Below are 266,969 nucleotides of genomic sequence, written 5' to 3'. Positions count from 1 at the left end.
ACAAGCTTCTCCTTTCCCCTCTTTTCACTCACAGTGAAATACTGTATGAAAGAGAGATTTCTGTCTGCCATCGTCACTGTTAGTAGAAATAACTGTTAACTGTCAGGAACAGGCACAGATCGGTGGTTTAAACCTCCTTTTAGAAATCTGGAGCTTTTCTGACCTAAGATCCAAAGTAGATCAGGGGACACCATGAAAGCTTTCTGACAAACTGTACTGTGGAAAACAAAGTGTTCACATCATGTGAATAGTAAAAGTGAATTATTCATAAAAATAGACGTGAGTTCTGGCTAATATTGAGGGGGGAGAAGCTCCTCAGCTGTAGCTGTAGCTGCTTATTGGTGAAAAGAGAGAGAATCTTTAAACACAACGCTCGTCGTTTTTAAGAAAGGTAAACTCGCCGGGGATCGATAAAACCTCTGGATCAGTCCGAAGGTGGAGGGTTATACTTCGAGATCTCTGACTGGCTCATTTCACTGTCAATCAAAAAGGGATTCGGCCTCAGGCCCCGTTTACATGACGCCGAACACGGTCGATTCCGCAAACATTTCGTTGTGTTTTGGCCTTCCGTTTAGACGAGACCACGTTGCGTTTTCAGTGAAAACGCAAACTTTTGAAAACGCTCCCCAGAGTGGAAAGATCTGAATCCAGCTTCGTGTAAACACAGAGCGGAGCGTCTCAGGGTGAAACGCTGACGTCACCGCATGCGCACTCGCAGTTTCAGGTGAAGGCTCCACGCTCAGCCACATTTCCAGTTGAGCCAGTAGGTGGCGGTAATGCGCGTTATGGTTGGATTGCCGACCGTCTCACACAACAAAACGGCAGAAAAAGAAAGAACAGAAGAGGAGACTTGTCCTCCTGGAGTCGTATGAACGCGGATCGTTTTCACGCCGTCCTCATGCAAACGCGGGTGGCTTTTGAAAACGCAAAGGAAGAATCGTTGCGGGAGTCTCCGTGTAAACGGGGCCTTAGACAGATCATCCAATCATCATGCAGAAGCCCAGCGTCCAGGCCAGCCCACTGCCTCATAGGCCCCCAGAGACGCTGAGCGTCCGATGGGCGGGACAAAGCCCAGCGTTTATCCAATGACCGTCCAGTTTCTACAGTCCACAGTACGCTTCCCCGCTGAAGTCAGAAGACGCTCAGCGTCCGACTGTGTTAAAGCGCTGAGACGCTGCGGGGATGAATGAGAAGGAGGTGGAGCCAGTTACCTGTGATAGGAGCTGATTCTGAACTAAAGATGAAGGAATTCTAGCTCAGATTTTATCAATGAAATGTTCACAAAGCAGAACATATCAACACTTTTTAGGGACATTTTAGGGGAAGCTGAGCTTCCCATGACGTCTTAGAGCAACAGAGCACCCACAGACCATGATCTCATGATAAGAGAGGAGTTTCTTTGAAGGTCACTCCAGTTCGTCGTCTGCAAACAAGTTTGGCTTCATCATGAGGTGAAGTCGGTTTTACTCACAGTGACAGAACCAGGTTTTCACAAACTAAGCAGACAATCAGACCTCCTTGTTCACTTTAAATGTTGGTGAAAACAAGGTGGGGGATGCACCAGTGACCTGTAGTTTTTGGTTGGAGTCTACTCAACAGCTGCCAGTCCAAACATGAGAGACGTAAAACCATCAGAGCGGAGGAAAGCCAACGCAGAGAGATTTCTCAAAGCTAGCGCACGGATACGTCTGCAGACCGCAACATCAGCAAAGTTTTCTGTCGCCCTGACCCTGGACTCTCAACTGACCCTGGACTCTTAACTGACCCTGGACTCTTTGGACAGGATTATTCTTTCAACGAGTACTTTACAGAAGAAACACTGTGAGTCCGAAATATTTCTGTTTTTTTTTCCAAACTTTGTGTCTTGAGATTATTGTTCAGTCCTGCTCTGCACGCTGATGTTTGGCCTCCCAAACATCTTTGATGCCTCTTAGTGTAGCTATGGAGCTGTAGCTTTGAAAACTTTAGCTTATACACGTGGTGGTGTTGTTTTCTCAAGTTTTTTTTGCGTAACTGATAATTGTTTCCAAAGATCGATCACAGAGAGCAGCTTGGGTTTGCGTCTAACGCAGGCTGAACATTTTACAGACGGGGCCTGGTGATCGTTTGCAGATGTGGGGGTTGGAGTCTGAAAAGCAGAGAACGGGAGAACATATGTCCGAGCTCTGAGTAAAGGCAGAGACGAGACAAAAAGCAGAAAAATGCACCAAAGCTGGAGAGTTAAAGATTTGTCTGTAAACTCTTTGGTGCCACCTGAGCCTCCTGTTTGTTTGTGTTGTTGGGGGGTAATTAAAGATTTTAACGACGCCTGTACGTTAAACCACAACGACCTTATTTAAACCCTGCAGAGGTCGACCTGAGCCGCTCCACGCAGACGTAACTGAAACCACCTGAGAGCGTCTTTGAGGCTTTAATCTGTGTCACATGTCTGTAAAAGATAAACGCAGCGATAAAAACGGAGCTCGGAGACAAAAGAGGAGATTCCTGAAAAAAACAACAACTTTATTTAATTCATCTGACAGAGCAAAACATCTGGAGTCAAACATTTCTCCTTCATTACCCTGACATCTCCTGCACTTTCCTCTGAATGTGCTGTGAAGCAGATGTGTGCTGGGAACACTCCCAGTGTGTGTGTGTGTGTGTGTGTGTGTGTGTGTGGATGTTAACGTGACGTTTGTCTTGGCTGACACCGTGACAGATTTCTTGAGAAGTGGGCCGACAGAGCCGCTCTGTGGAGGAGTATTTGGTTTGGCCAATGAGAGCAGACGAGGAGGGAGAAGGAGTTCAGAGGAAGACGGAAGGAGAGATGATGAAGGACGTGACGTTTGGTGACAGCGGTGTGTGTGGGGGTCGAGTTAAACTGCAGCACAGATCTCACATGAGACAGTCTGAGGAGATCTTCCTACGATGGGATCAGACAATAAGTTTCCTGTTAGAGCAGATCAGTTCAGAGTTGGCTTTTCAGTCGGGATGGCACAGGCTGATAATCTCAAAGCCTAAACTGAATAAATTCACAAGATGACTGTTACACTCACAACAAAACACCTTACAACAGAAGACACCACATGAAAACGCAACAAGCCACAGCAACAGAACATAAAATGTTACTCCTCCACAGTTCACGCCACGACAGTCGACCAGTCGACAGTTTACACACAAAAGTTCAATAGTTTACGCCTTGATAGTTTACGCCAAGACAGTTCATGCCACAACAGTGTGATAGTTAATGCTTTAAAGGTCCCATATTCTGCAAAAATCACTTTATTAAGTCTTTTAGTGAAATGTGTGGGTCTTTGTCTTTCCTCCCAGCCCACAAAATGTGATATTTAATGACCAAACCTGTTCTTAGTAGAGCTTGTGAATGTAAAATCCTGACCTAAAACCAGCTGTTTGGATTTTGGGGATTTGCCGACGTCAGTTGAAGAGCCATCACTGCTCTGTTTTTGTCTGTAAACAGCCACATAGCTCCATGCTCAAGCTTCCCATCTCAGAAGAAGACAGACTAAGTGTCTAGAGTTCATTTATCAGGAAATGTTCCAGCTACACTCAGTAAAACTGAGCATGTGTGTGCTAGTCACTTCACGGCCGACTGCTTTTCCAACTTTGGACAGTCCAACAGAGGGCTAGCCAATAGACTGGTCCTGAATCCAGGCGCATTACCAACCATCCTCCAACAAACCTGGGACCCTGGAAATGTGAGTATTTTAAATGCTGTGTGCTGTGGAGCAGATGGAAGAGCTTTTCCTCAGTGTCCCCCCTGTCTCTGTGTTAGCTTCAGGATGCTAACTTTAGCTGCAGTTAGCCTGTTGTTTTAGCCTGTAATGTTACGGTAAAGGAGCTTCTCTGTTTTCTAAACATTGGGCACTCGGAGCTCGTGGCGCCGCTCTCAGTGACGTGGAAGAGCGGGGCGGTATCAGCGGTGGCTCATTTACATATGAAGGCCACGCCCACTAAATCAGAGCGTTCTGAACAGAGGGGCTATGAGAGCCTGGAAACAATGCTGCTGTGCTTGATTTATTGGCTTTTTGGACCAAAACATGTTACTACAATTTCATGAAGACATCAATGATCCAGATTAAACTGCAGGAAAGGAGCAGGAGATGGGAGCTTTAACACACCGCACATGCAACAAAGACGTCCCCCTACAACAGGTCACTCTATGAAAAACAATGACAGGTCACCAAATGACTTATGCCACAAATAAACCAAAATGTCACGTATAATGTGACCCCTGGTGAGATGTACGACAGCTTCATACTTGCACTTGCTAACACCTCGCTGCTCAAAACGCACTGAGGTTTTTCTCCCTCTTTGTCCTCATTATAATAATCACCATATTTAATGTAGTTTGTGTTTTCCAAACCACCTTTGATCTTGACATTTTTGTTATTGATATGCAAAGAGCAGGTTTTGCTCTTTTACTACATACTACTAACTACATTTCCAAAAAGTCAGTAGACACGGCTGGGATAGTACGCTGATTGGAAAACAGCCTATCCTGTGTTGATGGCCTTTTTCTATGTTTTGAAATGAACAGTGTCACTTAGCATTATGGTGCTTTATTGCCACCTGCTGTCCTGGAGTGTAAACAGATGGCACCCTGTAAAAAAAATACCTCTAAAAGTGAAAGCACAGGAAGTTTATTCAGGCAAATGCCAGCTACCCACTGAACACAGGTCGATGACCCACCAAATTTATTTGTCAAAAAAAAAAGGAAACTCATATTTATTGAAGCTTGAAAGTTGTTTTAAACAAAGTAGAAGGAGAGTTTTTCCTTTCCTTATCAGTCTTTAACTCGTGTTTTCTCTGAGGGAGTCGGTTCAGATGAGTTCACAGTGCTCGGACACTTCCGTCACTGTGAAGAGAGTTTCGTTTTTTGTTGACATTAATTTTATTCTAAGGTTTGTGTGAAATAAATATTAACTGTGGACTGTGTCACAGTTTTGTGGTGAACTCTGGTGTTCCTGAGTTTAAGGAGCAGCAACTTCTGAGTGTTTTTGGAAAACCTGTAAAACCACTTCACACGTGGTAAACTCTTGTTTTTAACAGCAAAGGCAGAGAACCACACAGAAACACCAAACTCATGTAGGATTATTTTTAATAATTTCCATGGTCAGCACTTTTTAAATCACAAGTTACAGGCAGAAAGAAAACCGATCAGTTGGAAATGCATCATTCCAGCTTTAAGTTTCATTCTTATAACTGTGAAGTGCCTCAAAGATGACTGACGTTTCAGTCAGACTCTATATGTGTGGAAATTTCAGACCAGTCGTCTTTTTGATCCAGTTCTTGTAATCGCGATTACAGACCTCCACAAATCCACCTGGTTCAGCACAGCCACGGGTACCATCAAATGTGAAAGCAATGACGCCAAAAATCATGCCTTTGTACACCACTCCACCACCAGAGTCGCCCTGTGAGAGGAATGTTGGTAAAATCCTCAGTTTTTCTGTCATTTGGTGAAAACATAGCTATCTGAAAGTGGTTAAAACGTGATGACTGAAGGAAATACAGAAGCATGGCTACTCACCGGAGATATATCCTTGTTAGGAGATCTGAAAACCCTGAAGTGACTCTTGCCATATTCCATCATGTATTCCGATCCGTCTGAACACATTGTTTTTGGTTTGGGTACAATTTCAAGTTCCACACACTGGAGTATTGGCGAGTTACCAGGAACTGGATGGAAATAGAAAAAGATACGTCTAAACAACAACAATTCATATTAATTTTACCTCAGCCCACAGATAAATTTGACAACAACAAATGTGCATGTGTTTGTTTGGGTTGGCTGTTTAGGCATAATCAACAAACACATGTGTTTCTCTGTCCCTCAATGACCTCATCAGTCAGTATACACAGCTGTGTGGTTACCATGGTGATCATGATGATGTCACAACGAGTGTGATGTGTCAGTGGAACTTTGGAACTCCTTTGTGTCCACTGATCTAAAGCAGGAGGATTGGGCTAAGCATAGGTTAGAGCACCCTACATGTATGCTAAAACCCTTAGAGCTAGGAGAAAAATGAACAGACCATGAGAACCCAAAGACCCTGAGGAAGCTATGCGTGCTAGTTTCATGTCTGTAGACCCAGAAATGTGCCCAAAACGGCGAGAGACAAATGAGGGAAATTCCACTAATCTCTGAGAAAACCCCTCAGGAGTTAACATTGAAGTAAATGAGTTGCTGGCGCTGACGTTACCTTATCTATGTTTTTGCCTCTAAAACCACTTTGTCAGAAGCATGACAAGTCAGGGAACATTTTAACTTATCTTCTTATTTTTCTAGAGTGTAAATTTTGGAAGGTATGACAATTTGATTGAGAAAGCTGCAACCTGTCTCACTCTAGCTGAATAAGTTTTGCACTCTAGGAGCTGAGGTTTCAGGGCAAAAACTGAAAAGTTCATGTTGCTTAAACAGCATAATCTCAAAAACTGTAAATGATATCTACAAGTGAGTTGAACCTTGGATAGCTGAAAGATTTGTGAACATTTTAAAGCAAAAATTGAGTCTGTAAGTGGAAGTATGCTGACGTTTTAGCATCTCAAAGTTAGTGGAAATTTGGGGGATAGAGTCCTCGATTCCCATTCAGTCCTTATGAGAGATTTCTCGCCACTTTTTTGTGAATTTGTCAGCCAAAATTTGACTAATTAGTGAAAAAAGTAATAGCACACCATTACCGATCAAGCCGCACGTTTTGATGTATAATCTGTGGGGGTTTTCTCAAAAACCCGGGAAGAGAAGCGAGCCAAAATTTTGTCCAGAAGATTATGATGATGAAAAAAAAAAGAGAGAATGGGAGGGCAATAGGGGCTCGTTCGAAGACCGAGCCCCTAATAAACCTCAGAAGCACTTTGCTGCTAAAATAAGTTCACTGGTTATAACAGGGATAGGTTTGGGAGGAAAGTGTTGATGCAGATTTAGATTTTCTGTCTCTTATTCACGTACCCCAACTCTTCAGAAGAGTGAACTCAATGTAAATATCAAACGTAGAAAAGTTATCTCACCTCTCCGGCCATAAGGATCCAGAGTTGATGATCCATGACCCGCAACCTGAACCTTGGCGCCGTATTTATTAAAAATTCTGAGAAATCTGAGGAACAGAAACAGATTTTGTATCTAATACCTTTTTCGTCTCAGATTGATCCAAAGTGTCTCATTTTTAGAGAATGAAGAGTTTTTAGACTTCACAAAGAGGAGAGACCATTACTCACTTGGCGGGGTTTTTCATGCAGTTCGGGAGGCCTACAGGTGTGATCGTGGATGATGCAGAGTTTGGGAGCCTCAGCAGCATGATGTCATGTTTATTTGATTGTTTGTCTCTGAAGATCTCAGGTTTTGCTCTAATTCTTTGCCCTCTTCCTTGATCATTTGGATGATATACAGTAATTTCCCTAAAAAAATATGAAGTGGTGACAAGAGAAAAGCACTACATTAATGTGATTACATCATAGCTCGGTACCAGAGGTGATGAATTAATATTGACAAAAAAAATTGTGTCTAAATGTAACAGGAATATTTCATTATAAATATTCCTGTTACATTTATGTAAACAGGAACCGTCCCTTACCTCTGCTCGCAGTGCGCAGCCGTCAGAATCCAGTCTTTACTGATCAGAGAGCCACCACACAGGAAGTTATGGGTCCCATTAAATCCTCTCAATTTCACATGGAACTGACGTTCCTCATATTCACAGTCTTTACCTCCGATGACTCTTTTCTCCAGATCCACAGGTGTGCTCACTGAGGCACCTGGAAGAGAAAGAAACTTTGAGTTGTTTATATCCTACACAAGCTGATTTTTTATGAGCTAAAAGCCGTTAACGTACGAAGCCACAAGTCCTCAGTAACAACTTCAGGTTCAACAGAACAGGAAGTACATCTCACAGAAATTACTTTAACTTTTTCCTCGTCTCAGGATACAAAGAGGAAAACCTTATGACATGCTCGAGATATGACCGAGTTTCTTCAGAGCCATAAACTGAGCAGCAGGTTGGAAACAGAGAGCTGACCACTCACCGACCAACAGCAGCAGCAGGAGGAGAAGACGTGTCATGTCACCCATCTTACCCGGACTGGCCTCCTGGTGCCGAGGCGGTGCTTTTTAAGTGTTTTCAAGCTGCCCTGTCGGTGCTGGACTCACCAATCACCTCCTGACGGTTTATCAGCACCATCCTACTGGCTACCAGGTCTGAACCTGTGCAAATTTCCTGATCTGTAATCAGGCGTTAGTTCTCTCAAACAACTCAACAGATCTTTCTAACCTTGACAACATTAAATTAATTCTTTCAAAGAAAATAATCCTATCAAAAACAAGTTTACCACTAAAAAAAGTTTGTGTCAGGTGAAACAGCCATAAGATTCCCCCGGTCCAGACTATACCTGGGGTTAAAGTGGCCCGGGTTAGGTTTGACCTGGGTATACTTTGGCTTTGGCCAGTCCATACCCCTCATTGACCCAGCTGTGTTGAGTGATTTACACAAGAAATCTGTAAATATTTCCCTTTGGTTAATGTCGTTCTTCATCCCCTTCCAGGAATACAGTCAAAGATTTGGGCTGATGTTTTATCTGATACCTGTGGCAGGAAATGAAAGTTAAAGATCACCAGCGTCCCAGTGTTTGGGTGCTGGTCCAGCGTTGTGGTCTAGGTTGGGTTCCCCATTTCAACTCCCAACTCTCGCCCTGTTTCCTGCTCTATTATCTGTCCCATCTTCCTTGGTTAGAGAGAAAAATTATGACCAACACCACAGGCTGGTGATTTGTTTGACTGAAACAGTTCATATTCCATAAACCACTCGTTTTACTTTTTCAGACCATTTGACCAAAGTGTAGTCAGATAGAAAATGTGTGTGCATACCAGTCAGGATGGGAGCACGTCTCTAATTTGCAAGCCAAATTAGTTCAAACAGAGCAAAAAGCCTGTGGCCTGACTGACAGCTTCATGAGGAGGTTGTCATGTTTTTTTTTGCAGTGGATGAAGGAACGCCACCTACAGCTAAATCTGTCCAAACTGAGCTCATTGTCCTTCCTGCTTGTCCCTCGGTCCAACTACAGATCAGTGTCCTGCTTGACTCCAATCAACTTGTGCCACAAACTCTGGCAGAAACCTGGGTGTCCTGATTGATGACCAGCTGACCTTTAAGGTTCATGTGGCCTCGATTGCTGGATCTTGTGAATCTGCCCTCTATAACATCGCATCTGGTTCAGGCCCTTGTGACATCACGCATCGACTACTGCAGCTCCCTTCTGTCAGGCCTCCCTGGTTGTCTATTCAAACCTCTGCAGATTACCCAGAATGCAGCAGCACGTCTGGTCTTTAACCAGCACTGAACAGCACAGCTGTTAATCTCTCCTCACTCGCTTCCTGTAGCAGCTCTAATCAAACTCAAAGCTCTTCTTCTGGCTTACAAAACATTAACAAGAACGGCTCCTGCCAACCTGGGGTCCCTCATCCAGGTCTACACTCCTTCTGGTCCTCTACGCTCTGCTTGTGAAAGATGCCTGGTGCTCCCAGACCAGCGTGGCTCCAAATCACAAGCCAGACTCTTCTCCTCTGTTGTTCCCAAATGGTGAATGAATTACCCAACTCTATACGATCCGTTTTTTCCTTCTGTCTAAATTCTTGCTTGTGTCGTACGTCTCTTTGGACAAAAGCGTCTGCTAAATGAAACTGTAAACTGTAGATAATGAGCTCTATTCATAATGCTGGTTTCAGGCACACACAGATAACTTCTTTTTAAATCCAAAGCTCTAAAATTTAGTGACTTGGTGGAGCACAGAACAGCTCAATTACTACGCAAAGTGAGGAAGAATCTGCTGCCAAAAACATTCATTAGTGGATAAATATCATTTGGTGTTAGCTTGTCTTTAAAACAAAACTTTACAGGGTATGGTAAATACATTAGGGAAGAAGACCTGGGTATGAGTGTATTTTCTGTATGAATATTAAGTTATATATCTACTGTACATGTTTAAAACTGTTAGTAAATCAAAGTTAGGGTTATAATATAATACAGGGGTGGCCAACCTGTGGTTCGCATGAGCCACAGGTGGCTCTTTGCCTTTTGGTGTGCAGCTCTTTGATCCACTCATTGACAAAATGTTATTATTTTTATTGTTGTGAGTAGTGGTGTGGTCGATCTAAAATATTGATATATTGATGCCAATGTTGGGATCAGTATTGATCAATACTTGGGTGATGAGAGTGATACTTAAGTTTCGGTTTCTTTTCTCTACATGTACTCCTCTCAATCGATAGATAGATAGATAGATAGATAGATAGATAGATAGATAGATAGATAGATAGATAGATAGATAGATAGATAGATAGATAGATAGATAGATAGATGGAAATATATTGCTTTTCATTTTATGTCATTTCGTTTATGTGTGAGAGGAAGTGTGTGTTTGTAAGTGGCTCTTGGTCTCTGACTGGTCGGCCACCCCTGATCTAATATAACACTATTCAAGGGGAAGGAAAATATAAGTTGATACTTCTTCCTGCTCCTTTTTACTCATGTAAACAGAGAATTTTAAGGAGTGATGTTTTGTTTTGTTGTCATTTATTTTCTGATTATCATTTATTTGTATTTTCCACTTTTTAAGTTGAACAAAATAAAGTAATTCTTTATAACTTAACAGTGATATATTTCAGGATAAAGAAAGTTACAGTGGTGGTAATTCAGAGAAATGAAACACGTGCGTGCAGAGCACACAGGCTGCTCTTATCTCTGCCATGAGAGTATTTAAATGTCCATTTAAATACTCTACAGTCCCTGGTTTGAACAAGGATCTCTTTGTTCACGGACGTCTCTGAAACAGTCCCCTGTAGAGACTGTAAGACCTGTTGGTCTCCTTTATGTACTTTTCCTACTTAGTGCTGACTCTTTAGCTTCACTCCATGAAAGTATCTTTGATGTTAATGACAACACCATATTAGAAACAGCCCATTGGGTGATTTTACTCATGGGACATGAACTAAACTGAATCTTTATTACTGTGAATTTTTACAGAAGTGGGCTAAGGTCACTGTAAAATATGATAACATTAAAAAGACAGCATCCAAACAGACACTGCTTTGAAAATGATGTGGCTGGATTATTTCATCTATTTCTGTGCTAAACACTTTTCAGATTATAAAAAGATCAGACTGTAAAACCATTTCTACTCACCTCACATGTATCCTCTCCATCAGATCTGTGGGATATCTTTTTCTCTATAACTGCAGTTATCAGTTGATTTTTACCCAGGAACAACTCGTTTCTTCTTCTCCTGAAAAATGTCAAAGCTCACACACTGGAGTGTGTCTGATTCACCGGGATGGAAATGGAAAAAGAAACGCATGAAGAAAGAAAGAAAAACTTCAATATTAGGAGATAATCTTGTCAAAGCAGAAAGATGGTACCCCCAACAAACAAACCCCTACAGTACCATGTGACTGGACTGAGATTGCTGCCACTTTGCAAAGTTTTGGTTTCATATCCATAATTAGTGTACAACAGCTTCTAAGAAACGTAATCTGCTTCATTCCAGATGGGCTGTGGTCAAACTTCAAAAAATAAAAAGCTGTTTGCCACCGACTATTGACTGTAGAGTAAATATCAGAGGCAGTGATCGAGCGCTGAGCTTAGGGTTAGACGTCAGAGATATCACAGTTTAATCAATACGAGACATTTCCTGTTTCTGTCACAGCGCGGTCAGTGATTCAGAGCAGGACGACAGAGGTCAGAGGTCGAATACAGCGACGATGTTCAGCTAAATGTTTAACAGATAATGAAAGCTCTACTAGGAAGGATGATGAATATGAACATTATCGTTATTTTTGATTCTTGGTTTTAAAACTTTCAGAGTCTCTAATTAGGTTCCCTAAAAAAAGAATAAGTGAAAATAATGATAATAAAAACTTTGAGAAGAGAGTTTCAATGCTACAAGAAAAACATCATAATGCTAATGCTAAATATTAAAAGCTGTTATGAGAATCCAGTCCCAGTGTAACTATAGACTGTAAAAACAAATGGACGTCCGCTTGCTCGGCTCAAAGTGAGGTCTCCACAAAAACTGCTCCCCCTGGTGGCTGGCTGCAGTATAGGTCAAAAAAATCCATTTTTTCTGAAAAGTTACATTTTCATTAGTTATATGAGGTTAAAAACGAGGCTTCACATAACGTTTATTGATGATTGACAACTGCTGTTCTCGTGTATTTTTTTCAGGGATTGTAAAATATGTCTGGAGGTAGAGTCAGGAAGTGATTAGACTCTCCAAAGAAAAAAATAATTTTTATTTTTGTCACCCAGCTCCACTCAGATTCTCCCAGAATCCCTCACTGTCTCTACTGCACAGACTCTGGCTGCAAACTGCTTCAATGGCTGCTCCTGTGACGGAGGAATTTTGGCTTCAAAACCGTATAATGATAAATGGAGGAGCCACGCTGTCCTCTCTATATACAGTCTATGGTCACAACTGCTTGACAAAGTTGTGACTTCTCTGGCGAAGGCTGGGGACAAACTGAAAACACAAGTCACCCACATCTAACCAATGTTCAGCGATGAGCAACAACACATCTAGTCTACAGTTTCACCTCTTCCACTCTAATGAATTCATCACTTTGCAAAAGCTCTTCCACCAGTTCTTACATCTCCATCAATCCCATCACTGCTCCAACCGTCTCCACCCTGACCAACTGCCGGACTGAAATTAAATCCCAGATGCAAGAAAACTATGTCCAACTCAACTGTGAAAAATCAGACCTCTTAACCATCAACCATCATTCTCTGACCCCATCCTCACATTTCAACAACCTCTGATTTATTTTTGACCCTCATCTTTCTGTGAAGCATCGCATCAAGGAACTCACCAAAACCGCCATCATCCATCTCTCTGTTCCACTTCTCCACCACCCAAACCCTCGTCCATGCCCACATGACCTCCAGACTCGATACTGCAAAAGCATCTTCCGGCCCTTCCTTCTAAATAACTCAACAAACTGCAAACCATCCAGAACCCTGATCACCCCCTTAGAGACCACATCCCCCCTGTCCTCCCAAACCTCCCCTGGCTTCCTATCAAATGCATACATTCAAAGTCCTACTCCTCAGCCACAAAGCCCTACGTAACCAGGCCCCCTCCTTCCTCTTCAGCCTCCTCCACCACTACGCCCCCTCCTGTCACCTCTGATCCTCCTATGGATCCTCCTATGGATCCTCCTATGCCCACCTGTCCACTCTCAAATCCCCCATCAAACCCACCTTTTTAGAAAAGCTTTCAATGCGTGACTGCTTTCAAATGTTTCATGCTTTTTATTTGTCTGTTTTGTTTGATGTTTCTATCCTCTGTGCAGCATCTTTGGTTATCCTTAAAAGCACTTCATAGCAGACGCCATAAAACTCCTAAACGTACAAAAACAAAGAATTAACTCCACTAGGAATACAGATCTATATGTTTGCAGCAGTTGAGATATTAGGAGATAAGTTTTGATCTTTCTGCCCTAATAGCCCACTCAGTCATCAACGCATGGTTAAAGAGAAACCAAAGTTTAGACCTGACTTGCAGACTGGAAGAGGACACCGTGGTGCCGGGATGCAGGCGTCAACCGTTGAAACCATGTGGTTACACGCCGGTACACGCAGAGGCTGCTTTGATGAAAGATGTCTTCACGCGACCCGTTTGGTGGTTGATGAATGGATCGGTTGCTTCAGTTTCAGTCTGATGCTAAAACACAGGCCCGGACAGCTTCCTTGATGCTGTTGGAGCAGTTTTAGGACAAGTCTAAAGGTGGGCGAAGAGGCTAACACACCAGCGAGGATGTGGAGAGCACCCAGACACGAAGAGAAGACCGGGTCACCGAGGACGAACTTAGACTAAACTGAAACTGAGAGCTGGAGCAGTTCTCAGTTTTAGGGGTTTTCACGCTTAAGTGCAGGAACCAATCCCAGGGCACGCACGGTTGTAGCTCCTCCCAACTTTAAGGGGGAATGAAATTGTTTAAGTCTTACTCAAAACGCTCAATCTCAGACGTTTAATTGTCCCATATTAATAACCTCTGAATCTGAAGCTACAGCTTGAGACTAAACACTACACAGTGAATATGCAGGAGATTTACAGAGTTTGGAACCATCACATGACTGCGTAACACTGAGTATATATATAAGTACAGCCATGACCCTCATGTGCGTCCATATGTCACCTACAGTTTGGTTAGATCAGGCTGTGAGTTCTTAAAATAACCTTTGGGCCATGATGTCTTCAGTTTAGTCAAACTAAAAAACTAAGAGTTGCATGTGGTGTGAAACAGGTCTTTGTCTCACACATTCCTGTGGTGATACGTTGATATCTCGCCGAGCAGGTGCTCAGCTCTGTGCTCCTGACATCTGATAGTCATCTCAGATATGCTAAGTGCCATCATGGTGGCCGCTCCCTGCAGCAGATCTCTGTGTGTTTGGAGTCTGTCGTTAATTTTTGTGTCTCATTTAAAAGTTTTCATGTCTGCAGTGGTGTTTTTACTGTTTTTGTTTCTATGTGCGTCCTGCGTGTAACCATGGTCACACTGTTTACACATGAGACGAGCTGTTAGCAATCTGTAGCACATTGATGCTAACTGGGTATGGATGAGGTGCTGTGGTGTGAGCTAAGAAGTGACGACATGGACCTGTCCTTCCATCCATCGTTATTGGGAACGTAAGATCTATCTCCAATAAGATGGACGAGCTAGCTGTGCTAACCCAGCAACAGAGGGAATACCAGAGGGCAGAGTAGCATCATGCTATTCACAGACATGGCTCACAGAGCTAATAGCAGACACCAAGGCCACATTGGAAGAGCTTCAGCTTTTACACTGAACAGACTGGTGAAGAAAGCCAGCTCAGTCCTGGGCTGCCCTCTGGACCCTCTGGACTCTGTGGACTCTGTAGAGATGGAGGCTAACAGGGGAATGACCAAGTCACCAAGGATTATCTTATATATGTTAAACCAAATGTAAAATTGAAAGAACTGTTGGCTCCAAGGGTTATGGCCCCAAATTTACATCCTGTCTCCCAGGGGGCCATAAAAACAGAGGTGGGCTGTTTGGAAACCCCACTTTGGTGAACATTGATGAGTGAGGGCAGGGCTATCTCAGAGTCAGAAAGTGGCCTGGCCTGAAATACCACACTACAAAATCTATATCTCTGTCTTGTTGGCTATGGCTCCTTTTTGCAGCAGTTCTCTCTTCTTTGTCCGAACCTTGTAATTTTTTTGTCTCTTTTTCGTCATCTTTGTATTCGGAGTGGATCATTACTTTGTTTGGCTCATTTGTTGGTTGTCAACAACCAACTTTTTGTGTCTTCAGTGATATTTTTACTATTTTTTCTCCTGTGTTTGTCTGGAGATCCTACATGTAACCATGGCTGCATTGTTTACATGTGAACTCAGCTGTTAGCTGCCTGAAGCATGTCAATGCTAACTGGTGCTAGGCCAGATGTTCCTCACAAGGTGAGGAGAAGGAGGTGAGGACGACGTGCTGGTTCTCAGGTGTGAGCTAAGAAGTGACGACATGGACCTGTCCTTCCATCCATCGTTATTGGGAACGTAAGATCTATCTCCAATAAGATGGACGAGCTAGCTGTGCTAACCCAGCAACAGAGGGAATACCAGAGGGCAGAGTAGCATCATGCTAGGATACAGGATCCAGGAGACAGAGACTGAACAGACTGCTGAAGAAGCTCAGTCCTGGACCCTGTGGAGGTGGAGGCTGGCTGACTGGACAATGATGGACAAGCTGTCAGCATCTATTTTCTTATGGAGCTTTTTACACTTTCTATACACTTTCTTACTTTGGTTTTCTTGATTGCTGCTGTGACTTCAATTTCGTTGTACTTGTTACAAGTTGTATTCTATTCTACTCTACTCTATTCTTTTCTATACTTTGTATTTGGTTAATAAATAAAGTGTAGAGCATCCATAAACATTACTTGGATGTTTATTATAAAGTTGGAACTATGATGGTTATTTCAAAGAGTTACAACATGTTTTTCTGAAGCAGCCTCTCTTTTCTGAGCCTCTTTCTAAACTGGTGAAGGTAAAATGACAATATGACATGGAGCAGTTAATCTGCATAGAATATACACGGTAGATCTTTTTGATAGAGCTAACTGTTAGCAGAGGAACAACTCAAAGGTTAGAAAGTCCAGTTCCTGGGTTAAATTCAGGCTCATTAAACTCAAAAAGTGTTGAAATATTTCTCTGATATACATGTTCCTATATTGGCTTTGTTGCCTGTCTTTGAATCTCACAGTATTTGCCTTTTGAACCGTCAGCAATAGATTAAAGTTGAGGTTTGGATAAACTGATGACAGTAACTTAGTCAAAGTGTCTCATGCCTTAGTAAGACAATGGAGCTCACACACACCCTGTGTTTTTATCTCCTGAACTTTTTCTGCACCAACGAGCACAGAGCAGGCTCTGACACTTTACAGTTAGTGTGTCCAACTCTTCATTCAAATCTCTCTATCTCATCGTGGAAACACAGACGGACCTTTCTGTTCACTTACTGAACCTTAGATGTGTGAGTGAGTGTTGTTTAGTCTTTACTTTCCAGCCCTGGTTATTCTGTGTTAGTGAGACTTTAAAAACGGTTAGAAATAAAAATTAAGAGGCTGTAAAAGAGCTGATATTAACTCTGATTAATGGCACGAACCGTCCAAACACAGAAACTAATGACTCAGACAAACTGTTTGGGTATCACCGGTTTATGAACCATAACACACACACACACACAGACACACACACCCTTAATCCCACTAAGATCATTAAACCCTCAGCTTCAACCTCAGCTGCTCTCTGAGTCCACAGTTAGCTCCTCCAGCTAACTACCCACTACAGACCATTAAAAACCCTGAGTGGGTTTTACAGTCTCTGAAAGTCCCCAGCTGGTCCTGGAGTCCACTTATAAAACCAGAAATCATATCAGAGATTTAAGCACAGCAGCCAACACTGTCCACTGGCTGGGGTCAAAGGTCACCCATTGGATCTGGTTATTAAACACATCAGGGCCAAGAATCAAACAGATGAGGTCATGTGACTCTGCTGGAACGACCACACACGCTCTGTAGACACAATCATCTCTCTCAGTATCAGTGATCGTTTCCACATGTCGGCTCGCTGCAATAATCCAAGTTTAATGTTGGACACGTGAACGTGAGCCAGCTCTCCCTGAGCCCCGAGCAGGCCTTCAGCTGGAGGACGGCGAGCTGAGAGGAAGAGCTCCAGGAAACACCGTGACGCTTGATTTGTGAGCGAGTAAGGAGCAGCTCATCCCTGCAGCTGCTTCGTTTCTCAGCCTGAAGATCGACTTACACGATGACTGATGAACAAATCCAGGAGTCCATTACAACAAGACTACAAGTCTGCAGGGGGAGCCTGACCCGGATACACTGGGGTAGTCCAGATGTCATCCAGATAGAGCATCCTGCAGCAGGTAAACAGGCTGTGAGGCAGCTACAGTCCACTAAAGCTGGGCAAGACCCCCAGTCAGCTGATTCCAGGTTTCTCCCAGGCCAGAGAAAATACTGATTCAAGACCTGATGGTGCCTTAGAGACCCCGTCACATACTTTCCACATTAATTTCCTGTGATCCTGAGGTTTTCTCAGAGACTGTTGTCATCTCTCATTCTTGTTTGATCAGCCCCTGGGTGTCATCGTCAGTGGGGAGGAGGAGCGGCTGCTGTTAAAACATTATTTTTATTTAAGTATGAGAGGGGATCTGGTTCCTGTCTGTAGTCTGAGACGTATCGACCAATTAGGAGCATGCATGCAAACAGTCTGTTTGCAGAGCAACAGCAGGAGTTCTAGAACTCTGACATCACAGACGGAACTCTGCTCTGGATCTGTGATCTGATTGGAGGAGCTTCATTCACAGTAAGCTGACCCCCAGCTGTGATGGTCTTGGTTTAGTTCAGGGGTCTTGCAACCTTTACTTTCAAAAGAGCCGTTTGTCCTCAGCTCACCTGGATGAAAGTCATTCGGGAGCCGCAAAATCTATTTTATCTTCACATTGAGACAAAAAAAGTGTATAAATTTATGTTTATAAAGTTGTACTTGTGATTTCTTAGTTTTTTATTTTCATTAATTGATTAATTTTTTTTTCAATAAATTTGCAAATTTAAGAAAACAAAGACATTTGTAGTGTCATAGATTTTATAAAATTTTGCAAAATTTGGAAATTGAAAAAAGATCAAAAATTTGCTGATGAAAAATGAATAAAATAAATGTGCAAAACTTCAAAGAAATCGATGAAATTTCATAAATTTGCTAAAAAAAACTAAATAATGCAATTTCAAAATTTTGCTTAATTTCCAAAAATTCTGAAAACTTTCTAAAATTGTTGAAAAAGAAGGATTTATGTAAAAAAATTCAAAAATTGGCAAAAAAAATTTTTAAAAAAAGTGGAATTCTTTTTCTTAATTTGAAAAATGTCTAAAAAAATTGAAATGAAAAAAAATTCCAAATAAATAAAAAAAAAAATCACAAAAAAATAAAGCTTTGTTTCAAGAGGTGAAGCATTTTTAGTCCAGATTTTATATCATGATTTTACTTAGTGTCTGTGTTGTTATAGTTAAGATATTAAAAGCCATTTATGTTAATAATATTTTTAAAGCTACAAGGAGCCACTGCAGAGAAGTCAAAGAGCCGCATGAGGCTCCAGAGCCACAGGTCACCATCTGACTGTCAGTTGTGATCTAAATTGCCTCGTAGCTGAATTACTGCATCTGTTAGTGGCCTTCTGCTACTTGAGTGATGATTAAACAGCAGTTTGTTTCTGCTGTTGGGCTGATTGTGTCCTCCCCCCTCCTCTTTCAGGCGATGTTGGCTTGTTTGTCTCACTGCAGAGTGATCACTGTGTTCACATTTATCCAAACCATCTGAGCCAAGGGGGGTGTTTCTGGACCCTGTTTACACAATTCAGGTGTGAAGCCATTCCAGCACAGCGCTCACACTTTAATGTACATTTTGTTTAAGCACTTTGAAGAGTACGCCGTCCAACACAGAGCCCGATCCAAACTGTGCAGTAGCCAGAAACGAACAACAAGCAGATCTCACAGCACAGAAAGCCCCAGAATGAAACACTACAATAAAACTACACACACACACACACACACACACACACACACACACACACACACACACACACACACACACACACACACACACACACACACACACACACACACACACACACACACACAGAGTCCAAACCACACATGTACTCACCAACTCTCCATCAGACTTCATCATAAATAGTAAAACTTAAAAACCTCTGAACGTGGTCCAACCTACGCCTGGAGCTGGGCCTCGCACACTGTCAGCTTTTAAACATGTCTGTTAAGGTTTTCAGTTTCTTTGGAGACACAGTCATTGTCCAGCAGGGGGCGACTCCACCATCAGTCTGACTGGAGAGTTCAGGGCTGTTGTGATATTCACCTGAGGATTATTGGGGCCTGAACAATCGGGGTGTTGAATAAAAACATGAGGAACATTGGCTCAAAGCCGGGTTAGGCCTCTTATTGGGTCCCAGGTCTAACTGTTTTTCTAATGTTGTTCACTGTGCAACTGTTGATGGTGGTGTGAGTGTTTTTTAATCCTTGTTGTGAATCAGGAAGGTGGGGATCTGTATTTTGCTGGGGGAGCAGATCTGATTCTGTTGTGTCTCTTTGTTCTGTTTCTATGGTCCAGGTCACATTAGTGTTTGAGGAGGAGGCAGCTTCTTTTGTTTATTGTTTCAGACCAGACTTCACCCTGAAGAATAATTTGATTTAAAGCTTGTTTTTTATATTAATCACATTTTTGCTCCACCATTGGTTTGGGAAGCTGGGAAAATTTAACTTTTCTGTTGCCCACTAACACTCGCAGACAGGTGCACAACAACGCCTTAGGAAAAACAAATATCTGTGAAACATTAAAAATTTTCTGTACTATCTGTTCTAAAAAAAAATGTTTTTCTAATTTACCACAAATATGTTAAAACTGAGCTATACTGCATTTTAAAAACAGGCCTGCAGACTGATTTTAGAAAATCATCTGGCGCCACCTAGTGGCTGAAAAGCAGTACTGCTCTGTTCTGCTGAAGGCTGGTAGGTTGTCTTTTGGTGTCCCCTGCACTGTTTTCTGTCGATAAGATGTTTAGACTTTACTCGACACAGCGATTGACTTTTTATAGATTTTTTATATATTTATTTTTTAAATAATAATCAATATTATTCAACAATTTATTTAAAAAGCACTAATCAAGTTCCTCTCTCCCTCTACAATGGTTTTGGGTTTATTAGTGGTTGGCAATCAACTTATTATTGCATTTCCGCCACCTACTGGTATGGAGTGTGGACCAAAACATGTAATGAATCCCACTATTTCTGCAAATTATAAGTAAGTATGTAAGGAAGGAAGGAAGGAAATTAATGATTGAATAAACAGATTGAAAAATACATAAAACAGTTATATACTACGGAAGCGTATTGCATTTACTTGAAGAAAAAAACAACAACTCAGGTTTTCAGAGTTATTTATTGTTCGGTTTGTTTTTTGTGGTAATTAATTTTGTTTTTCTAATTAATATTTTTTTATTTTTATTTTTTTTTTTTTAATTATTTCTTTTTTATGAGTAATTTATTTGTGGTAATTAATTTTGTTTTTCTGATTATTATTTTTATTGAGTTTTTTTTGTTATCATTATTTCTGCTTTTATGAGTAATTTTTTTTCTGTTTTTAGATTAATTCCTGCTTTTTTTTAGGAGTAATTTTTTTTCCTGAAGTATCGAGCTACTTCGAAATCCCATGAGAACCTCCATGCAGGACACAGGAGCCACCACTCATCCATTGGGGTCGTCTGCAGGTTGGAGGTTCTCACGGGATTTCTAAGTAGCTTGATACTTCAGAAAAAAAAAAAAAAAAAAAAAAAAAAAAACAGAATTAAATATAACAAAAAACAAACCAATAAAAAATATTAATCAGAAAAACAAAATTAATTGCCACAAAAAAATTACTCATAAAAACAGAAATAATTATAACAAAAAAATATGTTTTTTTTTTCAATTTTGTTGCGCAGTGTTTATCAGTATAATGCAGAAAACCCCAAAATAAGAGTATCCGATATTTTGCATCATTTCATATTCGTTAAAATAAAGAATGTAGTTTTTATAAGTTTAACGTGGTGTACTCAAAGGGGGAACATAATAAATTCCCACAGAAGGGCCCTTATTTTGTGTCCTTTCAGGTTACATTTAGTGGAAAGAAGTAAACAAAGTGCCTGGATACTGGATGCTCTACCAGTGGACAAAACATATTCAAATGTCTTCTTGATACCTTTCTGGTAGATATGTTATTGAATGTCCTCTGGATAAACTATAAACAAAGTTTCATCTGGATGCTTATCTAGTGGAAAATGTTTACAATGTAACATCTGGATGCTCTTCTAGTACATGGTAAACAGTGTGATCTCTGGATTCTTTTCCAGTGAAACTGTGAAATGTCCTCTGGATGCTCTTCCAATAGATAAAATGCTGTTAAATGTCCTTTGAGTAATCATCTGGTGTATGAAATTTCTCTGGATGCTTTTCCAGTTGACAAAATGTAAACAAAAGTGTTCTCTGGATTGATTTTAATGGATAGAATCCTATTAAATGTTTTGGTTTTTGGTTGATTTTGGTTGATATGTAATGTACCACTGAATACCCTACCTTTTGGGTCTGCTGTCATTGTGTACAAGTATAACAAATACAGTCTTGATGCCCTGCCAGCGGATCAGACTTGGCAAAGTTGGTCAGCCCTAGGTGTCACCTTCATAGTGGAGAGTTTATTCCAAGACACTTTGAGAGTTCATGCTTTAACAACTGAGACCCCAACAGTTTACGCCCTGACACTTACACCACGACAGTTTACGCCCTGACACTTACACCACGACAGTTTACGCCAGGACAGAATGAGCCACATGTGTGTGACACAGTAGGCCGAAATTGTCTACACTTTGACAGTTAATGGCTTGCCAGTTTATGCCTCAACAGTTTACACCAGGACAGTTTAGGCCTTAACAACAAATTATGTCACAAATGTTTTCATTTAGATAGTTTTTGCCAAGACATGTGGAAAGTTTACACCTCAACGGTTTATGCCATGACAGCCTAGCAGTTTATGCTTTGACTTTTTTATGGCACTGCAGTGTTTTTTTGGACAGTTTGCACCAAGAAAGTCTGACAGTTCACGCCACAAAATGTAAACTTTACACCATAAACTGTCAGACAATGACAACACACACACACAAAAGCAAGTTTCATTTAGCCTTTAGCTCGTGCTCTATCTCTCTCCTGTTTCCCTTTCTTCTGCTCTTCTGTCCTTTTTCTGTCTGACAGGCTCCAGTGTCCACCATCACTACAAAATTAATCACAGAAATTGTTTCGACAATCTTTACACTGAATTTAAATGAAATCAATGGACATGGCTGAGATAGTAGGCAGTTTGAGAAACAGCTAATCTTATGCTGATGGTCTTCTCCTGTGTTGTGACATTTATTTTATTTTAAGGTTTGTGTGAAATGAATATTAACTGTGGACTGTGTCACAGTTTTGTGGTGAACTCTGGTGTTCCTGAGTTTAAGGAGCAGCAACTTCTGAGTGTTTTTGGAAAACCTGTGAAACCACTTCACACGTGGTAAACTCTTGTTTTTAACAGCAAAGGCAGAGAACCACACAGAAACACCAAACTCATGTAGGGTTATTTTTAATAATTTCCATGGTCAGCACTTTTTAAATCACAAGTTACAGGCAGAAAGAAAACCGATCAGTTGGAAATGCATCATTACAGCTTTAAGTTTCATTCTTATATAACTGTGAAGTGCCTCAAAGATGACTGACGTTTCAGAATCTATTATCATGGAAATTTCAGACCAGTCGTCCCTTCAATCCACTTCTTGTAATCCTTATGACAAACTTCCACAAATCCAGCTGCTGCAACACAACCATGGGTTGGATTGAGTGTGTTAGTGTGGACACCATAAATCATGCCCTTGTACACCACTCCACCACCAGAGTCGCCCTGTGAGAGAAACATTATAAATATCTTTAGTTTGTTTTTATCATTTGGTGAAAATCTTAGTTGAAGTATTTTCAAAGTGGTTAAAACGTGGTGACTGAAAGAAGATTAAAAAGCATGGCTACTCACTCCAGATGTATCCTTCCCATCAGATTTGTAAAATTTGTAGTGACTCTTGCCATATTCTCCCTCTTTAATTACTTTGTAATAACATTCCTTTTTTGGGTCGCGTACAATTTCAAGTTCCACACACTGGAGCGTTGGTGATGGACCAGTTACTGGATGGAAACAGAAAAAGATACGTCTAAACAACAATAAGTTTCAATGTTACCTCACCCTGTAGATAAATTTGACAACAACAAATTAAATAAACCTCAGAAGCACTTTGCCGCTAAAATAAGTTTACTGGTTATAACAGAGATAGGTTTGGGAGGAAAGTGATGCAGATTTAGATTTTATGTCTATAATTCACATATACCAACTCTTCAGAAAAGTTATCTCACCTCTCAGGCCGTTAGGACCCAGAGTTGCTGGTCCATGACCTGCAACCTGAACCTTGGCACCGTATTTATTGAAAAATCTGAGAAATCTGAGGAACAGAAACAGATTTTGTATCTAATGCCTTTTTTTTTCTCAGATTGATCCAAAGTGTCTCATTTTTAGAGAATGAAGAGTTTTTAGATTTCACAAAGAGGAGAGACCATTACTCACTTGGCGGGGTTTGTCTTGCAGTTAGGGAGGCCTACAGGTTTGACCGTGGTTACTGGGTTTTGGAGCTTCAGCAGCATGATGTCATGTTTATTTGATTGTTTGTCTATGAAGGTCTCGTGTTTTGCTTCAGTTGCTTGCCCTCCTCCTCCACCGCTTGGATGAATACCGACATATGCAGTAATAGTCCTAAAGAATATGAAGAGGTGACAACAGAAAAGCACCATGTTAATGTGATTACATTATAGTTTAGTATCAGAGGTGATTAATTAATATTAACAAAAACAATTGTGTCTTCATGTGCTGAAGAATTCAGAATATTTGTCTCTTACTTCTTATCGCAGTGCGCAGCCGTCAGAATCCAGTCTTTACTGATCAGAGAGCCACCACACAGGAAGTTACTGGTTCCATCATTTCCTATCAATTTCACGTGGTACTCACGGTCATTAGGTCCACATTCTTGACCCCCGATGATCCTCTTCTCCAGATCCCCAGGTGTGCTCACTGAGGCACCTGGAAGAGAAAGCCCTCCCCATGTGAATGAGCAAAGGTTGAAACAACTTTGAGTCGTTTATATCCTACACAAGCTGATTTTTTATGAGCTAAAAGCCAATAGCTAACCCTAACCCTAACCCAGGTTGGAAACAGAGAGCTGACCACTCACCGACCCACAGCAGCAGCAGGAGGAGAAGACGTGTCATGTCACCCATCTTACCCGGACTGCCCTCCTGGTGCCGAGGCGGTGCTTTTTAAGTGTTTTCAAGCTGCCCTGTCGGTGCTGGACTCACCAATCACCTCCAGACGGTTTATCAGCACCATCCTACTGGCTACCAGGTCTGAACCTGGGCAAATTTCCTGATCTCTAATCAGGTGTTACTTCACCTGGCACATTTGGTGACTGTTATCGTCAGAGAGACTGTTACAGTATGTAGCACATCAGAAAGGTTGAGCTGAAAATAATTGATGAGTGATTCTATAATTAGGGAATTTTTCAGGTTTACAAAAAAGTAAAAAAAAAAACTGTGCTTTTTTAGCTTCATATTCTGTTTGTTTGAAATGTTTTCACCTGGAATTTACTGAATACAGAATTTACTCACAGACTCACAATAGAGCAATTTACGGTTGGCGTTATCAAAAAATGTCACATTTTGGCAACAGAAGCAGCATTTAGCTCCATTCATTCAGACGAGTTCTCGTTCTTTGAACTCTGAATTAAGGTGGTTAGCAGCATAAAAATGTCTGGTTGTTCTGTAGTCAGCTGTCAGTAACCATACTACACCAGGGAGTCAACTTCTATCCAGGTCTGAGAGTTTCAGAGCTACAGGTGTTTCGGAGCAAAGAGTGACCGTGCTAACTGGGGACTCTCAGCTGAACGTGTCAGTGTTTGTCGGCTGTTGAATCCCCAGTTAACAGGGTCACACTTTACACTGAAACACCAGTGACCTCTTGGGCTGTGTTATTAAGCGTAGTTGTGTTAAATGTAGCCTACTTTGTCCAAAATCAGCCACCAGGTTTGACCCCCAAAAAATCAATATGAAGTGCTGATGTTCTAAATCCAGTTTTATCTTTGTGTATTTAATGAAAAAGTTGGTTTTGGGCCGAGGATATGACCTTACATGGACTCACTGTGGAGGGTGGGTGAACCTGTGTATTAACAGAAACGGATTTTGTGTTCAAAGTGAAACTATGGTTTACCCTTTTTGTTTTGGGAGGTTTTGTGGTTCATTGACTCTAGTTCATGTCTTTATATTTCACAGTCTGTAAGTGTCCACGGGTACGACACGATGAACAAATGTTTTTTACAGTTCCAAGAGTTAAGTGAGAAGTCGGTAAACATGCATTTCGTGTTAGGGCCCCTAATGACTAAAACAATCTATATTTATTCGCTCTGTAACTTCATTAACTTCACTCCGTAGGGCTCTATTAACATTTCTTCAAAATACCTGCCATTGTTTCTAGTTTGCTCAAATGGCATTTAATGACTTTTACTGATTTTAACAGTTGTTGCAATTACTTTGCTTTGTACGACCTTAAACGAACTTTTTCATCTGATTTTTTATTTTTATTTTTTCAAGACTATAAATGATTGTAATGACATCATTACTGTGAAGTTTTTCAGGTAATGTAATGTGACTGTAATGACAGTGCTGGGTGTGGAGAGGTGAACATACAGAGCTGGTTTATGTGTATGTGTGTGCTATTACGTTCTTGCTTATTGTGTTTATTTAGATTTATTTATTTATTAGTATTTTATTTTGTTTTGTTTTTTATTTTATTATTGTTTATGTATGTTTATACTTTTTCATATGTATATATTATTTTGCTATCTTGTATTACGCTACTCTGCTCTTTATGTTGTTATGAATCTGAGGATCCCCTTGGAAACCAGATAACTTATCTCAAAGGGTTATTCCTGGCAATAAAGAACTGTTAAATATAATGCTGCCATAAGCACACAGTGAGTTGTGTTTAAACTCTTCTCTTGGGTACAGCCTGCGTTTCTCCCCTTAAACTGTCCCCTGAATGTCTGTCCCCTTGTTGATGATAACCTCAATGAGGTTGTCAAAATTATATTTCTGCATGTTAAAACTTCTAATTATACAATAAATGAGGGAAACAAAAGTCTGTTTGAACCCATTTAGAAAACTCTTTTTGCCCGCATTTGAAAATATGACGCTCTGTAGTCTCTGAAACTCTATGACCATATCATCGTGACCATCTTCATGAACCATGAGGACAGGCTCGTTGGCACGCCTGTGTGTGCGGGCCCACACATGTTTGTGTGTCTGTTCACACATCAGAGTGGGACTCTGCGCGATGCAGAGAGCAGAGGAAGAAGACTTGTGAATGTGCAACAGTGTAGAGACAGAAATGACACCCCGTCATGTAATAAGGTAAATATCAACTTATTTAGTCTGTTAAATAAAAGAACAAGATGAAGATTTGATCTATCAGCTGTTTTCTGGCATCTTAGAAAGTTTTGATCTCATGAAAAGATAGGCTACATGATGAGGAACATTTACATGGCCCTGCTATTTTCTATACATACAAAGACAAGATCAAATTATTCATATACGGGGTAAAACAGAGAGAAATGGAACAAAAAACTATTATTCATGTTCATTTTTACAAGTCCATGGTTTTGGATGTTTCATAGATGATCTACAGAGGATACTTTTTGTGCATCAATAACAGCATGAAAGCACAAACCATAAACAAACATTATTAAATACAATTTCATTGTTTTTTAACAGTAAATAACTATTAACAAATGGTAAATTAACTGTCTATTTACCCTTACTTACACTTAATAGATGATGGTTATTTTAAAGCACATGTTTTGCTGAAGCAGCTTCTTCTTTCTGACCCTCTATTAATTTTATATAGTTGAATCTGAACTGGTGAAGGTAAAATGACAATATGACATGGAGCAATTCATTTACGTAGAATATACACAGTAGATCTTTTTGATAGAGCTAATTGTTAGCAGAGGAACAACTCAAAGGTTAGAAAATCTGGTTTCCAAGTCACATTCAGGCTCATTTAACTCTAAATAGTGGTGAAATGTTGCTTATGATGTGAATTCACTGAAGACGACCTGGACAGCCAGAGATAAGCTTCCTTTGTGAACTGAACCCTCAGCTTTGTTGTCTGTCTTTGAATCTCACAGTATTTGCCTTTTGAACCGTCAGCAATAGATTAAAGTTGAGGTTTGGATAAACTGATGACAGTAACTTAGTCAAAGTGTCTGATGTCCTATCAAAACAATGGAGCTCACACACACCCTGTGTTTTTATCTCCTGAACTTCTTCTGCACCGAGTAACATCAGACCGTGACACTTTACAGTTAGTGTGTCCAACTCTTCATTCAAATCTCTCTATCTCATCATGGAAACACTGACGGACCTTTCTGTTCACTTACTGAACCTTAGATGTGTGAGTGAGTGTTGAATGACCCAGTGAAGTTTTCTTATTGCGGTATCTTTGTGATGGAAAGCTGTAATAACGTAATGTTCCTGGTATTCCTTAAAAACATGCTCAAAAGAAGTTAATTGAAATTTATCGAGTTGTCTTTAATACTTTTTAGGAAATTGTAATTTCTATCATTTTTTCCACATTGGTTTTGGAAAATTTAATGTTTGAAAATGTTTATTTTTCACTTTATAACAGGTTGTAAACATTTTGCTAATTGAAAAAGAGCATCACACTGAACTATAATAAAGAATTTTAACATCTATTGTGTGTTTATGCCCAGTCACTGACATTTCCTCTCTTTCTCTTTCTCTTGCAGGTTAGTGTCCATGTTTGCTGCAGCTCTTGGTCTGTTTCTGCCTGGGATCATTGCACACAGGTACACTGTGTTTCCCACACCTGTCGCTGACTTTGCAGTCTTTGTTAGAGGAAGGAGAGCGGTATCAGTGAATAGAGCTGACTGAAGAAACGGAGGGGTCAGAAACAACAACAAGCAGATCTCACAGCACAGAAAGCCCCAGAATGAAACACTACGATAAAACTACACACACACACACACACACACACACACACACACACACACACACACACACACACACACACACACACACACACACACACACACACACACAGAGTCCAAACCACACATGTACTCACAAACTCTCCATCAGACTTCATCATAAATAGTAAAACTTAACAACCTCTGAACGTGGTCCAACCTACGCCTGGAGCTGGGCCTCGCAGACTGTCAGTTTTTAAACATGTCTGTTAAGGTTTTCACTTTCTTTAGAGACACATGCATTGTCCAGCAGGGGGCGACTCCACCATCAGTCTGACTGTAAAGAACAGGGCTGTTGTGATATTCACCTGAGGATTATTGGGGCCTGAACAATCAGGATGTTTAATAAAAACATGAGGAACCTTGGCTCAAAGCCGGGTTAGGCCTCTTTTCAGGTCCCAGGTCTAACTGTATTTGTAATGTTGTTTATTTTGCAACTGTTGATGGTGGTGTGAGTGTTTTTTAATCTTTGTTGTGAATCAGGAAGGTGGGGATCTGTGTTTTGCTGGGGGAGCAGATCTGATTCTGTTGTGTCTCTTTGTTCTGTTTCTATGGTCCAGGTCACATTAGTGTTTGAGGAGGAGGCAGCTTCTTTTGTTTATTGTTTCAGACCAGACTTCACCCTGAAGAATAATTTATTTAAGCTTGTTTTAGTATTTATCATATTAATCACATTTTGCTCCACCATTGCTTTGGGGACCAGGGAAAATTTATTTGACTTTTCTGTTGCTCACTAACACTCTCAGACAGGTGCACAACAAGGCCTTACCACAAAATAAATATCTGTGAAACGTTAAAAAAATTCTGTACTATCTGTTTAAAAATGTTTTTCTAATTTACCACAAATATGTTAAAAACTGAGCTGTACTGCATTTTAAAAACAGGCCTGCAGACTGATTTTAGAAAATCATCTGACGCCACCTGGTGGCTAAAAAGCAGTATTGCTCTGTTCTGCTGAAGGCTGGTAGGTTGTCTTTTGGTGTCCACCATGAGATATTTTAACTTGACTTGATACAGCGATTGACTTTTTATAGATTTTTTTAAAAAAAATCATTGTTATTATTATTCAACAATTTATTTAAAAAGCACTAATCAAGTTCCTCTCTCCCTCAACAATGGTTTCGGGTTTGCAAATTGGGAGGTTTTCTGTATCATTTGGGGCTTATTAGTGGTTGGCAATCAACTTATTATTGCATTTCCGCCACCTACTGGTATGGAGTTTGGACCAAAACATGTAATGTATCCCACTATTTCTGCAAATTATAAGTCAGTAAGTAAGGAAGGAAGGAAATGAATGATTGAATAAATAGATTAAAAAAATAAATACAACAGTTATATACTACGGAAGTGTATTGCATTTACTTGAAGAAAAAAAAATAACTCAGGTTTTTCAGAGGAATTTATTCTTCAGTTTGTTTTTTTTGTGGTAATTAATTTTGTTTTTCTGATTAATATTTTTTTATTGGTTGTTTTTTTTTTTGTTATAATTATATCTGGGTTTTTTTTTCCTGAAGTATCGAGCTACTTCGAAATTCCATGAGAACCTCCAACCTGCAGACGACTCCAATGGATGTGTGGTGGCTCCTGTGTCCCGCACGGAGGCTCTCATGGGATTTCGAAGTAGCTCGATACTTTAGGAAAAAATATTACTCCTAAAAACAGGAGGAAAAATTATCACGAAAACAGCAGGTTGAGGTTCTTGCGGGATTTTTAAGTATGTCTATACTTCAGGAAAAAAATTACTCCAAAAAACAGGAAAAAGTAATCTGAAAACAGAAAAAAATACTCATAAAAACAGAAATAATTATAATAAAAAAACAAACAAATAAAAAAAAAAATATTAGTCAGAAAAACAAAATTAATTACCACAAAAAAAATCTAATGAAAACAGAAATAATTATAAGAATTATTATAACAATTAAAAATAATTATAACAATTATAACAAAAAACAAACCAATATAATAATTATAACAAAAATCAAACCAATTAAAAATATTAATCAGAAAAACAAAATTAATTACCACAAAAAACAAACTGAAGAATAAATTACTCTGAGAAACCTGAGTTGTTTTTTTTTCTTCAAGTAAATGTAATACCCTCCGTAATATTCACTCCTTTTCAGGTATGAATGATAAATTTTCTACTTTCTCTTGACTCTGAAAATGTAAAACCACATGCTTTTACTGGCTACTCCTGCCAACTGAATTAAAAACCATCAGTCACTCCTCCCATACAGAGGGGGCGCTGTAGGCTGTAACATTGCTGTCCCACAGTCAGAAGGAGGCGTTGAGGAGGAAGCAGGGAGGAAGCCGTCTCCCGTTCTGCCAGCTGGACTTTTATTTACCCTGAAGAAAACTGAGGAAAGCGGCGTGCGGTCGTGTTGAGCCCGTGTTCGGTGTCAGTCCCCCTGCAGCGGCGGAGGGGCCGCTCCGTGAGGAGGAACCGGAGAGCAGAGGAGAAGGAGCGGAATAAACGGAGGAGCAGAGGGTTTTGTGGGCACAGTGAGTATGAAGATTTAAAGGGGCTGATATCTCCTGTTGATCCGGATAAACCAGGATCAGGCCTGGGCTCTGACGTCCAGCCCACAGATCATTAATAACACATGATAAACAGGTAATGAACCGGTAGCGACAGGCTGCACGAGCTCCCGATCACCTGAGACTTCATGGAAACCATCAGATACTAAACAAAGCTGCAGGAGGTCACAGGTGAAACTGGACTAAGACAATTATCACTTCATGAATTTATTCTTAAAATGTGTTTTTAGTTTTTATTCACTAAAGTTAGTTTGTTTTCGTCAAACTCGTTTCAGTGATTTCGTTGTCTCCTTCGCTATTGCACGTTTTTTATATTTAACAGTTTTTCTGATCTGGTCTCATGTTGAAGGACGTTGGTCTGCATCTTTGCATGAGACACGGTACATGTTAAAAACGTATTTCTTTGCACAGAGGTAAATACCGTTTTCTTGCGCAGTGTTTATCAGTATAATGCAGAAATCCCCAAAATAAGAGTATCCGATATTTTGCATCATTTTATATTCGTTAAAAATAAGAAATGTAGTTTTTATGAGTTTAAAGTGGTGTACTCAAAGCGGGAACATAAATTCCCACAGAAGGGCCATTATTTTGTGTCCTTTCAGGTTACATTTAGTGGAAAGAAGTAAACAAAGTGCCAACTGGATGCTCTACCAGTGGATTTTCAAATGTCCTCTGGATACCTTCCTGGTAGATATATGTTATTGAATGTCCTCTGGATGCTTTTCCACTGGATAAATTATAAACACAGTTTCACCTGTATGCTTATCTAGCGGAAAATGTTTACATTGTAACATCTGGATGCTCTTCCAGTACATGGTAAACAGTGTGATCTCTGGATTCTTTTCCAGTGAACTCGGGAAATGTCCTCTGGATGCTCTTCCAGGAAATAAAATGCTGTTAAATGTCTTTTAAGTAATCATCCAGTGTATGAAATTTCAAAAAATGTCCTCTGGATGCTCTTCCAGTAGATATAATGCTGTGAAATTTCCTTTGAAAAATCATCTAGTGTATGATATTAACACAAATGTCCTCTGGATGCTCTTCCAGTAGATAAAATGCTGTTAAATGTCCTTTGAGTAATCATCCAGTGTATGAAATTAACATAAAATTTCCTCTGGATGCTCTTCCAGTAGATTTAATGTTAACAAAGTGCCCCAAGACAATATTCCCGTTCATAAAAAGCTATTACATTTGCTCGCGATGCTTTTCAAATAAATTGACTATAAATAAAGTGCCCTCTGGGTGCTTTTCCAGTCGACAAAATGTAAACAAAAGTGTTCTCAGGATTGATTTTAATGGATAGAACCCCATGAAATGTTATCTGGATGCTCTTCCAGGTAATAGAATGTAAACAAAGTGTTCTCTGGATGCCCCCCTTCTTGGTTGTAATGTACCACTGAATTCCCTACCTTTTGGGTCTGCTGTCATTGTGGATAAGTATAGCAAATACATTCTTGATGCCCTGCCAGCGGATCAGACTCGGCATGGTGCCTTGTGGGTAATTTAAGCATCACGTTTGGCTGTGTTGTAAGGTTTGTTATGTGTGGTATGTCGTATTTCTCTTTGAAGTAACAGAAATTAATTATTTTATTGTGTTAACTTTATTCTTCCTGGCATTTTTTTTAAACTTTGCACTTTTAACGTCACATTTCTCTTTGGAAACTTGAACTCAGAGTTCTTGTTAGTGAGGATCGAGCTCTGAAGGTGGGGTAGAAAAACATGGAAACACGTTTGGCAGCTTATCAGGTTTCTATTCAGTCAGACAGGTACGGTCAGAGGCCAGGTGTGTTTTATGTGTGCAGGTAAGTGGGTGTGTGCTTACCAGGATATCCTCCTCCGGTATTTTGTTCCCTGGGTTGGTCGGGACCTTCGGTTACTCTTTATCCTGCTGTGTTTGACTTCATCTGCACGTGACCCTCTAAAGGTCTTTGAGTCTCTGTTTGCAGCTCCAGAGTTTGAGAGCTCGTCAGTCATCTGAACCCGTCTGCAGAATGTGGTCTGTCTTGTCTTCCTGAAAAGGTCTTTGGTTTTGGTTTCCAGGTCATGGATGCAGAGAGCGGGGAGCTGTTTCTGGGGGATGTGTCGGCAGAAAGCTGGCAACTGGACGCTCCTTTCTCCTGCTCCGAACTCATCTTCAGCGGCTCAGAGAAACCCCTGCAGGACTGGGCCGTAGACCCCGCTTGTGTAAGTCAAACAGAAAGATACAGAGCTGTCAATCAAGATGCTAAGTCCCGCCTTGTTTTGTATCATGAAATAACCAATAAAGACTAAGCTGTTAAGGGGACTGATTACTTTAACATAGCTCAGTGTGATAAGACCTGACTTTAATGACAGAAACATGTTTGAAAATAATAATCTCACCTTGTAAACATTGAGGAGGTGAGGTTATACTCCTGTCAGCCAGCAGGGGGAGCTCTAAATGTTCCTTCTCTTCCTCAGACGCTAAACGACAGCGAGTCAGAGGACGTCCTTCACGCTGTCGATCCTAACGAGGTGTTTCCCAGCGGCCCGCCCGCCGACCCCTCGTCTGAGAGCGACAGCGGCATCTCTGAGGACCCTGTAGTGGAGAGTCCCGTCCCCACGGGGGCAGCAGTGAGCACGCCACCCACTCAACCGACTCCTGCGACGGTCTACCAGGTGGTTTATGACATCAGCAGCCTGGGTGGAGTCAAAACCGAACCGGGACAGGAGAATGTGATTTCTATCGAGCTGGGTGAGGAGCAGAGCGGTGTGACGGTTTCTCTTTCCTTCAGAAAGATCAGGAGCTCACTTGATAAACACGTTTCTTGACTTTAAATCAAAGGGTGTTGTTGTTTTTCCCCGTGCAGACGAGTGGAGCTCTCAGGTGTTGTTTTCAGACTCGTGCATCGTGAACGAGCTCCCCGTGATCTCTGCCGCTCACCTCAACAGCAGTTTGGCCGGCACCGCTCCCCCCAGCCCTGACGACGATCTCGTAAGAGTTTTAATACAACTAAATGTTGTTTTTTAGAAGTTTATTCCTGACAGCTGAGGAGAGATGAGGAGGTTTGACTTCTTCTTCTTCGTCTTCTTCTGTTGCAGCTGTACCCAGACCTCCAGCTGACAGAGGAGGAGCAGAAGCTGCTGACACAGGAGGGGATTTCTCTGCCCAACAACCTTCCTCTCACCAAGGTCGGACTCCTGACAGAGACTCTGATCTTCTTTAAAAGTGACAAATACAGGGAGTATCATTGATATTATTTTGGTTTTTGAATTCCAGGCTGAGGAAAGGATCCTGAAAAAAGTCCGGAGGAAAATCCGCAACAAGCAGTCGGCTCAGGACAGCCGGCGGAGGAGGAAGGAGTACATCGACGGGCTGGAGAGCAGGTACGCACTCCGACAGTTTGAACACCTTTGAGAAAAACCAGGCTGTCTCTTTGGAGGTGAGGAGGTCAGAGAGCTGTCTGATTAGACACCTTCCTGTCACACTCATAGAAATGTGTGTGTCCGTGTGTGAACAGGGCGGCGGCGTGCTCGGCTCAGAACAAGGAGCTGCAGAGGACGGTGGAGCAGCTGGAGAAACGCAACATGTACGAAAACATTTATCACAGATTCATCATTTTTCTGTTGGTGATCGAAGGGGAAAGAGGAGAAATTCGTCCTCTGAGAAAAATCCAGACCATGTGCAGCCTCTGGCAGGTTGTTTTACAGTGTTTCCAGCAGCAGAGGGCGCTGTTGTTCCATCTAGATGTATTAAGGGGGTCCATCAGTCAGGCTTTAACAATTAATTTCTGAGTAACTTTTAGTTTAGATTAGACTTTTTGTTGTGTTTAACTTTGTAAAAATAAAAACAGAAGCTTCAAACTGATATGACTGTTTTTGTCTCCTCAGGTCTTTGCTAACTCAGCTGCGACAGCTTCAGTCCCTCATCAAACAGACAGTCAGTAAAGGAGCTCAGACCAGCACCTGCTTACTGGTACATGGTGTTTTTATTTAAATCATGAATTAATAATAAAATAATAACTGGTCTAAATGTTAACAAAGGGGTCAGGAAGGGTTAAACGTGTGTTGTGGTGTCTACAGATCATCCTGGTCTCTCTGGGTCTGATCATCATGCCCAGTTTCAGTCCATTCAGACGACACTCATCCACAGACGATGACTACAGACCAGTAGGAGGTTAGAGGATGATGATGTCACTTCCTGTTTGTTTAAATATTTATTCTACAGATTCAAAGATTAATCTTTTGAACACTTGGATGATGGATGGAAAGGTGGATAAAAAAGATGTATGAATGGATGAGAGTATGAACAGATGGACGAATATTGGATGGACACGCAGTCACATGGAAGGATGGATGGATGAATGGGAAGTTAAAAGGATGCAATGATGGATGATTGGATTGATAGTTTAGTAGTTTGATGAATGGATGAACAAGAAGTCAGATGGATGCATGAGGATAGATGGATGGATGGATGAACGGGAAGTTGGATGGATGGGTTAGGATAAATGGATGGATGGGTAAACAGGAAGTTAGATGGATGGATAAGGATAGATAGGTGGATGGATTAATGGAAAGTTGGATGGATGGGTTAGTATAAATAGATGGATGAACAGGAAGTTGGATGGATGGGTAAGGATAAATGGATGGATGAACAGGAAGTTGGATGGATGGATAAGGATAAATGGAAGGATGCAAAACTAAATGGATAAACAAAAAGTTGGGTCAATGTGTGGATGAGTAGTTCAATGGGTGGATGGTTAAAAAGACGGATGAATGGATGAATTTATGGATGGTTAAGAAGTTTGATGGATGGATGAATGGATCTCTCATTAGTTTGATGGATGGATGAATAGATGAATGTGCAATTAGATGGATGAACAGAAAGTTGGATGGATGCAATGATGGATGGTTGGATTGATGATTCAGTAGATGGATGGATGGATGGATGGATGGATGGATGGATGGATGGATGGATGGATGGATGGATGGATGGATGGATGGATGGATGGATGGATGGATGAACGGGAATTGAGATGGATGGATTTAGGATGAATGGATGGATGGATGGATGGATGGATGGATGGATGGATGGCCTGATGGATGGATGGATGGATGGATGAACAGAAAGTTGGATGGAAGCAATGATGGATGATTGGATTGATGGTTTAGTAGTTTGATGGATGGATGAGCAAGAAGATGGCCTGATGGATGAATGGATGGATGGACGGATGAATGGGAATTGAGATGGATGGATTTAGGATGAATGGATGGATGGATGGATGGATGGATGGATGGATGGATGGATGGATAAAAACAGAGGAACAGGTTGATATATGATTGATTTTTACAGTTTCTCTGCCCCTTTTTAAAGAGTAATACTTGTTATTTTTGCACCATTGCAGTTATTTCCAGAAACATCCTGACAGACCCCGCCTCCTCCCAGCCATCAGTGGAGGAAGTGGACAGTCCGGTGGTCCAGTCCGACTCCTCAGCACCACCGCCTGAACTCAACCAGTCAGCGTCTTCAGACGAACCTGAACCAAAGGAAAACCCTCAAGACACAGCTTCTGATGGGGCGCCTCAGGACGGCAGCCAATCAGGAAACAGCTCTGTTCTTGTTGCCGGGCAGACTGAAGGACTGGTACTGGGTCTGAGGTCCAAAGGAGGGGGTCCTGATCCTGCCAAACCTGCACACGCTGACGAGATGTAGCTGAACTCGTGTGACATCTGGACACTTTGAGGGGTCGATGAAGTCGACTTTGTGACATTGTGGTCACATGACCAGCAATGGACGCTTTGAACAATGGCTGCCAGATTTTCCATACCATAACCATCAGGGGTTAATGATTGGTGGTGGTCTTAATTTTTCTGATTTGGAAGAAAATTGAAAAAGATTTTATGGACAAACGTCAAACTAAAGGGAAATGTTTTTGTTTTTCAATTTAACCACGATGAAACATTTTACTGACCCTGCTCCAATAAGCTTCTCAGATTCAGACAGTCTCTTCCTCAGGTTTAGAGGTTTGAGCCGACTCTGGTGTCAGTATGAGCTTTTAGATTCTAACGTTAGAAAAACATGGATGTCACTGAGAGGAGTCCCAAACTGATCGAAGCTGGGCCTATACCTCAAAACCAGACAAAAATGGATCTGCATTTTGATAAATAATAAAACTCGTCAACCACTGAGCTCATTCTAACCTTGGTATGTCGTGTCTTGACTGAAATTATCTCAGACTTTGCCAGTTGTTTCACCTGTAGGGGGCACTAAAGCTAATTAATCAGCCAGTTTTGGTTCATGAAGAAATAAATCAATACAAAAGACAATTTTTCAAATGTGAAGTCAATGGTCTCAAATTAAAAATAACCTCAGTTTCCCCTTGAGTTTGTTCTGGGCGCATTAAAAATTAAAGGTTGTTTTAACAGCACTTCTACGTTTCCTCTTTAGGGTTACGGAAAGATTCAACTTGTTTTTTTTTTTTTTACATTTAACATGTAAAAAAACACACATTCATTTTATAGTTGTATACTCTGAATGACCAAACGACCATCTCCAAGAGCGAAACATGGAGGAGAGACATGAATGTTTAAACTGCTGCTGATGTTCAGACATGTGGTGTCACTCTGGAGAAACAGACAGAAGAGAAACGAGGATTTCAGGAGGAAGCTGAACATCAATAAGTGATTATCTCTCATGAAGAACGAGCTTCAACCGGCAGGACGCTTTCAGGGTTTATCTACCAATCCGACTGTGAGACCTCTTAACGTACAAAATCAAGTTTCTGAAGCTTTAACGGCTGAATTCTGTTTTTAATTTTTAATACAGAGTCGTAGCAGGATTCGTGGTTCATTCATAAAGCACGGAGACTCGTATTACCCGTTTTTTTCTCTTCTAAATCAAAACTCTACCAGAGTTTACATGGGATGGAGCCTAAATGCAGACAGTGTCTCAGACAAGCTTGATGATTTTATTTTATTGAGTTAACTGATCTTTAGCTGAGTCTTATTTTGTGAAATGACCTTTAAATCATGATCCTCTCACATTTCTCTCATTTTTCCCCAAATCAGGGAAGAAAACTTCAACAGGAACCAAACGCAAATGACATGAATACAATAAAGTTTGATGATTTCTTTCTTTTTGTTGTTGTTTTGTTTGTTTTTTCCTAAATCATGATTTTGGTTCCAAGCAAGGATGAAAAGAAAAAAAAAACTTGACCTGAGTGCAGACTACAAACTAAAGTCTCAGGATTTTGTTGCGTTGAATGATTCACATTCATTTCGTGATCTTATCCATTATGTTGGGTAAGGATAAAAAGAAATATGAGTGAAAAGATCAAAATGCAGATTTCAAAGCAGAGATGTAAGAGTTAACAGGTGTTTTCCTCCATGTCGGTTTATGAAGGATCTTCATAATGATCCCTAAAAGAACATGAAACAGGAAATGCAATGCGCAAGATGTAAATGCAGATTACAGAAACAGAGCTGATTTAGGCCATGTTCACACGTAGCTGGGTATTCAGGAAAATGCCTATATTCGTATACGTATACGCTGTCGTCCACACAAAACCGCAGTTTTACATCACCGAAAAGGATGTTTTCTAAAAACTCTGGCCAAAGTGAAGATTTTGGAAAACTCTGGTTTCGTGGTTTTGTGTAGACGCCGGTAAACAGAGTTTTCAGTTCTTAAACGTCACAGCTGAATGACGGGGGCTCATTCTGGTTGGCTGACACGGGTTTTATGTCTGGAAAACTGCCCATCATGGGTTTGGCGTGCCTCGAGCAGCAACCTTTGGGGGATTTACCTGCTGCGTGTGGATTGAAGTATTTTTAAGAACGAACCAGGGGGTGATACTCGTTTTTGAAAATACCCGGCTACGTGTGTACATGGCCGTAGTCTGATGATTTTATCACTAAAAAATATGGTCATAAGACCCAATGTGGAGAACAGAGAGAGCCACTGCATTAACTACATAACCTCATTCTTTATAATTACTTCACCTGTCTTTATCAGCAGAAGGTACACGGCCTTAATTTAAGGTAGACCTTAATCAGAGCTCAGAGCTTTCATTATACATGTTTGGGTTATTAAGGGCTCAGGCCCCTAGTTCAAGATTTTCTGGTGTTTCCTGCTGTTTACTTTGTTAAGGTTGCTGCTAAACACTGGATACAAACTGACACTCCTAAGCATAGCTGCTGCCACCTTGTGGCACTAGTGCATCACTGCAAAATACAGTATGGCATACAACAAGATGATATGTGTTACTTAATAAAATGAAATTAACTCTTAATTTGGCTCGATAGGCTCGTGATATCAAAAATTAATGTTGTGTTTCTTTTTGGACTAGCTACATATTTTTACATTTTTTTTAGTCAACCAACTCAAACTTCATTTTTTATTTTTATTTGAATTAATGTATGTTCAGTTTGAAGAACATGATACAAAAACAAGATATTTGGCTCCAGTGTTGATTAAACATGTTTATGTAACCTTGAATATTTCCATCAAGGTTAAAGCTTTTCTTTGAACACTAGAAGGGAACTCGTGGATGAGGAAACGCAGATTTTAATCAATCAATCAGGTCTGATCCAGCCCAGTCTAACTTCTGTGTCTGCTAAATCACACATCACCAAACGTGAGTGATAAAGCTGAAACAAACCCTCTGTTCCCTGGTTTCATCCACAGTGCGTGTGCAGGTGAATATCATATTCTCATTTCTCTGGTATCTGTGTACCATCGATCAGTCTTTGACCTGCGGTGTGAGTGTGTCTGGATTTGGTTTCTGCTCCTTCCTCTGAGTCTGTCTGCCATTTCAACAGGAGGTGGGAGCGTCCCTCCTTCCAGCTCTTCTAGTCAATAATTCAGCAGAAAAGGATCTAAATATTCAGAAAGCTGTGTGCAGAGGCACACGCCTGCCGCTCGGGCTGATTAACGACTCAGCAGGTCTGAATTCAGAGTTTATCTCTCACAGTGAGTTTCAGGAAGGAGTCTGTGTTGTGGTTTGATGTGTTTTTACACCTGAACTGATAAAAAGTGTCTACGAAGAACGATGACAAACGATTAACTCACTGATGTTTATTATCAGGGAGTTCAACACGATTTACTTCCAGCAGAGAAACCAAAGTCATCAGATTATTCCAGTTAAGTCTGTGACTGTAGCACACCACACAAACGTCTTGTTCAGAGATAGTAAAAGACAAAAATGACGCCTCATTTGCTGAGAATTGGTGGTGGAGTAGGAAAAGTGAACTTTTCAAGTGTCTTAAAAAACGTGTAGTGTAGCCCTGTTAGCGCCTGATTTGTGACACAATCTGAATATAGGGCTGTGACTTTAACGTGCTAATAAGATTAATTAATTACACCGCACATTAACGTGTTATAAAAATCAACGCAAGAGTAACACCAAAGTTACTAAAAAGAGTAACTGGACTCTGGACTCTCTTCTTTTATGTCTCTCTTCCTGTTTTTGCTCCAAAAAATAGAAATATCAAACTTTTTTGACCGTGTTCATCTCAGGCGCTCCATCCTTTGATGCTCTCCATAATCTCTGTCGTCTTTTCTCAGGATGGCGCCGCTCTTTCTCTCTGAACTACAGCGACACATCCTCAGTTGGAGCGTGAGCTGCTTGAACTTTTCTGACTCGCAGCGATCTTTGTGTCTCTGTCATCTCACATCTTCTCCTCATATCCATGCTGAGCTCTCATCCAAAGAGTGCATCGCTCTCACCCACAGTAGTTTACGAGCAGGATTTTGATTGACCAGCTCCACCAGACCCCGCCTCCCTCCGCTGAAAACTATAATTTACTTCTATAGACGCAGTAAACAGTAATCAAATGTCAATGGCAGGGAACACAGACATTTTAATTGATATTGTCCAGTTGAAAAAAAAAGGATTTACAAATCTTCCCTATTTCATGTATTCATTTGATTAGTCAATTAGTCAATTTTGTAATGCCCTAGAATTCAAATTCTTTATGTGGGGACCTTAAGCAGATATTTGAATTTGAATTTATTTAGGATAGCCCCTTGAGATGCAGCATCTTGTTTTCGTGGGGGTCCCAAGATATAAGATTAAAATGTGATTAATTAGATCAATTAATTACAAATCCTGTAAATAATTAGATTATTTTGTAATCTGTCCACAAAAAAAACATCTTCTAACCAAAATAAACAGGATTTTGTTGTTTAAACTTGTGTATGAGAATATTAAGTGATTAAGTCTTCTACCAAAATCTGTTTGAATTGAAAAGTGTTGCTTCTGATGTTGAATATTGATGTGATTAAAATGTGATTAATTACGATTAATTAATTTCAAATGGCATAATTGATTTGATTATTTTTTTCAAATCAAGTCCCACCACTTTCTGAAATGTAATAAAATATTGTAACAAGGCCTGAAATGTAATTTCCGGTCAGTGATGTAACAAAAGTGCTGAGCCCAAAATGTAATAAAACAAAAAAGTAACAAAACCCAAAACGTAACAACTTTTTACTTTTTGGGCTCAGCTTTGTTACATTTTGGGTCATTGTTTGACTTCAGGCTCTGACAATCTTCAATCAATCAATCAATCTTTATTTGAATAGCGCCAAATCATAACAAATGTTATTTCAAGACACTTTACAAAAACATTAACAGGTCTAGACCCGTAAATGTAAATAAAATTTTATTAGCAGAAACCCAACATCAATCCTGTGAAACTACAGCTGAAAGCCTCATCTTCGTCAAAGTAACCCAACTTTTTGCTTTTTTAAACACCTCTCAGTTATCTCTGAGACCATGTAAGAAGTGAGGAAATAAGCCCATCGATGTAAATGTGGGTTGCTCTGAGAGCCTGCTGCAGTAACACCACGGGTTCTCGCTTCAGGATCAATAGGATCCATCGATCTATCAGAGAGAGACTCACCGAGAACAGTTCAGGAGCTGCCCACTGTACCAGGAGAAACCTCCCAGCCCTGATGACAGGATGATAATGAGAAGTCTTGCTCTGCTGCCTCCATTAACGCTGAGGGATAATTAACTCTAACCACACCAGACTCACAACCAGCTCAGAAACAAACACAGCCAATGCTGTCAGCAGCTGAATGTCACATCATGATTAAGGCTTCAGTTAGTGACGCAGCAGAGAAATATCCTGTTAACCTCCCTGACCCCTCTCTGATCGTTTACTTTAAATACACTACATGACTAAATACCATAGACGGTTTAATAGATGGACATAGTCTCTGTGACATCATCCATTTGTCTCTGATACAGAGTTTTGAAGCACATCTTTGACACAACCGTCAAGTTAGGATGAGATAAAGAGGCGAGTCTTTATCCTCTTTGCAAACAGCTACAGCGCGACCACCTGTCACTCAAGTCAGTCATGTCCTTATATGGACGTGGGTGTGTCTGTGGTTTGTGGTGTGTCTGCAGCTGGACAAACTGCAGATTATTCAGGACATGCTTAACTTTTTCTAACCCTTCAACTTTCTCTTGATTCAAATGCAAGAGATTTGATGTCTATTTCTTTTCTAAATTGGAATTCTTAGATTTATACATGCTAGATCAGGGGTCTTCAACCTGTGGGTCTGGAGCCTCATGCGGCTCTTTGATTCCTTTGCAGTGGCTCCTTGTAGCTTTAATAAATATTATTGAAATAAAGATTTTTTTTTTCTTACAGAGGGTATTAAGGAACGACACAGACACTAAGTAAAATCATAATGTAACATTTTGTCCTAAAAATGCATCTCCTCTTAAAATAAAGCTTTTTATTTTTTATTTTTTTTAGATTTTTAGCTTTCTTTTGAGATTTTTGGATTTTTATTTCAATTTTTTTACATTGTTGCCAATTAAGAAAAAGGAAATTAAGGAAAATTTTGAAATTGCATTATTTAGATTTTTTTTTTTTGAAAATTATGACATTTCAGCTTTTTTTTAAAATATCAAACATTTTGGACATTTTTTTATTTATTTATTTATTTCAATTTTGCATCTTTCTTTAAATTTCTTTTGTTTTTTAAATTTCCAACTTATTGAAATTTCGTAAATTTTGGAAATTTATAAAATCTATAACATTACAAATGTCTTTTTTTCCCCCCTCAAATTTGTACATTTTAAAAAGATAAAAACTAAGAAACCACATGGCCAAATTTGACAAACACAAAAACCTCGCATTTAGATAATTATTCACGAGATGATACACATATTTGTCTTTATTGTGAAGATAAATTAGATTTTGTTGCTCCCGAATGACTTTCAACCAGGTGAGCTGAGAAAAATGACTCCTATGAAAGTAAACATATTTATGTATTTGTTGCCTGGCGCCACCTGTTGGTTGTGGCTGCCTGTTGCAGTAGCTCTTTCTTCTTTGTTCATTTCTTGTAACTTTTTTCATCCCTTTTTTGTCATAATGTTTGTATTTGGAGTGGATCATTACTTTGTATGGTTCATTTGTTGGTCATGGACACCAAACTGTTTTTTTCTTCAGTGATATTTTCACTACTTTTCTCCTGTGTTTGTCTGGAGATCCTACATGTAACCATGGCTGCATTGTTTACATGTGAAATCAGCTGTTAGCAGCCTGTAGCATGTCAATGCTAACTGGTGCTAGGCCTGATGTTTCCCACAAGGTGAGGAAAAGGAGGTGAGGACGACGTGCTGGTTCTCAGGTGTGAGCTAAGAAGTGACGACATGGACCTGTCCTTCCATCCATCGTCATTGGGAACGTAAGATCTATCTCCAATAAGATGGACGAGCTAGCTGTGCTAACCCAGCAACAGAGGGAATACCAGAGGGCAGAGTAGCATCATGCTATTCACAGACATGGCTAACAGACCCCATTCTATTCTATATTAATGTTTTGAAGAAATTCTCTTACAAAATAGATATAATATATACTGCTGAGAAAAATTCTCTGCATTATCCTTAAACCAGTTCATACTTTGACGCTGTCCTCTGTTACATGTTTTAGTTTATTTCTCAGTCTCTCAGATTGTTCTATGTTTACAGATCTTGCACATCTTTTCTTTGCAGAGCCGAATGTCCCAGGGCAGGATGGTGTTTCACTGCAAGACGCAAGATGTGTAACTCCTCAAAAATTCAGCTATGAAAAAGGAGCTTGTGTTTGTGCACAGCATGAAAATGTGACGACATCAACTTCAGTTCATCACTGGGGGTGGATGTTTTCATAGATTTTTAATCAATTACTCCTGATGAATTGTTGCGTCCCTAATAACTGGCATTTATAGATAACACAGGAAACAGGATGTAAAAAAACATCCTGTTTTGTCTGTTTTATTTGAAAAAAATGCTTTTCCTATATTAAAGGAGTCTTAAAACAAAGAATAAAAAGCATGTTTTAAATTCTAAAAGCTAAATTATATGGTCATTATCACATTCTGTTTCTGTTTTTGTATAATAAAGGAAAACAACAACCCTTTGAATAAACACTGACTCAGAAAACCATCATAACCAGACCGAAGCTCTGTCCATGGTGCTGAATAGAGCCGAATTAGGCACAATAAAAGGTGCTTTTTTTTTTTTAGCTTTGTCTAACTTATTCAATGCACATATTTCGCACTGTGGTATCACAGAGAGCTGCTTTAGATGTTGCCTCAACTTTTGTCTTGTTCCCTGACCAATAAAACCCCTGAGAGGGTCTCTACGTTCATAAAATCATTCTCCCTCCTGGACTTCTACGAGGCAGATAAGGTATCTGATGCTTTTTAGAGATATAGAGTCAGCGTGAGCTCTGCAGGGTTAAAACGAGTTCAGACCATCCCACCTGGGTCTTATAGGAGCAGATGTTTATGTCAGTGAGCCCTGCAGCAGCTGGTAGACACACCACATCTGTCAGGAGTCATCCTCAGAGGGTCATTCTTCAGATACTGCAGCATCAACAGACGGGATATTTCAGTCACTTTGTTACCAAAGAGACTCACTCAGAGACAAACTGTGATTCACCTGGTCTTGATATGACTGTTTTTTATTATTTTTAACTGTTTTGCTCTTTAATGCCAAATAAATTCTGTGTACAGTTTGTGTTAAACTGCATAGCACTGGGTTTGAATTCTTTACATGGATTTTATATGACACATCAGGAAGCCAGAGGTGTGCACAAGAGAAGGGAAGTAGGGGCAGTCACCTTCCCCCATCCCTCATGGCCTGTTTATTAAAAAATGCACGCTGGAGTGCCCTCTAGGAAGCCAAAACACGCACAAAAGTGACCTGTGAGGAGCCAAAGTGTGCTAAAGTGCTGTGTTGAGATCAAAGTGCAGGCTAGCTGCTCGCTCAGGAGCCAAAATGATGGCTATACTGACACTGTTGGGATTAAAACGCGCGCTACAGTGTCCCCTCAGGAGCTCAATCAGGCACCAGTGACCAACTGGGAACCTAAACATGCTAGAATCCCCTTTTTGGAGTCAAAACCTGTGCCAAAGTGCTATCTTTGGAGTAAAAACTTGTGCTAAAGTGTGCTCTTTGGAGTAAAAACCTGTGCTAAAGTGTGCTCTTTGGAGTCAAAACCTGAGCAAAAGTGTGATCTTTGGAGTCAAAACCTGCGCAAAAGTGTGATCTTTGGAGTCAAAACCTGCGCAAAAGTGTGATCTTTGGAGTCAAAACCTGCGCAAAAGTGTGATCTTTGGAATCAAAACCTGCGCTAAATGGCCCTCTTGGGGTCAAATGCCTGCTGAAGTGTCCTCTTGGGAGCCTAAACTCATACAAAAGTGTCCCCTTGGAAGCTAAATCAAGCACTAGTGGCCGAGCTAAGCCAAAACGTGTAAGAATTCCCTCTTTGGAGGCAAAACCCGCACTAAAGTGCCCTCTTCGGGTCAAAATGCATGCTGAAATGTCCTCTTAGTAGCCTAAACTCAGACACAAGTGTCCCCTTGGAAGCTAAAATAGGCACTAGTGGCCTAGCTAGGGCCAAAATGTGGTAGAATTCTCCATTTGAAGTCTAAACCTGGGCTAAAGTGGGTTCTTTGGAGGCAAAACCCGCACTAAAGTGCCCTCTTCGGGTCAAAATGCACGCTGAAGTGTCCTCTTGGGAGCCTAAATTCAAGTGCGATCTGTTAAAAGTGAAGCTAAAACAGGCAATACTGACTTAATGAGAGCCTAAACAGGCTTCAAAGCCCTCTTTAGAGTCAAAATGCACTCTAAAGTGCTCTCTCATTACTGCCATCTTGGGGCCAAAACACATCAAAGCGCCATCCTAGAAGGCAAAACACACTAATCTCCCCTCTTTGATGGCAAAAGCGCACTCTTTATGTGCCTTTTATTTCTGCCCCTACCCTTAGAAAAGTCTGTTCTTACCACATTGGATCACAGAAAGCAACCAAATTTCAACAACACTGAGTCAAAACCTTTAAACTGAGGTGCTCGTGTCAATTTATCAAAGTTATATTTTTGAGGTGCGATAATTTTGTTCAGAGGGGACAGAGGAGGAAACAGGAAGGAAACGTCAGAGTGACATCGAGGACTGAAGTCAGAGGTGATTATGTCTCAGTAAAGCCTCCGTACATGGGGCGCATGGCTCAAAACAAGACCAAACCAACACCCTGTGAGTTTGTCTTTTATGAAAAGTGATTGAATATCTTCAGTTCAAATGTTTTTCATGTTCATATTCTTTCTCAGTGGTGCACTCAGAGGGCAGCAGGGTGCCCTCATGTTCAGGAAATGAGATTCTCCTTCAGCAGATAGAGCATTATACAATGGCCTCTGCACTAGAAAAAGAAAATGTTCCTCCAGTAGAAAAAATCATTGAAAAGGGGCCATTAGATGAACTTTCAGTGAACTAAAGTACAGCTGCACCTGCGTATGTAATGTAAAGAAGTGACCTCTGAAAAACTCCTTTCAGATGCAACGTAATGTTTTCAAGGGGGAAAAAAAACTGGAGGAAGTGTACAACAAAAGACGGAAAATTCAGACAACAACCTGAAGGACCAAGACAGAGCTGCTGTATATACTCATTAAAATGCACGTACCTGAAACCCCTCCATTATCCCTCCTGTTTGACGTGTCATAGCGCCCTCTCCAGAGGTCGGCACACATCAGAGCGGGCGGCTAACAGCTCTTAAGTGGAGGTGTAGTGTTTGCATGGAGGATGTACAGGTGACGCTTACGCCCACGCCGTGTTGAGCTAATGGCCTCCCTCAGCAGCTCTGTGCCCACCAGATCCTCTCCTGGCCAAACGCTGCTCCTGTCAGATAAACGCCGGCTGTCAGCTGAATAGGAGAGGGGGAGAGGAAACGCAGAGTGTCAAAACAGGGCTGCTGTGGCTGTTCACACCTCCGTCTCCATCAGATTGGTGAAAATCCAATCAAAGTTTCACAGGAACATGGTTTTTATCAAAACACAGATCCATGTGAGATCTCACTTATTTCCTCTTACTACGTTTTTTACATCATGTCTGATAACCTGAGTCCATCCTCTCTGTCTGTTCAAAACCTGGGGTTTGGAAAAATACTGACGATATAAGAGAGTAGGAAAGCCAAACCCTGAGTCACACTCTTAGTTTTTTTCTTCATCCCAAACATATCATCCCTATATGATGTTTTTCTGGCTTGTTTATAGGTGGCTTATATTTAGAAAAGTTTTACTAAGGATCATATTGTATCTTATCATATCAGAGTATATTTTATTGTTTTGTATTTCATCATATCAAACGAAGCAGTACTGTAATGTATTGCATCACTCTGTATACTGCATTAAACTGTACTCGAACGTAGTGTTCAGCATTGATACTTATAAAATTGTATCATGCCTTATCTTTTCGTACTCTAACAGTTTTTCTGTACATATTTCATTCTCATCTTCTCTTAGTGTAAATATTTCTGTATGTTTCGTGTTTAATTTTTCACGCTCCCTTTGTTTCTTTTCCTTTCTTTTGTAATGCATTCCTTCTGTCTGCGACCCTTCTTGTCCCACTTTTTTGTATTCATTTCGTATCAAGAGGTAATGTATTGTATCTCACTGTATTGTACCGTACCGTTATGTCATATCATATCATATCTTATTTTATCTTATCTTATAGTATTGTACAGTATCACATCACATAACCTTGTATCCTATCCTGTCTAAATCTTACTGTATGTGGTACCATTTTGTATTATGTCTTACATTATCCTATGGTATCCTAGGAACATATATTTAAAGAAATATACAGTTTGGCATTGCAACGTGTTTTCATTCATTTATTCATTCATTCATTAATCTACTACTCTTTAGTGGGTCTTAGGTGGCTGGAGCCTGTCCCAGCTGTCTTACACTGTGCACTGTATCCTATTATATCTATGGTATTCAATCCCGTCTGATATCAGCAAAAAACAAGTATCGGTATCGTGTCTACCTATTACATCTCATATCTGCCATGTACAGTACAGCATTTGTATACAACATGATTGTTTCTCATGAAACTTATCATACTGTGTACAGTTATGTTGTAAATGTTTCGAGATATGTATTCTTCCATAACCAAATTTACAATAAAATATATATTCTATAAAAATGTGTGATATTGTTATGAATTGTAACAGTCTGTATTTTATCGTATTGTAAAGCAAACATTGTTGTATAGTAGGATCATTCCTAAATGTATCACAACGTATTGCAACCTGAAATAGAGACATGTAACTTTTTATACCAATATCCATATCACATTGATGTTAAAATAACATGTCCTACTGTTAAGGACGAGTACCTTTCACATTCAAAACGATACGGTACTAATGCCTGGTACCTGGCAATTGGTATCGGTACTCAACGGTACCAATTTTTGCTACTTTTTGTGTTTATGTGGTAAAAAATACCAATTTGTTTAATAATAAAATCTCATTTTTTTTCAACTTAAAATATTTATTCTTCAACATATAACCTTGCAATGCTGTGTTCATGTCCAGCATGGAAAATCTCCTACTCTTCCTCTCCCTCTCTGTCAAAATGATGCATCTAGGTACCTAAACATGGTACCTTTTAATTTTACCCGAATCGGTACCCGGTACTTTTGATAGAATTTGGCTGGTTCCTATAAAAGTACCTAATACGGTACCCATCCCTACCTACTGTAAAACAGAGTATTAGATCTCACTGTATCTTTTTGAACAGATCTGTATAATAACATGATACGATGCGACATTGTTACTTAATACTTTACATATTCTTATATAGTGTAACACAATACTTCGTAACTTATTGTATCCCAGCGTTACTTAACATGAAGTATTTCAATGTAGCATATCTAATAGTTATTCGATGTGTTGTAATGTTCTTTAAAACGTAAGCTGCTGTCCAGGAAAACAGTTTTAAATTGTCTTTATCTGCCACAGACAAGAGCCAACCTTTCAGGGCACTTTAGATGTTTCTAGAAGAGGAAGTTCAGGGGTGGCTTCCTCAGCGTTCCTCTGTAAATAAGAGTAATTTTTGAGAACAATGGAGATGTTTTAGTGTTTCTCAGAGTCAAACCTTAAAGTCTACAGCACTTAGGATGCGCTTGTTATTGCAGAGTTTCAGGAAATACAAAAAAGGACTGTTTGGCATTTACAGAGTGGATTATTTACATGACTAACCATGAAAAAATGAAATACCTGTCCTCTATACCATGAAAGCTCTCTGGAAATACTTTTAATATCTCAGCCAGCTGTAGAGTACAAAGTGCTGTTTTGAGCAGCACAGTCCTTCCTGTTCTTCCCTTTTTTAATTATGTGTTGGCATTTGTTTTATTGATCTGTGAAATGCTTGTAAAAGCAGCAGCCATGATGGGAACCAGATAATACTCGGGCTGCACCGGTTGGAGATAACACAGCAATAAAACGTAATGGCAGGAAAACATAATGGGGGCAAAGGGACTGAGTGGGACACAGCGTGACTCTGTGCGCAGCCACAGACATGGGAGCATGCTGCTGCCACAGCTAGAGGCTGTTATTTATAAACCTGATGCTGGAAAGAGTAATACAGTATATCGAGTGTAGACCGACAGCTCTTATAGATGTGTCTGTGGCCTTATATGCATTGATTGTGTTGTTATTTTCCTTCTTGCAGTCATTACTCGCTGGGGTGACATCTTTACAGCCTGGATAGTGGCTGCTGCAGCGATCCTTCCGTTATCGCTGTTTTTATCAGAGCATTAGGTAATATTCAAATGAATCAACACACTACTTTTGTACTTCTACACAATACTTCTCATCAGGTCATTTTTTTTAATAAGGTGCCAAGGAACTTTGGAGTTTTTTCTTCTGAAGGGTTATGTGCTACAAGCGGGAGCATTAGTTTTCGACACAGCAGCGGGAAGCAGGAAGACACTGTAGGAGCTTAGCTAAGGTGTGCCCATAGGGACAAAACAGCATTTAATTTATTAAGTAGTATACTATTTTATTTATATGGCACTTTTCAATGCAGTTAATAAAGTGCTTCACAGTGGGCACACACAGCAAGTAAATAGAATAGCAAAGAGTAAAACCACATAAAAGAGGCAGCAAAGCAATAACATGAATCTAACAGTGACAAAAACAAGCAAAATGAATTAGCAGATTAATCACAGGTGAAACTTTCAGTGAAAATAGATCAAAATCCAATTTTGACCAAGAACCAGAAATTTCAAGAAGGGATGGGTACAGAATCAGGTACTTATATAGGTATAGACCATAGACTGTTTAAAACATGGACGTAGTCTCCCCAACGTCACCCGTCTATTTCTGAGACAGAATTTGAAGCAGATCGGCTTCAATACCCTCTGAATGGCCGAGTTAGAAAAAAATTCATACCCCGTACAGTTGGTGCCGTTAGTGAAATTAGCGACTCAGACAGGAGACGTTTTTTGAACCAGGCTGTAAATACGTTAATGTCTGCTTTGAAAACAGCTTTTTTCAAGTGGACGCTGGGGAATTAGCAGATTTTAGCGCTTCAGCTTTGTCTCATATTCTTAGACCGCAGGTTGCTGCTTGGTATAGACTGAATTCAGTCAAAAGTACTGGGTACTGATTCATGTAAAATTGAAAGGTATCGTGTTTAGGTACCTAAATGAATCCTTGTGAAAGTAAGGGGCTGGAAGAGTTGGTGATTTTTCACACTGGACATGAACACAGCATTGCAAGGTTATTATTATTGTATCCATATTAAAGGATAAATATGTTAAATTGAAAAAAATATATATATATATTATCAAACAAATTGATATTTTTTCCACATAAACACAAAAAGTACTGAAAACAGATACTGTTGAGTACCAATTCCGATTACCAGGCACCGGGCATTGGTACCGTACCGTTTCAAATGAGAAAGGTACCCATCAAGTAATTAGTTTTAAAGCTGCAGACTTATCTTTTAAAAACAACATTGTTGGAGTTCCACAGGGCACTTTGCTGGATCCGCCTGTGTTGGGTTAGAATAGAATAACTAGAATATATAACTAATAATAAATAGAATAACAAACCGTAAAACCAAATTAGAGAGGCAGCAAAGCAATAAAATTAATCTAACAGTTACAAAAAAAGATTAAACAATGTTAAAGCAAAATAAAATTGCACATTAAACAAAATCAAAATCATATTTTGACCAAGAACCAGAAATTTCAAGTAATTCGTTTTACAGCTGCAGACTTTTTTTTAAAGAACATTATAGCATTATAATTGGAGTTCCACGGGGATCTATGCTGGGTCCGCCTGTTTTGGGTTTACATGAAATTTTTTTAATGCACTAAAAAATATTCAGCAGTTTCTTTTTTTTCCACACAAACCATTAAGCAAAGGTCATAGTCCAAAGTCCATTTGGTGTGACACTGTATAAAAGTTAAACAGTACCTGGGGGTCTTGTAATAAAATGATCTTCAACCTTCATCAAACCAATATTTTTTTTTTTCTTTTTTGACTGTGCATTAGTCTCCACCTTCATTTTTGCATGATTTGGATTTGGACAAAATATGCAAAATAAATAAAATTTGATTGATACATTTGTTCAATGTTTTTTTCTACTTTAATGTTTCTCTTGACTTTGTAATTCACGTTTGGGACATTTTGTAATAAGCTGCAGTGATTTATGTATGAATCATGTAATGTTTTTCATTTGTTGTGGTTGTGTTGTGTTTGTTGATTGTGCAAACAGATGAAAACTGAAGAATGAGACGGTTAGAAAAACCTGTTTTCAGTTTGTTCCATTAATTTAACTATAAACCACAAATTTCCTCAACCATTCTTCGCCTTTCCAATAAATCTGAAATTGTTTCTGTCTTTTCCAGCACCACACCCCCTGTGTCTTTCCCCCTTTCCTCTCTCTCTCTCCCTCCCTCCTTCCTTCCTTCCTTCCTCCCTCTTTCGTTGACGTCTCCCACTTCTCCCACAGCCCTCCGCCCAGACGCACCACTGGCATGCATTCAGTCCGGTGTGCGGGTGCGACAGCGCGGACTAACAGCAACAACAATCACGGTCCGGCTCACGTTTTCATCAGCCTGCGGGGTAAAATCTAAAAAGTGAATGAAGAGGAAGCGAGTACTCACCTGGTCGCTGGAAGAGGCTTTGCTGAAGTCTTCTGACAGACTTTACCTGCTGGATTTAACCGTTCAATTGAACCTAATGTGGACCTACTGAACACCTTGACGCTTTGCGGACGTTGAATTTTCACTCAGTGTTCATAATTTGGATTAATTCTACAGTTTTAACGCCTTTTTTCGGTCTTTAATCTGATTTCAACCAAGTGAAGGTTGGCTAAGTAACACGGGTGTGCTGATTAAGTTTATTTTAACTGAAGCTATTCGTCCTGATATCGCCGTTGCTGAACATAACTTATTTTTAAGCCTTTAACTCACGTTTCTTCGGTACACGTTCGTGAAACTGACGTGAAAGTTCCCACACACACTCCCGAACATCTTTTAAATCATTACTCGACGTTAAATCCTGTAATTTCTGTGCATTTTTCTCTTTAAATGAGTTAAATAAACGCTTTTTCGGTCGCTGTCAAGCGAGTGACAAACTGCCACTGAGGGCACGCGCCGGGTATGTTTTCGCGGGCATGGGTACAGCATCCCGTGTAGGACCAAAAACCTGCAAACGACATGAAGAGGAAACCAGAAAACCACTGAGGTAAGCTTCAAACAAAGTTGATTAAAATGTATATCAGTTTCAGTCGAAATATTGATCAACATTTGAGAAGGTCATTTACGGTTTAACCGTTAAAGGGCTTTTTTAAAGGCATTGATGCTTTCAAGTACCACCCATTACAAAGATGTTTGTGTTTATGGAGGCTTATTGCCTCAGCAGTAATTGTTAACCTGCAGGTTAAGTAGCTTCAAGTGTAAATACACTTTAATCACTCTTCTTTAAGGTTTAACTTATTTTTTATACTACCATTGTTATCCCTAAACTTATTTTAGCAGGAATATTCCTATTGAGATGCAAAAAATCTATTTTTTTAATTGAGTCCTGGTGAAAATAAGAGCACTAAAGGTTTCACACAGAGAGTAATACAGAAAAGTAAACAGCAGCCAAAGAAAAAGTCCATCAATTTTTGAATAAGCAGCTTTTAATAATCCAGACTATTAGAAATACCCACTTTTGGATGACCGTAAAGCTCAGACCAAGATGAAGGAGTAAAAACACTGAGAGCACATTGATCAAAGACAGAGTGAGACAAGCAGGATCTGTCCATTTGACCAAAGGTTGCAGCCGGTGAGAACCTTAGGGGTCAGTAAAGAGCATAAATTGGACGGCAGGTCATTTAATATTGCCTCATAAAGAAAGAGACTGATGCTTCATTCTTCTGTCATGTAGAGAACACAAAGCTACTTCATTATACAAGACAGTGATGTGCATCAAATCCTAAACCTGAGACAAAACCAGTGCAGCATGGGAAACTGAGTCCGAAATTTTCAGAGAGGCATATGTAGCATGCATATAGAGAGAATCATCATAATCATGTACAGATAAATAGGTTTCTTGTTTTTTTTTTTTTTTTGAGCAACAAGTGATAAGCAGCCTTTGTTTCTGTTCAGCCTCAGGATTTTTTGTTGGGCTCTGAATGTGATGACAATAAAACAACCCAGGTATCTAAATGTATGGACCCATTCAATCCCCTCAATTGCTAAAGCATAGATCTGACATTTATCTCCCACTGTCCTCTTAGCCTGAGAGAAGTACATCATTTTAGATCTTTTGGCATTTATAACCGGCGTTTGTTTACAAAGATTTCTTTGGCCAGCACTGAAAGCAGCTTGCAGATGGTTGACTGCACTTAGTAGAGAAGGTGATGAGGCGTAAAGGAGGTGTCATCTGCATAGAAACTAGGGCTGGAACGATATGCTATTCTCGTGATTTGATACTGTTACGATTCTTGAGGTGCTGATTCGATTTAAATTGCGATTCCTCTATATTTATGTTTTGAGATTTTTTTTGAACACCAGACCATGGGGAAAAGTTAAATGATGATGATAATGTCCACAGACTATATCAGGAGCCATATTTTCCCAAAATGCACATTAACGCGAGTCAGAAACATTTGGCCCTCTGCTGGAGAAAAGTGGTAACTTTTTTCCAATCCAGTTTATAAACAAAGACTGAAATGAAGGGTTTGAATTTGATTTGAAAAAAAAAAAAAAAATATATATATATATATATATATATATATATATATATATATATATATGATTTTTTTCTCCCTCCCCTAATACGAATGGAACTTAAGCTCTTTGACAGTTTTACACAAGTTACTAATGTTAAAAAATCCTTTAAAGGGTGTGTGCCCTTTAAATGATTTTAGATTTTTTATCTTTTGTTTTTTTAATTGTTTGAATTCTTTTATTTTTACAGATGTTTTCCTTTCTTATATTGGTGGTGGTTCTTAGTCTTTTAAATATTTTTATTTTTTCTCACATTTCTCTTTTACCTCTCTTTCACTTCTTCTCTTCTATTTCTTTTTACTGATTGCTTTTACGATGTAAAGCACTTTGTAACTTCATTTTGAGAAGTGCTGTATAAATAAAGTTTATTATTATTATCATAAATCACAAAAAGAATAGGGCCCAATGTGGATCCTTGCAGGACACCATTGTTTATGTCCTGTTTTGTTACCTAGTGAAAACATGGTGATTATAGTAGTTTTCCCCACATTGTGATAAAGACTCTAAAATTATCTAATGAGTCTATTTAAAGCTTGGTTTCTTGTGATAATGTAATAACCTATTGATTTCTGGTGATTTACACCTTCTTAAGATACCAATTTTAGCCGACTGACAGAAATTAGACGAACCTTTTGCTGCTATTCCTGTGTTTCCTAAAGGAATCTGCCGTCACTGATGTTGTCGTCACTGATGTTGTGGACACTGATGTTGTGGACACTGATGTTGTCGTCACTGATGTTGTGGACACTGATGTTGTCGTTACCCTGGCTCAGTCATCCATGGGTCGTATGGCAACAGTGAAAGTTAAAAACAAATCTACTACTTTTATAGGAAATTTAACCCCTATTTATGGTTACATGCTAACATTCATGGATGGAATATGCTATTTTTAATGGTTTTTGATTTGGGAATTTATCAGCTTCAAATATTTAATCTTTCAGCCTGTCACTAGGTGGTAAATAAACCCACACCCACCCTGACAGTGTGGGTAAATCTGTCATTTTTTGGGTGGATTTTCTGTATTGGTAGTTTTTATGACAGGATGAAAACCTGCTTCCCTGTCTGTGATGTTCACAAGGTCAGGTCTTATAAAGACAAAGGAAAGAAATCACTCATCGCCCTCAGTGTGAAACCCTGCAGTGTACGATGTGGGAAGGGTCGACAGCAATCTGTCCTCTCTTTCTCCTGCTTTGAGGAGTTCTCTTCCCACGATAAAGCACGGCCCAAGGGCAGGACTGACATGGACTAAATAACTACAGGGATCCCAACCATGACCAATCATATCTGGTCTCAGAGTCTTGACTGAGGAAGTACGCATCATTGTCCAAGATAGAATAACAAGACTCCATCTACGCTGCATGTTTTCTTAATGTCTCCCTTGTGTGCATCCACAGTTTCTGGGATAAATAATTCAGCCGTGCTGGAAGTGGACGACGTGCTGGGAGAGGATGGCCTGTTGGAAGGAGTGCACCACTTTCCTGCTTGTTCTGCTGGTTCTGCTGGACTGGCAGCCGGTCTCTGGACTTCTGTCCCGACATCGCAGCTTGAGGAAAACCCGGGCACATCGTGAACACCGGCCGCAGAAGAACATCACGCTCGCTGTCATTTTACCTCAAAGCAACACAAACTACCCTTGGGCTTGGCCTCGCGTTGGTCCCGCTTTGGAGCGGGCTGTCAGGATCATCAACGCCGACCCCACCCTGCTCCCTGACCACCACCTGGTCTACGTTTACAAAAACAGTGAAAACAACCACAGCATCTGCTCCGAGTCCATCGCCCCGCTCATGGCTGTGGACCTGAAATTTGCATACGACCCCTGGGCGTTTATCGGGCCAGGCTGTTCCTACACGGCCTCCCCTGTTGGCCTCTTCACCACTCACTGGGATGTTCCCATGGTCACCGCAGGGGCCCCAGCGGTAGCCTTCTACGGTGGAGTCTACCCGTCCATCACCAACACTGGTCCCACCCATAAGAAGCTGGGGAAGTTCGCGCTGCAGATCTGCGAGCACTTTGGGTGGCGGGAGCATGTGATGCTCATGTTCAACGACAACAAAGAGGATGACCGGCCGTGTTACTTTGCAGTGGAGGGTCTGTACACCGAGCTGAAGAGCATCAACATCACCCTCGTCGACCTGGTGTTTGAGGAGAACAAGCCGCCCATCAACTACTCCCAGATCCTGTCTGAGGTCCAGAACGATGGCAGAGGTGAGCTGAAACTAAACAGTTCAATTCCTCATTTCTAAGACTATTTCGTCACACACTTATTTTTAGGCATATTTGTCTTGAAAAGTTTACATTGGCGCCTTTACAGCCTGTTTTACTGCTGCAGGGTGCAACTTTTTATGTCTCCTACTAAGTCCCCAAACAATGTAAAAAAATGACACCTATCTGGGAGCTAAGCGCTAACCTTTAGCATGAATTTTTCTCAAAAGGTTGACATTGCAGCTCTGTGTTACTGCTGGTCACACTACAGAGAGTCGAACATTTTCAGGATCCAACTTTTGGTTTTTGGAAGTAAAAACAAAGGAATCAGCTCCTGTATGATCCTGTCAGCTTAATGAGTGATTCTGTAATTAGGGAAACATTTCATGTCCATGGGATGTACACTGGGGAAAATAAGTATTGAACACATCAACTTTTTTCTCATCATATTTATTTCCAAAGCTGCAACTCAAACTAAATTTCTCCCAGACATTGGTATTAACTCAAATAATCCACACATGAAAAGAAATCACAACGTTCAGGTCCATAAATAATGATTATGGTGAATTAAGTACGATAACACAGGAAATAAGTGTTGAACACGCTAACTGAGACTCATCTAATACTTAGTGGAGAAGCCTTTGTTTGCAATGACAGCTTCCAGAAGCTTCTTGTATGTTTGAACTAATGGCCCACACTGCTCAGGTGTGATTTTGGCCCATTCCTCTGCACAGGTTGTCTTTAAATCTGGAATATTCTTTGGTGCCCTCTGGTGAACCCTTTTCTTTACTTCTTTCCACAAACGTTCAGTTGGATTGAAGTCAGGTGATTGACTAGGCCGTTCTAACACATTGATTTTCTTTTTCTGAAACCATTTGAGAGTCAACTTTGCCGTGTGCTTTGGATGGTTGTCCTGCTGGAAGGTCCAGCCACGTCTCATCTTCATCATCCTGGTGGATGGCAGCAGATTCAGATCAAGAATTTCCCCATACATGGCTCCATTCATTGCTCCTTCAGTTATATGAAGTTTGCCAACACCACGAGATGAGAAACAACCCCATGCCATGATGCTTCACCTCCAAACTTCACTGTTGGTGTAGTGTTTTTTGGCTGATGTGCAGAGCCATTTCTCCTCCAAACATGGTCTGTAGTATGACAGCCCAAAAGTTCAGTTTTGGTCTCATCTGACCAGACAACATTCTCCCAGTATTCTACAGGCTTGTCAAGATGCTGTTTAGCAAACTTTAAACCAGCTTCAACATGCCTTTTCTTGAGGAATGGAGTCTTGTGGGCTGAGCGTCCAAAGAGGCCATGGCGGTGGAGTTTATTGCCTGTTGTTTTCTCTGTAACAATTGTACCTGCTGCCTCCAAGTCTTTCTGGAGCACTTTCAGGGTGGTCCTTGGCTGGTTGAGTCCTCTTCTGACTATCTTTCTGACTCCCTGGTCAGAAATCTTCAAGGAGCTCCTGTGCGTGGCCTGTTGATGGTAAGGTGGTGCTTCTTCCACTTGTGAATAATGGCCCCAACGGTGCTGACTGGAATATTCAGGTGCTTTGATATAAGTCTGTAACCAGTTCCATTCTGATGCTGAGCAACAACCAGGTTGTGAATGTCTTCAGAGAGCTCTTTGCCTTTACCCATCATGAGGTGTGTGGTATTTAACTGCTTGGTGAAAAAAACACCTTTTTTATAGGACCATCAATTTGCTCTAGCCCAGCTGATGTTGGTTTGCACTAATTGGAAGTTCAAGTAATAATTACTGACAGATTTCAGCTGGTATGGTGCATTTCCTGTCCAAAGTATTCAGCCTTTCCACGGTGGGTTCAATACTTTTTTCCTGTGTTATCGTACTTAATTCACCATAATCATTATTTATGGACCTGAACGTTGTGATTTCTTTTCATGTGTGGATTATTTGAGTTTATACCAATGTCTGGGAGAAATTTCGTTAGAATCGCAGCTTTGAATATAAATGTAACTAAAAAAATAGTTGTGTTCAATACTTATTTTCCCCACTGTAAATGATGAGGGACATTTCTAGGGAGCGTAGTCTGACACAGAAATGTTAAATAACTCTAAATTCAGTATAATTTAGAGAAAAAATATTTTTGTTACTTCAATATTTAAGAATTCATTAGCACTTAAGCTCGCTAACTAATGAATTAAGTACATCCCAGGTGTATCATTTGCAATCTAATAGAAATGAAACAAAAAAGCAGATGTGTTTTCCACTTTTTATAAACCTGAAACGTTCCCTGATTATAGAGTCACTCTGATGCTGAGCCCAGAGAAGTCCCGCTTGTAGGAAGTGGCTATAAATAACATTATTGAACTCACCTGTTCCTGTCGGATCCAATCACTGAGGAGAAATGTGTTTTTTACCCCAGACACCGAGGGTGAACAGCCGGGTAAAGTAGTTGCACAGTCCTCTCTGCCTCTGCATCATTGGCTGTAATTGAAAGTGGCGGTGATGGGAAACAGGAGCAGATGATGTGCAATAAAGACACGGGGACGTTTGATAGGTGAATTTGTGACAGCTGAGCCACTGAGAAAGGTTACCGTTCGTCTGGTCTGACGGCTGTGATGTCTGCAGGCCTCTAATGGGTTTTTAAGGCCAGTTAATTAAGGCAAAAGTCATAATTATGGTTCTTTGTCAGGGATGTAATCACACACTCAGCTCAGGATATGATGTAACTCATGAGGCCGCTCCACATTTTCATGATTTGCTCTGTGAGAGTGTGAGTAACGCTGCTAATGTTCAGGCTTTAGAGAAGAAATTGGCTCATAAAACGTTTTTTTTGTGAGGCTTTTATTTCATCTTTTTACTGCCTCATGTTCATTTCACACCAAAATGCAAAACATATTTCCACTTTTCATCTGCAGGAGCAAACAAAAACATCTTCTAATGGCTGATGGTTGTAAAATCTGGTTATAAACGCTGCACAAAAAGTGAAGAAATTCATGTTTGGTTGATTATTTCTTTCTTTGCGTTTGTGGGATGAGCTGCAGAGCTCAGTACGGGGGTTGCACCCAACAGCCTGTCCTGCCTTCCACTCTTCTTTGGTAGATTTGAAGATTAAAGTTGGAAAAAAAGCACAATGGAAGTTAAAAATTTAGAAAACCGCAACCACCTGATGCTGTTTGGCATTGGCATCAAAGATTTGGCAAAATTTGGATCGATTGGAGACATCAGCCCCTGACCCAAGACTTGTAATAAAATCAAAAGCAGGTAGCGCCCTCTGTTGTTCAAAAAGGTTGCAATGATACATTTCTACTCAGCGAATTAACTTGTATGGTATGTAGGGTTGGGGCAGCCACTGCAGTTGTGTAGCATTTGTTTGTAATGCACGATAGACACAACCCGTTTTTTCATCACTTAGAGTCGGCCATGATTTCTGAGTCATCAAATATTCATTATTTAGTTAAAAATCCAGCAGTTACTTTGGTTTTTATCACATTAAAATTTAGTTTTTTTTCATTGTGTCTGGTTGTAAAACAGTATTCCAAAAGGAGGTGGCTGTAGCATTAGTAATAGCATTAGACATTATTAATATCGGATATCGGTCCGATATCAGCAAAAAAACAAATATCGGTATCGTATCAGAATGCATCTAAAATCTCTGATATAATCACTCTGATATAAGCAGTCCATTCCAGACTCCGCTCCTGCTGTTTTTATTTGATTTATTTAGGTTATTTTCTGGGTCTTCTAATTAATTATTTATTTTATGTAATTTCTAGTATCTTTTATGGTTAATGTTAGCATTTCTATGACCCATTGGTCAATAATAAATGGGTCAGTTTTTCCTCATACCTACTGTTGCTGACTACTGTTCTTTGTTTGAATAATATCACTTAATCAAGCCTTTTCTAACATGACAGACATACTAAAAAATAAGTAATGACAGTATGCATGTTTAATGCTGATATTGTATCGGATTAATATCGGTATCGGCCAATACTCAATGCTGCAGTATCAGTATCGTTTCGGAAGTGAAAGTGTGATATCGGGACATCCCTATGTAGCATATCTGAAAGCTGTTTGCCAACCAAACAATAACTGCGTCAAATAAAAAACAGTTAGAAAGACCATGTCTACACGTTTCCAAAAGCCACCTGCGTTTACATGAGGATGGAGTGAAAACGATCCGTGTTCATACGACTCAGAGAGGACGAGTCACAGCGATGTAGTGGCCATGCCAGGCCAGTAGTTGGCAATGTGGATATATGTGTGTATATATGTTACTCAGAAATCAGCCATCATTGTTGTGATCGTTCTTTCTTTTTCTGCCATTTTATTGTGTGAGATGGTCGGCAATCCAACCTTGAGGCGCATTACCGCCACCAACTGGACCTGAGTGGATTAACTGGAAGTTGTGGCTGCGAGCGCAACCTTCACCTGAAACTGTAAGCGCACATGCGATGAGTCAGTGTTTCACCCTTAGAAGATCTGCACTGTGGGGCGTTTTGAAAACTCCCCACTCTGGAGAGCGTTTTCAAAAGTTTCCATTTTCAGACAAAACACAACAAAATGTTATTGGATTTGACCGTTATTGGCGTTGTGTAAACATGGCCTCAAACCGGGACAGGTCTCCAAATTACCCATCCATACCGCCCCACTTTTTGGTACCTTTCTGTTGGGGTGCCAGACACACTGACTCCAGAAGGTGGAGCTAGAAACACTGTAGTCTGTTGATTGGTCAAAAGAACAGTCACTTCCTGTGATAACAGTAATAAACAAAGCTCATTGTTCTTTGTAACAAAGAGCTACATGCCATTCACAGAGAAGATGAGTTGCTGGATGTCTTCATTGTTGCTCTTTTTTTACGGTGTCACATTTTTCTTCTTTGTTGGATTAATTAGCGCGGTACGCTGTATCGTGCTGCTATGGCGTCATGCTATCACATAGCTACACGTCGCTTACCAAGAAGGACATGGTTGGCTGTTGAAACACAAACAGGATCAGACTTTACCGATCCAACCCGTACCAAGCTGAACCGATCCGTACCGGACCACTTGGTGGAAACAGGGTTTATGGGTGTTTAAGGGTCATAAATGCTGAGTCAGACTCTGCTGGTGCCCTTCAAGCCTGACAGAAACAGACCTGTGGTCGACCAATCCCTGAATCGACGCCTGTGATTATCAAGTTGTACTCTGACTTGAAACACCCATCCCTACTGCCAAGATAATCCGTCTTATTGCAGCACAGTACGTGTTTTTTGCCAAAACAGACTTGTTTTTATTCTCAGATGGTTTGTTTTGCCCATGGTGTCCCTAAATATTTGCCTCTGGAGCTTGAACCTCGTAGTTGCAACATCTTGAGCTTTTCCCTCCTGGTTGGAGAAATGCAGCGAAGGAAAAGTTTCAGAATCAGAAAAACTTTATTCAGCTTTGGTTTCACTTTTTTAGACGTGTAACTCCTTCTCTATGCATATCAGACTGTGTATGTTTCTGCAGCAGATTGTGTTTGCATTGGGAAAAAGCAGACGATGACTTCTGTTTTCAGTCATTTTTCACATTTCTAGCTGAGTGCAGGTCTGTTTATCATCCGTTTAATCCTTTCTCATTAGTCCGTCAATGCTGAGAACACTTAAGAGTGACTGTGTGCGATAATTGAGCCAGTTACCCGGCTGCATGTGCAGTTATTGACGAGTGGAAATTCACCGTCTGTAAATGGAGACGCTTTTCCTCAGCCTTCAAGGTTTCTGCTCGCCGTGAAATCACTGCAGGAGAAAGACGTCTTCAGCTCTCACTAATGATTTAAAAAGCAGGTCTCGTCTCTTCGCCGTCCTCTCAAAGCAACAACTGGAGAAGAGTTATGTGTTGTAATTAGACGCTTGTTGCTCTGTAAGCAGCAGGTTCACCATAAAAAATCAAATTAAGTTTATCTCCCCAGCTGAGACGAGGCTGCAGCAATCGGCTTCGGCTCTGATAGAATAATGAATAATATTAGTAATCAAAGAGCGAGAGGAGAGGACGGGTCAGAGTGCAGCAGTTTCACGTCTAATAAATCTTTAATTACTGCCATACAGATGACAGGATGTGATGTTAATCAGGGGCAGGTGAAATTAATTAAATGACAGAAAAAAGAGCTGGGATTCACGTTTACTGATTTGGTTTTCACTCTAAGTGTCTCCAAACTCAATCTAAAACTTTTCATCTTCTCTTCAAACTGGGGGGAACAGTCACAGTCTATCGAAGCTAAAACCCAGCTCCTGTCGTCAATAATCTGAAGATAGTTTATTTCTCTCTATGAACAGATCGATTTCCTAACTGCATGAGGAACAGGAAAGAGCAATGATGAATCCTTCCTCACTTCAGTAATGATTTGATTTGTTTTATCAATCTGCATCATCACGTTATTTCAGTAAACTGAAAAGATGTTAATCTCAAAAAGATCCCTTTGGGTTTTAGCTTCAAAAAACAAAACAAACAAACGGAAAAAGCTGTCTGTTTGCAGAGCAACAGCTGGAGTTCTAGAATTCTGAGACCAAGGACGGAATTCTGCCCTCGACCTGAGAATTCTAGAACATTTTGACCGTTCTAAAAATAAAGGGTCAGACCTGATCCTCCTCATTTGTAGACCTCATTATGACCAGGGAGTGTATAAAGTGTTAAAAAAAAATGGACGCCATCACAAAAACTGCTCCCCCTGGTGGCTGGCTGCAGTATAGGTCAAAAACTCTGTCTCCCAGTCATTCCAGATGAACTGTGGTTAAACTTTAAAAAAATAAAAACACCTGGTAGAAATATTTTGGCTCAACAACGGCAGGTCAGACGAGGGTATTTTACACTTCGAAACCGTAAAATGGTCCAACGGTCTGAACAGTCTATGAGTCAGACAAACATTTTAAACAGGGGTGGCCAACCAGTCAGAGACTAAGAGCCACAAAAATTACTGTGGTACTACACAGAGCTACATCACACACGGGGTCTTACAAACACACACTTCCTTTCAAGCATAAATGAAATGACATAAAATGAAAATCAACACATTTCCATCTATCTATCTATCTATCTATCTATCTATCTATCTATCTATCTATCTATCTATCTATCTATCTATCTATCTATCTATCTATCTATCTAGCTATGACCACATGAGCAATTGAGAGGAGCGCATGTAGAGAAGAGAAACTGAAACTTAAGTATCAATCTCATCACACAAGTATTGATCAATACTGATCCCAACGTAAGCATCAATATATCAATATTTTAGATTGATCAGTACACCACTACTCACAACAATATATAGATCTATAAATATATTTTTTTTAGGAATGGATCGAAGAGCCACACACTGAAAGGCTAAGAGCCACAGGTTGGCCACCCTTGATTTTAAAAGTAATTCTCTGAACTTCTTGATGAAAACTGTCTCATTGCCACAGTGTTGCTGACTTTCAGGCCCCTTTAGAAACTTATTTCAGAAAAGCAACAAATCTAGAGACTTTTTCCAGAGTTTGGAGGTGGACAAGTCCTCATTGCTCACTCAACAGTCCCTCCCAGCCGCAGCCAGAGCAGGCAACTGTATGCAAATGAATTGGGCATGTGCAAACACTCTGCTGGTGTTTAAAATATATAAAATAAAGTGAAATAATAAGGAGAGTTGTAAGTTTGACTGTCAAAAAAAGAAGAAATTAATGGACGGATTAGATGTAAATTTGTAGTTTTTAACATATTAACGCTGTTTTGTTGTAAATGTAAATATTATAAAGGGAAAGAAAGAAAAAAATAAAAATTTACATTCTAGAGAATTTTTCTTTGGTTTTCTTGATTTATTTATTTATTTTTTTTTCAATTAATGTGGTGTGGGCTGATTCCCTCTTTATCTCTAGAAAACCGTCTGTCGTGATAGTTTTGAAGACTTAAAGGGGAAAAATTAATAAGTTATTTAGTATTTCAATAAAAGGATGAAAAAAGACAGTAAAATGAAATGCTTTATTGGTAAAATATTAGCAAAAAAGCAAAACACAGACGTGTTTTTAGCTAGAAAATAAATTAAAAGTTGTGTTAAGTTCCTTAAAAAGTGACGACAAATAAAGCCTAAATCACTCTGTGGCTCTTTATTGCATCCATATACGTCAGCACTTTGTATCTGGACTCAGCATGTTACACACACACCCTCACACACACACACACACACACACACACACTGACACACACAGTGTAAGCGTGTCTTTGTTGTGGGAGCTCTCAGCGGCCTGTTTGAGATCATCTCTTGTTGTTCCAGCTGCTCAGATCAGAGATAGTCTGAGCTCATGTGAGCACAGATTGAGGAGCTCCACATGGCTCCGCGCCTCCTCTCCCCTGTGTGACCTGCTCCTCGTTCGCCGGCAGCACGCCTTGTTAACCCCCCCATTAGCTCCCGATGCGTGCCGCGGGGCCTCATCAGAGCAGCAGAAACCCGAGCCGATCGATGCTTCCACCGGCCAGACGGCAGCTCGGTGATGTAAATGGCTCAGCCCGAGGACGCAGTGGAAAGTCTGCATCAGTGAGTGATACAGCAGATTTCCAGAACAGAGCGGGCGCAGGGTTAATGAGTTAAACACACCAGGCCAACAACAAACAGCAGAAATCGCCACAAACAGACGAATATCAGGAAAACTCAGAGAGCTTTCAGTCTGCTGAGAGAAGGATTATTCATTAACATAATGAGAATAATTGCATTATTAGATGACACTGAAGTTGCTCAAAGCCTTTTTCATCAAAACAGATTAAATCTATAAATTAGACTTTTGCAGCTGCTTTTGTTGCACACGTCTCAAACTCTACTTCTGTGGATTTTTAAAGCTTTCATTCCTCTCTGATAACTTCACCCTCTCATAAAGCAACAGGTACTTCCAGTTAACTAAAAGCTTTAGCTAAATCAGGGGTGTCAAACTCTTTTTAGTTCCAGGTCCATATGGGTCTGAATTTGATTTTAAGTGGGCCAGACCAGTAAAATCACAGCACAATTACCCTTACATAACAAAAAAGATAAAAGTTTTCCCTTTGTCTTTTTGCAAAGAATTACAAGTATATTATAAAAAATCTTGATGAAAGCAGAATGTTGTTTCTAAAATATGAGCTAAAGTCCAAAACACCAGCTACAGGTTAAAACACAAGTGAGAGGCCAAAACACAGGCTAAAGGCTTAAAAACTGGCTGACACCTATAATATAAGCTAAAGGCCAAACCACAAGCTAAAAGCTAAATCACCGGCTACATGCTAAAACACTGGCTGAAGGCTGAAATATGAGCTAAGGGCTAAAACACTGGCTGAAGGCTAAAAAAGAGCCAAATGCTAAAACACTGGCAGAAGACTAAAAATTAAACTAAAGGCTAATTCAGAAGCTAAGTGCTAAAACACTGGCTACAGGCTAAAACACTGGCTGAAGGCTGAAACACTGGCTGAAGACTAAAAAATGAGCTAAGGGCTAATTCACAAGCCAAGTGCTAAAACACTGGCTAAAGACTAAAATATAAGCCAAAGGCCAAACCACAAGCTAAAAGCTATATCACCGGCTACATGCTAAAACACTGGCTGAAGGCTGAAATATGAGCTAAGGGCTAAACCACAAGCTAAAAGCTAAATCACCAGGCTACATGCTAAAACACTAGCTGAAGACTAAAAAATAAGCTGAAGGCTAGTTCACAAGCTAAGTGCTAAAACACAGGCTAAAGGCTAAAACACTGGCTGAAGACTAAAAAATAAGCTTAAGGCTAAACACAAGCTAAAAGCTAAATCACCAGCTACATGCTAAATCACTGGCTGAAGGCTGATATTTTAGCTAAAGGCTAAACCACAAACTAAAGGCTAAAACACAGGCTAAAGGCTAAAACACTGGCTGAAGACTGAAATATGAGCTTAATGCTAAACACAAGCTAAAAGCTAAATCACCAGCTACAGACTAAAACACTGGCTGAAGGCTGAAATATGAGCTAAAGGCTTAACCACAAACTAAGGGCCAAAATATGAGGAAAAGGTTTAAAGACAAGCTGAAGGCTAATTCACAAGCCAAAAGCTAAATTACAGGCTAAAGGCTAAAACAAGAGCCAAAGGCTAAAACACTTGCTGAAGACTAAAATTTGAGCTTTAGGCTAAAACCCACGTGAAGGGCTAACCTGTTTGTGCTAATGTTGGCTCCAACCCACAGTCAGCAGTTATTCTGCAGTGGTCTGTTCAAACTTGAGAGTCTATCAATAAAACAAAGAGCCAGGTTACGTTAGCTCTGCTTGGTGAGGTTGGAGTTGGTAGATGAGCTCTGGTAGGACAGAACCAGGATTCACTAACGTTACACGTCCACCTTCTGGACACAAAATGAAACTACAAACTGAGTTTACAACATTTGACTGTTGTCACCTTTTAAACAACAACGCTACAAAAATTGTCCTAAACAAAGAAAAGCAGAAGAAGAAGCAGAAGTCACTTTAATCAACACCAACAGTTTTAACACGAAAGCATTTCAAACAAGTTTTCTCCCTACAGCTTTCACCTCGAATAACAGAGAGCAGAGTGATAATAAAATAAAGCTTCAGCACAGTTTAATGAAGAGAAAAACATCAAAATAAATAAAAAATCAGCTGTAGACTTGTGCTGTTACTTGTGGGAGTCTCTAAATGAAATAGAAGTCAAGATATAAAAATCACGTTGGAGCCCTGAAAAATCATCACGTCTTCATGGGAAGGACCAGAGAAAGCAGAAAACAACATAAATTATATGAAAAATATTTTGCTAAGATCCTTTAGGTTTGTGATTTATGTGCTGGGAGAATAAAAGCAGCAAAACAAAAAGTTGGACGACTTTTCATGGGAGCTGAATGTTGATTTTGTGCTGTAGTGATTTTAAATGAATGTAAATCTGGTCAAACTTGAATCAGCTCCTCTGTGATGGTTGTAAATTAAGTCTGAGTCATAAACGCAGCGTACGCTCCTCTTCTTCCTCTCTGCGTCTCGGTGTGGAGGTGCATTAATCTGTGATCCAGTGGAGAGCACAAACAAACAGCAGCTCTCCTGTCGGGTTCCCACAGAGGCATTAAACCTCCTGACAGGACATTTATTAACAGGGGTCAGGAACCTGCTGCCTTATATGGAAACTACAGTCGGCCTATCAGATCTGTAGGTATTTCCTGACAAACACACTCAGGCTAATTTTACCTTGTGTCCCAGCCTCTTGTCTCTCTAATGAAGCAGGCTGTGAAGCTGTGGAGGGAGAGCGCAGCGGTCAGGTTTAGGAGGAATCACTCGTAGATATTGAGACACTGTTACCTCAATCAGTGCTTCCTCTGTCGTAGACTCTGAAGCTGTACTCAGAGCTGCTTTGATGGTGTTTCTGTAGCATTAAAGCTATTAAAAACAGGGTATTAAAAACTGTGAAATCCTGTGGAGACAGCAGCTGGCAGGTGTCAGATTTACTCGGTGTTGCCGTGCCCTTATAGTATTAAATATGCACTTTTTGTGGACTTTATATATTCTGTTCCTGAAACCTTTGAACTAATTTCTGTAATTAAAACCTAAAAGCAAGTTGGCTGTGAAAGGTTAAGCAAAATCCTAAACAAGCAGCTCCCTCAACAGTAAAAATATGAATTTAAACTGCAGTTCCTCAAGTGTCCACTAGAGGCTGGATCCAAAAGTGAGTCAAACCACATAGAGCCTCATGTTAAAATGTCAAACTTTGCAGAAGAAATACACATGATTGCAGCTCGATGTACAACAGTTTTTGTTTCTTTGAAAAATAAAGAAAATAGTGCAGAAGTTCCAAAACTGCAGTTCCGCACGTGTCCACTAGAGATCCAAAAGTGAGTCTACACCCATAAAGCCCAAGTTAAAAGTCAAACTTTTCATTGGAAACGAAAATGTTCACAGCCTTTTTGTTTCTTTTTTTTGTATTGTATTGTGTTAAAGCTAAGAGTTGATATTTAGCTATGCATAACTAGCGTAGCCACTATGTTCCTAGCTAACCCAATACTTCATTTCTGTACTGTATTGCATATAAACAACACCAAAACCTGGTTGCACTTTCTCAGGTGTTTGAGATTGAAGTCAGTGCAGACGATTCAAAAACTGCAACTCTTCAAGTGTCCTCTAGGGCCTGTCTCCAAAAGTAACTCAATCTCCATAGAACTCCATGTTAAGATGTTGAGCTGTGCTGCAGAGATAAACACGTTAAAATGTATTTCTCTCATTTTAAAATCTATGGACAGATGATGATCATTGTACTTGTGTAACTAATAAAATTGTGTTTCATTGAGGCCAAGAGTTGTAAGGAATAAGGAATAATTAAGGATGCAGCTAATTGACAGAATGCTCCTAAAGTGTGTTGGTCTCCATAAGGCTCCACGTTACAATGTGGAACTTTACAGCAGATATAAACATGTTTACAGCCTGGTACATGAACATTTTTTGTTTCAATAACTAATTTCTTGGTTTTTTAAAACCATAGTTTCCCAACATGTGGGCTGTGGCCCCCTGGTGGACTGCACAGGTATTGCAAGTGGGCTGCCATTTCATTTCCATCAGAGACAATATTGTTAATTTACTCCTCATTTTTATTACATTAAGCCTCAGAATGAAAGGTTATCAGGCATAATAAAGGAGGTAACTGCTTTGATTGACAAACTGACTGCACATATATTTACTTTACATCTGTGATCTTTAAACCTAGTGGCACTTTCTTTCTCTCTTATGTCTTAAGGGGTGAAGCCAATGTCTGGTTACAAATAAAATGCACTTCCTTGAGTGTCCACTCATCCAAAGGTGAGTCAGTCACAAGTGGCAACAATGACAGTTTTTGGGCGTCACACAACAATAGACTTCAGAACTCTGCTGCAGAAACAGATGGGTGATGTCATAGACACTAAGCCAATGTTTCATACAGCCTGTGGTTAGTTCCTGCTCAGCTTTTATTTCACCAAGAATCCTAAGAACTGGCCGAGCAGAGTCTGTTTTCTTTGGGGGTCTATTGACTTGCAGAAAGCCTTTGTCATGCCAGGAGCTTCTGGCTCTGAGAAATTCAGGTTCTGTGCTCAACCAACGTGAATAAACACAATCCATCTGCTGTGAAATTCACAAGCCCAGTGTGAGGTGAAATTTGCTTCATTGGACTTTGGATCCAAAGGTGCGACAGTCGATGCCTCTCTGACGGTGTACAGCGGAGCATTTTACGCCGGCAGCGACTGTTTAAAACGTTCAGGGAGTTTTTTTTTTTTTCCAGCCTGGCAGAATCAGACCTGATCCATATTCAGGCTGGTTTCTGTCTCATTAATGCAGAGCCATATGTTCCAGACACACCGAGAGCTGACAGGAGGGTAAAACATTTCCACCTTCACTGCAGCCACACACACGCTGCCACAAATACACACAAATAAAGCCTCAACTTCATCACCCCCGCCTACGCAGAGCGCTGACACCAGACGGACTTTATATCACACCAAATGTTCATTAACATACATTGTTTACTTTCTGATGCTGTTTCTGCAGGCGTGTTAGTGTCTGCGTTATCTGGAGTGAGTGGAAATCACTAACCACTCTGTTTCTGTCGTACACTTCCTCCTGATTGTCTCTGAACAGTTTGTTTTTGTAGGTGAGTGGATGTAAAGCTCTCGTCGGCTGGATGAATTAAGGTTAGGTAAACACTGTGTAGGACGATAGTTTCCTCTTGTCTGATAGCGACTGCAGTGAGTCAGCAGGTCTGGATTCAGTCCATAATGGATCAAAGAAGACTTCTGTCAGAGCTGTATTATCAAACCTAAAACCTGTTTGCTTCCAATTAGCGATATTAATACCCACATTTTACAAAACAACAAGAAATAAGATGCAAGAAATGTCCTGAAAAAAAGAATCTAGACTCAGGCTTTTAGCTAACAAACTGAGCTGAATAATTCTAACAAAAACGTTATCCATAATTAAATTTAATAAGTCCATAAGCTACCAGAATTTTACAAAAACTTGTGATTTTATTGACAGGGATTTTAATCAATAAGAAGCTTTTGAAAGTTACAAAAACAGTCAAGTTGAGGTAAACATCTTTTAAAAAATAACAAATGTAGACATACACCAAAAAATTAAGCATACAGGAATATCATGGAATTAACTGGTTCACTGTAGGGGGCGGTAGTGGGTCTTTATACCTGTTGCATCAGCAATTAAACGAAGCAGCAGAAGCAGAGGAAGACTCAGTGACCAACTAACTACCCAGTCTTTACTGCTGTGTGTAGCTTCTACTGCAATTCCTTAACTGTCCACTAGGGCTGTCTTCATAAGTGAGTCAGTCCCCATAGGGTCCCATGTTAAAGTCTCTAACTCGGCTGAAAAAAGCCTTTAATCTACTTTAAAGCTCTACTTTTAATCAAACAAGCAAACTAGTTTTCGACGCGGAGTGCGTACAAACACACAGCTACGCAGTGCTACGCGATCATTAGCATCGTCCACTTTGTCTCAAGTGGCATCATAGTGTCAATTTTCTGTGTCAATTTTACTGCATTTTATCACATTAGATATTTTTTATTTAAATTGAAATGTCTACTTTAATTGTCTGTACTGTTGTCCTATGAATATGAAGTATAATATGTGTATTTGGACAGTTATTTAGAGATTTAGAGGGTATTCAGGGTAAACATCTGACTTGCACAGAATTTCGGGTTCCGATGCGTCATAGGAACGTAACTTGTTCGTAACGCTTCAACCTTCTGCAGCTCGCCTCGGACTTTCCCTTAAACTTTCAGTAGATCTGTCTAACTATTTTACTACTAAACCAGATCTGCTGGATGGGGTTGAAGTCTGGACTTGAGGGGCCCAGTCCATCATGTTCAGAGTTCCTTTTTGTAAAGACCTAAATCTGCTGCTGATGGCTTCAATCAATGGGATACAGAGCGTCATGGTGACTTTTTAAAGGCTAATTCAACATAATTGACTAAAACGTCTTAAATATGCCAGGTACTATTAATATCTTAGGCCAACACTGTGCATCCAAACAAGTTTCTTTGTGAAGTAGAAATTTATTTGTTTCTTTGTTTGTGTAATTTTACAATAAAAAGTGGATTACTGCAAATTTGCTCGTGTTGGGAAAGGAATTCCAATGTGATTTCAGTTATTTTACTGTTAAAGTTGAGTTTTCAATATGTGGGATATGACTGTTTTTGTTCATCTAGTTTATTTTTGTTCACAAATATCAGGATGATATTGTTAATTTTTTGCACGGTAAAATCTGATATCATCATGGACATAAAAGATACAAGCTTTTTTTTGTTGGTTGCTTATGGATTTATCAAGAAAATATTACAAAACAGTTTTTTTTGTAAGAAAAGTTTATTTTTGCATCGATCTTTCATTAAATGGATGCTTTACCGTCACATTTAGTTGTTAAAAACTTACTGGATTCATCAGGGTGACATGCAAACAAGCTGTAACTATCTGTATTTGAAAGTGCAGTTCCTCAAATGTCCACTGGGGCTGTCCCAAAAGTGAGTCACTCCACATAAGGCCCCATGTTTAATGTCCAATTTACAACCTGATACAAAAACGTTTTAGGTCTCTGTTTTTGTTAAATTTCTTCATTCATAAAGGGCTGAGTTTATGTCTAACTCAATGGTTTACGTTAAATTGAGACTTATTGATTTGAGTGTTTGGGGGCGTGGCTTATTTGAGTGACGGACAGAAGCTGCTAGCTAGCTGCTTGGTGTCAAAAACTTAACCTCTGAGCTGTGTTGACTCAGAAAATCTTGTATTATTGCATCTTTCCCTTCAGCTCTTTAGTTTTAATCAAAAATCTGTTGATTTTTTAAGTTGGTGAAAAAAAGCTGGATTCTTTTTGGCTTTTTTATGGAGAAAAAAGAAACATGAAACCTCCAATCTCTGTGTAAAAATGTTGTAGAAGTAATGTATTGCGTCTCTGACACTTTAATGGATCTGACTCTGTGGAAAACATGGCCACCAGTCGAGCTAACGGATTAGCCACAGGTGCCAACTGTTTAGCATTAATTGCTCGGTATTTGCTAACAGATGCTAATTAGGAGCTGAATGAGCTCGCCTCCAGCTCTTGTGTTGAATTGAGGGTCGTTATGTGACGTCTGGTCTCCAGGGCCTCACTTTAAGAAGCTGTGTCCGTTACTGAAACAGTTTTTGGAGGCAGGAAGTGAAGGAGTGATGAATTAAAGTGACGATAATTTCAGTGTCCCTGGTTTGAAATTGAGCATTTAGAGTTTTCTTCAATGAACGTCTCTTCAACTGATGGAGGAGTCTGAGTGCTCTCTCCAAACACAGACGACCGGCGGCTGAGAAGAGACAGGATTTAATTTTTACCTCAGACGGGGAAACTAATTGGAGACTTCAGCGTGATGGTTCTCTCCTGGGACCCAGAGTCTTCCTCAGGATTGCTTCGTCTCTCTGATGCTTCTTAAACTAATCAGCTCTGCCCTCATTAACTGCAGCCGAGTTGAAGTTTAGTTAGCTTTTTAGCGGCGTGGATGCTAATTAAAAGCCGATAGCTGGCTGAGTTCGTTACGGCTCACAGGAGACGGTGAAGGAGGTGAAGTGTTTCCAGAAACTGTCACAACAAACCGTAATGGATGCTTTAATTTCTGTAACGTCAATAAAAGGATTGACGTGTAAGAAACGGATGTAAACAACTCCGTTTGGAGAAGGTGAGATTGAGCAAATTAAGTTTCTCTAATCTCTCTCTGTATAAAACGGTTCAGTCCATCCAGCGCGATGACCAGACTGAGCGTGTTTTGACCCTGAGTGTCAGCGTTTAAGTATTTTTCCTGTGAGAGCCTCAGAAAGCTCCGGCCTGGTCTGCAGACTGCAGGCGGCTCTAATTGTCAGGAAATGGTTTCAGTGCATATTTACCAAATTACACATAAATGGGACAAACTGTTTCAGAAAGCATGAACATCTGGAATCTGTGCATTTACAGTTTCACAGACTACGGTGGCCCTAAAGGTCAGCGACAGGAGTGTGTTATGTTTTTTCTGGGGTCAAAAACATTTAATAACATGTATAAATAATTGTTTTGTTCCTATAAAAAATAAAATATGTGATAAATCTGTTATAAAAAAGTGCAATTTTTTAAAAAAATATATCAATTTTTTTTTAATTATTACAAAATTCTATTTTTTTTTAAGAAAAACACAATTTTCACAAAACATATAAATTTGTTAAATGTACACAAAAATATAAACACAACTAAATATTTTATGGAACAGAAACATTTTAATAGTCCAAAAATACTTTTTTTTTACCCCATAATATTTCAGAAATCTCAAAAGCACATTTTAAAGCAAAAATATATTTTATTTTAAATTAAAAATAATTGACTATCACAAAATATGTTTAAAAAAAAATTATCTCTAAAAGACTAAAAAATATTGTTTTAACAAAAAAATTAGAAAACCATTAACCAACTTTCTTCGTAAAAGATATTAAAAAAAAACTTGTACATAGTTTAAATCTTTCCTAAATCCTAAAATCTTTTTCAACACAAAATATTTTAATGAGCTCAAAAATACTAATTATTGCAAAACATTTCATAAAGACCCTGAAATACTTTAGGGGGGGGGGGGGGGGGGGGGTTGGTTTTTGAAATACAGTGATAAATAGATTTATCAAAAAAATATTGTCTCAACACAAAATTTTGTAGTTCCCAAAATACTTCATGGATTTGAAACTGTTTCAAAGATTTATAAAATACTTCTTTGTAACCCAAACAAAAAAAAATACATAAAAAAATGCATACACAGAAAATTCTCCATCAACTGCACAAAAAAAATCTGACACAAAATCTTTTCACAAGAAAATCCTCACAAAATTTATTGTACACAAATGTTGACAAAGTATTGAAAAAAAAATATTTTAAAAGGGGGAAAATACAATTTTAATTTGAGGGCAAAATAAAAAAAAAGGACATGACTGAACTCAAAAATATGTGTTAACATTGTTCATGAAAGCAGAACCAGAGCATTTGACCCTTTGGGCCACCGTACATAAAAGAACAAAAAAATTTAAAAACTGTGAACTGGTTTTTTCTTTAGGCTTTAAATCTAATAAACATGTTTTTAATGCAAAACTCAGTTATAGACATGTGTTGTACTCTGTTTTTTAAGTGCACGTTCATGTTCATGTTACATTACAACAGAAGGGAAAACACAGTGAATTAAATCTCCATCATTAGCAGAAATTATCCTCCAGAGGTTGAATTTGACAGGTACCGTAAAATATCGGACAAAGGTGTAAAAAGCTTTTAGCACGTTTCAGGAACTTTGAACCACAGTTTATCGTCATACCTGACTTTGCTGTGGCGTCTTAACGAGCTCGTTCTACAGATTTCCTGCTTCTGCTCATTAGTTTCTCAAACCCCTGCATTAGTTAATCAGTGTTAATGAGATGACGATCAGAGCTGGATCAGCTGTGGAGGATTTTTACGACATTTCTGTGTCTGTCAGGAGCTTGAGGCAGGTTTTTGAGTCAGTGCGTACCTTTATCCCTCGCCCTTTAAAAAGTGGTTTTCTGCCATGTTTCCAGTTATTATCAGCGTCTCCAACACCTCGCGCTCTGCCACACGCCGTCCTCTCTCGCTGCTGACACAAAGCCAGCAGCTTGGCAGCCTCCCCAGGTTTATCTGCTGCTGCCGCTAAACGCTTCATAATGTGTCGGCCCGACGTGGCAGAAATCTATCCATCAGTGTTTAAGAGCCGGCCGTCTGCTCCCCGTCCTAAAAGACTCATTTGGTTCAGATCCAGACCGTTTGGGCCTCTCAGGAGCGTCTGACGCAGCGCTGATAATGTTGATTAATGTATTCAGTGAATTTCCTGGAATTAGCGTCGGTAAACAGAGAGGTTTCAGGACGTGATCGTACTCAGGGTAAACACCCAGATCTGCCTCTGCTGCTCAGATAAAAGGTTTCTGACTGTCCTCGGTTTCCTCTTAATTATTGACCAGTTTGAATTAATCAGGTGGATTTCAGGTGACAAAAGGTCACAGGCGACAGTTTCATCAACAGCTTCTTCACTGCTGTGTTGGTCTGGGTGTTAGAGAAACCTCGACTCTAAATCAACCCAAAGACTTATTTAGTCAGACTTTTTAAAGACCAAATCATGTTTTCCCTGTTTTAATTTGCAGTAAACAAATTTAGATATAAAGAGAATGAAATGTGTGTAAAATGTGCACATTTATGGGAGCCTTCAAGACACTCAAGGTCATTTTAAAAAGATGGCAAAACAATTAAACAGACTTGGTATTCAATAATCAGAGATAAACGTTTCTGGCAGAGCTTTGTGAAGACCTTGGTGTTTGAGGGCCGAATCAGGAGACGCTGATTATCTTGTGAAGATCTGCTGCTATTTCCAGAACTGTTTTGATTGGTTCACAGACAGATTCAGGGGTTTCAACGACATATGAACATGTAGAGGTTTGAGAATCTGCACACGCTCAGTCTGAACATCTTATAGAAGGATTATCAGTAGAGGTAGACCGATATATCAGGCCGATACTTGGACATTTGTCTCTATCGGCCGTATTTTCTTTCAAAAAGCCGATTTTAGATCCGTTGTATAAAATGACGCAATTTTTGATCAGGCACAAAAAAGATGAGCACCTCAAACTTGTGGAACCACTTGGATACATTACATACTTTTGTTCAAATTATATTAATAAGTTTAAATTTCTTTTTTGACATTTTAAGAAGAGTGTGAATGTTTACTACTGCTTGTTACATTGTGTGTTTACTCAGACAAAATGTTTCATTGTTTTGAAAGCTGAATAAATGTTCAGAGGACTGGACACCACTTGTTGTAATAGATTTCTTTTAGTTGCTCAGAAATTGCTGCGTTTCACAAAAATGTGATAAATATATATTTATTTAACAATCGGCCTGAATATCAAATTGGAAAAATCGGCTATGCATATCGGCATCGGCTGCCCAAATTTGGAAAGCATCGGCATCGGCCCCCGAAAAACCCATATCGGTCGACCTCTAATTATCAGTCTACGTCAGCTGCTACATCAGAAGCAGCGTTAAGCTTCATTCATCCAGAAGAGTTAGCGTTTTTTAAACACTAAATTCAACCCGACATCAGCATCAAAATGTACGGTTGTTCTGTGGTCAGTTTTTAGAAAAGATACTTTACAACAGAAACAACGTCGATCAAGTTTTGACGGTCACAGAGCAAACAGTGTTTTGTAGCTAATAGCGACCATGCTAACTGGTGACTCTCAGCTGAAAGTATCAGTGATTTACAGCCGAGAGTCGCCAGATAACAGGGTCACACTTTACTGGACGTAGTTTTCTGGTTGTTTTATTATGAACCTGGTCTCAGACTCAGCAGTCTGTGCTCTTTTTGGTCTGGAAGAGTTTCTGATTCATTGACACATGTTTACGTCCTGGTCTGGTAAGTGTCCACGGATAATGCAGTCAGGATTTCTCCTCTAAAATCGTCTGTCCACCTAACATCTGTCCACTTGCTGATCTCTTCATCTACTCCCTGCTCTTTCACAAACCTGGGAGCTGTTTTCCATCCATAAAAGCGATGATATTTAGTTTAAAAATGTGATTTTTGGTTTTAACTTCTCCACGTCAGTTGACAAACAGTTATCCTCCTTATACTCATTATACTCAGTGCTTATGCACCCAAGTTGCACATGCATCCAACGTTATAAATAAACAAATAATTCCTTTATACCTAATATCAATGTTTAAATATCAGAAAGCTGAATACCTCCTCTCTAAGATTGAGAGATTGATGAGAAAAATGGGATTTATTTTGATGTAGACCAGCTCTGTTCAATCAGCGGCCCTAAAGCAGCTGCCGAGTGGTTGGGAAAACAAACATCTTTTACTAACTCTGACAAGTTCTTACAAAAATTCCAACGTTATCACAAACAGTGACTGCAAAACCTATTGTAACCTAGCAACTGACCCACAATGCATTGTGTCTTTGAGCAGGGGTGCTTGAAAAGCTAGCAAAAGCAGTCCTACACAGGTGAATCTAGCACGTCTTTTTCCAACAAAAATGAAAAATCAGTGAAGAAATAATCAGTTTAATCCTGCGTGGACTGGAAAGTTTTTATTTATTTTACCACCGAGTCCAAAAACCAAACCAATGTGTTTGCTCGATATATTGGTATTAATATCGGTATTAGCCAATATTTACTCATTTAATGTCTCTCTTCCTGTTTTTGATGCAAAAAAAACAGACAAAACAAACTTTTTTGATCACGTTCCCCTCGGGTGCTACACCCTTTGATCCTCTCCATGATCGTCTTTTCTCACGTTCACGCCGCTCTTTCTCTCTGAACTACCTCAACACATCATCTCAGTTTTTATTTTTTTTTATTTTTTTTCCAATATCGATATCAGTAAATATTGGTTATTGGCCATAACAATATTATTAATACCTGCATCCCTAGTCTGAAGAAATTTAATACAAATTTTCCTGGAAATGTGACTTTGAGGTGAAGTTAGATAACAAACAGGAGAGGGCCCAGGATGGATCCCTGATGAACGCCAGATTGAAGTAACTTGGGCACATTTTAACATGACCTCTTTAGAGTCGCCATCTTTGAACATTACATTCTGTGATCTTCGATTTCTTGGCTGTTTGATGTTTATTGTCAATGTGTGTTTTCATTTTCTCATATTTAATTGAGAAACTGTTGAATTTTCTAACCCTGGTCCAGAGTAGCAGCCTTTAAACGGCTTTTTAAGAAACAATGATTGGTGCTAAAAATAACCACATGATTTAAACATGAACTGCTGCATCGCTCTCTGTAAACGGTGAAACATGAGATCGTGTGAATAAACATGAACTCGTATGAAAGCAGCAGGTCTGGTTTTAATCCCAGCAGCAGCAGCGTGATGTGGTTCAGCTGTGAGACTCTGGTCCAGAGTCAGGGTCAGGATGGACACGGCCCGAGAGCCGCTCAGTGTTTGCTCCACCTGGTTTTTATCTCTTCATTAATTTATCAACAACACGTACGAGAAACGACGATGTAAGAGCGTCTTCTCTGCTCCTCTTCTTCACTAAGGTGTTTTTTTTTCAGAGGCCGCTCGGTGCCAACCATGACTCACTGCAGCCACAGCGCGTCTCTGCGACGGCGCTGATGTAATGCAGATTCAGCGCTGAGGTTTTCCAGACCTGCAACAGCTTTCAAACAGACGAACGAGCCAACAAACATCTGTTGACTGTGCACGCGCTGGCTGTGCTGCTTTTATTCCCCACATGTGAAGGTTTTTAATCAGAAACAAATCAGTGTTGGTGGAAAGTGTGAAGCTACGCTAAACTCTATCAGCCTGATTTCACGGCGTATTTATCAAACAATTATCTCCTCACACACGGCTTCACGCCTCACAGAAAACATTTAAAACTCTATTTGTTCCTCGCCAGTTCAGTCAGCTTGTTGTTTTTAATGATGCAGACATTTTTTCCTGTGAGTTGTTTTGGAAATGGACCAATTTACTGATGAGGAGTGAAGTGTTGTCTAAAAAACGAGCGGATTTTATTTTCTGTGTCCTCGTCTGACTTCACACCTGGCTCAGTAATTTTATAAAATATAAAACTTTAGCTATCTGTATTTTCTTTACGGCAGTCAAGCAAAAAGGAAACTGGTTATTTTCTAGAAAACTGCCCAGAGTTCATTCAAGAGACTTGACTTTTTTGAAGATTTCTGAGAAATAAAGAATGTATCGAATGGCAAGGGAATTTCTGGAAAAAGTCAGGAGTTAAATATCTGGAAACTGTTGGGGCCACGCACAGGAGCTCCTTGAAGATTTCTGACCAGGGAGTCAGAAAGATAGTCAGAGGAGTACTCAACCAGTCAAGGACCACCCTGAAAGTGCTCCAGAAAGACTTGGAGGCAGCAGGTACAATTGTTACAGAGAAAACAATAGGCAATGCACTCCACCGCCATGGCCTCTATGGACGCTCAGCCCGCAAGACTCCATTCCTCAAGAAAAGGCACGTTGAAGCTGGTTTAAAGTTTGCTAAACAGCATCTTGACAAGCCTGTAGAATACTGGGAGAATGTTGTCTGGTCAGATGAGACCAAAACTGAACTTTTGGGCTGTCATACTACAGACCATGTTTGGAGGAGAAATGGCTCTGCACATCAGCCAAAAAACACTACACCAACAGTGAAGTTTGGAGGTGGAAGCATCATGGCATGGGGTTGTTTCTCATCTCATGGTGTTGGCAAACTTCATCTAACTGACGGAGCAATGAATGGAGCCATGTATGGGGAAATTCTTGATCTGAATCTGCTGCCATCCACCAGGATGATGAAGATGAGACGTGGCTGGACCTTCCAGCAGGACAACCATCCAAAGCACACGGCAAAGTTGACTCTCAAATGGTTTCAGAAACAGAAAATCAATCTGTTAGAACGGCCTAGTCAATCACCTGACTTCAATCCAACTGAACATTTGTGGAAAGAAGTAAAGAAAAGGGTTCACCAGAGGGCACCAAAGAATATTCCAGATTTAAAGACAATCTGTGCAGAGGAATGGGCCAAAATCACACCTGAGCAGTGTGGGCCATTAGTTCAAACATACAAGAAGCTTCTGGAAGCTGTCACTGCAAACAAAGGCTTCTCCACTAAGTATTAGATGAGTCTCAGTTAGCGTCTTCAATACTTTTTCCTGTGGAGCTAAAATTCTAAAAAAGATAATGATGATAAAAACGTCTGGAATTTGTCTAAAACTGAAACCTCAGTTTTCTATGGAAGCAAAAAAAAGACATAACTATTAGAATATTAACAGCTACTGAATTTTAAAAACTGAAATAAAAACACCACATTGATTTATTTAACCATGAAAACCATGGATCTGAATTTATTTGTCCTGAATTCACCTCTTTAAAATTTGTACCCCCGAAAAATTCACTTAAAACTTGAATTAAAAGTTCAGATCCAAAAATTCAAGTTTCAAAACACAACAACAAAAAGACTTGGGTTGCTCAAATTAATGAGCAAGAGATAAAACAATTAAAGAAGCTAACAAGACTTTAAAACCGAAGTGAGATAGAAATAAAAGATAAAAGACAAGAAGTTGTACATTGGAACTGGGAAGTCGTAAATGTGAGGAGCTGAAAGTGTAGGAAATAACAATAATTTGTCAAGAGTTCCTGTAAGTTTGTGAGTTTTCGAGCCATGATAAAGTGTCTTACATTGGAAAAGGGAATGAAAAAGGTCTGAAAACTGTTGGGATTTTTCCTTTAAATGTCAGACACTTGCTTAAAGTTTGTTTTCTGTAACTTCCTGTTTCTATGAGCTTAAAACACAAAAAGAGAACGTCTCAAAAGAAACGTCAGGAGCCACGTGTCTGGAAATCGTTGGTATTCGTCCTGATCTTCTGAGAGACAGAAGCTTCGTCTTTGTTTATCTGAGCAGATCCCAAACCGTCAGAAAGATAGTCAGAAGAGGACTCAACCAGCCAAGGACCACCCTGAAAGGGCTCCAGGAAGACCTGGAGGCAGCAGGTACAATTGTTACAGAGAAAACAATAGGCAATGCACTCCACCGCCATGGCCTCTATGGACGCTCAGCCCGCAAGACTCCATTCCTCAAGAAAAGGCATGTGTGGAAATCGTTGGGTATTTGTCCTGATCTTCTGAGAGACAGAAGCTTCGTCTTTGTTTATCTGAGCAGATCCCAAATCGTGGGTGTTGATTAAAGCTGAGGTGTCTCTTCACGGTGATTCATCCGTCTGTGTTTTGTGGAGGCACGGCGCCGTAAGCTGCAGCAGAAGTTTCAGTTTTCTGCTTCGTGAACATCTGCTCCGTCTTTATTGAAGCGCCCACAGTTGTCATTGTGGCGTGTTTTCTTCAGACGCCGTAATCGGCGCTGATCTGGGAACAGGCCGACTTTATCGCCGCTGATAAAGACGGCGTGCGAGCGCGCTGATGGAGGCGTAAATCACAGCAGGGACAAAGGAGAAGAAACAGGAGTGATCATGAGACGGTTGTAATTTCAGATTTATCAGGGCATCACGGTGTGTTTGGTTTCCTCTCCACCGTCTGTCAGAGAGCTGAGGAAGTGATGGAGATAAAAACCTGGATTTAATATTAAATCATTGTTCAGCGTGAGGTATCAGATGACACGCAGGGAGGAGGGAAATTAACAATTAAAGCTCAGCGAGGGAAAAAAGCAGAGCTGCTGGTTTGGAAATGACTCTAACCTTTAACCAAAGAGTTTTTCACACAGAGATCAGGGGATTTTCTCTGGGATCAGTAAGTTTTCTGGATTAAAACTTCTCTCAGGAGATGAACCGCCTGCAGAGTTTAAATAAGAAACTCCTACAGTCACAAAGGACAGCAGGAGACAGTAAACGTCTGTCTCTGATGAAGAGGTGAGTCACGCTGTCAGCAGGGTCGACGCGTCCCTCAGCTCCTCCAGATCCTCCGTGCAGACCCTGGCACACGCAGTGAGATCAGAAAATAAACTCTGCAACATGTTCAGGCTCCACCCCAGCGATCGTCTACACACCTGAAGAAGTCTGAGCCAAGGAGGAGCTTCGTCAGATGCTCAGACACCTGCACGGCAGCTTCCAGAAGTTTCCAGCAGCTCTGCTTTCACGATGACAACACGTTGGACTTTCTTTATGTATAAAGACAAAGAAAACAAGGGAGGAAAATCTTTAACGACTCAGCCTTTCAGTCGTCTCCTGAGGGGGTGGAGAAGTCCGACTATCAGACCCTAATTGGTCGATTTGAAAACAAAGATGGATCAAAAAAGGCTGAAATTATTGCAGTTAGAGCATTTAAAAAACCTAATCAAATAAAGAAATGTCTACCGATAAAGAAATGAGACATTCAAACTGAAACAGTCCCTGAAAAAGCTGTAAACAGGTTTATTTCTGCTGTAAACTAAAATATTCTGAATGTGTGTTCATGTGGTTCCTGCACTTTTGCAGCCACCCCCTAGTGGATACTTTTGGAACTGTTTTTTTTTCAAAGTGATCTTGAAAAGTCTCCCTTCTAGAAATAATCCTGATCCCAATCCACACTTTAAAATGAGATTATCAGCTCCAAAATTGCTGGTCACAGGTTATTTTAAATTGCTACTTCTCAGCTTCCAATTTGGGTCGTCTACAGCACGTCTAAGTTTCTATGACAACACCACACCTGCTGATGAAGTTTAGTAGAGAGAAGAGAGATCTGTGTTTTTCTCTGCTGAAAACGATTTCTGTGATTAATTTTGTAGTGATGGTGGACACTGGAGCCTAATTGTGAGACAGAAAAAGGACAGAAGAGCAGAAGAAAGAAAAACAGGAGAGAGATAGAGCACGAGCTAAAGGCTAAAAGGGCTAACCTGTTTGTGCGAATGTTGTCTCCAACCCACAGTCAGCAGTTATTCTGCAGTGGTCTGTTCAAACTTGGGAGTCTATCAATAAAATGAAGAGCCAGGTTACGTTAGCTCTACTTGGTGAGGTTGGAGTTGGTAGATGAGCTCTGGTAGGACAGAACCAGGATTCACTAACGTTACACGTTACAGACACGTCTCAGAGCACCGGGCTGTGAGGAGAGAGAAATATAGCAGCTGCTAAGCTACGCTACAAACTGACAACGTTAGCTTGTTGTCACATTAGCCTAAATGAGCTCTTCTTTCAAGAAGGGCCTGAAAAAGCTTTCCCTGAACGCATTTAACCTGTTTGTAATCTTGTTTTGTTTTTAACCTTGCTTTACTGTCGCACTTTGAGATCACTTTGATGAAAAGTTCTTTACAAACACAATTTATTATCATTATTATAATTATTATTATTAATATTACAGATACGTCGGAGCACCAGGCTGCCGATAGCACTACATGTAGCCGGCTGTTACAACGTTTGCTTGATGTCATGTTTCAAACTGTATCTCTGCATAGCTGTACTGATAAATACCTTACCTCAGCACGTCGTATCCAGTAAAAATTTGTTTTGATCTGATCTCTATTTAATTCCAAAACAAACACACACCTCGCTAAAAGTGATTTACGACAGTATGCAGAGACTCCGGGCCACAAGGTGGCGAGGGAGAGCCATCAAAACAGATCCTCCTCATAGCATCTTTGAGATTTATTTTTTGGGGGTCTTTTCGTGCCTTTAAAGTGATAGGAAAGGGTGGTGAAATTAGTGGGAAAGGGGGCTGGACCACCCACTGGAGGGCCAACCTCATGGAGCACGACCGCTACGCCATCTGCTGTGTCCCAGTTCGGCAAGTCTCAGATACGCAAGGCTCCAGTTTTTTGCTGAATGTTGGAGCTGTGACGGTCAATTTGCAAAAAGCAGATTGAGTCGGACGGGAAGTCCTGCATGGAAAATGTCCAGTGACTTTCAAATTAAAATAAACTGTCAAAACCAGATCATATTTATCCTGACTACAACAACAAACCGACACGATGAGCCGAGCTAGACCAGGAGTCGACAGGTTTGAGATTTTACAGCCCAACATGAATGGGAAGAGGGTTTCATTGGGGGCGGGAGATCAAGAGGAAACCTCGGTCTGAGACTCCAGTTTTCCTGGTGTAACACTTCTTGAATCATCTTCATATTTTAACCCTGGAGTTTTCTGCTGGTTAAAAATCTCGTAACGTGCAGCAACAACTTCAGATGTTTGACAGGTTTTGATGCAAAGACCTCCTGATGTGGTCCCTTGAAATCCTGTCGTTACATCAGGGAGTTTTGCGCTCTTTACAACCAGAGTTTCTGAGTCCAGCAATCCTAAATCAAAGCTTTAACATCCTCTGAAATCTCCCTGACATGATCCTTCCTGTAGCTCCATCACCGCCTCACCTCCCGTCGTCAGGGCAGCAAAGCCAGCAGTCAATCATCCTGAACAAATCTACCCACAAGGCCGTGCTCTCAGCGTCCTCCTTCTCCTCCTCGCCGTTGTTCCCGTCCATCTGGCAGTGGTTAAAGATTAATACGCTGGAATCTCTGAGCAGGAGAGGAGCCGAGCGGTTTTCCTCCTGGCTCAGAGACAGGAGAGTGACGATAGCAAAGCGGACTGAGGCTGAAGGTTCACCCAGTTCAGACTGGTCCAGATGATTCTTGTTCCTCTGGAGCAGTTTGTGTTTGGTTCAAGTTTCCCTGACCCCCTTGTTAAACCCCCTACCTCATGTCAGTACCTGGTTTTTAAGCCAAGGAGCAGTGACTCAGGCTAAGGTACAATCCCCAACAAAGCTCCCGTGGTAGACGACGTAAACAGATGTGAAGTAGTTTCCAGTAATTCTCTTCAAAACTAAAGGATGTTACTCCTGCAAGATGGAGAAGTTAAATGGGGAAATGAAAACGGCAAAAACATATGATAGGCATGGTTGAACGTTGGGTTGGATCGCGCTTCCTATAGAGATACGACTTCCACCAGATCCCTCCCCACAAGAAAATCACGGTACCCAACCGCCAAAGTCGCAAGTCCAAGGATTTTGTGCTTTTTCCACTTTTCTTCTGGTCCATGTTGGGCTGTAAAACCTTTAACCTGTTGACTCGTGGTCTAGTTTAATTTAATGTGTCAGTCAGAAGTTTTATTCTGAAATCTAACCGGATGTTTGATGTGGTTTCCGTACACGACTTTCTGACTTTTGAGTTCTGCGTCTAACGAATAGATGGTTTGGGATATCTGCTGAAGTAATTCTAGGATTGCCGGATCTGACGGCCAAATCAAACCAGATACGCCCCCAATTTGTCACCGCGCTGGATCTGACAAGTTTCAATTCAAGACAATAGCCCTGTTTTTGCCAAGTGGTCTGGATTGGATCAGTACAGTCTGGTACGGGCTGGATCAGTAAAGTCTTATCCTGTTTCTGTTTCCACAGCCAATCGTGTCCTTCTTGGCAGGCGGCGTGTAAGCGAGATGCTGATAGCTGCGTCAGCTACGTAATAGCGAGACGCCATATCAGCGTGACACAGTGTACCCCGCTAATAAATCCAACGAAGAAGAAAAACACGACACAGTAAATTTGTCAGGAAGTCGTCTGGAGGTTTGAACATGTCAGGGTTACGTGTCGTTCTTTATCACTGCTGTCAAACAGGAAGTGACCATTCTTTCTACCAATCAGCAGACTGCAGTGTTTCTAGCTCCACCTTCTGGGGTCAGATCAGTTTAATCTGACACCCCAACAGAAGGGAACCAAACAGTGGGACGGTACGGGTTGGTAATTTGGGGACCTGTCCCAAGATTAGTCAAAGTCCATCAGAGCTCCTTGGCTTTGGAAAGACCTGTCAGAGGAGGTAAAGTCGGTGGAGTCAGTCGCCTCCTTAAAGTCACTTTTATAGACTCGCTTTTATGTGATACTGTCTTGTTGTTCTCTCTATCTTGTCTTTTATCTTTTATCTCTTTTATTTCTATCTTACCCAACCCAAATTTTGTCAGTGATTTGTCCTGGTTTCAGTCAAAAGAAAACGCCACAGTAAGTCAGAAACTGAAGCAACATCAGAACAACCCGTGACTCACAAAATAAAATTCACCGGGTCCACACCAGGTGGTTTTTATCTAGACTCCAAAGACAAACGGACATGATGAGCAGAGCCAGACCAGGAGGGTACAGGTTTGAGGTTTTACAGCCCCACCTGAACCAGGAGAGGATCAGCATTGGGGTGGGAAGCCAGTGGACGCCAACAGTGACAGCGTGGAGATGGACCTGATATGGACCTGGTGGAATTGATCTGTTATTATCATAAAGCCAGACTTTCATCAGACCCATTTTAACTCCTACACATTAACCGTTGATACCAAACCTAGCGACCACACAGAGGAGATCCAGGATGTGCTAACACCGACTGCTCTCAGTGTTTTGGTGGAAATGTTTTGAAAAAGGAAAGTGCTGTAGTTCAGATAATCTCACATTCAGAAAGAAGCTGAATTTATAATGACTGAGCCGACAGCAGCCCTCCTAGGTGTGTCGAGGCCTGCGGGCTGCAGATATGAACTCACCCTGAGTCTCTTCAACAAACGGTCCAAACTGCATCAATGGATTTATTCTTCTTTCTCGCTCTGAGTCAGAGCTCACGCTGCTGCTGCTGCTTTCATGTTCGCTCGTTTTGCATCAGAATTGAGTCTTTGTGAATAAAAGCAGCTCTGTTCTTCTTCATCTGAAGTTGGGATGGCTCATTCAACTGGTGTTATTGAGGAATCTTAAACCTTAAAATTATCTAAAAAAAACTCTGCATTTTTAGATTTGATGCTGGCCAAAAAACCTGGGTCCTTGTTGCATTTCCTTTAAATAAAACCAGGTCTGGTCCCCGAATCACCGACCTGTATCGTCCCACTTCCTGGTTCCCTTCTGTTGGGGTGTCAGACAGGTGGAGTTAGAAACACTGCAGTCTGCTGATTGGTGGAAAGAATCATCACTTCCTGTGGGACAGCGGCTGCTGTATTTCTCCTGGCGTCACACTTTTATGTAGCTGAGGTGGTATCAAACTGTGCTGATCCGTACCGGACCACTTGGTGGTAACAGGAAGTTGAGTCAGAATTTCAATCTGGTCACCACCAACAAAAGGCTTTAAGACTCAGGTCATTTCATAGAGTTTTACCTCTTTAAGCAGTCTATGAATCAGCTTTGGGGCCGTTCACACGACGACAGTTTTAGAGTGAAATGAAAAATTTGTTGCAATTTGGCCTCACGTTTACCTCGCTTTGTAGACTATGAAGTGTGTTCATATCTATACAGACTTAGAGTCTGGTGAATAATTTTCTGAACAATAAATAGTTGAAATTTATGAAATTGTGATGTCTTATTTTTTTTATGATAATAATAATAAAATAAATAAATAAATAAATACATATTTAAAAATAATAATAATAATAATGATAATAATAATAATAATAATAATAATAATAATAATAATAATAATTATACTACTGCTACTACTACTACTAATAATAATAATAATAATAATAATAAATACATATTAGATAATGATAATTATACTAATAATAATAATAATAATAATAGAAATAAATACATATTAAATAATAATAATAATAATAATAATAATAATAAGCTTGCAAAAATATTAAAAAAAAAAAGAATTTCCCCAAAATTTGCATAACTTGCCAATTTTTTTAAAAACTCTAAAAAATTACCAAAATTTGTTAAAAAAAATTGAGAGTTCAAAATTTGCTCAAGTTTTTACAAATCCTTGAAATTTCAAAATTATGCAAAAAAAAATTACAAAAATTTCAAACAATTTGTAAAATTAAACATTTCAACAAAAACAGAGGTTAAACTTTTATCTGAAAATGTACAACAGAGAATGTTTGATCTGTTTTCTGTGTTGAAGACCCCCAAGGTGACTAAACCAGGATAAACGACTGTAGGGGGTGTATGCTACCGCAGTATTGTTTACATTTATGCTAGTATCAGCTGTTGGTTTTGGCGCGTTTGCACATGTCACATGGGTGTGCGCGGGGAGTTGTGGTTAGCAGATAAATGAATGGATATAATCACCTGTTCACGGTGGCGGCGAGGTGGAGAGGGGGTGAGTAGAGAGATTGTGTTTTTTGTTAACTGCTTAGAGCAACTGAAAACAGGTGCTTCATCATCCTGTCGTGCTCTGCCTTGCTTTGATTGTTTGTTTGCTGCTCGAGGATAAATACGAACGCTAATCCCGGAAATGGTTTCCTTCTTGTCTGTGCAGCGCGTCAGCAGTGCAGTGCTCCCTTACTTAGCCTCTCAGTGACTTCGTGATTGGTTTTGAGTCACTACGACGACGATTAGTGAAGGCAGATATTTATTCAGGAAACACCGAATTATGTGACCAAAGGTAGACTCGTTTTCTACACATCAGATAAATTTGTTTGGTTTTGGGGGACGTTTACATAACAATGGGTTTAGGGTGAAACGCAAAAGTTTTGTTGTGTTTCAGCCTCAAATTTGCACGGAAACAGCATTTTAGCCGACCTAAAGCGCAAACTTTTGTAAACGGCCACCAGAGTGGGATTTTTCTGTAAAGCTACACCAATGCACCAGATGATTGGCCCAACTCTACTTCATAGGAGATCTACCAAAAGCTGCTTCTGGATAAGACAGTTATAGCCCCACCTACAGGCCTGGCATGCTTACTACAGCATTTTCAGTCCCATAGCGTTTCCATGTAAATGCAGATTTTGATTTCGTGTAAACGAGGCCTTTAGCTCTTTGTTTCTTGATTGATTGAAAGTTACTTGCAGTCATTTTTCCAATATGGCGACCTTCATCTTTGGACTTCTTGTAGTTTCTTCAGAAAAGCAATTGCTGACATCACTGAGACTACAACCACATTTATGCTTGTTATAGGTGTTTCACGACAGAGTTTCTGAGGAAAGAGAAACCTTTTAATTCAAATGTCTTCTTTGTATAAATGAAAAGCCTGTTTTAACATTGAGTTTTTTATCGTATCACACGGGTCCACTGAAGAGGTCTTGTCCTCTTCCTGGTTTTATGTGGATCCTGTGACTCAGCTTTTAGGGGCTGCAGATTTATTGTTCTTTCAGGTCCTCCACCTCCCCCTCTGTGGGGGTCTCTGGGACCGTGACGCTGATGACTACATGTTTCAGGGATGCAGTGTCAGAGCTCAGCTTTCAGTCCCCTGCAGCCTCAGCTCAGCCAACCCCCCCACCCCCCCATCACCCCCCCACTGCAGCCTGTTCAGACTGAAAAAGTACAACATGTGAGGGACATATTGACCAATCTGCAGCACGCTCCTCGTCATCTGTTTCTCTTTGTGCTCCCCCCGTGGACCTGAACAACATCCTGAGAGGCGTTTCCATAGTAACCATAGGATTAGCATACTGTGGCTGTGGAGTTATTGTTGGATATTAATGCTGACCCCTCGCTCCTCTCTGTCTCTTTTTGGGGTGTAATTTCAGCTGATTTCAGGCGGATGCGTTCCCGTTTAGAAACATGACCAAATAAAGAAAAGGAACGTTCAAAAAGAGCACGCTGACACCTGCAACACGGGCCACGTTTGTTCTCCCCTGATGAATTTTAATGAGCTGAAAACTGCACATTTCTGCTCGGTCAAAACGCCTTTATAAGGAGAAGGTATTCAATTAATTCACAAAAGTCAAAGGGGAGAAAAAACAGAGTCTGTGTAAAGATTTAATGGGCTGAGGCGTATTAAAAGTGCCAATTTGCGATGAACGCGCTGGTCCGTGACGTTCCTGGGTGGACTCAGTGATGGACGGCGTAAGGAAGAGATCCACAGCTTGGTGTGAAGTGTCGTGGGTTCAGATCCTTACAGTGATATCAGACGTTAAAAACTCAACAAACAAATCCTCAACTCTTCGAAACTCTTTCAAACAGCGTGTGTTTGTAGCTCATAAAAAGGCAAAAAGACTCTGACTGATGACTTCCTGTTTTGCGATTCAGGATAAACTGACGTCACAGGGAAACTCTTCACAGATGTTTGGATTGTAAAGATGTTTTCCTGGTTTAAAGATTTTACATCAAATACAGTTTAATGATGCAGTTAAAGGCTCTGTGAGGATCTGTTTGGTGTTGGTTGCAGTGACACCTGTGGTTGAACTTGGTAGTGTTTTTCCAGAATATGTGTTCTAGCCTTTAGCTCCTGTTTTAGCCTTTAGCTCATATTTTGGCCTTTGGCTCATGTTTTAGCTCTTAGCCTGTCTTTAACCTTTGGCCTGAGTTTTAGGCTTTTGTCCATTTTTTTACTTGTGTTTTAGCCTTTAGCCCATGTCCTGGCATTTAGCTTGTGTTTAGTCTCAAGACTTTGTTTAAGTCTATTGTCCATTCTTTTTTTGCGCTTGAAGCTTGTGTTTTAGCCTATAGCTCCTGTTTTGGCCTGTATTTTGGTGGGTTTTTTTGTGTGTTTTAGCCTTTATCTGGATGTTTAAGCTGTAAGCTTTTGTTCAAGTCTTCAGCTCCTGTTTTAGCGCTTAGCCTTTGTTTTGGCATTTAGCATTTGTTCAAGTCTTTATATCCAGTATTAGCTTGTGTTTAACTTTTATCTTGTTGTTTTAGCCTTTGGCTTTTGTTTAAGTCTTTAGCTCCTGTTTTAGTCTTTAGCCTTTTTTTTAGCCTTTAGATCGTGTTTTAGTCTTTGGCTCCTGTTTTAGCCTGTGTTTAAGTGTTTTTCTCGCGTTTTAGCCTTTAGCCTTTGTTTTAGTCCTTGGCTGCTGTTTTGACCTTTATCTTACTGTTTTAGCTGTTAGCTTTTGTCTGAGTCTGTGGCTCCTGTTTTAGTCTTTAGCATTTGTTTCAGTCTTTAACTCTTGTGTTGCCTGTGTTTTAGCTTCTATTTTGTTGTTTTAGCCTCTAGCCTGTGGTCTAGCCTTTGGCTCCTGTTTTAGCCTGTGTTTTGGCGTTTTTCTCATATTTTTAGCCTTTAGCTTTTGTTTCAGGCTATAGCCTGTTTTTTTAGCCTTTAGCTCCTGTTTTCACTTTAAGCTTTTGTTCAGGTCTTTTACTCCTGTTTTTGCCTTTAGCCTGTGTTTAAGCCTTTGGCATTTGTTCAAGTCTGTAACGCTTGTTTTAGCTTTAGCTTGTGTTTTGGCCTTTAGCTTTTAGCTTGTGCTTTAGCCTTTAACTTGCGTGTTAGCCCTGAGCTCCTGTGTTTTGGCCTTTAGCTCGTGCTCTATCTCTCTCCTGTTTCTCTTTCTTCTGCTCTTCTGTCCTTTTTCTGTCAGACAGTTAGGCTCCAGTGTCCACCATCACTACAAAATTAATCACAGAAATTGTTTTCAGTAGAGAAAAACACATATCTCTCTTCTCTCTGATAAACTTTATCAGACGGCGTGGTGTTGTCATTGGGTTATAACTGGATACAGAGATTAAATATTTAGAATTGACCTGTTCTGGTCTGATAATCTCATTTTAAAGTTTGGTCTATGAACAGACATTTACGTAAAAATGAGAATATTTCACGATTTCTTTGTTGTTTTCTGTGTTTGTTGACTTGCAGCTTCTACTGGTGGATGTTTTACGTGTCAGCAAAGAGTCAAACTGAGGCTGCAGATGAAATCATGAGGGTATGAAATGGTGATTATGAGCTGATTGTAAAGTAAACTTGAAGAGTGGATGATTGAATTGACTCAACATGTCAGCGCTCAGTCTGAACCCAGACCCAGAGCCGGTCTGTGGAGTAGATCTGCCGTACAGTTATAGAGCCGTGGTCATTCACGCAGTAATTGCGTCTCTCTGGACCCTAACGAAGACGTCCAGTCTGATAATGATCTTGAGGATATTGTAACGTGTTTCACTCTGTCTGCGTCACTTTGCTGTGATTAGCCCGTGTGAGGAAGATGAGGAGTAATTGAAGGACCTAATGAAGAATCTGACAGCCTCCTTCTCTCTTCACGCAGACGTATCTAATTACAGGAGCGAAGCGTTGACTTGATTTGAAAAAGGATCCAGCGTGGTGTGCAGGAACTTCAGCGCTGCAGATTTCACTGATGGCAGCAATCAGAGCCACTTAGCAGCGTCAGGAATACAGGAGGTCATTAGGGTACAAAAGCTGGAGCACGACTTCTGACAACCTGCTGCAGAGAGAAGAAAGTCAGCTGAGCTTCATCACAACATTTATCGAGCTGTAAAAGCTCCTTTAGCAACCAAAGCTAATTAAAAAGTGATCGACTCCAGCTTCTGCTGCAGGAAGTAGCTGAAAACGATGGAAAAGCTGTCATCTTTTCTATCCTTATAGACCTTTCTGCACTTTACACTTTCTGACTTTAGTTTTCTTGATTGCTGCTGTGACTCCTGAATTTCCTCTCAGGGATAAATTGAGTATTTTCTATTCTCTGAAACAAAAAATCAGCTTCTGTTGGTGAAATTTGGGGGTTTTGTCCATTTATGAGTTGAACAAACTGACAATCCACGCCACAAGATGACATCTGACATCTGATATCTGGGGCTGTTTCCATCCAGGTAGTAGAGCTTTAGGCCCCATTTTCAACAAGTGGTCCGGTTTGGGTCAGTACAGTTTGGTACTGGTTGAAGGCGGCATGTGAGCCATCCCAATCAACCAATCCCAAACGTAAACATCCTTTTAATGTAAGAAACGTGGATAAACACCAAAAAAGAGCAAACAGTAAAACCATGTAACAACTTGGGTCACAGTAAGGGGCAATTAAGGCTCTTCAGGCTAGGTGCATCAGCATTTAAATTAGCCAGAACTACTAGAAGACGACAATTACAAACTAAAGCCGAGTTTCCACCAAGAGGTACAGGTTGGGATCAGTCCAGTTTGGTACGGGTTGGATCAGTCCAGTTTGAAACGGGTTTGATTAGTCCAGTTTGATAAAGGTTGGATCAGTCCGGTTGGGTACTGGTTGGATTGGTCCAGTTTGGTACGGGTTGGATTAGTCCAGTTTGGAACGGGTTGGATCAGTCCAGTTTGAAACGGGTTGGGTCAGCCCAGTTTGGTACGGATTGGATCAGTCTAGTTTGTTATGGGATGGATAAGACCAGCATAGTACGGGTTGGATCAGTCCAGTTTGGTACGGGTTGGATCAGTCCAATTTGGTAAGGGTTGGATCAGTCCAGTTTGATAAGGGTTGGATCAGTCCAGTTTGGAACGGTTTGGATCAAATCAGTTTGGAATGGTTTGGATCAGTCCAGTTTGGTACGGGTTGGATCAGTCCAGTTTGGAACGGTTTGGATCAGTCCAGTTTGGTACGGATTGGATCAGTCTAGTTTGTTATGGGATGGATAAGACCAGCATAGTACGGGTTGGATCAGTCCAGTTTGGTACGGGTTGGATCAGTCCAGTTTGGAACGGGTTGGATCAGTCCAGTTTGAAACGGGTTGGGTCAGCCCAGTTTGGTAAGGGTTGGATCAGTCCAGTTTGATAAGGGTTGGATCAGTCCAGTTTGGAACGGGTTGGATCAGTCCAGTTTGAAACGGGTTGGGTCAGCCCAGTTTGGTAAGGGTTGGATCAGTCCAGTTTGATAAGGGTTGGATCAGTCCAGTTTGGAACGGGTTGGATCAGTCCAGTTTGAAACGGGTTGGGTCAGCCCAGTTTGGTACGGATTGGATCAGTCTAGTTTGTTATGGGATGGATAAGACCAGCATAGTACGGGTTGGATCAGTCCAGTTTGGTACGGGTTGGATCAGTCCAATTTGGTAAGGGTTGGATCAGTCCAATTTGGTAAGGGTTGGATCAGTCCAGTTTGGAACGGTTTGGATCAAATCAGTTTGGAATGGTTTGGATCAGTCCAGTTTGGTACGGGTTGGATCAGTCCAGTTTGGAACGGTTTGGATCAGTCCAGTTTGGAACTGGAGGCTGATCCTGTTTGTGTTTCCACAGTGAATGGTTTCCTTTTGGTAGGTGCTGTTTTAACTGGATATCGTTAGCATCGTCCGCTACGTGACAGCATAACGTCATCGCAGCGTGGCACAATGTCCCTGCTAATAAATCCAAGAAGAAAAACACAACATCATCAGTATCTCAACAAAAAGAAAGTTCTCTTCAGGAAGTGGACTGATATTTAGCATTTTGAAGCATATCGGCATCTGCCTATTTTAAAATCTGGCAGCTGATAAGAAACTAAATTTTCAGCCTGTGTTATTTTGGCACCTCTTTGTCTCTGGCGTCGTCCCACTCACAGCACCATCTGATGACTTTTTTTTGGAAAACTTGACTTCCAGAAAACTTAAGGGAGATATTTATTTTTTCAAACTTTCATTTAACTTTATAATCCAGCTGCTGAGCCTGGGAGATGCTTAATCAACACATGCTTAAAGACTTTAAACCAAGTCAAGTGTTGGAGTTCGTATTAAATTTTCACGTCAATATTTTCACTTTTACTGCAAATCGATATCAGCCCCAAATATCAGTTACCGGCTTCCTACTGATAAGAACGGCATGTTTAACCTGTGGTGACACAAATATTGACGAGACGTGAAAATCAACTGTTTTTTTGGTGTCGTAAAGCGCACCCAGCTAACGTCTGTGTGGAGAGATGTAATGACAGTAGTGGCCTCTGGTTTTTGAAAAGGGCAGACCCTGTTTTAATCACCCTCTCATGTGCAGCAGTTTTCATCTGTCTGATGAGTCTGAACCCTGACTCTGATCCATGAACACACACACACACACACACACACACACACACACACACACACACACACACACACTCTGTCCTCTTCTTTCTGACCAATCAAACCACATAAAAACCCAGCACAGCGTTTGGAGGCAGCTGGTGTCGTCTCTCAGCTTTTTCTGCTGCACTGGGCGAAATGTCTGCTCCTGTTATCTGGTCTGATCTCTATCTGCCCTCTGTGTTTTAACCACTAATGGTTCAGGTCCAGCTGTGTCAGCAGGCCGCCATCATCGCCACATCCTGTTTGGTAAACAGCTCGTTACGGGGCCGTGGGCTCTCTACTCTGACGCCTGCTGAAACAACGCTGTGGCCCCTGCTGAGTTTTTTTACTCTGACAGAGAAAAGCTGTGCTGAGTTTTTTTTAGCATCCAGAGACGAAGAAGCATCAGTAGAGGAGGATCATAGTTTTTATTCTGATTTTCCTGAGGAGCTGTTTCCTTTACAGATCTTCATCATGCGAGATCTTCATCATGCGACCCAAGCAGCTTTAACGCTGAAGTTCAGCAGTCTGTTCAGTCTCTGTCTCCTGGATCCTGTCTGCTCACAGCAGGTGAAGCTCTTCGCATGTGGCCTTGGTGTCTGATGTTAGCTCTGTTAGCCATGTCTGTGAATAGCATGATGCTACTCTGCCCTCTGGTATTCCCTCTGTTGCTGGGTTAGCACAGCTAGCTCGTCCATCTTATTGGAGATAGATCTTACGTTCCCAATAACGATGGATGGAAGGACAGGTCCATGTCGTCACTTCTTAGCTCACACCTGAGAACCAGCACGTCGTCCTCGCCTTCTTCTCCTCACCTTGTGGGGAAACATCTGGCCTAGCACCAGTTAGCATTGACATGCTACAGGCTGCTAACAGCTGAGTTCACATTTAAACAATGCAGCCATGGTTACATGTAGGATCTCCAGACAAACACAGGAGAAAAGTAGTAAAAATATCACTGAAGACACAAAAAGTTTGGTGTCCATGACCAACAATGAGCCGTACAAAGAAATGACCCGCTCCAAATGCAAAGATTACAAAAAAGAGTTGAAAAATTACAAGAAACAGACAAAGAAAACAGATCCTATTTTCCCCTTAATGACCGATGGGATGAAGCTCAGGTCGATGTCGTCACTTCTTAGCCCACACTGCAGAACCAGCATGTCGTCCTTGTCTCCTTCTCCTCAGCTCACTGGGAACACCAGCCCCAGCACCAGTTAGCATCAACATGCTACAGGCTGCTAAGGGCTGAAATCTCTTGTGTAAGCAATGCAAACATGGATGATCTTTGGACACACAGGAGCAACAAAATGGAAACACTGCCGCAAAAAACTCAAGACTCTTTGTTGCAAGTGATTGAAATTGAATTGAAAACATGGAGAAAGTAGTTTCACGTAAATAAGTTATCCCTTAAAACTAAAAACAAAGAAAAAAATCATATTTGGTAACAAAGGTAAATACATCAGAATCAGAATCAAATTTTACTGCCAAAAAAAAAAAAAAAAAACTGCAGGAAGAAAATAGAAAAGGTTAAGATTTAAAATAAACAAAAATACAAAAATATGTATAGAAAAATTATAATAATTTAATTATAATAAAAATAAAATAAGATAATAATAATAATAATAACAATAAAAAAATAAAATAATAATAATAATAATAATAATAATAATAATAATAATAATAATAACAATAAAAATAAAATAATAATAATAATAATAATAATAATAATTATAAAGATAATAATAAATAGAATAAAATAAAGCAATTCAATAGAATAAAATGAAATAAAAAATAATATTAATAAAAAAACATTAGTATTTCTGATTAAATTCTTAGGTTTAATCATTGTTAAAAAATCTCAGTTTAAATTAGGCTACATATTATAAACAAATAAAGCAAAGGCGTGGTGAACTGCATGCAAACATCCAACCAATCCTTCAAACCCATTATTCCACAAATTGCAGTTTTTTTAAATTCAGTGAGACTACAGATTTCAGTTTATTGCAAATCACATACAAAGCTCATTAGAAACGACCAATCAGAATCCAGAATTGTTTAGCAAAAGAGAAGGTTGTTGTGATGTTGTTTTAATGACAAAGAGAAAGCTGCTGCATCAGGCAGCCCCTCAGGTGGCGCCGAGCAACGACTCCGAGCACTGAAATCTTCAGGAGTAAAGCTGGATAACAGACTAACGAGGTGACATTTAATTATATTGTGTTATTTTTAAAGGGATTTCTGTCACATCAGCCAAATTAACTGAAGAATAGAAACTTCTATGTGAGAGAACAGACTCGATTAGAGACCACGTTCAGACGGGGGATGCTGAGGAGGCACAGACGTTGCTGCGCTCTAACAGGAAAGATCCCTCATCTTTAAACATCCTGGCATCGATTTTCCTGCAGCCTGAAGACTTTCACTTCCCTGTCCTGCATTTCCAAACACCGTCAGAGCGTCCAGAAGGAAAGCGTTTGGCTCGAGGGCACCTCGGCTGGGAGAGATCTCCGTCACCTTGAGAGGAAGCTGCTGGCGCTTCGAGTGCGAACCAGAAATTCACAATCGATGCTCCGCTGACATTTCACAGAGCACCTTTAACGCCGCTCAGTTTTAGTTCCCTCCAAATCGATCCAAACGGCAGAAGACTGAATGTTCTTGCCGGTAAGGAGGGAACGCACACGGTGTCACGTCACTTTCACATCCACTGAGCAACAGGAAGCACGTTGGACCTGTTGGAGAGTCGGAGAGGAGTCGTCCTTTAGCCGCCGTGTCAGAGCTTGACCCTGAAACCAGGAAGAGCTCTGATAGGAGGAGTCCCCGCCCTGACCTCTGACCCCGGAGCACATCCTGACTCTCACAGATGTGCGGAGATGAAAGCGGAGCGGCTTCCACCTTACGCAGCACTTTCCACAGACGCGGTGACAGCGAGGAGATGAAAGGAGGTTCGTTTCCTCTCAGCAGCTTCAGAGCGACGCCGCACAAACACCTGGAGCAGGAACACGGCTCTCTGAGGAAGAGGAGGGAAGTTTGTGTGAATCTGATTTCCAGGAACTTCAGAGAGGATGTCTGTGGCGACCTCGCCGTCGTTAATCCAGAGACCTGACAGGATTTAGGAATCAGGGGTTTCAGCTGCTGTTTGCAACATTCAGAGGGAGTTAAAGAAAAAGCTGAAGGTCGAGCAGGGAGTGAGAAAGTGTATCAACTTAATCGCCTTCAGGTCACCTTCAGGCATGAATTGACCAAATAAGAAAAAAACAACAACAGCTGAATCCTCCATAAACTGATGAGCAAAGAGTTTCCATTAATCCAGAGTATGAAGATGAACAGTCCAGGAAGATCAACACCTCTTAATCAAAAGCCGTGGTTTTTGGCTGGAAAAGGGTGGACTGCCCACTCCAGGTCAGGAGTGAGTTCATGCTCTGTTTCTACCCAACAGTTCAGTTCAGTTCGTCTCGGTACAGCACACATTCTGTCACGTTTCCTTTGACTGAAACCAGGACAGGTCCCAAATCACTGACCCGTACCGTCCCACTTCCTGGTTCCCTTCTGTTGGGGTGCCAGACTGAACAGATCCAACCCCAGAAGGTGGAGCTAGAAACCCTGCAGTCTGCTGATTGGTGGAAAGAATGGTCACTTCCTGTACGGCAGTGGCGGCTGTATTTCTCCTGGCAACTCACAGCCTTCTCTGAAACAAAGCTTGATTGTTGGATACATGCCAATCACAGAGAAGACGAATTGCTGGATGTCTTCATTGTTGCTTTTTGTTTACTGTGTCACTTTTTTCTTCTTCGTTGGATTTATTAGCGGGTACACTGTGTTGCGCTGCTCTGGCGTCACGTTATTATATAGCTGACGCGGCTATCAGCATCAGCATCTAGCATCTGGTGCTGGGTTAGCACAGCTAGCTCGTCCATCTTATTGGAGATAGATCTTACGTTCCCAATAACGATGGATGGAAGGACAGGTCCATGTCGTCACTTCTTAGCTCACACCTGAGAACTAGCACGTCGTCCTCACCTCCTTCTCCTCACCTTGTGGGAAACATCTGACCTAGCACCAGTTAGCATCAACATGTCTCTTGTGTAAGCAATGTAACCATGGAGGATCTCCGGACATGCAGCAACGAAAGCAAAAACACCGCCGCAGAAAAATCAGACTGTTAGTTGCAAGTGATTGAAATTGAGCTAAAAACATGGAGAAAGTAGTTTGACGTAAAGAAGTTATCCCTTAAAACTAAAAAAAAAAGAAAAAAAATCTTATTTGGTAACAAAGGTAAATACATCAGAATCAGAATCAAATTTTACTGCCAAAAAAAAAAATGCAGAAAGAATATAGAAAAGGTTAAGATTTAAAATAAACAAAAATACAAAAATATGTATAGAAAAATTATAATAATATAATGATAATAAATATAATATAATAATAGAATGATAATAAAAATAAAATAATATAATAAGATGATAATAATAATAATAATAATAATAATAATAATAATAATAATAATAATAATAATAATAATAATAACAATAATTATAAAAATAATAATAAATAGAATAAAATAAAATAAAAAAATAATAATAATAAAAAACAGTATTTCTGATTAAATTCATAGGTTTAATCTTTGTTAAAAAAATCTCAGTTTAAATTAGGCTACATATTATAAACAACAAAAGCAAAAACAATTGCTATACTACATAAAGTAAAGAAATGTTTTGATGACAAAGCCCTGAACCTGTTTATAACTCTTTGGTTGTTTCATATCCGACTAACTGAGTTTCTAGCTCCACCTTCTGCTCTGGCGTCACGTTATTATATAGCTGACGCGGCTATCAGCATCTAGCATACACACCACACAGGCTTTACTGATCCAACCAAACTGTGCTGATCCGTACCGGACCACTTGGTGGAGACTGTACTCTTGTTCGTGGTTTGTTTGGTGTTAATGTTGTCTCTTTGCAAACTTTGCACTCTGATTCATTTTTTGTTTTTGACCATTGAATATTGATAATTGCTAGTACCTCGAAAAGCAAGTTATGTACTCAGTCCACATAAATTTCCTGTGGTTCCTAAAAACACTGTGCAACTTTTTTAAATTAACAAGTTTGAGAGTTAAAGCTATGTGGCTGGTGTATTTTGACATCTACGAGGACTTTTTTCATTTATTGATTTTTTAAAAGTTTTTTTTATTTTATTTTAAGAAATTAGTTGTAGTAGGCAAGACATGGCTAATCCATCAAAAAAAAGCAAGGATTTATTTTTTTCTTCTTCTTGAAAACTATCGATGAATTTCCTGAAAAAAAAAATGTGTGTGGATGATTTTAAACAGGTTTTCAAGGAAAGTTTTCATCATGTTGATGAGACAGAGGTCTTTAAAACTCATGAATCAAATGTGTCAGATACGTTCAGCAAAATAGGGTTAATACATATAATCAAAAGTTGGGATTTAAAAGTTAATTTGATGCGGAGAAAATAAAAATACTTCCAAAAGTTGCACTACAGTTTGTAAAAATGTAAGAATACGGTCGGTCTGAAAGGGTTAAAGGAGCCAGTAAATCCTCAAAACCTGTTTTGAGCAAATTCTTTGTCATTTTGGTTTTCTGTTAAATACGGAAAATAAAAATCGACTCTTATCAGGAAACAATTTGGATGAAAAAAATCAGAGATTGAATTTCTGATGGTACCAACCATCCGACCACAGCCCGCTGCTCGCTGCTCAGAGATCAAACCGCCGACGCTTTCATGATGAAGACAACACAGCGAGAGCGATGCAGCACAAAGGAAGACCAGCAAACAGGGACCTGGATCTCTTCAGGTCCTCCTCTAATGCACCGGCCCTGAGTGTTTGAGGAAAGAGGAGCGGGTTGATGTCGGAGAGGAAAGCTTTCTGTGAAAGAGCAAATTCACGTTCAAAGAAACGGAAAGGAGAGGATGGCTGTTTCTAGATGTGTATTTTTAGGTAGAAAGGATTGTGACACACACACACACACACACACACACACACACACACACACACACACACACACACACACACACACACTTAGAGGAGTGTCTAAAGTGCAGTTTCAGTTTCAGCAGACTGTGATCTGGTCTCAGCGGCGGCAGGGAGACACTCTTAGCTCAGAATCAATCAGGAGAAAGCTTTTAGTCTGCCGACGTCTCTGCGGTTTCACTTCCTGCTCCGAGGTCGTTAAGACCTGAAACAATAGATGGGGGGGGGGGCAGGGACAGCGAGGAATGTCATCACGCCTCTGGAGACTTCCCGGAGCGTGGAGGGTCTGATTACAGGGGGAGAAACTGGACTGTCAGAGTCCCTTACACTCCTCAGATTGACAAACGTTTAAGCCCCGCCCCCTTCTATCTGTTACAGTGATGTTCGTGTGCTGCTCCCCGGACGTTTTCCGGAAGCTGATGGTGGAGTTCCGGCGTGCAGACCTCCCTCACGAACAGTACGTCTTCTTCTACATCGACGTCTTCGGGGACAGCCTGAACTCCAAATACAGCCAGCCGTGGGCGCGCGGGGACGAGGACGACGCCATCGCCAAGGAGGCTTTCCAGGTAACGGTCTATTCCTCCTTCCTTCTACGCACGAAAAATGTCTCCATCCTTTTCAAACCATGTTACCGTCACTGCTCACACACTTCCATACGTCCTTTACATTTACATTGCTGTTCACCAATTCATCCAGCAGGGGGCGCAGACCTCATTTTCTCTTTAAATAACTTAAAAAAATACAGTTTTCTGAACTGTTCAGTTAAATGTGGCTCATATTGAGTATTACAAGACAAATTTTACTTAAAATAAGACAAAAACACTTTTTAAGATTTCAGTTTTTTGCAGTTTGTCCAGTGTTAGCTCTGTTAGCATCGTCTGTGAATAGCAGGATGCTATTCTGCTTCTGGTATTCCCTATTGTGCCGGGTTAGCATGGCTCTATATTAATGGAGATAGATAATAATAATACTTTTTTTTTTATAGAGCGCTTTTCAAAAACCTCAAAGACACTTTACAAGGTAAATAAAGATAAAGGATTCAAGGATTCAAGGATTCAAGGATTCAAGGAGCTTTATTGTCATTTCACACATGTAAAGACATGAGGTGGAATGAAATTAGTTTCCCCGGTCCCGGTATAAGCCCGCATAACCTAAATAATACACTTTATAAATATAAAACACACTATATAAGTATATAAACAACAGTATGAAAGAGCAAGTTAAAACAGATACAAATATACAAATATACAAAATAATGAAATAACAGTTGAAAATATGTATAGGAAAAAAACGACGAGACAAAAACAGTTAAAAAGTCCAAGAATAGGTGAGTTTTGAGTCTTACGCTCCCCACAACCATGGATGGAAGGACAGGTTGATGTCGCCTCTTCTTAGCTGACAACGCGACACCCAGCACATTGCCCTCACCATCTTCTTCTCAGCTCACAGGGAACACCCGACCTAGCAACGGTTAGCATCGACATGCAACAGGCTGCAGGAGCAACAAAAAGTAAAATCTCCACTGCAAACGCAACCGGCTTGGTGACAGTGTCCAACAAATGAGACGTAAAATGTAACGACAAGTAGCAAAAAAAAAAAAAAATAACAACAAAGCAAGATCTGCTGCAGCAGCCACTCTGTGAAGAAAGACACCCCTCCTTATCTGTGAATAGCAGGATGCTATTCTGCTTCTGGTATTCTTTATTGTGCTGGGTTAGCATGGCTCCATCTTATTAGAGAAAGATAGTAATAATAATACATTTTATTTATGGAGCACTTTTCAAAACCTCAAAGACGCTTTACAAGGTAAACAAAGATAAAGAGCAAGTTAAAACAGATACAAGTATAAAAAATATACAAAAAATCAAGTAACAGTAAAATACATGTATTGAAAAGAAAACAAAAACGAGACAAAAACAGTTTAAGGGTGCAAGAATAGGTGAGGTTTGAGTCTTATGTTCACCAACACCATGGATGGAAGGAACTCGGCACCAGCATTTCGCCCTCACCGCCTTCTTCTCAGATCATAGGGAACACCTGACCTAGCCCCAGCTAGCATCGACATGCTACAGGCTGCTAACAGCTGAAATCTGGTGTGTAAATAATTCAACCATGGTTACATGTAGGATTTCTGAAACACACAGGAGCAACAAAAAGTAAAAACACCTCTGCAAACGCAACCGGCTTGGTGTCAGTGTCCATCAAATGAGACGTAAAAAGTAACGAGAGACAGCAAAAAAAATAAATTAAACAACAACAAAGTGAGAGCTGCTGCAGCAGGCAGCCACTCGATGTGGAGAAAGACACCCCTCCGTTTCCAGACCTCACCCTGACAGACTTCAATTACTCCTCAAGTGTTTTTCTAATTATTTGCAATTCATGACATTTCCCCAGTTTTTAACCGCAGCAGGTATCTTTTATTTCCCCGTCCACCTCACTCACGGTTTTCACACAGCGCTCATTAAATTTGACCTAAACCCTGGGGAAATTATCCGTCCCAGCGTCGTCCTCCGTCTCATTAGAAAGAGTAATTCCTGCCAGGTTTGCTCCGTTCCTCTGACTCACCTTGATTCTGAAGTACATGTAATTCACGTGTCATGCAAAAGCAGATCAAATTTCCCTTCACGCCGCTGCAGGAAGTGAAAGGTCGAGCGTCGTAGCAATCACCGCCGTGCTGAGATGTCACATTTCCAACGACGGGTTGAACCTCACGCTGTCGCTGAATCTGATTACCCCGCGCCATGCTCGAGTGCGTCCTCTTTCACCGCCGTCTTCGTCTCCTTTGTTCTCAGAAATGTTCTCACAGAGACGCTCGCCTCGCACAGACGCAGGATTGTTCCACAGAGAATGATTGTCGGCTTTTATTCTGTTTCCTGACGTCCTAAAGATGAAGTTGGACCAATAATGAGCTTTCATCCCCTCGTATCTCTCAATTCCTCTGTTTGATGTTGATAAATTTGTCAGCAGAGTGGCTGAAAACACAGAGCGTATGTAACACAGAGAAGCTCCTTCTTCATGTATGAGTGCGTCACAGATCGGAGATTTCAAAGTCTGCTTCAATTTTCCAGCTGAGTCCATACCGGAAAAGTTATTAAGAGATCTTAATATCTTTACCAAAGTCCTGGTTCTTGACCTGGTTCACCTGTTTAACTCTCTGACCGAACCAAACTGTTGGTGTTCAGCCTGGTGTACGTGTAACCAGCTCGTGTGATGTTGCTCCTTCGTACACCCTAAGACTATGGCACACCGTTTGAACATTTAAAAACTAAGTTTGACTAACCAAAATTAACGCTGCAGATATCAACAAAGTATTTCTGACTAGTTGTAATTATATTTTGAATGGTTTGAATTTTAATTTACGATATCTGTAACCAGGGCTTGACATTAACACCCACCAACCCGCCAAATGCGGTGGATTCCAGCTGTGGCGGGTCACACTGTCTCTCCTACCAGCCACTTTGGCGGGTTGAATTATTTATTGTAGTTTTCTGAAACAGCATCTGAAATACTAAACCTATTGCGGTATGAGACTACAACTCCCATGGGCACTGCCTGCACACAGTGCTAGCTAATGTTATCGTTTGGTTTTTATAGCGAGCTCCACAAATGCACAAGAGACAAGGAAATCGAAACTTAAGTAACTTGCTGGTGATGGTTGTTTTATTGATGTAAACGTGACAATATGATGCTAGTTTGAGGTCTGATCTGATTCGTCACTCCTGTAGTTTTCGTGTTGTTTCCTTAGTAACAGAGTGGCGTTAGCTTCTCCTGCTAACTGAGCTAACGCCACTCTGAGTGTTTGTTCTGCTGATGTAATCTGGCTGAGGTGACTGAGAGCTGCAGGGCGAAGCGCGGCCTGTCCCGGTACGTAGAGATGGAGTAAGACGGAGGATGAGCCGAGCTGCGATGTGGATGACTGACCACCAAAACAAAAGACGACAGAGGAGCGGCGCTCGAATAACATCCAGTGTTTACAGAGACAACAGGTCGACGGAGTGAAGCAACGCTCGGCGTGTTTCTCACAGGAAAGGAATTCACCCGGCTTGATAAAGAGCGCAGAGGGAGACGGAGTCATCACACACACAAAGATTTTCATTACGGGGAAATATCCTCTGATTGAAATTCCTCAGTCGTATTTGGACAGACGGCGCTCTGATGTCAGGGAGGAACCTGTTGGTAATCAAAGCTCTCTGCTGTAAGTCACTGTCTGACAGCTGGCTGCTGTTGAAGCAGTTTGTTCAGGTGTTAATCAGAGACAGCTTCACACGTCTTCAACACAAAGAAAGATCACAGCTGTGTTTCTGGTCTCTGTGAGCAGAGTCTCTGTTCCTCACGTATCTAAAGTCAGGAGGTCAGAGAGAGATGACCTGTGTGTTTACAGCTTTTTTTCTCTTCAGTACGGGTTGATTAAAGGAGGAGTCATCATTCACGGAGGCACGCCATCAGTGATGGAAATAGCTGTTTCAACACGGCGTAGAAAGATAAAGCAGTGAGTCATTGGTAGGGTTGGGCGTCATCAGCTGGATCTGTTCCGGAATTTCTCTGATGGATTCCATTCCCTGGACCCAGAATTCCGGAACTGATCCTCTGTCCTTGAAGAGTCACTGAATGAAGAACATTCTCAGAGTGACAGTTTGGCTGTTCCAAGGGTCAACATCAGGTTTAGGCTTGGACCACACGTGTAAAGATATATTTTTGACCGGATGTCTTTGTCCTTGTTTAAAAAAAAAAAACTCCGTCCACGCCACAGAAATATCTCTGTCTATACGAAGAGGCCAAACTGAAAACAATCGCCTCTGAAGCCTGCAATACCATGCCTGGTTGATAAGTGGCAGGTTAGCAAAATGTGAAAACCAGAGAAGAAGAATGTTATGAGCATGTGCAGTCAAAAACAGGAAGAAGAAACAGTCAACAGAGTAATAAGATGGCGAAAAAAAACAAATAAAATTGAGTCGTTTGTGTGGACCGACGATGAGGTGGACTTGTTATTTTGGCCATCGTTATTGATGTTGGCAACCGTTGCTACAGTGACTTGTTGCTATGCGCATGACGTCATCGCATCAACACCAGCTCTGTTTGACACCTCTACATGGATCCACTCAACTGGATATTTTTTTATTTACTCTTCTGTTTTTTAGAAAATCTCTGTTTATGTGGGGGTATTTGCCGTGTTCATGTGGTTGAGAGGTCTGATTGGACAGAAAAATGTGAATTTAGGAAAATATACATATTCGTGTGGACCAGGCTCGAGAAAAATGAAGCCTGCGCTGAAGTGTTAACCCGTCCCTTACCCTAAACCCCAACCCTAACCAGAAGTCATGTACACACCCAGACGTAAAAACAGATTGCTACGACAGTAAAAACATATGTACAGCCTGGTTTAGAAACAGCTTGGGTCTGAAATGCTAATTGTGTGTGTGTAATGAGTCAGGAATAGACGGGTGATGTTGCGGTGACTACGTCCATGTTTTATACAGTCTACGTTCACACTGCAGTCTTCAATGCTCAAACCTGATTTTTGGACATTAATGGCATCACACACTGACGAACTGACGGTACAAACCCCTTTACTGTGAATAAATCAAATCAAAATGAATGTTTTTGAATGTTTTGAATGTTTCAAATTTGTTGAAATATTGTCCCATGCCCAGTTTTTCTTCTGGTTGTCTTTGTAGGACGGTAGAGCAGTATTGTAGAGCTCTGGATATTCAGATACCAGCAGTATTAGCTCCTCCATTGATCATTTTGCCCCGCAAAACCTGCTAGTTCTGGGTTTTCTTCTTCCTTCGATGTGATTCCCAGGCGGCTGCCGCCAGAAAGTTCAACACACTGGACTCCTGGAGGCGGCGGTGTGAAGAACCCATTATTCTTAAGTGTAGTTGCTTATTTGGGCTTGCTTTGCTGCCTTTATGATCCCGTCTTATTCTCTCCCACATTGCAAAAACTGAAATCTTATTGAGTGTTTGTGTCTAATTTTTCAGTAAAAAAAGTTCTTTTAGACTTAATCTGAGCCACATTCACCTGACTAGTCCAGAAAAATGTCTGGAGAGAAGTTTCTTGTATTAAGACATTCTAGTTTCAAGCAAATTTCCGAACAAATTTTTCTTGTTCCATTGGCAGATTTTTTTACGTGTTACAAGCAATTCAGACCTCATTTTTGTCTTTACAATGACAAAAACAGTTATAAGATTTCAGGTTTTTGCAGTGCAGCTCCCCACGAGAAAAACACAAACGCATACTTAAGTTTCGGTTTCTCTTCTCTCCGCTCACCCTGCTTCTCCCCTTCTCCCCTGCTCGACTGTGGGACAAAAAAAGCTGTGATTTGAGTAGTTGAAATAATTCTACCTTTTTGTTGTTATTTAAAAAACCAATAAAACGTTTTTGTTAATTGAGGTTTTCCTGATAAATAGACTCAGTGATGAGGATTTAAATGACGTCTCTTTGACTTGGAAGCAGCTTTCTCACACCTCACAGCGTTAATCATGGTTTGAAAGGCTGGGAAAACATAATTAAGGTGAAGTTAATCAGTAGAGTCTGATTGATCTGAATTAATGAGCGGAGGCGTGTGCTGTGTCAGTGCCGCTCTTTGTCTTCAGTGACAGAGGAAGAGGAGGAAGAGGAGGATGGGGATTCAGTCTTACATAAAGATCAGTGTTAGCATCTTCATCAGCTTTTCATGGGATAATATGTGATTTTTGGAGAATTAAACCAAACCATTTACGTTACCAGAGGTTTGAGAGGTTTCAGAGGCCGAGGAACTCTTAAAAATAAAAAGTCAGGATCTCAGCGGCGGGAAGTGAGGAGTGAACACTAACACCTCCTCCTTCACGCCTCCTGCAACTCTCACATTCAGGAGGACATGGAGCGACAAACCTCTGCTCAGACCTGTTCATGACGCTATGACTCCTTCCTGTTTCCCTCACGGAGCAGGACGTGTGGTTCTCCTTTAGGCTTCAGGTGTTTTATATCAAAGCTGAGATCACAGGTGACTCTGAATCTCCTCTTCCTGTTTCAGAGCGTGAAGATCCTGACGTACCGGGAGCCTCATAACGGAGAGTACCAGGAGTTCGTGAGCAACCTGAAGACGGACGCTCTGGAGATGTTCAACTACACCGTGGAGGACTCGCTGGTGAGACGTGTGTTATTAAGAGCTGTCTTCAACATTTGTCGTTAATCTGAAAAGTAATCCACCATTCACATAACGACATGAACAACTCAAACTTTATGAATTCAGAGCCATTTTTTAGAGACTGGGATCATCTTTGGGTTAATCTGGAGGTCGGACTTCCTGTTATAAACACAGTAATGGTCTGATCCAGCAGATGTTTTATCAAAAAGTGAATCCCTCATGTTGACATATTTCAGCGGTTGAGCCAGAGATTTGGTCTTGTTTAAATTTCTGCTCTTAGTTTTATTTCACTGTTCATACCAGGTTTGTTGTTCTGCAGTGCTTTGTTCCCTTCTCTGATTTTATTTAAGGTCATTAATCATAATTTTATTACAGGTCTACAAGGCTTGAAGTTAAATCAGTCAGTTAATATTCTTCTGTGATTGTAAAAGTTAATTCAAGATACGTCATTCGTATCGATTCATGCTTCAGTTCATCTCATTTCATCACAACATGAAGGCCTGGCCAAGAGGAAAAATTGTTAATATGTTATCAGGATCCTGTGTCGTGTTGGTCGTACAAGAGAACAGATCATTGTTTTTGTTTAGTGAATAATGTAGAAGAATAAGACCCCCCCAAAAAAAAATAAAAAAATAAAAAAATAAATAAAATAAAATAAAATAAAAAAATAAGTAAAATAAAATAAAATATAATGAAATAAAATAAAATAAAATAAAATAAAATAAATAAATAAACCACACGCTAAATCGCAATATTGGTCCAAAAAGATTGCAATTAGATCATTTTCCAAAATCATTCAGCCCTACTAACGCAAGGAAAAACTCAAAGCCAAGCATTTCTCATCAAACGACTCAGAATGGAATATCTTTTCATACTTAATAAAAGCCATAATGACCTGAAAAGTCCTGAAAAATCTCTTATTTCAAGATATAAAAAGTTATAAGTAAGATCTGTGATGCTCGTAATTAGTTTTCATAAATCTATCCGTGGAATAAGGCCGATGTTCTCACCAAGTTTGTTGAATGCACAAGACCCGAATACATAAAAAACAAAAAAACAACTTTCATTCGAATGTCTTTAAATCCTTTAAATAAAGAAACAAACCTGGATGTTAAATGTATGCAAACTTTTAAACCAATACTTCTTAAGAAAAAAAAACAAACAAACAGATCTTTATGAGACGTGCTGAAATGGAGTCACCACACAAGTAGTGGCGGTAGGGTTGCCACCCGTCCTCTGAAATACATAAAACCGTCCCGTATTTCATACTTAAAGGTTCTGTCCCGTTTTAAATCAGTATGGGACGCAATGTGTCCCGTTTTTCCAGTTTGCCTTGAACGCAGCACCACTCTGCCTAAATTCAACACGCGTTGGTGTCCACCCACTAAAAACGGCAGTTGGTTGGGTGATTTTCAGCCTGGAATAAGTGTTCATCATTAACTGGGTGAGAGAAAGTCACAGGAAATCAGAGTAAACAGTCTATGGCTGCATTTGGTACTCCGCCCTGTGCCCCATGGAAAATCAAAGGATGCAGAAACACAGTCATGACTCACAATTCTTCATATCTGAACCATCTCCGGATACAGGAATGTTACTAATGATTACTTTGGAAAAGTCAACCCAACTAAAAAAATCAACAGAATGAGATTTTAAAAAGGTATGAATTTTTTTTAAGCAGCCTCAGTGTTTTATTGAATATATTTTCCCAGATTGCTTATTTCTTACTAATACATCAAGAATACAGACATGTCATCAGTACAACATGAAAAAATTCAACACGATTTAGATAATTAAAAAAAAGACAGGATACATTTCAAAAAAATATTTGAAAATTCGTATTTATTGACATGAAATTTTAACTAATACATTAGCACAACTGGTGCCCCACTCTACTGTTTGTAGAGTGGCCCTAAGTGGCGGGCCTCAAACACCAAGGCAGGCCTAAAAAAATCAGCCAATGAACAAGAGAAAAGTCACTTATATTAAGACGTTTTTCTAGTTTCAAGCTGATTTTCTAGAATTTTTTTCTTGTTCCGTTGGCTGATTTTTTTATTTTTCAAACCCCCCCCCCCCCCCCCCCCCCCCCCCCCCCCCCTTTAAATTTTTTTTTTTTTTTTAGTAACTTGAAACAAGTTGTTTTCCTGGACTGGTCAGTTAAATGTGGCTCATATTGAGTTTAATTAGACAATTTTAACTTAAAATAAGACAAAAACACTTGATAAGATTTTAGTTTTTTGCAGTGTACGGGTCACCAGAGGGACAAAATAAGGTGAAACGACTATATTCTATGAGAAAAACGGGTCAAAGTGAAGCAGGGATGGACGGTGTGTTTTTCAGACTTCCACAATCAGACAAAAAAAAAAAACATTTTCCTGAAAATAAATTTGATTAAAGCGTCATATCATCTCCAGGCCTCGCTGCTGAAGCACAGAGACGAAATGATCAAACACACGGAGAGGAAATGAGATTATCAAATATAACGAACAGGACGGACGGTACGAGCGCTGTAAAGATGAAGAAAGACGTTTGGATGCAAATACCTAATTAGTGCTGTCAGAGGCGTCAGATCAGATCGCCGTCTCAGTCCGGGTTAGACGCTAATTATTCACACACTCCTACACACACTCCTACACACACTCCTACACACACTCCTACACACACTCCTACACACTCATATAGGCATAGGTTGTGACACAGACGTGTGGATTTGAGTCACAGCTGCTCATTTTATCACCTGTTATACACACGACATGTGAATAGGAAACCAGCGTTTACAGCCTCTTTTTATTTTCCTGAGTTTAATGAAAAACTACTCATTACATCAAATTCTCCTGTGTTTTTGTTTGGGAGCAGTTTACTGAAATGAAAAGATATTTTTCTCCAAGGACAAAAACTGAATAAAGAAGTTTGATGTTTTCTCTTCAGGCTGCGTTTTCAAAAGAAATCAGAAAATCTGATTGAAGCAGTTTCACAGCTTGTACAACAGAGACGGCGCGACTTCAGAGAGACTGAGAGGGAAATCAACAGAATGCGAATCAATCTGAGGCGTGGACGTGAACAGAGAGGAGGAATGTTCATCAGACCAGGAGGACAAAGAGAGCAGGGACACAAACGTCAGGGAGCCTGGTTGTTGAAGAAAGGATCGCAGGTCTTTGGGTTCAGGGCTGGAAGTACGACAGGTTTAGAAATGTTACTGTCTCTATTCGTACGCCGCCACGTCTGAGGTGTGAGCGTGTTGGAGTGACGGTGTGAGACCAGATGACGAAAGGGACAGAAAACAGATGAAGATGTTATTTTCTGACACCAGGGATGGATTTTTCTTTCTTGCTGCAGTCTGCCAGATACTGTAGTGTCATTAAAACTACATGGGCAGAAATATAACTGTGTGCTCACAGGAAAGTTTCCTGAGTATTTAGCAGAAAGTATAAGTGTTAAATGAGTTAAATGAGCTTTAGCAAACTGAGAATTTTTCATAGATGAACGTGACCAAAACTGACGTATTTGCTGCCCTGAAACAACCTCGAAGTCTTTAAAAACCAGAGCAGAACTTTCTCATGAGTATGACACATTTTCTAACTGGCACTGGAAAAGTTATAGCTAAAAGAAACTTTCTCAGATGTACCAGAAATTTTCATAAGCATGAGAAACTTTCTCAGGACTGTGGGAAACTTTCTCTAGGAAAAAAAAATGTTCTCATTGGCGCTGGAAAAGGTATTGTTGACCACAAGAAACCTAAAAATTTCTCAAATTTATGAGAAATTTTGCATGAGTATGAGAAACTTTCTCATGAATATGGAAAAACTTTCTCTTGAAACTAAAATCAGTGTTCTCATTGGACCTCGAAAAGGTATTGTTGGAAAAAGCAGCTTTCTCAAATTTATGAAAAACTTTCTCATGACCCTGGGAAACTTTCTCATGCACATGGAGTACTTCCTCATCATTATGGAAAACTTTCTCTTGGGCATGAAGTATTTTGTTGTTGGAATGGGAAAAGTTATTAATGGCAAAATAAACTTCTCAAATGTACAGGAAATTTCTCATGCACGTAGGAAACTTTCTCATGAACATGAAAAACTTTCTCTTAGGAATGTCATAAATGTTCCCATTGGCACTGGAAAAGTTATTGTTGGCAAAAGATGCTTCCTCAAATTTATGAGAAATTCCTCATGAGCATGAGAAAATTTCTCATGACCCTGGGAAACTTTCTCATGCACATAGAGGTCTTCCTCATTATCACGGAAAACCTTATCTTGGGCATGAAAAATGTTGTTGAAACTGAAAAAAGTATTGTAGACAAAAGAGGCATTTCCAAATTTATGAGAAATCTCACATGAGCATGACTAACTTTCTAATGACCCTGGTAAACTTTCTCATGCACTCAGATTTTTTCCTCACCATCATAGAAAACTTTTTCCTGGGTATGAAAAAAATTGTTGTTGGAACTGGAAAAAAACATTGTTAGCGGAAAAAAAGGACTTTTTTAATGTCTGGGAAATTTCTCATGCACATTAAAAACTTTTTCATGAACATGCAAAACTTTCTCATGAGCATGGAAAACTTTCTCTGGGGAATAAAATAAATGTTCTTATTGGCACTTAATATGGTACTGTTGGCAAAAGAAGCTTTCTCAAATTCATGAAAAACTGTCTCATGGCTCTGGGAAACTTTCTCATGCACAAAGACTTATTTCCTCATTATCATGGAAAAACTTATCTTGGGCATGAAAAATGTTGGAACTGTAAAGAGTATTGTTAGCAAAAGAAGCTTCCTCAAATTTATGAGAACTTTCTCATGAGCTTGAGACACTGGCCCTGGAATATTTTCTTATGAACATGGAAAATGTTTTTCTGGAAATAAAATAAATCTTCTCATTGGCAGTGGAAAAGGTACTGTTGGCAAAGGAGCTTTCTCAAATTAATGAGGAATCTCCTAAGAGCGTGAGAAATCTCTCATGACCCTGGAAAGCTCTCCCATGAGCCTAGAAATCCTCCTCATAGACCTGCAACCAATAACCAGAGTAAAATTATCTTCCTTTTTTTTTTTAGTTTATGTAACGGTAGGTGCTCTGAAAAATTACTTTAACAGAGTAAATGAGCTTTCAGTCACACTGAGAAGTTATTAGTTAAAACAGACAACTACGTACACTACGACCTCATCACTTTCAGCAAGTCACAGGAAGATCTTGTTCCATTTTTCTGTTTGCTAATATTTCTGTACATTGTTTACACATCTCCTTGTTCAGAAAACAGAAGCTAAATATCACTTCCTGTTTTTCCTCCACGCTGAAATCTTCTCACAGGATCCAGTTTGTCCCTGATCAGCCCCCATATGTGAGCGGCTTAACTGTGCAGGTTGTCCTGCAGCTAATCAGCAGCAGAGGGACACTAATGTAGTTAACACACACACACACACACACACACACGCGTGCAGTGACGGGATGAGGTGATCCTGTGATGGTCCCTGTGGGGAAACAGGAGACATCAGAGGAAAAGGCCCATCAGGCATCGACAGATGGCAGCGAACGCAACACGAACAATTACACGAACTCTCGGTTTGTCCAGACTGTAGACGACCTTTGACCTCAGCAGGCTTTTAAAACAATCATCAGATGATTTTTGTTCTTCTTTAATTCTCCCCGCTGTGTTTCACATGTTTTATCATGTTTTTCTCTTGGATTCTTTGTCTGTGGTCTCCAGCTCTCATCATCCCGCACGCTGAGGCCTGCTCATTAACTGTGGTCACACTGAGGTCACGACGTCGCCCGTCTTAACATCGGAAATTTCAAACTTATTTCCTTTCAGTCATTATCAGAGAGTCCTGCTGCTCCTCGGCAGCTACTCGGCAGCTGGGGCCGTCAGGGGTTGATTTTAAACACCAAGTTCAGCTGGTTTCATCAGACACTTATTCAGATTCAGACCTCTGAGGGGTCACAGGGGCAGGTCTGGACTTCTCATGGTGTTGATGAGTCAGCTGGTGTTTGGTGGATTTTCGTGGAATAATTGGATCAGATGCTGTTTGGGCAGGAATTTAAAGACAAACATTTTTTTTTTTTCAAGTGATTCTATCTGATCTTTGATTTATATATGAGTTCTTCTCTCTAGTGTTTAGTTAAAGCCTGATTTCCTCCTTCAAACTCTGCTCTGGCTCCTGTCTCTTTAGAAATTGAGGTATCCCTTTATATTAAGCTCCTGTAATAAGCATTAATAAGACCTTTGTAAGTACTTATGAGATGCTTATTCACATTATTATTTGTTTATAAGACTATATAACTGCTGAATAAGTGTTTAATAAGGTCATTGTAAGGGTTAGGCCCCACAGGTTAGGTTTAGGCATGGGGCTCTGAATGGTAAGGTTTAGGCATGAGGCCCTGAATGGTTAGGTTTAGGCATGGGGCCCTGAATGGTTAGGTTTAGGCATGGGGCCCTGAATGGTTAGGTTTAGGCATGGGGCCCTGAATGGTTAGGTTTAGGCATGGGGCCCTGAATGGTTAGGTTTAGGCATGGGGCCCTGAATGGTTAGGTTTAGGCATGGGGCCCTGAATGGTTAGGTTTAGGCATGGGGCCCCACAGGTTAGGTTTAGGCATGGGGCCCTGAATGGTTAGGTTTAGGCATGGGGCCCTGAATGGTTAGGTTTAGGCATGGGGCCCTGAATGGTTAGGTTTAGGCATGGGGCCCTGAATGGTTAGGTTTAGGCATAGGGCCCTGAATGGTTGTGTTGGTGTCTGTAGCGGACTGATTGTTGTTCCCGTCTCTCTGAGTGACACCAGCAGCAGCTGTTAACGTTCCCGCTTTGAAAGAATTAAAGCGCAATCAGAGACTGATTCAGAGTCTGACGACAAACGGACGGCGCGCCCTGAAAATTAAACTCCACTCAGGATGAGGACGGTCATCACGGGAGAGTGGTCTTTGTGTCTGGACTGTACGACCGACGGATGAACTCTCCGAGGTCACTGAACAGTCAGACTAAAATCACTGATGGTTGAAGAGTTTAGGGATGGAGTGATTCAGACGGAGGAACCAGAGAGTAAAGAGTTTGTGTGTTTCCTCCCACAGATGAACATCATCGCTGGAGGATTTTACGACGGTTTGATGCTCTACACTCACGCTCTGAACGAGACCATGGCCATGACGGGCGAACGGCCCCCTGGGAAAGTCGTCACCACCAGGATGTGGAATCGTACCTTTCACGGTGAGTCGCTCTGTGATTGTCTGTCTTCTTACAGAGATCTCAAACCCAGCAGAGTCTGAGGATTTCAGTGTTTTCGTAAGAATCTACGAATCACTCCCTGATCTCTAAAAGCAGCGCGTACGTGACGTTCCTGACTCGATCTGTGCCTGTTCTAGTTATATCTCACGTTTCCACAAGGAGCGCCGCAGCACGCCTCTGCTTTGACTTAAAAAGTAATCCCTGCTGTTCACCGCCACGAGTTTATAAGGAGACACAGGCGAACGAGCTGGACAGAGGCCAAGCACATGAACAGCACAGCACGGACCATCTGCTCCTTTCAAAATAAAACCCCACGTACGGACTCTTTCTCATGTCAGACTGTTAGATAAGAAGTTCCTACAGGTGACTGTGAGGAACTACAAAAACTTAGACAAGAGGACTTCTGAGTGATTTCTGGTGTGAAGTCATAAGAATGACAGGAAAAAAAGAAATTTAACAACAGTACAATACAGCTACTGTTTTTTCCTCCATACGTCACTGCACTGTGTGAAATAATCTACCCGGCTCTTTGGCCCCGGCTGGAAGAAAGTGACAGTTTCTAGCTGTTAAAAACGAGGTTTGACCTCATGCTCAACGATGATTGACAGCTGACGTTCTTGCGTATTTTTGGGGGGAATAGTAAAATACGTCAGGAGGGAGAGCCAAGAAGAAATTAGACTTTAGAAAGAAACAAAAAAAAATAAATTGTCACCTTACTCAGTTTAGATTCTCTACTTCAAAGACTTTAGCTTCAAAACTGTACAACAGTCAAAGGCAGAGCCATGTCGTACAGTCTGTGTACAGTCTATGGTCTAAGCTTAGGTTAGCATAGGGCAGGGGTCTTCAACCTGTGGCTCTGGAGCCTCACGCGGCTTTTTGACTCCTTTGCAGTGGCTCCGTGTAGCTTTAAAAAAAACAAGTATTTTGGAGGAGTTTTTATTTTTCTTGCAGGGGGAACTGATGATTAAAGACATTGACACTAAACAAGATAATGTGTTCACATTTTGTTTAAAAAAAATATATACATTTTTTTTTTGCAAAAAAGCTTTCAAATCTTTTGGAGATTTTTGTAAACATTTTTAATTAAAAAATTTTTAAAGTTTTTCTTTTTTCCAATTTAGAATAGAAACCCAATCATTTTTGAATTTTTGCGAATTTTTGAGATTTTAATTTTATTAATGCCTGCAAATTTTTGCAAATTTTTTGAATTCCTTTTTTTTTTTTTTGCAAATTTTTTTAACTGTTTACATTTTTTTTATTTTGAGAATTTTTGGAGATACAATTTTTTAAGTTTTTTTTTGCAAATATTTGAATCCTGGCATTTTTTTTAAATATTAAAAAAATGATGCCAATGTTTCCACATTTTTAAAAATTCATTACTTTGAAAAGTTTTGCAAATTTTTCAAATTACAAAATTTTGGATAAAATTATGCAACTTATTGAAATGTCACAAATTGTACAAATTTTTGACATTTATGATAGTACAAATGTTTCACTTTTTAAAAATATTTGCAAATTTATTAAAAATAAAAAGTAAGACATCACATGTACAATTTAATAATAAAAAACTTCTTGTGAAGATCATTATTTACTTGATTTATATTATTTTTAGAATTTTATACACTAAGCCTTTATGAAAAAGTAGATTTTGTTGCATCTGATTGTCTTCAATTCAGGTGAGCTGAGGTAAAACAGCTTTTTTGAAAGTAAAGGTAGAAGACCCCTGGTATAGGGGATGGGCATGGGTACTTTTCATATTAGAAACAATATGGTGGAGATGCCTGGTACCTGGTAATTAGCATCGGTACTCAACAGCACCAATGTTCAGTACCTTGGTGTGTTTATGTGGTAAAAAAGATTAATTTGTTTAACAATAACATATTTATAGATTGGAAACAGGGTTAAAGGTGATGGGTTTGTTTACTGAAGACTCCCAGACTTCCTTTGGGAGCGTTCATCGTCACACCGGGGGCGTAATGTTGACAACAACTGTGGTTGAATTTGTCGGTTTCAACTTGAACGTGACATAAATCCAGAGTTGGTTTCTGCAGCAGGCTGTCAGTCGTTATCTGAACATTTTCATGCAGAGCAGGAATCAGCTTTTCACACATCCAGAGCGACATTATGTTAATTTGACCACAGGTGTTTGCTTCATCTGTTACCTGTTAAAACCTCCCTTTGTTCTGCTGCTGGTGAAATGTGTGAAGCAGCAGAAAGCAGCTTTAGAAATCAGCAGCACTGTGAACGCTCCCTGCTGGATTTTCAGCCTCCGTACCCTCGCCCCTCGCTCCTCCTCGTGAGCGCGTGTTTGTCACTACAGAGGTGTGATTTCCGTCCCATTACCACTCAGAGAGTCATTAGCGCTGGTGCTCTAACATGAAGCCTGAAAAGCCTCTTTGAGGAGCTTCACTTCTGTCTGAGATTCCCGCCGTCCTCAGATGAAATTATGTCTGAGATTGAGGTCGATCTCATTAAGAAAGGTTGTTGAGGGGAGAGGAGGTGAAGAGCCCTGATACAGACTGTTTGTTCAGCAGCTCCTGAGGGGGAGGACGATGGGAGACTGAGGAACAGGCACGTCTCGTTTTAAGACGTAATTTTGAATCTGTTAGCCAACAAAAGCTGAAATCAGTCTGTTAGCTGCGCCTGCATGCTTCCTTTGAGACGTACTGACCCACAAGAGCTGCCATTCAGTGTCCCAACCATCAGGGATTGGTTCCTGTAGTCTCGACTTTATGATGAAAAATAATTGAACTACGTGTAAAGTCAATGTGAAGACACCAGTAGACAGGAGCTCTTGTCAGGTTGCGCATTTGGGGCAAGTTGGCGACACATTCAACGCTCTACTCTCTTTAGCCCTGTTTCCACCGAGTGGTCCGGTACGGATCAGTACAGTTTGGTACGGGTTGGATCAGTAAAACCTGATCCTGTTTGTGTTTCCACAGCCAATCATGCCCCCTTGTGGTGGCAGAATGTAAGCAGGATTCCGATAGCCGTGTCAGTCAAATAATAGCGTGATGGCATAGCAGCACGACACAGTTTACCCCGCTAATAAATCCAACGAAGAAGAAAAATGTGACACAGGAAGTGACCATGCTTTCCACCAATCAACAGACTGCCATGTTTCTAGCTCCACCTTCTGGGATCGGTTTAGTTCCCCTACAGAAGGGTCCTTAAAGTGGACCGGTTCATCTTGGTTATTTGGGGGTCTGTCCCCGGGGTTGGTCAGTAGGAACACCATAGAGTACCATGCCGATCCTCTTGGTGGAAACAAGCTTTTGTTAGCAAGACTTGAAAAACCGGAAAGCTAGCAATAGCCAATCCTCCAGACACTCACCAGATCTGTGTCCGTTCAGTCCAAAAGGTAACGGGACCATCAGACAGCTGTAGATGAGAGACCGTGGAATTCTTGCGCTTCCTAAGTTAAATGAGCTTCCTGTGGAAACAGTTTGTTTTATTTTGAAAGTCACTGTGTGTTCTGCTGAAGTTTCTGTACGTGACTTCCTGTCCTGATCAATCTGCTTCGATTGATGTCTGGATAGGGGATGGGTACCTTTAATAGTTGAAATGATGTGATACCGATGCCCAGTACCTGGCAATCAGTGTCGGTACTCAATGGTACCAATTTTCTGTACTTTTTTGTGTTTAAGTGCGAAAAAAAAAATATTTTTTTTAATAATAAAATGTAAACATTTTTCAATTTAACATATTTACTCTTCAATTTATAACCTTGCAATGTTGTGTTCACATCCAGCATGGATAATTGCCTACTCTTCCACTTCCCTACAGGCACAAGGATGGGTTTAAGCCGCGTTTCCACCAAACAGACCAGTTCCGTCCGTCTCGGTACAACGCTCATTTTGAGGTGTTTCCACTGACTTATCCCAGGACAGATCCCCAAAAACCGAGACGAGCCGTCCCTCTTTTGGGACCCTTTTGGGACCCTTTTGGGACCCTTTTGTATGGGTGGTTGAACGTGGTTTCTGGTCTTCCCACAGCTGTACTCAAGGGGGTCCTCGATAAACCAGATGTTGCCCCTTGATTGAAAATTTTGAGACCCATCCAATCTTTTTTTCTTTTGGCCTTTTGGCCTAAACAACGCGGTGAAGGATCCCCCATCAGTAAAATGTCGTACAGATTGATTGTGTCTCTGTGCGCCTTCCTTGAACTCTGTGACTCCACGTGTTTTTTTAGTAACAGGGATGAAGAGAAGCTGCTCTGAGGACAGTGAGTGAGTCAGATTATCTGCTAAGTTGTGAAAACTTTGGTTCGCTTTGAGTCCAGCTATCACTCGTGCTAATAAGTTAGCCCTGCAACAATTAGCATAACTAACCTCCCTCGCAGAACAGTCGAGATCGACTTTATTTGACAGAAAAAGACTGCAGTAAAATCTGACAGAAACTCCTCCCCTCTTAGTAGACTTGAGTCTTTGGGATCTCATGAATGGAGCGATTTGTTGGTATGAATTGAGCTGGAAAACACGGAACATTCTGGCGTTTGTTTACTCACAAACTAACGCTTAATTTGTGCATATATGAAGGCACAAATCCTCCATTTTTCCTGCTTCAACACATCAAACCCAAACCCATATTTTTCTGTTTATTTTCCCAGATGGTTTCCTTCAGAGTAAAGTAGTTTGTCAGTCTGTGGTGTGTTGATAACTTTATGAACAGTGGAGTCATGAGTTTTGAGGCTCGGTGATGAAAAACAGGAGCTAGCGTGGATTTAATCAGCGAGAGTCTGATTGATTTGAGTTAATGAACGGGGGCGTGAGAGTTGTTTGTGCTGCTCTTTGTCTTCAGCCGCCGAGGAGGAGGAGGAGGAGAGGGAAGTGAAAGGCTTTTAAAGTTATTGAAGAGCAGCATTTGCTGGATCCAATCCAAGATAACGTTTATTTAGCATCAAACACGTGTGTCTGTGTTTGATAAACTTATGAACAGACTTTCTGAACATCTGATGTTCCTCTCAGAGATTAATCCAGAGCGTGAACGTCACTCCTGCCTCTGCTGGTCTCACTGCATCGTTTCGTCTGCAGAGAGCTTATCTCGACCTTCATATCTGCTCCGCGGCGTGTTGGTCCAACACAGATTTCAGTGCAGCAGATGAGGAATGTACAGTATGTTCTGCTCTGGTATCAGCTCAGCAGGAAACAGCCTGGTTTCTCTGCAGCTGGACTCAGAGACGGTCTGAGAGCCACAGCTGGGTGGAGGAGGATTTGAGGTCTCTGCTGCTTCACTTACAGTACGAGCAGCTCCATAACTCTGACGTCCTCTCCTGAGAATGTGGATCAGAACCCTGTAACAGAAACAGACCTTGGTAACACAGCTGCAGCGGACTGAAGGTCCTGATACGTGCTGGACTGAACACACAGCCAGTGAGAACAGCTCACAGTCCACACAGCACAGCGTTCTGATTTTCAAGCCTTCTGATTTTTGCCTAACTGGCCTTCTGACTAATGGGTCTTCTGATTTTCAGACTAAAAGGCCTTCTGACAAACAGGCTCTCTATTTTTTCTGACTAACAGACCCTCTGACTTTCAGGTATTCTGACTAACAGACCTGATTTTCTAACTTACAGACTTTCTGAAGTTTAGAACAATGGGCCATCTAATTTTGGGACTAACGGGTATTCTGACTAACAGGCCTTCTGTTTTTCTGACTAACATGACTCCTGATTTTCTGACTTTAAGCCTTCTGGTGTTTGCCCAACAGGACTCATGATTTTGTGACTAACAGGCCTTCTTATCTTCTGACTTACTGTCCTTCTGATTAACAGGCCTTCTGATTTTCTGATTAAAAGGCCTTCTGACAAACAGGCTCTCTATTTTTTTCTGACTAACAGACCCTCTGACTTTCAGGTATTCTGACTAACAAGCCCTCTGACAAACTTGCCTTCTGTTTTTCTGACTAACATGACTCCTGATATTTGCCTAACAGGCCTTCTGTTTTTTCTGACTAAGGGGCCTCCTGTCTTCAAGCCTTCTGATTTTTGCCCAACAGGACTCATTTTTGTCTGACTAACAGGCCTGCTGACTAACGGGACTTCTTATCTTCTGAATTAGAGGCCTTCTGATTAACAGGCCTTCTAATTTTCTGACTGACGAGCTTTCTGATGTTTGGAGCAATGGGCCATCTAATTTTGGGACTAAAAGGCATTCTGACTAACAGGCCCTCTGATTTTCTGACTAACATGACTCCTGATTTTCTGACTAACAGGCCTTCTGTTTTTCTGACTAACATGTCTCCTGATTTTCTGACTAACAGGCCTTCTGATTTTCAGGTATTCTGATCAACAGGCCCTCTGACTTTCTAAGTTAAAGACTTTCTGAAGTTTAGAACAATGGGCCATTTAATTTTGGGACTAAAGGGTATTCTGACTAACAGGCCTTCTGTCAAACTTGCCTTCTGTTTTTCTGACTAACATGACTCCTGATATTTGCCTAACAGGCCTTTTGATTTTTCTGACTAAGGGGCCTCCTGTCTTCAAGCCTTCTGATTTTTGCCCAACAGGACTCATGTTTTTCTGACTAACAGGCCTGCTGACTAACAGGCCTTCTTATCTTCTGAATTAGAGGCCTTCTGATTAACAGGCCTTCTAATTTTCTGACTGACAATCTTTCCGATGTTTGGAGCAATGGGCCATCTAATTTTGGGACTAAAGGGTTGTTCTGACTAACATGCCACCGGTTTTCTTACTAAGGGGTATTCTGATATTTGGACTAAGGTGCCTTCTGGTTTCTGACCAATAGGTCTTTGGATTTTTTGATAAAGAAGCCTTCTGACTGACAGCCCGTCAGCTTTTTGCCTAACAGGCCTTCTCACTAACTTTGCTTTTTCTGACTAACAGGCCTACTGACTTCAGGCCCTCTTATTTTTGCCCAACAGGACTCATGTTTTTCTGACTAACAGGCCTTCTTATCTTCTGATTAACAGGCCTTCTGATTTTCTGACTGACAGGCTTTCTGATGTTTGGAGCAATGGGCCATCTAATTTTGGGACTAAAAGGCATTCTGACTAACAGGCCCTCTATTTTTCTGACTAACATGACTCCTGATTTTCTGACTAACATGTCTCCTGATTTTCTGACTAACATGACTCCTGATTTTCTGACTAACATGTCTCCTGATTTTCTGACTAACATGTCTCCTGATTTTCTGACTAACATGTCTCCTGATTTTCTGACTAACAGGCCTTCTGATTTTCAGGTATTCTGATTAACAGGCCCTCTGATTTTCTAAGTTAAAGACTTTCTGAAGTTTAGAACAATGGGCCATTTAATTTTGGGACTAAAGGGTATTCTGACTAACAGGCCTTCTGACAAACTTGCCCTGTTTTTTTCTGACCAACACACCTTCTGATTTTTGCCCAACAGGACTCATGTTTTTCTGATTAACAGGCCTTCTAATTTTCTGACTAAAGGGCTTTCTGATGCTTGGAGCAATGGGCCATCTAATTTTGGGACTAAAGGGTATTCTGACTAACATGCCTCTGGTTTTCTTACTAAGGGTTATTCTGATATTTGGACTAAGGTGCCGTCTGATTTCTAACCAATGGGTTACCTGACTGAGGGGCCCTCTGGTTTCTGACTAACCTGTCTTCTGATTTTTGGACTAAGGGGCTTTTGGACCAACAGAGATTCTGACCAATGGGAGCCTTCTGACTGACAGCGCTTTTGATTTCTGACTAACTGGCCTCCTGACAGCAGGTGGGCCCAGTAAGCAGATCTGTTGAGGTAAATTTCCTCTCACAGCACAGAAAAACTGAGGATCATTTAGCCGTGAGAAGAGGAATCAGACAGGAAGCAGAGCTGAGTCAGACGGTTCACGTGGCGAGCAGAGCTGGCTGAAGGCGTTACAGGAGGTTACCTGAGGCGTGGTGTCCTCTGGCTCTCTGGACGTTTTCTCTCTGAATGTGGTGTTAACCAAAGCCATCTGTCACTCTGACATCTGTAATCCTCACCTTTCTCTCATTTACACCCTCCCTGTTCTCTTTCTTTCTCTCTGACTGAGACGACCTTTCGTTCACACGTTGCAGAGCGGGAACTGACGCCACGTTCAGGTTTGAAAAGGTAAACTCCATCAGGAGGTTTGAAAAGTCATCCAGCGTGTTGAAAATGATTTACGATGTGCTGTCCTTGGAGCTCACGCTGCACATTTCAGGAAGTTTGGTTCAGCGTGTGAGCGCGGCGTCTGAAACGGAGCTGAGACGTGCGCGCGGTCTGCAGCTCGTCATCAGGAACCTGAAGTTCGTTTTCTTTCTGTCCTTTCAGAGCGAGTTAAACTGACTCTCTGCAGAGCTTTGAAGCCGCTGCACAATCATTCACCTCCGTCTGCCAAACGCCGCTCACGCAGAGCTCTGTATCCTGTTACAGTACGGGCGGATGCGTCATTTGTACCATAAACTTTATCTTTACAGCTCCGACCTTTGACCCCGGCTGTCAGAGAAGAAAGAAGAGCAGCATTAAAGCTTCATCCATCACGGTTTGATTCTTCATACGCAGCCAGGATCTCACAGCTGATCCGCTCTGTTTGGCCTTTAATCACCGTCACTTCAGCTCCTCTGACTTTAACTGCCAAATCCTCTTCCTGTCGCGCTCTTTCACAATAAAAGCAATGAATCACAGGAGTGATAACATGTTCTGTCTCCTCCTCCTCCATCTTTTCACAGTGTCACAAATCTGCTCTCAGGCTGCTGTGACCTTTGACCCCTGACTTCCTCCGTACTAAATCTGAATGTTCTTGCGTTTTTTTGGGGGGGTGAGAAGTTTTTGCAGAAATGAGTCTCAGCTGTTTGATCCAAATGTAGAAATGTGAACCTGAACAGACTGAATTTAAATCACAGCGCTCAGCTTTCCCTCGCTGTGTGAGATGTGTGTGTGTGTGTGTGTGTGTGTTTTTATTCGTTATTACAGTGTGTGTATTTTGCATGGCAGGGATCCGATGGCGGTCTCATCTGGCTTTCATTACGCTCTTATTTTAATTCAAACAGTTCCCGGTTTTTACTGGAAACCAGAGGACCGGGGGCTCCGAGTTGGTCTCTCCTCCTCTCCTTCTGTTTGTTCATCTGTCAGATCTGGCTCTAACATCAGATTGTCCTGGACCATCAGGGAGTTACGCAGCTCTCTGCAACATTTTGCTCCACCTCCCAAAAAAAAATCACAAAAACAGCTTGTGCTGAATTTGTGTGAAGTCATTTCATCAAACACTGTTAAAACCTGTTTTACAGACACGTTCAAACTCTCACGTGACGTTAAATAAATCATAAAAGCTCAGACTGGGTTTGTTGTTGCATGTCACAAGTATTTTCATTTTGACAACAAACAACGTGCACCTTCTGAATCTGGGGTCTGCAACCTTTATTTTCATAGGAGCCATTTTTCCTCAGCTCACCTGGATTAAAGTCATTCAGGAGCCACAAAATCTACTTTACATTCACAATAAAGACAATGAAGTCTATATATATTGATACAGAATTAAAATCTGGTGAATAATTTTCTAAACAAAAAGGTTTTTTTTATTTTTGAAATTGTGATGTCTTGGTTTATAATAAATATTTTTTTGCAAAAATATTTTTAAAAAATGAATTTTCCAAAATTTGCAAAACTTACATTTTTTGAAAATGTCAAAAAAATTAAAAAAAAAAATCATAAAATTTGAGAGTACAAAAATTTGCAAAAAAAAATGTACAAAAATTTGAAACAATTTGTAAAATTCAAACACTGAGGTGCCCGAACCAGAATAACAACAGCATCAAAGGAACCAGATTCATTCAGGAAACACAGAAATATGTGACCATAAGTTGACTCGTTTTTACACATCAGGTGAACTTATTTGGTTTTGGATCGTTAGTGTTAACACAGCAGGGGGTTGCCAGACTCTGGCACGGCTACTTTGGAAGTCGTAGGCTGAAAAAGTCGGGTAAAGTGGTTCAGTAAAGTGAGAATGGAGTTTTGGCAGTACTGCTCAAAACACTGACAAACGACATCACGATACAGGATGACAGCTCTGCTTGTTTACATCCAGGTTGTAGAGCTTTAAAGCGGTATGGAGGTTGCCACTAATCAGAGCTACAGCCCATCAAGTGGAGGCAGACTGCACTAGTACCACAAGTCTGTGGAGCCTTCACACCTGGCTTGATGTGCACCTCATCCAAAATGTAACTACACCTTTTAACGATACAGATAGCAAGCTCTGTGATTGGTCCATTGACCTGGATCATGCTTTCTGTATTTACAGCTTTGGCCAAACTGGCTGTACATAAGTCATACATCATTCATATGTCGTCTATACCAACAATTACCAACTCGCATGTCAGTTGAAAATTTGCCTGTACATCAGTTGCACCAACTGTTGGCTGTACATCAACCAGACCAACAATCAGTTGTAGTTCGACCAGACCAACCATCGTTTGTACATGGACCAGACCAACAATCTGTTGTAGATCAACCAGACCAACCATCGTTTGTACATGGACCAAGCCAACAATCGGTTGTACATCGATCGGGCCATCAATGGGTTGTACATCCGTCATACATCTTTTGTACATGGGCCGTACCATACATCAGTTGTTCATTGACAGTGATGTACATCAGTTGATTGGTCGTTCTTTGGTCGTACATCCGTCATACACTGGCTTTGTATTTATATCTTCTCTGTATCCTTCCTTGTACGATGAATTTTGACATCCAGCAACTTTGGCACAACAAAAAAATGCAAGTAGCTGGATCAGAAACAGGCAATCTGAGATGATACAGACCACACTGCCCCCTGGAGTTCTGGAGGAGTACTGCAAATGACACAGACAGACAGCATCAACCAGGTTTTAGACACAAAATTTGACCAAAACTTCAGTTCGAGAAGTAATTTATCATTTATTCTAGTGCTGACTGGCCAAATTGAGCAGGTTCGATCATTTAGATTCTCATTTCTGACACAATTCTTCATCCTCTTTTGTACATTTTGATGTGATTATGCTGCTGTACTCAGGGTTTGGTTTATTGAGGCAGACATAAAACAAAAATATGATGAAGACTGTGAAATGCTCGGCTCATGGCTTATGAGAACATTAAATCTCTGCAGTTTGGAAAGTTTTTATTGATGCAGTTTCCACCTCTGCAGTTTAATAACAAGTCTACAGGAGTTTGCAGAAAGAGGCTTCGATTGTACCTTCATGTTTATTTCACCTCCGCCTGGAGTCTGTGTTGAGCCAAATGAGAAGAGGAAAGAGGAAAGGAAACAAAGGAGGAGGTGAGGTAGCTGTGGTGTGTGGTGTGTTCATTAAAGCTTTAATTGTCTGGTTGTCGTCTGCAGAAGTTTCAAGTCTCCAAAGAATGTGTTCAATCCAGAAGTTTCCCAGGTCAGAAATCAATGAGCGCCGACCTTTCAGAGAGCCTGGTGTTTATCTGATGAGCCCAAACGGACCTTTAAAGTTCTTCGATCTGTTCCTGCACTGAGCCAGGAGTGTGAAGTGTGAAGTGTGAGCGGGTGGAGGTTGTTTCAGGGAGGTTTCAGGGCGTCAGAGTCGACAGATCAGGTCGATGAATGAAACGAAACTCCACCAGCTTCCTCCAAAACACACAAACTCACACACTGACGGATGACTGAGGCTCACACACTAACACACAGACTCACACACACTCCATCCTCAGCCGTCCGCGTACAGGTCCGACCCGTTTGTCCTCCTCCCTGACGTCACACTCGTCTGTTCAGCCAATGAGGAGCTGTCGCCGCCTGATCGGCTCTGATGGATGGCTCTGATGGATGGCTCTGTTTGACTCTGGCTGTTTGCTTGGCTGAGCTGGTGTTTTATTTTGAAAGGTCAGGGGTCTCACAGGTCAGCAGGGGTGAGCGGTTTGGAGGAGGAGGTGGTGACTGAGGGATGGAGGACTTTTTTCTCGTGGCGTAATCAGAGAGACGCTTTAGATACGATGATTGATGTCTGAGTCAGTCTTTTTTATCCGTCAGTAGTCAGCGTGGTGATTTTCTCGTCTTTATAGAGTTACAAATCGTTACTGTTGAAGGTAAAGTTATGTAAACATGACTCTATACTGTCCAACATGCTCTACCTACAAAAATAAAAATGTTATTAACTAATGTATTCCAGTGTTTGTGCTGATGTTTGGCCACGTGTCAGATAACATCAGGAGTGTGAGTCTGTGACATCATCATTTTGGGAGTTGAAGAGTTCCGTAACTCTCTTTAGAACCTTGAATCTGGTCTCTCTGTTAGTGGATTCTGTTACAAACACATCAGTCCATGAATTCCGTTCTTAGTGTTCCGTTCTCTTGATGATGCGTTCTGATTCTGTGGAAGTTTAAATAAATAAAGAACGTTCTAAGAACGTCAGTTACTCTGACTTAAGTGTTTGAGTTTTTAAACTCTCTGAAGTGAACCGTCCACTGTCATAGTTTAGCCATATGTCAGTGTTTTAGCCGTTAGCTCACGTTAAAGCCATTGGTCTGTGTTTTAGCCCTTAGCTCATGTTTTAGCCATAGGTCTAAGTTTTATTCTTAAGCTCAGGTTTTAGCCTTTGTTTTAGCCTTTAGCTCATGTTAAAGCCATTGGTCTGTGTTTTAGCCTTAGCTCATGTTTTAGCCATGGGTCAAAGTTTTAGCCCTTAGCTCAGGTTTAAGGCATAGGTCTAAGTTTTAGCCTTAAGCTCAGGTTTTAGCCTGTGTTTTAGCTCATGTTTTAGCTATAGGTCTAAGGTATAGCCTTAAGCTCAGGTTTTAGCCTGTGTTTTAGCACATGTTTTAGCTATAGGTCTAAGGTATAGCCTTAAGCTCAGGTTTTAGCCTGTGTTTTAGCTTTTAGCTCATGTTTAAGCCATTGGTCTGTGTTTAAGCCCTTAGCTCATGTTTTAGCCATGGGTCTAAGTTTTAGCCCTTAGCTGTTTGAGCCATAGGTCTAAGTTTTAGCCTAAGGCTCAGGTTTTAGCCTGTGTTTTAGCCCTTAGCTCACGTTTAAGCCATAGGTCTGTGTTTTAGCCCTTAGCTCACGTTAAAGCCATAGGTTTAATTTTTTGCCTTAAGCTCAGGTTTTAGCCTGTGTTTTAGCCCTAAGCTTGTGTTGTTGCCTTTAGTCTGTTTATTTGACCCATTAGCTTGGATGTAAGCCGTAGGTCTGTGTTTTAGCCTTTAGCTCATGATTTAGCCTTTAGAAAGTGTTTTAGCCTTTAGCATGTGTTTTACCCTTTTGGCTTCTGGTTAAACTTTTAGCCCTTAACTTGTATTTTTGCCTTCAGCTTATGTGTTATCCTTTGGCTCATGTATTAGCCTTTTGTGTGTTTTTAACCCCTAGCCCTTTTTTTAGCCTTTAGCCTGTGTTTTAGCCTTTGTCCCATGTTTAACCCTTTTTTCCAGTGTTTTAGCCTTAAGCTAGTATTTTAGCCTTTAGCTTTTATTTTTGCTCTCAGCTTGCGTTTCATCATTTGGCCTGTTTTTTGGTCTTTATTTTGTGTGTTAGCCTTTAGCTCCTGTTTTAGCCCTTAGCTTGTGCTCTATCTCTCCTGTTTCTCTTTCTTCTGCTCTTCTGTCCTTTTTCTGTCTGACAGTTAGGCTCCAGTGTCCACCATCACTACAAAATTAATCACAGAAATCGTTTTCAGCAGAGAAAAAACACAGATCTCTCTTCTCTCTGATAGAATGAAACAGGCGTAATTTTTAGTGGCTGCGGCTGAATCGTAAATCGTTGTTGCAATTTCTCATGATCCATTCACGCACTTTTATGAAACTCCAAATCTTGGACCCCAAACCAAGGAGCTACCCATTAATCGAGTGTCAGATCAGGATCGAGGACCAGAAGAGCTGATTGAGATATCACTTACAGCCATTGGTGTTTTTTTTTTTTGCTGTATCTCTTACATTTCCAGTGATCTCTGCTCTGCAAAGCTTCTTTTCAGATTTCTTGTTTCTTTTTGTTCAGTTTCTCTCTGATTGGAGAAAGAAAGAGCAAATGAAAGCTCAGATTTCGTCCCTGGCTCTGGTGAAAGTGTCAGAGTCTTTACTTCAGGACGTTAAAAGCAGTTTTCAATCGGAGATCAGAGGAGCTGACCCCAGGTTTGCTTCTTCGTCTTATTCCTCCTCCTCCTCATTTCTCTCCGTTCCTCTGTGAACCTTCACCTCCTCCTCTCCGTTTCCCATCTGTCCGTCCGTCGTCTGTTTACCTCGTCCCTCTCCGCTCCGTGTGACCTCGGGTTACAGAAACCACGCTTCACTTTCTGTAATGAATTGCTTGATGCAGGTTTAATAAACAACTTTATTTTCCTCGTATCGTCCGACCCTGCGGAGGACGAGGGCGGGAAGTTACGAGGCTTCATTTTATGGTCGGTCCGAGGACTCTGAATCTGTCAGCCTTTCAATCACCGTCCTTCATCCTGCGTTCAGCTGTCATGTCTCTTTCTTCGTCTCCTCTCGCTCTTTGTCTTGTTTCTGTCACTGTGGCCGACAGGCGTCCTCCTCCCTTTGTCTCCTCTCCTCAGTCTCTGCTCCTCATCCAACGAGACCCGATCCGTCCTCGTCTCTTTGTCAGCAGCTGCTGGAGGAGACCCTGAAAATAGCCCTGAAATCTAATCGAGCGAAAGCAGATCCTCCTGCTGCTCCGTCCTTGTTTCTCCTTCACCCCGCGCCTCCTCTATCTCTGCCGTCCGCCCGTCTCTCCTTTCTCTGCTCCGGGCGTCCATCACGGCGTCTGTTTGACCTGATGTCTCCGTATCACCTGTGAGGAGGTGAACGGCCTGTGCGCCGCGCTGATAATCGCTCTGACAGGGTTCAGACGGACGGCAGACACCGTTTCTCAAAACAAAACGCTCGTAACCCCCGTCCTCTGAGGAAACGTCTTTTTCCTCGTGACCAAGGAACACGTTCTCCAGCAGGGGGCGACGTGAGCAAAACATGTCAGGATGGTTTTATGGCAGGATCAGGATCTGGATTTGATCAGGGTTGATTTTAACATTCAGATTATTTTGACCTGAAATAGAAGGAAGGAAGGAAAAAAGGGAAGGAATGAAGGAGGGAGAAGGGGAAGAAAAGAAAGGAAAAGAAAGAAAGGAAGGGCTCGAAATGAAAGCAGGGAAGGAAGAAAGGAAGTGTAGGAAAGTAAGGAAGAAGAAGGGGAAAAGGTAGGTAAGGAAAGAAGGGGAAGAAATGAAAAAAAATGGAAGGAAGGAAAGGACCAGAAAAAGGAAAGGAAGGGAAGGAAATTAGTAAAGTAAAGGGAGTACAGAAAGGAATAGCAAGGAAGGATGAAAAGGAAAGGAAAGGAAAGTAAGGAAAGAAGGCATGTTAGGAAGGAGGAAGGAAGAAAGGAAGAGGGGAAGGAAGGGGAGGAAAAGAACAAAGGAAGGACAGAAGAAGGAAGTAGGGAAAAGGAAGAAAGAATGAAGGAACAGAGGAAGGAAATGGAAAAAATTGAAGGTCAGGAAGAAACAAAGGAAGGTAAGAAAAGGGAAGGAACTAAGGAAATTAGGAAGGAAAGGAAAAGAAAAGAAAATGTAGAGGAAAGGAAGAAAGGAAGAAGAGAGAAATGAGAAAAGGAATGATGGAAAGGACCAGATAAAGGAAAGGAAGTACGGAAAAGAATAGAAAGGAAGGATTGCAAGGATGAGAAGGAATGGAAAGTAAGGAGAGAGGCATGTAAGGAAGGAAGGGAACGAAAAGAAGGAAGGAAGGACAGAAGGAGGAAGTAGGGAAAAGGAGACAAAGAATGAAAGAATGAAGGAACAGAGGAAGGAAAGGGAAAAAACAAGGTAAGGAAGGAAGAAAGGGAGAGAAGGAACTAAGGAACAGAGGAAGGAAAGGGAAAAAACAAGATAAGGAAGAAAGAAGGGAAGGAACTAAGGAACTGAGTAAGGAAAGGAAAAGATAACAAAAAAAAGAAAGAAAGGAAAGAAGGAAGAACACAAGGGAGGATGGAAGAAAAAGGAAGAAAGTAAAAAGAAAGGAAAGGGAAAAAATGGACATGGGAAGGAAAAAGGAAAAGAAAAACGTAAGTGATGGAAAAATGGAAAGAAAAGAAGAAGAAGAAGAAGGAAAGAAGGAAGGAAGGAAAGGAGGGAGGAGGTGAAAGGATAAAGATGGTTTCCTCTCTGAGACTCTGATGTCTGTGGAGGAGCTGACAACAGAGAGCGCAGCGCTCAACATGCTGTGTCCCCTCCTGGCTGCCGTAGATTACCCTCTACTGTTTAAAACACACACTGATGCACAGACACACTGAAACACACACACACACACACACACACACACACACACACACACACACATGCTGCTGTGTGATGCGCCTGTTTACCAGCTGAGTCGTACCTGGCAGCGTGTGATGAAGATCCCTCAGGTGGTAATGAGATTTGTCAGCCTTCCTAATCTGTGATTTATGGGCGGGGAGCGGGATGAACTGCAGGCGAGGTGGTCCGGTTACCAGGCAACAGGTCTCTGATTCAGGACCAGCTCCTAAAAGCAGAGGAGCAGCGAGTCCAGGAGGAGATAATCTCATTAAATAGAGAACGCAGAGACCAGAGCGTCTGCAGACGACGAGAGGAACAAAGATCATTCACCGTCAGAAAAACAGACCAACGATCTTTATCCCTTCATCAAACTTTAAAAAACAGCTGTTTGAAGTGGACGAGGTGACGTCTGTGAGCTGCTGGGTCCGTCCATGGAGTTCACATTAATCAAACTCACAAGAAGACGCACTTTTCTGACAAGAGACTATGAGAATAAACTATTAGATGCTCCTGTTTCTACTGTGTTTAGATGAAAATATGGGGAAACAAAGTTAAATCTGTCAGAAAATCTGTCGACATTATTTTAAAATTAAACATGTAATATTAAAGAGATGAAATGATCAATTAAAGTGAACGCATGCTCAGTTAAAACATCAAAATCACAAGATGGTCCCCCCCAAAAAATAAAAAAATTAAAATAAAAGTCAAAGTATTGTTACCCTTGTAATTTTGTCACAAAAACTAATTTATTATCCTGAAAAAAAGTCTAAATCAATCAGGAAATCATAGAAAAAATGTGATAATATTAAGAGTGAATGTCAAGTCGTTATAAATTTAAAATAAAGTAAAAGAAGGCGAAAATCAATGTGATGCAAAGATTGCAAAGAGTTTAAACAGAAGCTTAAACTTAAAGTTATGCAGCTGGAAGGCCAAAGCAAAAGTCAAAAAGACAAAATTGCAGAATATCATGTTAAAAAATGAAAAAATGTTAAATTAATGTGATTAAAGTCTTAATTTTATATGACAACGATAAAAAATTCTAATTCAAAAATGTATGTCATGAAGTAGTAAAATAAGGTAGGAAAAGCAAACTTGCAATGAAAGTGACGAAAATGATGTTTTTGAAATTAAAAAAAAAAATGGAACTATGAAAAATACAAAAAGTTTGAATCCTGAGATGAAACGAATAACAAAATAGTCACATGAAAACGACAAAAGTGCAGAAAAAGGCAAAGTCATGTTATGAAACCGGAAAGTATGAAATAAAAAGGTTGGGTAATATAAATATTCTACTTTATCACACGTTGTTTATTAAGTCTCATGAAATTCAATAATACTATAGATGAAAGCAAATTTGTTAAAAAAAAAATCATTATTAATTTTTTTTTCTATTAAAAAATCAGGTTTGAATCTCATTGCCAAGTCAAAATTATCCATTAACAAGATCAAAATGACACCATCTCATTGAAGTAAGGGGGTAAAAAATAATTTGACTTAATGTTGGTTCATAACAAAGCAGTACACAGCAAACTGTGGGAGATTATTTTAATTTTTCAATTAATTTTTAACTTTTCGGAATAAAGTAAATACAAACAGTTAAAGATTAAAGACAAAATGAGGCACCAGAAATAAATGCTGAAAATGATAAAAAATTGAAGAGTTAATGTCAAAGTTATTTGGTTCCATGATCTGACATTACTTAACAAAAAGTTTAAGTTATGTGAAAATATTCTCCACCATGATATTTGGAGCAGATTCATGTCACAAAAAATGTGAAAGTAAACTTTAAAGAAAGTAAACGGCTAACAAAGAAAACACAGAGTGAAAATCTTAGTATCAAACAGCAGTAAATATGGAGGCGCAAAAAAGCCAAAAATAAAAATAGATGATAATGAAAAAAAATAAAATTTAATATATATATTGTTTCCTTTATAATATTAGAGAAAAATAAGTTTCATAGCAAATAAAACATTGTAATAGAGGGCAAATGTTGGAGAGTAAATGTTGAATTAATTTTACATAAATAGTTAAAAATGGATGAAGAAAATGTAGATTAATGTTGAAAAAAAGTCTACGTTTTGTGATTTATTTGCTGAAAATGTCAGAAAATATTTTATTCATGATAAGAACTCAATCACATTTTTGAATGCCATGATTATAAGTATTGTTACAAATAAGTGACAAGCTGAGTTAAAAGTAAATAGCTGAGAAAAGGCAGTGATGAAAAAAGTTTTTCCTGCTTAACTGTGAAACTTTTTTTTCTGCTGTCACCGCAAACATCCACCGTCTGACCGGCCAATCAAAACGCAGCGTTACATTAAAGTTTAGAGCATGAAATAAACAGATCACACCCCATAAACCAGAATTACCTTTAAAAAGTCACGACTTTTAATCATTTTAACTCTTTGAAATTTCACCTCTCTTCTCTCTTTTTTTGTTATTACGAGCTAACATTTCATTTAAATGATTTTTTATCTTCAGTGCAGACTTTTATTGCTTTTTATGACTTAATTGCTGATTTATATCCAATAATTAGTGTGAATAATCCTCCATCGTGGACGTTCAGGGTTGAAAAGATGATGAAGAAGAGGAGAGAGGGGTTTTTGTGTCAGAGAGGAGGAGGCGTGAATGAGTGAATGAGCGAGGTGGATGTGTAGGCAGCGTAATGAGATTTGATGAGAGATAATATCCCTGACGGATGGAGAGGGACGGAGGAGGCTCAAACCCTGCAGAGGAGCAGGAGCCGGATCAGATTACCGCTGCTTCCGCTCCATTAACTAATGGACGGCGTCCGCTCGGCGAGCTGCAGCTGATGTATCGTTCATACACTTCAGGTCTGCTCTGACTGATGCGTCCAATACAAACTGTCTTTGTTAACGTGATGAAAACACGTGATGTGGAGCAAACAGATGCAGCTTCACGTCACTGAAGTCCTGTGATGTCACCGTGTGAGTTATTTTCATGAGGAGTTCAGGAAAACACTCAAACCCAGACGTGCGTCTCCTCCATCCTGCTCCTGCTCCTCCTTTACCAACACACGCAGACACATCCTGCTCTGAGTGATCGCTCATTCACAAACTGCTGATTTCTGCCTTTTCAGCTGCACACCTGGATCACCTCAGAGTGCCCGTGATGAGCTGTAATTAGAGGAACCAATTACGCTCCATTGTGCTTGCTCTCGCTAAGACGGGCGCCATTCTTCACAGCTGCAGCTTTTATTCTGCGTTTCTGTGGCTGAGACGTGCACCGTCCCTCTGATCCAGCTTCGATCTGCACCTTACGCCTCTTTAATTATATGTGGAGGCTGCAGAGACAGAAGTGCATCATGGGAGCAGGAATCAGGCTGCAGGGTAGCTTCAGTTAAGGGTTCGAATCCACAAAAGTTTAGAAACAACTCGTCAAGAGGCCAGAATGTTGACCTAACTGCTGTAAAAATATAATATTTTGTAGGAAATTTTGTCTGGAATCCATCCATGTCTTTTTTAAAGCTGTATGACATTTACTTTTTTTGTGTAGAGGCCAAAATCCTGCAGCTTGATCTCCATCTCCCATTCATTCTTAATGGGGAAGCTGAGAGTGCTTCTTATGAGTTCACTGACTTTGAGGGCTTGCCGTTCAAAAACCGTTTGAGAGACAACAAAATCCCGAAGAGCTTTTGTAAAACAGGGTCCAGTCTGTCATTTGAGTGAATTTCAAGCTGACACCACTTATGGTTTCAGAGGAGATCATTTTTGAAGAAAGGGTAAAAATGTGGCGAAATTTTATTTTGAAAGGCAAATTGCTGACTTCCTGTTGAAAACAGGTCAGGGGTGTCAGGATATGATTTTTGCGTGGTAATGAGACAAACATTTTGATGTTGGTTTGATCTCTGTAAGACATTCCTACTGGAAACTAGAGGCGCTTTAGTATGCCTAGGTGGCGCTACAGAGCAAATTATGGGATGTTGGGGGTCAAGTTTTGTAACATATCAAGATTATGGCAATCATAAAGTGTGTGCTGATTTGGCGAGCTGTTGAGCACATTTAGGGGTGAAATTAGAGCTCAATGACCCTGTGGAATAATAAGAAAGAAACGGACCAGATATAATGTAGTGTCTTCGTCCTTGGGGCAAGGACCCTAATTAAACAAATATGCACAAAATGCATCCCAATTTTTAGATGGTTTAAGATCTGAACAAAGAGTAAGTGTTATCAGTCACCTTGAGACTCTCTATTAAAATGTTATTAACCAGGTTGGAAATCTAAGGCTAACATTTGAACTTACCTTACCTTGACTTGCCTTGCCAGAAGTTCTCCAGGTCTGACGCTTTAAAAGTCTGGGTAAAATGGGTTGTTCCAGATGTTGCTCAGGAGAACAGCATGCTTGATAAAAAAGAAAAGTTGCTCAAATGCTTCAAATGTCAACCAAAACCAGAAAGACCAAAGAAGAAAACAGAAAACTGCCACTTGAATGGATCGAAAAATGTCATATCAGCAAAGTCTCAGCCAGTGGTCAGCTCGGGGAACATCAAGGACAGATACTTGAAACCAAGCTTTCCGTAAGAGTTGCTCAAAAAGTCTTAAGTTCATTTGGGGTCTAGAGTTTGTGGACAGTTTTATCAGACGACCCCCAAACACTGAACCCAAGCCACAGCACACTGTGGAAACAGTCAAGCATGGCGGCGCAAGCATCACGCCATGGGTACGTTTTTCACACTTTGGGGTTGGGCAGGGGTCATGGATCAGTTTTAATCCATCAGGAAACCTGAAGAGGTCGTGTTGCCTTATGGCGTAGAGAGAATGGTCAAAAAACAAGTATTTTAACAAGTCTGTGACCCAAAACACTCCAGGAAGTGAGTAGCATCTTGGTTCCAGACCAAACATAATGTCATGAAGTGGCTCACCTAATCCCTGGATCTCATATTTTTAAACATGTCAACATTTTAAGAGTAGACCCAGACTGTAAGCTCCTGTTTTTCAGGTTTTATCAGGATCAGGATGTTAATGTGTTTGTGAACGATGAGCTGGTCTCCTGATGAATCTGTGACCTTAAGAGATGTTTTTGGTGAAGAGGGGTCGTGGATCTCGAGCTGATCCAGCTCTGATTCAGGGCCCAGCTCGTTTTTCTGTTGAAGAGTTTGAAGACCGCTGGAGAGCTGTGAACTAATGAACCGTCAGGTGTGTGTGCCCAGGTGCAGATGATCAAACGTCCAAACAGAGATGTGTTTTTCCCTCAGGTCATAAATTCAGAATCAGGGTTTGTCTGGTTGTGACGCTCACCTGGAGCTGTGTTATGATCACACACACAGATTAAACCAAACACACCCTCAGTCAGGAGGCAATAAAACTCACACAGGTCAGTGTTACAGAGTGTGTGTGTGAGTGTGTGTGTGTGTGTGTGTGTGTGTGTGTGCAGACTGTATTTATGACTTTAATAAGCCCTCTGCGCTCTGACATTTCAGCAGCCCCGTCCGATGAGCGCGTCGCTAAATGTCACCGTCCGACATAAAGACACCCCAACACTTCATTATCTGACCCTGTGACCCCGCCCCCTTTATGACATCATCATTTAAAGCTCACCAGAACAAAAGCAGCTGATATCATCCTCTCATATCCTCTCTGTCCGTTTCTTTCTACTCAGAGTGACATTTTTACTCTTTTTAGTCAAACCAACAGAAAATGTTTCTGATATCAGTTTATATTTCAGCACATTTTAGATTTAAGCTGCACATTATGACCACAAAATTTTATAATTCCACATTTTTTTTTCTTTAAAGAGGGGGTACTGTGCTTTTTAAGTCTTTGCAAAACTCTTTCTCCTCTGTCAAAAAAACTTAATTTTAGCTGCTGTTTCTTTTAGGTGACTTTGAGAGCCTGAATATTGCAACAATTAAAGCAGCGTAACCTCCGTTCTCTGAGTGTCCAATACCTAATTAATCTTCAAATAGAATCAGAATCCAGGATCAAAGAATCAGAACCAGAACCATAACAGAATTCTGTTTAACACTTTGTCACCTGATTCAGAAAATGATCTAATAATGAAAGTCAGTTTCATAATTATTCATAAAAGTCTGTGCGGGTAGTTTCTTGGACTTTAAAGAGGGGTATTGTGGGATTTTTTCTTTAGTCTTTATTTTGTCCTTGTAGTATTTTTACAATATTTACAGCTCAAGACATTTTATTTTCTTTGACTAGTGTTTCAGAAAACTGTAATTTCAGCCTCTGTTTGAAACATCGTCTCTTTAGGGCTATCTGCTTCACAAACCCCCTTCCCTCTGATTGGCCAGCCCTCTGAAGGCCTTTAAGGGGCGGAGCTATGGGCAGACCTTTGTATTTGAGGCTCACCCCATCATCATGTCAGGAACCAGTTAGGAAACCCTGATGTGATGACATCATTGTGAAGATCTTGTGTAAAATTTACAACAAATGTTTTTTTGGAACGTGTCTTGAGATAGCGTTTGTTGTGATTCGACGCTATATAAATAAAGATTGATCGATTGAATAGAGAGTTTTGATCAGTTCTGTGATATATGAACATGTAGAGGTTTGAAAATCTGCACACGCTCAGTCTGAACATCCAGCATTTGTGCTTTTTATCCATATTTAACATTTAGGGAAGCAGGATACCCCCTCTTTAAATCCCCAAATTAAAGAAATGAGGCAGGTTAGATAGAGGCCAATTAGCCTTTAGCTTAGACTGTAGCACTCTATAACACAGGGGTTAATCTGTTAGTGCTAATGTAGCCTCCAACCCACAGTCAGCAGTTATTCTGCAGTGGTCTGTTCAAACTTGAGAGTCTATCAATAAAATGAAGAGCCAGGTTACGTTAGCTCTGCTTGGTGAGGTTGGAGTTGGTAGATGAGCTCTGGTAGGACAGAACCAGGATTTACTAACGTTACACGTTACAGACACGTCTCAGAGCTGAGGAGAGAGAAATATAGTCGGCTGCTAAACTATGGTACAAACTGACAAAGTTAGCTTGTTTTCACGTTAGCCTACGGATACGTCAGAGCACCGGGCTGCTGATAGCGCTACATATAGCCGGCTACTACGATTGCTTGATGTCACGTTTTAAACCACGCTACATAACTGTACAGATAAATACCTTACTTTGGCGCTAACAAAGAAAATCTGATCTCCATTTAATTCCATGACAAACACACACCTCACCACAAGGTGGCGAGGGAGTGCAGTCGATACAGATTCTCCTGATAGCAGCTTAAAAAAATGGGTTTTAAGTCTCACTGGGACCAACCTGGTTAAATAAAGGTTGAATTTAAAAAAGGGATGATTCAGGGGTTGTTTATTTTGCAGCAGAGTTGTATGAAGCACTTGTCGATAGTTATTGTAACCATTTTTATCCTTAGTTGACAACTTTATTATTCATGCTGTGCAAAAATATGAAACAAAAGTTGTTGACAATACTCAAAATAAAAAAAAACAGAGGTGAGTAAATGTTTTAGTGAATTTAACTCCAACCCAGAGCGATGAGTGAAACATGTTTGTTTATTTCCATCGATTTGACTCAGAGTCTGTGAATTTCTTCTTCCTCTAATGAAGCGTCGTCTCACTCTGCGGCGTCTCTAATTAATGACTTGTTTTCTCGTTTCATATACGACCTTCGACCAATCACAGCATCCCTCTCCTCGGCCTTAACCGCCGTGTTTCTATGGAGATGGGTCTTCACGGTCGACACGGTCTTCACACAGAAACACACACACACTTACACACACACACACACACACACACACACACACAGCGTAACTGTTGGTGTAATTGTCCATAATTGACCTCTCAGGGCTATTTTCATATTTTCAGTCTATAAATCCATGAAGCTCCAGCAACACCTCCTGCTCCTCCTCCTCCTCCTCCAGGTGTTTCTGATCAGAGCTACTTGTGAAACATGTTGAGTGCTGCAAGTAAAACAAGGCGAGAAAAGTTTTTGAATTCAATAAACCAATGAAGGGAGAAGAGGTAAACAAAAACATTCATAAAAAATAAACTTTTTTTAAAGTTTGAGACGCAAAAACACAAACAACTTTCATCAAAAAAGACCAAAACAAAGACGTGAAGCAGCTGCTCCCTGACAGACTCAGGTGGATCTGACTGATTGGTTCATTCATCTCGTCTCTGGTTTCAAACCGCCAACCTCCAACCTCTCTGTTTCCATGGTAACGGCTCTGCCTGTCTCCTCTCAGGTGTCAGAGGACGTCAGGGTAAAAATAAAACACTGCCTCACCTGCCTGCTTCAGAGCGAAGCTTCAGACCAAAATAACCACGCGTCATGTGACCTGAAGTCACAGCGAACTCATGATGACATGTTTCTGGTTTATTGTGCTCATGGTGTGTGTCTTTTCTGCTCCTCAGGTGTGACAGGACTGGTCCACCTGGACGAGAACGGGGACAGAGAGACGGACTTCGCTCTGTGGGACATGATCGACACCAACACCAGCGCCTTCCAGGTGAACACACCTGTACACGTCTGTTTCTAGAGAAACTGAGCAGTTTTGATTCAATGGTTTCAGTTTCACAGGAAGTCAGGAGTTCAGGTGGAGAGGAGCAGGTGATGGTTTAATTTCCATTCATCAGTCAGAGGGCAGAGTGGGAGGAAAGACAGAAATGAACCGTAAACAGGAAACGCTTGTGAAAGACAGAAGGTGTTTCCAGGCTAAGATCAGGAAGCTGGAGGGTAGGGCTGGGCGATGTGGCACTTTTGCTCTGTGAGGAGGTGAGGATGCTGAGCAGTGAGGTGCTTCATCATGTTTGTAGTGTTTCCTCTGTGTGTGTGTAGCTTTATAGACGGGCTTTGAAACGTGTATTAGAACTTGAAGCCGTGTCTGTTACTCTGTCTGTACTTTTACCTGGAAATCAAACTGTGAGCTAGTCAGCATGAGATCGGATACTTAAGATGCACTTTAACAACTTTGTCGGGCTGAAAACAGCTGAACACCGACGCACAGAGATGATACTGGCTCACTGTCCAACTTCACAACAACACACACACTTTGGAAAGAGAGTGACAGGATCTCCTGGAACAGGAGAAATCATCCTGGAAGCTCCACGGTCGCTAACACAGCATCTGCAACATTTCTGTTCTCATATAATTTCATCCCCACTTCTACAAATCAATCAAACTATGTGGAAATGACTCAGTGACCCACTTGCAATACCTTTCCCAGCCACCAGGGGGCCACAGGTTGGGACCACCATCACTGCTGTAGAGTGAGCCAGGCTCTAGAATGTTTGTGTTTGAATCTCATTGTGACATCATCGACCCTTGATGTGTGACTGCAGCATTCTATGAGCTGCTGTTCTTCTACCTTCACTTGATGAGGATCACTCGTTGGAGACACACACTCTTTGGTGGTTCACTATAGCCAGGTTCAAGCCCAGCTGCTTTACGTCTTATTCTGCTCAGTCACTTCTTCACTCAAAGAAAATGAACAACAAGTTTAACTTATCTCAGTGGAGTGGCCCTGCCACAAATAAACTCCACGAGGATTCCTCTGACGAAGTTGAAGAGGACATGATAGACCAAACTGACGAAGATGAATGCTTTTCATGGGACTCCGACAACGACAACAAAGTTGGTTCAAACCTGTCCAAGGAGTCCGTTAATGAGGATGAGAAAAATCTCCAGAGCAAACATCAGAGGACGGTTGAACAGGAGCCTCAAGATGAGGAGGAGTACGATTCAGACTGGGACCCCTTAGACGAGTCTGAGGAACAGGCCGAGGAAGATCCTGAGGAGTCAGAAATTGAGGAAGACCTCCATCATCCAGAGGATCTTAATAATGATGGATCAAACCTGTGTGAGAGGTCAGCTGAACAGGTTGAGTCTGACGTTGAATTGGACCTATCCTCAGATCTTGATGATATCGAGATTGACTGCTCGGAATTTATACAAGACCATTATCCAAAGTCCAACAATGACAAAGACATGGAGGATATTGATACGGATGAAAACTTTCTGAGGACCAGAGATGGACCTGGTGAATCATCCAAATGTCAAAAAAAAGTTAGGTTTAACCTGCCTGAAGAGCCTGAAGAGTCCGTTCATGAGGATGAGAAAAATATTGAAAGTAAACATCAAAGGACTGTTGAACAGGAGCCTCAAGATGAGGAGGAGTACGACTCAGACTGGGACTGCGTAGACGAGTCTGAAGACAAGTCAGAGGGCTCAGAAATTGAAGAAGACCTCCATCATCCAGAGGATTTAAATAATGATGGATCAAACCTGTTTGAGAGGTCAGGTGAACAGGTTGAGTCTGACGTTGAATTGGACCTATCCTCAGATCTTGATGTAATCGAGATTGACTGCTCAGAAATAAAAGAAAACCAAGACCACAAGTCTGAGGACAAGCCTGAGGACGAGGCTGAGGATGAGTCTACGGACAAGTCTAAGGACAAGTCTGAGAACTCAGAAATTGAAGAAGACCTCCATCATCCAGAGGATTTAAATAATAATGGATCAAACCTGTGTGAGAGGTCAGGTGAACAGGTTGAGTCTGACGTTGAATTGGACCTATCCTCAGATCTTGATGATATCGAGATTGACTGCTCAGAATTTGTACAAAACCATTATCCAAAGTCCAACAATAACAAAGACATGGAGGAATTTAACACGGATAAAAACTTTCTGAGGACCAGAGATGGACCTGGTGAATCATCCAAATGTCTAAAAAAAGTTAGGTTTAACCTGCCTGAAGAGCCTGAAGAGTCCGTTCATGAGGATGAGAAAAATATTGAAAGTAAACATCAAAGGACTGTTGAACAGGAGCCTCAAGATGAGGAGGAGTACGACTCAGACTGGGACTGCGTAGACGAGTCTGAGGACAAGTCTGAGGGCTCAGAAATTGAAGAAGACCTCCATCATCCAGAGGATTTAATTAATATTGGATCAAACCTGTCCGGGGGGTCAGGTGAACAGGTTGAGTCTGACGTTGAATTGGACTTATCCTCTGATCTTGATGTAATCGAGATTGACTGCTCAGAAATAAAAGAAAACCAAGACCACAAGTCTGAGGTCAAGTCTGGCGACGAGGGTGAGGACGAGACTGAGGACAAGCCTGAGGACGATGCTGAGGAGGAGGCTGAGGATGAGTCTGAGGACTCAGAAATTGAAGAAGACCTCCATCATCCACAGGATTTAAATAATGATGGATCAAACCTGTCTGAGAGGTCAGGTGAACAGGTTGAGTCTTACCTTGAATTGGACTTATCAGATCTTGATGATATCGAGATTGACTGCTCGGAATTTGTACAAAACCATCATCCAGAGTCCAACAATAACAAAGACATGAAGGGTATTATCAAGGATAAAAACTTTCTGAGGACCAGAGATGGACCTGGTGAATCATCCAAATGTCTGAAAAAAGTTAGGTTTAACCTGCCTGAAGAGCCTGAAGAGTCCGTTCATGAAGATGAGAAAAATATTGAGAACAAACATCAGAGGACGGTTGAACAGGAGCCTCAAGGTGAGGAGCAAAACTACTCAGACTGGGACTGCGTAGACGAGTCTGAGGACTCAGAAATTGAGGAAGACCTCCATCATCCAGAGGATCTTAATAATCATGGATCAAACCTGTGTGAGAGGTCAGGTGAACAGGTTGAGTCTGACTCAGACTTGGACCAATCCTCAGACTATTATGAAGTCAATTTGAAGCACTTAGGAAATATAGATGAACTCCTTTATCTAGTAGGGGATTTACCTGAGTCAGAGCTGCCTGAGGACAACGGGACTTTTAGCAAAGTCCAATCTGAAAGCCAAACCCTCAGGATTGAAGATCTGACTCAAAGGATCAAAGAACTGGAAAAGGCAGCTCTGGAAAAGGACGAGAAAATCGAATCTCTGAGCGCTGAGCAGACAGATCTCACTGAGACCATCAGGAGCACACTGGAGGACTATCATCTCCTGGTGGAAAAGTCAAACAAGCAGAATCAGCTGCAGAGCGCTGAAATCAAGACCCTGAAAGACAGCCTCAGAGCGCAGCAGCAGCAGGCGCAGCAGGCGCAGCAGCAGCAGGAAACTGCCAGAAAAGAGGAGGAAGACCAAGTTCATCAAGCAATCGTTAAAGGTCTTCAAAATGACATCGAGGAAAGAGACACATTAGTTTCCTCATTGAAGGACCAGATCAACTCCATGTCCTCTGACGTCGAAAGAGAACGATCCAGGAACCGTTCTCTCCAGAGGGAACACGAGGACTGCGTCTGCCTGCTGCAAACCACCGAAGAAGAGCTGGAGCGTCTGACACAGACTAACAGAGAGCTGGTCTGTGAAAACACACGGCTGCAGGACCAACTTGTAAAGTCCCTGAAAGAGAGCCAGCAGTATCAGACCCTCCAGGCCCAATATGACCAACTGATGATGTCACAGGAAGAGCTTCAGCTGAGCCAATCACAGCAGAGCGAGAAACTCAGTGCACTGACAGCTGAGCTCCAGAGCCGCGAGAAATCAGAGGAGAAACTCAGACGTGAGCTGAAGAAGTGCCGTTCAGAGCTGGGAGAGAAAAACAGGCTCCTGGAGGAACGGCTGCAGGAAAACCAGTCACAGAGCCTCACGATTCAGAGCTTAGAGACTGAAGCTGAGCACAGAGACGCCGTCATTTCCTCACTGCAGGAGACAAACCACAGTCTGACCTCAGATCTGGAGCAGGTCAAAGCTGAGATCAGGTCCCTTGAGAAAGACCACGAGGATCAGAAAGAGTCAGAGCAGCTGGAGCAAGAACTGGAGAGGGAGAGGGCTCGCTTCACCAAAGCGTACCGTAAGATTCAGTCGCTGAAGACGGAGCTCAAAGAGAAAAGCCTCGCTTTAGAGGAGAGTCAGACGGCCCGAGACAAACTCGTGTCTGACCTGGAAAAGGAAAAGCTGCGATCGCAGCATTTTCAGCAGCAGGCTGCAGATAGTCCACATCAATCCAGCTCATCACATCTTAAAAACCAGCTGAGAGAGGCCAACGCTGCCTCTGAGCGTCTGAGCCGAGACCTGACCACCCTGAGGATGGAGAAAGGAGACATCCAGGCCAAACTAGAGGACATTCAGTGGGAATACAACAGCATGAAGTCCACCAACAGCACGCTCCAGCTTACAGTCAACCAGCTCAAACAAAAGGAGTCGGAGAGCAACAGAAAAGTGTTATCCCTCACAGACGCACTGAGAGAGGAGCAGATGAAGACCTCGGAGCTGCAGCTGAGAGCTCAGAGAGCGGCCGTCGACTACGAGAGAGAGATGGACCTGATGAGAGAGCACAGAGACAACCAGAGGAGGAGATCAGACGAGCTGCTTCAGAGGACGGAGCAGGATTTCTCTCTGAAAATGAGACATCAGAAAGAACTGTACGACATCAAGTTCAGACAAGCCCAAGAGGCTGAGCTCAGAGTCAGCGTCCAGGGCAGCGACTTGGAAAGGACCAGAGGGGAGCTCCACAAAGCACAAGATGACATGTTCCAGCTCAAGAGGGAAAACCGCCAACTTCATCGAGACAAGAGCGACCTGCAGCTCAGATATGACAGGCTCCTGTTCGCCAACAAGCCCACAACCGTCTGAATGTCTCCCCTGTCCCTCAAAGCGTCTGTTTCTGTTTGTATTTCTTCTTTGTAACATCCAGAGAGGGATGGAGTGCGTCTCTCTTTAAGTGTCTGCTTTTGTTTTGATCTTCCCTGTGTTATGTAGGTTTTCTCCGGGTGCTCCGGTTACCTTATACAGTTTATAAACTGAAGTAAAAAAAAACAACAACCAAAAAAAAACGTTTCAAATTGTTCATGTTGTGTGGATGTATAATTTTACAGGTCTGATCTAAACTTCTGACACACAAGATAAAAAAACAAACTTTACACATACGTTGTTTTCTCACTTTTTTCTGCTGTTTCCTTTTGATGAATTTGACTCGAGTGTGTTTATTATTTTAATTCTGCTCAGACCTCAGAGGAAGAGAGGAAACTAAAATCTCATCGTTCAAGAGAAGATGTTCATGTCCAGTCACCAAACCTGGAGTCAGAGTGGAAGTCTGATTCCTAAATCGCGCATAAAGTGTGAGCGCTGCACTGCGCAGCACTGTGCAGCACCGCGCTGTGGTTTTGGGGCTTGTGCAGCACCACATATTCCTGCAGGAATAAAAAAAAAATTCAAATGCAATAAAATGTTATTTCTAATGTGCATTTTTCACTATTGTAGTTGGAATATCAATGATTTTAAATATCATAACCATAAACAAAGTTGAACAAAACGCCAAACAGATCATCATTTATTATTCTCAAGAAGAATTCAACTGAATCGAAAAAAACAGAAAACAGTCATTGTTGTTCAGTAATGAGCAGGTAAACCTACCCTGCCAGACTCTAACAGCCATTTATTGTTTTCATGCTCAGCACACTGTAGTTGAGCTCACACTGAACAGCAAACTTTAACATGAATACTCTGAAAAACAAGTGTACCCGGGTTATTTCAGCTCTTCCACAGATGCAACACTTTAGTTTCTCCTATAGGTTTTCTATAAGGGCTGGGCGATATGGCCTAAAAATAAAATCTCCAATTTTTTCACTAAAAATTCAGTTTACGTTTTTTGACTTTTTTTTTTCCTTTAAAAGAAAACAATAAGTATGAATGACAGAGAAAACTCAAAACCAGTTTTGTTTTAATTTTGTCAAAAACTTAATAAAGTAACCTCTGTTTGACTCTTGGAATTGAATTTTCAGCTTTTCTTCTGTTTCACTAACTTCACTTTGTAGTTTTAGAGGAGGCAGACTTATTTACATTCACAGTGAAAGCTGCACCACTTTGTACATTTTGAATTTAAAAACACTGCCAGGAAAAGCGTGTACTGTACTGTTTCAGTGCACTACAGCACTATTCTGTTATATTCTACTTTTAAATGATTAATAAAAACACTTTTAGTGCGTCCCAAATCGCATACTTCCATACTCAAATACTCAAAATTCTGAGTATACTGCGTCGAAATGAAAAACAGTATGCATAGTATGCGAAAATTGAGTATGCAAAAGTACCAGGATGATGTACTCAAATCGTCCCGGATTTTGAGTATGCAGCTGTTGACACTTAACGCACTCATTTCCTCCTCTGGCAGCAATGTATACATGTAACTTATTGATATTGTTTTTAACAAGTGTTGTTTCCACCAAGCACCATCAGCTGTTGACGTTGTGTATGTGGTGTAAATTGTTTTTGTTTGTTTTGTCCTGCGAATGATAGGCTATGCCAGTGTTTCTCAAATCTGGTCCTGGGGACCCCTGCCCTGCATGTTTTAGATGTTACCCCACTCCAGCCCACCTGATTCAAATGAATGGCTCGTTATCAGGCTTGAGCAAAGCTTGATGACGAGGTGGTCACAATTAAATGTAGAAGAACAGTTCGACATCATGTCATCATTCCCGGTAAGTACGGTGCTGGGCAGTATGCGATTTGGGACAGCACTACACCCTCAAAATTTGCGCACTAAGCCAGTGAGTATGTAGTATGCTTAGTACACTCAATTTGAGAATTTTGAGTACACAGTATGGAAGTATGCGATTTGGGACACACTATCAGTTTCTGTCTACTTTTATTTTTTAAGGCTGTAGCCTGTTTATCCTGTAATTTAATCAATTAATCAATCTTTATTTATATAGCGCCAAATCATAACAAATGTTATCTCAAGACACTTTACAAAAACATTTACAGGTCTAGACACGTAAATGTTAATAAAATTTTATTAGCAGAAACCCAACATCAAGACACGATAAGGAGTCTTATCTTATCTTAATCCACCATGAGTACAGAGCTCTGCAGCATTTAGCAAGTTACAATGGAGAGGAACAACTTTAACGGGCAGAAACCTCGGACAGAACCAGACTCATGTTAGACAGACATCTGTACAATACAAACAAATAAGCAAAAATAAATGCTCTAAAAAGTCTGGTCCGCCCCTGCTTAACAGAGCGCACCTCGATGCTGGTTCGTTATGTTGCTCTGCTCGTCAGCGGATGGATTACTGCTGAATGGAGGATTTAGTTGGTGGATCAGAGGGAGTTACAGAGAAAGACGGAACTCAGCTTTACCCAGGTAAAAGTTTAACACCTTCTCAGTCATGTCTGTCTGAGCAGCGCCGCTCTGTTCAATCGCCCATCGTCGTCCCGTCTCCCTCCCTGCAGTCTACTTTCACTAATCCTGATCCGTCCATGTCACCATAAGAGGAGATTTTCTTCAGTAGAGTGGGAGTGTTCTGAGAAAAACTAATGTATATTTCTTTACTGTCTAAATCTAACAATGATCAGAGTATTAACTTTGAAGAGCAGCAGGTTTTACTCATCAGTCACATCATCAATAATCTGCAGGTGAACATAAAAGGGTCCCGGTTTTGGAAATGTTTGAGTCAAAGATCTAATCAAACTCCTGAAAGGTGACTGATAGAAAACAGAGGATTGGAGGAAAGGGATTTGAACATTTACTGACGAGAGGTCTAGTTTATATTAACCTGTTGCTGTTGATACAGACCATAGGAACACGTCTTCGTCAAGGTGCTGGGTGTCAAAGACACACAAGAACATTTTATGACATTTAGGTTTCTGTTGTTTTGTTAGTGAACTGTTAAATCACACGGTATAAAAGGTGCGCAATAGCGGGGAGAAAAAAATCAAATTTTTCATTTTTTCAATTGTCCACAAGGAAAAATTCAAATTAATCGATATAATCGATATATCTCCCAGGCCTACTAGAGAGGTGAGGATTCATCCGACCTTCACCTGCTCCTCTTACGGCTGCTTCAGCGCTCCAATCGTTTCTGTCACTCTGCGCCTCATCGTTAAGGTTGATCCTGCAGACGAAAGAAAAGTAAAAGTAAAAAATCAGACCGTTCACTTGTTGCATAATGACCCTTCAGTTTCAGATGGCGTCTTTATCCAGGATCCGTCCGTTAACGAAAATGAAACTTCAGTATGTACTTTGTGTTGACTTCAGAGTGTGGATCCCTCTGACCCGTGCTTCCTGTTTCTGTGTTCCTCTCGCCGTCTTTCAGATAGCTTTGGTGTACAACAGCTCTGAGGAGCAGCTCACCGCCATCCCAGGAACGTCTCTGCACTGGCCGGGTGGCGTTCATCCTCCCGATGTTCCCGTCTGCGGCTTCAAGAACGACAACCCGGTCTGCCTCGCAAGTCAGTGAGAGTTTAACAGCATCGTGGTGTTTGTGACTCCTGATCAGATCAGGTTTATCTGGACTCCTCAGGTCACAGCGGCGTTTTAATCTGAGACACCTGACCTGATGTGAGACAAACACGCCGTCAGGGTTTGAAGTTTCTGCTCAGACACTGTTTCACAGTTTTTCTCTCCCTGACAGAAACCATCACCATCCAACAGATGGTCTCCATCATCCTCTTCTTCATCTTCTTGATGACCGTCACCATCACCGTCTTTGTCTACAGGTGAGAGCTGGTGGATGGATGGATGGATGGATGGATGGATGGATGGATGGATGGATGGATGGATGGATGGATGGATGGATGGATGGATGGATGGATGGATGGATGGATGAATTACTGATGGATGTTGAAGAGATGGGTTTAAGGTGGACAGTTGGATGTAGGATGGATGGATGGTCTGGTTGGTCTGGTTTTAGTCGTCTCTCAGAGAGAAAACGTTCTGACTCCTTTTTTCTTTGTGAGAAAGTTCACAACGTTCAGTTTCTGTGCAGCGGTGTAGCGCGTTGTTCCTTTGGTTGGAGCAGCTCTCCTTCATTTCACACCGCTGTGTGCTCTGAATATGTGATGATGATCGACTGAAGGTGGGAAGCTATAAAAGTCACACCACCAGCCTGGACTTGAAGTATCCCAGCATGCTTTGTGCTGCAGGACAGCTGCCTGCACAATGAATGGCGTCAAATGGTTGATTGCTTCATTGACGTTTTGTGTGTGATGGTGACGACTGAGGGTGGCTCTGTCCTCGGCGTCACGCCACAATAAAAACTGGATTACACCAAACTTTCCGGGGTTTGAGTTTGCTCAGGGTGGTGGAGTTCTTCATCCCTTCATCTCTCTGCAGGAGGATGAAGCTGGAGAAGGAGCTGGTGGCTCAGCTGTGGAGGATTTCCTGGGAGGACATCCAAATGAGCAACGTGGAGAAAGTGCTGCGGAGCGGCAGCAGGCTGACACTGTCACTGGTCAGCCCACACACACACACACACACACACACACACACACACACACACACACACACACACACACACACACACACCTCACTTATCCTCTTGTCTTCTGTTTATCCTGTGTAAAGTGGAGCGCTCTGTGTCTCCTACCCTTGGTTACACTCACTGATCCTGTGTCTGTCTCCAGAGAGGCTCCAACTACGGCTCCCTGATGACCGCAGATGGAAACATGCAGGTGTTCGCAAAGACCGGGTACTTTAAGGTCAGAGTGTGTGTGTGTGAGTCTGTGTGTGTGTGTGTCTCAGTTTCCTGTCACCTCTTAGAGTGTGAACACGCTCACCCTGCAGCTTTAGAATAGAATATAATAGAATAGAATAGAAAAAACTTTATTTATCTCGAGGGTAAATTCAGGAGGAGTCACATCAGCAATCAAGAAAACAAAAGTAAGAAAGTGTATAGAAAGTGGTGTTGGTGTCTGGTGTTAGCTCTGTTAGCCATGTCTGTGAATAGCATGATGCTACTCTGCCCTCTGGTATTCCCTCTGTTGCTGGGTTAGCACAGCTAGCTCGTCCATCTTATTGGAGATAGATCTTACGTTCCCAATAACGATGGATGGAAGGACAGGTCCATGTCGTCACTTCTTAGCTCACACCTGAGAACCAGCACGTCGTCCTCACCTCCTTCTCCTCACCTTGTGGGAAACATCTGGCCTAGCACCAGTTAGCATCGACATGCTACAGGCTGCTAACAGCTGAGTACACATGTAAACAATGCAGGCACAGTTACATGAAGGATCTCCAGACAAACACAGGAGAAAAAAATAGTCTGCCAGTGACATACACAAAAAAAGTAACCGCATCACACCCCCAGGCCAGTAGGGGGAAGCAAGAAAGAGACAGAGGCAGTAAATCTCCCAAAGTTCCCTCACATCTGGTTCTACTCCTGAGGCGGGGCTGTTTGTTTTGTTTTATTTCTTCTTTTGTTTATTTTTCCTTTTGCTGTTTCTTTTTCTGAAGTAATCTTTGCCGTTATGTTCACATTATAGACTCAACTGTCACTGCCATCACCACTTCACAACCCTTTCATCGATCTTTGTCACTGTCTTGTTTTGTTGCTCAAGAAATAGAAAAGAAAGACAGAAACTGAATTATGGGAGAATACCTCATAGGTCTCTTTAGGTCCCTGGTTCCTGGGGGGAGTTCCTGCAGTGGAAAAGCCCTTTTTACCCAGATCTGTTGTCAGCCTGTCTCACTCCTCGGTGATGGACCTCAGACCTTTTCAGTGTCTTGACTTCTTCGTTTTTCCTCACAGCCTGAAATGATAACATGTTTTAAAGGGTAATGATGGTGATTTAGTGTCTCTGGCTGTTAAAGAAAGCTTCCCCACAGAGACAGAGCTGTGACTTTCAGAGGAAGATGATTGCTTTACAGCAGAAACACTCCTGACTCCGCTCCGTCTCAGACTTCATGGATGAAAACAGTAATTTCATCCGGCAGATTCGAGGCCTCTCTGCAGCTCGATGGCTCTATCGACTGAAGGCGCTGAGAGGAGGCCGAGCCTCAGGAGCTGAACGAGCAGATAATGAACAGGAAAGGTGTTTAATTTCAGGGGAAGCTGTCGGTCGGTGTCAGGGCTCAGGGTTTAGAGCGGTGGATGATGGATGGATGACGTTCTGGTTTCTTAACGCGCTGCGTTCACTCTGCTCTTTGCTTCTTTCAGGGCAACATCGCCGCCATTAAATACACCAACAAGAAACGCATCGAGCTGAACAGGATGGTCCTCTTTGAGCTCAAACATGTGAGTTTACATCAGGGGCGGAGCCAGAGGGGGGCCAAGGAGCTTTAAGGAGCTTTAAGGAGCTTCAAGGGACCTAAGGGAGCTTTTAGGAGCTTTAAGGGGCTTTAAAAAGCTTTAAGGAGCTTTAAAGGAGATTTAGAAGCTGCATGGAGCTTCAAAGAGCTCTAAAGAAGTCTAAGGTATCCCTGAAGGAGCTTTTAGGACCTTTAAAGAGCTTTAAATGAGCTTTGAGGATTTTTCAGGGGATTAAGGAGCTTTTAGGACCTTTAAGAAGATTTAAGGAGCTTCAAGGAGCTCTAAAGAAGCTTTAGGGAGCTCTACGGGAGCTTTAGGGGCTTTGAGGAGCTTTAAGTGGCTTTAGAGAGCTTTAGGAATCTTTAAGGATCTTAAGGAAGCTTTGATGAGCTTTAAGGAGTTCAAAAATAGCTTTAAGGGGCTGTAGGAAGCTTTAAGAAGCTGTATGGGGCTTAAAGGAACTTTTAGGAGCTTTAAAAAGCTTTAAGGAGCTACTAGGAGCTCTTAAGGAGCTTTAAGGGGCTTTGAGGAGCTTTACAGAGCTGTAAATGGCTAAAATTAGCTACAAAGGAGCTGTAAGGGGCTTTAAGGAACTTTAAGAAGCTTTCAGGGGATTAAGAAGCTTTTAGGAGCTTCAAGGAGCTTTAAATAAGCTTTAGGGCGCTCTAAAAGTGTTTTTAGGAGCTTTAAAGAGCTTTTAAGGAGCTTAAAGGAGCTTTAAGGAGCTTTAAGAAGCTTTAAGGAGCTTTAAGAAGCTTTAAGGAGCTCTGAAGAAGCTTTAAGGAGCTTTAAGAAGTTTTGAGGAGCTTTAAGAAGTTCTAAAAGAGCTTTAAGAGGCTCTAAAGGAGTTGTAAGGGGCTGGGAAAGTCACTGCTTTTAAACTTTAACAGGAAGTGAAACTTCTTTAGAGCGAGGTCTAAAATCATCATAGATATTTTCCTCCCCTTTATGATGTGTCAAACATAAACTCTGTGTTCGTTTAGATGCGCGACGTCCAGAACGAACATCTGACCCGGTTCATCGGAGCGTGCATCGACCCCCCAAACACCTGCATCCTCACAGAGTACTGTCCCAGAGGAAGTCTGCAGGTACCTGTCTCTGTCTTTACCTGTCTCTGTATTTACCTGTCTCTGTCTTTACCTGTCTCTGTGCACCTGTCTCTGTCTTTACCTGTCTCTGTCTTTACCTGTCTCTGTCTTTACCTGTCTCTGTCTTTACCTGTCTCTGTGCACCTGTACACCTGTCCCTGTTGGTAACAGTCCACGTCTTTTCTTCAGGACATCCTGGAGAACGACAGCATCACTCTGGACTGGATGTTCAAATACTCCCTCATCAACGACATCGTAAAGGTTTGTTCCTGATCCAGGTTTTCACGTCAGCCTTAGAAAACAGTTTACACGTGTTTTATCACGGTCTTTGTCGCTCTCGTCCTGCAGGGCATGGTGTTCCTGCATAACAGCGTCATCATCTCTCATGGGAAACTCAAGTCGTCAAACTGTGTCGTGGATAACCGCTTCGTCCTGAAGATCACTGACTACGGTTTGTCCAGCTTCCGCTCCGACAGTGACTCGGGAAAAGACGCTCACGCTTACTACGCTCGTGAGTTTAAAACGTCTTTCTATTTCGGTTTATCGTTTTCAGATTTCACACCCAAACATCTGGTTCAGTGACACAAATGTCTTTGTCGTGATGCTGACCCGACTGTTTCCTTGGTTCTGTTTGGTTCTGTGCAGAGAGGTTGTGGATGGCTCCGGAGCTGCTCAGGATGGAGTGTCCTCCTCCTCAGGGGACTCAGAAAGGAGACGTGTACGGCTTTGGCATCATCCTCCAGGAGGTGGCGCTGCGGAGAGGAGCTTTTTACCTGGAGGGGGAGCCGCTCAGCCCTAAAGGTGATCCAAAGAGGAGAGCTCGTGTTTGGAAATGTTGGTTTACACTTTGATTTCTCACTGTTATAACCCAGGATGCTGATTCCTGGCTTGGTCTGAGGTTTCTGTGCGTCTCATCTTAAGTTGCTCAGTGACTTTAACCTCTTTAGCTCAGGACTCAGAGCGTGTATGGGGTCATGATCGCATGGAGACATTGTGATGTATAGCTGTGTATCGTCTGCGTAACGACAGGCACTGGCAGCATGTAAATATGAAACAGGAGAGGCCCCAAAATGGAGCCCTGTGGGACACCAGGTCATTCTTATTTAACCAGGTGTTGAGTTACCTGAAGACACAAAAGCTGTGTTTCAGCCAAAGGGTCCATGAATCGGTTGTTCCTGTGGCCTATTTTTTTTCCAATTTTTTTTTTATTCAAAAGGTTTTTAAGGTAACTATTTATCATGCTGATGAGATAAAAGTCTTTGAAACTTGTGCATCAAATATGACACATTGGGCAACAAAGGGTTAACCCTCTGTGACCTATCACATCAAGTCTTACTAAGGCACATCTTTTCATTTTAAAGTGCTGTACTGTCATTTTTTTGCATAAAACGTTTGCTATACATCAAAGCAACCCTCATATCCCAAACTCTAATAAAATGTTTAGACTAACTTAATAAATTGCTAAATAGGGCACTAAACCCTTAACCATGACACAGGTTTTTCTAAACACAGAAATGTCGTGGCTGTTCTCTTAATAATGTAATTGTAATCCTGTATTTGACGTAGGAAGCGACGTAAACACCTGGGGTCTGGATCGTAATGTTACACTGGATTTCTGCTAGGATATTAGTGGTTAGAACCAGCGCTCTGGGACATGTTGAAAACTATTAAAACAATAACAAAAACAACAACAAAACAACAAAAAGTTTTTCTAACATTCTAGTGTGACTCAGGCAACTTTAAACCTGGCTTGAACTGTTCTTAAATTCCATAAAGCTAACTCAAAACGTAAATAACTCCAACCTAAACCGAACAAATGTCAGGTCCATCATACGCTGAGTCGGCATGCTGGTATATCTCCAACCAAAAAGCAAATAGCATTTCTTTAATTTTTAAACTTTGAGGGGTATTATCGCCTTGTGCTTGTTTTTGTTTGGTTACAGAAATAAAAGGGCTAGCCAGGAAAAGGTAGCTAGCTAGAAGCAGCTAAATTTGTAGTTCAGCTATAACTTCTGTAATTTAGACTGAATTACCACATAATATTATACCCTAGCCCAGTGGTTCTCAAATGGGGGTACGCAAGATTCAAAGATGTATATTCAAAAAATAGCAACCAAGCAAAATTCCTTTATTACCATTTATTTAATCATTGTTTGAATCCAATATAAGTTAAAGTTCATAAATTACATTTCATATTCAATAGACACTTACAGTGTGTACCCACCAAAAGCGTCGCACATTTTTCGCGCGATGATATTACATACAAAGTCAATTTAAAACCGCGAATTGACGCTGCATTGGGGCGAGCATAGAGCGGCGTCAAGTGTTCAAGCGGTGAGCGGCGAGCGGCGAGCGGCGAGCGGCGAGCGGCGAGCGTATCCAGCGAAAAACGCCCGCTGCTTGACGCTCAAGTTGCAATAATTGAACTTTTCAAGCGAGCGTGCATCTTCATGCGCCGGGACAGCCTATCAGTGTGGAGATCGTCACCGATGGACAGGCGCTCCTCAGCTGGAATGGAGCGCCTGTCGTTGGTATCCAAGCGGGAGATCCTGGCACCAACCCTGGATAACAGGTCTTCGAACTGGGCAACAGTACCGACATCGGCGCCTAGACCGCAGCTGACTTCTCGACAGCAGGTACAGATCAGCGATGGTGGTGATCGGAGCCATGTTCGACGATGAAATGATGATGGCGGATTTTTCGTGCAACGAAACCGCAGCGAGCGGTGAGCGTTTTTTGCATATTTGTACCAGCGTCAAAACTCAAGCGTCTAGCACGGTGCGATTTCACTTGACGCGCAAATACATTCGCTGTCAACGCTTTCGGTGGGTACACAATGCAAGAGTACAGTGCTATGTTCTTTTTTTTACCATCCAAAACTGCTTTCTGCTTGTTAGGGGGTACTTGGCAAAAAAAAAAAAAAACATATGAAAGGGGGTGAATGACCGAAAAAAGTTCAAGATCCACTACCCTAGCCTTTGTGATAGTCAACCTAATCACTCACCAGTAGAAACTGAATCAAGAATCATGTCTACAGCTTCTCCCGCACTTAAGTTTCGGTTTCTTCTTGAAGCAGCTGCCATCATGAAAGCTTGGTTAATTGCCCAAGGTACACTTTTTATCCTAAATAATCCAAAACTTTGACTAAAGCTAGGAATAAAACGGCCTAAGTCACCAGGCCATTGTCCTATCGGTGGGTTAAAGAGCGTGATCCTTTTAGCTAAAGCTTTAGGCGCTTTTCCCAGAGATCATCAAGAGATGATTTAAGCCAAAACCTCATTTTCATCAAAAGATGACTCAGGCCATTATTTTAATAGAATGAAAGTGTGAAAGTCTAACTCTTCAGATTGTATATGCAAAAAGAATGAGCCATTGATCTTATCTTGCTTCAAATCTACAGGCGATCAGACCTTAACATGCTAATTGTAGCGCAGATGGGACGCTGGACTCTGTAGGGTTTACTATCAGGCTCAAAGAAGACGAGTCTGACTTCTCTCAGACTTCGCTCCCTTTGGTGCAAAGTGACCGATGTAGCTGCTCAGATGTGGAAAACAAAAGTGTCACAGTGAGGGGAGTCTGAGACACAATCAGACGAAGCATTTAATCTGAAGCCAGAGAGCGTTTAGTCACAACACCAGTCTGCAAATGAGTCATCCTCCAGAAGTTAAAGGCTCTGAGGATCAATTAGAGTCTGTGTCTGTGCACGCGGTCTGCAGCGATTAGAGCAACAGGAGGAGGACAAGAGCGGCTCGTTAAGTCTGAAGGCAGAGCTCTTCATCATCAGATCAGATCTGCTCTCATTTTCTGCACCGTTTAGCACCACGCTATTTGTTTTTGGTCTCCTGTGTGCTGAGACAACTCCATCAGCTGAAATGAAGCACGACTAGATTCATGCAAAGAACTCTGGGAAATTAGCAAATCCTCAGCGTGATCTCTAACAGGATGACGAGGGTGGTCAGGGTCTTTGGTGATTCCTCTGTTTCCTCTGCAGAGATCGTGGACCGGGTGATCCTGGGCGAGTGGCCCTGCCTCAGACCCACCACGGACACGCAGACTCACAGTCCTGAGCTGGGTCAGCTGATGCAGCGCTGCTGGGCCGAGGAGCCCACCGAGAGACCCGAGTTCAACCACATCCGGGTGCTGCTGCGGAAACAGAACAAGTGAGGGCTTCATCATGAGCGTGTTTCTGAAGTCTTCAACCTCCAAGTGAAAGATGGATTTTAAACAAGTCTCTAATGTCTCTGTCTTCAGGGAGTCCAGGACCAACATCCTGGACAACCTGCTGTCGCGTATGGAGCAGTACGCCAACAACCTGGAGGAGCTGGTGGAGGAGCGGACCCAAGCTTACCACGAGGAGAAACGCAAGGCCGAAGCTCTGCTCTACCAGATACTCCCACAGTGAGAGCCGCTACACGATCATATGTCCCAGAAATCCCTGAACCTGACTGTAGACTCATCAAACAAGCCAGACAATAGGTCTTCTTAGTGATCTTAGGGGTCTCCTTTCTGATTTATGACACGTTTGAGAGCCGAGGCCTCAAACACCAAGGTCTGCCAGCCAATCAAAGTGGAGGGGGTTTGTGGAGTGGGCAGCCTTAAAGACACAGCAGCTAAAACATAACATTTCACACAGAGGCTGAAATAAGGATTTTCTAAAACATCAGGGAGAGAAAACATAGATTAGTTTAAGCTGTTAATCATATGAAGACACTACAGGGGCACCAGAGGGACAAAACAAAGACTAAACAAAGCGTAAGTGTAGAAATATGAATAGATAATATAAACAAATGTTTAAATCAGAAATTATAACTTTAGAGTCAAAGCTGATTTAAGAGGTAAGGGTTTTTAGCTTTCTTTAAAAACTAAAGACTGTCATCGTTAAACTTGAAATCCTTTTTTTAACTTCAATAACTAATGAAAAATAAACTTTTCAGAAGAAGGACTGGAACACAACACACCCCAATATCCCACAGCATAGGGATGGAGAAGCATTTTTACCAGATGTTTTTATTTTTTAAAGTTTGACTATAGTTCATCTGGAATGACAGGGGAGACAGAGTTTTTTACCTGTACTTCGGCCAGCCACCAGGGGGAGTAGTTGTTAGCAGATGTTGATGTTTTCTAAACCTATAGCTGTGTCCGAAATCACTCCTTGTTCACTATATAGTCCACTCAATGTTTCCCACAATGCATCTTGAAAAGTGTTGTATTAGTGATGCTCACTGCATGAGCATATATACCATCATGCATTGCGGTTCAGACAGAAGGAATGGCTGATTACATGATTACTGATAACATGAAAAAACATTAAAAACTGTCAGAGAACAACACTTATTTCTCTGTTTGACCTTCAGATGAGCGCATCACACAACTTCGAGCAGAGAAACAAACAACACGGACGTTAGCCGCTAAACTGTTCATCGCGGGTGGTGCATTCACTGGACCTTGTAATTCTCAAACACAGCATAAGTTGCTGCGCAAAGATATGGTTTATTTATTTAAAAAATGACGTGTAATAAATGTTTCTATCATATTTAGCTGTTGCTGAAAATAAGCTTAGTATAACATTAGATATGACTGAAATAAATGTCGTTTTGCAGTGTTTGAGAAAAATAATAACTGTAAATCCCCAGCCGTCAGTGAACGATGCAAGAATTATTACGTTACTGTCAGCGGCTGGCGAGTGAGTGAGTAATGTCCGAAATGTTGTTTTCATTGAGCTGATTGAGTGGACTACAGAGTCCACTACATCTGATTCACTGTGTAGTGAGTATTGAGTGAATGAGTGAGTGATTTCAGACACAACCAGAGAGCTCAGAGAGTTCCGGAATGTTGTGACATCACAAAGACAGAAAGCTCTCTGTGCTTGATGATGAACATTCTAGAACCTCTTTGATGGAGCTGCAGCATAAAGGCCGTGTAGAGCTTTAAAAACAGGAACCAGGACTTTAACATCAGTTCTTAAAGAGACAGGAGCCAGAGCAGAAACTGAAGGAGGAGAGAAGACTTTAACTGAACACCAGAGAGAGAAACAGAGATTTACTGGAGCTGGAAATTATGTAAAGATACTACAGGGACACCAGAGGGACAAAATTAAGACTAAAAAATAAATCAAAATGAAAAAATATATAAATATGTAAAATATATATTTTACACCAGCGAACACCCATCTTTATGTTTCTGAACACAGAGCAGCAGAGTAGGGTAACCTTTCCGTGAAGTGTCGCAGTAGGAAGTTTTCTTGTCCACCGAGGGGGCGGAGCCAAAGGAGTGTGACATCACCTGAAAGTGTAAACACAGCTTTGACTGTTCTCTCATTTCCTGTCACTTGTCTCTCAGCTCAGTAGCCGAGCAGCTGAAGCGAGGAGAGATGGTTCAGGCCGAGGCCTTCGACTCTGTCACCATCTACTTCAGTGACATCGTGGGTTTCACCGCCATCTCTGCAGAGAGCACGCCGCTGGAGGTGAGAGGGTCTGAAGTTAAACGAGTCAAAGCAGCATGAAATCCCTGGATCTTAACTAAAACGTTAAAGTTAGGGACAAAGGTCGGTGAATGACCGCCACATGTTTCTGTCTCTGCAGGTGGTAACTCTCCTGAACGACCTCTACACCTGTTTCGATGCCATCATTGACAACTTTGATGTTTACAAGGTAAAAACTGATACATGATTTATTAATACCTTTTTTCCAATGGGTATTGAGTTAGAAAGATTTTTTATTTTATTTTATTTTATTTTTTTATTTCATTTTATTTTATTTATTTATCTATTTTTATTTTTATTTTTTCCTGTATTTTTCCCCACTTATTCTACCTCCAAAATATTATCTTTATACAAACAGAAGAAACCTGTGCGGGGTCAAAGCTCATTTTTGATTTTATTTATTATTTTTCACTCTAAGAGATATCTGGAGTTGGGTAAAAAGCTTTAAATACGTGTAAACATGGCCGACATGAAGCCACAGAACAAGGTGTTTAATAAAAGGAACCGCAGAGATGCGGACATTACTGTGAAATCTGACTCATGGCGTTCTTGGTCCTCTGGCGCCCTCAGGTGGAGACCATCGGTGACGCCTACATGGTGGTGTCAGGGCTGCCCGTGAGGAACGGGAAGCTGCACGGCAGAGAAATTGCACGCATGGCGCTGGCTCTGCTGGACGCCGTCCGGACCTTCAGGATCCGCCACCGAGCCGAGGAGCAGCTGAAGCTGAGGATAGGAATCCACAGCGGTGAGGAGGATTTACACTCAGAAATTTGATTGGTCTGAGCTTCAGTTTGTTAAAGAAAAATTTGTTCGTGTTAAACGTGATGGTTTCTGTCACATCTTTGTTTGGCTTTTCCTTCACTGTTTGGTTTGGAAAGTTGTGTCTTAGTTGATAAAAAGTTTCATTTTCAGAGTGTTATAAGTTTATATTCACTACGCCGACATTTTCAAACAAGTACATATTACCGTCCTCTTTCCATCTTTACATAGGTTTAATGACAACAAATCTTAATATCAATAAAGTATTTTTATGAAATCAAGCTTGAATCATAATTCACATCTTCTCAAAGGAAAGTGTGTCATTACTGATATAAATACAGCAAACAGAAAATAACAGAAAAAAACAAAAGAGATATAAAAATTAAAGAATAAAAATAAGATAAGACAATAAACATAATGTGATATCAATGGATAATATTAGATATGTGTAAATATATACAAATATATATTCTCTCACACATGTGATTTTTATTTGGTGATAAGAAAGACTAAGAATAGTATTAATAATGTTGGTAATTAATCATTACACAAACTAAAATAACAGAAATAATAAAACTAATAATTATAGTAAAAACTGAATTTTATAATAAAGGTTTTTATGATTGAATGTTATTTCCTGGAATCACAGAACGAGCTGCTGACGGACCTTGTGTTATTGTGTGTGTGTGTGTGTGTGTGTGTGTGTGTGTGTGTGTGTGTGTGTGTGTGTGTGTGTGTTGTAGGCCCTGTGTGTACAGGTGTGGTGGGTCTGAAGATGCCTCGTTACTGTCTGTTTGGTGACACCGTCAACACGTCGTCTCGGATGGAGTCCACAGGAGAAGGTCAGAGCTACAGAGGAACACATCCTAAAAGTCACTCCACTGAACTTTTCTCAGATTTTGTAAAAATATGTTTGAAAATGTTTCTAAACTACAGAAAAAACATGCAGATAAATAGGTTCATCGTTTGTCTTAACTGTTGTTGCGCTGCAATAAATCAAGCACAGCAGCATTGTTTCCAGGCTCTCATAGCCCCTCTGTTCAGAACGCTCTGATTTAGTGGGCGTGGCCTTCATATGTAAATGAGCCACCGCTGATACCGCCCCGCTCTTCCACGTCACTGAGAGCGGCGCCACGAGCTCCGAGTGCACAATGTTTAGAAAACAGAGAAGCTCCTTTACCGTAACATTACAGGCTAAAACAACAGGCTAACTGCAGCTAAAGTTAGCATCCTGAAGCTAACACAGAGACAGGGGGGACACTGAGGAAAAGCTCTTCCATCTGCTCCACAGCACACAGCATTTAAAATACTCACATTTCCAGGGTCCCAGGTTTGTTGGAGGATGGTTGGTAATGCGCCTGGATTCAGGACCAGTCTATTGGCTAGCCCTCTGTTGGACTGTCCAAAGTTGGAAAAGCAGTCGGCCGTGAAGTGACTAGCACACACATGCACAGTTTTACTGAGTGTAGCTGGAACATTTCCTGATAAATGAACTCTAGACACTTAGTCTGTCTTCTTCTGAGATGGGAAGCTTGAGCATGGAGCTATGAGGCTGTTTACAGCCAAAAACAGAGCAGTGATGGCTCTTCAACTTTGGCATTCTCCTGCAGGGGAGGGGAGTAGGCGGGGAGGGGGTTTGCTCGCTGACGTTGGCAAATCCCCAAATTCCAGACAGCTGGTTTTAGGTCAGGATTTTACATTAACAAGCTCTACTAAGAACAGGTTTGGTCATTAAATATCACATTTTGTGGGCTGGGAGATATGCACAATATGGGACTTTTATTTTCACGCTGAGAAAAAAATAAAATGTCAAATATTCCAGAAAGTTTCACAGTCAAACCTAAACGTGTACATATTTTTGTCTTTATGCAGCTCTGAAGATCCACGTGTCGGCGGCGACTCGAGACGTCCTGCAGGAGTTCAACTGCTTCCAGCTGGAGCTGAGAGGAGAGCTGGACATCAAGGGCAAAGGAAAGATGACCACCTATTGGCTACTGGGGGAGACCAAGAGCCAATGAGGAGGAAACAGGAGGAGGTTCAGAGTTTCTCCACAGACGTCCTGCATTCGATCTGTCAGAGGACTCCACACACTCACTACACATATGAAGGAATATCTGCGACAAAAAAGACCTAAAGGAGGGAAAACACACGTGTACAAACTAAACACAGACAGGAAACAGGAAGAGAGAAGACACTGAAGTTGGAGTTATTCCTGTTCTGATTGGACGCCTGAGAAAAACCTGGATCCTGGATTCAGAGGACATCAGATGTGTGGAAAAAGGAACAATCCGCTGAATTTACATGGTGAAAACTGATGGTACCTGAAGAGCTACACAGCTGCACAGAAACTGCACATTGTTGACTTTGCTGAATGCTGTAAAAATCGCGCACAGGAAAAGTTTCAACTAATTCCTCGCTTGGATTGAAGTCACAGTTAATTATTGTGGATTATAAATTTTAATAAGGCGACACAGATGTTTCCTTTTTTGGGAGGATTCAGAAATCACTGAAGGTCGACGTGTAAATCTCCTGATGCTCAGCTTGTTCCACATCGTAGCAGAATGAGAAGAGGACAGTTTTCTGCTCATGTCTCTGATTGGACACTTCGCCGACGCCTAACAGGAAGTGGACTCAAACTGTCAGTGTGTCTAAATGTATAAAAAAAACTCTGTTATTTTTATAGAGTGCCATTTAAAGAGTATTACATGTGGAAGCTGTGGACTCAAACATGTAACTTCACCCTCACAGGTCACCTCAGTGTGCTCTTCATCACCCTGCTTTCATCTGACAACTTTTTGTGCCGTCAGATGTTTTGTAAAATCGGTTTAAATGTTCTTCTTTGTTGTTTTCTGTCGTGTTGCACTTCCCCTCTGGTGCCACCAGGCTAACGGTTAGCTTCACTTCACGGGGGATCAGAAAACGAACCTTGACTTTCCAGCGGGGATCAGACCAGCAGTGTTTGTTTGTTGTTTGTTTTATTTGTTCTGACCTGTAGTGGCCTGATTAAAGTTCTGTGCAGAGCTCTGCGTGTTCTTGGTTCATGTTTTTGAAGTTTCTGTAATTAGATGTGTTCAAAATGCTGTTCGACACGAGGCCTTCATTAGAAAAACAGAAGTCTAAGCAAGTGTTTACGTCTTATATTAGAAAAAATGTCTTATTGGGTGAACTATGAGCCACATTCACCTGACAAGTCCAGAAAAATGTCTTAATACAAGATATCAAAAAATCAAATATGATGCCTGAGTTGCTAAGAGGGGACAATGCCAGTTGGGTATTTAGAATTGTCAAGTTTGGTTTCTTATATTAAAACGTTCTTATTTCAGAAAAATACTTTTTTAAACGAATTTTTAAATCAAATGTTGCTCATGTCTAATAATACTGTGTAATATTTTAATTTAATTTTATTTCTTTTTCTTCTTTTCTTTCTTTTTTTCCCTAAAAATAGGACCAAAATATTGCATGTCAGATTGTTGATAACAAGAGTTAAAAAGACTGAACAGCGGAGAGAAAAACTGTGGAAAATTGACAATGTCCTGATTTTTTTTTATTCTCATAAAATTTAACAATATTAAAAAAAATAAAACGAGTTTCATGTCATATTTGCCAGAAAAGACTGTACTATTACTTGACATATTTAAAACACAGTTATGGGGAAAAGACTTGGATAAAGTTTGGTGTTAAATAAGATAAGATAAGATAAGATAAGACATACTTTATTAATCCACGGAGGGAAATGGGGAAGTTAAGGATATAAACATTGGAAATGGTAACATCAAAGAATAATTCAAACTTTATAAGTCATGAATTTATCAGGTAAAACATGACCAAATCTTTCTAAATAGACATTTATGTAAATAAACTTATTTTCCTGAAAGTTTATTGGTCCTAATTACCTTAACTGAGTAGCATTGTGAGAATTTACCCTTGAAAATTTTATTTTTTTTAGTCTCTTTTAAGCTTCTAGTGTCTTAGATAATAAAGTTTCTGGACTTTTTTGCGTATAGATTCATGATTAGGGGCACAACTGACTTGAATAACAGTCAGGCAAACTGTAGCTGTTAGAAATGAGGCTTAAAGTCTGCTTCAGCTTCCAATATGGCGCCCACCGATGATCATCAGAAACAGATGGTGACGTCACTGAGACAGCGCGGGCTCAGACGGCTGCAGCCGTTACTGAGTATTAGCCTGTGTAAGTAGGTCACAGCCCCATGTTTCTCCTAGCTTCAGATCGCCTTATATGTTGATGGATTAAATATACGTTGTAAATATATGTTGATGAATTAAATCGTGTGTCATGGTGATGTTTCGACGCCCGTTTGGTTAAGTTAATTTAATCTTTATTAGCATGCTAATCGCGAGTAAGCTAATCGCTAGCTAGCAACATGCTAAGCGGATTTCAGTGAGTTTTTAGAGCTGTTTAAGCTTCCAGTATGAGTTAACATGATGTTTATTGTTAAATTTGAAGGCTAATTGCCTTCATAGCTGAAATAACTTTATTTTAAATGTGTGTAGCTTATATTCTGCTTTGAGTTTCAGCTGTGTTGTTTTAATGCTCTCTACAATACATTTTATCATTGAGATAAAAAGTGCAGCAACAGGTGACAGAAGTCATGACTGTTTATAACTTTAGATCACCTCATGTTGTGATTTTGTTTTTCTATTTTTCTCAGTGGACTCTGATGGATGCTGGCTGCTACTCTACGACCTGCATCTGTGAGTATTTCAACCAAAAACATACCAGAATTACACACAACTTTATGTCCTGTCATTGTTACGCTATATTACAGTGAAAAACAAGACAAGGTAAGTTTATTCATTGCGTACAGTCAAATTCTTCACACAAGACAAATAAGAGGCAAAAAAGAAAACACATTTGAAGAATATATTTGAGAAATTTATTGAAAAACAATAGTAAAATAGTAAGGCTGTAGGATTATCCTAAGGCATTGGAAAACAAAAACTGTCATCCCATTTAATGAATGGCTGACAGAAATAATCAAAATAGCTAGTTATGAGCAATTAAGTTTTAAACTGAATAATAGACAAGATGTATTTTCGAAAGTATGGGGCCCTTTTGTGAGCATGGTGCTAAATGGCTGAGGGAAAGTAGTTATTACAGTCACATATATGTGTTTGTATATGTTCATGTGTGTGTGCAGTTAGGTATGTATGTGTATGTACGTGTATATGAACGGTGTGTGAATGACCAAGATGCTTCTATAATTTGGGGGACTCCTAAACCAAATATGATGGGATATTGTGAAGTAGAGATTATGAATGCCATTGCCAAGATGTGAACTGATAAGATGGGATGAACACTAATGGTACTTGCCCTGTAAATGCTTGTCTTTATTTATTTACTTTTTTTTTTTTTTTCTCTTTTCTTTCTTTTAAACTTTATTTATAGTAAAATAGTAAAAGTAAATAGTAAAAGTCATAAGGGAAATCCATTGAAAAATCATGGGAAAACAAAAAATTTTACAAATACAGACACAAAATTAACAGTGTAAAAAAATAATTTCTCTGGTTTGATTTTGTCAAAATTTTCAGCAGGTGTGATATTTTCTGGGAGTTTGTCCAAAGTATTTATAGCATACAGACTGAATGTCTCCATGGTCTTCTCTGCTGATTGTATTTAAATTAAAATTCCCCAAAGATTAGTTTTTATTTTTCTTTTTTTTTTTTTCAAACAAGGAAGCTCTACATAAAGAATAAACTAAAAAGACAAACAAAATCTTTTACTGATATTGAAACATTTAGACAGAAAAATGATGCACAAAAGTTTCAACTTAACACTGTTAGGTTACTTAAAAAAATGGAAGTGCATAACTGATAACATTTTATAAATCTGTCACATGTCCTGAAATATAAAGTTTGTGCAGTAATTTAAAAGTCAGCTTATGATCTGAGCAAGACTCATCATTGAATCTGGATCTGCTCCAGGTTTTGCCCATTAAAGGCAAGTTTTTCCTTTCATTGTTTTCCAGATGGATTAATGATGTGTTGCTCTATGTGAAGTAACAAAGGACACGATTTTGACCTGTTTTTTTGTTAAGTGTCCTTGGAGAACTGTTATGAATTGATGGTATATAAATAAAATCAATGATATAAAATGATAATATCAGAAAACAAAAAGTAGTCAGTGGCATTACAAACATTTTACACTTGATTCATTATGAATAAACAGTTAGGCATGAAAATATTAATGAAAATAGTTACAAAAACCTGGACAGCATCAAGAAGACTGTTGCTGGAGTTATTTTATAAGAGACATTACAATGGTTGGCTCTTTGAACTGAACGCTCCCTCCATTGGAAACTTGTAGAACTTATGCTAGATATTTGTCTTGAGTCTTTAGACAGAAGAAAGCTCTAGTCAGTCTTTGCTTCTATGGGATGTCCAGCAAAGGTTATCTATGAGCTCTTTTTGAGCCTCATGTTCTTGTTAAAAGTTTGTTCTGTAAGGATAAACAGATCCTCAATCTGCCAAAAAGAGATGAAAGAGTCTTTGAAGCTTCCACTAATGATCAGTGATATTCTTGACAGATCTTTAGACTTGTTCATTATGGTCATTGTTTCTCCAAATAAGGACACATCAATCATCACAACTTGTGATTTCCTCGATCAGTCTAGTGTCTGGCAAAGCTTCAGAGAGGAGTCCGTACACCACACTCTGAATACTGGGTACAGAGGCTCTGTGAACTTGGTGAAGAAGGTGTACAGATGTGTCAGAGACCCCCCAGGAGAAACCCTGTAGAAGGACAGCATGCCTGCTTCCCAATCCAGATAGACGGCCAGTCTCTGAGAACTCCCCAATGGGACACCAACAACAATGCTCTCAAAGTTGTGATATGCACGGTATCCTTTGCGAGAACAGTGCAGGCTCCAGGACTTTTCATTGTACCCTATCAAACAGTCGTTGTCCTGCCCTTTGTGCTCCATGTCCTTGTAGGCCAATCCAATGCCAACCCATTTCCCGTCCCACTCTACCTCCCAATAACATCGGCCCTGCAGACCCTCCTTGCACATGACTTGGGCCCAGTAGTCAAACCGGTCTGGGTGATCTGGATATGGCTGTTCCTCTCTGTCCTGGCAAATGCTTTGGTTATTGTCAGAGAAGATGATTCGCTTGTGAGCAGTGTTCAGATCCATGGTCAGTTTACATGCACCTGGTAACAGAGAGAAGTGACGGACTTAACAAGTGAAACAAAAACCCTATCTTCAGAATATACTCTCATGGCTGGCAGGAATCTGTGCAACAGCAAACTCTGAACCAATTAAAGGTCACATTGAGATCAGACCAACAGCATTTAGTGGGTAGAATAATTAAGGCTTGCTCTTCAGTCACAATGCCTGATGAGTTTCCTCTCTTTTCTGACACAAAGTACCAATCCCACCATTACAAAATAAATTGTCTCCTATATAAACCCTTCTGAATTCTAGTAGGGAAACTGCTTTGAGTGTTTTTCACCTTGTAAGATCCATCACCATGGTAAAAAAAAAGCTGATTTGAGAGTTTCCAAATACCATCACAAAGGTCTAATCTCAGTATCTACTCGCCTTTGTCCAAAAACAACTTACATTTTTTCAGACCTGGTGTGAACCATTGCTCTGCGTTGTGGTCGACTCTGTGAAGAAGTAAAATGTTTAGTTATTGTGGGTTTTGTCACAGTGGTAGAAGCTTTAAAAACATCCGGACTGTTCTTTACCTGAGTTTGGTTAATTCACACCGTCCCTCGTCAAGAGCCTCATGGATGATCCTCACTCCTGAATCCTGAAGGTGATTGAACCTCAGGTCCAGCTCGCTCAGATGGGATGGGTTGGACTTCACTGCTGAGGCCAGGAACCCACACCCGTTCTCAGTGATGTTACAGAATGACAATCTGTGACCCAAGAAAGAAACCATCCTTAACTGGTGGTTGCGACTCTTTGAAAGGACTCAACAAATATTTTCCTTTGAGTGTTACCTGAGGGTTTCCAGTCTACAGCTCGTATTTCTGAGTCCTTCTGAGAGCAGCCCCACTCCTGAGTCTCCAATGTCATTGTCACTCAGGTCCAGCTCTCGAAGAGCTGATTCTGGACTGCTCAGGACTGAAGCCAGATCTTTACAGCTCTTTGAAGTCAGATCACAGCGGTTTAGCCTGGAGACGAGGAATGTGGAGGAAATAACACATAATAAAACCAAATACTAGGGTAAACCCAGCTGCAAGATATCAGCATAAAAACAAAATTGGTGGTCTGGAGACCAGACTTTGGCAATAGGGGTGTTTCAGTTTTAGTAGTTGTATCCAACAGCATCTATGTAAACATTGATTTAAGGATGATTAAAATCTGTTCAAAGAGCTCGGCTGGATCGATTGCTTAAAGCTCAACCAGCTTAAAATATAACAGACTACTGTCATTGTGTATGCTTACAGACCATTGTCTTGCATTGTACTACACTGCCAAGTGTCCTGGAAAGTTGTTTAGTTGCACGAGAGTCCTCTTTGGTGCTAACTTACCTTAGTATCTTCAGTCTGCAGTGTGGCCCTGGAGTCCTGTGCAGAGATGTTTGATTCCAGAGTCTTCTAATCTGTTGTCACTTAGGTTCAGAGAATTTAGCTCATTCGAGCTCGAGCTTAGAGCGGACGACAGCGCCTGACAACAGTCTGCAGTGAGATTGCAGTCATTCAACCTGATAAAGAGAAAGATAAAGTTAACAGATCTTTGAAATGCTGGTCCAGTAAAACCAGATTAAGAAGGGAACTATGAAGGGGACTTGCATTGCTGATCTGGATGCTCTGATGGCTGGAAGGAGTCTCTGGAAGCCCTCTTTTGTTCTGGAGTATTTCTTGAGGAGGATCTCTTTTGACCTCTCTGGTGAGGTCAGTAACAGAAAGACCAGAGCTGCCCACTGAGCTATAGACCAGTCGCTTGTCTCTATGGGTCGCCCTGAGTCCAGGTAGTACTGGATCTCATTCACTGAAGTGTGGTCATTTAACTCATTGAGACAGTGCAAGAGATTGATGTACCTCTCTGGTTCTGAGAGATCGATTCTCTTCTTGATGTGTTGGATGGTTTCCCCATGACTTTGGGAGTCCCAGGCTTTAGCTCGAATGTTCAGGCCTTTGAGCAGAACCTGACTGGACTCCAGAGAAAGTCCCAGGAGGAAACGAAGGAAGAGATCCAGGTGGCCGTTGTCACTTTGTAAGGCTTTGTCCACTGCTGCTTTGTGCAGGTCTGATATGGACTCATGTCTGATCCCGTCTTTGTCAATGAGGTTTTCACCGCCGACCGTGTACATGACATGGACGTACAGAGCTGCAAGAAACTCTTGGACGGAGAGATGCACAAAGCAGTAGACTTTACTTTGCAAGCAGGACTCTTCCCTGAAGACTTGAGTGCACACTCCTGAGTAGACAGACGCCTCATTGACATCGATGCCACAGTCCCTCAGGTCTTCCTTGTAGAAGATCAGGTTCCCTTTCTCCAGCTGCTCAAAGGCCAACTTCCCAAGTGACATGATCATCTTGTCATTCCCCTGGGAGTCCAGTTGTTGCTCTTCGGCATATTTAGCCCGACTCTGAGCAGTTTGATGAGCCACAAAGTGGATGTACATCTGAGTCAGAGTTTTTGGCATTTTTCCTCCTCCCACCTCTGCACAAATCTCCCCCAGGACGATTGAGGAGATCCAGCAAAACACTGGCACATGGCACATGATGTAGAGGCTTCTGGTGGACTTGATGTTTGCGATCACCCTCTTGGCCAAGGCTTCATCTTCGATTTTCTTGAGGAAGTACTGCTCTTTCTGTGGGTTGTTGAAACCTCGTATCTCGGTCAGGCGATCGACGAACCATCCTGGGATGGAAGATGCTGCAGCAGGTCGGGTCGTTATCCACAGGAAAGCTCTTGGTAGCAGGTTACCTGCAATGAGGTTTGTCAGTAGACCATCGACTGAGGCTGGCTGGGAAGGATCAAAGCTCTCAGTTTGCTTGAAATCCAGAGGGAGTCTGCACTCATCCAGACCATCCAGGACAACCAGGACTTTGCACTTATTCAGGTCTGAGATTCCAGATTCTTTCAGGCCAGGAGAGAATTCACACAGGAGCTCCATCAAACTTCTGGTTTCATCTTTCAGCAAATTCAGCTCCCTAAAAGGCAGTGAAAACAGGAGCTGGATGTCTTGATTGGCCTTCTCTTCTGACCAGTCCAGAATAAACTTCTGGGTCAGCACAGTTTTACCGATGCCTGCTATCCCCTTGGTCAGCACTGTTCTGATTGGTTTGTCCTGTTGGTTTGGTAAAGGCTTGAAGAGATCCTCATGTCTGATCAGAGTCTCTGAAGTTTTCTGTTTGTTGAACGCTGTTTCAATTTGTCTGATTTCATGCTCACGGTTGACCTCTGCAGTGTCTCCCTCTATCAGATACAGCTCGGTGTAAATTTTCATTAGAGGTACGGGACACTTCTTTGTGTCCTCAAACAGGAACTCAGTTTTAGACTTCAGGAAAGACTTGAGCTCCTTTTGGTACAGTGTAGTTACTCCGTAATGTTCTAAGAGAAGGAAGCAAGGAGCAGGATTAGTCACATATTCCCTTTGATATTCATCACAGAAGTTTAAAGAAAGGTTGTTTCGCTATTGTCGAGTAGCTGTTATCAGCTCACTTTTTCAAACACAAGGACTAAGATAGGATTTAGGACATACGATTTTAGACTTACTTTGCTCGAGGAGGTGGGCCTGTTCATCCTTTTTCATCTTTCTCAAGATGTGCAGAGCGATCTTTAGAGTTGCTTCCGTTGTCTCATTATCGTCAGTCTGCGTTTCCTCTTTATCTTCCTGAAGCAGTCCTTGGTATGTCTTAGAGAGGGTCTTCTTGTGTTTTTCCAGGGCTTGCTTCACGTAATCCATAGCTTCCATCTCAAACACCTGACGAAGACAAACAAATGTTTCTTTAAAGTCATTATACAGGTGCATCTCTGTAAATTAGAATATTGGAAAGAGAAGTATCCCATTCTGTTTGAATCGTCCTTTTATATTTGTCTCAGGCCTGTTTTCACCAGGACTCTTCTACTACAGAGCCATGCTGTTGTACTATATACCCATTGGCTTGGTAGGAAGTGATGAAATATGACTGCTTACCTTTAGCATGTCTGAATTCTCCTTGCTTGACGTTTGTTGGTCTCTACAAAAAGAGAAACAGAAACCCTTTTAAAACAACAAATGTTATTTAATGCCTTTGTTTTGTTTTTTTTTAGATTAACTGTCGGCCATCACATTTGAACACCAATTAACAGGTCTTCTCTTGTTGGAACATTTATGGTGGGCACTGACCCACAAAGACATATTTATCTTCGTTTATTGGCTACATGCGAAGGCTCCTGCTACACAGACCCACAAGTCAACAAACAGCTGGATGGTAATCCTTCTTCAGATCCGCTAATTTCCAGCTTGTTGCTGCAAATAGGGACAGTGTGATGATAGTGGTATAAGTCTAACAGGATTACTCTTTTTCTTTGCTTTGACACATTTTAATACTTACTGTTGAAGGACACGTTCAGTGCTTAGATCGGGTGGATCATCCTTGGACCAGTCACTCCTCATAGACAAACAGCTGGGAGTTAATCCTTCAGATCTGCTCCTGCCCAGCTTGGTGCTGCAAAATATTTCAGGGATTTCTATTTAAGAATGGCTTTTGTTAATAGAAACAATTATTTATGGCACCAAGAGATTATCGTAAACTTTCCAAAGTTCCTCATCAATGTGGCCAATTCATTTATCAGCCCAATCAGAATCAAGTAGGAGCGAGGCTTATGATGTCACGTTTTAATTACTTACTGTTGAAGGACACGTTCACTGCTTAGATTGGGTGGATCATCCTTGGACCAGTCACTCCTCATAGACAAACAGCTGGGAGTTAATCCTTCAGATCTGCTCCTTTCCAGCTTGTTGCTGCAAAATATTTGAGCGATTTCTATTTAAGAATTGCTTTTGTTAATAGAAACAATTATTTATGGCACTAAGAGATTATCGTAAACTGTCCAAAGTTCCTCATCATTATGAGGTTCCTCATCAATGTGGCCAATTCATTTATCAGCCCAATCAGAATCAAGTAGGAGCAAGGCTTATGATGTCACATTTTAATTACTTACTGTTGAAGGACAGGTTCACTGCTTAGATCGGGTGGATCATCCTTGGACCAGTCACTCCTCATAGACAAACAGCTGGGAGTTAATCCTTCAGATCTGCTCCTGCCCAGCTTGGTGCTGCAAAATATTTGAGTGATTTCTATTTTAGAATTGCTTCTGTTGAAAGAAACAGATAGTATCCATAACATCAAGAGAATACTTTCATAAACTCCTAAAAATTAACCTCTTTCCTGGAGCTTCCAAGCTGAAATCTGGGGGGAAACCTTTGGAGTGGCGACTCTGCTCAGAAGTAACACTGGCAGTAGAAAATGTTGGTCGTTCTTGAGGTTCAGCCATTTTCTTGTCTTCAACGAATCTGGAAAAAAACCCAAAGTTTACAATGTCAAACAGCTTCTTCATAACAGATACATCAAACCCATTCCTGCAGACTCAGACTCAATGGAAGTCCATGTAACAACTGAGCGCTGGCTCCGTCCTGTTGTGTCTGAGCTTTGGTTGGTCGGAGCCTACCGGATCAGATACACAAGACTTCTACTTATAAATATATTTTATAATATATACTTTGCCAACTATACAGGCAATTTTTGGGACAACCAAGTTGCACAAAGGCGCTCACACTGCAGTGCAACCAGAGAGTAGCTCTTGTTTGTGTTGTCAGCAATGCAGACTTTTCCTTAACAAGACAAAATAGTATTGTCTCATAATTTAGTGAGTACATTTGCTATGCTTTTTCTTTTCATTAGAGATTCATTTAGATAAAAATGAAAAGAAAAGCTTCTTATGTGAAACAAAGACGGACAAACTGTGTGTCAGCTATAGAAGGGTGAATATTTGACTTACGTTTATAGGAAAGAAACAGGACAGCAGAATGAGTTCACGTCGGAAGTGTTGAAAACGTCAATGGTTTGAACCCAGAGCAGAGATTCTCCTGCAGTGATTCAACAAACAACATTTTCAGTTTTCATCGTGCCAATGTGACTTTTTCAGTGAACAAGAGGAACCCACTTACCGGTTCTTGTTTGGACTTGTCTGGTTCTTTGGGTTTGGCCTTTCGTCTTCTCTGTGAACACGTTTAGTTTGATCAAGTCTTTTTCAGGACACCCTAACCAGCACATATCCACCTCAACGTTTTACTGAAGACGAACCAAAAACAGCTTTTGTACAGTTTGTAAAACCAGCTAAATAGATGGAAGTCGAACCTCCACAGGACTCTGGACTTACTTCAGTGAAGTTTGTTGAAGAACTGGACATACTCTGACACTGAACAAGAAGTGACACCTGCAAAGCAGAAAAAGGTAAAAGATGGTTGAGAATTACACTTCCTTTATTTTAGTTTTTGTTTATCTGAAAAGAGAAGTGAGGTTGTGAGATTAAAGGTCGTTGTGAGGTTTGACGCTCAGTTACAGCCATGTAGTCGTTCAGGATGCTCAGACTTCAGCGGTGGATTGCGTGTGATTTCCTCTGAAGTGGGTTTAGACCAGTGAGGTGAAGCTTCATGAGGAATCAGAGAGCAGGATACTGTGATGATACTGTGTGAGATGAAGGGTTAGCTCCATCAGGAAGAGGGTCACAGGCGGGATATGAAACCCACTGAATGTGGGATCATTGGGTCAGGAAGAAGCCAAAGCGTCACGGGTGCAGAGAGTGTACGCCTCCAGATATGAACAGAGAAACGGTTCATATGAAGGAAAGGCTAAAGTTAATTAATTTATTTTTCTTTATTCAGATTAGAGAATAAAGTCTTAATTTAGTCAAGGTGTGATTCAAAGGAAAAGTGAAAGTGAAAGGAGAGATGTGGGTCATCGGACAGTAGTTACAGAAAAGGGTAAAGGCCGCAGTCAGCTTCCCGTCTAACACTGTGTCTTTATTTCACTTTAATCTTTTATATTAACACTTCACTTTTAATTTCCTGTATTACATAAATTTATTTCTCTCGTTAGTACTTAATTAGACTTTTTTCAGCTTTAACTTCATAAATTAAAATGATCTTACTAGGCTTATCTCATAAATCATGTCTTCATTTCTATTTTAATCTTGTAACCTTTTGAATTTATCTCGTAACTATTGCCTGTATTTCAATTCTATTTTTATATAATTAATTTTGAGTGTAATTTCATTATCTTTTCCATTTGAACTTTATTTGTACTTTTATACACAAATTTAATCCTGGTCATTAAAACTTTAATTTGAAGTTAATCTCTTTAAATTTAACCTAATCCCATAGAACTACATTTTTTTTTTTACTTTTGTTGCATAACAATCTAATTTTATTTTGGACTTAATCTCATAACGTTCCACTTTATTTCTGATTTAACCTTTTAAATAACATCTTTTGACTGTAACCTTGTTCAGTATAAATTTCCACTCTGAGTTGCTGTAATTTATTTCTATTATCTAGTAAATTACAGCTCCTTCCATTCAAATTTCAATCATTATGATCTTATTAACTTTGATTTCGTAACTCTGCAGCTTTATTTTGATTTTAGTTTTATGTTTTAAAACAGTTTTTAATGCAATCTCCAAATGTTAGACTTTATTTCAACTTTAATCTTGTGTTTCAAACATTTTGACTTTATTCACAGTGTTAGTTTTTTTGTTTTTAAGCTCTCACTCAGCTTCATTTTGGGATTAATCTTGTTCATTAGAACCTGTTTTTACTTTAAACTCACAGTCCCAGTACTCACTGTAAATTTTCATTGTCAAAAAACAATCTTTGTATATATCTCGCTTCAACATAAATATACTATTTTCCTACTTTTCTATATTTCTTTATATTTCTTCAAATTTCTAATTTTATATTCTGTTATTATATTCTATTTTTATTATCGCATTACTGCACTTAGTTTCTTTTCGTGAGCTGCTGTGACAAAAAATTTCCCCTAAGGGGGATCAATAAAGAATATTCTATTCTATTCTATTCTTTTCTATTCTATAGTGTTGGGCTAAATCCATCTTTATCTCATCTCATCATCTGAAGTTACGACTTAATTCAAACGTATCTCCTAAAATGACAAATTTAGATCAACTTTAATCTTGTTCAGAGCTTTCATCGATTTGACTTCTTTCAGTGTTAATTTTGTATTTTACAACTTTTATTTGAAACTTGTATATTTAACTTTATTTCTGAATTCGTTTCAATATTTATGACTTTTTATCTTATTTATTTTTTTCTTTGCTCATTTCAATTTTACTTCTATTTTACTCTTGTATTTTGTGACTTTATTTCAGTATTTCTTGTTTTTTTAATTTCCTTTTTTTTTGTAATTGTTTTTTTTTTTTGCCAGGACTCTGCTTTTCAGGCACAGCTGAGATGGTTTAGTGGAGAAATGAAGTGACAGACTTCTCCGTTCCCCTGAGTCTCTGCTTACCAACGCAGTGAACAGCTGGAGCTGCAGCAGCGGTCAGCCCAGAGTCACTAATGACCTCTGAGAGAATCATTGAGTCAGAGATTTAGATTTCACATCCACAAAATCCCTGAGTATGAAAGAAAAGAAAACACAGAATAACCATGACTCCAGTTTTCCTCAGGGTCAGTGAACGGAGCAGTAAGATAAACAAAACAGTTTCTTAATTTGGTTTCCTTCAGTCAGTGCTCTCTGTCTTTTGGCCACCAGATGGCGCTGTCGCCTTACAGATGTTCTGTGTCTGTGTTTGTTTTGAATTCAAAACCACGTGACCATTCAGTTGCATAACAAAGATATGCAATCATCATCTTTCTCAATCTTGTGCAACAACAAAACCACAACAGAGGTCAGCTCCATCTGCACTTCTCTTTTTCAGTGTAGAAACAGAAAAACAAGTAATTCACTTTTTTAAACTTAACCTTTATACTCCTTTGATTCCCTCTGTTTTTGTGTTGAAGCAAAAAAAACCGTACAAACTCCACAGAAATGCATCCTCCTGATTTAAAACAACCACTAACAAAGTTTATCTGCAGGAAATGTTCAGAGTAGAGAAGAGAAACTGACCTGCAAACCCTCCGTCTGTTCCCCACACAGCCCGGGAAACAACTGACGCAGTTAGAAATAAACACGCTCTGTAGTTTCACTTTGGCTGAGGGGGCGGAGCTTGTGTCTTATTTCAAACATTGCTGAACCTTGGTAAACATGCAGCCTGCAGATAGTCCTTATCGTGGTGTAGAGTCAAACTAAGACATGAAAAAATGAAAAACATGAAACCACGTGACTTACAGTCCAGCACATTATCAGACAGAGGATCTGGTTTTGCAGAGTCTGTGAGTCAGGCTGCAGGGAGCTGATGTTACACATACAGTCTATACTCCAGTTTGATTACAACACAGCTCAGTCTCTGAATTTATATTTGATTGTGTTTTAAGTGGAAAGAAAAGTGAGCCTGCAGTAAACAAACCTGGGTTTCAGTTTTTTCACATCTCAATCTCCTGGGCAAGTAGGGAAGTCCCAAAGCTGCCCCGCAAAACGAGTTTCACTTCAGTCTGCACCCAACCGTTCAAACACCACTGCCAAGACTTCAGAGATAAACAATGTCTCTTACTCTACCCGCCCAACTTTGGCGCGTTTCCTTAAAGCTGCACCAATCAGAATGAAGTGACCTGTTTGAACTTGTTGAATTCCTCTGTAAACACGTTAGGGCTTTTTATTTGCTGCCCTGATAACAGTAACATCTAATAAAAACGACCAGTTTCCAGGGAAAGTAGCAGAATTAAAAGATATTTTTCGTGTTGCTTTTTTTAGCATTAAAATTATTATTATTTTTTTTTTAAATTCCCGCTAACCCTGTTACAAAAACTACTTAATTAGTTAACTCCTTAATTCTAAACATTCTAATTTGATATCTGAATTTTCCTTTTTTTGAAACTTGTTTCATATATATATATATATATATACACACACACACACACACACACACACACAATCAACAAATCTACATAATCTTAAATCGATAAGAATGTTGCAGTGACAAGGCACTTTTTTGACTCGAAGGAAAAACAAAATTTGTTTCGAAAGAAAATCCCAATTTCAGTCTGAGTTTCTTAACTACATTGTTAACATGGGGCTTGAAGCTGAGGGAGTCATCAAGTAACACACCGAGGTATTTGTACAGATGAACCTTCTCTATGACTTTATCCTCAAGAGTGAACACTGTGGGGAGAGTTTGAGATGTATTCTTTGAGCTTTAGTTTGAGTTTTTAAACAACATTAGCTTGGTGTGTGAAGAGTGTGCTGGACAACATCAAAAGCTTTCTGCAAAGATTTAATACCTTTAGCTGGGGTTATGCCAAAACAATATATAATAGTGTCATCGACATAAAAATGCATACTGGCGTCTGCCACGTTTTGTCCTAAGTTGTTAATGTACATAATGAACAGGAGAGGCCCTAATACTGAACCTTGTGGGACCCCCTTATGGACACTCACACATTCAGAACACAGACTATCACATTTAACACACTGTGTTCTGTCACTCAAATAATTTGTGAACCAAGAAACTGCATGATCTGACAGACCCATACAGAGGAGCCTATGCTGTAAAACAGCACGGTCCACAGTATCAAAAGCTTTTGACAGATCAAGAAAGAGTGAAGCACAGTACCGCTTTTTATCAAGGGCGACAAGTATATCATTAATCACTTTTGTAGCCGCAGTGATGGTACTATGCTGTTTTCTGAAGCCTGACTGCAGGTTTGAAAGAAGCAAGACACATAGGTTTGATATTGGTCTCTAATTTGTTAAAACTGCTGGATCTCCTCCTTTCAACAAGGGGGTAACAAAAGCCGACTTCATAACTAATGGGATTTCTTTGTTTTCAATAGAAAACAAAGAAAAAGAAATATAAATGAAAAAAAAAATATAAATATATATATATATATATATATATATAAATATATATATATATATATATATATATATATATATATATATATATATATATTTATATATATATATATATATATATATATATATATATATATATATATATATATATATATATATATCCCTTTTGTGATTTTTCTCGGTACAAAAAGTAGCTTTACAGGTTTTCTGTATCAACAACATTTAATTGAGTTTATACTGTAAGTGAATAAAATGTAATTGGTCCCTGAGTCTGGATATTTCTGGACATAAACAGAAACAGGTAAAAATTTCACACAATGGAACGTTGATGTTCTGTGTTGTAATATATTAATAATTGAAGTAGGCCATCTAGTGTCTCAAAGTGATTATAGCAATGGTTTAAGTTGTTTGGAACCTTTCTGTAGTTATGAAGTCAGCCATTAGCCTTTCATTAGCCTGTTAGCTTTTGACATTTGAAATTCTCAGTATTTTTTACAAAGAGTTGATGTGATATGTTTCTGTGATGAAAGTTGAAATTCTGTTATACTGATGTATGCTAACTGGTAGCATATCAATGCAGTTTCCCATATACGTTAGCATCAACCTTGTGCTATTGTGTTATTTTGGTAAATAAGGTGATTTATACCATGTTGAATGTACTGAATATGAATCTCCTGAGGGAGAGTGATGAACATTTCTTTATGAAGTCAGTTCTTCAGGAAAACTTCAAGCTGAAAATCCTGAACCAGAGTTTTCTTGGGAAACGTTATCTAACTGCTAAGCTAAGATAGCTGCAGCAGACTAGTCGACGTAAGGCCCAGCAGCTCCGGGACAATGTAAAGAATTGATAAGGGAATCGTTAAGGACAAAGGCTAACAATATCCATGGATCAAAACATTTCTTATCGATTCTCAACAGGAACCGGTTTTTGATTCCCATCCCTACTTTCATGATCAGACAGAAAGCCGTCAGTCCCTTTAAAGTCACAGGTTTATAAAATGAAAGCCCTGATGTCACAGCCTTAGATTGGTAGTGTTGTGAGGAAAAGGTTAAAAGCCAATATTAAAGCCAGTATGATACAGACTAAAGGTGAAATGTTGAGATAATGATTTGAGAAAACATTTTTAACGTTAGTGGATATGTCTCTGTTGTTTCTATATATGCTCACTGGCTGCGGCCCCTGGTGCTGCGCTCTGTGCCTTTTTGCACATTTTCGATCTGCAGCATCCTTCAAACAAACCCAAACAGACAGACAGCTGTATCCAAAAGGTTCAGTTTAATAAGTAAATTACTCCACACAATCAGTTTGAGCTGTAACTCAGAGTGACAGGAAACAGAGGAAACTAAAGTCCATTAAAAACACTTTCAGACAGGATGTTAATCAAAAATATCACCTGGTTAGAAACATATGTACACATGTTGATCCAGAAATAAAACACTGATTTCCTGTGAGTCAAACCAAACCTCAGATTTGGCATTTATGAAAAGATTTTTCTTTTTTAACTTACAAATTTATTCTCATCAATGAGTGAACATGAGCGTTAATCTGAAAAACTATACACAAGTCACACCTTCATAAAAAACATAATAATGTATAAAACTGCCGTATGAAAACAAACTGATAAAAACCAATGAAAAGAGAGTTCATCACCGCCATCGATTCATCTTCGGTCTTCATGTGATGAGCTGTGGGGACAGGTTTAAAGGTTTTCAGTTAAAATAATTAAAGTCACTTTAAATAAAACAGGTTTAATGGTGTGAAAACAAACTCTCTGGAGTCAAGACAGAAACAGAACATTTTATATGTCGGGGTCAGGGTGGGTAAAAAAGAAACTCGAAGGTATCAGTGTGGTTTTCTCTTTCGTTTCTCTCTGGTCTAACTCTGGTCCCTCTGAAGTGAAGATTCTCCCTCAAAGTTGGTTTTCTGTCCCATAATCCTCAGAAAGATTATTCTCAAATTGAACCTTACTGATGTAGGAACTTAAACAAATTATTTCTGGACCTGTCATAAACTTCAAAGGTATTGGGTTGAAATTATAAGTGAAATGGAGAGAATTTTTCTTATTAAGATGGAGATGGACCCTGTATCTTTGATCCTAGGTCTTCCAAGTGACTATTTAAAAACAGCAGTCAACAAAAGATTGTTTAACATTCTAACCTTTGCAGCGAGGAAAAATATTCTTTTGCACTGGGTCAGCGACAAGATTCCCTCTGTCTGTGGTTGGCGCAAAATAATTTTTGAATTGATCCCCCTAGAATACCTTACCATCGTTATACATAAAAGTGTGGACCAGTTCTACAGGATATGGCGTCCGTTCTTAGACTATATTGGACCGGACCTTTCATCCATCCTACTAAAAGGACTACTATGAGTGACATTTGTGCACTGAAAGAATGATCCACTGAAATACTGATCTACCACCTTTCGTATTTTGCATCCTGTGTTACGTAAGAGCTGTATTTTATAATTTATTTTATTTTTTATTTTCTTATTTTGATATTCGTGTGTGTATATATATATATATAGATATACATGTATATATATATTGATGTGTTTGTTTTGTTACGTGTCTAGTTTTTATGAACACTGTTTTGTTTTGTTCTGTTGTTAAAACAAAAAATACCAATAAAAATAATGAAAAAAATAAAAATAAAAAATAAAAAATGAACCTTGATCGGCTCAGGGTTTCAGCTGCAGTCAGAAACAGGGACAGGAAATGAGGGGTGTGGGTGATAATGTGCAGTGAGTGGGTCGAGCTGTGAGCCAGAGATCACTGTGGTGAGGGCCTCAGCCTCTGTTTTATCTCGTCTAAATATTACTTTCGTTCTGCTGTGTGTGCGTGAACTGCAGAATGTGAAGAGCAGGTTTTCCACAGAGAGCAAAAACTGAAAACCAGCAAGTGGAAGATCTGATTTGGAGAATAACTGTCTGTACTCAGCCCAGGTTTAAGCCTTTAGCTCATGTTTTAGCTTTTAGCTCATGTTTTAGCTTTTAGATCATGTTTTAGCCTTTAGATCATGTTTTAGCCTTTAGCTTATGTTTTAACTCCATTTCCATGTGTTAACCTTTAGCCAGTGCCTTAGCTTTTAGCATATGATTGAGCTATTAGCCAGTGTTTTATCCTTTAACCCTTGCTGTAGCTCTTAACTTGTGTTTGAGCCTTAAGCTCATGTTTTAACCTTATTCCCATGTGTTAGCTTTAAGCTGTGCTTTTTTTAGGACACGTTTTAGCCATTAGCCTGTGCTTTAGCTCTTAGCTTGTGTTTAAGCTTTTGGTTTATGTTTTCGCCTTTAGCCTGTGTTTTAGCCTTTAGCTAATGATTTAGCCTTCAGCCTGTGCATTAGCTTTCAGGTTGTGTTTAAGCTGTTTTGATATGTTAAATTCCATCAGAGTGGGGAGTGGAAATAACGTCATCTCCGAGTTCAAAGCATTCCAGTTCCGCTTGGAAGTTTTTCAACATTCATATGTATCAACATTAAACTTTACGATGCATAAGGCTGATTTATTGTGACAACTTCTGGTCAGAAATGCTAAAATAAACAGAATGTAACTGGAGCTTAACTACTGTTTACACTTCCAAGTACAAATGGTATGCACCATTAGCTCCTGTTTTGGCCTTTAGCTCGTGCTCTATCTGTCTCCTGTTTAGCTTTATCTGCTCTTCTGTCCTTTTTTCTGTGTGACAGTTAGGCCTCTTTCTGGATTATTTAAGTGTTTGTGTTTTAATTAGTAAAAAAAGTCTCAATCTGAGTCTCAATCTGAGTCACAATCTGAGTCACAATCTGAGTCACAGTCAGAAAAATGTCTCATTTTAACAAAGGAGTACATTTTTCTTACAGGTGAATGTGGCTCAGATTGAGTTTAAAAAAACAGTTTTTTACTCAAAATAAACACTTGCTTAGATTTGAGTTTTTGCAGAATGATGAAAAGTAAAGATGCAGAAATCTGCTGGTTTCTGAGTTTGACTGAGAATCACCTCAGAAACTCCAACAGCTGCTGAACTGAAAGTCAACTGCTTTAAATATCAGCTGATAATAAACTGTGTCCACATTCTCAGTCCCTATGTGAAGTGAAAAAAGGGAAGTGAAACGAGCTGAGTAGGGATCAGAGAGTTATTTGGCTTGTGTTGTTTATTTGCCTGAGCCGTATTTGAGGAGGAAGAAGATAAAGATAAACATGTAAAGAGGAAGGGGAGGTGTTTACTGGGTCACCAGGGGCATTGTGGGTAAAAAGGCGGATGTTTATAGTACAGAAGTTTCAGCTATCACTCAGGTAGAGGCTGTTCTTATATTTGAAGAAATGTTTCAAATTTTAGTTTCACTTTTATCCCAAGTCAGAGCTCGGTCCGTCAGGGCTCAGGCTGCTCTTTCTATTTCACTCTGCAGCTGTTTCAGAAAACTTCGTCCCCTCCCACGGCAGGAATCTCGCTGTTTTTTCCTTTACTTCCTGCCAAAGAAATGTGAGCTTATTGCCCCCTGGTGGACAAAAGCTGGTATAGTATAGTTTTTACAGGCTTCACTTTTGTCTTCCAAGAACATCAAAGAGTTGCAAAACTATTTTTAATCATACTTTTTTTAGTTTAAAGTCTTGTTTTATTTATATGTATAAAAAAAAATTTTTTTTATATTTATTTATATTCTGGATTTTTCAGGTGGGTTTGTACAAATTTAAGTCATTTATCAATTTGTGTGCAGCTCAGCTTCGAGGAGAAACAGCACGCCAATTAGGCTGTAGATTTCTGCAAACAGGGAGAGTTTATCCTCCATCATTTAGTAAAAAATGTAGAGTTTACATCCTCCTTTAAGGATGAATTCACACATCAGGACTAGAAACATCCAATAACTGGAGGTGTAGGAGTGTCTGCTTTGTGTGTACTCACTGATTTGACGGTCTGTTTGATGTAGTCCTTCTTCCCGGTCAGGTCGTGGTCTGGGTAAGTATCAAACACCTGGAACATGAGAGAGACGAGCATTTGTTCATTTTTCCTCAAAGAGAAATCGAGCTGTGTCAGAGTCCGAGCTCTGTAACGAAGGACACGTGACGAGCGTTTGCTTCCTCACCCTCTGACAGATCTGCTTCATGGTCATCTCCTCCAGGTTGGCCTCCTTCAGCAGACTCTGCACCGTCTCCTTCAGCTGCTCGTCGCTCGGAGCTTTCTTGATCATCTTGATGAGCGGCTCGTCGTCGTCTGAGCTGTCCTCAGCTGCTCACAGGAAAGAAACAAACACCGAGGTTTTAGAGGAGAGTGAAGCCAGAAGACGAGTCGAAGCAGGATGTTTTTCACACCCTCACCTGTGTTCGTGTTGGTTTTGCTGTTGCTGCTGCTGTCGGCTTTCTTGGTTTTGGCTGCAGGTTTGGCTGGAGCTGATTTCTTCTTTTTGGGCTTTAAAAGAAAAACAGCAACAAAAAAAAAAACCTCTGATTTAAAGACTTAAACTTCCAAACTTTACAGCACAGAGCCTGGATACTTCATCACAATAACCTTCTCCTCAGCTTCGCTCTCCGCCTCAGACTCTGACTTGTCTGAAACGTCTTTCTTCGCTCGTTTCTTGGGAGGCCCGCTCTTCTTGGCCGGCGTCCTCTGCCTCTTCACCGGAGCAGATTTCTTTGGAGCAGGTTTCCCTTTGCTGGACTTGGATTTGGGAGACTGAAACAGAAAGACCGTGGATCAGAATCTGAAACGCTGATAAACAGAAGTTTGAACACTGAGGAGTGATAAACTATGAGACTTCACCTCCTCATCGTCCTCATCTTCCTCCTCTTCTTCGTCTGAAGACTCCTCAGACTTGTCAGACGGGTCCTCCTCCTTCTCTGAAGCTTTGTCTTCTGTGTCCGATCCCTCGGCCTCGGCCTCGGCGCCCGCCTTCTCGTCTTCTTCGTCGTCATCCTCGTCGCTGCTGGAGTCCATGACGATGGCTTTGGACTTGCTGCCTGTTTTGGATTTCTTGGGACTGGACGAGGAGCTCCGGGGTTTGGGTTTACTCTTCTTCTTGGTGCTGGACTTTGAGTCGTCGCCGGAGAGTTTCTTCTTCGATTTCCTCTTCTTCTTCACGGGCAAACGCTGCAGAGAGACAGTTTTTAGCAGTGGAAATTAAAAGAAAACTAAAAAAGTAAACCTGTTATTAATCTCTCTGCTCACTTTGCCGCTGTTTTTCGGCGCGATGAGAAAAGTCATGATCCGGTCGACCAGATCTGAGTGAGTTCCTTTCTTCTCCAGATCCAAAACCCCACAGACGACCTTCAGTTTGGAGTTTGTGAAGTTTGAATTCCTGTGTTCAAAAACAAAATAAAGATTATTCTAGGGCTGTGACTTTAACGTGTTAATTAGATTAATTAATTACACCACACATTAACGCGTTATAAAAATCAACGCAAGATTACCTCATTAGCTACCGGCCATTTTCAGAGCATCTTGGATGATCTTTAAAGACCCAAATAATAATGTTTTCTATGACCATGTTAACACCAAAGTTACTTAAAAAGAGTGGACTCTCTTCTTTTATATCTCTCTCCCTGTTTTTGGTCCAAAAAACAGACAAATCAAACTCTTTTGATCGTGTTCATCTCGGGCGCTCTATCCTTTGATGCTCTCCATGATCTCTGTCGTCTTTTCTCTCTGAACTACAGCGACACATCCTCAGTTGGAGCGTGAGCTGCCTCAACTTTTCTGACTGTCAGCGTCTCTTTGTGTCTCTGTCATCTCACATCTTCTCCTCATATCCAGGCTGAGCTCTCATCTAAAGAGCACACCGCTCTCACCCACAGTAGTTAACGAGCAGGATTTTGATTGACAAGCTCCGCCAGACCCCGCCTCCCTCCGCTGAAAAATATATTTTACTGCTATAGACGCAGTAAACAGTAATCGAATGTCAATGGCAGGGAACACAGACATTTTCATTAATATTTTCCAGTTGAAAATTTTGTAATGCCTTGGAATTCAAATTCTTTATGTGGGACCTTAAGCAGATATGAGATTAAAATGTGATTAATTAGACCAATTAATTACAAATCCTGTAATTAATTAGATTATTTTTTAATCTCCTGACAGCACTATTTACCACATAACGGCTGATGAATGTACTTGAAAGTAGTGTCCACAAAAAAAAAAACATCTACTGAACAAAATAAACAGGATTTTGTTGTTTAAACTTGTGTATGAGAATATTCAGTGATTTAGTCTTCTACCAAAACCTGTTTGAATTGAAGTGTTGCTTCTGATGTTGAATACTGATGTGATTAAAATGTGATTAATTATGATTAATTAATTACAAATAGCATAATTAATTTGATTATTTTTTTAATTAAGTCCCACCACTAGATTATTTATAACACAGTTTGTCATAGAAATCCCTGAATCTGTCTGTAAACTGGTCAAAATAACACAAGACCTTCACGAGACTTGGAGTGATGGCATCTCCTCACTGATTCTTAATTTTCTGAGCTACAAAAAGCTACTACAGGAGCCCCAGAGGGACAGAATTAAGACTAAAAAAGTAAAAGACCCAGGAGAAAATGCAGAGAAACTTACTTGAGAAGCTTTTCTCTCTTTTTGGCGTACTGTTCGCTGTCAGCATCAAAAGGGAAGCCGTTAAACAAGCGGAGGTTCTTCTTTATCGTGGCCATCTGAGGAAAGAAACAAATATTTAATATTGTGAAACACATCGTTCTGTTAACAGGTCAATAACATATCAACCTTAACAATTAGAGACATCTATTTCACTTTAAAGCCATCTGAAAATGTAGTTTCAAAGATGACTCTGAAGCACTAAATAACCTCTGTGTTTGTACCTTCCCAGGTCTGTCGAACAGGATGGTGTGCAGAGGTTTGAGATCAGCTGGCTTCATCTTTGTGATCTGGTAGTCAGAGCGAGGAATGTCTCCTAGTTTGTCTCCACTTCCTGAAAGCACCAGGATAAAACAGAGTACACAGTTGAATAATTATAAAAACACACCTGAATGAGCCAAAAGATTAAAAGTGGTCAGACAAAATTAAAAACATACCGTCTCCAAACTTCAGCTTCTCTTTTTGTTTTGGCGCCTGGAAATCGAGCCTCTCCACCGTCTTCTTTGTTCGCTTTCCTTCGAGGATTTCACCCACAGCTGCAGCAACAGACGGAGAATTGACAGTGAAAATAAATCAGATTTACTCAGATTTCTGGATAATTAAAAAAAGCACAAACTCTGCTCTTCATTGTATGACTACAACAAACATCACAGGAAGCAGGAAGCTCATACTTTGCTTGGTTGTCTGCAGTCACAGCCAAGAATGCAGGTTAATAAAGTTTAAAGGGTGATGACACAGTGTTGGAATGGCTCTAGCATGCTTTGATTGACTGCTGTCACATTAAAAATAATGTATTGTGTAAACATGTCTCAGAGCTTCAATCATGTTTCATTTCCGTCAACATTTTTCATTTACCGGATATTTTGGAGCTGCTTTTGTTTGGACTCGACGTTTCTTCCTGAGACGTCTCCTGCTGGTCCTCCACTTCTTCTTCTGACAGTGCAGAGCTGTCCATCGCTTCCTCCGCCACCTCGCTCATGTTGTTGCTGTCTCTGTCAGCCAACGAGTCGATCAACCCTAAAAACAGAGGGACACAAAGATCACTAACTATGCAACTTTCTGGAACACTTGTGAAACTCTGTGCTGTTAATTTGGAAAGTTGGGTTTAACCTTACCTGAGGTTGATAAATATATCTTTTAGCTTTATCTGTCAATATGATTCTTCTTGTTAGCATTAGTAAGTGTTTTTATGCTCATTTTACATGTTGACATCATGCATTTTTTATTCCCTTCACTCTTATTTTCATAAACACAATAACAATACCGAGTTTCTTTATTTTTATTTTCCTTTGGCATTGTTTTCTGTTGTATGCGTCTCATTTGTGAGAAGTGTATCCAGCTACTTTTGTATGTTAAGTTAAATTTGTAAACTCTAATCATCCAAAAAGCATGCCGAATGTTTAATTTGCTTGTCCTTCGTGACAATCTCCTCAAGTTGTGTTTAAAGACACGAGTTTTACCATACAGCAACAGCTGATAGTAAAAGTAGCAGAAATTTAAATGAGGTTTGGCGAACTGCAGCGCTACAAACCGCTAAATTTCATATTTACCATCTCATTTTTTAGTTATGACACAGAAACGACCAAAACAGAACATTTTATCTTCATTGAAATAACAAAATGTGAGTCTTGGCCCTTTTATTCAACATTCGGCTCATATTCAGAGTCAGTTTTTTGTCTCTGCAGCTCACACTGATGCCGTTTGTGTCCCCTCATAATAAACCGAGCAGGTTGGCGCGCTGCAACTTTACATCAGACATGTCAACATTAGCTCGTTAGCTCGCAGAGTAGCTCCAGTATCAACTACATTTTTAACATTCTTTCCTTTAAAATAGCAATGTTTAGTGACCAGTTGCCAGTTTTACCGTGTCTAGAGGCCGAGTCTGCTGAGAAAACACGTCGTTAACGTTTGTAAGAAGAGGTCTCAAACAGCTAGCAGCATCATGCTAATACTGACGTTAGCTTTCATAACGTTCACAGAGGAGCTGAAACTGACGACATGAGCCGATAGTGACGTATTAACGCTGAGATAAAACTCCTCAGAAATGATCTCGATAATTCCAGGCAGTAGACATCAATGTGTATTTAAAGAGCTGAACAAACTTTACCTGTTAGTGATGCTGCAGACTATCTGCGTCTCCCCCGTCTGCTTTTTGTTTTTAACTTCATGATGGCGGTTTCTCCAAGGGGCGGGGATTGGACTCCAGCCGCGTCTGTGATTGGACAAAAATAAGATGACGCATGACTTTTGTAATGTTGTGACTGGTGGGATTAAGGGGCTACTGCCACCAGCTGTCAACACGGAGAACACCGCAATCCTGTAACAAAATATTAATAATGAAGTAAACTTAAAAACAGGACGTGATTATATTATTGAAATCAATGATAAAATAAAGTAACATTAAATACAACAAAACGTCAATCAAATTTAATATCATATATATATATATATATATATATATATATATATATATATATATATATATATATATATATATATATATATACACACACACACACACACACACACAGACACACACACACACACACACACTTTTTCTAAAAAACATTTTGTTGTGCCAGATCTGTGTTTTCAGTTTAGGAAACACCCAAACACCTAAAGCCTCCGGAAGTGTCGACAGAGTGTTCTTGTTTTTTTTTTTTGTTTTTTTTTTTCCTGTATTTCCTGCTGAAATGTTTTGGTGTTAACATGTCTCAACCTTTCTGTCAGCTGTGGTTGGAACTTAACTGATAACTGTGCGTATAAAATCAACGCCACAACATCAGCCAAACCTTTACTGGGTAACAAAATCAAGTTGTGTAAGAAGACTATGATTATAAATAAATAAAAATAAATAAACATACGAAATTTTTAGTTAATTTTGAGTTTTGAATTTAATCTGACATTTAGATTTTTACAGCGTTACTCAATGTCTGTCAAAACTGACCATCTGCGAAAGAAATAACTAGATAAACTGGTTCAGGGGCCATAGTCAGTGTTGTTCTCGGTCTCAGCCACTAGATGGCAGCCTTATTTTGATTGACAAAGGAGCTGCTGCTTAGGCAGGTGTATTTATTTATTTATTTATTTATTTATTTTCATTTATTCATCATCACCCTATTCCTTGTCCTCTTGACCTCTGGCTGTAAGCTGATGGAATGAAATAACTATTACAATATGAACGTGTTTTATTTGTATATTTTTAAAAAATTGAAATAAGACCAAGTCCTAACTATTGGTTAAAAAATTCAGAGATATGACAGAAAAAGGAAATAAATAAATACAAGAAATAGTCATAAATACAGGTTAGAAATAAATAATTATGAATTAAAATTTTTTTTAAAAAGTAAAATTTCTAAACTATGAGAAAACAGTCATAAGTGTCATATAAAAAGTGGTCATTTGTGAGAGAAACAGATGTAATAATGAGCTAAAAAGTGCTGATTTTAGGATAAATGTCATATTTATAAGATCCTGATCTCTGACCCTTGTCTTCAGCATTAAAAGGATTTATACCTAGGACGCCATCTAGTGGTGAGAACTTTCACCTCTGAATTATTTTACGTCTGTTATAGTCCAGAGCTAAAGGAAACTGACATAAATATTTGTGAGAGTGTCTTTAATCCCTCAAACCTTAGGAAAACCTGACAGGATCATCTTCAGACTGTCTTTAAATCAGGACTCTGCTGACCTGAGGGGGAGGATGGGATCAAGCTCTCGATTTGAGAATGAAAAGCTGGAAACTTCAGCCTCTCTAGGATTCATAAACTGACTGAATCTGAGCATTAATTTACAGATTAAGGAATAATAAAGCTAAAAACGTTTCTCTCTGATTCTGCAAACAGTGAGGAAAAATAAAACCTGAAGTCTTTAAGTCTCACATTTAAACCCAGGAGCAAACCCAGAGCTATAAAGGGGAGTATCATCCCTCCTTTTGTGTCTCCTCCTCCTGTGTGGCACTGATCACCCCTCATATCTCCTCCTCCTCCTCCTCTTCCTCCTCTCCCCTCTTTTAAACCTCAAACAGCTCCGAGCAGTGAGCTGAGGCTGCACGAGCTGCTGGATCCTGCTCCTCTACCTGCTCCTCTGCTCACCTTAAACTTCCTACTCCTCTCTGTCAGGATGTGATCGCTTTAGGGGAAAAGTGAAACAACTTCAGACACGAGGAGGAGTGAAATCAAAGAGGATGAAGACCCTTTTTGGTTAGATCAGGTGAGTTCTTCTTTCTTTGGTGAATCTTTGAAGCTTTTGGTGAAAAGTTAGAGAAACTATTAGCAGAGAAAAATGTTTAACATGAAGTGATCTGTTGATTAAAGGAAGTTAAATTATTCACAGATTATTTTATTCTTAAAAAACAATCAGGCGTCGTTTTTCTCTCTGAATATCTTGAGATGAGACATTTTCTGGACGTCTTTTTCCCTCTTTGGTTCCTGTAAGGAGTACTCTGCCCCTGTGGTTCCTGAAGTGGTTCTGGTCTGATGCTCCTCCCCTCGTCCTCCACCATGAGCCTCCCCTCCAGCTCGGCCACAGCGACCGAGTTCTTCAGCGACGGGACGTCCCCGCTGTCTCTGGACTCCAGCGTTTTCTTCAGCGAGACGCCGGCGTCCTGCGTCGGCGACCCGCTTGACTTCTTCGTCATCAACGTCGGAGGAAGTCGCTACGTCCTGTCTCAGGAGCTGCTGGCGTCCTACCCGGAGACCCGGCTGGGGAAACTGGCGTGCTGCAGCAGAGACTCGGCGCTGGAGCTGTGCGATGACGCCGACCTGCTGGAGAACGAGTTTTTCTTTGATCGCAGTTCACAGGCCTTCCAGTAGGTGGAGCTGTTTCATGTCCAATTTGAATAAAATCACCTTGAAGTCATGTATCGGGTGTTTTACCACCAGGGGGAGCTGTTTTAGACCTTCAGCGTGTCACTAACAGATGATTAAACGTACATACGTGTTTCCGTTTCCAGGTACGTGATGAACTTCTACCGGACGGGTCACCTCCACGTGATGGAGGAGCTGTGTGAGATCTCCTTCCTGCAGGAGATCGAGTACTGGGGCATCGACGAGCTTCGCATCAAGTCCTGCTGTCGCGAGCGCTATTACCGCCACAAGGAGCAGAAAGAGTCCCTGGCTGTGCGGCGAGAGTTTGAGGCCGAGGATGACGATGAGGACTTTGTTGGCGCCGCCTGCCCGGCACTCCGGCGCCGCCTCTGGGACCTCTTGGAGAAACCAGAATCGTCCCGCGCCGCCCGCACCTTCGGCTCGCTCTCCGTCTTCTTCGTGGTGGTTTCGGTCGTCAACATGGTGCTGATCTCTCTGGACCTGGAGGGGGACGTCGGCATCAGCGGCGTTGGCGTAGCGGCTCCGCTGCTGTTCGACACTCTGGAGTACGTGTGCGTGATGTGGTTCACGGTTGAGCTGGCGCTACGGTTCGTCTGCGTGAGGGATAAATGTCGCTTCAGTCGGAGTATCCCCAACGTCATCGACCTGCTCGCCATCCTGCCGTTCTACGTGACGCTGGCGGTGGAGAATCTCCACGGGGGGAGCACGGAGCTGGAGAACATGGGGCGCGTGGTGCAGGTGCTCCGGCTGCTGAGGTCGCTCCGGATGCTGAAGCTGGGACGCCACTCCACAGGTGAGGAAATGACAGAGTGAAGAAATGGGTTAGGGTTAGGATCAGAATAAAACCTGAGTTTGATCAATCCCCGTAGGAGAGTTCGTGCCCACTACGCAATGTGACGCTGAAATGACACATATTTAACGTAACTTTTGGCGTCCAAATCCGGTCTCCTGAAGGGGCAGAATAAAAGTTTTTATGAAGCCTGTTTTGGACGTTATATGGAGGTAAGATTAACGTCTAAAAAAGGTCAACTAATGACGTCTGAATGTTTGGATCCATTTTGAACGGCACATTGACGTCAAGATTCGGTCTGCAAATGACGTCCAAATGATGATCGTCATTACAACGTCCAAAAAAAGTCCGATTTCAATGTCAAAATTATGTCATATGAAGGCCACGCCCACTAAATCAGAGCGTTCTGAACAGAGGGGCTATGAGAGCCTGGAAACAATGCTGCTGTGCTTGATTTATTGGCTTTTTGGACCAAAACATGTTACTACCATTTCATGAAGACATCAGTGATCCAGATTAAACTGCAGGAAAGGAGCAGGATATGGGAACTTTAAAGTTGGACTATATTTTTTAAAATCCACCTTGAAATCCTGCCCCCTGTTGGGATCAGGATAATCCTGTTATTTGGGATTGGATTATGTGATCTAATCTGATTTCAAAATCCCTTTTTCCCTTATGAACAACCTGTTTTCAACATTTAATCCAATCCAAAAAACTAAATCTAATCAGATTACTTTTAAACAACTGGACCAAGAGGATAAATACAGGTGTTGTCTGGCGCCCCCTAGTGTCCAGTTTCTGCACAACTCACGAAACAAAGACAGGTTTTCCCCTGATCAGTGACGCCCACTCGACCTCAGAGAGAAACTTTACAAGTTTAACCAAAACGACATCCCTGGAGTTTAGTGGTTCGGATTTGGCGCCCCCACTGCCGTGGGTTATTCCTGGTCAGGGAACTCAAGGTCCAGGTCACGCTCCATGGGGTTCCCCCTTGAGCCTGTTTGTGGCCTGTTTCCTGCTCTGTCCTCTCCTCTGTCTGATCAAAAGCCAAAACATTAACTTTAAAAGTAGAAAGTTCAGATAAACTTTGGTCAGACGAGGTGAAACTCTCCACCGACGTGAACCCCATCATTCCGTTCCGTTTCCTCTCTGAACATTTTCCAACCTGGTGCCGAATTTAAAGCACACGATGCAAACCCCCGCAGAGAGAAGAAAGAAATTAAAATCTCTGCAGGAAGAAACTGCCTCAAGGTTACAGCTTCGAGGTTTCCTCAGGACGCAAAGGGAAGAGGAAGACAGATTGATTCATATTTCCACAAACTCCTCCAGGAGACGGCGGGAGGAGAGCGTGTTTGGAGAACAGATGTGTGATTACATGTGTACGAGGTTGGAGAGTCAGACGGAGACGAGCGACGGCTTTGATCTGGTTGGTTTCTGGAAGGATCCCTGGACCCGGCTCATGAATGATGATACCAACAAGTTTCAGCTGCTCCTCATCTTCTGCTCTCAGACATGACAACAAAATGAGATTTGACACAAGAGAAAGAGGAATTTAATGAGAGTAAGGAAGCCTCAGAGGGACAAATTTAAAGCATAGCTGTACGCTGGAGCTCTTAGAAATCACATTTATTGTCTCTGACTCTGGATCTTTAATAAAAGCAAACTAATAAAGCTGTTTTCCCCGACTTTAAATCATAAACACTTCATTTCAAATCCTCCTCCAGCTCAGAGGAGCCGCAGCTCGTCTCCATCGCTCAGAGGGGAATAAAAAAGATGACAGTCATCGTCGGGTGTGAACGTCGGGCCTGAGAGCGGCTCACATGTGGGTGTATTTATACATTTGTCGATTTCTCTTTGTGCCGCACGTTATTTTCTCCTCAGTCAGGCAGTTAAGAGGCTCAGGAGACGGATATGAAGACGAGATCTCAGGCTGTCAGTCAGTGAGGACGCAGAGAAATGAGACATCAGAGTGTGAGTTTCTGAAATGAGAAAGTCAGACCATGTGTTGACACAAAGCTGTGAATAAACGACGTGAATCAAGGAGAAAAGACGGACTTTTGGAGACACACTCTCATTTTAAAGTCATTATTTCTAAAGCACAGAGTGAGGAAAACTCTGGTTTAAGACAATAAACTTAACTGTATCATTAAAAATCAAATTATCAAATGCTGTTGGAAAATTTGCCTTTAAGGGCCTGTGTCCACTGAACGCATCAAAACCTCAATATCAGAACACTTCTCATTGAAAACTTACACTGTTATTGCTGTTAAAAGCTCGGATGGTTGATTTTTCTCCTGGAAATTTTACCAGAAAACTTGACTCTTACCACCGAATGAAATCTTGTCCTGATATCGCACCAAATGGAAATCTACCCTTAAAAAACAAACATAATGTCTGGTTAGTTTCTACTCATACAAAGCTGGTATGGAAGTTTTTACCTACTTGGTTATGACTGGTTGGTGAAATCAAGTAGAATACTTGTATGTCCATATTTAAAAAGTAATTCAGCGCTGGCTACTTAAAATGCTGTCAGTGGACACAGGCCCTCACTGTTCTTTGCACAAAACAAACTCTTTTAAGTCCCATTTCCCATTTTTCCATTTTTTTCTAACTCGGCCGTTCGGAGGATATTAAGATCGCGAGCTCCCCCAATCAGAGGCACAGCTGAGGGTCAAATGATGGACAGGCGCCCTATGGCTGTAGGCGAAGCCCTTGCCCCTACCAGTATGGCCGCTATAGCTGATCTGCTCCAATTTCCCTTTCAGAAACAGACAGGTGACGTCGGCGAGACTACGTCCATGTTTTATACAGACTATGTTTCCACAGAGTGTTTCAGTTCAGTTCGTCTCAGTACGGCGTTTCCTTTGACTAAAACAAGGACAGGTCCACAAATCACCAACCCGTACCGTCCCACTTCCTGGTTCCCTTCTGTTGGGGTGCCAGACTAAACTGATCCAACCCCAGAAGGTGGAGCTAGAAACTCTGCAGTCTGCTGATTGGTGGAAAGAATGGTCACTTCCTGTGTGACAGCGGCAATCAAGAGGAAAAAAATAACCCTGACGTGTTTAAATCTCCTGTTGACTTCCTGAAGAGGATGAAACTGTGTTGTATTTTTCTCCTTTGTTGGATTTATTAGCGGAGTAAACTGTGTCGCACTGCTATGGCGTCACGCTATCACATAACTGACATGGCTATCAGCATCCAGCTTACACGCCGCCTACCAAGAAGGGCACGGTTGGCTGTGAGAACACAAACAGGATGAGACTTAACTGATCCAACCCGTACCAAACTGAACTGATCCGTACCGGACCACTTGGTGGAAACAGCATAAGTTGTTGAGAATTAAACTAATGCTGCATAAACAACTGTCTCAGTGAGGCCACTAAACGCTTTTTCATACTCTCAAAGATGGTTGTCAGTGTTTGGAAAAACTGATTCTGACTCGCTGTTGGTTGATCTTGAAATAAACAAAATGACGGACACTGCAAAAAAACTGAAATCTAAGCAAAGACGCCAGCAGCTCTTCAGACAGACCAATGTCCTCTGACGTCAGGAACCACAGGGGCAGGGAACTCCTTTAGGGACCAAAAGAAGGAACTTTTTATATTCATCTCATATCCTTTCCTTTACCACAGCACTGCAAACGGTCGAGGACAGGAGTCGAACCAGCAACCCCTATGACAAAGACCAGAGCCACTGTATATGTAAATCAAACACTGCAAAATAATGAAATCTAAGCGAGTGCTAGTGTCTTATTTATAGTAAAAATTCTGTTATTAGACTTAATAGGAGCTTCATTCACCTGATAAATCAAGAAAAATGTTTGATTTTGCAATATTAAAATACAAAAATGCGGCCTGTTTTTATTTCAGAAAACTTTAGGAGGAAATTCTCAAACACCACTTCCTGAAAAGAGTGTAGAGAGAAATAAATGAGCTAAAGAAACCGACACTGGTTTTGTACCAGGCTGTGAACAGGTTCAGTTCAGCTGTAAAGTCAGACACCTTAACATGAAGCTCTATGGAGACTGTGTCACTTTTGGGGGCAGCCTCTAGTGGACACTCAGTGAACTGCAGATATTTGGACTTCTGTGTTTGAGGTTGTGTTTGTGATGATCTGATGTTTGTGATCGCTCCCCTCTGCAGGTCTGAAGTCTCTGGGTCTGACCATCGCTCAGTGCTACGAAGAGGTCGGCCTGCTGCTCCTCTTCCTCAGCGTCGGCATCTCCATCTTCGCCACCGTGGTCTTCACCCTGGAGCACGAGTTTCCCTCCTCCACCTTCAGCAGCGTGCCGGCCGCCTGGTGGTGGGCGACCACCTCCATGACCACAGTGGGGTACGGGGACATCCGGCCCGACACGGCGGTGGGGAAGGTCCTCGCCTTCCTCTGCATCCTGTCCGGGATCCTGATCCTGGCGCTGCCCATCGCCATCATCAACGAGCGCTTCTCGGCGTGCTACTTCACCCTGAAGATGAAGGAGACGGCGATGAAGCACGGGGAGATGCTGCGGAGGCTGGCTCGAGGGTCGGTGGGAGGGGTGAGCATGGGAGCAGGCGTGAACCTGAGGGACGCCTACGCTCGCAGCGTGATGGAGATACTGAGGCTGCACGGGCGGGAGAGGGCGAGTACCCGGAGCAGCGGGGGCGAGGAGCTGTGGTGGTAGAGCGAAGACTCTCAGACCCGTCCAGACCTGGTTCAAGAGCGGTCAGGGGTCCTAAAATATCTCAGATCCAACCTGACTTTACTCAGACTCTGACTTCTTGTTGGCGGGGAAACATTTCAGTGTGACACACCTCATGCTTCTCATGTTCACATTTGTTTGGCTTTTTTTCCATTAGTTAGCGTTTAAAGGTTGTAATGAAAACTGTATAAATTAATCAACAAATTTAAAATCTATACTCTGTGTGGATAGAAATAGATAAATCAGAGTTCAACTACAACGTAACTCTGAGTACCTGAAATGTTTGGTGCTTTTGGATATGTTCTGGAAAAAAAGTGGATTTAAGAAATAAAAAAGTGCTGAGTCACCAAACATAAAAAGTTTATGAAGTCATTGAGCATCAACAGGAATCTTAGCGGATGTCAACATCAGTATCATGAAAGACCAGGGGCAGTGGGTAACAGGAAGAACTCTCCACAAAACAGACTCAAACATCACAGAAGTTAAATTCTAGCAAAGACGTCGCAGATAAGAAAAAAAAAAAGTGTCAAAAATGCCCAAAACTATCAGTTCCTTGACATTTGTCAATCTTCCTGAAATCTTCAAAATTGATCAGCCTTAGCTGAACTTTGTTGGATTTATTAGCGGGGTATACTGTGATGTGCTGCTACGCCATCATGCTGCTATTTAGCTAATGTGGCTATCAGCATCTGGCTTACACCCCTCCAACCACGAAGGGTGTGGTTGGCTATGAAAAGACAAACAACTCCAAAAATAACGACTTGTGAAAAATTCACCCCATGTGGTGTGTGCTGATATTCGGACCGAATTTTGAACCAGGCTGTGGACATTTTTATTCCTGTTGTAGAGATCAGCTTTCTGAATGGGCGTGGATGTTGTTTCTAGTGTTTCTGCAGATCCTCTAGTGGACACTCAAGGTACTGCAGTATTTATCACTTCTGGATCTTTGCTACATTTTTAGACCAGGTGGTGCTGAGTAAGAAAATAGTTTATTAGCTTAACAGCTTCGTTCATTTCCTCAGGAACAGGCTGATTTTATTAATGTTTGACAGGAAACCACATTTGGTCGACTTCTGTGTTCAGTTCCCATGGAAAGAGGAAACAGGGAAATGTCCATTAATCAATTAATTAAGTAAAAATTTGAAGTATCTAAACTTCACTTGAGTGATTATTTTTTAGCCAACTTTTTACTTCTTCTCCTTACATTTTCAGGCTAATATCCGTACTTTCTACTCTGCAGATTTTAAAATGCAAATTAAAATTACAATCCTGAAATTCCTGAAATTGCTGAAATTGCGTCATCTGCAAAGTGTGAATTTGATCATGGATGGATGAGATGTTTAAACGTAAAACCATCCCAACACCCTGATGGTTTGTACATGATCCATCACTTCTGCACACGACCCCATCCCACTTCAGCAACGACATAACAGACTTTTGTAGCTTAGTATGAAGACGTTCGTGGAGGAAACTCAGGCCCCTGTGGCACAGCCGCAGCTTTTGACCTTAACGGCATTTTCCCCTTTAAGTTACTTTTACTTTGATACTTAAAGTAATTTGGAAACCAGTACTTTACACTTTTACTTAAGTAAACATCTTGATCTGATGCTTCAACTTCTACAAAGTCTTGTTAAACCTTAATATCTATACTTTCTTGAGGACACGTCTCCTGGCTGGCTCGCCACTTATTTTGCAGATTTTCCTCGACAATTAGAACAATTCTGTTGCCCCCAAATTATTTCCTGCTTTCATCATACTAAGGTTTCCTAAGAAACTGAACTGGCCTTTTCTGCCACAACATTCGTAATCTTTACAATAATTACTACCTTATAGATATCTGGATCATGTGATACCAAAAGCAACAAAATTCAACATGTTGTTTGTGTAACCTCCGAGTTTTTAGCAGAACATTAGTGAATTGATCCTGGGAAAAATGAGGGAAAAACTCACTAGAGTCGACCACGGTTTATCAAAAACCCATAATTGTTTCCCCAAATTCAGCGCGGTTTGAGTGTAAGGCCAGGAACGCAAAGAGCAGAGGGAACTTTAGCAAGTAAGCTAACGGCTAACAGAAGAGTCTGCTGGGACATTTTAAAATGAAAGAAAGTCCAGTTTTAGTATTTTAAGGTGTTTTAAAGTGTGTTAATACGATCATTAATATCAAACTTTAAAAGGTTTCATCAGTTTTTTTCAGCAGAGGCTGAAACGTTGCTTTTGTTGTTATTTATATTCAATGTTTTCATCGTTTAAAACTCTGACACATTTAACCAATATTAAAGAGAAATTGTGTTGATACTTTAACTTCTACAAGTCTTTTTAAACCCTAGTATCTATCCTTCTATTTGACTAATGAATGTGAAAACTTTTGACACCTCTGCCTAATAATAAAACCTGCGAAACACTGCAAAACTTTCTTGGGTACACGTCTCCTGGCTGGCTCGCCACTTATTTTGCAGATTTTCCCAACAATCAGAACGATTCTGTTGGCCAAAATTATTTCCTGCTTTCATCATACGAACGTTTCCTGACAAACTGAACTCAGCCAACCTTTTCTGCCACAACATTTGTGATCTTTAGTTCAACACGTTCAACATGTTGCTTGTGTAACGTCTGAGTTTTTAGAGCAACGTTAGCGAATCGATCCTGGGAAAAATAAGGGAAACACTCACTAGAGTCGACCACGGCTTATCAAAAACAGATTACTGTTTCTTTAAATTCAGTGTGGTTTAAATATAAAGTCAGGGACGCAAAGAGCAGAGGGAACTTTAGGTGGGACAGGATTAGCAAGTAAGCTAACGGCTAACAGATGAGTCTACTAGGACTTTAAAGTGAAAGAAAGTCCAGTTTTAGTATTTTAAGGTGTTTTAAAGTGTGTTTATATGATCATTAATATCAAACGTAGAAATGTTTCATCGTTTTTTTTCACCAGAGGCTGAAACGTTGTTTTTGTTGTTATTTATATTTAATGTTTTCATCATTTAAAACCCCGACATGTTTTATAAATATTAAAGAGAAAACACATCTGCTCCACCGGGGACCCATGTGGAGTCCAGACCTCAAAATGTCAGGAGCAGACGAGCAGTGATGGATACACACATACACACACACATATGTCCACACACACACACACACATATGTCCACACACACACACACATGAACGTCACGCCTCGCTGGAGCAGACGCTCGATCAGATGCAGATTTCTTCACCTCTAATGTGAACGGGGAGATGACAGCAGACCTGCCTCTCTTTCACACGCACCTGCGCGCACACACACACACACACACACACACACACACACACACACACACACCTGCACACATGTTTCTGTGATTGTGTCAGGGAGGTGAGATCCTCTCGTCTGTTTTTAGCCTCGTTAACGCCGGCGTGTTTCAGCAGACGCTCTCAGGGCGGCGCCTGACTTCAAATAAAAATAAGGTGTTAACATCAACAGAAACACCTCCATCCAGAGCTTCCTGAATGAGTGTGTGTGTGTGTGTGTGTGTGTGTGTGTGTGTGTGTGTGTGTGTGTGTGTGTGATTATATAACACAACCTTTTCATGTTCTCTTGAAGCTGTGACTTGACGCTTTAAGGCGTCTCACGTCTCTGCTGAATCCAACGTTTTCACATTTTGAGCACTTTTATTCCCGGCGTCTGAAACTCTCCTCGTCTGAGGTGTCAGGGAGAAGACGAGCGGCTTTAGCTCCTGAAACTTCTGTTAGTGTAGATAAAGATGAAAAACAGCTCCCCTACAGTAAACAAACAGTCCTGTCGGATAAAGAATAAAGAATTCATCTTACACTGTCTGTTTTTCATTTTAGGGATTTCAGGTCTTCAAAACAGCCTCAAAAGCTCCCAAGGTGCAAAACATCTGCAAATACTTTGACAAGGAAATATAAAACTGAAGGTCAAGAAGAAAAATTTAACTTGTGTTTCCTAAACTGAGAATATTCTAATTTTCTTTCAGTCGACATCATCAGAAATGCACACGGCCATTTTGATAACGGATGCAGCGTTTAGCCCCATTCCTTCAGACCTGTTATTGTTTTGGAGCAAAGAGTGACCGTGCTAACTGGGGACTCTCAGCTGAACGTGTCAGTGGCAACAATGCCGAATGACCCGTTAACATGTGTGAGCAAAAAGGGATAATTTCCTGTTTACATGGTATCTGATCAAAATAGCATCGTCCAGAGAATATCATGAGGCAATGTGTTTCCACTTCGTCTACCTGTATCCATAGCAACAGCACCAACAACAGCAACAACAGCAGCGCAGACTTCCTGTACTTAAAAGACCAAGACTCCTTGCAAACAGAACATGCACAGAACACAGATTAATGTTCTTTTTGATTTGGATATCCCGATAGGAGGATACATGACCAAATATTTGGGTTAGAAAAGGAGGGGTGTTTTTTGGGGTTTAAAAAAAAACCTCAGGTAACCAGGTTTGACCTCACAGAGGTGATATTAACTGCTGATACTGTAAACACAGTTTTTACTTTGTGTATTTAATGAAAACAGCTTGAAGCCAAGGTTCAATGTGAAACTACAGTATGTTATCAAACTATAAGCCAGACTTAATGTAAGTAATTAAATAATTTTAAAATACCAACTCATGATTATTCTGATAGATGCAGTCCGGTTCAGTTCAGTCAATTTGGGAGGGTTTGGAATGGTTCAGCCTGATCTCGTTTGTGTTTCCACAACAAACTGTGCCCTCTTGTGGTCGAGAGGGATGTCCAAAGTTGCAGCTGTAAACAATGGTGTGACGATGTAGCAGCGATTTATTAGCAGTTTACCCCGCTAATAAATCAAACGAAGAAGAAAAACACGACACAGTAAACAAAGAGTAACGATGGAAGACATGCAGCATTTACAAATCATGTAGGATGTAACAAATCATCCTATTTCTCTGTGCAATATTTGAAATGTCACAACACATGGGCAGGCGGTGAATACCCTGGCACCAGTAAATAGACGCATCCGGTGGATAAAAGAAATTAATTTACTCCCCCAGGCCCTGCCCGCTCACCCTCAGCCTTCTATGCCGTACAAAAACAGATTTTTTACTAACGAAAAACACACACAAAGTGCGAAACAATGAAAACTGTATTTCAAGAAACATGAAACAAAAGAAAATCCAAACCTAAAATCTCCTGCGCCCTCCCGCTGCCAACTTAAGTCACTTATTGCCCAGGAAAGAATGTGTCCCGAAGTCTGTCGTTCCTTCAAAAGTAATCCCAAAGGTAAGGAGTCCTGTCTCAGTCCAACGAAAAAGTAATCCACAAAAAATAAAGGAAGAGAAAAAATAATTAATCCACGACTGTGGAGGACGTGTCCGCCGCCGCCACCACAACTGCCACGTCGACGCCACCGATCTCCTCCACAGAAAACGCTTCCCCTCAGTCCATGGAGCTCCCCTCCCAGAGTAAACTCCCAGCAGCTCCCCAGGGACCAAACGGCTTGTTTATTGCTGCGGAATTGAGTTTCTCTGCGTGCAGGTAGGACCGAATCTCTCCTCCAGCACTGCTCAGGTAAGACTCCCCGCTCCTCCCTTAAATCACCTCCCCCCTGGGAGTGGCCCTCACACACACATATTGAAGACCAAAATTTAACAAACGAGGGTCAAACATGACATAAAAAAATACAAAAAAAACAAAACAATAAACCCCCCGCAACCCCCTACCCGAGTTCGTGAGCTGCCTACCTTTACCGTGGGCCTTACAATCCTCTCTGTGATTGTCATGTAGCTCTTTGATACAAAGAACAATCAAGCTTTGTTTCAGAGAAGTCTGTGAGCCACCAGGAGGAATACACCCGCTGTCGGGGTAAGTGACAATTCTTTTGACCAATCAGCGGTCTGCAGTGTTGTAGCTCCACCTTCTGAGAGCGGATCAGTTCAGTCTGGCACCCATACCAAAGGGTCCCAGAAAGTGGGACGGCTCGTCTCGGTTATCTGTCCTGGGATGAGTCAGTGGAAACGTCACAAATTGCGGGCCGTACCAAGACCAACTGAACCGGTCTGCTTGGTGGAAACGCGGCTTTAGATTTGGAGCAGGTCTGTGTCTGGATGTAGTTTTCTGGCTCCTTAATTATAACCCAGGTCTCAGACTCTTTAGTTTTAGAGGGTTTCTGGTTTACTGACTCAAGTTCATGTCTTTATATTTCACAGTCTGCTGGATTTATCTACCAAAAACATCTGTCCACTGGCTGATTTCTTGAAACTAGGGGTCCTTTAAAGTTAATTTTTTTAAGGTAAAATGGTGTGTTATGGTGGTTAACCTCCTCAAATAGCTTAAAAACAAAAAACAACAAACAAAAAAAAACGAATGTAATCCGTAGCAGTTCCATTCAATACAAGTCTCTATGGACAGTTACTCACTTTTGGGATTTGCCTCTAGTGGGCATTTGGGGAACTGCCAATTCTGACACTTGGTGCTTTCAACACAGCTAATTTATTTTGGTTAAATTTTTCATGAATTTAGTCCAAACTTACAAAATTAACAAAAACTTGTCAGGTTATAACATTTTGTTTTGACATTCATGGTCTCCAGAGGAAGGACCTGATCAGCTTTTACATTCATTGTTCTTCTAATTTGGCTCAAACTTTTCAATGTAAACCAAGTTTTGCAGCAGTTACTGAACAGTCTTAAAATCTGGTTCATGCTCCTCTGAGGTTGAACCCTACAGTTAATAAATGTCATGTTTTTTGCGTCCTTATTTCCCTGTAATCTATTATTTCTGATATAAAACCTCTGATTGCTCGTCTCCTGACGTTGAGGACGCTCTCAGGTTGCTGTGACCCCTGATGTTGCTGATGCAGTCGTTTGGTTCCTCCTCTCTGGGAGGTCTCTCCAGATAAATTGCAAAAATGCAAATCTGATGTCCCACTTTTCCCTCTGCATGCAGCCGCAGACATCAGACGGAGAAACGGGGTCAGCGATGGAGGCAGCCGGGCATGAAGTCATGAGACGGACCTGCACGAAACCAGATGGACGGACTTCCTCAGACGTTTCACTTCAGAGACAAATTCACGAGTCAGAAAAAAAAAGAGATGAAAACAGATCGACCTGAAGACGGAGATGATTTACAAACGAAGCAGTCAGACTTCTTTGTGTTTTGTCTGCGTATTTTTTTCTATGGCCGAATCATTTTCCACTTACACGAAAAGAGCCAGGAACTTTCTTAAAAGGAACTAAAAAGTTCCCTTGAGTTTAGTTTTAAGGAATCTCACTAGTTTCAATTTTGCATAGGGAGAAAAATGTAGTTTGAATATTTTTAGACAATTTGGAGGAAGTGGAGATATGAGGCAACATTTTAACACAATGTTCTTGAAAAATCTCGAGATCTTCGTAAAACTTTCACCAGACTTTCTGAAATGAAACACAAAGGTCTGCCAATGGCTCTGCCTCCCCCATCAAGCCTCCAGAAGGCTGGCCAATCAGAGAGAAGGGGGTTGCTCTTAAAGAGACAGCAACTCGAACAAAATGTTTCGGACAAAAGCTGAAACAAGAGGAAAAGAAGGAACTTTTCTGAGCTGTAAATCAGGCTGAACACAAACCACCACAGACCAAACTCAACAGGAAACTTTAATCTGAAGGTGGGGATGTTTTTTGGCCTCTCTTTAACTAACTCTGTGGTTATTCTCGTCCATGCAGAGCTCCTTCACTCACGGTTCAGTTCAGCTTTAAGCTTCAGGGACGGATCTTCTGTCCTACTTAACGCTGTCTCGGTCTAGACAGGCTCGGTATCCCCTGAAGCCCTCGGTGGTCCCCAGGAGACGCTGTTCCTCCCCGCTCCGTCTCCTGTTCTCTTTCATCCTAAAGACGTTTAAAGGGCAGAGCGGACGCCGCACAGCTTTCTGATAGACGCTGTTAATGATATCAGAAGAAGTCGTATTCCTCCGTGTCCCCGGCCTCGCACGGACACGTTGGCGGCCTGGAGTAACCGCTCAGAGCTTGTTTTCCAGGCCTTGGGATGATCACAGTCTTCACCTGTCATAACAGTTTACCCCTCGGCTGTTTTATTTCCCTCTGGTGCGTTTCCTGCTTCCTCTCCAGCTGCTCAGACGGAGCCGTCGTGATGAAACTCTGCCGTAACAAAAGACAGATCCTCAAGTGGACCGACCCGGGAACAGGAGCTTGGCCCAGGAACGTAAACTTCACAAATCACTAAACTTTTACTACTGTACAGGAACAATTGAACCATCCTCCAACACCAGAGTCCTGATCTTAAACCCCTTAGACTGGGTCCAGGTTTATCTTCTTATTTCTGAGTGTTTTAGTTTCCCCTATAAATGATTTTTCCCTGAATACATCACCCAAACGAACCTTCAGGTAAACTCAGTCGCTCAGGGTTCATGGGTCAACTGCAGCACAAAGGTAAACACGTTTTCTGGTGTTATTTTGTCCTTACAGCTCACCGTAGTTCAGTTAGTGAGAAACCCTTTTTATGGGTTTTGAAGCAGAACTGGAGTCCTCTAACAGCCTCCTTGGTATCTCCAGCCCTGAGGCGAGTCCTGTCCCCGTCCTCTGCTGGGACTCAACCCAGTCCGATTTGCTCTTGACACAAAGTTCCCAGAACTGATTTAGCCCTTCAACGGGGCTCCAGAGAGACAGGGTACAGGGTTTCCAAGGCCCACACTTGTGATAACTCTGATTACCTTGGATAACAGTTTTCAACGCCAACAGGAAGTTGACCCGTGGTCTGTGTGGATATTTGTTCACAGCTAACACAAAGGTCCTGTTTGGTTTGCTAAACCCTGATCCTGTTTCTGTACCCAGGTACCAAACCACACTTTTCAGTGCTTCATACAGGAAGTGACCTTGAGACCCATAGTGCTGGTGCTCCCATTCACCAACTGCTCTTTAACCAACTTCTTAACTATTTGGGCTTGTGTGTTATTACGTGTTTTTACGGTGCAGAATCTACACACAACGACCATCCAATCACAGGCAACAATCGATGCAAGCTGTTCTTTTAACTCTTCAATCATTTGTGGAGGAAAAAATTCAAACAGTTCCTGAAAGATGAGAAGATGAGCATTCCAGGTGTGATCTCTGGGGCCATTTCCATGACAATGTTTCACTGAAAAATGCAAAAAGCCCTGTAAAAAAATGTGTGTTTACATGGAAACGTTGAGGGACTGAAAACGCTGTAGCAAGCATGCCAGGCCTGTAGGTGGTGCTATAACTGTCTTGTCCAGTAGCAGCTTTTGGTAGATCTCTACTGATGAAGGGCTGGGCCAATCATCTGGTGTATTGGTAACAATTGTGATGAGCTTGCGCGAAAAAGAGCATGACGTCAGCATTTCTACTGAAATCTTTGGCTTGTTGTTTACACGGCAACAGTAGCCACGTTTACATGGACCCAAATATTCAGCTTGCATTTGGTTTATTTGCTCAAACGGAAATAATTTAACCTTTGTAAACACCTCATTCAGAAAGAAAAGAGCCAATCTGAATGGACGTTTAATCAGTTTCACAGGGGTGGAATATTTCTTTCCCCAAACCGATTGAGGTATCATGTATCCACTCAAACAGAAAGTTGTCAGGGTGCGTTTTTTCAGCGCATGCTTAGATATGACGTAAGATGCGACTAGAGACGTTCCTCAACTCTAAAAATGGCGGCGAGCCGTCAGCACTGGACTGCTGCGGAAAGTTTGTTTTTGACCCAAATTTTGAAAGAAATGAACATCATCAAGACTGGACGAATGACAAACTTGCTTTAAAAAACTGTCGTCCTCCGTCTTTGATAAATCACGTAATGTTTACGTTTTTTCTGCGTGCATGCCCCATTGACTATTCTGTTTGATTATAGCAGCGCATGTAGACCAGAGATTGGAATAATCCTTTCCATGTATACTATTGTTTTCAGAAAAGTCATTCAGAAAGATTCAATTCGGAAAGACGAAAAACTCCTCATGTAACCGTGGCTAGTGGCTGTGGCGTTTCAGAGAAATTCCACTCTGGAGGCCGTTTTCGAAAGTTTCCCTTTTAGGTCGACTACAAGACTACAACACTGTTTCCATGTAAATGAAAGGTGGAAACGCAACAACACCACTGTGATTCATCCTACAACTATTGATGTGTAAACGACCCCTCTGACTCTTTTCAGGACAAAATCGGAAACAACAACAACTATCCAAAAAAAACATCTGGGATGATTGCAGGGTAAATTAAAGCCTTTCCATCCATTGACCCGTTGGGACATGTCATGGCTGCTGCTGCAATCAGTCTCAGCTAATAGTCATGGCTGTAGATGAAACCAGGCTCGTACCTGAACATGTGTGTATTTTGGTCCAAATCCAAGATTTCCAGAAAAAAAACTGGATCTTTGACCAGCTGCTGTGGCCACACCCTTTGGATTGCGATAAATCCTTACATAGTTTTTCGTCCTCATTGTGTCTACAACACATTGACCGAATTTGGAGTCGATTCGATGAAAAACCTAGGACAAGATCCCTTTAGTGCGTACCCTGCAAATCGCTAAAAAACGCTTTAAAACAAAAAAATCAACCATAACTTCTTGACTTCCTGTTGAGATTTGAGCATTTTGATAAGAGACTGTTTTGTAGGCATGATAGCTATGCACCAGAAATGTCATGCATTTGTGAAAGGAGCTGAATTTTTGAGTTTTGGGGTACTATAGGGGGCGCTATGGAGCACTTTTTTTGCACAAAACCACTTGATTTCTAAAATTTTTGCCAGGAATTGAGGCATGTGGAAGGCGTGCCATTTAGGATTAAAGGAACAAAAGAAATAAGAATAACAACTCGTAGCATTTCTCGAGAGACTTCACTGTTGACCCTGAGGTCGAGCTTGGGTCCCAATTACCGTCTGTGTCTCCTGTAACGAGACACCTCTTGTTTCTCAGAGTAGTTTTGCTGTAAAAATGTGTGTCTGAGAGTTTACAGGTGACAGAACTGACCTGCTTGGAGCTTATTTCAGGTCTACAGTGAGCGTTTGTTATCAGGTGTCTGTGTTTTCATGAATCTTTCATATCCAGAATCTTCACGTTGAATATTTCACCAGCTGAAGAACATACTGCATATGTCAGCAGAGGGGATTCACGGTTTCATCACCTGTCAGCCGCTCAGAAATAACGACCACACTGAGCGCGTGCAGAGGGAGCAGCACAGCGCCCGGATCAGTCCCGTTTCCCCTCGTCTCCCCGACCGGGACTCGTCATTAGCCCAGTTCTGTTCATCAAAGAAGACGCTGGAGGTGGATGGAGATCGTTCCAAGGACGAAGCGGCCGGTTATTCCCAGCTGAGGGGACGAGGTGAGAGGAGAGAGGAGAGGAAACAAGGCCACAGCAGGCTACAGCACTGAGAAGAAAGTGGGTCAACTCCACGCGCTCGTACAGAAATTTTATCTGTGCAGCATTTTGAAACAGACTTCAGTGAGATGAAATTAGAGATGAGAGGAACGGTTAACGGGTGGTCACAGGAAACACTGAAGGAGAGTGACGAGACCCAACATGAAGCCAAAACAGCTGAAAGGAGAGAGAAGGGCAGAGAACATGGAAAGAGACGCCCCCTGCTGGACAAATGACAGGAACAACAGCATTTTCAGATAACAAGGATTACAAATGTGTGGCTTTCAAAGCTTCCTCCCTGGTCCTGTGTTTAATCACTCTGATGTATTTTATTGTTTCCTCAATGTTTGCACTTGAAACACATAAAAATAATCACATTAAAGACAGAGACTGAACTGTGCTGATATTAAACTTCAGACTCTACGCGTCACCATCACAACCTCAGATAAACACTTTTCTGTTAAGTCCCATGACCTTATGCTCAAACTTGTTTTTAATGTCTTAGTTTGGATTTTATCTGTGATAAGGAAGCTCAAAACCTGCAGGGTGCATATTTGTCAAGCTCTGTTTGTGACAGATAAGAGTGTAGACCAGTCCCCTCGACGGAGTGAACCGCCTCTTTAATTCAAAAGGTCCATCCACAGACTGAAGGTTTACAGGTCAGGTTTCCTCTTTACTTTCACGTTTCCTACAGAGAAGTTTCTGCTAAAGTGTAAAACAGAAATACTGTAAACTAAGAAAATTTAACTTTTTTTAAATTTGCTTTATGTCTTATTTTACTATTTATTTTATCTGGAAAGCACTTAGGTCACCTCAAGTGGTGTAAAATTCTCTATAAATAAATTTTGATTGATTGATTGATTTTGAAGTATATCACGATATTATAAATCAATAATCTTAAAAAGTATCAAAATTATAGTTTAAATTACTTTAAGATGAATTAATCATAAGGTTTTGTGTAGTAAGAAACATGTAGAAAAAAGTCAAAAGAATAAAATCAAAACAAAAATAGAGTCAATGTTACAAAGTTAAGGTAAAATAATATAAAAAATTACATAATTTAAGTTGAAAAATATGATATATAATTGAAAATTCAGGCAAAGGAGGAGAAATTAAAGTCATAGAAAATAAAGCAATACTTCAGTATTACAAAATAAGTGGAACTTACCAGGTTATAACGTGATTCTGTTTGTAAGTGTTCACATCCTGCCCCCCCTCGCCTTCATTGGGTCCCCCCAGCCTGAAAGTCTGGACACGGCCCTGCACAATGACACACAGTAACAGTGTGTTATGGAAGCTGTCCGGCTTTCAGGTTTGATCACCAAAAGCTAAATATGACGTGAATGATTACAGCATAGAAAACACAGAGGTAGATAATAACGGGTCTGTAAGCACTGGTAAATGGTCGTACGAAGCGAGGATTACATTCCTTCAAGCCACTTTTCCAGCCATGGTCCACATTTGTCTCTAATGTGCGAGCGTCAGGGCAGAACTCCATCCTGCATGATAAGGAGTGATTCATCTTCTAGTTTAAATTTAAACTAGAATATTATTCTCATCCTCCTGAGGTTTTGGCAAACAGCAAACTCGCTCGGTCTGCTCCATTCAATTGTAAATACTGCCATGCTGCAAAAACCGCCCCCTGGCTCTACCCCCTCCGCCCCTCTGATAGAACTGACCAATCAGAGCACAAAGGGCTGTGACGTTGCGAGGTTACTGGAGGTCATTCTCCAAACGGAGCGTTTCAATGAGATTTTCAGAATGGCCTAAAATGAGGATATTGAGAACGCTATTGTGGGGAAATGAAGGAACTAAATGACTTGTACTGAGGGCAGAAATGCTTTACAGGCATCCGAGTCTGGCATAGTGAGAAGGAGAAACAAGCATGATATGTCCCCTTTAATAAATCGATCATTCAAATCAGTGTGAGATGACACAGGCTGACTCTCAAACATAAACCTTTTGTACCACTGACAGAGTTTTTCCTCCTTAGGTTGAAATTCATTCACCAGAGGAGGGATGGACCCGGCAGACCCACTGAGTTCACAGAACCCTTCAATAATTCTTCATCTTCAATGTGTCAGGAAAACACAGGGTAAATTCTGAGTGGATTCAAAAACCAACAAGCAGTTGGTTTGAGTACTTCGGTCCCATGATTTGATGTTTTTTTTTATTGTTTTTATATGAATATTTAGGGCTGACCTTTGACCATAATAATAAAGATTAAAATCTGCAGGCTGCTTGTTTATGATGGTCTGCAAATGTTTCCGTTAGTATGAACCACACCTACCTCCCTGAAAGTGAAACTAACAGAGGTCTGTCAGCCGTCTGTGCCATTTGAAACTGCGTCAGCTGAGTTTACTCCGGCTGTCAGAGACCAGACAAAGGGTTTCCAGGTCAGTTTCTTCATTTTTACTTTTCACATTTTCTTCAGGAGTGTTTCTGATAGTTGTGGTGACATAAGGATGGTTCATTTGTCTGCAGTTAGTGAAGACTCTTCAGAAGCGCACCGTACGAGTGCTATGGGGGAAAAAGAGGGAAGTAAACGATTGAAATGGTTTATTTCTAACTGCTAGGGCACTGATGTAACTTATTTTACAAATCCAAAAGTGAGTGGAAATAAGTGACACCCACAGGTATTTGGACTGTTAATGTTTCAGGAAGAGTCTTGAAATATTATATAAATACTAATTCAATGATAGTTCACCAGAAATGCTCTGAGCTGAGCATGTCTGCTGCTTCACTTCTGCTTTATGTTGGTGGGCACATCATTTCTTTTAGGAACTGAGACCAAAAGCAAAACTCTCAAAGTGGGTGATACAATATGACCGAATATAGAGCACAAGATAAAAAAAAAAAAAATAGCTGAGATTCTGAAAAATAAAGTCAAATACAATCAGGTTATAAATAAAGTATTAATGTATGAGATAAAAAATAAATACGCTAGAATTAGACTTAAAATAAAAAAGCATATATTATCATATTTAATATTCAAGTTGGAATAAAGATATAAAATGCAAAAAGAATTAAAGTTCAGGCAAAAACTACAAAATTATTTCAAAATAAAGTCATAATGTCAGAATATTTTGCAAATAAAAAACATATTTTAGTTTTGTTTCTACTCTGCATCAGATTGACTGGTTCTGATTTCTGCAGCTTTTCTGGGTTAACGCTCTGGAGATTGTAAAATGTAAAACTTTAACCCAAGTGTGTTTACAACAGGACGAAGGTGAAACTTTGCTGTAGTAAAAACTGACTCGTTAACCCAGAGCTGCTTCTGCAAGTCGTAGTTTTACCAGATTTAAGCTAAAATAAGCTGTGATGTTACCAGGTAAAAACAGACAAAAGTCAAATGCTTAAAGATCATGTTGAATTATTTTTTTATATGTTACGAGATTAATTCAGAACAAAGTTGAATGTCATGAAGTTAGATGTCTGTGGTTTATTGTCCCAGCAGGTGACCAATTAAACCAAACTTTATGATCTGTGTCCCAAAGCTGCCATCCTTCACTATCATCACTCTGTCCTTCGAGACTCCATGAAGACAGCAACATGGCCGAACCTCGGGGAGGACCGACACCGTCTACTGACAGTTGTATCTCTGAGCAGAGCCGCCGCTCCAAAGATTACCCTCCAGCTTTCAAAATAAAAGCTTCAAGAAAAAGGTGAGGTTTGAAGAGTTTAAGAGGATGAAATGCAAAGGTTTTGTTGAGTTTCAGCCTCTTGTTTACACGGAAACTGCGTTTAAGCAAACCTGAAGCAGAAAGTTCTGAAAACAGCTTCCAAACACAGTTAATTTCTTTGCTTAATGTCTGATTATACAACCTGTGCGTGGAGGAAGGATTATCAACAAGTGTTCAACATGTTTCCTTTCGAATTTGAAGAAAAGGTGACCCCGGTAAAAATCCACATTTGTGGTAAAGGGTTAATCCCAATGGTCACTCTTTCCCCTCCTCCTTGTCTACCCCTTCCCCTTGGTCCTCTGACCCTGCTCGATTCCTGCTACGTCTTGTTTACCTCAAGTCCCTCTCTGGCTGCCGTAGTCAGAGCGACTGTTGCTTCACTCCCAAAGTGAGCACATTTTAACAAAGTGATGATAAACTAGTGTCAGATTGGGGCGACACATTCACATCAAACAGACTTCACCACCATGGACTGTATTACATGAGTGATGAGACAGCTAAGCTAGGAAAAGCTAATGTTACTGTATTCAGAAACTACATAATATAGCTTCTGAATACTGTAGCGTTAGCTTATCATAGCTTATGTAGCTAATGTAGCTCCTGAATGTAGCTCATCTGTCTAATGCAGTTCATTGTAGTGAAGTCTGTTTGCTGTGAATGTGTCATCCTGTTTTGACATCAGTGTAGCTATTATAAGCGTTAGCTGTAGCTTTAGCAGCGTTGGCTAGATCTCTTTAATGAGCGATTTCAAAATCCAACCAACAATTCCTAACATGGCTTATATGGAGGAGCAAAGGATTGGATATCTGATAAAAATACCCAGCTCATAGAAAATTTGTCAAACCCTTTGGTTTCAGTGAGGTCCTGTTTTGTCTTTGTTTCACCTTCACCTTTTGGAAAATTGGGACACAACTTCACTAGACATGAGCGCACAAAACCAAGGGCTAAGGGGTAATATTAGGATTGGCTCTAAGTGTCCCAGCAGGTGGTCAACCAAACTTTATGATCTGTGTCCCAAAGCTGCCATACTTCATTTATTTTCAAGATCTACCAGGGAAGCTTCAAAGATCGACCAGTTGATCGCGATCCACTGGCTGGCTACTTCTGCTTTACATTAATAAATCGATCATTCAAATCATTGTTTAAGCTTTTCTGCCTCTGGGAAACATTTTTTTAAGATCTCAGAGAAGCACCATGAAAAATATTCTCATTCTTAAGAGATGACACAACGTAACATCACTCTATCCTTTCAGACTCCATGAAGACAGCAAGATGGCCGAACCTCGGGGAGGACCGACACCTTCTACTGCCAGTTGCATCTCTGAGCAGAGCCGCCGCTCCAAAGATTACCCTCCAGCTTTCAGCATGGAAACCTCAGGAAAAAGGTGAGGTTTATTTTAATATTCTCTTGATGTTATGGATCGTAGCTCTTTCTATCAATTAAAACCATTCTCAGGTGTAAATCCTTTGAATGTTTCAAAGCAACAAGCTGAAATGGAGTAGACCTGACCAATTACAACTTTTAATTATACACTGGTCAACAGTGTCTTTCAAAAGTGGTCCAACCAGTGAGGACCAGGGTCAGGAGCGACAAGCCAGCTGATCAGTAAACCTCAAAACAAACACATGGAAAATATCACTTCTTTTAAAGAGTTTCTGTTTTTCTCTCTTTGTAGAGACCAACTAACTTCAAGCGTGGGGCAGAATCCAGAGATGCTGAAGGTAAGCTGTCATTTTTCATAACCATCTGTCCAACCAACCAGTGCATGTTACAACAGCATGGCTCTGTAGTAGAAGAGTCCAGATGCTAAACAGGCCTGCCTGCAGTCACCAACTGAAAAATATAACAATGAAGATCTGAACAGAATGGCATATTTTCCTTTACAATATTCTACCATATTGGCCTGAAAACAAGACAAGTTTTATTTTGTTAAAAATAACGTAAAAAGTAGAGTTGTCGTAGAACCGGGGTCTAAGCATTGGCATATGCGTATCGTATTCTAAGGTTTCTACATGACCGCAACAGCAGAGGGCGCTAGCTTTCTGTGAGGCAAGTGTCCTTACTGTGGCTGATGTCACCTGTCAATCACAGCAGAGTCACCGTGACATGAGCTACGGACAGAAGATGAGACATGGAGAGGTGTGATGTTTGTCCAGAGCAAAGTGAACCAAAAGTTGGGCGAGTTAACAGAAAACTGAGGCAGAGCTATGATGCTAATTTTAAGATAGTGATAGTCAATAGCCAAGCAGCCTCTACTTATTATTTCAATGATTTCCCCAGATATTCAGTTAAAAAATAGCTTCTTTAAACAAAGTAAATTTTGGCTATCAGAGTCTTTCTGAAGGTTGGTCTCAAAAAGAGGGAAGTCGTCTCGTGATCAGGGTCGTCCTATACAACCAGGTCAATATGGTAATTCACTGAGATGTCCCTGTGTAGTGGCTTTAAAGAAACATCTGTTTGTCTTTGTCAGGTGTTTGAGATGAAAGCTATGGATTACGTGAAGCAAGCTCTGGATGAACACAAGAAGATCCTCTCTGAGACACAAGGATTGCTTCAGGAAGACAAAGAAGACGCACAGACTAATGACGACGAAGCAAAGGAAGCAGCTCTGAAGATCGCTCTGCACATCTTGAGAAACATGGAAAAGGATGAACAGGCCCACCTCCTCGAGCAAAGTAAGTTTTTATCCTGACAGCAGCAGGGGGCGCTCTAGTTACAGTTGTATATGTTCTAATAGATGTGTTCATGCTGTGACTCTGAACATGTTTGTGTTTTTATGTCCTGGTCTAATATTTTACATGAAAGTAACCAATGTTATAATCACCCCCCCAAAAAACCTCTGAAGTTTGAACCTCTATCCTGGCCACACCCACCGAGATACAAAAAATCCTTTCATGACTTTTCAACCTCAGTGTCTCAAGTACACACAGAGTAAATTTGGAGGTGATCTAAATAAAAACCTAGAAGAAGGTGGTGTAAGAACCTACCCTGCAAATCACCGAAATTGTACATTCAATTACAATTTACAAGGTACCTGTTAGGATTTCATCATGATGACAATACAGTTTTTTAAAGGTTGTGGCGTGGTAGATATGGTTAAAAAAGGTTCAGTAAAATACATCAACTATGATGTTGTGTCCAGACCACACCCATGTGGGTGCATCTATCTATCTATCTATCTATCTATCTATCTATCTATCTATCTATCTATCTATCTATCTATCTATCTATCTATCTATCTATCTATCTATCTATATCTAAAAATCCTTCTTGTGATGGTCCTTGCCAACTTTGTTGTGTTTGGGCCCTATTAATGTGACTAATCCTGCTCCTTGCTTCCTTCTCTTAGAACATTACGGAGTAACTAAACTGTACCAAAAGAAGCTGAAGTCTTTCCTGAAGTCTAAAACTGAGTTCCTGTTTGAAAACACACTTAAGTGGCCCATACCTCTAAAGAAGATTTACACCGAGCTGTATCTGATAGAGGGAGACACTGCAGAGGTCAACTGTGAGCATGAAATCAGACAAATCGAAACAGCGTTCAACAAACAGAAAACTTCAGAGACTCTGATCAGGCATGAGGATCTCTTCAAGCCTTTACCAAACCAACAGGACAAACCAATCAGAACAGTGCTGACCAAGGGGATAGCAGGTATCGGTAAAACTGTGCTGACCCAGAAGTTTATTCTGGACTGGTCAGAAGAGAAGGCCAATCAAGACATCCAGCTCCTGTTTTCACTGCCTTTTAGGGAGCTGAATTTGCTGAAAGATGAAACCAGAAGTTTGATGGAGCTCCTGTGTGAATTTTCTCCTGGCCTGAAAGAATCTGGAATCTCAGACCTGAATAAGTGCAAAGTCCTGGTTGTCCTGGATGGTCTGGATGAGTGCAGACTCCCTCTGGATTTCAAGCAAACTGAGAGCTTTGATCCTTCCCAGCCAGCCTCAGTCGATGGTCTACTGACAAACCTCATTGCCGGTAAACTGCTACCAGGAGCTTTCCTGTGGATAACGACCCGACCTGCTGCAGCATCTTCCATCCCAGGACGGTTCGTCGATCGCCTGACCGAGATACGAGGTTTCAACAACCCACAGAAAGAGCAGTACTTCCTCAAGAAAATCGAAGATGAAACGTTGGCCAAGAGGGTGATCGCAAACATCAAGTCCACCAGAAGCCTCTACATCATGTGCCATGTGCCAGTGTTTTGCTGGATCTCCTCAATCGTCCTGGGGGAGATTTGTGCAGAGGTGGGAGGAGGAAAAATGCCCAAAACTCTGACTCAGATGTACATCCACTTTGTGGCTCATCAAACTGCTCAGAGACAGGTTAAATATGCCAAAGAGCAACAACTGGACTCCCAAGAGAATCACAAGATATTCATGTCACTTGGGAAGTTGGCCTTTGAGCAGCTGGAGAAAGGGAACCCGATCTTCTACGAGGAAGACCTGAGAGACTGTGGCATCGATGTCAACGAGGCGTCTGTCTACTCAGGAGTGTGCACTCAAGTCTTCAGGGAAGAGTCCTGCTTGCAAAGTAAAGTCTACTGCTTTGTGCATCTCTCCGTCCAAGAGTTTCTTGCAGCTCTGTACGTCCATGTCATGTACACGGTCGGCGGTGAAAACCTCATTGACAAAGACGGGATCAGACATGAGTCCATATCAGACCTGCACAAAGCGGCAGTGGACAAAGCCTTACAAAGAGACAACGGCCACCTGGATCTCTTCCTTCGTTTCCTCCTGGGACTTTCTCTGGAGTCCAGTCAGGTTCTGCTCAAAGGCCTGAACATTCGAGCTAAAGCCTGGGACTCCCAAAGTCATGGGGAAACCATCCAACACATCAAGAAGAGAATCGATCTCTCAGAACCAGAGAGGTACATCAATCTCTTGCACTGTCTCAATGAGTTAAATGACCACACTTCAGTGAATGAGATCCAGTTCTACCTGGACTCAGGGCGACCCATAGAGACAAGCGACTGGTCTACAGCTCGGTGGGCAGCTCTGGTCTTTCTGTTACTGACCTCACCAGAGAGGTCAGAAGAGATCCACCTCAAGAAATTCTCCAGAACAAAAGAGGGCTTCCAGAGACTCCTTCCAGCCATCAGAGCATCCAGATCAGCAATGCAAGTCCCCTTCATAGTTCCCTTCTTAATCTGGTTTTACTGGACCAGCAATTCAAAGATCTGTTAACTTTATCTTTCTCTTCATCAGGCTGAATGACTGCAATCTCACTGCAGACTGTTGTCAGGCGCTGTCATCCGCTCTAAGCTTGAGCTCAAATGAGCTAAATTCTTTGAACCTAAGTGACAACAGATTAGAAGACTCTGGAATCAAACATCTCTGCACAGGACTCCAGGGCCCACACTGCAGACTGAAGATACTAAGGTAAGTTAGCACCAAAGAGGTCTCTAGTGCAACTAAACAACTTTCCAGGACATTTGGCAATGTAGTACAATGCAAGACAAATGGCCTGTAAGCAAGAGCCATGGAGGTGGTCTGTTTCCTTTTTGCACTGGTTGAGTTCTAAGCAATCATGGAACCAGTTCTTTGTAATCCGATGATGACTTTTCAAGTATTCTCTAATTCTAGGGGCTCCCAGCCCAGCTCTTTGAAAGGACTACCATCATGCTTAAAAAAAGGGGCTCACCGTAATACTGCTATTAGCAAAGTCTGGTCTCTGCACCAACGATTCTGCTTCTATGCCTATATCTTGCAGCTGGGTTTACCCTTGTATTTGGTTTTATTGTGTGTTATTTCCTCCACATTCCTCGTCTCCAGGCTAAACCGCTGTGATCTGACTCCAAAGAGCTGTAAAGATCTGGCTTCAGTCCTGGGCAGTCCAGAATCAGCTCTTCGAGAACTGGACCTGAGTGACAACAACATTGGAGACTCAGGAGTGGGGCTGCTCTCAAAAGGGCTCGGAAATACGAGCTGTCGACTGGAAACCCTCAGGTAACACTCAAAGGAAAATATTTGTTGAGTCCTTTCAAAGAGTCGCAACCACCAGTTAAGGATGGTTTCTTTCTCGGGTCACAGATTGTCGTTCTGTAACATCACTGAGAACGGGTGTGAGTTCCTGGCCTCAGCAGTGAAGTCCAACCCATCTCACCTGAGCGAGTTGGACCTGAGGTACAATCACCTCCAAGATTCAGGAGTGAGGATCATCCATGAGGCTCTTGACGAGGGACGGTGTGAATTAACCAAACTCAGGTAAAGAACAGTCCAGAAATTACTACAGATTCTACCACTGTGACAAAACCCAGAATAACTAAACACTTTACTTATTCACAGAGTCGACCACAACGCAGAGCAATGGTTCACACCAGGACTGAAAAAACGTAAGTTGTGATTTTTGGACTAAGGCAGTAGTTACTGAAATCAGACCTTTGTGTTGGTATTTGAAGACTCTCAAATCAACTTTTTTACTAGAGCCTTACTAGTGAACAAAATGGGATTATTTGGGCCAATGCCAATACTTATACTGGGAGCTAATAGCTTTTATCTCACTTACTTTGGCTGATATTCAAAATGTTGGCCAATAACCAATATAGCAGCAGCTCTACGTACTACGAATATTGATATACACAGGATATATATGGTATATGAGCACAAATTCTTATAATACCCATATGTTTGGAGCCTTGAGCTTGCTGAAGTCAGCCATGAGCCTGAACTTTACTTTTTTTTCTATCTTCCTGTTTGGATAACATTAGCCAGTTACTACTTTGACATTGAGAGTTTTCAGTATCGTTAACAGAGAGTAACTGTGATGTTTCTGTGATGAAAGCTGAAATTCTGTTTTAGGTCTTAAATTATATTGATGTATACAAGCTAGCATATCAGTACAATTTCATGTATATGTTACCATCAAGCTAGCTCTATGGTTTCTGTATTGTTGTAGTACATTACGAGATGCATAACATGTTGAATGTATTGAATAGGAATCTCGTGTGAAAGAGTAAAGTACATTTTTTGTGTGCTTAGTTTTACCGTGCTTCTTAAGTTTAACTTCAAGTGGAAAATTCTGAAAATCCTTTTGGGAAACTGCTATCTATCTGCTAAGCTAAGATAGCTGGGTCAGAATAATAGTCTTATGTTAGATAATGGTGAATACGTGGATGAACTATTTTAAATATCTTTGTTCATTTCACAAAGGTGCAACCCACAATGTAAAATCTCTGTAATACGCTCTGTAAAACTTGTCTGATGAAACTAGAATGCTTTCGTTGACGTGCCCTAACAGCATGTTTCCACATGAACTTTATTAGCATGGAGCAATAAAGTGTAGTGTTTTATTATTTTACAAAGTCAAAGCTTACCACGGAGTAAGTTTCCCTGCCAGAATCTCAAAGGTTTACATATCACATAAAGGTAGATGAAGGGGAAAGACAAAAGGGGAGGGGAAAGAGTGACTAAATGGTCTGATCTTACTGTGACTTGTCCGTGTCATGCTTAACTCTTTGATTTCTCTCTGTTACTAGATATGCGTAAACTGACCATGGATCTGGACACGGCTCATAAATGTCTCTTCTTCTCTGACGATAACCAAAGCATTCGCCTGAGCAGAGAGGAACAGCATATTCCAGATCACCCAGACCGGTTTGACTACTGGGCCCAAGTCATGTGCAAAGAGGGTCTGCAGGGCCGATGTTACTGGGAGGTAGAGTGGGACGGAACATGGGTTGGAGTTGGTTTGGCCTATGGGGACATGGAGCACAAAGGTCAGGACAACAACCGTTTGATAGGGTACAATGAAAAGTCCTGGTGCCTTTACTGTACCAGTAAAGACTTCCGTGCATATCACAAGTTCGAGAGCATTGTTGTTGGTGTCCCATTGGCTGGTTCTCGAAGACTGGCCGTCTATCTGGACTGGGAGGCAGGCATGCTGTCCTTCTACAGAGTTTCTCAACGGTCCCTGACACACCTGCACACCTACTTCGCCAAGTTCACAGAGCCACTCTACCCAGTATTCAGATTGTGGTGTGAGGACTCCTCCCTGAAGCTGTGCCAGACATAAGAATGATTGAGGAAATTGCTATTTGATGATTGATTGATGCTTCCTGATTCAGAAAACATGACACATTGCTTCAGAATATGCCTCTCTACTACAAGGTAATGTACCTTATATAGCCTGATGAATGTGTTAGTGTGCTACCGTGCAGCCATATGTATATATATATATATATATATATATATATATATATATATATATATATATATATATATATATATATATATATATATATATATATATATACTTTGTTTTTCAGTTTTAATTTACAGTATAATAAGCTCACTCTGAAAAATTTTTTTTGACTCAATTATTCAGTGGGCCTTAAAATTTGACACAAACCAAACTGTTGAATAAGTGAAATTGGTTCTTTCACACCAATAGTCTAATCAAAATGCAACTTGTTTCAAGAGTCAGAAACACCCTCAACTTAATTAAGACAAACAAATGATTTGAAAACAGATTTTAACCAGCTGAATGACTCAGACTTCTGTAAACAGTGTAGGAGAAACACCAAATGAACTAAAACTTCTGATACAATTTAAAATGTTCTTTTAAATCCTTGGGTTTTATGGGAAATGGTAGACAAACTTTCTTTGAAACTGAAAAATTCTTAAATTTTCCTCACACTGAGTATTATTATTATTATTATTATTTTTAATCTTCTTTTTCTTTTAAAACCTAATTTATTGCTGTTTTTCTTGTCCTGGTACATTCATTTGCCATAATTTAGATCACACTAAAAATGAATTATACTCTTTTTTTATTACTCAGTTTATTTCACTAACTATTGTGCTTCAGGAAGTTTGTTTTGGAGTACAATAATTTAAAAACCACCATTTCCTCTTGTTTCTAACACTTGGAAATACTGTGTAATGGTCACTTATTTCAAGATTTCTTGTAAAGAAAAAATAATTTGCTGCACACAGATAATTTCACTGATTTATAACCCTTTTTGTGGGTCAAATTTAGTGTTTTTATCTTGTACTTTGGCTCAACTTTTTTGCAGTGTCACAATAATAACATGATACTGTGATATGGTGACAATCAATGTTCTGTAAAAATTAAGAAAGTAAAGCATGGGATTAATGTAATTGTTTACTGCATTTGTATGAAGTAATGTTTCCATTCTGTAAGCTTTAATGTACAGAACTTTTTTTTTCTTTTTTTTTTTACACATAAATTTACTGTTAAAAGTAATGATTCTTGATTAACACTACCTGCCTGTGTTGATAAACACCTTCACATTTTATATTTTTATGCTGTATGACACCTCTTAGAAAGGCTGTTTCTCTGTCATAAGAGTGACTCCTACATGACTCCTATGTTTAAAAACAAAAATCAAGCTCAAATGTTTGGTTAAGTTTGAAATTGTGAGTTAAATTAGTGATGGAGTTTTTAGATTTAAGGCTGATGTGAATCGTTTGTTCATGAAGTCACATGAGAATTCTACAGAATCAACATGAGGTTTTCTTACATTGTGACATCATCAGTTAATTAAACCTCTGTCAGAGAGCAAAAAAAAGTTCCGGAACGCCAAGTTCTAACGTCCCTGCTGTGTCTTAAAGGGGCAGTAGCTGAAATTGAGATTGGAATAAGCGCTGTAGCTTCTTCTTAGCTGTAAATCATGTAAGAAACTGTTTTTTTTCAGTCTGTCTTTTCAATCTGAGTGGATTTTATTTTGTGAGTCTGATCCTCATTGTTTAAATATATAATTCATCTCCTGATTTATACTGTTTCAAAGAGAAACAGACAAACAGGTGTGGACATGAAGAGGTCTGCTTCTCTGAGCCGAGGGTTTCATTCGTGGTCTGGTGTGCGCTGCCCTCTAGTGGACACAAACAGTCATTACTATGCTGCAGAGCGTTCAAGAGAGGAGTTTGTTCATTCAGACAGGATCAGATATTTTCTTATCAAATGTTTTTAAATAAGATTTAACCCAGATTTTTGTTTTTAATTTTTACAATAATAAGGGGTTATTCCAGTTTTTGATTTTGGAGGGCATTTCATGAGCCCCACAGGGTGCCCAGACTACCACTGCTCTAAAGCAAAATTTTCCCCACAGGGACTTTTTTTTTTGTATTATATTGAATTGTTTAGATCAACTTTTTGAATTGTACCTCTCATCACGTTTTGTGTTGTTTACATTTTTGTATCTTTTTCATTTTGTATGTTTCTAATAAAAATTAATATTGTATCATTTTTTCAATTTGATATAATTCAAAAAATCACATTCCTACCGGGTAAAATCATGTTTTACAGGTGTGGTAGGTCATAAAATATCTTCCAAAATCAAAAAATATTGCATGTTTCACCTATTATTGTAAAAACAGAAACAAAAAATCTTGGTTTTATACAAATTTTCCCAGACTTTTTTTTTTCTATTTTTAAAATAATGAATGAAACATGCAATATTTTTTTATTTTGGAAGATATTTCATGACCTACCACACCTGTAAAACATGATTTTACCCGGTAGGAATGTGATTTTTAAAAAATTATTTCAAATTGTTTTATATCATCCTTTTTTTGTAAATGTGTCTTTTATTTCTTATTGTATGGTATGTAATTTTTTTATTTTTTATTTTACAGCATTTAAAATAGTTTTAAATCTATTTTTGGTATTGTAGTGTCGAGTTTGTCTCATATTGTACTGATTTATATAAAGCATGTTGTTTCCTTTCAAACTGTTTCGTATCTAATTGTCTTCATTTGATTTGTCTTTTAATTCAGACAGCTCCTGAAAAGGTGGACTCACTCACCAAGGAATCCACTTTCCTTTATCAGGGATAAAGTTGTCATGATAAACAGCCTTTAATAAAGAATATAAGTGAAGCGTCTGTAAACACAGAGCTGAGCATCAGAGCGTCGTAGCTGGACTCCTACCAGCAGCAGAGTGAAGCTGCAGTGCTCCTAAAGATGCAGACTTTTCAGACGTCATCAGATGATGTAACCTGATTTGTGAGTGGACACAGAAAGAGTGTTTTTCACTGTTTCTAAGAAATGAGAGAGCTCACAGATACATCTGCAGCTTTTTCTATTTTTATCCCGTGTTTGTGCTCCGGTTACGTCAGGATGCAGCGACGCTGTGTGGGAGGACGACCTGAAGAATAGAGCTGCCACCCACAAAGGAGAGCTCACTCACGGCTCATTCACAGGCCGGGCTGGTTTCAGGCTCTGATTCAGACTGCAGCTCTGACTCCATCACATCAGGGAAGGATCCTTCAACGCTGAGCAACATCTACAGGTTCAGGAGCAACATACACTGCCATCCAGACCATGAGCTCACAGGTTTCAGAGAGAAGCATAAACCACGTCCTGCTCAGGGTACAACAGCATGGCTCTGTAGTAGGAGAGTCCCTAACAGCACATTTCACTGTAGACCTCCAGAAACTGGTCTCCTGGTTCACAAATGTTTGTAGAGTGTTGTTTAAAGAAAGATGGTTGATTTTTTTTTCTATTTAAATCATTTGTCTTACAACTTCTCTTTTTTCATTTTTACCTCCGCCAAAGAGGTTGTGTTTTTGGGAGTCTGTCTGTGAACAACATAACTCAAAAAGTAACAAACTGATCCTCATGAAATGGTCAGGAAATGTTCAAAATGAGATATGGAAGAAGTGATTAAATTTTGGAGATGATCCGGATCACCGTCTGGATCCAGGACTTTTTGAAAGGATTCTTAATCGTTGTGAGATAGGGCTGTTTTCACCATATGTGTAAATAACTCCACCATAAATGGTCGGATTGCTTTGCAAAACAATACAAGACAAGGTCACCATCATTTCTGACAGATGTTAAAGTACAATCCAGGAAACAAAATATCGTACAAACAAAGCAGACAGTCTGCTGAAAGGGAGTATAACATTAAAGTAAGACTAAAGTGTTGGTGACAATCGCAATATGCTTGGTGGAGGTCTGCACTCTCTGGAAGCTTTTCTAGATTAAAATCTGATATTTATGGAGGTGAAATGCTGCCATGCCTGGTTCAGTTATGTTACTGTCTGTTTATTATTTGAGATGCTAATTCTAAGTTTGTTTGTTTTTAGGACACGGCTTAATTTCAGGAACATGTTGGTGTTGGTGAATGTTTGATCATATGGTCAGGGGGTGGAGTTAACTGAAAGATTTTTTTGAAATCACTTGTTAGTGTGGATCATTTTGTCAATAAAAAGTAAAACGCATCTTTTTTTCTGATTAAGGTGATTTTCTGATTTAGCGTCAGACACGAACCAGGCCCACCCTCAGGTTTAGGTGTTTGGGTGCTAGCTCCAGACCAGTTGACCAGTCCTGATTTAGCTCTGGTTCTTTGTGTTTCCACAGATACCTCTTTTCCACCAAGCTGGTTCAGATAGAGCCAGACTTAGCACCAGTTCTTCGGTTTTCCACAGACTAAGCACCGGTTGCTGGCTCTCAAAACTGGTGCTTGGCAAGCGCCAACTCTTTGCTGGGCCAGCAGAAAGAACCATGTGACGTTGGGGGCTACGGGCTTACATCAGGGGGTGGGGGCAGGATTATTGACCAACCAAAGAAGAGTAAAAACACAGAAGAGCACCATTTTTAAAAAAGGATGAGTTTGGGGTAAACAAATCAACAGAAGAACGTGATGATGTAGCTCTCTGGCCGGCACTCGTTTGTGGAAAAGCAAACGGTTCTAAACCGGTTCGCACTTGAACCAACTGGGAACTGGCTCTGGCACCAGCCCTGGAACCAGCTTGGTGGAAAAGGGGTGAGACAGACCTCGGGCTCCAGGAGCTAAGAACTGGATCTTAGCAGACTCCAACTCTGCTGGGCTTGAGCTGATGCTGCGCTCCAGGCAACATGTAACTCGGAAATTTCCCTGGTGAAATCTACGAGTTCTGACCTGAAAGCATTCAAATTACGACTTTAGTTTAAGCGCAAGGAATTCTGGTCTGTAAACAAACCAACATGGCCGACATTGTAAACATCATTCTTCATCATCTCAATCACCAAAGGCGTCTCAAACATGTTCTTTCTAGGCAAATAAGGTAACAGAAGCTAATACTTTATATTTTACAGTATTTTGAAATATACATTTATATTGATTAATGCACTAAAAACTAGCTAACACCAGACACAATGATGTTATTACATTAGCACATGAAGAATGGATGACTAACAGGCTTCCGTAGTAATCGGCACGGGGACCAGTGAACGTTTTTCATGGGCATCAATGAGCCAATGGTGATTGCCAGTTGCTGCAGGGTGGATATATTTGTTGATCTCTGGTTTGTTTTGTTATCTCAGGAAGTAAACCGACAGATTTTGACTGTAAACATTTATCTTCAGTCTTATTTCTGGGTGATCAAGCTATGGTTGAAACTTTTTTTCATTAAATACTTAGATTCAACGTTGAATTTTTTGCTGTCTAGACGAAAATATCTGCCTTTGAGTTGATGTGAATCTTTTTTTTTAGTATTCGGAGTTGTATAAACAGATTTTACATAAGAAGATATATTTTCAGGGCGTCTATGGTCTGACAGAAACCAGCTCAGAGTTTTATAAATAGAGCCTTCAGACCTGTTGAGTCTGTGTTGTGATCATCTGGAGGCCAAACATCCAAACAAGAAGCATAAACATGATGTCAGCTGCCCCCGTCAGCTCCATCTGCTGCTGCTGTGACTAATGACAACACACACACACACACACACACACACACACTCAGTAACCAAGCAGCAACAGCAGAGGGAGCTGCCATAAACAATGTGTCTACGTGTGTGTGTGTGTGTTTGAGGACCTTGACTGGCTCACCGCTCGGCCTGAGTCCACCGGAGCAAAACATGTTTTTCCCGGCTGGTGTCATGCCGGCCCGCTGAGCTCCCCCAGAGCTGGAGGGGTGAGGGGGGGTATTTATAGTCTCATAATGAGCATGTGTCCTTCAAGACCACGTTGTCCACGCTCCCAGCCCAGAGGAGCACGAGCGGCACACTTTATCAAATGTAGGGCGAGGAAAACTCCAAACAACACCACACAGAGAGGAGTTAGTGAAAAGTTTACAGCTGCACCTCCTCACGCAGCAAAGCAAGAAGAGTCAACAGAAGATTCTGGAAAAACAAAATGAGTTTATTAAGACAACAAAAAAAGGCCCTGAAAACTCAGGAACATATCAGATACTTCGTTACGAAGCAGTCGTGGTGATTTTTCTTTACACGGAGAAGAAACACATGGAAAACAAACACAGACTGAACTCCCCGCTGGAATTCAAAAAGGTGAAAGCACCACAAAAGTGTTGTCATGTGACGGCCGACCTTTCCCCCCTCCAAAGCATTACAAACAAAGTGTTACACATCACCCAAAGCCCTGTGGGAAAAGGGCGTGCTTTCTCTGCTTTCCCATGCCCCGACCCCCCCACTCCTCCTCCTCCACATGTTTGGTTGTCCGTGTTCCCCTTTGAAAAGAAAGATGTTAAGAGGAGAAATGTGGAGCTGCCGTGAACAGAGGTGCAGTGTGCTGTCCTGTTACACCCTGTGATCGATTGTGACGCTCTCCCCAGACTGAAACATTAAAGAAACCAACATTTTCACGCTTGTTTTATCATCTGCGTGGTTTCTGCAGGGCTAACCGCCCGCTGTGAGGGCAGACAGAGGACAACACACTCAACAACCTCTCTTTAAATGAGAAAAATAAAGGGGCTCTTCTATTTTCTCCTCACCCAGCATTAGATTGTAAACAAAATGGACTTCTAGACCACCCAACCCCCACCTTAATGGTCTGCTAAGGCAGGGGCAGGCTGGCCACGAGCTAACCTCCCTCCCCCCAGAACACATGAACAGATTCCAGGATGCAGTGGTAAATAAGAAATGAATAAGCTCACACTTCCTGCTAGTGTTCAGCATGACTCAACCATCCATTAGATAGAAAAGAAACTTATTGTTCACAGGAGCCACAGGCAGGCAGAGGCGTGTCCAGGAGGAACTTTGACAGGGGTGGCATGAAGATAACAGATATACCAATTAAGATAAAGGTTAAAGACTCTGGTGTTGATTATTTTGTCCTTAAAGGTACCAAACAGAATGATAACTCTGAAATATCTCAAGTCTAACACAGCAAAGATTTGAATGAAGTGTGGCATTAACACTCAAAAATACTTTAATCTTCTCTCTTTTTTGACCTATTTGTAGCCACTAGCTTCATTTTTATCATAAGGAGAGTCTGCATCAAATTTCTGATGGAACCACTTTGTCTTTTTTGTGCATTTCTGTCAAAAAAAAATTAAGAAATGGATTTTTCTACAATTAATACACAAAAGGAGCAATTTTTCCACTAAAAGTTGCTTAAATTTCATCAGCAGACCAATTAGCCAATGAAATCACTGGGTTTTCAGAGTGACACGTTCGCCAGCCAATCAGATTCCACACCGGGGTCCATGCCACCCCTGATCACCTCTCTGAACACGCCTGATTACAATTCGCTGATTAACCCCTGAAAATACTTTGCAGAGATGTTGATATCGCCTCATCAGACCACAGCACGGTGGTTCAAGCTTTGAAAGTGTGAAAATGTCCCTTCTTGCTCATGAAAAAGGACTTTAAAGTGGCTCAAAGCTCCACTGCAGCCCCGGACGTCTGACCCACCTGAGACATTCAAACATAAACAACGCAGCTAGGCTAACGCCAGCCAACACAGCGTAACAAATGTTACAGACAACTCGATGAAAACCGATGAAATTAGAAAACATAGCTACCAGTCCAGTGAGGTTTTTATCTAAACAATCCACGTGAACAGTTTCTTGTTTTTGAGTGAGGAAACCCGGTCCCTGTCCGCTTCGTCCCGGCTCGGCCGTTACGCTATCAGCACGGCACGTTGTCCGCCGCCTTGGGGAAATCTCCACAGTCTGCGGCGGAGAACTGCAGCCTCCTCACGGCCTCTTTAATCAGATTCCCCGATAAAATTAGCTCCTGGAGAAGCCGGTGTGGATCGTCCTCCTCCACGTTGATTCTCTTTTTGTTCCACGGTTTGATTTGGTCCCACTCCTGGTCGCTGTTAGACCCGGGGATGTTATACGGGCTTGCCCTGCTGCTCCCCCGGTGTCCTCGGTTCCGGAGCCGCATGCAACAGCCGGTCCGTTTCTGTGCTGGAGCTCCCGCATTGCCACCGAGGATACCCGCTGGTTTCACCCCCGCGGCTGTGTTTCCGGTGAGCCCGTGCAGACACGACATGGACACGGACACAGTCTTTTGGTGGCCGCCGCTATTGTTGTGGAGCTGCAGCGCCTCGCCGATTTTCGTCACCAGCGCGTCCACTTCCTTTGAATCCACGGTGACGGATTGTTCCAGAAAGATGTAGTTCTCCTTCCGGCACGGCATGCTGGTTGATTTTCTGTGGGTTTATTTCTCGTAGGTTTGTTGTTGGTATGAATGAGAGCTGCCGCGGTGCTCCGTGCTCTCTCCACGCCGCTCGGCAGAATCCAACAACCCGAGTGGATTTGTAAACAAAGGGTGACGCGTTCTGGACTGTACCACTATTTCACAAGCGGGGAGGGGACGTCTTCAAAACAAAATACAACGATTCACTGAAACAGTTTCACTAAATTAGACACCAACTTTGCACATTACAAGCTACAAGACTACCACACAATTCTGCAGCACAATAAGTGAGTTAAACAACTGTTCAACGGTTGTTTTCCGTTAATGCCGTTTCCCGCCTCAACCCCTCCACGCTGCTTCGTTAGTCTGCTCCCTTCAAATGGACATTACATAACTCCTAACTGTCTGCTGCTGTCTATCCAGGCAACACAAACAAAAGCCTTTTATACATGCATGCAGACGATGAAATCTAATGCAAAACCTAAATTTATCTGTGTACAAACCCTGAATGGCTCAGGGGCATGAAATATGATATATAGGAAGAGTAAATCTTTCGTGTTTTCTCTTAAAGGTCACAAGTTGGAGGGTGAATTCAGCTATGATTTGACTACTCATGACAGAATTAGCTTACAATTAAAGTCTGTTTACAAATCAAAGTCTTTACAATTCGCTGATTCTTGTCTGTATCTCTGTGACCTGGAGCTGATAGAAACGTCTCTGATGAAAGGCCATTTGAATACACCAGTTTCCCAAATTACCCGAATTACTTAAACCTTGCAAAACAAACACTGAAATCATGATATATTGATATATTACATCAGTCCCTTGCATAATCACAGTTCAGACCTAATCAAACCCAGTGTTACACCAAACTCTGTGACCCCCTTAAATTCTGCAGCCCAGTTAGGAATTTCAGCTGTGTTGCCACGTCAACTACACATCATTTCCTCATTTATTTTACAAGCTGCTTGCACAAACACTGGTGTCTCCGCTGTGTTGTGTCCCACTTTCTTATTGTTCTAAAACCACCACACCTTAGAATAAATCTTTCATGTTTTGAATCCAGAGAAATCAAAGTCTATGAGGCTGTATTTACACCTTAAATGATAAAAACACGCCCGTGCTTTGTGGGTCTTTTTGCATGTTTTTTGAGGTGTGCGCAAGTATAACAAAGGCTCAATATTTGGTGTTTAACATACAATTATTGCAGCTTTCTTTGTAGTTACAGATGTTTTCAATCTGTTCAGTTCTCTGAAGAATCAAAGATGACAAATCCCTGCATGCTGACATGGATAAATAAAACTTCACCCTCTGTCTGGACACTAAAAGCTGCCCTTTAGAGACCATAAAGTCAGTATATATAGGTTGAGGTAGATGTATATGATGGAATCCAGCATGTGCACAGTGACAATGGGAGAGCAGGGCGGGTGTGTAACCATGTGGGAGAACATGGTGTACATTTCTGTTTCTGAGAAACAGCAGCCCGGCTAAACCTGATGCTCCAGTCACAGAGAGAGCCCTCACGACCATATAAGGAGCTACTATCACGGCCACCACGTGGTACGGGGGCCAATCACAGGGTTCAGCTGAGGTTTCCTGTGCGGCTCACTGGCAGGGTGCAGTCATACTGGAATCCAGTGATACCAAAATGTGAAACCAAACATCAACAGTCATGACTTCCTGAACCACAGAGCACACAGCACTGAGTCTATGGGACTTCTACCCGTCAGAGTGTGAACACACACACACGTTCACTGACTCGTTTAATGTATTTACTACTAATACTTAACACTGTCCTATTTATACCAGGGGTACATCTCTAAATATGATAGATATGATAATCCACACTGCAGGGGTGTCCTTGGTATCTGGATTATTTCTGTCTGTCTAGTTGTTAAAGCGTGAAATAAAACTTTATCTATAAATCATCCTTAATATAATTCTTTTCAAACTGCTGCAGGGTACCTGCTTGTCAGTCACGTCAACCATGCCCATAAAAGGGCATAACCCTAACTTCAAAAATCAAGAGTTGTGAAATAATCTATTAAGACTAGAATTATTTTCTGAACTAGGTGGTAAAAATGTTGATTTCTGCTGTAAAAATCAGCTTTTTGAATTGGTGTGTATGTGGTTTCAGGTGCCTTTTCAGCAGGCCTCTAGTGGACACTTGAGGAATTGCAGTTTTTAGCACTTCTGCTTCAGAGGTCGCTGCTTGTTAAATACAAAGGTTATCAAAAAATAAGCCTCTGCACCGTGTGTATGAAGGAATGAAAGTAGACGTGACATGAAAACATGAAAGACAGTCTAGTGGACACTTGCGGAACTGCTACTCGGGACAGGCCCTTTTATGCTCAGTGTGAGTTTGCTTCCTTTAGTTTACTTTTAGCTTGACAGAAAGTGTGTGACATTGCCTTCCTTAAGCCACTAGACTTTTTAGGCGGTCCTCGAGTCACGAATGAGTTCCGTTCCTACGATGCGTCGTAACCCGAAATTCTGCGTAAGTCAGATTTTTACCCTAAATACCCCCTAAATCTCTAAATCATTATCCAAACAGATGTATTATACTTCACATTCATGGCAAATGATGCGAAAAGGTGAGGATACTGAGAAAATGACGGAGCACAAACACAGACAATCTACACTATGACGCGTCTCGGCAAAAAGTGGAATTGCATCAAAAACTATTATGCATCATAAGAGCTAACGAACAGAATGGTGTAATTTCGAAACCTTCTTACGTACATATATTAAGTCGAAACGTCATAAGTCGAAAACCACATGAGTTGAGGACCTCCTGTTTTTCAAAGAACAGAAGTTGCTGGTCTACCTCTTAAGTTTTTCATTTTTAAGCTCCTGTGATGATTTTTTAGTCAGTAACTGGTGACTGTCTGCTTTGTTTACATTTTCTACAGCAGAGTGACACGTGACTGTTAGAATAAAGCAACATGACTTTTATTTGGTAGAAAACATCACTTGGACACATACAGGGCGAAATCTGTGAGGTAATACGCAATACCACTTTGTCCACAGGGGGCGCCAGAATCAACACAAACTTCCACATCCTCACAGGAGCTTTAAAACACACTTTACTGGGCTGTTGTGTGTCTTTTAAAAACAAACTCAGGGCTTAATGTCTTTTTAAAAAAACTTGACCCTTGTAGTTGAATTAAAACTTTCCATTCACAGCCGAGGAGTGGAAAAACATAAGCCTGTAAGCTGCTGAACTGGACTGTACATGTATTTTTCTCATTCCTGTCAGTGTGTCCACACCCTGAAATGTGTGCCAGCTCATGTTTTGAAACTCAGCTCCAATTCTTATGCATGAAGCAGAATATTATTGTGGCTATAACAGAGAGTTTTTGTAAAGAACAGGCAGAAATCGTCACATTAGCGTAAAACACGTCTATTAAGAGCGCTGGTGATGATTCAACAGAGGTTTTTTTAACAGCTGAATTCTTTGTCCTTAAACTAAGACGTCGCTCCACAACAGAAGGAAGTGAGCTGGCAGAGAACTGGGTCACATACTTCCCGACTCTTTCATGTGTTTTTCTGTACATGAGTCAGCGGCGGCGGTAAACAGCCCCTGCAATACAATTCCTGTTTGTTTGCTGCAGCAGCTGCTCTCACACGTTTCCTGAACCGACCTCAACAGCAGCGTGTGTGTGTGTGTGTGTGTGTGTTTGTGTGTGTGTGTGTGTGGGAGTGTGCACGTTTGAGTGTGTGTGATCTCATCCTCTCCCTGTGTTTGTGTTCCTGCTGTAATCCTCCAGTGTTTGACATAAACAGGAACATCAGTTGAACTGAGGAGGAGATTAATAAACCCTTCAGACGAAAACACACCAGGAGAAAACAGCTGTACCGACCTCCAGGACGTCATTCTGTATTTTTAGGTCCTGAACCTGGAAAGGAGTCAAGGCTTGTCATAAATTCCTGTGTAAGGACTTGAAGCCTGTATTTAGCCTCTTTCACGTATCCAGGATCTCTGTGCCCCAAATTTCTACGGGTGATTATGAGACATTTTCCCTGAGTATTTTTCTCTTGCTAAAAACTATAAAACTGGTTTGAAAGGGGCTCAAAGTAATGTTTATGTTTGAAACCAGTTCCCCTGTAAGGGTCTGTGTCCACTAACAACATCCATTCTTGTAGCAGTGTGTATTTTCAAAACAAAACCAAAACATCTCCAGGTTTTGGCCCCCCACACCCAGAACACCGTCTTGTATCAGTCTGTTTACACAAACCAACACCTCAGAAGGTTTGTTTACACCAAAGTGAATCACTGTTTGAACTGAAGCTCGTGACTTTGGTCCCCTCAGCCAGGTCAAACTTCCCAGAATTCTTTGCACAGGGAAGCAGAATGTCACTTCTTCACCGGTGACCAATCAAAATCTAGACTAATACCAAGCAGCAGCCTCATGCCTAAAGATGCTGAGCCAATGTGGATATGTGAAAAACTGCAGTTCCTCAAGTGTCCACTTGAAGCTGGCTGAAGAAACACCAGAAACCACACACACATTCATAAAAGCTGGTCTTTACAGATAAAAACAAACATGTTAACATTGTGATTTTTTCATTACTCATTGTTTTAAGTTTTTTTGGATGTAAAAGTTTTACCCATGTAAGGGCATGGCTGGCTTGACTGACAGGTGGGTACCCTGTAACTGGCTGTTAGGAGTCTAAAAACCTGCCTCTTTACCTCATCCAAATTTAGCCAAAGCTAGGTTGAGTTAAAAAATTTCTAATATGACCCCTTTTAACAATAAGCATCAAAATTTTCAACGAAATTGGCAGATGTCCGTACGTAAGGGGAATTTATTGGACTTGTTTCTGTGAGTTGCAGTTTCCTTTACCTGTACGCCCGTCCAGCCATTAGTCCAGCCATTAATGCTGAAAACAAAAATGGATCAGCAGGATCCATGAGCCAGATTAATGCCCCAACATGAGTATCGAATTTAGGGGCTGTTTACACGACAATGGTTTTAGGGTGAAAAGTAAAAATTTGTTGCGTTTCGACCTCATGTTTACACAGAGATCAACCTAAAGCTGCTTCACGACAAGACAGTTATAGTGCCACCTACAGGCCTGGCATGCTTATTACAGCGTTTCCATGTAAACACAGATTTCTTTCACTGCATTTTTGCGTTTTCGGATGAAACATTTTCATGTTAACGGTAGGCTCAACTATCACAGATGCTAATGGAAAAGTTACCTTTAGTATCTGTTTGGTTGTTTTAAAGATGAGTTACCGTTTACACAGTATATGCAAAGAGAACGGCTACTCGGGGATTGAATGAAGCTTTTGGAAAGGTGTGATGATGCCGAAATACAGAGCAAACGTAGGTTTAAGAGATTCAATATTTTCATATTTATTGCTGTTTATGTTAAGCACACACGGTCATTTTGTTTGATGTTCCCAGCGGTTAACGATGCGGTTAACAGTTATTTCTTATTTCTGCCATTGTTTCTTACATTCTTGTAAACTTCTATCATATAAAAACAATTGGAAAACATGCTGTTTGCATTTTTTATATACATAACTGACATTGTTGTTTTATATTGTGTTTAATTTTATGCTATCAGGATACTATCTGTCTTTCTTTATCTCTTTCTATTGTTATTAAAGTTGCTTTGAACAACCAGGAACTGCTGATAAAGTTAGCCTCATGGCTAACTCTGACATATTCACATGTATGCTGTGCTGAAATACAGATCAATATGCATCATCTATTTAAAGATTTAAATTATTTCACAAAACATGTTTAAACAGATCTAAGATGTGAGGAAAATGATGTAAGTCAACTTTTTAAGGCAAGGCAAGTTTATTTATATAACACATATTACCAAGGCGATTCTAAGTGCTTTACAGAGAAAACATATAAAAAATCAGTTAAAATTCACTTAAAAGGCAGATAAAGAAGAAGATACAATAATAAAAAAATAAGATTTTTTTTTAAACTGATTTTAAGATATAAGCATAAATGTTGCAGTGCAGAGTATTTCCGTTTGTAAACGCTCTGTAATGAGAGTCAACTCATCAGTTTTTATATTCTTTAACTGGTGAAACTGGCCTGCTGTATGGGTTTTTCTGTTTTTGTTTTGTTTTGTTTTAGATATTTTAAGTTTGGACCCTTGCTTTTTTTCAAGATTTGTAGTAGAAACAGATGCAAAAAGAGATTTCTGTCGCTAAGGCTTTTGACCAGTTTTAGAAAACACTCTGTGAACTACAAAACCACGTGATAAAATCCGACTGTAGCTTCCCTCTCTCATTGCCGTAACCACAAAGCTGCTGCCACAAATTCTCACGGCTGGAGCTCCAAATAAGGACTTCACCTCTGCTGAGACCGGTCCACAACAACCAGGTCTCCCTGACTTCATGTTTGGTTAACAGCTGTTTGAAGAAGTAACTGATGTTTTTGGCACAGATGCCGTCAGGTGTTGAGAAACACCGGCACATTGCTGGTGAGGGTGTGGGAATGAGGTTTGGTTGTACAGAGAAAGTGTTAAAGGTGAACCCACTCAGATTCCTTAAACTCACAAAGGGAGGAGAGTTATTGTGAAAGTTAACGGCCTGATTGCGACACCTCTCTGTGAAAAACTTCTCAGTTTCATGTGGCGTTGGGAGCTTGGCTGTGACTAATTTGGGAAGTGTTTCTTTAAATTCGGAGCTCTCACGCTTCCCGTTGGTGAGCGTAATGAGACTGTCCTTACTTTACTTCAGCGGGCGTACGTGCGGTGCCACTGAAGCCGGCTGAGCTGAATGGAGAGCCAGCAGAAAAGAAAACAGGCCTTTCAGCCAGAGGATCAACTTTGACAGCAGTTGGCGGTCTGCCAGCCACTCGGGGTTCAGCGAGTTTGTTTCCTCCATTCAGCGGAGAGCGGCGAGGGAGAGAGGCCACTTTTATACGGCCTGGCTCTGAGACACACCTCCCTCCCTCTGCCTCCTGGAGGAATGTGAGGAGGTTGCACATGGCAGGAAGTAATATCAAAGGATTTATTTGTTGCTGTGGTGTGAGCCCGCAGGCCACCGAGGCCGTGTTGTAAGCATGCACAGAAGCGCGGTCACAACCTCAATTACAAACTGGAAATTGAATCAAAAAGTTTTTGTCGTGTTGTGAAAACATGTTTTTGAACCCGCCTGAGGGTCGCTCAGCTGATGAGAGCCAAACACCCGAGCTGTGGAAGCACTAAACACTTCGAAAATGTCTCTTTAATGGTTGGGAGAAGCAGAAATAAATAAAGCTTTTCATGATGCTACATGCTACATGCTAACCACCCTGTCTTCTCTTTGTAAAAACTACTGATCCAACATACTGCCACCTACTGGTAGACTAAAGTGACGTGAGTTGAGCCACTGTTTACAAGCTTACATTCCTCAAACACTGATGTTAACAGGCTTCTGCTTTGTGCGGCTAAATCTAGGCTAGCTAAAGCGTTAATTAGCTTTCTAAAGTTAATTAGAGTATGATAACACAGAGACACAGGTACATGCTTTATTCTTGAAGCTGAAAAGTCTTTACCCTTGTTTTCTCATTTAGTTTGTTTTCTGCACTACAACTGTAGCTACATGCTACATGCTAACCATCAGTTTCCTTCTTCCTATTTTTGATTTTACTGTTAGGCTAGTAAGTGTTTTTATCTAACTTAGATTTTACTAACTCCCTCTAGCTATTGTTAGCATATTGCTCACTTGAGTCTGATAGCATAAATAGCATCTTTTATATCAGATATGCTACTTGATTTAAACTAAATGGTTTAATGACCGTCTTCACAATATTTTTCATATATATTTTAAATGTATGATATTACAAGCTAAAACTTTTGTGAATGCTGCTACCTGCTAGCATGTGAAAGATGCTAACCATCTTGGCTAGTTTAGTTTAAGTAAGCTCACTTTAAATTTTATCTTAGCTATTAGCTACCTAATCCTAATTGAAGACAAACAACAAGACAAACTGAGACCTCACTATAAACCAAGGGGTTTGACAAACTTCCCATGGTTTGGATATTTTTTTGAGATATCTAATCCTTTGCTAATCCATATATTCATTAGCCATGTTTTAATTTGTTAGTTGAATTTTAAAATCTCTCCCTATAACGATCTAGCTAACGCTGCTGTAGTGACAGCTACAGCTAATAATAGCTGCAGCTACATTCAGGGGCTGCATTAGCTACATAAGCCATAATAAGCTAACGTCACAGTATTCAGAAGCTACATCATATAGCTTCTAGATACTACAATGTTAGCTTAACGTTAGCTTTTCCTAGCTTAGCTGTCTTATCACTCATTTCGCCCTGAAAACAGAGGATCAACAGGAACGGGTTAGATGAAGGGGGAGGGGAAAAGGGGACAATGGGATTGGCTCTAACTGCTGTTCTTAGAATCTTTATTGTTTTAAACTCAAGGAATAGAATCGGAATGTTACACCAAGGGAAAAGAATTCTGGAATGTTAACACCCTAACAGTTCCAAAACCTAGCTACAAACAAGCTGTAGAGCTGACTAGCTAACATTAGCGACTGTTAGCTTGATTCACTGTGGTTAAAGTCTGACACCAGGAGTAAACTGAGCCTCTAATATCTGACAAACTTCACGTGTCATCTTTTTGGCAACACGTCACGCTCACAGTGATCACAGTTGTGGTTTTCCTGGAGACTGTTAGAGACCGGTAGGACATGTAGGGCACTCCCTAGTTGCACGTGATTGGCTTTTCCTAATATTTACTTCCCCTAACTGACTGTACAGCGTGTGCAAATGATGAAGTATTACTCAAACTGTACTGACAACATGCAAAAGACTTCCGGTGTCAACTTTGACCGACATGTGGGGACAGATTTCCTGAGCAGTTAAAGAGGGTTTTAAACTCTGGATGAGATACTTTAAAGACGACTTAAAGTCACGTTAACTGATGCAGCTCTGAGTTTATCAATATTTGAAAATCCACAAAACATGACTCACATATGAATGAATTAAACATGTTAAATTCCATGACCTGCTTCATGCTAACTCACTCCAGACCCCCCCCCCCCCGCTCCAACATTACATAACCCAACATGTCTCCAAGTCATGGTTCCTCCATGTGCTCCGTACGTGTGTGAACACGAGCCGGGCTGAGGGGCTGAGGGGCTGAGGGGCATATGTATATGAGAAGAGAAAAACTAGTTCCCTCGGTCTCCTTCCCCTTTCACGCCTCCCTGTTTTCAGCCCTGTTGCATCATGGGATTGATAAACAAAGCTTACGTTGCAGCAGTTTGTAAGAGCTCCTGCAGAGACGGCCTGATCACCTCGTGTTACTGATTCGCTGAATGTACACAGAACCTCGACTGCACGTTACATAACACTGTTTTATATACCTGTGTGTGTGTGTGTGTGTGTGTGTGTGTGTGTGTGTGTGTGTGTGTGTGTGTGTGTGTGTGTTGTGCTGACTGAGGAGCTGAGTTCAGAGAAAGCCTGAGACACTCCCTTCATACGAACTCAGCAGCTCATCCAGTTTATGCCCAGTTTAATTTCACTTTGTGAGCTTTAATCTGAGATATTCCAGGATGAAATCTGTGCACTAAGTCAGAGAAAGCTCTGTTTCACCAATAAATTATGTTTTTTCCACTCTTTTCTTCATATTTCTGGATCAAACTGTCGATCAAACACAGCCTTACTGTGTCAGGTCATCAGATTACAGACAAATCAAACAGAAGTGAACAAAATGCCGTTACTGTGAGACGTCTTCTTTAACCATCTTTGTGTTTGAATGCAAACTGCATTAGATTAATAAAGCTTTTAACTTTACTTAATATACATCAGGTCAGGAGGAAGTGGTAGAGTCACCAGTTGCTTAAACTGGATAAACCTGAACTTCCCTCAACCTTGATATTCAGGGAGTTGATAAAATACGTCAGACGTGAGTAACTTCTTTCTTTCTTCTCTGGCAGTCTGCCCACTCAGAGTGACCTGAAGATGATATTTTGTTGTTCATTCTGAAGTGATCAATGAAATGATCTCAGTCAGAGCGATTATCTTTTAGGGCACTAAAAAAAAAATCTGTTCAATGTTTTTTTTTTTTTTTTTCAGTTCAGAAACTTTCAAACATGCACCAGAGGCTTAAAAGCTCCAAAAATAGAAATAAAATAAAATAAAATAAAATAAAGGTTTAAACGAGTGAGAATGTGTTCAAATGTTTTCTGACCATTAAAATATATATATATATATATATATATATATATATATATATATATTCATGTAATTACCAGATGTCCATGAAGTCCACTGAAAGAGAATATGTCTGTAACTCTAGGAAGAAATCATGTTTTTGAAAATAAACAAAATTAAAAATAAATAAATAAATAAATAAATAAATAAATAAATAAATAAAATTTTAAAAAAAATCATGCCATAAGAAAAAAAAAAACCTTTTTTTTATCCCAAAACATTTTTTTTTTTACAAAACAAGGTCATGCATTGTATTACTTAGACTCCAAAGCACATATTTTGTTCAATTTTTTTTACCCCTTATATTTTCATGTTCTTTGTATTTATTTGTTTGTTTATCATATTCTTTAATTTTGAAATATAAATTAGCTACCCACAGTGAAACCAACACTTTAAAAAATTCCAAAAGTAAAAATAAGTAAATAATAAATAATAAATAAATAAATAAATAAATGAATAAATAAATAAATAAATAAATAAATAAATAAATAAATAAATAAATAAATAAATAATGAAGTATTGTTGCCAATGGATTAAATGGGTTAAGGAAAGAATTCTGGTTCAGGTTTCCATATTTCATTATTTCATGCATCTGACGGGTTAATTTCTGTGATGGTCTAAAACTTCTCGATTGAAGCTTATTTTTCTGCTCATGTACTGTTCAGACCAAGCAACAACCTCTGCTCTTACAAAATGAAGAAAATGCAAAAGTATTAAAAACTGCAGTCCCTCAAGTGTCCACTAGTGGCTGGCTCCAAAATCACAGGAAACCACATACAAACCAAGGTAAAACAAAAACAAAACAAAAACAAGCTTTAAAGCAAAAATAAACATGTTAACAACCTGATATAAGAAAGTAGGAGGGGAAGCAGAAAGAAAGGCTGAGTCAGCGACTGCAGCTGATGGACTTCAGACCCTGCGCCAGAGGCCATTAGCATTAATATGCAGTTAGCATGTACAGGCAGCATTAGCTAAAACTCAGCTTCACAAGTTATCGCTTAAGTTTGTTAAAAAGCAACTGAACCCAGCTAAAATCCACCACAAAAAAGTCCAAAAACCTGAATGACAATCATTGACTTTTGGGCTTTAAGTAAGTTTTGTGTTTGTTCATTGCTAACTGAGCTAAAACCAGGCCAAGAAAAACTTATGGACTTTCAGTAGCTTTAATAGTGAGCCATGTGAGGAGCTTTTTTTTTTTAAGATTTATTGACAGAAAATTCTGAAATCTATTCCTAAATTGACATGAGGAACTAGATGTGTTTAGAAACACACTTCCACCATCCTGTGTTTGAAACTCCAGCACAAAGCTTCAAACCCTCAAACAGATCTGGACACGGACTAAAACGACCTCATTAGACAGAACGAGTTTGTTTGATTCATTCATTACTTGGAGCTCTCTGAAATGAAGATCACTTTATTAAAGTAAAACATTATTTGCATACCATGCGTCCCGCTGATTCATCAGATATCAGATTATACTATCCAGACAAACACAAACAGACCTGCCAGCCCTGGCTCCGTCCCAGAGGAGCCATTAGGTCCTACCACTGGCGTCCCTCCAGGGACACATTTGATGGTTGCGCCACAGAGCAACAACACGCCCAGACGAGCTCCTTCCTCCTCTGAGGACGGTGTTGGTAATGACTGACTCGAAGCTCTGTTTTTCTTCGTTAGAGGTGGATGTGACACCTGCTGGAGCTCTCTGATCAAACTGTTGTTGTTTACAGAGACGAGGAGGAGGAGGGGCTCGTTTTCACTCCAGGGGACCCAAACCACCGAGACACCAGATCCTCACCACGCAGCTTTCAGGGCGCTTTGATTCTGTGTTTGTTACATCTTTAGCTGAAATAAAACAGGGAGCGGTCTGCAGAGGGTGGTTGATTATTTGGGTAGGGTCAGAGGTCAGGGGTCAGAGGTCTGCAGCATTTACTTTCATAGGAGCCATTTTTCCTCAGCTCACCTGGATTAAAGTCATTCAGGAGCCACAAAATCTACTCTATCTTCATGATAAAGACGATAAAGAGTAAAAAACTCTATACTCTATAAAATTTAAATACAATGATTATGTAGACAAGAAGCTTTTTGGATTTATGAAATTAAACATGTGATGTCTGAGTTTTGTGTGTGTATATATATATAATATATATAATAATAATAAATAATATATATATATATATATATATATATATATATATATATATATATATATATATATATATATATATATATATATATATATATATATATATATTAGCAACAATTTCAAAAATTTGCACAAAAATAAAAATTTAAAAATTTAAAAAAAGAAAAATTAAAGATGACAAAAATCTGCAAATATTTCAAAAAGATTGAAAAATAAAAACCTGCAAAACTTTTGTAAAATTGTTATAATTTGACAAAAAAAGGAAATTTTAAAAATTGAACAAAAATATACCAATTTTTTTATATTTTTTTCAAAGATTAAAAAATTCAAATTCAAAAAAATCTGCAAATATTTCAGAAAAATTGAAAAATAAAAAACAAATGTTGACAAATTTTTGTAATTTGTAAAAAGAGGAAATTTAAAAAAAATTAAACAAAAATATATATCAATTTTTACATAATTTTCAGAAATAAAAGAAGTAAATATCAAAAATTTACCAAACAATAATTTCTTTTGTTTCTAAAACATTTGCACAAATTTCTTAAAAAAAAAATTGAAATTATTTAAATTTGCAAAAATATTATACAATTTTCAAATATTAAAAATTCCCCAATATTCAAAATTTTTGAATTGAGTCAAAATTGGATTCTGGTAATGGAGAAAATACTCGGACTTGACTTTGACTCTTCTCTAGTGACTCAAACTTTACTAGGAGTCTGGGTCCGGGTAGAGATAGTCCTGTAATTTGTAACCAGTCTGTGTTATGTCATTTAGTTTAACACTATTCTGTTGTGTATTTCAGTTGTATTGTATTATAACGTTTATATTAAATTGTATTTTCATATATTTTATTGTTTCATATTTTCATATAATATGATATAATACAATATAATATAATATAATATAATATAATATAATATAATATAATATAATATAATATAATATAATATAATATAATATAATATAACATAATATAATATAACATAATAATAGTAAATGACCTTATTTTGGGGAAAGATAAGCTAACCATAGTTATTTCACTCACCCTGAACGTTCCCTGTCTGAGGTCAGCCTCATTCCTATAGTTTGAGTTTTATGATGATGAACTTTACGAGTCACAAGAACGTCATTAAAGGCTTAAGTTAATATTTCACCCACTGAGCTTTATAATTCTCTTAATTATCAGCTTGAGTTACGATTAACTTAGTTTCATTTTGACTTCTGTTAAAGTCAATTTGCGCTAACGGCTAAAAAGTGGGTAAAGGTTCGCTAACTGTTTATCCACTGAAGGAGAATGGTTAAAAAAAGTCTTATTTACTAAAACCTTTCACAGACTTCAAAGAGGTGAATGTTGAACTGTGTAAAGTCCTGTTATTTGTCCATATTTGATCTGAAAACACGTCGTCCATAAATAGAAACACAGGTCAGAGTCCTGACGGGCTCATGTTTGAGACCAGCAGAGTCTGATGATCCAGATTTCACTGAACTCATGGCTTTGAGACCAACAGCTGCTGTGTCATCATCTGCTGAGCTGGTTTGACTGTTCATATCACACACACACACACTTATACATACACACACAGTAATAAATAATGTAACACACACACATGTTCATAGCTTTAAGCACGCAGCCCGACTACATCCTGACATTCACTGACATTTGTTTATGACGGTATATAACCAGTTATATAAGAGAGAGCTACACCTTTATCACACACACACACACACACACACACACACACACACACACACACACACACACACACACACACACACACACAGTGGTTACATGATTAGAGCAGGTACAGTTTGTTCTGCGGGGCTGATAAATTTATGTTGTTTCATTTTCAGTTGTCATCAGTTCCATTGTTGGCACACACACACACACACACACACACACACACACATCTTCATCCGTACAAACATTGCCTGAAATGACTGAAAAGGTGTTGAAAAATGTGAAAATGTGACTTTGGAAGCGGACTACGGTGTCCCTGAGTGGTCAAACTACCTCGGAAACAAACTGGATGGATGCAAAAAAATGCAAAACATCAAACCTGTTCCAAAAAAAAAAAATGATATGACTGCAAATGTTGTGCGTGAGAGTGCAAACATGTTGGACAAAACATGGCATTGAATTTTTTTTTTGATCACTGACGTCTCGAGCAGAGACATGAACGGATCAGACACAGCAGTTTGTCCACATGAATCATTTTTCTTTGAAGTGAGACAGACTGCGTTTGTATTTTTCTGTGATCGACTCGTCAGGCTGTCGTAAACCTTTCGTATAAACCAGATGTCTGATTTATTTTTCCTGCTTTCATGAGCCCACGTGTGAAGACTTTACAGAATCAAAGCACGAGGCAGTGAAACATGTTCACACACAAAATCCTTCTTTCATTGACAGCCATTGTTGTCAAAACATTAAACACAGCTCTGCCAAGTAACCTGGGAGATAATCCTGCACACACACACTCACACACACACACAAACACACACAGAGTGGGCTGTGTTTTTCACATTTAGCTCTTTCTGGCCATATTCTCACCGCACAGAAGAGTCGAGCTCAGACAGGAGAGACCTGAAGACAAACGCCACCATGATGAACTGATCATTAGTAAAGGTTCAGTCCCTTTAAAGCCCAATAATCAAATGTATTATTCTGTGAAACTAAAACATATGATCCTTTAATTCTCACCTCTGGAGAGTAAATGAGTCCAAACATCAACATTAACATTTGTAGACAGATCAAAGAAAAGGAACTTCACCTGGGAAGTAGGCAGTTTCTCTAAACCAGTACACAAGTCGTCTGGTGCCTAAGACTGGCCGCACATGAGGTGACTTTTAGCCCAACTTAGGGTCCGATTGACCACCCAAAAGAATCAGGGGCGTGGCCTGATATGGGGCTTGTTGAATTCAATACAGATTTTTTCCCAGCCCCTGATCTGGAAACACCAAATTGGTTCTTTAATTACGATTTTACGTTAGACTGCCACTGATGAAACACCTACAACAACCAATGAGAGGACCAGACTTGCAAGCAGACGTTGCGTTTTTTACAGCTCATGAACATGGTAGCTACACAAACCGAAGAGAACATTGAAAACGAAGAGTCGCTTGATGACTCGGGCTCCCAGATCCTTATCCTTGTTTGTTGTTATTTGTTACTGCAACACAGGCCTGAGGACCTGGCTGACTACGTCCTTTGTCCTCCTTCCAAAGTCACATTTGTTCACAAGAGTTTCTTTAAGATCTTAGATCTATGAAACAGCTACCACTCAGGTTAAGTAAGTGGTCAAAGGTTTTTTAGGAATCATACAGGGTGTCATTTTGGAGAATTAGGATGTTTAAAACTGTTCATAATTGCTCTTAAAGAACCAAGAGTCACAGTGATTGATATGTACTCCATTCACAGACGGCAGTGTGAGTATATGCCACATGTATACAGGTACTGGTTGGACTCTAAAACCTCATTTCCACCAAGCGGTTCAGTTAGATTCTACCTGGTACAACACACATTTTGTGGCATTTCCTTTCCTCTTCCTAAAACCGGGACAGTTCCCCAAATTACTGACCCGTACCGTCCCACTTTCTGGTACCCTTCTGTTGGGGTGCCAGACTAAATTGATCCAACCCCAGAAGGTGGAGCTAGAAACAATGTAACAAACAATTTGTAGTTTTGTAGTGGCCGTAAAAATGAGATCTATAAATTTCCTCAGCAAGGTCTCTGGACTTAGCCCAAGAGAAAGGGTCACAAGCCAAATGATAAGGATCCTCTTGGAGGTTTTTTTTGGGGGGCTTGCCCAACCAAGGGGAGACCTTTCCCAGGAAGATCTAGTATCTGCTCAGGGTTTATATCTCTCTTAAAAGCCCAAGGGGTCTTGGAATTTAGCCTCAGCTTTTGGCAACCGTTGGCTTTGAAACACAAGGACCTCCTAAAGGCACTGGGATGGTTTGCAGCTGGGACAAAAGTCAGCACCTCTATGGCCCCATTTCCACCAAGCGGTTTGGTTTAGTTCACTTTGGTATGGCCCACATTTTGTGGCGTTTCCTTCACCTAAAACTGGCACAGGTCCCCAAATTACCGACCTGTACTGCCCCACTTTTTGGTTCCCTTCTGTTGGGGTGCCAGACTAAACCAATCTAACCCCAGAAGGTGGAGCTAGAAACACTGAATTGTTTATGTACCAGTCCATCTACACTCTGGCCCAAACTGAGTCTCTGGACTTAGCCCCAGAGAAAGGGTCATGCGCCAAATCGTTAGGATCCTCTTGGAGGTTTTTTTGGGGGGCGTGTCAAAACCAAGGGAAGACCTTCCCTAGGCAGGTCTATAATCTGCTCAGGGTTTACATATCTCTTGAAAGCCCAGTCACGGGAGGAATGTGTCCAGTTTGGGGGTCTTGGAATTTAGCATAAGCTTTTGGCAAACCTTGGTCTTGAAACACCAGGACCTCCTATAGGCACCAAGATGGTTTGCAGCTAAGGCAAAAGTCAGCAAACAAAGGGCCCCATTTCCACCAAGTGGTTCAGTTCAGTTCGTCTCAGTACAGCACCCATTTAGTGGCCTTTCCTTTGACTGAAACTGGGACAGTTCCCCACATAACCAACCTGAACCATACCCGAATTACCGACCCGTAGCGTACCACTTTTTGGTTCCCTTCTGTTGGGGTGCCAGAAATACTGATTCAAGCCCAGAAGGTGGAGCTAGAAACACTGAAATCTTTATGTCCCAGTCCATCTATGCTCTGACCAAACCGAATGACCGGAAAAATGAGATCTGTAAATTTGCACTGCAAGGTCTCTGGACTTAGCCCAAGAGAAAGGGTCACAAGCCAAATAATTAGGATCCTCTTGGACGTTTTTTTGGGGGGCTTGACCAACCAAGGGAAGACCTTCCCTATTGAGGTCTTGAATCTGCTCAGGGTTTACATCTCTCTTAAAAGCTCGGTCATGGGGAGGAAGTTGTCCAGTTTGGGGGATTTCCTAAAGGCACCGGGATGGTTTGCAGCTGGGGCAAAAGTCAGTACCACGAGGGCCTCTTTTCCAGTAAGCGGTTTGGGTTAGCTTGTCTTGGTACGGCACCCATTTTGTGGCATTTCCTTTGACTAAAACCAGGACAGGTCCCCAAATTACTAATCTGTACCGTCCCACTTTCTGGTTCCCTTCTGTTGGGGTGACAGACAAACTGATCCAACCCCAGAAGGAGGAGTTTGAAACACTGCAGTTCACTGATTGGTTGGAAGAATGGTTACTTCCTGAGTGACAGCGGTAATAAAGAAACAAAGCACGATTGTTCTTTGCAAGAAAGAGACACATGCCAATCCTCATCGTTGCTCTTTGTTTACTCTGTCACTTTTTTCGTAGCTGGCGCAGGTATTGGGGTCTGGCATACACTGGAAATACTTCACCGGCTTCACCGATCCAACCCGTACCAGACTGTACTGATCCGTACCAGACCACCTGGTGGAAACAGGCTTGAGACTGAATACTGCAAGAACCTTTCTGTACTGTGTCTCTTTAGCTTTTCCGGTCAATCTGGACAAAACTCGCCCAAAATATGCAAGCATAGAAAAAATGACACTATTTAAAAATTTAAATAAGCTTTCAGCAGCGAAAAAAGCAGTTGTTTCAAATTTTGTTTGTGTTTGTGCTTTTGATGGATTCTTGTCTTTGGATTTTTCGTCCAAACTCCAAGAATCATCGATGCTTTCAAGGATCTCCTGATATCGCTCTGTCTTTCTGTGTGTGTGTGTGTGTGTGTGTGTGTGTGTGTGTGTGTGTGTGTGTGTGTGTGTGTTGTACAGGATCAGGGTCACAGCAGGGTGCGGCTTGTTGCTATGAAATAACAACAGAGAGCAGAGACATCAACCAGCCACAATCACAGCCAATCAGGCATGTGAGCCTTTGTTTATGTGTGTGGTGTGTGTGTGTGTGTGTGTGTGTGTGTGTGTGTGTGTGTGTGTGTGTGTGTGTGTGTGTGTGTGGAGAGTGAACAATGCACCCTGCAGGAGAATGCGTGTTGTGTATGAACAGATTAACTTTAACGTGTCACCCCGCTGACCTCGGTAAACAGCCGAGGTTTCCAAGATAAAGTCGTTAAACGGAACGCACAGAATGGAACACACCATCAAAGGACATCAAAGGACAGAATGGAATGCTCCTGATTGGCCAAAATTCCGGAATGCCTTTGATTCACTCTCTACATCAAAGAGAACACTAAGAACAACCTGATCACACACTTTATATCAAATCCCTCCACAGAAAGTAGTTCCTGTCTTCCTCCTCTGTTTCCAGACGGGGCTGAATCACTGCTCAGAAGTCACACCGTTCAGACTTTCCTCTTTGTTTCCAAAGAGTCAAAACAAAAACCCTTAGAGAGGCAAAGGATCATGGGAAATACTCCAGGGAGGAGGGGGAGGGAGGTTACACACCTAATCTCTGAGGAGCTGCTATATCTGAGTGTGTGTCCCCTCCCTCTTGTTATTGTTTTATACAAGCTTGAGTCACCGATAACAAGCTGCTCTGTGTGTGTGTGTGTGTGTGTGTGTGTGTGTGTGTGTGTGTGTGTGTGTGTGTGTGTGTGTGTGTGTGTGTGTGGTGAAATACTCAAACAATCGGTGGTCATATTTGGTCAGAGTGAGGGAGCAGCTGCTGAACAGTCACTGATTTATTTGAGGATCAGTCTTAGATTATAAACCAGCGTATATTCATCACTTCCTGTTTCTCATCCTCAGCTGGGGTTAAAAACACATCTGTTTACCAAACTGTTGGGTCACATGATGACGTGTTTGTCTGGGATCAATACATCTCCTTCTACAACAACATAACATCATGCTTGTATCCAGAACAACAGCTGATGGGAGCAGGAAGCAGGCGCTAGCTAGCAGTGCAGTTGGGTTCAGCAGTTAAAGCAACATCGTCTTCATAACGTATGAACGCTGTCTCAGTGATGTCACCCATTAAGTTTCAGAGAGTCGTTGAAAAGGCTGAAAAACTTTTGGTTAACTGAACAAGCAGCAACAAATTGCAGTCAAGGTCTTTAGCCGTCTAGCTAACTGCTACAATGTGCCCACCTGTCACACCTGTCAGCTATCGGAGCCTTGATATCCTCTGAATGACTGAGTTATAAAGATATTTCAACGCTAATACAGTATTAAGAGGATTAGAGGTAAAATTCTTTTCTATTCTATTTTATCATCACTTTTATGATTAACATTTTATCATTTCATAATTCGATTAACACTCTTAATATTGACTTTATATTTGCTGTCCTGTTTTCCACTCGCAACCCTTTTTTATTGCCTCTTCTTTTCCTTGCTGATTGATTTTTTTTGCTTTTATTTTGTTCCTCATGGTCTCAATTTATATTGGATGGTTCTTGTTGTTTCTGGGTTCATATGAAACTACAGTTATGTAAGAGTGTCTTGACTTAACAAAGCCTTTTGTTTTATTTTCTTTGTGCTGAAGCTTGTGTTTATTGTTTTTATGCCCTGACTGTTTGTTGAAGCACTTTGTAAACTTCAGTTTTAAAAGTGTGAAACAAGGAAAGTTATTATTATTATTATTATTATTATTATTATTATTATTATTAATAATAATAATATAATTGTTGTTATTGCTATTACTATCATTATTATTTTCATAATAATAATAATAATAATAATAATAATAATAATAATAATAATAATAATAATAATTAATAATAATAATAATAACAATAACTTTTTAGACAGCTGTTTTTTTTTAATGACTTCTGATTTTCACAGCAGAATTATGATTAGTAAAAATACATTGAAAAAATTGGCTTATTCTCCTCCAAGATCTGAAATGGGCTTTATACCAGAACTGATCCTGGTACCAAGCATTAAACAAGTTATATTCTGCCCTCAGAAAGGGCATTGCTATATGGATGTTGATCGCATGTCATTAGTATTTCTGGAAACCCGCAAGAAACTTGAGGGACTAGAGTTTGTTATTTCTTGTAAATGAAAGAAAAATTATCCTCAAATAAAATAAAGTAAAAAAAAAAAACCTGCAGAAACCACTTTGGCACAAGCCCTGGGTGTTTTCTGAAACTCCCCTGCTTGTCAAAAAGTTGTAAGGGCCTGTTTCCACTTACAATGTTATTTTGCACAGGCAAACCCATTTTTGTGTTTCCAGTGCTTAAACATCCTCAGCATCATCGTTTTTTTTTCCTTTTTCTCCCCGTCACTGAGCTCTCAAAGCCCTTAAAGTTAAAAATAATTTAAATTTTTCACATCATGGTTCTGTGTCCATCGCAAACTAATCAAAACCAATCAGAGGTGGGACCTCTGATATAAACTTTGTCATTGAGAAGATGGCGCTAACTACATTCGTTGAAGTGCTTTGGGACATCTTTCATAACTTAGCAAGCCGAGGTACAACGTGCTCTGACATCGGACTCATGAGTGAAAAATAAAGCTGTTAGTGGACACAGGCCCTTACTCTCTGTTATCTCTGACTAAACCAGGTGATAAATACAAAAAATTTTACTGATGTAAAATTATCACCATGTGTTATTTAAAGCCTACTGAGAGTCTATGGCAAGGGTCTTCAACCTGTGGCTCTGGAGCCTCATGTAGCTCTTTGGCTCCTTTGCAGTGGCTCCTTGTAGCTTTAAAAGATGTTATTGAAATAAAGAATATTAAAATAAACATTTTTTATTTAAATTTTTACTTTTTTTTTGTTTACTTTTTACTTTTTTTTTTAATTCTATTTTTTCAGTCTTGGCAATCCAGGAATTTTTAAAACTATTTTTAAATATTTGCAAATTTACAAAAATTTAAATATTTAAACATTTATGAAATTTTTGCAGTTTCTTCAAGTCAAGTTTTTTTTTTAAGTTTTGCAATCTTTCAAATTCAAAATTAATTGAAATTTAAGCATTCAATAATGTTTGAAATGTCTGCAAAATTGATAAAAATATTGAAACTTAAAAAAATGTAACATTTTTTGCAATATTTTTTTTTTATTTGGAACTTGAATATTGTTCAGAATATTTTTAATTTATTAAAGATAATTAAAAAAAACAAACAAAAACGTAGACTTTACAAATAAAAAAACTTCTTGTTTGGATAATTTTCATTAGATTTTTAATATGTTTAAAATTCTATAAACTTTAAAGTCTTTATTGTGAAGATAAAGTAGATTTTGTGGCTCCTGAATGACTTAAATCCAGGTGAGCTGAGGTAAAACGGCTCCTATGAAAAGTAAAGGTTGCAGACCCCTGGTCTATGGTGAGTCATTGCTGTGTGTCCAGTTTACACACCTGTCTGACCTCTGGACCTTTACGAGCATGAAGTCCTGCAGCTTACATGCTGAGATAAACAGAGCTGATTTGGTCTTTTTTTAACAGAGTCTGCTCTTGTGTCTGCAAACTGTTTTTGTTCAAGTCGTAAACTGTTTGGTTTCCTCACATGCACTGACAGTAAATCTGCACTCAGGGTAGAAATGACTGAGCCGCTCTGCAAACACAGAGAGCGTGCCCAGTCTGCAGCTGATTCCAGTCTGGTGTCGATGACCTGCAGGTTTGACTCTGGATCTGTTTGCTTGTTTGCTGGACGATGCACTTGTGGCAGTCAGTTACTATTTCTGAGAATCCCCCCTCCTCCCCTCACCCCATCCTCCCCCTGGTTAATAAAGCTGGAGGTTTGATGTTGTTGTTGTTGTGTCTTGAGCAGAGCGCACATGGCCCTGAGAGAAAAGAGAAAAGAGGGAGAGGAGAGAAGGTCTGAAAAACATGAGGGACCTTCAGTCAGGCCAAAACACTTTAAACCAAACACTTTTTATCGACATTTTCACTTCTTATCTTCACAACACCCCCAGAAAGACTGATGGGGCAGTGCTGGAGGTAGATAGACCCATCAAACGAAAATACACTCAGGAGTCCAGGGTTTGAGTCCTGTACATAGACAAACTATAACCTGAATAGTTGACCTGTGAGACAATTTCTGAAGTGGAAACTGGACTGAGTTGTTTTGTGATCTTCATGGACAGGGTCTCAAAGTATACTCAAGAAGAGGAAGTTGTCCAGTTTGGAGGTCTCAGAATTTTGGGTCTACTTTTTGCAGATGATGTGATTCTGTTGGCTTCGAAACCCCCAAAGGTCAAATGGTACACTGCCACCTATGGTTGGGAGGTGGGTCTTCCTCCAAACGAAGGAGTTGAAGTATTTTTGTGTTGAGAGCGAGAGTAAAATGGATTTGCAGATGCATCAAAGCAGCACTCGACCTTTGAGGTGTGACGGAGCTGGTGATCTACACTCTGACCCAAAACGGTGGGCAAGACTGTTTCCTATTAATCAAAATAATTAGATCAATAAATTTCCTCTGCGGGGTCTCTGGACCTTGGAGAAAAGGTCAAGGGCCAAATGATTAGGATCCTCTTGGTTGGGTTTTTTTGGGGGGAACGTGTCCAACCAAGGGAAGACCTTTCCTGGGAAGGTCTAGAATCTGCTCAGGGTTTAAATATCTCTGGAAAGCCAAGTCATAGGGGGGAAGTTGTCCAGTTTGGGGGTCTCAGAATTTTGTTCCAACCTTTGGCAAACACAAGGACCTCCTAAAGGCAATGGGATGATTTGCCGCTGGGACAAAGTCAGCATCCCTAGGGCCCCGTTTCCACCAAGTGGTTTGGTTGGGTTTGGCTTGACACCGCATGCATTTTGTGGCGTTTCCTTTCCTCTTCCTAAAACCGGAACAGGTCCCCAAATTACGGACTCGTACCGCCCCACTTTTTGGTTCCCTTCTGTTGGGGTGCCAGACTAAACCGATCTAATCCCAGAGGGTGGAGATAGAAACACTGAAATGTCGATGTCCCAGTCCATCTACGCTCTGACCCAAACTGTGGTCATTAATGTTTTGTAGTGACCGGGAAAATGAGATCTGTAGATTTCCTCTGCAAGGTCTCTGGACTTAGCCCAAGAGAAAGGATTGCAAGTCAAATGATTCAGATCCTCTTAGAGGTTTTTTGGGGGGATGTGTCCAACCAAGGGAAGACCTTCCTGAGGCAGGACTAGAATCTGCTAAGGGCCAACATATTTCTTAAAAGCCCAGTCACGGGAGGAAGTTGTCCAGTTTGGGGGTCTTGGAAACCGTTGGCTTTGAAACACCAGGATGTCCTATAGGCACCGGGATGGTCTGAAGCTGGGACAGAGTCAGCATCCCTAGGGCCCCGTTTCCAACGAGTGGTTTGGTTGGGTTTGGCTCGATACCGCACGCATTTTGTGGCGTTTCCTTTCCTCTTCCTAAAACCGGGACAGGTCCCCAAATTACGGACTCGTACCGCCCCACTTTTTGGTTCCCTTCTGTTGGGGTGCCAGACATACTGATCCAACCCCAGAAGGTGGAGCTAGAAACACTACTGTCCATTGATTGGTGGACAGAATTTTCATTTCCTGTGTGACAGCACAACACCCAACCCTCCCTGTTTAAGTCTCTAGTCCACTTCCTGAAGAGAACTTCCTGTCTGTTTGGAAAAGTGTTGAATTTTTCTTCTTTGTTGGATTTATTAGCGCGGTACACTGTGCCATGGGGCAGGCTTTACTCATCTGATCCATACCAAACTGTACTGATATGTACCCGACCACTTGGTGGAATTGGGACTTAGTTGAAGCCATAGTCCACTGATGACGTATTTTTTTATGTATCGCTTCCAAACATGAACATGAACATTTGTTAGCGTCCAGAGGAATAAGATCCTGAAATTTCCTCTGTGGCGGGTTTGCACTCGGCCTTGGAGATGGGGTCAGGAGCCAACCGGAGCCAGTTGGTGGTCCAGGTCTTCTCCTGGTGGATTTTTTGGAGCATGTATCACTGAGAGGAGACTTTAGGGAGGTCTAGAACCTGATGAGGGATTACAGACCTTATCAGTTCTGAGAAGACCTCAGGATCCCTCAGGGGGAGCTGGAAAACGTCTAGAGAAAGGAAGTCTGGGTTGACTTGCTCAGTCTGCTGTGACCTGCCTCTCTATAAAAGCAGCGTTAAATGCTTGGCTGGGTTTAAGAAGAGCTTCACTGATGTGTCCCAGATAAATTGATAAAGTTCGTTATTAAGAGCCAAATTATTATCTTCTATGGTAACACTCTCCGACTCTAAGAGACATGTGAGTGATTCCTGCAGTGCTGCAAGAAACGGTTTATCCTGAATCGACCCCAGTAAAATAATAAAACCATGAGGAATCAGCCAAACACACACACACACACACACTCACACACACACTCTGACAAACACACAGATGGACCTGCTGCCCTCTGGTATTAGATTAACCGTCACTTCAGCAGCCAACTGGCTTCATCCCAGACTCACTCCTTCACAGCACGCCCTCCTCCTCCTCCTCCTCCTCCTCTTCCTCATCTCTCTATCACACACTGCGTCCAAGTTTAAGAATAAACACTAACTCTAAGCAGACTTTGGATACAAGGTGTTTTCCCACTGAAACGTGACATAACTTAAAGGATCTGTGCAGATTTTTCAAACTTTCTCACACAGCAAATCTGCGTTAAAGGAGAAATCTCAACAAACCCTGCACTCTCTAATCCATGTGAATATGAGTTTTAAAGTTTATCCTCTAATATAAAAAGCTTCAATCAATCAGGTGGATCCGCTCCAGGAGTCTGTTTGCATCATCTTCACCAACTCGTTTACTTCTTCTGACCTTTTAAAGCGAGCTGGCAGCACCCATCTTTCCGTCCATCATCCCTTTATTTACTCGTCCATCGATGAAATGTGAAGCTCCAAGGCTACCCCGGAGCACACGTGTAAACAGGAATAGCCGCAGAGCGTGGCGCTAATAAAAGAAGGTGATGTCTGCCGAGTCAGATCAAACTATTCTCAGCCGAGTGATATGAAGTAGTGGAAATAGATCCCTGTAAGATGTAACGTTTGGATCAGGCTCGGCCTGCAAATAAAACTCTGTCAGCACTTTTTCTGCCTCATGACGGCCGAGGATGCAGCTTCAGGGGGAAGGAAGGTTTGATAAATGGAGTGTGGTCTCATAGAAATACATGAAACCAACACGACTTATTCACAGACGGTTTATGTGTTGATGGAAAGTGCTGAGGTTGAATTTCATGAAGCCATTAGAGGAAACTCTGTGAGGATCTCTCTGCCCCCTCATGGTCTCAGGAACATCCAGATGGTCTGTTTATGAACTATCCTTCTTCTTCTAACCTTCATAAAGCTAAGGTATTAAAAACTGTTGTTCCTCCAGTGTCCACTAGAGGCTGGCTACAGATGCACCATGGCTGACTTGACAGGTGGGCTCCGTGTAGCTGTCTGCAAACTAATTCGACCAAATTTCCACTTTTTCAGTATGACATCCTACGACGATGTGCTTCAGAACTCTGCATTACAAACAGATGGGTGACATCACAACGTTGACCTCCTATATTAAAGGTCCCATATTCTGCTCCTTTCCTGGAGTTTAATCTGGATCATTGATGTCTTCATGAAATGGTAGTAACATGTTTTGGTCCAAAAAGCCAATAAATCAAGCACAGCAGCATTGTTTCCAGGCTCTCATAGCCCCTCTGTTCAGAACGCTCTGATTTAGTGGGCGTGGCCTTCATATGTAAATGAACCACCGCTGATATTTTTGTGTTTTTTTTGTGGTTTTCAAAGAAACAGTTTAACCAGGAGTGTAACTTTTTTTTTGTTGTCAGGACAAGAGGATCCTGGTTTGAGATGATAAATTTCTGTTGACTTCTCTAAGCTAAGGTTTTTCATAAGTCTGGAAAATGTTCTTCCCTCGGACTTTTACTTTATTATGGTTTAGTTTCAGTGATGTTAAAGTGAAACTTAAACACTTTGAATGTTGGGTAAAGATAACATCGTGATCAGATTTGGGGGAATCCTTCATAACCCATTAGGCTTTCTGTCCACAGAAGCTGAAACACGGTGAAACTGTGACCCCAGCTGTGTCCTCTCGTCTCTGCAGGGACCAAAGATCAGACTGAGAGCAAACATGGAGCGAACGTCAGCCCCCATCAACCCGTCTCCTGTCCACGCAGCAGACCCGACAGGAGGCTATTTCTGTCCCTCCAAGCGTCTCGATCTTCTAGGAAGCTTCAGCTGACTGTTCGGACTCTGAATACAGAAGCACGTCAACAACATGATGCTGCAAAGTCCAAGATCCTGTTTGCTCGGTTAGGTTAGTAGTTTGTTGAAATCTGGATGAAGTTTTGGAAAGATCCAAAGTCTGAGTTTACAGACCCAGAAAATAAACCATTGCTGACTTCTCTTAACTGAAGCACTTTGAGTGAAACAGAAACGACAACTTCTCAGAGGACGTTCTGTTGATTTCATTTAGAAGTCAAAGGCCATATTTACGAGACAGTACAAACTGTTGTAGTCGGTGTTTATAAAGTCTCTTTACAATCTTAAAATGAATATTAAAAAAGCAAAAAAAAAGACAAATATGTGCAAATTGTAACAAAATTAGGGGTCAATGATGAAGTTATCTAACTAATTTAATATGCGAACTAATTTTACAAGAGAACGCTAAAAGATTTTTCTTATGCCATCAGGTTTTCCTCAGTTCGTGGTCCCTGTCTCCATAAGTTGACACTGTCATAGTCCTGTGGTTTTGCTAAGTCTGCGTATCCCTTTTTTTTTTTTTTTTAAATTGGGCCTTTTCTTGAGAAGGAGCCATTTTTAGGGGATCATCATCAGGATACCAGAAAGGCACCAATGCATTGTGATTGGAAATGTTGAAAACTACCAAGTACATAGATCAATTCTGATAAAGATATCTCATCAATTACTGATGTAGTTTATTTTAAATAGGTTGGGATCAGGGATAGTTCAATCCTGCTCACTATTCACTCACCATTGCTAGGTGCCAACCTGTTGGCTATGGCTGCCTTTTGCAGCTGCTCTTTCTTCTTTGTCCATTTCTTGTAATTTTTTTCGTCTATTTTTCGTCATCTTTGTGTTTGGAGTGGATCATTACATTGTATGGCTCATTTGTTGGTAATGGACACCAAACTTTTTGTGTCTTCAGTGATATTTTTACTACTTTTTCTCCTGTGTTTGTCTGGAGATCCTACATGTAACCATGGCTGCATTGTTTACATGTGAACTCAGCTGTTAGCAGCCCGTAGCATGTCAATGCTAACTGGTGCTAGGCCAGATGTTTCCCACAAGGTGAGGAGAAGGAGGTAAGGATGACGTGCTGGTTCTCAGGTGTGAGCTAAGAAGTGACGACATGGACCTGTCCTTCCATCCATCGTTATTGGGAACGTAAGATCTATCTCCAATAAGATGGACGAGCTAGCTATGCTAACCCAGCAACAGAGGGAATACCAGAGGGCAGAGTAGCATCATGCTATTCACAGACATGGCTAACAGAGCTAACAGCAGACACCAAGGCCACATGTGAAGAGCTTCACCTGCTGTGAGCAGACAGGATCCAGGAGACAGAGACTGAACAGACTGCTGAAGAAGCTCAGTCCTGGACCCTGTGGAGGTGGAGACTGGCTGACTATTCTATTCTATTCTATTCTATTCTATTCTATTCTATTCTATTCTATTCTATTCTATTCTAGTCTAGTCTATTCTATTCTATTCCATTCTATTATATCATATTAATAAAGACTGCAGTGTGTATAACCACCTGATCTTTAAACATTACCCTGTTTAACTGACCATCTGTCAACCCAGGCAACAAAAATTTAACACATATTATTTTCAAGATGATACGTCTTTAAACGGTGTATTGTGGGAAACCCTTTAATTAAAACAGATACATTTAACTTAACAGTTCAAACCTTTTCAATGCCTGATTTTTAAGAAATTGGGAGCTTAGAGATACTTAGAGAAAATCTGCTGTTGGTGTGTCTGGATTGCAGGACAGGATGTTGCTCCAGCTTCTCTGTATTTTAGAGATGTTTGGGGTCCAGTTCCTCCTTGAGCCCAGCCTGAGACAGATACTGACCATGTTACCACAGTCTGGCAGAGTGAATGGGACTACTTCCTGTGAATCGATCCTTGTCAAAGAAGTTATCAAATGTTGACCAATCAGGAGCATTCCATCCCATCCTCCTTAAATGTCCCATTCTGTTCATTACAAACGTTGTATTTAACCACCTGTTAATACTGAAGTGTTTATCTTTGCTAACAAATGAGACCGAAACCTTCTCTACATCTTCTTCCTGCTTGAACTCTGAGGACCTGAACCTGGGACTCAGTGTTTGTGACTGGAGCCCTGCCCCCCCTCTGGGACACATTGTTATGTCATGTTCAGGCTGTTTTATATGTGTGTGATAGCAGATGCTGCTGTGTACGGTGAAAAATGTTCAGTATTTCTGGTATGTAAGTAAACCTGATGACCTTATTCTATAACTCTTACAAACATGCAGAGTCACACACACATGGTATGTAAGTGAGGAATGCCACAGACATATTCAAACATGTGGTTTATGTAAACAAGTCAACGAGGTCAAAAGAAGTATACGAGTGTTTTTCAGACTTCTTAAACAAAACGAGAGAAAGACACTATTTTTATTTTACTGTTTGATTTGTGCTGATAAACCTTAATACAGAGTCTGGAAGTTTCTCTGCTAAGTCTGCTAGTGTTAGCATAGGCTGGGTGTTATTACTTGGTGTCACTCTACGGGTAGATACATCCTAGTTTAGGTTGATATAGATATATACATGTTAAAATCTCGCTGTTCCTCCACCCAAAGCAGTTTTGAGCTCTGAGAAACGACTTCGACCGGCTTCTGACGACTTTGCCTTAAGAGCTTGACTCCTTTCAGGTGTCAATAAATCCACCTACAGTGAAATAAAGCTCCATCAAAACCAACACAGACTGAAGATCCACCATGCTAATGTGCTAACTGCAGTGCTACATGATCTTTCTGTCTTCTTCTATAGCAGAGGTCGCCAACCTGTCGATCGCGATCGACCGGTCGATCCTTGAAGCTTCCCTGGTCGATCTTGAAAATAATAGAAAATGAACCACTCCGCATCATGCAGGATGGAGTTCTGCCCTGATGCTCGCACATTAGAGACAAATGTGGGCCATGGCTGGAAAAGTGCCTTCGTATCAAATTTGCGCTTGGTACGATCATTTACAAGTGTTAACAGACCTGTTATCATCTACCTCTGTGTTTTCTGTGCTATAATAATTCACGTCATATCCCAAGTATCCCGACAAAACTTCTGTGAAATGCTATGTCCAGATTTATAAGATTTAGTGGCACTCGGTAGTATCTGGCATCTTTATTTTAATAATCCATATAGATTATCAAAAATCACTGAAAATAATATTCATAAACATGTATGCTGGTGTTAATTTAGAAGAGCAAACTTGACATTTGAGAAATCGGACAGCACAAACACATGGTTTGCATTTTTGTCTCAATAAGTGATGAACCTGTTCACTTTCTGTACTAAATTAAGTGAAATAAGAATGGTCATTGCTTGAAATGAATGCTTAGTAAAATTGATAAGTATATCCCATGGACATGAAACGTACCCCTAATTATGGAACCACTCTCTTACTGCCCTCTGCTGGTCTGGTGCTGGCCCTGGGGTCCAAACCCAGACAAACAATGGGCCACAGGAACCATTAAGTTAAAGGGTATAATTGACAGGAACTGTTAGATAGCTAATGTGAAATAATCATTTACATGGTTTAAAAAAAAAACGAACAAACAACAACAACAACAACAACAACAACACAAATTGGTAGGAGTTTTGGCGTTGTAGGCAGGATTGAAGATAACCTTCTTGACATTGACGAGTCAGCAGTTTTCCCAATTACTGTTGTTTATACCCATAGCCTGTATATAGAGTGGACAGCGTGGCTCCGGCATTTACCATTGTACGGTTTTGAAGCCAAAATTCCTCCGTCACAGGCGCAGACATTGTAGCAGTTGTGCAGCCAGATTCTGTGCAGTGGAGACTGTGAGGGATTCTGGGAGAATCTGAGTGGAGCTGGGTGACAAAAATAATATATATATTTTTTTCTTTGGAGAGTCTAATCACTTCCTGTCTCTACCTCCTGACATATTTTACAATCCATGAAAAAAATACACGAGAGCGTCAGCCAAATAATATATTGGCTGTCTTGGCCAAAATAATATTTTGGCCAAGACAGCCAAATGATATCTTCAAATCCCCACAACAATCAGACGTGAGAAACATTTCTACCAGGTGGATTAATTTTTTAAAGTTTGACCACAGCCCATCTGGAATGACTGGAGAAATGGATTTTTTTTTTTTAACCTATACTGCAGCCAGCCACCAGGGGGAGCAGTTTTTGTGGAGACTTTACTTCAAGCCAAGCAAGATGACGTCCATTTTTTTTACAGTCTGTATTTTTACCCAATAGGACCAATAATTACTCATCCTGCCTGAGCAACGATTTACTTAAACTTGAAATGAAAGATATAATCAGTTCAGTTTTTTCTAAATTACCTAAATTAAAACAGAAAATGTGGAAAAGTTTCTGTAAAAGGAGGACAGAGATGTGCCTGTTGAAACTTCTTCCAAGCTGAAACTTTAGACTGTGACTCTGAGGATGATTTCAACACCTCCACAGAAACATTACCACATGTACTCGCTCTGCAGGAGAGCTGCACACATGTTAACACACACATGTGTGTAAGCATGAACTTCCCAGTCTCTCTCTCACACACACACACACACACACACACACACACACACACAGCTGGAGGCTGTAACAGTATGTTCTCCATGAGCTGCATGCTTTTATATTATTATCTAATCTCAGCTCTGATATGAACGAACTCACAGACCTCTAAATGAGCTGGAGTCACTTTGTTGTCGTTTTACTGAGCTCCTGGAGCGTTTTACGAGCCGGAGGTCACTCTGACTTTTACTGGACGAGAAAACACGATTTAAAGCAGAACTTCAAACACTTTGTGATATTTTAAGGTGCAAAGAGTTGAGATTTTCAAACAAGCAAAATTCACTAAATGAACATCATGCTGCGTTGAAGAAAAGTAAGGCTATAAACAAATCAAGACAATGTTTACGAAGGGATTAAACAGCTGGGAATTAGAGATATCTCAGACCTCTACAGCTGGCTCATTTTGCAGCCAGTATGGTCGCCCCCTGCTGGTGGTTATAGAGAACATACACTAAAAGTCCACATTAAAGTTTTCTCATAAACTTTCACACTCTTCTGTGTTCAAACTGGACTGTCTGGATCCTGTGTTACCCTGTCACCTCTACACACCCCTACATGTGTGTGTTTTCACTTCATCAGTTTGTTTTTAAAGTATCAACAACCCGTGACATTTATACCGTGCTGTAAAAATGACTCACTGAGGTCTTAAACTCAGTCAATGCCCCAAGAAACTTCCTGCTTTAATAGAAAGGCTTGTTAAATATTAAACTGTCTCTATAAACAAACAGAAATGTCCCCATAAAACATGAAATCATCTCTTAATGTAACAGTTAAAACTGTCAAACAGTAAACCAATAAAAGGATGAAGTATTTGTGATGAAACACATTCACTCATCCCTTAAATCAAACTTTAACATCTAAATTAAACACATTAAAACAGAAGAACAAACTGTCCCTGCTCTGGTTTTCTAAGAATCTGAAATGTCCTCACGAATATAGAAATATGTACACATACACACACACACACACACACACACACACACACACACACACACACACACACACACACACACACACACACACACACACACACACACACACACACACACACACACAAACAGATCTTGCAGAGCCTGGATGTAAACATTAACACGTTTCCCCTCTCTTACAAACGCACAGTTTACAGTAGCAGGATCATATCCAGCCTCCGCTCTGATTGGCTGCCCCTTCATCGCTCCCTGCAGCCTGATTGGCTGTTGCGGCAGCAGCAGTTGTAGAAATGTGTGTGCTGCATGTGCCTCCTTCCTTCAGGAGCACAAACACACTCCAGACAGAAACACACACGCTCACAGAAACAGATTTTCTCCCTAAATGGTTGTAACTTTATTTTTGTCGACATATTCTATTTCAAAACACACACGGTCCTGTTTTCATAACTCAGGAGGACAGTAACTGATTTATGGAGATTTCAACTTTCAGCAAAAACACATTTACCCAACTAAACTAAATCATTAATGTTTGGCATTTTGATGAATGATCAAAATAGTCATTGTCAAATGGTATGTCAAAAAAAGGTGTGATTCAAAATGGTTCAGACACATAAACAAACATGACATGAGCAGAGTTTGTGTTAAAAGCAGCTTTTTGAAACAGGTGAAGCAGAGTCAGTACATTTATCACTTCTCATGGCTTCATACATCAAAATTATCTGTGTTTATCAAAGGTCCTGTGAGGACTTGGAACAGTGTCACTTAACACACACACACACACACACACACACACACACACATACACACACACACACACGCTCATATCTATCTATCTATCTATCTATCTATCTATCTATCTATCTATCTATCTATCTATATATATATATATATATATATATATATATATATATATATATATATATATATATATATATATATATGTCACATTGGGAACAATATGGTACCAATGTACAGTACCTGGCAATCGATATCAGAACTCAACAGTGTGAGTTACTGTGTTGGTACATACATATTTGATATTAATATCAAATATATTGAAATATATTTGAATAATAAAACCTCAAAGTTTTTGAAACTAACACCCCCCCCAAAAAAAAATAAATAAAATAAAATAAATAAATAAATAAATAAATAAATAAATAAATAAATAAATAAATAAAAATTAAAAAAACTCTCCAAAGCTGTGTTCATGTCCAGTATGTACAATTACTTTTGCAAGGATGCATTTAGTTCCCAAATACTGTTTGAATTTGTGTGAATTGGGTCATGGTACAACACCGAAATTTGGTCAGCAACAAATTTGTTGTACTATTTATGGTACTATTTTTCTCTGTGGTAAAAAAAAAAAAACCCAATCAAATTTGTTCAATTATATTATGTAATTTATTTTTCAATTTAACACATTTATTTTTCAGTATATAACCTTGAAATGCTGTGTTCATGTCCAGTATGGAAAATCTCCTAATCATCCACTCCCTCACCATCACTTACATGCATTTAGGTACTTAAACATGGTACCTTTTGTTTTCATTTGAATTCATGTGAATTGGTACCTGGTACTTTTAGAATTCTGTTGGTTCCTAAAAAAGTACTTAATTTGGTACCCATTTCAGTATATATATATATATATATACTGGGATTTCAATTAAATTACATTAATGTTGTAGGCAGTGGTGCATTTTATAAACATTTCTATTGTATTTTTACTTGAACAATCTTTTATAGAAATTTATTCATCTTCCTTCTTGTCGTTGTTCTCATTTTTTCCTGAATTTTGACTTCTATTCTTTCCTTTTTGTCAGTTTTTGTTCTTTCTCTACTCAAGTTTTTGCAACTCCTTCGGTCTTACGACTTCGTAATCTGATTGATACCTGGCACTTGTATTATTTTACACTCTTGCATTAAAGTTGTGTAATAATCTTTTTTTTTCTAAAGTATTTTTATTTGAAACTTGTGCTTTCACAGAGTTGTGTCTGAAATGAGTTAGTGACTCAGCAGTACCACCTGCAGCCACCAGATGGCAGCATATCCCTTTAAAACACCATAATGGGATCCCTGCACTCTGCATATGTTGTTGTTGATGTGTGTGTGTTCATAGGGTGTATTTATGGCAGGGAACGCCATCGTTCATGTTATAACACTTCTAGGAAACGTTCCTCAGACACTGACGCTGTGTGGTCAAGTGTGTGTTCATAGAAACTGTTATATAAGAGTTGTGTGTTCCACATAATATAGAGATTTTATCTGATGTCAAAGAAGAAGAACGGGCTGCGCAGCGTGAAATTTAGCTACATGAGACTAACATGAAATACTTGAAGACAAAGCTGATAATTGCTCTTGTTTTTTTTAAATCTCAGCTGTTTTTCTCTAACAGGCGCGGCGTCTGGCTGTAATTAGAGGACGTAATGTGATTAGAAATCATCTCCTCCTCTCACTCTAAGATCTGAAGGATAAACAAGGACGAGTGTGAAATAAAAACTTCAGACAAACAGTCCTTAAACGTCTCCCAGGGTCGGATGAAAATCACCTGAGCTGCAGTTTATTTTACCTTCAGCTCTCCGTGATTCATGCCGCTCCGCAGGGCGGCGAGGTCGTTACCTTTATCTCTCCTCCACTTCAGGAGATTTGAATGTTCTGCTCCATAAGTTTTATGAGCATCTTTGAAATTCATTTGAATGTGTAAATCTGTCGCAGCGAGCCGTAAACGTGTCAAATAAAAGCAGAAATAAAGCGGCTGATGGTTCTGGCCGCCGTCCAGGTGTTTACTGAAGAAGACGACGCTCGAATGCAAACACGAGTGTTTCTGTTCACCTCCAGATTCAGAGACGTCGGGATGAAGATCAGACAAATATTTACCTCTGGGAAACACAGGAGCTCTGGATGTGATGGAGCGATGCGTCATTGGAAGATTGCAAATATCACAGCAACCAGACTGACATCACGCCTGACAGTCACCACATCACAGGAGCTTTTTCAGGGGTTAGCATCAAGACCAGCTCACCCAGATTTTACTCGTGTCTGATCAAATCTAACAAAATCCTTTTAGTCCTCAGAAATAGATCATTAATTTTGCCTTGTGTGCTTAAATCATTTCATCATGCAAAGAAGTTTTCACCATGTTTCTTAACAAGACGCTAAACTTGGACACACAAGTTTAGCATCTTGTTGTTAAGTTATTTTCTATGCAGATGATATGAAAAACATACTTTTTTTTCCCCTTAATCCTAAATCAGCTTATCCTGACTTTTACAGATATTTTATCAGGCTGTAAGCAGGTTATTATTCTTGACACTATGTACAGACATAGTCTTCATGACATCACCCATTTGTTTCTGGTTCAATGTTTTTAAGCCCATCATCGACATATTGGAAATGCTAAACTCAGGCCCCGTTTACACGACAAAGTTTCATCTTAAAACGCTAAAACGCAATGAAAAAAATCTGCATTTACACAGAAACGCTGAGGGACTGAAAACGCTGTAGTGAGCATGCCAGGCCTGTAGGTGGTGCTATAACTGTCTTGTCCAGAAGCAGTTTTTGGTAGATCTCCTCTGAAGTAGAGTTGATCATCTGGTGTGTTGGGGAATGCTAAGAGCATAAGTGGAGCAACAGATGCTCGTTTTTGTTAAAGACAGTCACAGATTCAGCAGATTGAGCAGATCAAGATCAACACGGGAGATCACCACGACCGTAACAACGGGACTGTTGGATGCACTCGCTCAAAGCAGATTGTGACGTCAGCGTTTCCACTCAAAACGCCAGCTTACTGTTTATACGGCAACAATGTTGGCAGCGTTTCAGAAAAATCCCACTCTGGAGGCCGTTTTCAAGAGTTTGTGTTTTAGGTCAGCTGAAACACTGTTTCCGTGTAAACACAAGCCAGAAATGCAACAAAACTTTGGCGTTTCACCCTTAACCCATTGTCATGTAAATGGCTCCTCAGCTGAGCATTGGTTGAATTTCAGTGCAGTAAAGAAGAAGAGCTAAAACTGGCCTTTAGCCACTTTGCTAATGTAGCTGGTTGGTTAGACTGCTCTGTGCGGAGTGATGAAGTGGTCTCCCCTTTTTATTCGGTTAACAACAGAAAGACCATCAGTCTCTGAGCCACTTCTGTTACTAAAACTGCCACGCATAAATTATTATAATTATTATTATTATATCATAATACATAATCATTATTATTTCATTTTTCTGTAAATATTCCTGATTTTTTATCATTATATATTATCTTTTTATTATTATTTTATTATTTTATCATTATTTTTATATTATAATATATTAAATTATTTATTATTATTATTATTATTATTATTATTATTATTATTATTATTATTATTGTTTTATTTGATTTTATTGTTTCCTTTATATATATATATATATATATATATATAATATCTGTGTATTTTATGTCTCTACCTTTTCTTTATTCTATTTGCATTTTCATTATTTTCTTGTTAACAGTTAGCACCAACACACCAAGACAAATTCCTTGTATATGTAAATGTACTTGGCAATAAAACCACAGACTGTATAAAACATGGACGTAGTCTCGCCGACGTCAGCCGTCTGTTTCTGAAACAGAAAATGAAGCAGATTGGCTATAGGGGCCATATTGGTAGTGGCAAGGGCTTTGCGTCCAGCTTTGGGGCGCCTGTCGGTCACGTGACCCTCAGCTGTGCCTCTTATTGGGGGAGCTTGTGATCTTAATATCCTCTGAACGGCCGAGTTAGAAAAAATTCACCCCCAGTGGGAGCTGGTAGTAAAATTATCGACTTAGGCAGGAGACGTTTTTTGAACCAGGCTGTAAATAGGTTAATTTCTGCTTTTCTGCCTCAAGCGAACACTCCAGAAACAGCAGATTTTAGCACTTCCGCATTGTCTCATATTCTCAGACCCGAGGTTGCTGCTTGAATAAAACCTGATTCTGATTCTGATAAATATACAGGATGTTCCCCAAAGTCTACAGGGCCCCAGCAGAGGGTGCTGTAACACAATCAGTCCATCACTTCCATCATCAAAACGTAGAAACATTACAACAAAACAACAAACGGATAATTTTGCGGGATTTGGCCGACTGGGTCAGTCAAACTTGTAAAACTTAAAGATTAAGTTAATCAGTTAACGAATTGTTGACTGTTATTATTATATAACTCAAGTATCACACAGGATACCTGGAGATTTTTTTATTATCTTGGCCAAAAAGGAGTCTGAAATCATGGCTGGAAAGCTCATCTCCCCGTCTTTCAGGAACTGTTTGATTTTTATTTCTTTTGCCCAGATGGATGAAGAGTTACAGTGATTTAATATGAATTAAAAAATTAACACGGGAGCACTGTTGGTTTTAGGGCGTTAGTGACAAAAATATATAAGAAAAAATGTGAAACCCCAGGTTATAAAGAATCACAAAATAAAACAGGAAATGAGGAACAAACAGAAAACTAAACAACAGCCTGTCACAAACTTTAAAGACTAAAATCTTTCTCTATTTTGAATTTAATTTCTCTCTCTGATTTTCTGTCTGAACCTCAGGACTGCAGCTCTCCGTCTCTCTGTGTGTTCAGCTGATTCAAAGTGATTTTAACTCCTGTCTCCTCCATGTTCTACATCTCAGACCCTCCTCCTCCTCCTCCTCCTCCTCCTCCTCCTCCTCCTCCTCCTCCTCCTCCTCCTCCTCCTCCGACTCTATCTTTCACGGTTTCTGTGAGCTTTTAGAAAAAAAACCGAAAACATGGAGCTTCACTTCTCGTGGAGCAGCCGCTCGCCCGTCCATCGCGTTGCATCATCTTCAAACGCCGCTCCACAAGGCCGAGCCGCTCACTCAGTCACTGGCCTGTGAAAGCAGCGCCGGGTCGGCCGTGTGAGGAGGGGCTGATGGGTAATGAGGAGGTGAATCATGGAGCTCGGTGTGACGGCCCAGAAACACACACACACACACACACACACTGATAAACACACACACCTTTATGCTCAGATTCATATGTTCCCCTTCAGGCCAACACACACAGGTTTCACACATGCAGCGACTCAGCAAGGCAATTACCAACACACACACACACACACACACACACACACACACACACACACACACACACACGCACACACAAACAGAGGTTTTGAAATTTCCTATATCTTTAAAATCTTCTTCCACTAAAATAAAATCTGAGTTTAAAATTTAAAGTGATTCGTGTAGTTTCATGTTTGCAGCTTTTTAAGAGTTGTTCGTCTTCTTCCGTTCGGATCGGCTCAGAGGAAACACGACCATCTGCTGTCGGAGAAAACCAAAATTAAAAGGAACGGGGAAAGGAAAAAAAACAAAAACAAAGTGATATCATTTTTTTTTCTCTGGAATTAATGTTTCTTGTCATTTGGGGAAAAAAAAATGCAGAGGTGGAAAAACACCAAAAGAAATTTGGCAAGTGCTCCAGGAGACTGTCCACCCATCACAGTTTAAGACAAGGACGGTGTTATAGGTGGGCCCAACAGCCCCAGGCCCACCTTAAAATTTTTTATTTTTTTCTTTCTCGTTACTTTTTCAGTTACGTTTAAAGGAACATTGTAAAAAAAAATTTCATTTCAGGTTTGTTTTGTTATTTTTCCATAGTCTGTCTTTATAAAATGAGCTGACCTTGTCTCATTATCTAGATCAGATACAAACAAACAAAAAAAGCTCTCTTCTGACACTAGATGGCAGCACCTGCAGCCAGACAACTTAAAACTCTTCTTCACAGTAATTAAGGTTTTCTTCCCATCTAAATTACTGCTAATGACGATTCTGGGAAAGACTGTAGATTTTTTTGTCTTATATTTGACCGTGATTAATTTTGTCCCTTTTTTAATAAATGGCAAACTGTAGTGGACCCTTTCCAATTCCTCAAAACTTCATAAAAACCCAATCAAATGTCAAAGAAGTAAAAAGTGACTAAATCTGCTTCAAAGCCACTCAGAGGAACTGTGGTTTATCAATCTGTGGTTTTTATTTATTTAAACAGTGATCTAAAAAATGTTGTCATTGAAGGCCCAATCAACCCTGAAATCCTGTCTCCCTTCCTGGTTTTAGATCACAAAAAAATGAGTTTTCGGAAAATATCCTGCCAAGTTTGAGTTCTCTGAAACTGCAATTTGTGTGTGTTGGTATGAACAGCAAAAACTAAACTTTTGGAAGATGCTAACGTCAATTACCCGAGCATTATTATAACTACATGCTAGTGAGTACAGGTGGAGCTATTATACTATATAATATATAATTTCACTGTTGTGGTTTAATGACAATAACATATTCCAAAGCTTATGAATGGCAACTTTTGTTTGCATATGGTAGGGCTGGGACAATATTTTACTCTCACAAATCAATGCTATTACAATTTTTGCGGTGCCGATTCGATTTAAATTGCAATTCTTTCATATTTAGAATTTTTGCGATTTTTAGTTTGCTTTTTTTAACACTTGACCAGGTGAAAAAGTTAAATGATAATGTCTACAGACGATCAGGAACCATATTTTCCCCAAAATGCACATCACGTGAGTCAGAGAGAAACATTCCGCCCCCTGCTGGAGAAAGGTGGTAACTTTTTTCATTGTTATTGTTATTTCGTTTTTCTGTAAATGTTCCTGATTTTCATAGTCATTTACAATAATAATAATAATAACAATAATAATAATAATAATAATAATAATAATAATTATTATTATTATTATTATTATTATTATTATTATTATTATTATTATTATTATTATTATTATTTATTTTTTTACTTTTTTTCTTTCTATATATATATATTTTTTTATATCTGTATATTTTATATCTTAACCTTTACTATATTCTATCTGCATTTTCATTATTTTTGTGTTTATTGTTGGCACCAAGACATCAAGACAAATTCCTTGTATATGCATATACACTTGGCAATAAAACCAGATTCTGATTCTGATAAAAGAAATAATACAGGATGTACCCCAAAGTCTACAGGGCCCCAGCAGAGGGCGCTGTAACACAATCAAAGCTTTCAAATTCCGACTTTTGTTTGCATATGGTAGGGCTGGGACAATATTTTATTCTTACAGTTCAATGATATTATGATTTTTGGGGTGTCAAATTTGATTTAAATTGTGATTCTTTAATATTTTTCATTTTTAAAATTATTGGTTTGCTTCTTTGACTCATGTGTAAAAGTTGAATGATGATGTCTACGGACTATATCAGGAGCCATATTTTCCCCAAAATCCACATCACGAGTCAAACAGAAACATTTCGCCCCCTGCTGGAGAAATGGTTACTTTTTTTCAAACCAGTTTATAAACAAAAATGAAGATGAAGGATTTAAATTTAAGTAAAAAAATTGGTCTCAAACAAAAATTCCTGATACATATGTGAATTGATTTTTTCTCCTACCTTAATCTATAGTGAAAGGATTTTGGCACAAGTCTGTGTTTTTTTTCAAGTGTATAGGAAAAACAACTGTTTCTAGCTTTTGTATCATAGTGTGGTCATTAACAAATTAACTAAGGACAGTTTTTTTTTAATCCACCACTCTGGCCTTGAACGGTGATTGAAATTGACAGACCGGT

At 40.6% G+C, this 266,969-nt stretch overlaps 8 protein-coding genes across 9 annotated transcripts; 4 read left to right on the top strand and 4 right to left on the bottom strand.

The window, feature by feature from the left end:
* Positions 1-23,384: 23,384 nt before the first annotated feature.
* Positions 23,385-52,356, bottom strand: LOC141801251 (thrombin-like enzyme gyroxin B2.1). Its single transcript, XM_074684228.1, has 6 exons — positions 52,250-52,356; positions 46,749-46,988; positions 24,093-24,273; positions 23,764-23,949; positions 23,556-23,641; positions 23,385-23,389 (listed from the first exon to the last, which is right to left on the bottom strand). Exons 2-6 carry the CDS (start codon positions 46,813-46,815, stop codon positions 23,385-23,387), a joined length of 525 nt encoding a protein of 174 aa, XP_074540329.1. The 5' UTR covers positions 46,816-46,988; positions 52,250-52,356.
* On the top strand, positions 30,545-37,129 carry creb3l4 (cAMP responsive element binding protein 3-like 4). The gene is made up of 10 exons (XM_074684470.1): positions 30,545-30,793; positions 32,870-33,013; positions 33,269-33,542; positions 33,658-33,782; positions 33,890-33,979; positions 34,068-34,174; positions 34,309-34,377; positions 34,679-34,763; positions 34,871-34,964; positions 36,193-37,129. Exons 2-10 carry the CDS (start codon positions 32,873-32,875, stop codon positions 36,498-36,500), a joined length of 1,293 nt encoding a protein of 430 aa, XP_074540571.1. The 5' UTR covers positions 30,545-30,793; positions 32,870-32,872; the 3' UTR covers positions 36,501-37,129.
* On the top strand, positions 52,101-162,559 carry LOC141800757 (atrial natriuretic peptide receptor 1-like). 2 transcript variants are annotated; one of them, XM_074683526.1, is made up of 22 exons: positions 52,101-52,832; positions 55,759-56,569; positions 100,890-101,077; positions 107,527-107,640; positions 114,694-114,829; positions 139,405-139,499; positions 148,047-148,182; positions 148,365-148,449; positions 149,066-149,183; positions 149,356-149,430; positions 150,888-150,965; positions 151,964-152,068; positions 152,258-152,329; positions 152,417-152,579; positions 152,714-152,869; positions 156,060-156,228; positions 156,320-156,466; positions 158,408-158,531; positions 158,650-158,718; positions 159,120-159,294; positions 160,052-160,150; positions 161,181-162,559. In XM_074683526.1, exons 2-22 carry the CDS (start codon positions 55,813-55,815, stop codon positions 161,324-161,326), a joined length of 3,207 nt encoding a protein of 1,068 aa, XP_074539627.1. In that variant the 5' UTR covers positions 52,101-52,832; positions 55,759-55,812; the 3' UTR covers positions 161,327-162,559. The 2 variants fall into 2 exon arrangements, with proteins under 2 accessions (XP_074539627.1, XP_074539628.1); XM_074683527.1 differs by lacking the exon at positions 52,101-52,832 and adding an exon at positions 55,653-55,674.
* A 2,216-nt stretch (positions 162,560-164,775) lies between these two features.
* Positions 164,776-175,509, bottom strand: LOC141801287 (NACHT, LRR and PYD domains-containing protein 3-like). Its single transcript, XM_074684275.1, is given in 17 exon segments — positions 164,776-166,476; positions 166,889-166,935; positions 167,017-167,190; positions 167,275-167,448; positions 167,809-167,836; positions 167,839-167,981; positions 168,070-169,837; positions 170,003-170,210; positions 170,424-170,466; positions 170,824-170,937; positions 171,120-171,233; positions 171,434-171,547; positions 171,654-171,785; positions 172,271-172,358; positions 172,440-172,490; positions 172,652-172,708; positions 175,399-175,509. Coding segments are annotated over 13 exon segments (3,585 nt in total). The 5' UTR covers positions 171,767-171,785; positions 172,271-172,358; positions 172,440-172,490; positions 172,652-172,708; positions 175,399-175,509; the 3' UTR covers positions 164,776-165,931.
* A 3,102-nt stretch (positions 175,510-178,611) lies between these two features.
* Positions 178,612-187,021, bottom strand: dek (DEK proto-oncogene). The gene is made up of 12 exons (XM_074682652.1): positions 186,917-187,021; positions 185,665-185,826; positions 185,247-185,345; positions 185,034-185,143; positions 184,774-184,868; positions 183,385-183,514; positions 182,980-183,306; positions 182,728-182,892; positions 182,538-182,628; positions 182,306-182,448; positions 182,125-182,193; positions 178,612-178,929 (listed from the first exon to the last, which is right to left on the bottom strand). Exons 2-12 carry the CDS (start codon positions 185,786-185,788, stop codon positions 178,918-178,920), a joined length of 1,365 nt encoding a protein of 454 aa, XP_074538753.1. The 5' UTR covers positions 185,789-185,826; positions 186,917-187,021; the 3' UTR covers positions 178,612-178,917.
* Positions 187,022-188,994: 1,973 nt separating this feature from the next.
* On the top strand, positions 188,995-195,354 carry kcnv1 (potassium voltage-gated channel modifier subfamily V member 1). Its single transcript, XM_074684058.1, has 4 exons — positions 188,995-189,021; positions 189,247-189,619; positions 189,764-190,431; positions 194,574-195,354. Exons 2-4 carry the CDS (start codon positions 189,288-189,290, stop codon positions 195,089-195,091), a joined length of 1,518 nt encoding a protein of 505 aa, XP_074540159.1. The 5' UTR covers positions 188,995-189,021; positions 189,247-189,287; the 3' UTR covers positions 195,092-195,354.
* A 14,533-nt stretch (positions 195,355-209,887) lies between these two features.
* On the top strand, positions 209,888-218,128 carry LOC141800927 (NLR family CARD domain-containing protein 3-like). The gene is made up of 10 exons (XM_074683788.1): positions 209,888-210,092; positions 211,364-211,495; positions 211,787-211,832; positions 212,582-212,786; positions 213,461-215,228; positions 215,317-215,490; positions 215,884-216,057; positions 216,142-216,315; positions 216,397-216,443; positions 217,587-218,128. The coding sequence occupies exons 1-10, from the start codon at positions 209,980-209,982 to the stop codon at positions 218,120-218,122; spliced, it is 3,369 nt and encodes a 1,122-aa protein (XP_074539889.1). The 5' UTR covers positions 209,888-209,979; the 3' UTR covers positions 218,123-218,128.
* Positions 218,129-224,175: 6,047 nt separating this feature from the next.
* Positions 224,176-226,556, bottom strand: gbp (glycogen synthase kinase binding protein). Its single transcript, XM_074682575.1, has one exon. The coding sequence runs from the start codon at positions 226,437-226,439 to the stop codon at positions 225,924-225,926; it is 516 nt and encodes a 171-aa protein (XP_074538676.1). The 5' UTR covers positions 226,440-226,556; the 3' UTR covers positions 224,176-225,923.
* Between the last annotated feature and the right edge of the window lie 40,413 nt (positions 226,557-266,969).

This window comes from Halichoeres trimaculatus, unplaced genomic scaffold, assembly GCF_033239565.1.
Source record: "Halichoeres trimaculatus isolate MK-OKI-2021-1 unplaced genomic scaffold, fHalTri1.1 fHalTri1_scaffold_12, whole genome shotgun sequence".
Classification (NCBI taxonomy): Eukaryota; Metazoa; Chordata; class Actinopteri; order Labriformes; family Labridae; genus Halichoeres; species Halichoeres trimaculatus.
The sequence above is the reverse complement of the archived record's forward strand: the minus strand, read 5'-3'. Positions and strand labels throughout refer to the sequence as shown.

Excerpts from the sequence above, each read along its gene's own strand:
- creb3l4 (XM_074684470.1), top strand. The coding sequence starts at position 32,873 with ATGGATGCAGAGAGCGGGGAGCTGTTTCTGGGGGATGTGTCGGCAGAA. Across the intron at positions 33,014-33,268 it reads GGGCCGTAGACCCCGCTTGT|ACGCTAAACGACAGCGAGTC; the intron begins GTAAGTCAAACA and ends TCTCTTCCTCAG. Across the intron at positions 34,965-36,192 it reads TGACTACAGACCAGTAGGAG|TTATTTCCAGAAACATCCTG; the intron begins GTTAGAGGATGA and ends GCACCATTGCAG.
- LOC141801251 (XM_074684228.1), bottom strand. The coding sequence starts at position 46,815 with ATGTGTGCCGACCTCTGGAGAGGGCGCTATGACACGTCAAACAGGAGG. Across the intron at positions 23,950-24,092 it reads GCTGCGCACTGCGATAAGAA|GACTATTACTGCATATGTCG; the intron begins GTAAGAGACAAA and ends CATATTCTTTAG. Across the intron at positions 23,642-23,763 it reads TGCAAGACAAACCCCGCCAA|ATTTCTCAGATTTTTCAATA; the intron begins GTGAGTAATGGT and ends TCTGTTCCTCAG.
- LOC141800757 (XM_074683526.1), top strand. The coding sequence starts at position 55,813 with ATGGCCTGTTGGAAGGAGTGCACCACTTTCCTGCTTGTTCTGCTGGTT. Across the intron at positions 107,641-114,693 it reads ACACCGTGGAGGACTCGCTG|ATGAACATCATCGCTGGAGG; the intron begins GTGAGACGTGTG and ends TTCCTCCCACAG. Across the intron at positions 150,966-151,963 it reads TCCTCTTTGAGCTCAAACAT|ATGCGCGACGTCCAGAACGA; the intron begins GTGAGTTTACAT and ends GTGTTCGTTTAG.
- dek (XM_074682652.1), bottom strand. The coding sequence starts at position 185,788 with ATGAGCGAGGTGGCGGAGGAAGCGATGGACAGCTCTGCACTGTCAGAA. Across the intron at positions 183,515-184,773 it reads AAGAGAGAAAAGCTTCTCAA|GAATTCAAACTTCACAAACT; the intron begins GTAAGTTTCTCT and ends TTTTGAACACAG. Across the intron at positions 183,307-183,384 it reads CGCCGAAAAACAGCGGCAAA|CGTTTGCCCGTGAAGAAGAA; the intron begins GTGAGCAGAGAG and ends GTCTCTCTGCAG.
- kcnv1 (XM_074684058.1), top strand. The coding sequence starts at position 189,288 with ATGCTCCTCCCCTCGTCCTCCACCATGAGCCTCCCCTCCAGCTCGGCC. Across the intron at positions 189,620-189,763 it reads CGCAGTTCACAGGCCTTCCA|GTACGTGATGAACTTCTACC; the intron begins GTAGGTGGAGCT and ends TTCCGTTTCCAG. Across the intron at positions 190,432-194,573 it reads GCTGGGACGCCACTCCACAG|GTCTGAAGTCTCTGGGTCTG; the intron begins GTGAGGAAATGA and ends TCCCCTCTGCAG.
- LOC141800927 (XM_074683788.1), top strand. The coding sequence starts at position 209,980 with ATGGCCGAACCTCGGGGAGGACCGACACCGTCTACTGACAGTTGTATC. Across the intron at positions 212,787-213,460 it reads GGCCCACCTCCTCGAGCAAA|AACATTACGGAGTAACTAAA; the intron begins GTAAGTTTTTAT and ends TCCTTCTCTTAG. Across the intron at positions 216,444-217,586 it reads CACACCAGGACTGAAAAAAC|ATATGCGTAAACTGACCATG; the intron begins GTAAGTTGTGAT and ends CTCTGTTACTAG.
- gbp (XM_074682575.1), bottom strand. The coding sequence starts at position 226,439 with ATGCCGTGCCGGAAGGAGAACTACATCTTTCTGGAACAATCCGTCACC.